Here is a 256,875-nt window from a genome sequence, read left to right on the forward strand (position 1 = left end):
GAGTGGTGAAGACGATAACTGATGAGCTAGGGGCAAGTGACAGTAGGGCCATTCAGATGGCAGGGTTCACTTTAAAGTGCAAGAAGGCACGGGAATGGTTTAAGTGTTATGTGGACCCGAGACTAGACGGTATGACGTGGGAAGAATTTGCGAATGAGTTCGCCGGATGGGCTTTTCCAGACAGTTCTAGAGAACTGAAAATGATTGAGTTTGAGCAACTGAGGCAGTCAGAGCACATGAGTGTAGAGGAGTTCACGGATAAATTCTTGGAGCTATTGCCTTTTTCAGGGCAAGCTCTAGATTCAGATACGAAGAAAGCCAAGAAATATGTTATGAAGCTGCATTCCAGGTACTCCTCGTTGGTTCAGTCAGCCGAGAGAGAAAGTTTCCACACTGTGGTGGATATGGCTCGAAGAATGGAGGCAAGTGCTATAGTTGAGGGGTCAGTGAAGCAGTCAGTGACCCAGTCTTCAGGGGTTAAGACCCCAGGCAGAGGAGGACCAGGGTTCTCTTCTCAGAGTTCAGGCAAGAAGAGGTGGGATAACACCACCAGGAAGTCGAAGAAGAATAAGTTTTGGAACAAGTTGAAATCCGGTTTGGGATTTGGCGGTGGCTCGAGCTCAGGTTCAGATGGTACAGAATGCCAGAGATGTGGAAGACCGCACAGGGGAGTGTGTCGAGCTGGGACTAACACATGTTTCAGATGTGGACAGGAGGGGCATATGGCTCGGGATTGTCCTAGAGCACCTTTTATGGGCCAGCCCCAGCAGACAGCTTCTGGTAGTGTGGCACAGCCAGCAGTTCCAGCCACAACTCAGGGCAGTGGCAGAGGTAGAGGGAGAGGGGCAGCCTCTTCTTCTGGTTCCCGAGGTGAAGGTCCATCAGCTCCAGCCAGGATCTTCACCATGACACAGCAGGAGGCTAACACATCCAACACCGTGGTGTCAGGTAATCTCGTCATTGGGTGTTCTGATGTGTATGCATTAATGGACCCGGGTGCATCTCATTCATTTATTGCTCCGAGAGCCGTTGAGAGGCTAGGTCTGATAGTCTCTGGGTTAGAGTGTCCCCTATGGGTCAGTGGACCCAAGTGTGACCCGTCAGTGGCAGTGTCAGTCTGCCAGTACAGTCCAGTTTTTGTTGAGGGAAGATGCCTCTCCGCCGACCTTGTGGTTCTAGATTTGACAGACTTTGACGTCATTCTAGGGATGGATTGGCTATCTACCCATGGTGCTACCTTGGACTGCAGGGACAAGGTAGTCAAGTTCAGAGATCAGGACGGGTCAGAGGTCGTCTTCAGAGGAGACAAGAGGGGTACACCTAGAGGTCTGATATCAGCTCTTCAGGCTCGTAGGTTGCTTAGGAAGGGATGTCAGGGGTACTTAGCTCATGTGAGAGAGCTAGACAGTCAGGTCAGGGAGCCGGCCTCGGTGCCAGTTGTCAGAGAGTTTCAGGATGTTTTTCAGGATGAGCTTCCAGGTTTACCACCTGCTAGGGAGATAGAGTTCGAGATAGAGTTGGTGCCTGGAACTAGACCGATCTCTATCCCTCCCTACAGGATGGCTCCAGCCGAGTTGAAGGAGTTGAAAGAGCAGTTGCAAGAACTGGTAGAAAAGGGTTTCATCCGACAGAGTACCTCACCTTGGGGTGCTCCGGTCTTGTTTGTAAGGAAGAAGGATGGATCCCTTAGACTTTGTATCGATTACAGGCAGTTGAACAAAGTCACTACCAAGAATAGGTACCCTTTGCCAAAGATCGATGATCTATTCGACCAGCTAGCAGGAGCAGGTTGTTTCTCCAAAATAGATCTAAGATCGGGGTACCATCAGCTAAGGATAAGGGATGAAGACGTGCCGAAGACAGCTTTCAGGACCAGATATGGGCATTTTGAGTTCCTTGTAATGCCGTTCGGGTTAACAAACGCCCCTGCAGCATTCATGGATCTCATGAACAGAGTGTTTAATCAATACCTGGATCACTTTGTTATTGTCTTTATAGATGATATCTTAGTGTATTCCAGGAATGCAGAGGAGCATGCCCATCATCTGCGGTTGGTCTTGCAGACTTTGAGGGAACATGGCTTGTATGCCAAGTTCTCTAAATGTGAGTTCTGGCTGAGGAGCATTTCGTTCTTGGGGCATGTAGTGTCAGAGAATGGTATTGAGGTAGATCCCAAGAAGACAGAAACTGTGGCTAACTGGCCTAGACCCACTTCAGTGACAGAGATTAGAAGTTTCTTGGGTTTGGCAGGTTACTACAGGAGGTTCGTTCAGGACTTCTCAAAGATAGCAGCTCCTCTAACCAGACTAACCAGGAAGAATCAGAAGTTTCTGTGGACCGACCAGTGCGAGGAGAGTTTCGAAGAGCTTAAGAAGAAGTTGACTTCAGCACCAGTGTTAGCTCTGCCATCTAGTGGAGAGGACTTTACAGTCTTTTGTGATGCGTCCCGTGTGGGACTGGGTTGTGTACTGATGCAGAATGAGAAGGTGATTGCTTATGCTTCTAGGCAGCTGAAGAAGCATGAGTTGAATTACCCCACACACGACCTTGAGATGGCAGCAGTAATCTTTGCACTCAAGATGTGGAGGCATTACCTCTATGGAGTGAAATGTGAGATCTTTACAGATCATAAGAGCCTGCAGCACATCTTGAGTCAGAGAGATTTGAACTTGAGGCAGAGGAGATGGGTAGAACTGCTCAGTGACTATGATTGTAAGACACAGTACCATCCGGGTAAGGCTAATGTAGTAGCTGATGCCTTAAGCCGGAAATCACTTGGCAGTCTATCCCACATCACGGCAGAGAGGAGACCGGTGGTGAAGGAATTTTATAAGCTCATTGAGGAGGGTCTACAGATGGAGTTGTCTGGTACAGGTGCTTTGATTGCACAGATGAAAGTAACCCCCGTGTTTCTGGAGCAGGTGGTTCAGAAACAGCACGAGGACCCAGAGTTAGTGAAGATTGCCAGGACTGTTCAGTCAGGCAAAGATAGTGAGTTCAGATTCGATGATAAGGGGATCCTCCGCTATGGGAACAGACTATGTGTACCAGATGACATCGGGCTTAAAGGAGACATTATGAGAGAGGCTCATAATGCAAGATACAGCATTCACCCTGGAGCCACCAAGATGTATCAAGATCTAAAGAAGGTTTATTGGTGGCCAGCTATGAAGAGGGAAGTGGCACAATTCGTGTCAGCCTGCGAAATATGTCAGAGGGTGAAGCTGGAACATCAGAAGCCGGCTGGAATGCTTAACCCGCTACCTATTCCAGAATGGAAATGGGAGAACATAGCTATGGACTTTGTAGTGGGGTTACCGGCAACATCCAACAGACTAGACTCCATATGGGTGATTGTGGACAGACTCACCAAATCTGCTCACTTCATTCCAGTTAGGAGCAACTACTCTGTGGATAAGTTAGCGCAGGTTTATGTGGATGAAGTCGTCAGACTACATGGGGTCCCGGTATCTATAGTGTCAGATAGAGGGCCCCAGTTCACCTCCAGGTTTTGGCAGAGTCTGCAGAGTGCTATGGGTACCAGGTTAGATTTCAGTACTGCCTTCCACCCCCAGACTGATGGACAGTCAGAGAGGACCATCCAGACCATAGAAGATATGCTCAGAATGTGTGTGCTAGATTTTGGCGGTTCTTGGAAGCAACATCTACCTTTGGTGGAGTTTGCCTACAATAACAGCTATCATGCTAGCATAGGGATGGCTCCATATGAAGCTTTATATGGGAGGAAGTGCAGGTCACCCGTTTGTTGGGAAGAGGTAGGAGAGAGGTCCTTAGCAGGGCCTGAGCTTGTAGAGATCACCAGCAGGGTGGTGCCCATGATCAGAGAAAGGATAAAGACTGCCACCAGCAGGCAGAAAAGTTATGCAGACATCCGCAGGAAACAGGTAGAGTTTCAGGAGGGGGATCTAGTATTGCTCAAGGTGTCTCCGATGAAAGGGGTGGTTCGATTTGGTAAGAAGGGTAAGCTAGCTCCGCGGTACATTGGACCCTTTGAAGTCCTGCAAGGGATTGGGAATGTATCGTACAAGCTGGACTTGCCTGCTTCTATGGAGAGAATCCATCCGGTTTTCCATGTTTCCATGTTGAGGAAGTTCGTGTCAGATCCGGGCAAGGTTCTTAGCGAGCCTGATGTGGAGATCCAAGAGGACCTCACTTATGTTGAACAGCCAGTGCGGATTCTTGACACCCAGATCAGAAAGTTGAGGAACAAGGAAATCCCGATGGTGAAAGTCCTTTGGAACCACCACAATTTGGAAGAATGCACTTGGGAGACCCGGGAGTCCATGCTCCAGCAGTACCCCCACCTCTTCTAAGGTTAGTTGAGATGTGTTCCATGTGCTATATGTGTGTATGTTATGTTTGTTTCGCTATGCATGTACTAGTTGAGGAACATTCGGGGACGAATGTTCTTAAGGGGGGGAGAATGTAATACCCGGCTAGACTCCGGTATCGGAATTCCTACCGTCCGGTGGAATTTGGGTGTCGAAAACCTCTAGAAGGGTAAAAGCATGTTTTTATAAAATGTTTTCATGTATTTTAATGTTTTAAGTATGATTTTAAATAAGTTTTTGCATGAAATTTCTTTAAGGAAAAACCCAGGTTCGGCCGCCGAAACTCACTTTCGGCCGCCGAACATGCATGGACTTTGGGAGGCACGTTAGGCCCCCGAAAGTCTAAGTGAGGGAAGTGCAGGTTCGGCCGCCGAACCTTATGTTCGGCCGCCGAACATTGCATGGATGCGGAGGCACATTCGGCCCCCGAACGTGGCCTGGCCAGCCACTATAAAAGGGTCCCCTTGGTCCGCACGGGCGAGCTTTTTCTCTCCCATTGTCGGCCAAGGTGAGTCTCCACCGTTCCTCCCTCGATCTTGAGTGTTTCCTCTAGATCTTTCATGGTTTTAACAAGTTTATAACGTTGTTTTGAAGATTTGTGAGCTTTGAGCAAGTTTTGAGTGCTTGGAGGTTCAAAGAGCTTAATCTCTCCATCTCCAAGCTAGGATCGCTTTCCTCTCGTTTCTTCAAGAGGTAAGGGTCGATCTTGAACCCTTTTTATGTTTTAAACAAGTTTTAAGTAAGATCTATGGGTAGAAATGCATGTTAGGACATATGTTGAGTTTATGGGTTTTGATGATGTTTGAGCAATGTAGCTTGATTGTGTGTGAATGAAGTGTTGTAGATGGGGTATATGCATGTTTGAGACCCCTAGGAACTTGTATGTGTGTTTTGGTTGAGAAATATGCATGATCTATGGTTTTGGGAGGCAGGAGGTTCATTTGAACCAAGTTTCTGCCGTTTGGCAGAAACCAGGTTCGGCAGCCGAAGGGAGTTTCGGCCGCCGAACCCCTCTTGTGAAGGCAGCTTTCGGCTGCCGAAGGTGCCCCCGAAAAGAGACTTTCGTCTCTGTCTGGCACTTTCGGCCGCCGAAGGTGCCGCCGAACCTAGCTGAGTTTCGTCTCTGTCCAGGACTTTCGGCCGCCGAAGTTGCCGCCGAAGGTGCCCTGTTCAGCCATTTCATGCATATTTTCTGTGATGTTTTCATGATGTTTTAGGGGGTTTTTGGGGGATATATTAGAGTTGTGTTTATATATGTTTGGTCCCTCATTGGAGTCCACCTGTGTAGGTTCGGACCCGAGGAACCGAGGACCCCAGCAGTGAGTGAGCTGCTTCAGTGTCTGGTCAGAGCTAGCCAGAGGTGAGTGGAAACAAGTTTAATGTTTTTAAATCAAGCAATTAAATGTTTTGAGCATGTTTCATGCATCATGATGACATGTAATAGGCTGATTGCATTAGTTCACGAATATGTCGCATTGCATTTTATTTTGTGGTTGTGGGTGAATGCTGTATGATCCAATTAGTCCACGAGACTTTATATATGTTATGACAGGAAGACCAGGACCCCATGCTACGGCCTGGCACGAGACTTTATATATGTTATGACAGGAAGACCAGGACCCCATGCTACGGCCTGGCACGAGGCTTTATATATGATATGACAGGAAGACCAGGACCCCATGCTACGGCCTGGCACGAGACTTTATGTATGTTATGACAGGAAGACCAGGACCCCATGCTACGGCCTGGCACGAGACTATGTTGGGACTAATTGGTGACAGGTTCACCCTTGATGTGAATTGTCTGTGATATGATGCATTTCATGAAAGCATGAATTTTAATATAATGTTTTTAGTTTCTGCTCACTGGGCTTTTAGCTCACCCCTCTCCCCTAACCCCAGGTTTGCAGGTACGGGTTTGATAGAGAAGAAAAGAAGAGAAAAGTCATATGTATGTAATAGCTAGAGTATGTGGACATGACAAATGATAAGAATGTAATGTAAAGTTTGAAACAGTTATGTTTATGTAACTATGTTATTGAGGATAGAGTTGTGCTTGACCATAGTATTTGTTAATCCCTTGGTATGTACATGATCTTATTTTATGATGAATATGTGAACCAACTCAACACTGAATGTATATTGCCATAGAGGCTTTGATGAAATCCCACAGAGGGATTAATGTTTATGTATATGATGAATACAGTGCATGCACAGGTTGAGTTTGGTATATGAAGAAAAAGAAAAGTTTTTAATTCTTATGTATGTGTGTTGATCATGTATGGGATTAAACAGGTAAACAGGATGTATGTAGGCTTGCTACGGGTTCCGGCGGCCTTAAGCCGACCTGAATCCTAGCGCCGGTAGCGGTCCGGATTTCCGGGGCGTTACAATAGTTCTGCATGATGGGGTCCCTAGCTTGAGATACTCCCGTAACCTGGTTGATCACCAACTGAGAGTCGCTATTCACCTCGAGGTCGGTTACCCCTACCTCCGAAGCTACCAACATTCCATTTACCATGGCCTCATATTTGGCCATATTGTTAGAAGCTGTAAATTCTAAACGCAAGGTGTAACATATTTTAAAACCTTCTGGCCCTTTAAGCATTATCCCCGCGCCCTCAGCACCTGATGCTCCGTCTACATACAGCTTCCAGCTAAATTCTTGGGGGGGCTCTCTCTCTCCCTCTTTGCTTGATGTTTCCAAGGATGATCCTCCCTTCTCCTCATTGAATGCGCACTCTGCTATGAAGTCAGCCAGAGCTTGAGATTTTATGGCCGTTCGAGGTCGGTACTCTAGACAGTAAGGGCTAATTTCTACGGACCATGCCAACATCCGCCCTGAAGTTTCCGGTCTACGTAGAATCTTTTTTAAGGGTTGGTCTGTCATTACGACTCCTTGGTGGCTTTCTAGGTAAACTCTGAATTTCCGGACTGCCAGCAATAAGGCGTAAGCCAATTTTTCAATGCTCGAATATCTGACCTCAGTGTCTCGGAGTACCTTGCTAACGTAGAAAACATGTTTCTGTTCTCCTTCTTCCACCCTTACTAGCACTGCGCTGACTGCTTGTTCTGAGGCCGCCAGATATATCAGGAGTTCTTCTCCTTTTATGGGACTGCTGAGCACACGGGGCGAGCTAAGATACTTCTTAAGCTCTAGGAAGGCCTTTTGGCAATCTTCTGTCCATTCGAAATTCGGTACTTTTCTCAACTTTTTGAAGAGTGGCAGGCACTTCTCTACCGACCTCGACATGAATCGGTTGAGCGCTACTATTCTCCCGGTTAGTCTCTGAACATCTCTTACACAGGTCGGTTCTGGCATATTCAGTATGGCTTCCACTTTCTCCGGATTAGGCTCAATGCCTTTACCACTCACCATGTACCCCAAGAATTTTCCTCCCCTAATGAAGAAAGCACATTTTGCTGGGTTCAACTTCATTCTGTATTGATCTAACACCCCAAATATTTCTCTCAAATCTGCTATGTGTTGTTGGAAATTTGAACTTTTGACCACCATATCGTCCACATACACTTCCAGATTTTGACCGATCTGGTTTTTGAAGATTTTATTCATCAACCTCTGATAAGTTGCCCCGGCATTTCTCAATCCAAAGGGCATAGCTCTATAACAGTAAGTTCCATCTTCAGTTATAAATGAGGTCTTTTCCTCATCCGACCTTTCCATTGGGATTTGGTGATAACCCGACATAGCATCCAAAGAAGACATATAATCAAAACCGGCCGTTGAGTCGACCATTTTATTAATATCGGGGAGGGGGTAACAATCTTTAGGGCAGGCTTTATTTAGGTCGGTAAAATCTATACACATCCTGTATTTGCCATTGGCTTTTTTGACTAACACCGGATTTGCCAACCATTGTGGGTACATGACTTCCCTAATAAAGCCTGCCTCTTCTAGCTTCTGCACTTCCTCCCGGGTGGCCTGCTGCTTCTCTCTTCCCACTACTCTCTTCTTTTGCTTCACTGGTCTGGCCTCGGGGAGGACATTCAATCGGTGTGTCATTACTTTGGGGTCAATTCCCGGCATGTCTGAGGGCTTCCATGCGAAGGTCGGTGCGTGACTTCGGATCAGGGCTATGACTTCACCTTTTTGTTCTTTGGTGAGGCTGGCATTAAGGCTGAAGACCTTGTTTGCATCTGCTTCTGACAAGGGGAAGGTTTCCAACTCTCCAACTGGCTCCGTCCGGACTTCTTTTGTTTCATCTCTGACCTCCAGAACTTCCGAGTCGAGTGCTGCTCCAGTTGAGCTCGGCTCTGTTACTGTGGCCAAGTATACCGCCCTTGCTTCTTCCTGGCTGCCCCGGACCATTCCCACTCCTTCTTCCGTTGGGAACTTGAGTGCCAAATACCTGATGCTAGTGACAGCTTCAAAGTCGAACAACGCCGGTCTCCCCAAAATCGCATTGTAGCTCAGTGGGAGCTTGACCACCAAAAACACCTCATAATGGGTGCGAGCTCGGGGTGCCTCTCCCAGGGTAAGAGCTAGCTTCACCTTTCCTTCTACAAGTACTGGTGCTCCTCCGATCCCCTTGACTGGCGACTGGTCTCGAACCAGCTGTTCTTCTGGGATTCTCATCTGCTGGAAAACCCGATAGGGCAACAAGTTGACCTTACTCCCGTCATCTACCAGAACCTTCTTTACTCGAAAATTATTAATGACAGCCTCAATGACGAGCGCATCATCATGGGGCATCTGAATGCCTTGTGCATCTTCCGGGGAGAAAGCGATAGTCATGGGAGAGTGTTCAACGATCTGCAGGACTTCACTATTGCTGGTCTCTCCTTCCCGGTTTCTCTTCTTTCCTCGACGGCTCATCCGTCCTCCTGTTCCTCCAACAATCATGTTGATGGTCCCGCTGGACCCATCATTCACTGGTCCAGCTCCTATTCTCCTAGGCGTCTGAGTTTTCGGACCAGGCTGAGGCCTCTGTCCCTCTGGTTTCTTTACAAAATTTTTGAGATGCCCCCTTTTGATCAGCCTCTCAATCTCCGCGATTAACTGAAAACAGTTATTCGTATCGTGCCCATGGCTCCGATGATACTGACAATACTTATCAAGATTTCTTTGATCTGCTTCCGACTTCATGGGTTTGGGCCACTGGAGGAACTCCTTATCCTGGACTGCCATGAGCACTTCGGCTCTGGAAGCGTTGAGGGGGGTTGGTTTCTCGGGAACCCAAGGAGGGAGCACTCTTGGTTCAAGGGCCCGAGGAGGAGGAGGAGGCCTTTGATCCCTTCTCTCCCAGGCTTGCTTGTACGGCTCAGGCCTCTTTCCGTGTTTCTTCTCGTGTCTCTCTGGCCTCCTCTCCTCCGGGACTTTCTCTTTTCCTGCCATTCCTTTAGCAAATCTACTCATCACTAAGGCGTCACCCTGCCTTATATACTTCTCCGCCCTCTTCATCAACTCGGCCAGTGAGGTCGGAGGTTTTCTGCTCAAAGAACCAAAGAACTCGGCAGAGGTTGTCCCCTTTTGCATGGCCTCTATCGCCCTTCCTTCATCCAGCTCGGGAATCTGCAGGGCCTCCGTATTGAAGCGAGCAACATACTCCCTGAGTGATTCACCTTCTTTCTGTTTCACTGTTTCCAGATAGCTCGTCTTCTTATCTGCTGGCACCCCGGCTATGAACCGGCTGATGAAGCAGGTGGCAAGATCTCCAAAACTTTTAATGCTTCCGGCCTCCAGGCTGTTGAACCACGCCCGCGCTGGTCCCGAGAGCGTTGTTGGGAACACCTTACACATTAAGGCATCTGACAGGGTTTGCAATTCCATGAAGGTCTTATAGTTCATGACATGCTCTCTCGGGTTACCAGCTCCATTATAGGCCGCCATCGGCGGCATCATAAACTTCTTGGGAACGGTCTCCTGCTGTACTATCTTCGAGAAAGGGGAAGAGGTGGGCAAAGAGGTTTGGCTCTGGTCTTTCTTACCTAGCTCGGCTAAGAGCTGCTCCTTCAACCTTTTCAACTTTTGGTCCATTTTTTCGTCTGCTGAACCGGATCTTCCCTCCAAGCTGCATTCCTCTTCTTCTGCTGCAGTTCCCGTTGTTTCGGCAGAATAGTTGTCCGCCCCTTCATTTTCTATCATCTCTCTTGCCCTCCTCCCATGGATTCGGGCCTCCGGTTCTTCCTCTTCCCCAGTATCACAGCTGTTAGTTTGGGGGCGGTCAAAGGTAGGTCGGGGTTCATTGGTTCTGGGTTCCTCCACCACTGGGAGTGCATTCACTGGGGTGCTAAGGCCCCTCTGTTGCATTATCTGCCCCAACCAGTGAGCAGTAGTCTGTAGCTGGAGAGCCATGGTTTGAATGTCCTGGTTAGACAGGGTCATGGTGGGAGTATTCCCTGCCAAGCTTGGCGAGGGATTAAGAGGAATAGGCGTTTGGTTATTCAACGTTGTGGGGCTAGAAAAGGAGAACTGCTGCCCATCTTGGGCAGAGCTCAGGTCATTTGGAATGTTAAGGTTACTTTCTTGGTGGTTTGCCATCGTGGATCTCAGTGGGTTTTGAAAGTGAAAACTCCGGTGATGAAAAGATCTCCTTCGTTTCCCACAGACGGCGCCAATTGATGGTCTGAGATCCAATAGAATAGGGCTTTACCAGGGTTTTGGTATTGAAAAGTAAAACTTAAACTTTCTGGGGAGGGGGTTCCCCTTTTATCCATTTCGCTATGCTTGCTGGTGACGTGTAAAGGCCTTTCCATGATTGGGACACGCATCTCTGACATACAGATTCGGGCGTACGAGGGTATCAGCCGCCTGCTCCATGCGTAACAACCTCTGATTCTCCTCGTGCGTACGCTTGAACTGATCTGCTAGGTTGTCTGGATATGGCTCTGGAAACTGGGCTGGGCCGAGAGTCGGGCCGGACGCTGAACCTGAGTAGAGAGGGCCTATTAGTCGCGGACTGGGCTGATCTGAGTGAAGAAGCTGGGTTGAGCCCGGCCTTGAAGGTTGAATGGGCCGGGCTTGTTGTACATATCAGGTGCGTGGGCCTCTACGTTATGGGCCTTTGGTTGTGGTCAAGCCCCTGATCTGGGGTGGAGAAATCCAGCGGTCATCACTTTCTATTTTTATCATTTTTTTTACTTTATATAATCTTAGTGATTCTGTTCGATAATTATAACTAATTGTTGTAAAGATATTTTATAATTGTTGTAAAGATAAAAAATGTTTTGATGTTCGTAACCCTAATTAAACCATTAGTATTTAAAAATTGAGCAATTTTTAATCGATTAACAACAATTCTATTATTATTAAATAGAGTATATAAAGTTACTAGAAAGAGTAAGGCATTTTTATTAAGTAGAACACAATCACAGGATTTCTATCACCTCCTGCTAATATAAATAGATCTTATGCATTTCTTGAGAACAAGCCAAAAGCAGGATTAATGGTGGTAAAGCCTCCATCTAATGCTAAATTATGGCCACTCATGTACTTGGACTCATCACTTGCTAAATAAATGGCAGCTTCTGCTACATCTTCCTCTTTCAGTTTCACCCCTTTAAGATTTGAATATACACCATCTCTCCCTCCATCCTCCTCCATTTTGAAGAACTTCATCGTCAATGGCGTTTCCACGAAGTAACATGACAAGCAATTCACTCTAATTCCAAACTGTCCCAGTTCTGCCGCTGCGTTCTTTGCTAGACCCACAATAGCATGCTTTGTGCTGGTGTATGCGTGTGATGCAACGCCTCCGACACTTGAACAAACACTGCCCAATGTAATTATACTTCCTTGGCGAGCAGGAATCATCACTCGAGCTGAGTGTTTGGTTCCCAAGAAAGGTCCTATCAAATTAACTTTCACCACTCGTTCAAAATCGATAAGTTCATTTTCAACAATGCTGGGTTTGCGCGGATCGGCAACAGCTGCATTATTCACCATTATGTCGAGCTTCCCAAATATGGAGATCGCGGTGTCTACTGCCTTTTCGACGTCGGATTCTATAGTTACATCACAGTGCACAAACACGGCCACATGAGCTCCAAGATCTTCAGCAACTGACTTGCCTAAATCGTCTTGGATGTCCGCGATTACTACTTTAGCTCCATGTTTGCAGAAGCTTCTGGCTATGCACTCGCCGATACTCATAGCCGCTCCGATGATCAACGCGACTTTACCTTCCAATCTGTGACATTTTTTATGTACATTAATATAAATTAATGAATAGAACACTTAATTAATATTCTAACAAAAGAAAAATCTACTAATTAATTAATTTAAAAAATAAAAATTTTTAATAAATTTATATATAATAGTGTTAATAAAATTTTTAAATTTAAAAAATACTTTTTTAATATTTTTTATTAGTGAGCAGGAAAGGATAATAGAGCAGAAACTCTTGTATACACTCTATTTAATCTAAAATTAAAAAAGAAAAGAATCTCATCAACATAAAAGCTCAAACATTTTATTAGTTGTTGGAATCAGTGATAAATCACTTTCTTTCTTTCAAGTGAGATTAAGAATTTAATTTTTATAAATGAAATAAATATTTATTTGAGAGTAATTTAAGGATGTTGAATGAAAAAAATATTGTCATTTTCGAAAATTAAGCAATTTTTAGAAATTACTTATTTATTGTTTGAATTTTTTTTTATTTATGAACTTTGTTTGTAGTGGTTTATTTTAAAATAAAGAAATTTAAATAAATTATTATAAAATTATGTATTATTTTAATTTTTTGTAATATGATATTTTTTAAGGTAAAAGGAATTCAATTCTTTTATTCCTTTTAAAATGAAAATTTTAAGTTAAAAAATTAATTTTTTATTTTTAATAATAGAATTAATAGAAAAAGGTTTTTTTTTTTTTATTTCTTCGAACAGGTATCAGATTTTTTAGGAGCTTTATTTGCAATGATTTTTTTTTTTTAAAAAAATAGTTTTTTAATAAAATTATATAAAATTTTAATTCCATTTAAAATCTTTGGATTAATTGACTTACTATTTCAATTATTAATCTAGTCTAAATACGAGACTAAGTCATGTGATATATGTTAAATCACTATTAATCACATTGTTAATAATAATTAATTATACTTAATTCATTGATCAGGTTGTTAATAAAAATAAGCACATGAAATAAATTATAATAATTTTTTTTTAACTAAAAATGTAATTGCATTCAAATTTGGAAGTCCAACATCAAAGTATGAACAATCAATTGTGGAGGGGTGCTCAACCACTCTATCCTGTCTGAAATAATAGAGACAACTCTAACTATAAGATGTGCCACACTATTGGCAGATCGAGGAACAAAACTCACAGATACTGAATTCATCTCTGCTATTAGAGATTTACAATCATCAACAAGGGACCCAAAACTAGAAAAATCAGAAGTTGAAGAAGAAAGCAAAGCCTTCAGTACCATAAGAGCATCTGATTCCAACACTATCTGATCATAACCCAGCCTCTTAATCCAACTCAGAACTTCTCTAATGGCAATTAGCTCAGCTGTTTTAGGAGAGAAGTAACCAAGGAGTCTATGTTGACAAGCGCCAACAAAAGAGCCATCATATGAGCGAAGCACTCCACCAACCCCAATGAAGCCATCAGGGAAGACTGCTGCATCTACATTAGCTTTCAAGAATCCTTGAAGTGGTGGAACCCAGAAATGTAACGGTGGAGGAGCTGGCACAGCATCAGAAGAACTGTCATCAACGTGTCGCGCATTACACCAATCGTAGAGGATTGTCCTAGCCCGATACACCACAGCAGCAGGGCTCAACCACTTCGAAGACCAGACCACATCATTCCTTGCCTGCCAAAGAGCCCAACAGATCACTACCACCATAGCTTGGTCTTCCTTTCTCACCAGCTGCAAAACTGAGCACAACCATGCCAAAAATGATGCCGACTGAGGAAAAAGCCATCCAATCGAAGACGCAAGCCATACCCTCTTGGCAAAAGGGCATGTAACCAGCACATGGAGCACAGATTCACTAACAGAATTACATAAAGGACATAAATTATGCACAGGAACATGTCGCTGTTGAAGCAGCTGCAAAACTGGTATGGCATTATTGGCTGCCCTCCACACTAAGTCGCGACACTTAGGAGGAGCCCTGACGTTCCATAATTTCCGCCACATCGCACTAATATGACCTCCCACAACTCCATCCCCAATATTAGTTAGGAATTTATAAACTGATTTAACTGAATATTGACCCTTTGGCTCCAACTTCCAGATCAATCTGTCACTAGCAGCAAATCGAGGGAGGGGAATAGACAGTATGGCCTGCTGCTCTTCCATACTAAAAATTGAACGTAACACTGGCAAATTCCAAAAACCATTAATCATCAAATCATGAACAAAGTTTACCTGTGAGTTAACAAGTTGCGATGTTTGCACCCAGGAGGAAGGCAAATTTGGGATCCAAGGATCTTCCCAGACTCGAATTTGCTGTCCATTTCCAACTTTTCAACACATATCGGCCTTAATAACAGATTGTGCTTCCCAAATGTTTCGCCAAAAATAGCTCGGATTGGACCCCAGACGAGCCGTGATAAAATTAGCATCAGGAAAATAACGAGCTTTAATTAACCTTGCCACCAAAGAAGAAGGATTAATCACAATATTCCAAGCTTGCTTTCCAACCATAGCCAAGTTGAACTCCCTTAACTTCTTGAAGCCCAACCCTCCAATAAATTTTGGTTGACTCATCTTATCCCAACTCATCCAATAGATTCCCCTTTCATGGTTAATACCTTTACCCCACCAAAACATATTCATCATCTGTTGGAGGTCGTGACAAAGAGTCTTAGGAATTAGGAACATGCTCATCACATAAAAATAAATTATAATAATTAATTATACTTAATCCATTGATGAGGTTGTTAATAAAAATAAGCACATGAAATAAATTATTAACCCTAATAATTAATAATTTGATTATTAGTCACTTTCATAGAATTAATTATTACTCAAATTGAATTTATTCACATTCGTTTCGTCTGTTGGAGACTATCATGCATTCACATGTGTAGTCCAATAAACAACCTTTTTTGTTTTTTTTAAACTTTGCTAACATGTATGATTTGTGTATTTGAAAAAGCTGAAATCGAATCAAAATATTTATATTTAATTTATATTTTATGCCTTATTTAATTTTCAATTTGTAATTTTTTTTTTGAAACAAACTGATTGAACATCACCGTATTAATATGCAGAGCCTCGTAAAACAATACCCTTATACGGAAGCACCTGTGACGTTACGATTTTTCATTTTATATATAAATCAAAGGGTGTATACGCGACCACTTGCCACGTCATTGGAGTAATATGTAATATAATATTTTTCTAAAGCACCAACTTAATATAATATTTATTTTGTCTTTATGAAAAGAAACAAATTAAAATAAATAGATAGTCTCTAGTTTCTAGAAGCTTGATTGGAATAGTTAATATAGGCGGTGAGTAGTTTATTAATGCATTAATTATACTTAATGGGTTATTAGATTATACTTAATGCATTAATTAAGGCATTTTGTTTTTGCTTATAAATATTTATGCTTAGGAATCCACACCACAGCCTCATCCTACTCCAAACCATTCTTTCCAACACAACTTCTAAACAATGCCTTCCTTCTGCAACTTCAAGACGGAACTTAAGAAGGTACCAGTCATTACTTTCCATTTCTCCTGTTCTTTCAAAATACATTAGTTAGTAACATCCAACGGTCAAGATCATTTCAGTTTAATAGTTAAATTAATTTTAATTAAATTTTTTTATGATAAAATTAGGTATTATTTGAAGGAGACTCCTTTTATAGAGAGGTGATACTGAATAGACCAACCAAGTTAAATAGCCTCGATTATGAAGTGGTATGAATTAACTGCAGTTTCTTTAATTTCTTGCATTATATATTTTAATTTTTTAAAAAATTAATTAATTAATATATAATTTTATTCTAATTTTTGCAGATTTCTCTGATGTTTAAGAATTTCAGAGATTTTGAAACAGATTCTACCGTTAAATTTGTAATTCTGAAGGTAACAAAAATATTAATTTATTAAGCTTGATTGCTTTAGCTTAATTATTAATAAATTTCATTTCAGTGATGTTAAACTTAAACTGTAAATAAAATTAAATGAAAATTTTTGTTTTAAATTCCATTTTAAATAGGCAAATGGGAGAGCGTTTAGTGCAGGTGGAGATGTCGTTTCGATTGTTAGTTCCATGGTAACAGGTTAAATTCTTGCTTTCTAATTTACTTCATTCCAATTGATTTTTAAATATTATACAGAAAAATTAATCCAGCATAGATATTATTTATTTTATATTGTGGCTGGTCCATTCAGGACATTGGAGTTTTGGAGCAAGATTTTATAAGAAACAATTTAACTTGGACTATTTACTGGCTACATATAAAAAACCTTTGGTGAGTCAATTATTATTATTATTTAAATATTTTTTAATTTAATTTAATTAATTAATTTATTAATTTGCATTTTGTTGCTGCATAATTAAATAATCAAGCTTCCACTCATTGATGGTATTGTAATGGGAGGAGGTGCTGGCTTATGTATGAATGGAAGGTTTAGGATTGTCACTGAGAAAGCTGTAAGTTGTCGTTTTAAAATTTTACTATTTAATTTTTATATCTTAGTGTTATTAATTATTTAATTTTTAAAATGTATATTAATTAATTTCTGACTTTTTGAATAATTGCAATGATTTAATAGTTATTATTTTAAAATTATAAAAAATAAATTATTTAATTTTAAAATCATAGATATTTATAATTTTAATTGGCGGAGTCATTAAGGAATTAACCTTTTAAAAAACAAGAAGTGCTTAATGTATTTTTAAAAATAAAGAAGGCTAAATAGTTAATTTAATTAAATTATAAGGATTAAACAATTATTTTTTTATATTATTATTATTATTATTATTATTATTATTATTATTATTATTATTGTGCAGGTATTTGCAATGCCAGAAGCATCAATAGGACTTTTTCCAGACGTAGGGGCTTCACATTTTCTTTCTAGGCTCCCAGGGCATTTTGGTAACTTCCCATCTTTATTTTTTATTTATAAATGTAGAAGTTTTAAGATAAATTTAGAAGCTGATTCAAACATATATGAATTTAAAAATAATTATAAAATTAATAATAATATTCTTAATATAGATATTAGTTTATTTGAAAAATAAAAAAAAGAATTCTACTAATTTAGTTCTAAATTCTGTGCAGGAGAATTTTTAGGACTCACAGGAGGCAGACTAAATGGGGCAGAAATGCTTGCATGTGGCTTGGCAACACATTTTCTTTTCTCTAAAGTAATTAAATAAATAATTAATTAATTCATTATTTCCAAATATATATAATTTTTTTCATATAATTTATTTTATTTATTAGATTTATTATATAATAATAAATAATTTTTAATTTTATCTTAATACAGGATTTACCGTTGCTGGAAAATACTCTCAAAACATCAGATATGGCCACAATTTGTCAAGTTGTTAATAAATTTACTCAAAAACCAAACTTAAAGCAAGACACTATTTATCAAACCCAAAGGTGATTAATTTTACAATTAATCAATAATTATTAAGTAAATTTTATTATTACTCAATAACTTTATCACATAACTTTTCTTATTTAATTTATTATTATATAGATTTTGATTATTTTGTATTTGTCATTAATTAGATTGGAGACTATTAACAAATGTTTCTCAAAAGATACCATTGAGGAAATCTTACTAGCACTTGTAAGTTCATAAATTATTTCTTTTTTTATTATATTGTAAAAATATAAAATTATTCGACATAATTAATTAATTTTTATTAAAATAAAATTAATTTATTTATTGCAAGGAAAATGAGGCGAAAAACAATCCAGAAATTTGGATCACTGAGGCAATAAATTCCATGAAGGCAGCTAGTCATACTAGCCTGAAGATTACATTAAGATCGGTAATTTTTATTTGACAGTTGAAATTCATTTATAATTAAGATAATTTGATGTAATTTTCAATATGGTAATTAATTTTTTAAAATTCTGAAAAATTCAGATTAAAGAAGGACGATTGCAAAATTTGAAACAATGTCTTGTACGTGAATATACAATTTGCTGCAATGTTCTTCGAGCAACAGTGAGCTATGATTTTTACGAGGTAAAATTGGGAAGATAATTATTGTTTAAATCCAATGCATGGTGGATCAATATGTAATATATAAATTATATTTGTGGGTCATTTCATAATTATTGTTTATTGAATTCCATAAATGGAATTTTAAAAAGCATTTACATTATTTTAATTTTTTTTCAGTTTATAGTTATTCTTAATATTAAGGGATTTCATTTCTAACTCTGCAGGGTTCAAGAGCTTTGCTATTTGACAAGGACAAGAAACCAAAGGTATCATATAATTAAGATTTTATTAAATTTTAGAAATTATTTTAAATAATTAAAATTTACGTAAAATATATATAATTTTATTTATTTTAATGCAAACAGTGGGAACCTTCAAAACTGGAGTTGGTAAGTAAAGAGATGGTGAATCGTTGTTTCAATGGCATAGATGATGATGACTGGAAATGTCTGCAAATTCCTGATAGATCTGTATCATCTGGGGACGTCTTGAAGCCTAAACTTTAAATATTTTCTATTATTTATTGTTATTCAACTTCAATTTCCCATTTCGAATAAAAATAAAAAAAAATAATATTTATAGTACTCTCGAGATTCAGTCCTTCGTAAGTGCAAATTAAATATTATTTTTATTAAAAATTTAATCTACTATACTTAATAATTCATTTTTAAAAAAGAATATTTAAATAAAATTTTTTAAAATCATGATAAATTTCAATTTTTTTAAAATAAAATTTTAAATATTTTTTAATAATATACTATGGACTTCTGAGACTATTTATAGGTTGATTTCTTTACTGATTAATGTTAATTAATTAATTAATTAATGTCAAAGTCATCCAATTCATATGATTAAAGTATTTTCTGAATATTGTCCAGAGTCAGAGATCGAGTATCCCAATCTCTTTTTCAGTATTACTTTTTAAAAAATATTATGCGCATCGTCAATAAAAATGTTAGTTAATTAATTTTAGCAAATAATTACATAAACGGTGTAATTAATTAAACTGGGAAACATAATTTATTATTTACTTTCTGATGGTCTGAGATCCAATAGAATAGGGCTTTACCAGGGTTTTGGTATTGAAAAGTAAAACTTAAACTTTCTGGGGAGGGGGTTCCCCTTTTATCCATTTCGCTATACTTGCTGGTGACGTGTAAAGACCTTTCCATAATTGGGACACGCGTCTCTGACGTACAGATTCGGGCGTACGAGGGTATCAGCCGCCTGCTCCATGCGTAACAACCTCTGATTCTCCTCGTGCGTACGCTTGAACTGATCTGCTAGGTTGTCTGGATATGGCTCTGGAAACTGGGCTGGGCCGAGAGTCGGGCCGGACGCTGAACCTGAGTGGAGAGGGCCTATTAGTCGCGGACTGGGCTGATATGAGTGAAGAAGCTGAGTTGAGCCCGGCCTTGAAGGTTGAATGGGCCGGGCTTGTTGTACATATCAGGTGCGTGGGCCTCTACGTTATGGGCCTTTGGTTGTGGTCAAGCCCCTGATCTGGGGTGGAGAAATCCAGCGGTCATCAATTGCCCCTTCACCTTCTCGGTAGTTATTGCTTCCACTGCCGAGGGGGTGAATATCAAGAACCATTATGACCGCGCCTGTTCGTGTTCAGGTGCCTTAATAACATCCTTTCATCTTTCCGTCGTTGTGCAGTTTTCGAATCCTATCTGCTCTTTCCCCTTTCTGGCTTTTCTCCATTCTTCGTGTCCTTTTCTGTCTTTGCTTTCCTGTCATCATTATCTGGGCATGTCCTTTCTTTCCTTTTCCATGACTATCTCTTTAGAATCCTGACACCGTTAGCTTAGAGTCTAGCATAGCTCTGCCCCGTGCTAAGGTCTCGGACTCTGGTATATATCAACGCTAATTTTTCTTCATTCTCAAATCCTCTGTTGGAACAAGAGGTTCTTCCTTTCTGTTCCTTTGTCTGCTTCTTTCCTCTAGCGAGATTGTTCTATTTTATCTGCAAAGGATCCATTTGATGCTTTCTTCAAACGGAATGAGGTGAGCTTGAGTTTGTATTGCTTCGTTGCCCCAGGGGTTTGTTTCAGTCTTGCTTTTATCATCTTGAAGGAGAATTGTTTCTGACTTGTCTTCGTTTTGAAACTTTTTGCAGTACCTGAGATAAGAATGGGTCAGTTCGAAATTCTTGGGAATTTGATGTTACCTCTAAGAAGTCTGGACGGTGCTTTAGAGATCCTTCTGGTAGGGCGGCCGATGGGTGGGACTATTCGGCAAGCTGCTGAGACTGTTTTACCCAGATCATCTGGTCGGCCTCCTCCTCTGTTTGTTGTCCGGGCTCCCAAGAGGTTCTGGGCTGATGAGAGGTCTGCTCCTTCTTCCGAGAAGAGAAAGGAAATTTCCTTAATGCCCCCGTCGTCTTCTTTTGATATAAATGGAAGTGGAGAGAATGATCAACTCATTGTTCCCTTTGATGTGAAGTACCAGTATTATGCAAGACTTTGGTATGAAGTACCAGTATTATGCGAGACTGAGATCTGCTGTACTCAGTCAAGCTTCTGGCGATGCCTTCGAATGTATGCTCTGCGATCTCCTTAGAGCCGTAACTAGAAAGCCCGTATTTTCATGGTACATTCGGACAAGCTCGGATATTATATCCTGTCCGTATGTATCGTGAATCACGTCTGGGCAATCAGGGTGTCGACCTATTATAGGGGAACAGTGAGAAATACTTATGGGAATCAACTTGTTCAGTTCCCCTATAATAGCGAGACAGATCTTGGCCTTTTCTTAAAAACCCGCATTCCGAGCTGCGAGAAGTCCTCCGAACTGAAGACTAGAATAGTAGGGTAGGTGATAATCATAGATGATGAAGTATCCGGATATGTAAATCCTTTAAGGATAGTCTTCCATTCTGTAATGTAGGCCTTTGTAACGTGCTGTAATGTACTTTTCTTTTAATGAAATTCTTGTTTTTTACACATACTTGTTCTTTCTCTGCCATGGATGAAGTACTGATACTGCTCTTCTTCGTAGCTTTAGCCAACTAACTTTTGTTCCGTTTTTTCCGAGCTGAATTGACCGTATTTCGCGAACTTCTTCTTTTAGTTGATGAGCCGAGCCTCAGGCCTACTTAACCAGTTGGACGGGCGGTTTACTCTTCCGAGCTTGACTAACCGACCTGTGAGCTCGGTCTTTACTTGATGGATTGAGCTTTGAGCCTCCTTTAGCCGACCGAACTCTCAAGTTATGTTTTCCGAGCTGGACTAATCCGACCTGTGAGCTCGGCCTTTTAATCCTCGAGTTAATTTCTGAGCTCTCAGCTCTGTATGATCCCGAGGTGCTCTTGTCGCCTCTTTCCGATCTCACAGCCTTTGTTTAATAACGATAAATCAAATCTTATAACTTTTTAAGTGATGAGCAAGTCTAACTTTTATCATGCTCCCATTTGCTTGTACTTTTGAGTCTTTTCATGACTTGCCCCTCTGTTTCCTTGGTATTTGCCATGGAGGTGGTGAAGTGGTGAATTTTGCAGGTTGAGTTGTTCTTGCGGGCTAAGTTGGGCCTGTATTATGTAGGTGACGAATGGGCTTTTGGTTGATGGGCCGTGATCACGGATCTGGCCCTTGACGGATGTGGAGAAGCCCAGCGATCATCTTTTTGCCCACGGATCTGGCCCTTGACGGATGTGGAGAAGCCCAACAATCATCTTTTTGCCCCTTTACCTTCTCACCGGTGATTTATCTAACCGTTGAGAGGGTAAACTTCGAGAGTAATTAATGATCGCGCCGCTTCAAGACAAAACTGTTCAGATCCACTTTCCGTCTCATTATTGTCTTTCATCTTGAATTCTTTCTGTCTTCTGAAGAAACTAGCTCTTTTCTGCTCTCTGTCTTCCTGCAACTCCTTCTGCATTTTTCACCCCCATTGTGTTCTCAGGTACGCTTCCTTGCTCTTCCATGGCCAGTTCAAAGCTTCCTGATATTGTTAACCTTGAGTCGCATATTACACCCTCAAACATAACTAAGTATATTGCCCAGAGACTTTTAGACGCTCCGTTGTATTTCATTCGAGCACCTCTTCCAAATGAAAGGATAGTCCTTCCTTACCCTCCCCCTCCGGGTTTGGTAGATCCCCAAGGGGGTCGTCGCATAGTGTTTTTCTTGAAGCAGAGAGAATTCGGTCTACCGTTTCCTTTTACTCCTTTCTTTATTGAGGTCTTTGAATACTTCGGGGTAACTCCTCGGATGTTATCCCCAAATTCCATTTTGTTCATGTCCTGTTTTGAGTCTATCTGCCTGTGTTGGGGTTTTACACCCACGGCTTGTCTGTTTGTCACTTTTTCCCGTCTGGTTAGGGCGGCCCAAAAGTTCTATTATTTTTCCCCCCGTACTGGGTTATCTCTTTTCACGGGGTACAAGGACTCCATAAAGGGGTGGGTGGAGAACTTTCTTGAGGTGGAGTTAAAATTAGGGTCCGCCCGAACGTGGGAGGTGGATCTAAGTTGGGGGGAGATCTTTCCGGGGTGCAACGATCTGCCCCAATTGAGTCTTATTGAGCAGGTCGGGCTGCTTCGACTGACTTCCGTTGATAGGAAGTATGACGTCGAGAAGTGTATGTTCGCGTCCAATCTTAGGGATATTCGGGACACAGGTATAATGCCTTGTCCGACTATTCTGTTTCTTCTTTGCTCATAATATCGGGAAGTATACTGATTCTTTGTAATTTCGTTTCTTTTGCAGCTTCTGAGGTAAAAATGGATGACATCAAGTTCCCTAAGAACTTTGTCCTGTCTCGGGATAATATGCATGCTATTTTTGACGCCTTTGGGGATGGGCGTTCAGTGACTGAGATTGCCGCGGAGATGGTTCAAGCTGCTTCTTCCAAGAAGGTTAGCCGTCCTCCCGCCAAGGCTTCTTCTAGAGCTTCGAAGCCGGGCTCTCGCAACACCAAGTCATCCCGGCTGCCTAGCCAAGGTGGATCGAGCTCAACTTCGAGGCCTGCTGAAGGGCCTAGATCTGCTCCAGCCTCCTCAGAGGTCATGAGGGAAGCTTCCCTAGCTATTGTGGAGCAGACCCAAAGTTCTGATCAAGTGGAGCAGGGTATTGCCCATTCTCCTGAAGTGGTGCCAGGGGGAAAATCTAAGTCCCCTGCTACTGAAGACAAAGAAGCCTCTGGGACAGGAATGGAGATCATCCTCCTAGATGACCAAGTCTCAGAGGTTTCTGCTCAAGATGCCCCTGCCTCTGTGAGGATTGGATCTGAGGGCGCTCTACCGAAGACCGGGGAGAAACGCCCAGCCCCATCCGAAACATCTGCTCCATCTCCAGCTCGGAAGAAATCCAGGGCTGCCACAGGACCTTCTCCAGCTCTTCCTCCCTTTGGGAAAAAGAAAGGTGTTCCTGCTGTGCCTTCATTGTCTCCTTCCGACAACGTTCTGAATGCGTCGGACATTACCCCCGAGTCTCTGGCCAGTGCTGTCGCCGAACTGCTCAGGGAGCGGATGTTCGACGGAATTACAGAGGCCTCGGATCCTCGTCTTCTTGCCCTGACTGGTCTTTTAGCCAGTTCTACCAAGGAGCAAGTGTCCTTCCGATCTCGCTCTCGTGAGGAGCTTGGATCTTCAATTAGAGAAATGCTTCTAATGGTAAGTTGTTTTTTCACCTCCCTTTAGGTTTTGCTTCTTTTCTTTTTCTGACAGTTGTTCTTCCATTTTAGGCGACGGGCCTCTTTATGGAGGTGGATGCTCGTGATCGCTCCCTCCAGGAGTCTGTAGACCGCCGGATTGAGGAGGCGCGTCTGGAAGAGAACTTATCTGCAACCAGTGACGCAAGGGGTAATCTGGTAGCTGCTCGAGAGCAAATCCAGTCCCTCCAAGTGGAGCTGCATTCGGCGCTAGAGGCCCTTAAAAAGGCTGATGAGAAGGCGGCTGAGACAGCAGGGTATACCAAGTCTTTAGAAGCAGAGCTGTCTCAGACTCGCGAGGTTCTCAGAGTGTCTGATGAGAGGGCAGCTGCTTTGGAGGTTCGCTGCGAAGGGGTTTTAAAGCAGCTGTCTTCTATGACAGAGGCCCTTAGCGAAAGGGATGAGGCCGTGAGGCAAAAAGCTGAGGTCCAGCAACAATATGGGGCCTTAAAGGCTGATTTTGAAGAGCTTCAAGCTCAACTGGAGGAAGCGAAGGCTCAGAAGGAAGCAGCCCTAGCTCGGGTGGAGGTCCTTGAGCAGGAGTTGAGCACGAGCTCTGATCGTATCAGAGACCTGGCTTCATCGGCTGAGGAGTTCAACCTTCGCCACCAGCAACTCAACCATGAAGTCAGGACCTTAGAGCGCAAGTGTTCAGCCCTGCTTGAGGTAGTAAAGCATGTTGAAGGTAAGGCTCAATTAGTGCGCGAGCAATGTATTGCAGAGTATCAGGAGTCTGATGAGCTGAAAAAGAAGATCGAGCAGGCCTGTGAGGCTTATCTTCAGGACTACAAAGACTCTTCTGAGTTTAAGGAATTTGTAGCTGAGGCCTGTGAGGAACATCTCGATGAATATAAGGCTTCTGGTGAAATGAAATCGGCGGTTCTTAAGAAAGCCTTCCGTATGTATGTGATCGGCTACAATCGTGGCTTAAGAGAGGCCAGGCACGCTCCTGATATTCCTTTGGCCAAGCTTCGCAGGTACGAAGTGGACTCAGATGGCGAGCCAGTGCTGTATGGGGAGGATGATTTTCCTATGCCCCGAGGAGATTGCCGGAGGGACATATGCCGGCCTGCGGAGTCTTCTTCGGAAGAGTCCGAGCTGGAGGGGGAGGACGTGGAAGTCCCTGAGTCAGGGAAGGATGACCCTAACTCTGAGAAGGAAGATCTCCATCCTGAGTCAGAGATAGCTCCTGTTGTAAACGTTGAGGGCTCTGATCCAAGGGATTCTGAGCTTCCTGAGCTTCCTGCAGATGCGACTGCGAGTAGAAATAATGTAGGCGAGGATGTTCTTACTGATGTAAGTCCTTTAAGGACTATTTATCCCCCCACCTCGTCAGAAGGATAATTTGTAATAATTATTTGTAATGAAATATCAGTTTTCTTTTTCTTCAAAGTACTCTATCTTTTTTTTTTTCATATTTGTACACTATGTTCTCATTCATAAGCTCTGGATTGCTCTTGAGTTGCAAGCTTAGTTTTTAGCTAATAGTCTGAGAGATCAAATCTCATACCTTTTAATGGTGACTAGCATGGCTGTTTTTTGCTTTTAGCCTTTCCTTCTTGGTTGTGAATTTGGATGTCTGTTTCCGACAAACTGATTTTGGAGTACAGCCTTTTCCTCCTTCATTTTTCCTTTTACAGGTTTCTTCGTTTATGAGCCTTTGGAAAGAGGGAGCCCGGCCTTTTGTCTTGGCCTTCATACCTTGGGCTGGGAGCTCGATCTTGAGCTTAACATAGGTCTATCCGAGCTGGGCGCTCGGCATTTTGCCCGATGGCCCATCTTTTAGCGTTAGTGTCTGTTTCAAGGTCGGCGCTTCTTGGCTATTGTGCCTCTTCAGGAGGTCGGTAACCTGATTTTGCCTTGGTAGCTCTGGGCTCCTTTCTTTTTGTGAGGTCGGAACTGTGTGTTAAGTTGTCCCTGCATATGTTATGGGAATTTTTCCTTTTGGGAGGCTCTTAAGTCCTTCTCCGACCATTTTTGTTTTCAGAGGATCTTTATGAGACCCTGGTTGTTTTTGTTCCGGGGTGACCTCGGGGCCCCGCCAGCAGTTTTTTGTTTTGTTTTCCCGGGAGTTCTAGGGGATCCCGGTCTTCATGCTCCGGGAGGCATCTTTAAGATCCTCTCCGGCCGTTCCGGGGTGACCCCGGGGCCCCGCCGGCAGTTTTTGGTTTGTTTTCCCGGGAGTTCTAGGGGATCCCGGTCTTCATGCTCCGGGAGGCATCTTTTAAGATCCTCGCCGGCCGTTCCGGGGTGACCTCGGGGCCCCGCCGGCAGTTTTTGGTTTGTTTTCCCGGGAGTTCTAGGGGATCCCGGTCTTCATGCTCCGGGAGGCATCTTTTAAGATCCTCGCCGGCCGTTCCGGGGTGACCTCGGGGCCCCGCCGGCAGTTTTTGGTTTATTTTCCCGGGAGTTCTAGGGGATCCCGATCTTCATGCTCCGCGAGGCATCTTTTAAGATCCTCGCCGGCCGTTCCGGGGTGACCTCGGGGCCCCGCCGGCAGTTTTTTGTGCCTTCTTGAGGTTTTTGCACAAGATTCAGGCTCATTGGCCTTACTGTCGCTTCATCATCTCAGCTGGTTTTTGTGCCTAACTGAGGTCTTGTTTCAAGGGATCTTTCTGAGTCCTGTTCTTTCTTTTTCATGGAGGAATATTATGCTTTAAGATAATTTATTTTTGTATAAATAATTTTTATTTACTCATATTCGTCAAAATACAACGTCTTTCTTTACAAATATTTCAAGGGAAATACCTTTTTAGGTGCTGAATGTTCCAAGTGTGGGGCTCGGGGTTTCCTTGCATATCTTCAATTCGGTATACCCCTGGCTTGACCACTTTTGTCACCTTGAAAGGACCTTCCCAGGTTGGTGCTAACTTACCCGCGGCCACTCTTTTTCCTGTAGCCTCCAGGTTTCTTAGGGTCAGGTCTCCCACTTTTAAGCTTCTTTCTCTGACCTTTTGGTTGTAATATCTCGCTGCTCGTTGTTGATAAGCGGCAGTTCGGACTTGGGCTTCTTCCCTGACTTCCTCAAGAGCATCCAGGTTGCTTCTTAACTTATCCTCATTGGTATTTTCACTAACGAATTGAACTCGATGAGTGGGGATCTGCAATTCAACTGGGACTACGGCTTCTGTGCCATAAGCAAGTGCAAACGGTGTTTCTTTAGTGGGCGCTCTGGGAGTGGTTTGAAGTGCCCATAGTATGCTATTGAGTTCTTCTGCCCAATTCCCCTTTGCGCCATCCAGCCGTTTCTTTAATCCTTGAAGGATAGCTCTATTAGTCACTTCTGCTTGGCCATTAGTCTGAGGATGAGACACGGAGGAGAACTTATGCCATATGCCCATGTTCGTCGTGAAGGCTCTGAAAATGCTGCAGTCAAATTGTCTACCGTTGTCTGAGATAAGTACTCTAGGTATGCCAAATCTGCAGATGATATGTCCCCATACGAAATCTATCATCTTACGAGCTGTGATTGTGGCTATTGCTTCTGCCTCTGGCCATTTCGAGAAGTATTCCACAGCCACCACTACAAATTTCCTTTGCCCCGTAGTCTTGGGGAAAGGTCCCAGGATGTCGATTCCCCATTGTGAGAAAGACCATGGACTGGATATGCTCGCTTGAGGAGTGGCGGGGGTTCTGATGGCGTTGGCAAATCTCTGACATACGTCGCACCTTCGGACAAACTCTTCTGCTTCTTTTTTAACAGTGGGCCAGTAGTACCCTTGCCTGAATATTTTGTTGGCTAATGTCCCTGCTCCCTCGTGAGCCCCACATAGGCCTCTATGTATTTCCTCCATTACCTTTGCAGCTTCTTTCGGACTCACACACCGGAGCCATGGGCTGGACTTCCCTTTTCTGTATAAGGTTCCCCTTATTGCTTGGTAGTTGGCAGCGCGAGCTGCTATCTTTCTGGCTTCATCTTTATCTTCGGGGAGCTTGCCCTCCTCCAAGTATCTCAGGTATGGGGTCATCCAAGTTGAGCTCTGTTCTACCTGCAGTACCGTGTTTGTCTTTTTAAAAGCAGGTGTGCGGACATGCTGTATATGTACCTCATCGGGGAGCTGTTCTAACTCTTCTTTAGTCAACCGACTAAGCAGGTCTGCCTCCTCATTTTCTTCCCGAGGTATTCTTTGGAATCTGACGATAACTCCCCGACCCGTGAGCTCGGCTTCTATAGTTTTTACTTTATCAAGATAGTTCTGCATGATGGGGTCCCTAGCTTGATATACTCCCGTAACCTGGTTGATCACCAACTGAGAGTCGTTATTCACCTCGAGGTCGGTTACCCCTACCTCCGAAGCTACCAACATTCCATTTACCATGGCCTCATATTCGGCCATATTGTTAGAAGCTGTAAATTCTAAACGCAAGGTGTAACATATTTTAAAACCTTCTGGCCCTTTAAGCATTATCCCCGCGCCACTACCCTCAGCACCTGATGCTCCGTCTACATACAGCTTCCAGCTAAATTCTTGGGGGGGCTCTCTCTCTCCCTCTTTGCTTGATGTTTCCAAGGATGATCCTCCCTTCTCCTCATTGAATGCGCACTCTGCTATGAAGTCAGCCAGAGCTTGAGATTTTATGGCCGTTCGAGGTCGGTACTCTAGACAGTAAGGGCTAATTTCTATGGACCATGCCAACATCCGCCCTGAAGTTTTCGGTCTACGTAGAATCTTTTTTAAGGGTTGGTCTGTCATTACGACTCCTTGGTGGCTTTCTAGGTAAACTCTGAATTTTCGGACTGCCAGCAATAAGGCGTAAGCCAATTTTTCAATGCTCGAATATCTGACCTCAGTGTCTCGGAGTACCTTGCTAACGTAGAAAACAAGTTTCTGTTCTCCTTCTTCCGCCCTTACTAGCACTGCGCTTACTGCTTGTTCTGAGGCCGCCAGATATATCAGGAGTTCTTCTCCTTTTATGGGACTGCTGAGCACACGGGGCGAGCTAAGATACTTCTTAAGCTCTAGGAAGGCCTTTTGGCAATCTTCTGTCCATTCGAAATTCGGTACTTTTCTCAACTTTTTGAAGAGTGGCAGGCACTTCTCTACCGACCTCGACATGAATCGGTTGAGCGCTACTATTCTCCCGGTTAGTCTCTGAACATCTCTTACACAGGTCGGTTCTGGCATATTCAGTATGGCTTCCACTTTCTCCGGATTAGGCTCAATGCCTTTACCACTCACCATGTACCCCAAGAATTTTCCTCCCCTAATGAAGAAAGCACATTTTGCTGGGTTCAACTTCATTCTGTATTGATCTAACACCCCAAATATTTCTCTCAAATCTGCTATGTGTTGTTGGAAATTTAAACTTTTGACCACCATATCGTCCACATACACTTCCAGATTTCGACCGATCTGGTTTTTGAAGATTTTATTCATCAACCTCTGATAAGTTGTCCCGGCATTTCTCAATCCAAAGGGCATAGCTCTATAACAGTAAGTTCCATCTTCAGTTATAAATGAGGTCTTTTCCTCGTCCGACCTTTCCATTGGAATTTGGTGATAACCCGACATAGCATCCAAAGAAGACATATAATCAAAACCGGCCGTTGAGTCGACCATTTTATTAATATCGGGGAGGGGGTAACAATCTTTAGGGCAGGCTTTATTTAGGTCGGTAAAATCTATACACATCCTGTATTTGCCATTGGCTTTTTTGACTAACACCGGATTTGCTAACCATTGTGGGTACATGACTTCCCTAATAAAGCCTGCCTCTTCTAGCTTCTGCACTTCCTCCCGGGTGGCCTGCTGCTTCTCTCTTCCCACTACTCTCTTCTTTTGCTTCACTGGTCTGGCCTCGGGGAGGACATTCAATCGGTGTGTCATTACTTTGGGGTCAATTCCCGGCATGTCTGAGGGCTTCCATGCGAAGGTCGGTGCGTGACTTCGGATCAGGGCCATGACTTCACCTTTTTGTTCTTTGGTGAGGCTGGCATTAAGGCTGAAGACCTTGTTTGCATCTGCTTCTGACAAGGGGAAGGTTTCCAACTCTCCAACTGGCTCCGTCCGGGCTTCTTTTGTTTCATCTCTGACCTCCAGAACTTCCGAGTCGAGTGCTGCTCCAGTTGAGCTCGGCTCTGTTACTGTGGCCAAGTATACCGCCCTTGCTTCTTCCTGGCTGCCCCGGACCATTCCCACTCCTTCTTCTGTTGGGAACTTGAGTGCCAAATACCTGATGCTAGTGACAGCTTCAAAGTCGAACAACGCCGGTCTCCCCAAAATCGCATTGTAGCTCAGTGGGAGCTTGACCACCAAAAACACCTCATAATGGGTGCGAGCTCGGGGTGCCTCTCCCAGGGTAAGAGCTAGCTTCACCTTTCCTTCTACAAGTACTGGTGCTCCTCCGATCCCCTTGATTGGCGACTGGTCTCGAACCAGCTGTTCTTCTGGGATTCTCATCTGCTGGAAAACCCGATAGGGCAACAAGTTGACCTTACTCCCGTCATCTACCAGAACCTTCTTTACTCGAAAATTATTAATGACAGCCTCAATGACGAGCGCATCATCATAGGGCATCTGAATGCCTTGTGCATCTTCCGGGGAGAAAGCGATAGTCATGGGAGAGTGTTCAACGATCTACAGGACTTCACTATTGCTGGTCTCCCCTTCCCGGTTTCTCTTCTTTCCTCGACGGCTCATCCGTCCTCCTGTTCCTCCAACAATCATGTTGATGGTCCCGCTGGACCCATCATTCACTGGTCCAGCTCCTATTCTTCTAGGCGTCTGAGTTGTCGGACCAGGCTGAGGCCTCTGTCCCTCTGGTTTCTTTACAAAATTTTTGAGATGCCCCCTTTTGATCAGCCTCTCAATCTCCGCGATTAACTGAAAACAGTTATTCGTATCGTGCCCATGGCTCCGGTGATACTGACAATACTTATCAAGATTTCTTTGATCTGCTTCCGACTTCATGGGTTTGGGCCACTGGAGGAACTCCTTATCCTGGACTGCCATGAGCACTTCGGCTCTGGAAGCGTTGAGGGGGGTTGGTTTCTCGGGAACCCAAGGAGGGAGCACTCTTGGTTCAAGGGCCCGAGGAGGAGGAGGAGGCCTTTGATCCCTTCTCTCCCAGGCTTGCTTGTACGGCTCAGGCCTCTTTCCGTGTTTCTTCTCGTGTCTCTCTGGCCTCCTCTCCTCCGGGACTTTCTCTTTTCCTGCCATTCCTTTAGCAAATCTACTCATCACTAAGGCGTCACCCTGCCTTATATACTTCTCCGCCCTCTTCATCAACTCGGCCAGTGAGGTCGGAGGTTTTCTGCTCAAAGAACCAAAGAACTCGGCAGAGGTTGTCCCCTTTTGCATGGCCTCTATCGCCCTTCCTTCATCCAGCTCGGGAATCTGCAGGGCCTCCGTATTGAAGCGAGCAACATACTCCCTGAGTGATTCACCTTCTTTCTGTTTCACTGTTTCCAGATAGCTCGTCTTCTTATCTGCTGGCACCCCGGCTATGAACCGGCTGATGAAGCAGGTGGCAAGATCTCCAAAACTTTTAATGCTTCCGGCCTCCAGGCTGTTGAACCACGCCCGCGCTGGTCCCGAGAGCGTTGTTGGGAACACCTTACACATTAAGGCATCTGACAGGGTTTGCAATTCCATGAAGGTCTTATAGTTCATGACATGCTCTCTTGGGTTACCAGCTCCATTATAGGCCGCCATCGGCGGCATCATAAACTTCTTGGGAACGGTCTCCTGCTGTACTATCTTCGAGAAAGGGGAAGAGGTGGGCAAAGAGGTTTGGCTCTGGTCTTTCTTACCTAGCTCGGCTAAGAGCTGCTCCTTCAACCTTTTCAACTTTTGGTCCATTTTTTCGTCTGCTGAACCGGATCTTCCCTCCAAGCTGCATTCCTCTTCTTCTGCTGCAGTTCCCGTTGTTTCGGCAGAATAGTTGTCCGCCCCTTCATTTTCTATCATCTCTCTTGCCCTCCTCCCATGGATTCGGGCCTCCGGTTCTTCCTCTTCCCCAGTATCACAGCTGTTAGTTTGGGGGCGGTCAAAGGTAGGTCGGGGTTCATTGGTTCTGGGTTCCTCCACCACTGGGAGTGCATTCACTGGGGTGCTAAGGCCCCTCTGTTGCATTATCTGCCCCAACCAGTGAGCAGTAGTCTGTAGCTGGAGAGCCATGGTTTGAATGTCCTGGTTAGACAGGGTCATGGTGGGAGTATTCCCTGCCAAGCTTGGCGAGGGATTAAGAGGAATAGGCGTTTGGTTATTCAACGTTGTGGGGCTAGAAAGGAGAACTGCTGCCCATCTTGGGCAGAGCTCAGGTCATTTGGAATGTCAAGGTTACTTTCTTGGTGGTTTGCCATCGTGGATCTCAGTGGGTTTTGAAAGTGAAAACTCCGGTGATGAAAAGATCTCCTTCGTTTCCCACAGACGGCGCCAATTGATGGTCTGAGATCCAATAGAATAGGGCTTTACCAGGGTTTTGGTATTGAAAAGTAAAACTTAAACTTTCTGGGGAGGGGGTTCCCCTTTTATCCATTTCGCTATGCTTGCTGGTGACGTGTAAAGGCCTTTCCATGATTGGGACACGCATCTCTGACATACAGATTCGGGCGTACGAGGGTATCAGCCGCCTGCTCCATGCGTAACAACCTCTGATTCTCCTCGTGCGTACGCTTGAACTGATCTGCTAGGTTGTCTGGATATGGCTCTGGAAACTGGGCTGGGCCGAGAGTCGGGCCGGACGCTGAACCTGAGTGGAGAGGGCCTATTAGTCGCGGACTGGGCTGATATGAGTGAAGAAGCTGGGTTGAGCCCGGCCTTGAAGGTTGAATGGGCCGGGCTTGTTGTACATATCAGGTGCGTGGGCCTCTACGTTATGGGCCTTTGGTTGTGGTCAAGCCCCTGATCTGGGGTGGAGAAATCCAGCGGTCATCACTTTCTATTTTTATCATTTTTTTTACTTTATATAATCTTAGTGATTCTGTTCGATAATTATAACTAATTGTTGTAAAGATATTTTATAATTGTTGTAAAGATAAAAAATGTTTTGATGTTCGTAACCCTAATTAAACCATTAGTATTTAAAAATTGAGCAATTTTTAATCGATTAACAACAATTCTATTATTATTAAATAGAGTATATAAAGTTACTAGAAAGAGTAAGGCATTTTTATTAAGTAGAACACAATCACAGGATTTCTATCACCTCCTGCTAATATAAATAGATCTTATGCATTTCTTGAGAACAAGCCAAAAGCAGGATTAATGGTGGTAAAGCCTCCATCTAATGCTAAATTATGGCCACTCATGTACTTGGACTCATCACTTGCTAAATAAATGGCAGCTTCTGCTACATCTTCCTCTTTCAGTTTCACCCCTTTAAGATTTGAATATACACCATCTCTCCCTCCATCCTCCTCCATTTTGAAGAACTTCATCGTCAATGGCGTTTCCACGAAGTAACATGACAAGCAATTCACTCTAATTCCAAATTGCCCCAGTTCTGCCGCTGCGTTCTTTGCTAGACCCACAATAGCATGCTTTGTGCTGGTGTATGCGTGTGATGCAACGCCTCCAACACTTGAACAAACGCTGCCCAACGTAATTATACTTCCTTGGCGAGCAGGAATCATCACTCGAGCTGCGTGTTTGGTTCCCAAGAAAGGTCCTATCAAATTAACTTTCACCACTCGCTCAAAATCGATGAGTTCATTTTCGACAATACTGGGTTTGCGCGGATCGGCAACAGCTGCATTATTCACCATTATGTCGAGCTTCCCGAATATGGAGACTGCAGTGTCTACTGCCTTTTCGACGTCAGATTCTATAGTTACATCGCAGTGCACAAACACGGCCACATGAGCTCCAAGATCTTCAGCAACTGACTCGCCTAAATCGTCTTGGATGTCCGCGATTACTACTTTAGCTCCATGTTTGCAGAAGCTTCTGGCTATGCACTCGCCGATACTCATAGCCGCTCCGGTAATCAACGCGACTTTACCTTCCAATCTATGACAAGAATGAATAGAATACTTAATTAATAACTCTAATATTGGTTATTCTGTACAAATTGACAAAATCTTTCTCCTTTCTTTTTTAATTTTTTCTACAGAAAATTAATGCCAAGGAATGTTTTTAACTTTACAAATTTTATTATTATAATATAAACGTTGGTTTAATGTTTTCTTTAGTAAATTTCATTATTTAAATTTTATTATAATTAATTTTTAGAGAAGTAATTAAAGTTAAAACTACAATAAAAAATTAATTTATATAAAAAAATAAATTTATAATAAATCATTTATTGTTCTATAGTACTTAACCTTCGTAATATAAAAAAATTTTCAGATCACTTAGTTTTAAAAATTATATTAAAATATTTTTAATATTTTAAAAATTTTATTAATTAGTTTTTTTTATTAATTTCACTTATTTATTAATTAATTTTTAAAAATTAAACAAAAATGTCAAGTGAATAAGCAGCATAGATTACCTTCTACTTGTAGCAGCAGCTGGAACTGAGAGAAGCGAGTCTCCTGCCATTGCCAATGGTTATTTTTTTCTTTTGAAGATTAAAGATCAGACTTGTTTGGCTGGGATGAGAAGGAGAGATGCAAACTGAACCTTCTTTTATAGAGGCACAGGTGACATCAACAAAAAAATTTTTTTCTTTTTTTATGGGGAAATTACCAAAAAGCTTATACTCACCTGCTCCACTTCATGAGAGTTTCGTCCAAGTCTTCGATTTTTTTTTTATAAAATTAAAAAAAAAAAAGAAATGGTATTTCATTTAAAAAAAAAAAGAATGATATTTCATATAAGTCGTGGTATATAGAATGTCGAATTAATTATAAAATTATTAGCTAATTGTTAATAAAATTTAGTTTTTATCGTTGTATTAATTGACTTACTATTTCAATTATTAATCTATATAAGAACTAGTCTCTTCACATTACAACTTCTCCAAATATGAGATCAGTTCAATTTTCTTTTAATTTATCATATATAAAATATTTTAGCTCTTAATTTTAATATTTATAATAGTTTAGTCAAATAATTATAAAATTATGTATCATTAATTATAAATTTATTTTTAAAAAAATTTATGATACTTAATTTATCGCATAACATCGCATGACACAATTCCTTTTTAAAAATAAAAGAAAAATTACTAACCTTATTTTATATATCACATCATTATTAATCATATTGTTAATAATAATTAATTATACGTAATCAATTAATCAAGTTGTTAATAATAATAATAACCATATGAAATCAATTATTAAATTTAATGATTTTAATTTATTTTAAATACTAAAAATTATTAATTTATACGTAGCATCAATTTAATAATTTTAATTTTTAATTTAATTGAATTAGAAATCAAATATATAAAAATTAAAAAATAAAGTTTATACACGACAACTTGCCACGTCATTGAGTGACATCTAATTATGTAGTAGTTGAAAAGTCAAAAAATGTAGATTATTTATATTCTCTTTGTAGAAATTATAAACAAATTAAAAAAAACCAATAGTCTCTAATTTCTGGAAGCTTGATTGGAAGGAATACTTAATATTAGTAAATATGTATGGTGGGAGTAGTTTATTAATTAATGTATTTATTTATTTATTTAAATATTTAATTATACTTAATGGGTTGTTAGATTGTAGTTTATATATATTTATATATTAAATTAATTATATTGGTCTGTGAGGTTGCATTGTCCTTTCACATGGGAACCAAGACATTTTGTTTTGGCTTATAAATATATGTATAAGAATCGACAGCCTCATCGTACTCCACCATTCTTTCGTAGGTTGTCGCTGAAGGAACACAGCTTTAAACAATGGCTTCCACCTGCAACTTCAAGAGGGAACTTAACAAGGTATCAATTATTACTCATATATTTTCTTTTTTTTATTACTACTTTAAATAGATTAAAATTATAGAATTCAATAATTAATAATAAAATTTATTTATTTATTTTTTAAAATAAAAAAAATTAAATAATTAATTTTATTAAATAATAAGGATTAAATAGTTAATTTCATTGAATTACAATGGTGATAAAATCAGGTATTGTTCGAAGGAGATTCATTTTACAGAGAGGTGATATTGAATAGACCAACCAAGTTAAATAGCCTTGATTATGAAGTGGTATGAATTAACTTTTCCCTTTTTAATTTCTTGTAATATATATTTCAATTTAAAATTAATTAATATATATTTCATTCGAATTTTTGCAGATATCACAGATGCTCAAGAATTTCAGAGATTTTGAAACAGATTCCAAAGTCAAATTTGTAATTTTGAAGGTAATTTCTCATAAATTATATGTTGCTTTGAAAATATTAAAAAAAAAAATTATCCTCACAAATTTAAACCCGATTAAATTTAAAAAATCTCGAATTCTATTTTTAATTTCTCATTCTTCATTTAAAAAAATTATTAATTTTTTTTAATTTTACTTTTATTTTTATTAAATATAATAATTACTTTTTTTATTTTTTTTATTATTCATATTGATTGATTGCTTGAGAAAAATAATTTAACTGCAATTTAAAATTAAAGAAAAAATAATTAAATTTAATTTTTATCAGGCAAATGGGAGAGCATTTAGTGCAGGTGGAGATGTTGTTTCAATTGTTGGTTCCATGATGACAGGTTAAATTCTAACGCGTCTCATAAAAATTATAGAAGGAAAAGAGTAATTTATTTCATTTTATTTAATTTTTTTATATTTTTTATTGTAATTAAAATAAAATAAAAAAAAATTAATAAAATTAAAATATAATCAGAAAATTGATTATAATTTCAACTCTAATTAAAAATTTATTTTATATTGTGGTTGATCCATTCAGGACATTGGTGTTTTGGAGCAAGATTTTACAAGAAACAATTTAACTTAGACTACTTACTTGCAACATATAAAAAACCTTTGGTGAGTGAGTCAATTATTATAATTTAATATAATTTATTTTTGTTTTGTTTCTACGCATTAATTAATTTTTATTTTTTTTTTGCATATTAAATAATTAAGCTTCCACTTATTGATGGTATTGTAATGGGAGGAGGTGCTGGCTTGTGCATGAATGGAAAGTTTAGGATCGTTACTGAGAAAGCAGTAAGTTTTTTTAAAAAAAATTGTTGTTTTTTTTTAAATTACTAGACGCTTCCAACGGTTTACTATTTAATTTTTTAAAATTATAAAAATTAAATAATAATTATTATTATTATTATTGTGCAGGTATTTGCAATGCCAGAAGCATCAATAGGACTTTTTCCAGATGTAGGGGCTTCACATTTTCTTTCTAGGCTCCCAGGGCATTTTGGTAACTTCCCATCTTTATTTTTTATTTATAAATGTAGAAGTTTTAAGATAAATTTAGAAGCTGATTCAAACATATATGAATTTAAAAATAATTATAAAATTAATAATAATATTCTTAATATAGATATTAGTTTATTTGAAAAATAAAAAAAAGAATTCTACTAATTTAGTTCTAAATTCTGTGCAGGAGAATTTTTAGGACTCACAGGAGGCAGACTAAATGGGGCAGAAATGCTTGCATGTGGCTTGGCAACACATTTTCTTTTCTCTAAAGTAATTAAATAAATAATTAATTAATTCATTATTTCCAAATATATATAATTTTTTCATATAATTTATTTTATTTATTAGATTTATTATATAATAATAAATAATTTTTAATTTTATCTTAATACAGGATTTACCGTTGCTGGAAAATACTCTCAAAACATCAGATATGGCCACAATTTGTCAAGTTGTTAATAAATTTACTCAAAAACCAAACTTAAAGCAAGACACTATTTATCAAACCCAAAGGTGATTAATTTTACAATTAATCAATAATTATTAAGTAAATTTTATTATTACTCAATAACTTTATCACATAACTTTTCTTATTTAATTTATTATTATATAGATTTTGATTATTTTGTATTTGTCATTAATTAGATTGGAGACTATTAACAAATGTTTCTCAAAAGATACCATTGAGGAAATCTTACTAGCACTTGTAAGTTCATAAATTATTTCTTTTTTTATTATATTGTAAAAATATAAAATTATTCGACATAATTAATTAATTTTTATTAAAATAAAATTAATTTATTTATTGCAAGGAAAATGAGGCGAAAAACAATCCAGAAATTTGGATCACTGAGGCAATAAATTCCATGAAGGCAGCTAGTCATACTAGCCTGAAGATTACATTAAGATCGGTAATTTTTATTTGACAGTTGAAATTCATTTATAATTAAGATAATTTGATGTAATTTTCAATATGGTAATTAATTTTTTAAAATTCTGAAAAATTCAGATTAAAGAAGGACGATTGCAAAATTTGAAACAATGTCTTGTACGTGAATATACAATTTGCTGCAATGTTCTTCGAGCAACAGTGAGCTATGATTTTTACGAGGTAAAATTGGGAAGATAATTATTGTTTAAATCCAATGCATGGTGGATCAATATGTAATATATAAATTATATTTGTGGGTCATTTCATAATTATTGTTTATTGAATTCCATAAATGGAATTTTAAAAAGCATTTACATTATTTTAATTTTTTTTCAGTTTATAGTTATTCTTAATATTAAGGGATTTCATTTCTAACTCTGCAGGGTTCAAGAGCTTTGCTATTTGACAAGGACAAGAAACCAAAGGTATCATATAATTAAGATTTTATTAAATTTTAGAAATTATTTTAAATAATTAAAATTTACGTAAAATATATATAATTTTATTTATTTTAATGCAAACAGTGGGAACCTTCAAAACTGGAGTTGGTAAGTAAAGAGATGGTGAATCGTTGTTTCAATGGCATAGATGATGATGACTGGAAATGTCTGCAAATTCCTGATAGATCTGTATCATCTGGGGACGTCTTGAAGCCTAAACTTTAAATATTTTCTATTATTTATTGTTATTCAACTTCAATTTCCCATTTCGAATAAAAATAAAAAAAAATAATATTTATAGTACTCTCGAGATTCAGTCCTTCGTAAGTGCAAATTAAATATTATTTTTATTAAAAATTTAATCTACTATACTTAATAATTCATTTTTAAAAAAGAATATTTAAATAAAATTTTTTAAAATCATGATAAATTTCAATTTTTTTAAAATAAAATTTTAAATATTTTTTAATAATATACTATGGACTTCTGAGACTATTTATAGGTTGATTTCTTTACTGATTAATGTTAATTAATTAATTAATTAATGTCAAAGTCATCCAATTCATATGATTAAAGTATTTTCTGAATATTGTCCAGAGTCAGAGATCGAGTATCCCAATCTCTTTTTCAGTATTACTTTTTAAAAAATATTATGCGCATCGTCAATAAAAATGTTAGTTAATTAATTTTAGCAAATAATTACATAAACGGTGTAATTAATTAAACTGGGAAACATAATTTATTATTTACTTTCTGATGGTCTGAGATCCAATAGAATAGGGCTTTACCAGGGTTTTGGTATTGAAAAGTAAAACTTAAACTTTCTGGGGAGGGGTTCCCCTTTTATCCATTTCGCTATACTTGCTGGTGACGTGTAAAGACCTTTCCATAATTGGGACACGCATCTCTGACATACAGATTCGGGCGTACGAGGGTATCAGCCGCCTGCTCCATGCGTAATAACCTCTGATTCTCCTCGTGCGTACGCTTGAACTGATCTGCTAGGTTGTCTGGATATGGCTCTGGAAACTGGGCTGGGCCGAGAGTCGGGCCGGACGCTGAACCTGAATGGAGAGGGCCTATTAGTCGCGGATTGGGCTGATATAAGTGAAGAAGCTGGGTTGAGCCCGGCCTTGAAGGTTGAATGGGCCGGGCTTGTTGTACATATCAGGTGTGTGGGCCTCTACGTTATGGGCCTTTGGTTGTGGTCAAGCCCCTGATCTGGGGTGGAGAAATCCAGCGGTCATCAATTGCCCCTTCACCTTCTCGGTAGTTATTGCTTCCACTGCCGAGGGGGTGAATATCAAGAACCATTATGACCGCGCCTGTTCGTGTTCAGGTGCCTTAATAACATCCTTTCATCTTTCCGTCGTTGTACAGTTTTCGAATCCTATCTGCTCTTTCCCCTTTCTGGCTTTTCTCCATTCTTCGTGTCCTTTTCTGTCTTTGCTTTCCTGTCATCATTATCTGGGCATGTCCTTTCTTTCCTTTTCCATGACTATCTCTTTAGAATCCTGACACCGTTAGCTTAGAGTCTAGCATAGCTCTGCCCCGTGCTAAGGTCTCGGACTCTGGTATATATCAACGCTAATTTTTCTTCATTCTCAAATCCTCTGTTGGAACAAGAGGTTCTTCCTTTCTGTTCCTTTGTCTGCTTCTTTCCTCTAGCGAGATTGTTCTGTTTTATCTGCAAAGGATCCATTTGATGCTTTCTTCAAACGGAATGAGGTGAGCTTGAGTTTGTATTGCTTCGTTGCCCCAGGGGTTTGTTTCAGTCTTGCTTTTATCATCTTGAAGGAGAATTGTTTCTGACTTGTCTTCGTTTTGAAACTTTTTGCAGTACCTGAGATAAGAATGGGTCAGTTCGAAATTCTTGGGAATTTGATGTTACCTCTAAGGAGTCTGGACGGTGCTTTAGAGATCCTTCTGGTAGGGCGGCCGATGGGTGGGACTATTCGGCAAGCTGCTGAGACTGTTTTACCCAGATCATCTGGTCGGCCTCCTCCTCTGTTTGTTGTCCGGGCTCCCAAGAGGTTCTGGGCTGATGAGAGGTCTGCTCCTTCTTCCGAGAAGAGAAAGGAAATTTCCTTAATGCCCCCGTCGTCTTCTTTTGATATAAATGGAAGTGGAGAGAATGATCAACTCATTGTTCCCTTTGATGTGAAGTACCAGTATTATGCAAGACTTTGGTATGAAGTACCAGTATTATGCGAGACTGAGATCTGCTGTACTCAGTCAAGCTTCTGGCGATGCCTTCGAATGTATGCTCTGCGATCTCCTTAGAGCCGTAACTAGAAAGCCCGTATTTTCATGGTACATTCGGACAAGCTCGGATATTATATCCTGTCCGTATGTATCGTGAATCACGTCTGGGCAATCAGGGTGTCGACCTATTATAGGGGAACAGTGAGAAATACTTATGGGAATCAACTTGTTCAGTTCCCCTATAATAGCGAGACAGATCTTGGCCTTTTCTTAAAAACCCGCATTCCGAGCTGCGAGAAGTCCTCCGAACTGAAGACTAGAATAGTAGGGTAGGTGATAATCGTAGATGATGAAGTATCCGGATATGTAAATCCTTTAAGGATAGTCTTCCATTCTGTAATGTAGGCCTTTGTAACGTGCTGTAATGTACTTTTCTTTTAATGAAATTCTTGTTTTTTACACATACTTGTTCTTTCTCTGCCATGGATGAAGTACTGATACTGCTCTTCTTCGTAGCTTTAGCCAACTAACTTTTGTTCCGTTTTTTCCGAGCTGAATTGACCGTATTTCGCGAACTTCTTCTTTTAGTTGATGAGCCGAGCCTCAGGCCTACTTAACCAGTTGGACGGGCGGTTTACTCTTCCGAGCTTGACTAACCGACCTGTGAGCTCGGTCTTTACTTGATGGATTGAGCTTTGAGCCTCCTTTAGCCTACCGAACTCTCAAGTTATGTTTTCCGAGCTGGACTAATCTGACCTGTGAGCTCGGCCTTTTAATCCTCGAGTTAATTTCTGAGCTCTCAGCTCTGTATGATCCCGAGGTGCTCTTGTCGCCTCTTTCCGATCTCACAGCCTTTGTTTAATAACGATAAATCAAATCTTATAACTTTTTAAGTGATGAGCAAGTCTGACTTTTATCATGCTCCCATTTGCTTGTACTTTTGAGTCTTTTCATGACTTGCCCCTCTGTTTCCTTGGTATTTGCCATGGAGGTGGTGAAGTGGTGAATTTTGCAGGTTGAGTTGTTCTTGCGGGCTAAGTTGGGCCTGTATTATGTAGGTGACGAATGGGCTTTTGGTTGATGGGCCGTGATCACGGATCTGGCCCTTGACGGATGGTGCTTTAGTATGAAAGAAATTGAGTTTTGAAAGAAAAGCACCATGGAGGAAAATCCATGTTCGGCCGCCGAACTTGGTGGAGTTTTGGAGTTACCTTTGGCTTCCGAAGGTGGGCTTGCCAGTCACCTATAAAAGGCCCCATGTCCGAAAATGGGTGAGTTTTCTCCTCCATTTTCGAGCAAAGGTGAGTTCATGCCCTTCCATGGTTGGTTTTGAGGTTTTCCTTCAAATCCTACAAGTTTTAACTTGGTTTTGAAGATTTTGAGCTCAAATCGAAGTTGTGAAGCTTGGAGACCTCTGGAACTCATTTTCCCCAAATCTCCAAGTTGGGTCACGTATTCTCTCGATCTTCAAGAGGTAAGGGTCGATCCTCACATCTTTGATGTTTTGAGCATGTTTGAGGGGTTTTAAAGGGGTATTGATGCATGTTTAGACTAGTTGTTAAATGTTAGGGTTATGTGAGTTATTGATGCAATGTATGTTCTTTGTTGGTAAAATGTGATGTTGTTGGGGTATAGGCTAGTTTTAAGCCCCTAAATGCTTAAGGATGTGTTTATGCATGCTTGGGAGTGTTGTGTTTGAGTTTAGAAGGTTTGGAAGACAAAATGTGCATAAGAGGCTGAGTTCTGTCATTCTGGAAGAACTCAGGTTCGATAGCCGAAGCCATGTTCGGCCGCCGAACCTGTCTGTGGAGGCAAGCTTTTGGTTGCCGAACCCTGCCTCCGAAAATTGGACTTTCGGCTCTAGATGAGAGTTTCGGCGGAGATGCTAATTTATAATTATTTTAATGCTAATTTATAATTATTTATAATTATTTTAATGCTAATTTATAAAGTGTAGTCCATTTAGTATGAAAAGAATTAATGCTAATTTATAATTATTTTAAAAAAAAATCTTTTCATCCTTTCATGTTCAAAAATCAGGTGGAGATGCTGCTCGTATATTGAAAATTACTGTATAATTTTTATAATAAGTAGAAACTCATTAATTAACTTTTTTATTTTAAAAAATATATTAAAATAGTTTTAATATTTTAAAAAATTTATTAATTAATCATTTAATTAATATTAACCGTCAAATATTATAAAAAATTTAAAATATTTTTAATAAGAAAAAATTAATTAATAAATTTTTTAAAATTATAAAAATTAAATAGTAAAATATTTAATTAATTAATAAATATTTAATCTAATAATTATTAAATTTATTTTTATATTTGAATATAATTAATTAAGAGCAGGATTGTGTGAATTTGTATATTTTATAAATTTGAATATAATTCAATAATTATTTTATCACATATTATTTTACTATTCAGCCATCACAATTAACGGAAACATTCTTTCACTAAATATATATTTACATTTTCATATTATTTAAAAATATTTAAATTAAAATTATACCTCTTTAAAAATTTAATTTAAATATTTAATTAATTAATTTCAATTAATACATCGCTGTTAGCATATATGTAGCCAACACTCTTTCGTTTCCATGTCTTTGATGTACTATATTAATGAAATTTTTTTAAAACCATTAATGAAATATTTATTTTTAAGTTTATTGAAAAAAATAAAAGTTTGTAATTTTTCACAATTATATTTTAAGTTTAAAACTTTTGACAACAAAATTAATTTTTTTCATATTTGTTAAAATTTTAACTAATAGCCTTAAAACTAAATTTTATAATAAATTTAATTTAAAAATTATAATTTAATAATATAATATGTAATTGGTTTCACAGTAAAAAAGAAGACTATAATACCGTAATGGTTATCACTTCATTAAAATTCGTTTCTTCTTTAACAGATCGAACGTTTTATAATATAATTTAGCAGATTCATATTATACTTATAAATATGTTATTATCTATAAAATATAGAATTTATTAATTATTAATTATAAAATACTGAATTCTTTATTGAGTGAAATTTTTAAGAGATGTAATAATTAATTTTATCTTTTTATAATATAAAAATAAATAAATACAAAATTTAAATTATATATTTTTACACCCTCGTTATAAACTCAAATAAATTATTATATTCTCTTCTTAAATATTGGAGTAGCGTTACGGTTTTCAACCATTTTATTTTTTTTTTTATATAAGTTAATCAATTATAATTAAATTCTTTTTTGAGGTAAAATTATTATAATAAAGTTTATATTATATTTTTTTAATGTACTTTCTATTCATTTTATTATAAAATTATTTTAAATTACTTTATTTTATTTTTCAAAACTTATTAAATAAGACTACATCAAAAAATATCATCTAGAAAATTATAAGAATAATAATTTTTTTAAGAAAAATACACTTATAAAGTTATTGTCTAAAATTACGAGGAAAATAAACTTATAATAAAAATAAGCGTATTTTTAATTTAATTAGACAGAATAATATATTTAAAAGAGCCAAATAATGAATTAATTTTAAAATAGTAAATTATTATTTAATTATATCACAAAATAGTAAAAACATATCTTTAAAAAATAAATTAGAGATATTCGTTTATCAAATTAAGTATGAATGAAGTAAAATGTTTTAAATTGACATAAATTAAATTAAAAATGTATCTCAGTAATTTTATTTTTTAGAATTATTATCATGTTTCTCAATTTTTATGAAATCTATATATTCATCTTTATTTTAAAATTATTTAATTAAAATATTTATTTAATTGATAAATCAAAATGTTTAATTATTTTAAAAAATTATTAATTGATTTATTTTAACATTACTCAAATATATTAAATAATATAAATATTTAAGATCTTATGAACTTTAAAAATTAAATAATTATATTTTTATAAAATTTAAATATTAAAAGGTTAATAACGTCAATTGACTTCTTAGAGAGAGAGAGAGAATAGAAAGTGGATTTTGATTCCAGAGGACAATGATTTGATTCCAGAGGACAATGATTTGATGTCATTTTCTTTCAACCATATTTCGCAAAAAAAAACGTGGATAATTCACATGCGCTTCAAAAACATTGCCGACACTACCTCATTTTCTCAAAATAGACTTAAAATTATTTTTATATTAATTTACTTATTTTATATTTTTCATTATATTTTCTATCATCTACTCCCTCTTTCGATTGTTTAAATTAGGGAGATTTTTTTAATTATTTTTTGAGATGAATTAAATTTGAACTAAATTTAACATGGAATATCAGAGTTTCTTATGAGCATTTACAGTGTGTTGAATTTTATATCGATAGATAATATAATCTTTATAAATATTTTAGACACTCATCTCTCTTAGATTAACTTTTAATCTGGTTTCTTTTATTTTTAATTTTTATTTTGAGTTGATTTTAATTCCCTTTAAGGTTATAAATTTCTTTTTAAATATAAGACAATTTTTTTATGATTGATTTAGAAAATAAAATTTTCATTCTCAATTTTCAGGTAAATAGCTTCTAGGTTTGTTTTAAGTGATGTTGTGGTGTGCTGACTGTTTTATTTTGTAAGTTGTCAATATTCAAGATTAATGGGTATTATTATTTTTATTGAATTTCAAATTAATATATATTTTATTGATTTAAGATTGTATAGAAATGTAAATTATAGTTAAGTTGTACTGAGATATAAATTATAGTTAAGAAAGATTATTTTTTTAGGAATGAGTTAGGAGCTTATTCTGTAATATCCGGCTAGACTCCGGCATCGGAATTCCTACCGTCCGGCGAAATTTCGGATGTCGGAACTTTCTAGAAGGGTAAGAATATGTTTTTCTAAAATGTTTTTACATGTTTTCAAGGTTTTAAGTATGAAAGAAATTGAGTTTTGAAAGAAAAGCACCATGGAGGAAAATCCAGGTTCGGCCGCCGAACTTGGTGGAGTTTTGGAGTCACCTTTGGCTTTCGAAGGTGGTCTGGCCAGCCACCTATAAAAGGCTCCATGTCCGAAAATGGGCAAGTTTTCTCCTCCATTTTCGGGCAAAGGTGAGTTCATGCCCTTTCCATGGTTGGTTTTGAGGTTTTCCTTCTAATCCTACAAGTTTCTAACAAGTTTTAACTTGGTTTTGAAGATTTTGAGCTCAAATCGAAGTTGTGAAGCTTGGAAACCTCGGAACTCATTTTCCCCAAATCTCTAAGTTGGGTCACGCATTCTCTCGATCTTCAAGAGGTAAGCGTCGATCCTCATGTCTTTGATGTTTTGAGCATGTTTGAGGGGTTTTAAAGGGGTATTGATGCATGTTTAGACTAGTTGTTAAATGTTAGGGTTATGTGAGTTATTGATGCAATGTATGTTCTTTGTTGGTAAAATGTGATGTTGTTGGGGTATAGGCTAGTTTTAAGCCCCTAAATGCTTAAGGATGTGTTTATGCATGCTTGGGAGTGTTGTGTTTGAATTTGGAAGGTTTGGAAGGCAAAATGTGCATGAGAGGCTGAGTTCTGCCATTCTGGAAGAACTCAGGTTTGGCAGCCGAAGCTATATTCGGCCGCCGAACCTGCCTGTGGAGGCAAGCTTTTGGCTGCCGAACCCTGCCCCTGAAAGTTGGACTTTCGGCTCTGGAGGGGAGTTTCGGCCGTCGAAGGTGCCGCCGAAAGTGGCTGAGTTTCGGCTCTGGAGGGACTTTCGGCCACCGAACCTGCCGCCGAAAGTGCCCTGTCCAGCCTTCCTTTGCATGATTTCTATGATTGTTTTATGATGTTTTAAGGGGTTTTTGGGGAGTAGTTTAGAGTTATATTAGTGTATGTTTGATCCCTCATTTGAGTCCACCTGTGTAGGTTTGGACCCGAGGAATCGAGGACCCCAGCAGTGAGCTAGCTGCTTCAGAGTCAGCCTGAGGTGAGTAGAATGGATCTTTATGTATCAGATTAAATCAGTTTTGAGCATATTCATGCATCATGAATACCATGTTATTTACTAGGTTGTTTGCATTAGAACTCACGAATATGTTGCATTGCATATTATGATGTTGATGTGGATGGATGTTGGATGACCCATTAGTCCTCGATATGATGTGATATGATATTGTAACGACCCGAAAATCGGACCGCTACCGGCGCTAGGATCCAGATCGGCTTAAAGCCGCCGGGACCCATAGCAAGCCTGACATATGACCTGTAAACCTGCAACATTGGGGTTAGGGGAGAGGGGTGAGCTAAAAAGCCCAGTGAGTAGAAACAAAGAAAACAGTTCATTAATTACATGCTTTCATGAAATGTGTCACAACACAAACAATTCACATAACGGATTGGACATGACCACCAAAACTCCCTTGACCCAAGAACAAAACCGTGAGGGGAAGGCTGGGCCAAGGCCCTCGAACCCAAAGCGCACAATATCTACTGTTGTGGGCCCAGAGGATGTTACAATACATAAAAATTAAAACTTTTCTTTTCACTCATACACCAAACTCAACCTGTGCATGCACTATACATAACATAAACATAACATTGATCCCTCTGTGGGATCTCACCAGGTGATAGGAGGTATGTTTGGCTTGCTACGGGTCCCGGCGGCCTTAAGCCGATCTGGATCCTAGCGCCGGTGGCGGTTCGGGCCGTTACAGAGGGGTATCGGTTTTCGGGTCGTTACAGATATGATATGATATGAAAGTCCAGGTGTGGCCTGCACTATGCCCCTGGCACAATGTAAGAGAAAGTCCGGGTGTGGCCTGCACTACGCCCCCGGCATGATTGAAAATGTTATGATATGTTATGTGTAAGAAAAAGACCAGGTGTGGCCTGCACTACGCCTCTGGCATGATTGGATTATGTAGAGGGCTATTGGTGACAAGTCCATCCTTGATGGGAATTGTTTGTGATGTGATGCATTCCATGAAAGCATATGTTTTAATATACTGTTATTCTATTCTGCTCACTGGGCTCTTGTAGCTCACCCATTTCCCTTAACCCTCAGGCTTGCAGGTTCAGGATAGACCGGAGAGTCTTCAAGGTTGAAGTTAAGTTAAGTGTAATAGTTAGAGTGGACATGTATTGTAAAATGATTTTATGTAATGTAATGTAAAGAATGTTTTATGGTTTAGTATTGTGCTTGGCCCGAATAGTAATGTTAGTTCCCTTGTACATGATCCTTTAATAAAATGTTTTATGATGAGAAATGATAGTCCAAGCTTGATGTATGTTATGATAACCCACTAGAGCATTTGATGAGGGCTTTAGTTTGGGGTTTTATGTTTATGATTTTCAGTGCATGCACAGGTCAGGCTTGGAATATGAAAATTTTTTTACTTTTTATGAAAATGTATGATCATGTATGGGATGTTATCAGGAATATGGCAGGTATAGGAGGCTTGCTAAGGGTCCCGGCGGCCTTAAGCCGATTTGGATCCTAGCTCCAGTAGCGGTCCGATTTCGGATCGTTACAGATTGGTATCAGAGCCCTAGGTTCATATAGTCAGACCTAGAGAGTGTCGGGCTCATAGATGTTCCAGAAGGGCAAGCACAATAGGAAAATCATGTCCACTAGGATAGGATGTAGAGTCCTGTCTTGAATGATGATGTGAAATGCCATGATTTTATGCATGTACATTAATGTTATGCTATGTATGTGATGCGGGTTCATGTGTTTCCATACGAACCATGTGATGTTAATGTTTTAAGTAATGTGTTGTTTTTCAGTAAGCAGAATGAGAGGCACTCGTCGATCTGCACGATTGATTGGAGTCCCACCAGAGAATGAGGGCATGGATGCCCGTCCCCCTGCATTGCCAAGGGCAATGTCTTGCAGATCTAGCAGGGAAAGAGTGTCAAGGGACCTTAGAAGGTCTTTTGATGCTAGTAGAAGGGGAACAGATCTAAGAGGAGGGTCTTCTGATGTGAGGGAAGTGATGGATGAGGATCAGAGAAGGGATGGAAATTTGGATGTGAGCATGTCTGACGAGGGTACAGGGGAGTCTTAAGGAGGCGTTCAGGCCTCGGGGTTTGGTTATCCACCCCGGTATCCACCCTTTCCACAGGGTCTAGGATATCCAATGGAGGGTACATCAGATTACTCCAGCTTTAACCCCTACCCTACCTTCATGCCTTATCCACCTTGCTATCCACCATACCCCCAATACCCAATGTATCCACCCTCACCTTTCTACCCTAATGTGACAAACCCTAATCAAGGGAATGTTGCACCTCCTCCACCACTCCCTGAACCTGTAGCTCCTGAAGTCCGAGTACCCCAGCCTAGCTCATCTAGAGGGAGTAAAGTTAAAATGACTGACTATTTAAAGTTGGATGCTCCCAAGTTCAAGACGGGAGATGACCCTTTTGAGTACCTGAAGACAGTTAAAATGATCACAGATGAGCTAGGGGCAGATGACAGTAGAGCCATTCAGATGGCGGGGTTCACACTCAAATGCAAAAAGGCCCGTGAGTGGTTTAAAAACTATGTGGACCCTAGATTGGACAGTATGACTTGGGAGGAGTTTGGTAATGAATTTGCAAGATGGGCTTTCCCTGATAGTTCAAGGGAGCTGAAGATGATTGAGTTCGAACAGCTAAGGCAGACAGAGGAGATGAGTGTAGATGAATTCACTGATAGATTCCTGGAGCTGTTGCCGTTTGCAGGGCAAGCTTTTGACACAGACTTGAAGAAGGCTAGGAGGTATATCATAAAGCTTCACTCTAGGTATTCCTCATTGATTCAATCAGCAGAAAGGGAGAGTTTTTGTAATACCCGGCTAGACTCCAGCATCAGAATTCTTACTGTCCGGTGGAATCTCGGATGTCGAAAACCTCTAGAAGGGTAAAATAACGTTTTTATAAAATGTTTTCAAGTATTTTAAGGTTTTAAGTAAGAAAGAAATTGAGTTTTGAATGAAAATGACCATTGAGAAAAATCCAGGTGGAGTCACCTTTGGCTTTCGAAGGTGGTCTGGCCAGCCACCTATAAAAGGCCCCATGTCCAAAAATGGGCGAGTTTTCTCCTCCATTTTCGGGCAAAGGTAAGTTCATGCCCTCCCATGGTTGGTTTTGATGATTTTCTTCAAATCTTTCAAGTTTTTAATAAGTTTTAACTTGTTTTTGAAGTTTTTGAGCAAAGATTGAAGTTTGGAAGCTTGGAGACCTCCGTAACCCATTTTCCCCAAATCTCCAAGTTAGGTCACGCCCTCTCTCGATCTTCAAGAGGTAAGCGTCGATCCTCACCTTCTTCAATATTCTAAACAAGTTTTATGAAAGTTAATGGGGTAGAAATGCATGTTTAAGCTAGTTGTTTATTGTTAGGGTTCATGAGAGTTTTGTTGAAAATATGTGTAATGTGTATATGCTTTGTGTTGTTGTTGGGGTTTAGGATAGTGTAAGACCCCTATATGCTTGTTTGCTTGTGTATGCATGTTGTAGAATAGCAAAATGCATGTTTGAAAGTTTTGGGAGGCAAAATGTGCATGTGGAGGCTGAGTTCTGCCACTTTGGAAGAACTCAGGTTCGGCAGCCGAAGGACTTTCGGCCGCCGAACCTGCTTGTGGAGGCAAGCTTTTGGCTGCCGAACCCTGCCCCCGAAAGTTGGACTTTCGGCTCTGAAGGGGAGTTTCGGCCGCCGAAGGTGCCGCCGAACATACATGAGTTTCGTCTCTGGAAGGGACTTTCGGCCGCCGAAGGTGCCGCCGAAAGTGGCTGAGTTTCGGCTTTGGAGGGACTTTCGACCGCCGAACCTGCCGCCGAAAGTGCCCTGTTCAGTCTTCCTTTGCATGATTTTTATGATTGTTTTATGATGTTTTAGGGGGTTTTTGGGGAGTTGTTTAGAGTCATGTTCATGTATGTTTGGTTCCTCATTTGAGTCCACCTGTGTAGGTTCGGACCCGAGGAACCAAGGACCCCAGTAGTGAGATAGCTGCTTCAGGGTCTTTTCAGAGCTAGCCTGAGGTGAGTAGAATGGATCTTTATGTTTTAAAGTAAATAAATAAGATTTGAGCATGTTCATGCATCACGAATGCCATAAGATATATTAGGTTGTTTGCATTAGAATTCACGAATATGTTGCATTGCATTATGTGATGTTGATGTGGGTGGATGTTGGATGATCCCTTAGTCCTCGTATGATATGATATGATGATGTTACGGTATGGAAGACCAGTGAGGTCCATTCTACTCCCCTGGCACGATGTAAGAGAAAGACCAGTGAGGCCCATTCTATGCCCCTGGCATATTGGAATGTTATGTTATGTTATGTTAAGAGAAAGACTAGTGAGGCCCATTCTACGCCCCTGGCACAGTTGGACTATGTAGAGGGCTATTGGTGACAAGTCCATCCTTGATGTGATTTGTTTGTGATGTGATGCATTTCATGAAAGCATGAATTTTAAAATAATGTTTTACTATTCTGCTCACTGGGCTCTTGTAGCTCACCCCATTCCCTTAACCCCCAGGTTTACAGGTACGGGGTAGATCAGGAAGTCAACAAGAGTAAAGAAGTCATGTTTTATGAAATAGTTAAATGTGGACATGTATTATAAAATGTTATAATGTGATGTAATGTAAAGAATTGTATTGAGGATAGAATTGTGTTTGGCCCTAATGTATAGTAAATCCCTTTGCCCATGATCTATGTAATGTTTTTATGATGTTTATGTAAACCAAGCTTAATGTATGTTATTGTAATACCCGGCTAGACCCTGGCATCGGAATTCCTACTTTCCGGCGGAATCTCCGTTGGAATCCGGGATTCATGGATGTCGGAGCCTTCCAGAGGGGTAAAACAGAGGATTTTCAAAATGTTTTCACATGTTTTTATGTTTTTGATTAAGAAAAATGAGTTTTGAAAAGGAAAAGACCAAGGAGGCAATTGTCAGGTTCGGCCGCAGAAAGTGAAGTTCGGCCGCCGAAAGTTGCATGCTTTTGCTGCCCCCGAATCCCCACTTCGGCTACCGAAGGTGGTGGAAGTTTGCATGCAGCTTTGTCCGCAGAAGGGGAGTCGGTTGGCCACCTATAAAAGCCCCTTTGACAGGAAATGGAGTGAGCTTTCACTCTCTTTTCGTGCAAAGGTAGGTTTTTGTCCTCCTTTGGTTATTTTCATCTTGTTCTTCCAAATCATGCAAGCATTAATGAGTTTTTAACTTGGTTTTTGAATTTTTAAGCAAAAGAAGGCAAAGTTGAAAGACTTGGAGATTTTGGATCGTTTTCCTCTACATCTCTGAGTTAGGACCATCAATCCTCTCGATCTTCACGAGGTAAGCATGGATCCTCACCTCCCCTTATGTTTTAAGCATGTTTTAAAGGGTTTAAGAGAGTTTTATGGCATGTTTAGAGTGGATCTAGAAGTTGGAGTATATATTGATCATATGTTATTTGTGATGCTTTGATGTTGTTTGTGGAGTTTGAAGTAGTTTTTTAAGCTCCTATATGCATGGATAAGGGTATATGCATGGTTATGAGAGGTTGGTTGCATGTTGAGAGTGTGAGGTAAGGTTTTGGAGGCTGAATATGCATGTTTGACCCGAGTTTTGCCTTCTTGGAGAACTCAGGTTCGGCCGCCGAACCCTGTATGGATAGGGATGTAAACGGGTAGGGTACCCGCGAAAATTAAACTACCCGAACCCGAACCCGATTTATATTAGTAATATTTGAATCCGTTCCGAACCCGATTAAAAATTAATTTAAACTATCCGAATCCGTCTCAAACCCGATTATTATTATCCGAATAAAACCCGAACCCATTTAATCTTATATATTTTAATTAATAATTTATATAAAAAAAATTTTTCATTAATAATTTTTATTTAAAAAATTTAATATTTCTAAAGAATATTTAAATTTAAATTTTTAAATAAAATTATATAAAAAAAATTTATAAATATTATTATAAAATATATTTTTTATATTAAATTAATTATTTATATAAACGGGTTCGGATAGTGGGTACCCTGTACACAAAATCCGAATCCGATCCGAACCCGCAACGGGTATTATTTTTAAAACCCAAACCCATCCCAAACCCGATTATAACTATCCAAATCCGTTCTGTTAGGGTTCGGTCGGATCGAGTACCCGAAAATACCCTATCCGTTGACATCCCTACTTATGGAGGCTGTTTTGGCCGCCTAACCTTGCCCCTGAAGGTTTGAACTTTCGGCTCTGGAGGGAGGTTCGGCCGCCGAACATGCCGCTGAAGGTAGGTGACTTTCGGCTCTGGAAGGTCTTTCAGCCCCCGAACCCTGCCCCTGAAAGTTTAGACTTTCGAATCTGGAAGGGACTTTCGGCCGCCGAAGGTGCCGCCGAAAGTCTCCTGTCCAGCCTTTCTTTGCCCATTTTTCCATGCATTTTTATGATATTTTAGGGGGTTTTTGGAGAGATGTTCATAGCTATGTTAGAGTATGTTCGGTACCTCATTTGAGTCCACCTTTGTAGGTGGGGACCCGAGGAACCAAGGAGGCCCACAGAGTTAGAGATACAGAGATTGTTCAGCAGTTGCTAGAGGTGAGTGGAACAAAACAATGATTTTAAATAACTGAAGTTTTTAGCATGATTCATGCATCATAAATGCCATGTTATACTAGGGTGTATTGCATTAGTGTTCACTAAGATGACGCATTGCATTATTTGTTATTGATGTGGATGGAAAACAGGACGATCCATTAGCCCTCTGGATATTGTTTCCATGTAACAAAAGTCCTGAGGAGCCCCACCAAGGGCCGGGCACAAAGTCTATTGTATGTAATAGAAGTCCTGAGGAGCTCCTTTGAGGGCCGGACACAGAGCAGAGGGATTTTTGGATCAGTCCATCCTTGCTATGATTTACTTGTGATGTGACGCATTTCATGATAGCATGTTTTATTAAATATTTTTATTGTTCTGCTCACTGGGCTCTAGTAAGCTCACCCCTCTCCCTAACCCCCATGTTTTCAGGGCCATAGAGAAGACAGAGGAACAGCAAGGGTAAAGTCTAAGTGTAATAGAATAGAGTAGTGGACATGTATTGTACAAAGAGATGATGTAAAGTTATGTAATGAATATTGAGATAGTATTGTGCTTGGCCCTAGAGTTTGTTTAATCCCTTTGTATATGATCATTATGTCATGTTTTATGATGTTGTGACGAGAACCAAGCTTGATATATATAATGATGACCCATCTAGAGCATATGATGAGGACTCTAGTATGTGGTTTTATGTTTTCAGAGATAGTGCATGCACAGGTCAAGCTTGGTAAATGAAAAAGTTCAAAATTTTTACAGAAATGTATGATTATGTATGGGGTTTAACAGGTACACAGAGTTCATAGTAGGCTTGCTACGGGTTCCGGCGACCTTAAGTCGACCTGAATCCTAGCGCCGATAGCGGTCCGGTTTCCGGGTCGTTACAGTTATGTTATCCCATTGGAGCATTTGATGAGGGCTCCAATGTGGGGTTTATGTTCATAAGTATGAGTATGCACAGGTTAAGCTTTGTAATACCCGGCTAGACCCCGGCATCGGAATTCCCACTTTCCGGCGGATTCTCTGTTGGAATCCGGGATTCGAGAATGTCGGAGCCTTCCCCAAGGGTAGAACAGAGGTGTTTTTTAGATGTTTTTGCATGTTTTATGATTTTGAGTAAAGGAAATTGAGGTTGAAAAAGGAAAAGTTTAAGGAGGCAAATGCCAGATTCGGCCGCCGAAGGTGAAGTTCGGCCGCTGAACGTTGCATGGTTTTGCATGCAGGTTTGGACGCCGAAGGAGAGGCGGTTGGCCACCTATAAAAGCCCTTTGACCAGAAATGAAGGGTGTTTGAGCTCCCTATTTTTTGTCAAAGGTAGGTTTTTGCTCTCTTTGGTATGTTTTCATGAGATTTGTTCAAATCTTGCATGTTTTGATGGGTTGTGACTTGGTTTTAGAGTTTTTGAGCAAAGAAGGCAAGTTTGAGGAACTTGGAGACTTTGGATCATTTTCCACCACATCTCCACGTTAGGACCATCAATCCTCTCGTTCTTCAAGAGGTAAGCATGGATCCTCACCTCCCCTTATGTTTTCACCATGTTTTAAAGAGTTTAAGAGAGTTTTATGGGAGGGTTGTTAGTAAAGCCATAAGTTGACCATAGGTGTTTTGGTGATGTTTGATGTGGTTTGTGGCGTTTGAGCTAGTTGTGAGGCCCATATATGCTTGGTTTATGGTTTATGCATGTTGTTGAGAGTTGGTATGCATGTTTTGGGTGTTTGTTGGTTTTTGGAGGCTGGAAGCACGAGTTTGGAACAGGTTCTGCCTGTCTAGGAAACTCAGGTTCAGCCGCCGAACCCCTTAAGGAGGCGGGAGTCTATGCTCCAACAGTACCCCTACCTCTTTTGAGGTTAGTTTTGTGTTCCTTTTTGCTTTCTTATGTGTGTTTATGTTATGCATGTGATAGAAGAGGAACATTCGGGGATGAATGTTCTTAAGGGGGGAAAATGTAATACCCGGCTAGACCCCGGCATCAGAATTTCCACTTTCCAGTGGATTCTCCGTTAGAATCCGGGATTCGAGAATGTCGGAGCCTTCCCCAAGGGTAGAACAGAGGTGTTTTTTAGATGTTTTTGCATGTTTTATGATTTTGAGTAAAGGAAATTGAGGTTGGAAAAGGAAAAGTTTAAGGAGGCAAATGCCAGATTCGGCCGCCGAAGGTGAAGTTCGGTCACCGAAGGTTGCATGGTTTTGCATGCAGGTTTGGCCGCTGAAGGAGAGGCGGTTGGCCACCTATAAAAGCCCTTTGACCAGAAGTGAAGGGTGTTTGAGCTCCCTGTTTTTGGTCAAAGGTAGGTTTTTGCTCTCCTTGGCATGTTTTCATGAGATTTGTTCAAATCTTGCATGTTTTGATGGGTTGTGACTTGGTTTTAGAGTTTTTGAGCAAAGAAGGCAAGTTTGAGGAACTTGGAGACTTTGGATCGTTTTCCACCACATCTCCACGTTAGGACCATCAATCCTCTCGTTCTTTAAGAGGTAAGCATAGATCCTCACCTCCCCTTATGTTTTCACCATGTTTTAAAGAGTTTAAGAGAGTTTTATGGGAGGGTTGTTAGTAAAGCCATAAGTTGACCATAGGTGTTTTGGTGATGTTTGATGTGGTTTGTGGCGTTTGAGCTAGTTGTGAGGCCCCTATATGCTTGGTTTATGGTTTATGCATGTTGTTGAGAGTTGGTATGCAGGTTTTGGGTGTTTTTTGGTTTTTGGAGGCTGGAAGCACGAGTTTGGAACAGGTTCTGCCTGTCTAGGAAACTCAGGTTCGGCCGCCGAACCCCTTAAGGAGGCTGTTTTGGCCGCCTAACCTTGCCCCTGAAAGTTGGGACTTTCGTCTCTGGAGGGGAGGTTCGGCCGCCGAAGGTTAGGGACTTTCGGCTTTTGAAGGTCTTTCAGCCCCCGAACCTTGCCCCCGAAAGTTTGGACTTTCGGCTCTGGAAGGGACTTTCGGCCGCCGAAGGTACCGCCAAAAGTACCCGAGTTTCGTCTCTGGAGAGGGTGTTCGGCCGCCGAACCTGCCGCCGAAAGACCCCTGTCCAGCTTTCCTTTGCCCATTTTTTTTAAGGGGGGTTTTTGGGGAGATGTTTATAGCTATGTTAGAGTATGTTTGGTCCTCATTTGAGTTCACCTGTGTAGGTGCAGACCCGAGAAACCAAGGAGGCCCTCAGAGTTAGAGTTACAGAGACTGATCAGCAGTTGATAAGAAGTAGTGGAACAGAATTATGCTTTTAAATTACATGAAAGTTTTAGCATAATCCATGCATCATAAATGCCATGATGATGATATGTTGTTATGCATTGCATTAGTATTCAGGAAGATGTTACATTGCATTATTACGTGAAGATGGGACGGATACAGAGTTGGACCCTTTAGCCCTTTGATGTTTTTGTTTATGTAACAGAAGTCCTGAGGAGCTCCTTGAGGGCCGAGCACATAGTTTATATGTATGTAACAGAAGTCCTGAGGAGCTCCTTTGAGGGCCGGGCACATAGCAGAGGGATTTTTTGGTCAGTCCGTCCGTGATGTGATTTACTTGTGTTGTGATGCATTTCATGATGGCATGGTTTAAATGTTTTATTTCTACTCACTGGGCTCGAGTAGCTCACCCCTTTCCCTAACCCCATGTTTCAGGGCCACAAAGAAGAGAAAGAGAAAGCAAGGGTAAAAGCATATGTAATAGGTAGAGTACTGGACATGATGTACAGTATAGAGTTGATGTAACAATGATGTAATGTAAAAGTGTTATAGGATTGTGCTTGACCCTAATGTATATTTGTCCCTTTGTACATGATCAGTTTTATGTTTAATTTGTTTATGATGCAGAGAAAAACCAAGCTTGATGTATTATGTTTTTAGTTACTGTATGGTACCACAGCAGGTATCACTCTCAGAGTGCATACAGAGCATGTACAGGTCAAGCTTGGAGATGTAACGTTCAAAAGTTTTATGGAAATATATGATCATGAATGGGATTATCAGGTACTCAGAGTTCATAGTAGGCTTGCTACGGGTCCTGGCGGCCTTAAGCCGACCTGGATCCTAGCGCCGGTAGCGGTTCGGTTTACGGGTTGTTACAAGCTTGATGAATGAAATAAAAGGTTTAAAATTTTTATGTATATGTTTGATCATGTATGGGATTTAACAGGTACAGGATGTATGTTAGGGTTGCTACGGGTCCCGGCGGCCTTAAGCCGATTTGGATCCTAGCCCAGTAGCGGTCCGGTTTTCGGGTCGTTATAGATTGGTATCAGAGCCCTAGGTTTCATATGGTCGGACCTAGAGAGTGTCGGGCTCATAGATGTTATAGAAGGGCAAGCACAATAGGAAAATCATGTCCACTAGGATAGGATGTAGAGTCCTGTCTTGAATAATGATATGAAATGCCATGATTTTATGCATGTGCATTGATGATATGCTATGTATGTGATGTATGTGATGCGGGTTCATGTGTTTCCACATGAACCATTTGATGCTAATGTTCTATGCAATGTGTGCTATTTTTCAGTAAGCAAGATGAGAGGAACTCGTCGATCTGCATGATTGACTGGAGTCCCACCGGAGAGTGAGGGCACGGATGCCCGTCCTCCTGCATTGCCTAGGGCAATGTCCTGCAGGTCTAGTAGGGAGAGAGTGTTAAAGGACCCTCGAAGGTCTTTTGATATGAGCAGAAGAGGAACAGTTCAGGGAGGAGTGTCAGAAGATGTGGGCGATGATATGGATGTGGATCAGAGGAGGGATGGCAATCTTGGTGTGAGCATGTCTGAAGAGGGCATGGGAGAGTCTCAGGGAGGCACTCAGGCCTCGGGGTTTGTTCAACCACCCCAATACCCACCCTTTTCACAGAATCCCGGGTATTCGATGGGAGGTACATCGGATTACCCCAGTTTTAACCCTTATCCTTCTTACATGCCATACCCACCTTTCTACCCACCATACCAACAGTACCCTATGTACCCACCCCCATCCTCCTATCTAGGTACAACGAACCCTAATCCAGGGGATGCTGCACCTCCTCCACCACCAGTCGAACCTGTAGCTCCTGAGGTCCAAGCACCTAAACCTAGCTCATCTGGAGGGAGCAAGGTCAAGATGACCGACTACTTGAAGTTGGATGCTCCTAAGTATGAAACAGGTGATGATCCGTTTAAGTACCTCAGGACGGTCAAGATGATAACAGATGAATTAGGGGCAGATGACAGTAGAGCCATTCAGATGGCTGGGTTCACACTGAAGTGTAAGAAAGCCCGAGAGTGGTTTAAGAACTATGTGAACCCAAGGTTGGATAGTCTATCATGGGAAGGGTTTGCTAATGAGTTTGCAGAATGGGCTTTCCCTGATAGCTCGAGAGAGTTGAAGATGATTGAGTTTGAGCAGCTAAGACAGTCGGAGGAGATGAGTGTAGATGAGTACACAAATAAGTTCTTGGAGCTGTTGTCGTTTGCAGGGCAAAATCTTGACACGGACCAGAAGAAGGCTAGGAGGTATATCATGAAGCTTCATTCCAGGTATTCCTCCTTGATCCAATCAGCAGAGAGGGAGAGCTTCCATGCTATAGTGGATATGGCTCAGAAAATGGAGGCTAGTGCAATCATTGAAGGGAAAGTTAAGCAGTCTGTGGCTCAGTCTTTGGGTTCCAAGACCCTAGGTGGGGGAAGGTTAGATCCTTCTTCTTTGAGTGCAGCAGCTTCAGGCAGTAAAAAGTGGACCAGTACCACTAAGAAGTCTAAGAAGAACAAGTTCTGGAACAAGATTAAGTCAGGTCTGGGATTAGGAGGTGGCTTGAGCTCAGGTGCAGATAGTGCAGTATGTATGAAGTGTGGGAAGCCGCACAAGGGAGTATGTCGGTTTGGGACGACAGCCTGTTTCAGATGTGGGCAGGAGGGACACATGGCACGGGAGTGTCCTAGAGCAGCTTTTATGGCACAGTCCCAGCAGACAGCTTCTGGTAGTGTGGCTCAGCCAGTAGCTCCAGCCGCGACTCAGGGTAGTGGCAGAGGCAGAGGGAGAGGGGCCGCCTCTTCTTCAGCGGGTTTCAGGGGTGAAGGTCCATCAGCTCCAGCACGAATCTTCACGATGACACAGTAGGAGGCAAATGCATCAAACACCGTGGTGTCAGGTAATCTCATCATTGGTTTTTCAGATGTGTGTGCCTTAATGGACCCTGGTGCATCTCATTCTTTTATTGCTCCGAGAGCCGTTGAGAGGTTGGGTTTGATGGTCTCTGGGTTAAAGTGTCCCCTATGGGTCAGTGGACCCAAGTGTGACCCATCAGTGGCAGAGTCAGTCTACCGGTTTAGTCTAGTTTTTGTTGAGGGAAGATGCCTTCCAGCCGACTTTGTGGTTCTAGATTTGACGGATTTTGATGTCATTCTAGGGATGGATTTGTAATACCCGGCTAGACTCTGATACCAGAATTCCTACCGTCCGGTGGAATCTCGGATGTCGGAGACCTCCAAAGACTTTCGGCGGCCGAACATGTTTTTATAAAATGTTTTCATGTATTTTAATGTTTTAAGTGTGAAAATTAAATGAGTTTTTGCATGAAAAGTCTTTGGAGGAAAACCCAGGTTCGGCCGCCGAAAGTCAAGTTCGGCCGCCGAACATGCATGCGTTTTGGAGGCACGTTAGGCCCCCGAAAGCATGAGTGAGGGAAGTCCAGGTTCGGCCGCCGAAACCCAAGTTCGGCCGCCGAACATGGCATGCATGCGGAAGCACTTTCGGCCCCCGAATGTGGCCTGGCCAGCCACCTATAAAAGGGACCCTTAGCCGAAATGGACGAGCTTTCTTCCATTTTCGGCCACAGCTAGCTTCCAACCTCCCTCTTCCAAATCTAGTGTTTTTCCTCCAAATCCCCACCATTTTTCTTGAGTTTTAAGCTTGCATTGAAGGTTTTGAACTTTTGAAACAAGTTTTGGAGCCTTGGGAACTCAGGAGCTCATTTTCTTGGATCTCCAAGTTTAGGTCATCTCTCTCTCGATCTTCAAGAGGTAAGAGCTGATCTTAAGCTCCTTATGTGTTTTAAGTAAGTTTTTATGAGTTCTTTGGGTAGAAATGCATGTTAGGTTATATGTTGAGTTTATGGGTTAATATTGATGTTTTGAGCAATGTGTGTTGATTATGTTTATTTGAAGTGTTGTAGTTAGGGTACATGATGGTTTGAGGCCCCTAGGAACTTGTTTGCATGATTTGATGAGTTATATGCATGTTGGATTGGAAGGGAGAAGATTTTGTGCAAAGGGAGCCAAGTTTCTGCCCTTTGGCAGAAACCAGGTTCGGCAGCCGAAGGAACTTTCGGCCGCCGAACATGGCTTGGGAGGCAGGCCTTTCGGCTGCCGAAGTTGCCCCCGAAAAGAGACTTTCGTCTCTATCTGGGACTTTCGGCCACCGAAGGTGCCGCCGAACCTGCCTGGGTTTCGGCTCTGGAGGGACTTTTGGCCGCCGAAGGTGCCGCCGAACCTGCCCTGTTCTGCCTTCGTTTGCATGTTTTTGCATGATTGTTTTGAGGTGTTTTAGGGGGTTTTTTGGGGGATGTTTTTAGAGTTATGTTCTAGTGGTTTGGTCCCTCATTTGAGTCCACCTGTATAGGTTCGGACCCGAGGAACCGAGGACCCCAGCAGTGAGTCAGCTGCTTCAGTCATTGTCAGAGCTAGCCAAGAGGTGAGTAGAATAAACCTTTACGTTTTAAAGCAAATAAATTATAAAGCTTTTAGCATGTTCATGCATCATGAATGCCATGTGATGAATTAGGTTGTTTGCATTAGAATTCACGAATATGTTGCATTGCATTTATGTTGTTGTTGTGGATTGGTTATTGGATGATCCCTTAGTCCTCATATGGTATGATGATGTTACGGCATGATATGGTATGGAAGTCCAGGTTGTACCCATTCTACGTCCCTGGCACTATGTAAGAGAAAGTCCAGGTTGTACCCATTCTACGTCCCTGGCACTATGTAAGAGAAAGTCCAGGTTGTACCCATTCTACGTCCCTGGCACATTGGAATGTTATGATATGTTATGTTAAGAGAAAGACCGGTTGTACCCATTCTACGTCCCGGCACTTTGGAATGTAGAGGACTATTGGTGACAATACCATCCGAGATGTGATTAGTTGTGATGTGTTGCATTACATGATGGCATGAGATTTAAATGTTGTTTTCTTCTATTCTGCTCACTGGGCTCTAGTAGCTCACCCCTTTTTCCCTAATCCCCCAGGATTGCAGGTACGGGCTAGACAGAGAAGTCAAGAAGAGTAAAGTCTTGTAATTGTAATAGTTAGAAAGTGGACATGATAAATTGTATAATGATGTAGAGATAAATGGTTATGTTATGTATGATGATATTGAGGTTTAGAAGTGTGCTTGACCATAGTTTATTGTAATCCCTTGTTGATACATGATCTTAATGTCTATTGATGTTTATGTTTAACCAACTCAACTTATGATGTATATCGCCCTTTTGGGCATTGATGAGATCCCACAGAGGGGTCAAGTTTATGATTATGTTTTAGTGCATGCACAGGTTGAGTTTGGTGTATGAGGAATGAATGGAAGAAAAGTTTTAATTTTTATGTATGATTGTTGATCATGTATGGGATTAAACAGGTTTACAGGTTACATGTCAGGCTTGCTACGGGTCCCGGCGGCCTTAAGCCGATCTGGATTCTAGTGCCGGTAGCGGTCCGATTTTCGGGTCGTTACAGAATGGTATCAGAGCCGTAGGTTCATATGGTCGGACCTGGAGTGTCGGGCTCATAGATGTTATAGAAGGTCAAGCACTATAGGAAGATCATGTCCACTAGGATAGGATGTGGAGTCCTGTCTTGTATGATGATGTGAAATGCCATGATTATATGCATGTGCATTAATGATATGTGATGTATGTGATGAGGGTTCATGTGTGCCCACATGAACCATATGATGCTAATGTTTGCTTGTTATGTGCTGCCTTTCAGAAAACAGGATGAGGGGAACTCGTCGATCAGCAAGATTGACTGGAGTGCCACCTGAGGATGAGGGCATGAGCGCCCGTCCTCCTACATTGCCTAGGGCAATGTCTAGTAGGTCTAACCGAGAAAGAGTAGCAAGAGACCCTAGAAGGTCTTTGGATCTGGGTAGGAGCAGATCAGTCAGAGGAACAGTTCAGGGAGGATTGTCTGAGGACATGGGGGATGATATGGATGTAGAGCAGAGAAGGGATGGCAGTTTGGGAGTCAGTATGTCAGAAGAGGGAATGGGAGAGTCCCAAGGAGGCACTCAGGCCTCGGGATTTGTTCAGCCTTCCCACTACCCACATTTCTCACAACATCCCGGGTATTCGATGGGAGGTACATCGGATTACCCTAGCTTCACCCCTTATCCCACACAAATGCCATACCCACCCTACTACCCACCATACTCACAGTACCCAATGTATCCACCCCCACCTTACTATCCAAACCCTACCTCAGAAAATGTTGCCCCACCTCCACCACCTACAGAACCAGCAGCCCTAGTTACTCAACCTTCCAGACCTAGCTCAGTCAGTGGGAGCAAGGTCAAAATGACCGAGAGGGTGAAAGGAGATGACCCGTTTGTGTACCTTGAGAGGGTGAAAGTGATCACTGATGAGATTGGGGCTGATGATAGTAGAGCCATTCAGATGGCCGGGTTCACACTCAAATGCAAGAAAGCCCGTGAGTGGTTTAAGAATTACGTGAACCCGAGAGTGGACAGCATGACTTGGGAGGAGTTTGCAAACGAGTTTGCGGGATGGGCTTTCCCCGATAGCTCGAGGGAGCTAAAGATGATTGAGTTTGAACAGTTGAGGCAAACCGATGAGATGAGTGTGGAGGAGTTCACAGACAGATTCTTGGAGCTGTTGCCATTTGCAGGGCAAAACCTTGACACGGATCAGAAAAAGTCAAGGAGGTATATCATGAAACTCCACTCTAGATATTCCTCCTTGATCTAGTCAGCAGATAGGGAGAGCTTCCACGCCATAGTGGATATGGCCAGGAAAATGGAGGCCAGTGCCATTGTTCAGGGATCAGTCAAGCAGTCAGTGGCACAGCCTTCTGGTTCTAAGACCCCAGGCTCTTCTTCTTTCAGTGCAGCAGCTTCAGGTAGCAAGAAGTGGAGTAACACCACTAGGAAGCCCAAGAAGAACAAGTTTTGGAACAAGTTCAAGTCTAGTCTGGGACTAGGGAGTGGCTCAAGCTCTGGCGCGGATAATGCAGTTTGTGCAAAGTGTGGTAGGCTACACAGGGGAGTTTGTCGGGCTGGGACAGCAGCCTGCTTCAGATGCGGGCAAGAGGGACACATGGCTCGGGAGTGTCCTAGGGCAGCTTTTGGAGCACAGTCTCAGCAGACAGCTTCTGGTAGTGTGGCTCAGCCAGCAGCTCCAGCCATGACTCAGGCCAGTGGCAGAGGCAGAGGGAGAGGGGCAGCCTCTTCTTCAGCGGGTTTCAGAGGTGAAGGTCCATCAGCTCCAGCACGGATCTTCACAATGACTCAGCAGGAGGCAGATGCATCTAACACCGTGGTGGCAGGTAATTTAGTCATTGGTTGTTTAGATGTGTATGCCTTGATGGACCCTGGTGCATCTCATTCTTTTATCGCTCTGAGAGCCGTTCAGAGGTTGGGGTTGATGATCTCTGAGTTAGAGTGTCCTCTCTGGGTCAGTGGACCCAAGTGTGATCCATCAGTGGCAGAGTCAGTCTGCCAGTGTAGTCCTGTGTTTGTTGAGGGAAGATGCTTGTCCGCCGACCTAGTGGTTCTAGATTTGACAGATTTTGACGTCATTCTAGGGATGGACTGGTTATCTACCCACGGTTCTACCTTGGACTGCAGGGACAAGGTAGTCAGGTTCAGAGGTCAGGATGGATCAGAGGTTGTCTTCAGGGGAGACAGGAGAGGTACACCTAGAGGTCTGATATCAGCTCTTCAGGCTCGTAGGTTGCTTAGGAAGGGATGTCAGGGGTATTTGGCTCATGTGAGAGAGCTTAGCAGTCAGGTTAGAGAGCCCGCCTCGGTGCCAGTGGTTAGAGAGTTTCTAGCCGTCTTCCCAGACGAGCTGCCAGGTTTACCACCTGCTAGGGAGATAGAGTTCGAGATAGAATTGATGCCTGGAACCCGACCGATCTCTATCCCTCCCTACAGGATGGCTCCAGCCGAGTTGAAGGAATTGAAAGAACAGTTGCAAGAGTTGGTAGAAAAGGGCTTCATCCGACCGAGCACTTCACCTTGGGGTGCACCAGTCTTGTTTGTCAGAAAGAAGGATGGATCCCTTAGACTTTGTATCGACTACAGGCAGTTGAACAAAGTCACTACCAAGAATAAGTACCCATTGCCAAGGATCGACGATCTATTCGACCAGCTAGCCGGAGCAGGTTGTTTCTCCAAAATAGATCTGAGATCGGGGTACCATCAGTTGAGGATAAGGGAAGAAGATGTGCCGAAGACAGCTTTCAGGACCAGATATGGGCATTTTGAGTTCCTTGTAATGCCGTTCGGGTTAACCAACGCCCCTGCAGCATTCATGGATCTCATGAACAGAGTGTTTAGCCAGTACCTGGATCACTTTGTTATTGTCTTCATTGATGATATCTTAGTGTATTCCAGGAATGCAGAGGAGCATGCCCATCATCTGCGGTTGGTTCTACAGACCTTGAGGGAACATGGCTTGTATGCCAAGTTCTCTAAATGTGAGTTCTGGCTGAGGAGCATTTCGTTCTTGGGGCATGTAGTGTCAGAGAATGGAATTGAGGTGGACCCCAAGAAGACAGAAACTGTGGCTAACTGGCCTAGACCCACTTTAGTGACGGAGATCAGGAGTTTCTTGGGTTTGGCAGGTTACTACAGGAGGTTCGTTCAGGACTTCTCGAAAATAGCAGCTCCTCTGACCAGGTTGACCAGGAAGAATCAGAAGTTTCTGTGGACCGACCAGTGCGAAGAGAGTTTTGAAGAGCTTAAGAAGAGGTTGACTTCAGCACCAGTTTTAGCTCTGCCATCAAGTGATGAGGACTTTACAGTCTTTTGTGATGCGTCCCGTGTGGGACTGGGTTGTGTACTGATGCAGAATGAGAGGGTGATTGCTTATGCTTCTAGGCAGCTGAAGAAGCATGAGTTGAATTACCCCACACATGACCTTGAGATGGCAGCAGTAATCTTTGCACTCAAGATGTGGAGGCACTACCTCTATGGGGTAAAATGTGAGATCTTTACAGATCATAAGAGCCTACAGTACATCCTGAGTCAAAGAGATTTGAACTTGAGACAGAGGAGATGGGTAGAGCTGCTGAGTGACTATGATTGCAAGATTCAGTATCATCCGGGTAAGGCGAATATCGTGGCAGACGCCCTAAGCCGGAAGTCACTAGGCAGTCTATCCCACATCACGGCAGAGAGGAGACCAGTGGTGAAGGAGTTCTACAAGCTCATTGATGAAGGTCTATAGATGGAGTTGTCTGGTACAGGTGCCTTAGTGGCCCAGATGAGAGTGACACCTGTGTTTCTGGAGCAAGTGGCTCAGAAACAGCATGAGGACCCAGAGCTAGTGAAGATTGCCAGGACTGTTCAGTCAGGCAAGGACAGTGAGTTCAGATTTGACAGTAAGGGGATCCTCCGCTATGGGAGTCGTTTGTGTGTACCAGATGACATAGGGCTAAAAGGAGACATTATGAGAGAGGCTCATAATGCAAGATACAACATTCACCCCGGAGCCACCAAGATGTATCGAGACTTGAAGAAGGTTTATTGGTGGCCAGCAATGAAGAAAGAAGTGGCACAGTTCGTGTCAGCCTGCGAAGTGTGTCAGAGGGTGAAGCTGAAACATCAGAAGCCGGCTGGAATGCTTAACCCGCTACCTATTCCAGAATGGAAATGGGAGAATATAGCTATGGACTGCGTAGTGGGGTTACCGGCGACGTCCAACAGATTGGACTCCATATGGGTGATTGTGGACAGACTCACCAAATCTGCTCACTTCATCCCTGTCAGGAGTGGCTACTTTGTGGACAAGTTGGCGCAGGTATATGTGGACGAGATAGTCAGGCTGCATGGGGTTCCTGTTTCAATAGTGTCAGATAGAGGGCCCCAGTTCACCTCCAGTTTTTGGCGGAGTCTGCAGAATGCCATGGGTACTAGGTTGGATTTCAGTACTGCCTTCCACCCCTAGACTGACGGACAGTCAGAAAGGACCATCCAGACTATCGAGGATATGCTTAGAATGTGTGTGCTGGACTTTGGCGGTTCTTGGAGGCAGCATCTACCTTTGGTGGAGTTTGCCTACAATAACAGCCATCATGCTAGCATCGGGATGGCTCCATATGAAGCTTTGTACGGAAGGAAGTGCAGGTCACCTGTTTGCTGGGAGGAAGTTGGAGAGAAGGCCTTAGCAGGGCCTGAGCTAGTAGAGATCACCAGCAGGGTGGTACCCATAATCAGAGAGAGAATCAAGACTGCTGCAAGCAGACAGAAGAGTTATGCAGACATCCGCAGAAGACAGGTAGAGTTTCAGGAGGGGGATCTGGTATTGCTCAAGGTGTCTCCAATGAAAGGAGTGGTTCGCTTTGGGAAGAAAGGTAAACTAGCCCCACGATACATCGGACCCTTCAAAGTCTTGCAAAAGATTGGGAATGTGTCGTACAAGCTGGATTTACCTGCTTCAATGGCAAGAATCCATCCGGTTTTCCATGTTTCAATGTTGAGGAAGTTTGTGTCAGATCCGAGCAAGGTTCTTAGTGAGCCTGATGTGGAGATCCAAGAGGATCTCACCTATGTTGAGCAGCCAGTACGGATCATAGACACCCAGATCAGAAAGCTAAGAAACAAGGAAATCCCGATGGTGAAAGTCCTGTGGAACCACCACAATATGGAAGAGTACACCTGGGAGACACGGGAGTCCATGCTCCATCAATACCCTTATCTTTTCTAAGGTTAGTTTCTTGTATGTTTTATGTGTATGTTATGTTGTATGCCTTGCATGTACTAGTTGAGGAACATTCGGGGACGAATGTTCTTAAGGGGGGGAGAATGTAATACCCGGCTAGACTCCGGTACCAGAATTCCTACCGTCCGGTGGAATCTCGGATGTCGGAGACCTCTAGAAGGGTAAAAAACATGTTTTTATAAAATGTTTTCATGTATTTTAATGTTTTAAGTGTGAAAATTAAATGAGTTTTTGCATGAAAAGTCTTTGGAGGAAAACCCAGGTTCGGCCGCCGAAAGTCAAGTTCGGCCGCCGAACATGCATGCGTTTTGGAGGCACGTTAGGCCCCCGAAAGCATGAGTGAGGGAAGTCCAGGTTCGGCCGCCGAACATGGCATGCATGCGGAAGCACTTTCGGCCCCCGAACATGGCCTGGCCAGCCACCTATAAAAGGGACCCTTAGCCGAAATGGACGAGCTTTCTTCCATTTTCGGCCACAGCTAGCTTCCAACCTCCCTCTTCCAAATCTAGTGTTTTTCCTCCAAATCCCCACCATTTTTCTTGAGTTTTAAGCTTGCATTGAAGGTTTTGAACTTTTGAAACAAGTTTTGGAGCCTTGGGAACTCAGGAGCTCATTTTCTTGGATCTCCAAGTTTAGGTCATCTCTCTCTCGATCTTCAAGAGGTAAGAGCTGATCTTAAGCTCCTTATGTGTTTTAAGTAAGTTTTTATGAGTTCTTTGGGTAGAAATGCATGTTAGGTTATATGTTGAGTTTATGGGTTAATATTGATGTTTTGAGCAATGTGTGTTGATTATGTTTATTTGAAGTGTTGTAGTTGGGGTATATGATGGTTTGAGGCCCCTAGGAACTTGTTTGCATGATTTGATGAGTTATATGCATGTTGGATTGGAAGGGAGAAGATTTTGTGCAAAGGGAGCCAAGTTTCTGCCCTTTGGCAGAAACCAGGTTCGGCAGCCGAAGGAACTTTCGGCCGCCGAACATGGCTTGGGAGGCAGGCCTTTCGGCTGCCGAAGTTGCCCCCGAAAAGAGACTTTCGTCTCTGTCTGGGACTTTCGGCCGCCGAAGGTGCCGCCGAACCTGCCTGGGTTTCGGCTCTGGAGGGACTTTCGGCCGCCGAAGGTGCCGCCGAACCTGCCCTGTTCTGTCTTCCTTTGCATGTTTTTGCATGATTGTTTTGAGGTGTTTTAGGGGGTTTTTGGGGGATGTTTTTAGAGTTATGTTCTAGTGGTTTGGTCCCTCATTTGAGTCCACCTGTGTAGGTTCGGACCCGAGAAACCGAGGACCCCAGCAGTGAGTCAGCTGCTTCAGTCATTGTCAGAGCTAGCCAAGAGGTGAGTAGAATAAACCTTTACGTTTTAAAGCAAATAAATTATAAAGCTTTTAGCATGTTCATGCATCATGAATGTCATGTGATGAATTAGGTTGTTTGCATTAGAATTCATGAATATGTTGCATTGCATTTATGTTGTTGTTGTGGATTGGTTATTGGATGATCCCTTAGTCCTCATATGGTATGATGATGTTACGGCATGATATGGTATGGAAGTCCAGGTTGTACCCATTCTACGTCCCTAGCACATTGGAATGTTATGATATGTTATGTTAAGAGAAAGACCGGTTGTACCCATTCTACGTCCCGGCACTTTGGAATGTAGAGGACTATTGGTGACAATACCATCCGAGATGTGATTAGTTGTGATGTGTTGCATTACATGATGGCATGAGATTTAAATGTTGTTTTCTTCTATTCTGCTCACTAGGCTCTAGTAGCTCACCCCTTTTTCCCTAATCCCCCAGGATTGCAGGTACGGGCTAGACAGAGAAGTCAAGAAGAGTAAAGTCTTGTAATTGTAATAGTTAGAAAGTGGACATGATAAATTGTATAATGATGTAGAGATAAATGGTTATGTTATGTATGATGATATTGAGGTTTAGAAGTGTGCTTGACCATAGTTTATTGTAATCCCTTGTTGATACATGATCTTAATGTCTATTGATGTTTATGTTTAACCAACTCAACTTATGATGTATATCGCCCTTTTGGGCATTGATGAGATCCCACAGAGGGGTCAAGTTTATGATTATGTTTTAGTGCATGCACAGGTTGAGTTTGGTGTATGAGGAATGAATGGAAGAAAAGTTTTAATTTTTATGTATGATTGTTGATCATGTATGGGATTAAACAGGTTTACAGGTTACATGTCAGGCTTGCTACGGGTCCCGGCGGCCTTAAGCCGATCTGGATTCTAGAGCCGGTAGCGGTCCGATTTTCGAGTCGTTACAGGATTGATTATCTACTCATGGTGCTACCTTGGACTGCAGAGACAAAGTAGTCAGGTTTAGAGGTCAGGATGGGTCAGAGGTTGTCTTCAGAGGAGACAGGAGGGGTACACCTAGAGGTTTGATATCAGCCCTACAGGCTCGTAGGTTGCTCAGGAGGGGTTGTCAGGGTTTTCTAGCTCATGTGAGAGAGCTGGATAGTCATGTTAGAGAGCCTGCCTTAGTGCCTGTGGTCAGGGAGTTTTTAGATGTTTTTCCAGACGAGCTGCCAGGTTTACCACCTGCTAGGGAGATAGAGTTTAAAATAGAGTTGATGCCTGGAACCAGACCGATCTCTATCCCTCCCTACAGGATGGCACCAGCTGAGTTGAAAGAATTGAAAGAGCAGTTGCAAGAGCTGGTAGATAAGGGCTTCATCCGACCGAGTACCTCACCTTGGGGTGCTCCAGTTCTTTTTGTGAGAAAGAAGGTTGGATCCCTTAGACTTTGTATCGACTACAGGCAGTTGAACAAGGTCACTACCAAGAATAAATATCCGTTGCCTAGGATCGACGATCTATTTGACCAGCTAGCAGGAGCGAGTTGTTTCTCCAAAATAGATTTGAGGTCCGGGTACCATCAACTGAGAATAAGAGAAGAAAATGTGCCAAAGACGGCGTTCAGGACCAGATATGGGCAATATGAGGTCCTTGTGATGACGTTCGAGTTAACCAATGCCCCTGCAGCATTCATGGATCTCATGAACAGAGTTTTCAGTCAATATCTGGATCACTTTGTTATTGTCTTCATAGATGATATCTTAGTGTATTCCAGAAATGCAGAGGAGCATGCCCATCTTCTGAGGTTGGTTTTGCAGACCTTGAGAGAACACGGCTTGTATGCCAAGTTCTCCAAGTGTGAGTTCTGGTTGAGAAGCATTTAATTCTTGGGGCATGTTGTGTCAGAACAGGGAATTGAAGTGGACCCTAATAAGGTGGAAGCTGTAGCTAACTGGCCTAGACCCACTACAGTGACAGAGATCAAGAGCTTCTTGGGCTTGGCAGGTTACTACAGGAGGTTAGTTCAGGACTTCTCTAAGATTGTAGCTCCTATGACTAGATTGACCAGAAAGAATCAGAAGTTTATGTGGACTGACCAGTGTGAAGAGAGTTTTGAAGAGCTAAAGAAGAGGTTAACGTCAGTATCGGTATTAGCTCTGCCCAACAGTAATGAGAATTTCACAGTGTATTGTGATGCGTCCCGTGTGGGACTGGGTTGTGTGTTGATGCAGAATGAAAGGGTGATTGCTTATGCTTCTAGGCAGCTGAAGAAGCACGAGTTGAATTACCCTACATATGACCTAGAGATGGCAGCTGTGATCTTTGCACTCAAGATGTGGAGGCATTACCTTTATGGGGTTAAATGTGAGATCTTCACAGATCATAAAAGCCTACAGTACATCCTGAGTCAGAGAGAGTTGAACCTGAGGCAGAGAAGATGGGTGGAACTGCTTAGTGACTATGATTGTAAGATTCAGTACCATCCGGGTAAGATAAATGTTGTGGCAGACGCCTTAAGCCGGAAATCACTTGGCAGTCTATCCCATATCACAGCAGAAAGGAGACCAGTGGTGAAAGAGTTTCATAAGCTCATTAATGAAGGTCTACAGTTAGAGTTGTCTGGTACTGGTGCTTTGGTAGCCTAGATGAGAGTGACACCTGTGTTTCAGGAGCAGGTGGCTCAGAAACAGCATGAGGACCAAGAGTTAGTGAAGATTGCCAGGACTGTTTAGTCAGGCAAGAATGATGAGTTCAGATTTGACAGCAAGGGGATCCTCCGCTATGGAAACAGATTGTGTGTACCAGATGACATGAGTCTGAAGGGAGACATTCTGAGGGAAGCTCATAATGCCAGATACAGTGTTCACCCTGGAGCCACCAAAATGTATCAGGATCTGAAAAGAGTGTATTGGTGGCCAGCTATGAAAAGAGAAGTGGCACAGTTTGTGTCAGCCTGCGAGGTATGTCAGAGGGTGAAGCTGGAACATCAGAAGCCGGCTGGAATGCTTAATCCACTGTCGATTCCAGAGTGGAAGTGGGAGAATATAGCTATGGATTTCGTGGTGGGGTTACCGGCAATGTCCAACAGATTGAACTCTATATGGGTGATTGTGGACAGACTGACCAAATCTGCTCACTTCATCCTTGTCAGGAGTGGCTATTCTGTAGACAAATTGGGGCAGGTGTATGTTGATGAGGTTGTAAGGTTGCATGGGGCTCCTGTCTCAATAGTGTCTGATAGAGGACCCCAGTTCACCTCCAGATTTTGGCGGAGTCTGCAGAGTGCTTTGGGTACCAGGCTAGACTTTAGCACTGCTTTCCATTTGGAGGCAACATCTACTTTTGGTGGAGTTTGCCTACAATAACAGCTATCACGCTAGCATAGGGATGGCTCCATATGAAGCTTTATATGGAAGGAAGTGCAGGTCACCTGTTTGCTGGGAAGAAGTGGGAGAGCGGGCTTTAGCAGGCCCAGAGTTAGTAGCGATTACCAGCAGGGTGGTGAGCCTAATCAGAGAAAGGATCAAGACTACTGTGAGCAGGCAAAAGAGCTATGCAGATGTCCGCAGAAGGCAGGTAGAGTTTCAGGAGGGGTATTTGGTATTGCTCAAGGTGTCTCCTATGAAAGGGGTGATTCAGTTTGGGAAGAAAGGTAAGCTAGCTCCACAACACATCGGACCCTTTGAAATCTTGCAAAAGATCGGGAATGTATCGTATAAGTTGGAGTTACCTGCTTCAATGGAGAGAATCCATCCGGTTTTCCACGTTTCCATGTTACGAAAGTTCGTGTCAGATCCGGGCAAGGTTCTTAGTGAGCCTGTTGTGGAGATCTAAGGAGATCTCACCTATGTTGAGCAGCCAGTACGGATCCTTGACACGCAGATCAGAAAGATGAAAAATAAGGAAATCCCGATGGTGAAAGTCCTTTGGAATCACCACAATATGGAAGAGTGTACTTGGGAGACACGGGAGTCCATGCTCCAGCAATATCCTCATCTCTTCTAAGGTGAGTGTTATGTGTTTTGTATGCATGTTTATGTTTTATGCTTGCATGTGCTAGTTTGAGGAACATTCGGGAATGAATGTTCTTAAGGGGGGAGAATGTAATACCCGGCTAGACTCCGGCATCGGAATTCCTACCGTCCAATGGAATCTCGGATGTCGGAAACCTCTAGAAGGGTAAAATAACGTTTTTATAAAATGTTTTCAAGTATTTTAAGGTTTTAAGTAAGAAAGAAATTGAGTTTTGAATGAAAATGACCATTGAGGAAAATCCAGGTTCGGTCGCCGAACTTGGTGGAGTTTTGGAGTCACCTTTGGCTTCCGAAGGTGGTCTGGCCAGCCACTTATAAAAGGCCCCATGTCCGAAAATGGGCAAGTTTTCTCCTCCATTTTCGGGCAAAGGTGAGTTCATGCCCTCCCATGGTTGGTTTTGATTATTTTCCTCAAATCTTTCAAGTTTTTAACAAGTTTTAACTTGTTTTTGAAGTTTTTGAGCAAAGATCGAAGTTTGGAAGCTTGGAGACCTCCGGAACCCATTTTCCCCAAATCTCCCTCTCTCGATCTTCAAGAGGTAAGCGTCGATCCTCACCTTCTTCGATGTTTTAAACAAGTTTTATGAAAGTTAATGGGGTAGAAATGCATTTTTAAGCTAGTTGTTTATTGTTAGGGTTCATGAGAGTTTTGTTGAAAATATGTGTAATGTGTATATGCTTTGTGTTGTTGTTGGGGTTTAGGATAGTGTAAGACCCCTATATGCTTGTTTGCTTGTGTATGCATGTTGTAGAATAGCAAAATGCATGTTTGAAAGTTTTGGGAGGCAAAATGTGCATGTGGAGGCTGAGTTCTGCCACTTTGAAAGAACTCAGGTTCGGCAGCCGAAGGACTTTCGGCCGCCGAACCTGCCTATGGAGGCAAGCTTTTGGCTGCCGAACCCTACCCCCGAAAGTTGGACTTTCGGCTCTAGAGGGGAGTTTCGGCCGCCGAAGGTGCCGCCGAAAGTGGCTGAGTTTCGGCTCTGGAGGGACTTTCGACCGCCGAACCTGCAGCCGAAAGTGCCCTGTTCAGCCTTCCTTTGCATGATTTTTATGATTGTTTTATGATGTTTTAGGGGATTTTTGGGGAGTTGTTTAGAGTTATGTTCATGTATGTTTGGTCCCTCATTTGAGTCCACCTGTGTAGGTTCGGACCCGAGGAATCAAGGACCCCAGCAGTGAGATAGCTGCCTCAGAGTCTTTTCAGAGCTAGCCTGAGGTGATTAGAATGGACCTTTATGTTTCAAAGTAAATAAATAAGATTTGAGCATGTTCATGCATCACGAATGCCATGAGATATATTAGGTTGTTTGCATTAGAATTCATGAATATGTTGCATTGCATTATGTGATATTGATGTGGGTGGATGTTGGATGATCCCTTAGTCCTCGTATGATATGATATGATATGATGATGTTACGGTATGGAAGACCAGTGAGGCCCATTCTACGCCCCTGGCATATTGGAATGTTATGTTATGTTATGTTAAGAGAAAGACTAGTGAGGTCCATTCTACGCCCCTGGCACAGTTGGACTATGTAGAGGGCTATTGGTGACAAGTCCATCCTTGATGTGATTTGTTTGTGATGTGATGCATTTCATGAAAGCATGAATTCTAAAATAATGTTTTACTATTCTGCTCACTGGGCTCTTGTAGCTCACCCCATTCCCTTAACCTCCAGGTTTACAGGTACGGGGTAGATCAGGAAGTCAGCAAGAGTAAAGAAGTCATGTTTTATGAAATAGTTAAATGTGGACATGTATTATAAAATGTTATAATGTGATGTAATGTAAGGAATTGTATTAAGGATAGAATTGTGTTTGGCCCTAATGTATAGTAAATCCCTTTGCCCATGATCTATGTAATGTTTTTATGATGTTTATGTAAACTAAGCTTAATGTATGTTATTGTAAAACCCGGCTAGACCCTGGCATCGGAATTCCTACTTTCCGGCGGAATCTCCGTTGGAATCCGGGATTCATGGATGTCGGAGCCTTCCAGAGGGGTAAAACAGAGGATTTTCAAAATGTTTTCACATGTTTTTATGTTTTTGATTAAGAAAAATGAGTTTTGAAAAGGAAAAGACCAAGGAGGCAATTGTCAGGTTCGGCCGCAGAAAAGTGAAGTTCAAAGTTGCATGCTTTTGCTGCCCCCGAATCCCCACTTCGGCTGCCGAAGGTGGTGGAAGTTTGCATGCAGCTTTGGCTGCAGAAGGGGAGTCGGTTGGCCACCTATAAAAGCCCCTTTGACAGGAAATGGAGTGAGCTTTCACTCTCTTTTCGTGCAAAGGTAGGTTTTTGTCCTCCTTTGGTTATTTTCATCTTGTTCCTCCAAATCATGCAAGCATTAATGAGTTTTTAACTTGGTTTTTGAAGTTTTAAGCAAAAGAAGGCAAAGTTGAAAGACTTGGAGATTTTGGATCGTTTTCCTCTACATGTCTGAGTTAGGACATCAATCCTCTCGATCTTTAAGAGATAAGCATGGATCCTCACCTCCCCTTATATTTTAAGCATGTTTTAAAGGGTTTAAGAGAGTTTTATGGCATGTTTAGAGTGGATCTAGAAGTTGGAGTATATGTTGATCATATGCTATTTGTGATGCTTTGATGTTGTTTGTAGAGTTTGAACTAGTTTTTTAAGCTCTTATATGCATGGATAAGGGTATATGCATGGTTATGAGAGGTTGGTTGCATGTTGAGAGTGTGAGGTAAGGTTTTGGAGGCTGAATATGCATGTTTGACCCAAGTTCTGCCTTCTTGGAGAACTCAGATTCGGCCGCCGAAGCAAGGTTCGGCCGCCGAACCCCTTATGGATAGGGATGTAAACGGGTAGGGTACCCGCGAAAATTAAACTACTCGAACCCGAACCCGATTTATATTAGTAATATCTGAATCCGTTCCGAACCCGATTAAAAATTAATTTAAACTATCCGAATCCGTCCCAAACCCGATTATTATTATCCGAATAAAACCCGAACCCGTTTAATCTTATATATTTTAATTAATAATTTATATAAAAAATATTTTTCATTAATAATTTTTATTTAAAAAATTTAATATTTCTAAAGAATATTTAAATTTAAATTTTTAAATAAAAATATATAAAAAAATTTATAAATATTATTATAAAATATATTTTTTATATTAAATTAATTATTTATATAAACGGGTTCGGGTAGTGGGTACCCTGTACACAAAATCCGAATCCGATCCGAACCCGCAACGGGTATTATTTTTAAAACCCGAACCCATTCCAAACCCGATTATAACTACCCAAATCCGTTCTATTAGGGTTCGGTCGGATCGGGTACCAGAAAATACCCGATCCGTTGACATCCCTACTTATGGAGGCTGTTTTAGCCGCCTAACCTCGCCCCTGAAGGTTTGAACTTTCGGCTCTGGAGGGAGGTTCGGCCGCCGAACATGCCTTCGAAGGTGGGTGACTTTCGGCTCTGGAAGGTCTTTCAGCCCCCGAATCTTGCCTATGAAAGTTTAGACTTTCAAATCTGGAAGGGACTTTCGGCCGCCGAAGGTGCCGCCGAAAGTCCCCTATCCAGCCTTCCTTTGCCCATTTTTCCATGCATTTTTATGATATTTTAGGGGGGTTTTGGGGAGATGTTCATAGCTATGTTAGAGTATGTTCGATACCTCATTTGAGTCCACCTTTGTAGGTGGGGACCCGAGGAACCAAGGAGGCCCACAGAGTTAGAGATACAGAGACTGTTCAGCAGTTGCTAGAGGTGAGTGGAACAGAACTATGATTTTAAATAACTGAAGTTTTTAGCATGATTCATGCATCATAAATGCCATGTTATACTAGGGTGTATTGCATTAGTGTTCACTGAGATGACGCATTGCATTATTTGTTGTTGATGTGGATGGACAACAGGACGATCCATTAGCCCTCACGATATTGTTTCCATGTAACAGAAGTCCTGAGGAGCCCCACCGAGGGCCGGGCACAAAGTCTATTGTATGTAATAGAAGTCCTGAGGAGCTCCTTTGAGGGCCGGGCACAGAGTAGAGGGATTTTTGGATCAGTCCATCCTTGCTATGATTTACTTGTGATGTGACGCATTTCATGATAGCATGTTTTATTAAATGTTTTTATTGTTCTGCTCACTGGGCTCTAGTAAGCTCACCCCTCTCCCTAACCCCCATGTTTTCAGGGCCATAGAGAAGACAGAGGAACAGCAAGGGTAAAGTCTAAGTGTAATAGTATAGAGTAGTGGACATGTATTGTACAAAGAGATGATGTAAAGTTATATAATGAATATTGAGATAGTATTGTGCTTGGCCCTAGAGTTTGTTTAATCCCTTTGTATATGATCATTATGTCATGTTTTATGATGTTGTGACGAGAACCAAGCTTGATATATGTAATGATGACCCATCTAGAGCATATGATGAGGACTCTAGTATCTGGTTTTATGTTTTCAGATATAGTGCATGCACAGGTCAAGCTTGGTAAATAAAAAAGTTCAAAGTTTTTACAGAAATGTATGATCATGTATGGGGTTTAACAGGTACACAGAGTTCATAGTAGGCTTGCTACGGGTTCCGGCGACCTTAAGTCGACCTGAATCCTAGCGCCGATAGCGGTCCGGTTTTCGGGTCGTTACAGTTATATTATCCCATTGGAGCATTTGATGAGGGCTCCAATGTGGGGTTTATGTTCATAAGTATGAGTATGCACAGGTTAAGCTTTGTAATACCCGGCTAGACCCCGGCATCGGAATTTCCACTTTCCGGCGGATTCTCTGTTGGAATTCGGGATTCGAGAATATCGGAGCCTTCCCCAAGGGTAGAATAGAGGTGTTTTTTAGATGTTTTTGCATGCTTTATGATTTTGAGTAAAGGAAATTGAGGTTGGAAAAGGAAAAGTTTAAAGAGGCAAATGCCAAATTCGGCCGCCGAAGGTGAAGTTCGACCGCCGAACGTTGCATGGTTTTGCATGCAGGTTTGGCCGCCGAAGGAGAGGCGGTTGGCCACCTATAAAAGCCCTTTGACCAGAAATGAAGGGTGTTTGAGCTCCCTATTTTTTGTCAAAGGTAGGTTTTTCCTCTCCTTGGTATGTTTTCATGAGATTTGTTCAAATCTTGCATGTTTTGATGGGTTGTGACTTGGTTTTAGAGTTTTTGAGCAAAGAAGGCAAGTTTGAGGAACTTGGAGACTTTGGATCGTTTTCCACCACATCTCCACGTTAGGACCATCAATCCTCTCGTTCTTCAAGAGGTAAGCATGGATCCTCACCTCCCCTTATGTTTTCACCATGTTTTAAAGAGTTTAAGAGAGTTTTATGGGAGGGTTGTTAGTAAAGCCATAAGTTGACCATAGGTGTTTTGGTGATGTTTGATGTGGTTTGTGGCGTTTGAGCTAGTTGCGAGGCCCATATATGCTTGGTTTATGGTTTATGCATGTTGTTGAGAGTTGGTATGCATGTTTTGTGTGTTTGTTGGTTTTTGGAGGCTGGAAGCACGAGTTTAGAACAGGTTCTGCCTGTCTAGGAAACTCAGGTTCGGCCGCCAAACCCCTTAAGGAGGCGGGAGTCTATGCTCCAACAGTACCCCTACCTCTTTTGAGGTTAGTTTTGTGTTCCTTTTTGCTTTCTTATGTGTGTTTATGTTATGCATGTGATAGAAGAGGAACATTCGGGGACGAATGTTCTTAAGGGGGGAAAATGTAATACCCGGCTAGACCCCAGCATCGGAATTCCCACTTTCCAGCGGATTCTCCGTTAGAATCCGGGATTCGAGAATGTCGGAGCCTTCCCCAAGGGTAGAACAGAGGTGTTTTTTAGATGTTTTTGCATGTTTTATGATTTTGAGTAAAGGAAATTGAGGTTGGAAAAGGAAAAGTTTAAGGAGGCAAATGCCAGATTCGGCCGCCGAAGGTGAAGTTCGACCGCCGAAGGTGAAGTTCGACCGCCGAAGGTTGCATGGTTTTGCATGCAGGTTTGGCCGCCGAAGGAGAGGCGGTTGGCCACCTATAAAAGCCCTTTGACCAGACATGAAGGGTGTTTGAGCTCCTTGTTTTTGGTCAAAGGTAGGTTTTTGCTCTCCTTGGCATGTTTTCATGAGATTTGTTCAAATCTTGCATGTTTTGATGGGTTGAAACTTGGTTTTAGAGTTTTTGAGCAAAGAAGGCAAGTTTAAGGAACTTGGAGACTTTGGATCGTTTTCCACCACATCTCCACGTTAGGACCATCAATCCTCTCGTTCTTCAAAAGGTAAGCATGGATCCTCACCTCTCCTTATGTTTTCACCATGTTTTAAAGAGTTTAAGAGAGTTTTATGGGAAGGTTGTTAGTAAAGCCATAAGTTGACCATAGGTGTTTTGGTGATGTTTGATGTGGTTTGTGGCGTTTGAGCTAGTTGTGAGGCCCCTATATGCTTGGTTTATGGTTTATGCATGTTGTTGAGAGTTGGTATGCAGGTTTTGGGTGTTTGTTGGTTTTTGGAGGCTGGAAGCACGAGTTTGGAATAGGTTCTGCCTGTCTAGGAAACTCAGGTTCGGCCGCCGAACCCCTTAAGGAGGCTGTTTTGGCCGCCTAACCTTGCCCCCGAAAGTTGGGACTTTCGTCTCTGGAGGGAAGGTTCGGCCGCCGAACATGCCGCCGAAGGTTATGACTTTCGGCTTTCGAAGGTCTTTCAGCCCCCGAACCTTGCCCCCGAAAGTTTGGACTTTCGGCTCTGGAAGGGACTTTCGGCTGCAGAAGGTGCCGCCAAAAGTACCCGAATTTCGTCTCTGGAGAGGGTGTTCGGCCGCCGAACCTGCCGCCGAAAGACCCCTGTCCAGTTTTCCTTTGCCCATTTTTTTTATGCATGCTTATGATGTTTAAGGGGGTTTTTGGGGAGATGTTTATAGCTATGTTAGAGTATGTTTGGTCCTCATTTGAGTTCACCTGTGTAGGTGCAGACCCGAGGAACCAAGGAGGCCTTCAGAGTTAGAGTTACAGAGACTGATCAGCAGTTGATCAGAAGTGTAATACCCGACTAGAGTCCGGCATCGGAATTCCTATAGTTCGGCGGAATTTCGGACGTCGGAACCCTCAAGAAGGGTACTACATATGTTTTCTAAGTGTTTTTAAAGTTTTTTTAATGGTTTTAAGTATAAATGAAACAAGTTTTCAAGTGAAAAGCACAAGGGAGAAAAAGGCAAGTTCGGCCGCCGAAAGTGAGGTTCGGCCGCCGAACATTGCATGGTTTCGGATTCACGTTTGGCCGCCGAAGGTGGTCTGGCCAGCCACCTATAAAGGGCCCCAAGTCGGTGGAAGGATGTATTTTGCTTCCACTTTCAGCCAGAGGTGAGTCCAAACCCTTCCCAAGTTGACTTTCATAGTTTTCTTCAAATCTTCCAAGGTTTTAACAAGATTTGTGTTATTTTGGAAGTTTTTGAGTATAAAACCAAGGATTTGAAGTTTGGAGCTTTGGGGAGTGTTTTCTTCATAACTCCACGTTGGGATCCTTCAACCTCTTGTTTTCTAGAGGTAAGTGAAGTTTCTTAACATCTTTTAATGATTTAAGTAAGTTTTATGCAAGTTGTTTGGGTAGATATGCATGTTTAGGTTAAGTAGGTTTTTAGGTAAGTTTTGTGTAAAAGCATGATTATGTGATGTTGTGATGTTGTTGTTTGGGGTTTTAAGGTAGTTTTAGACCCTTTTGTGCATATATGTGAGTATATGCTGGTTATGTTTGTTGAGATGCATGTTTGAGCAAGTTTGGGGGAAGTTGTGCATGGGTTGAGCAAGGTTCTGCCCTGTTGCAGAAACCAGGTTCGGCCGCCGAAGAAGGGTTCGGCCGCCGAACGTGCTCAGGAGGTGGCTTCGGCTGCCTCAGCTCGCTTCCGAAAGTTTGGACTTTCGGCTCTGGAGTGGCGTTTCAGCCGCCGAAGGTGCCGCCGAAGGTTGTGGACTTTCGTCTCTGGAGTGCTTTCGCCCCCGAACCTTGCCCCCGAAAGGACTTTCGGCCGCCGAAATATGGAGTTCGGCCGCCGAAAGTAGGCGAGTTTCGTCTCTGGAGAGGACTTTCGGCTGCTGAACCTGCCGCCAAAAGTGCCCTGTCCAGCTTTCCTTTGCATGCTTTGTGTGATTGTTTTAGGATCTTTTAAGGAGGTTTTGGGGAGTTTATTAGAGATGTTCTTGAGTTTGGTCCCTCATCTGAGTCCACCTGTATAGGTACGGACCAGAGGAACCGCAGAGATCAGCAGTGAGCACTGCACCAGAGTGAGACCAGAGTCTACCAGAGGTGAGTAGAACTAACATTTTATGTTAAAGAAATCAAATGCCTAAAGCATGTGCATGCATCATGATGATTATAGTAGGTTGATTGCACTAGTTTCACGAATATGGCGCATTGCATAATATGATGAATATGATGAGGTGGATGGACCAAGGCGACCCCAATAGCCCTAGAGATGTTGTAAGACCTGGCCGGGCCAGGCATACCGAGGTTATAAGACCTGGCCGGGCCAGGCATACCGATTTTGGGAGTTTTGGTGGTCATGTCTATCTGTGATATGGAATGTTTGTAATGTGATGCATTTCATGAGAGCATATAATTAATGAACTGTTTTCAGTGTTTTTACTCACTGGGCTTTATAGCTCACCCCTCTCCCCTAACATAGTTTTGCAGGTTCAGTGTGCAGGGGAGTTTAGCAAGGTACAGGAAAAGAAAGAGTAAGAGATGTGTAATAGCCTAGTGTGGACATGTAATGATGTAAAGAAAAGTACTAATGTAAAGAGATGTAATGGTTTTATACAGCATTATGCTTGACCCAGATGTTATGTAAATCCCATTTTGTTACATGGTCTGTTATGATTATGTCTAGTTGATGAGTATGTATGACCAGGTTTAACATATACTGTGTGGACTCAGTTAGAGCTTTGATGAGTGCTCTGACAAGGGGAGTCTGTGTACAGAGTTAGTGCATGCACAGGTTGAACCATGGAATGAAATAGTAGAGGGTTACAGGTTATGTCTGATCATGTATGGGATTTTACAAGTACACAGAGAGTATGGTAGGCTTGCTATGGGTCCCGACGACCTTAAGTCAATCTGGATCCTAGCGCCGATAGCGGTCCGATTTTCGGGTAGTTACAAGAAGTGAGTGGAACAGAATTATGCTTTTAAATTACATGAAAGTTTTAGCATAATCCATGCATCATAAATGCCATGATGATGATAGGTTGTTATGCATTGCATTAGTATTCAGGAAGATGTTACATTGCATTATTACGTGAAGATGGGACGGATACAGAGTTGGACCCTTTAGCCCTTTGATGTTTTTGTTTATGTAACAGAAGTCCTGAGGATCCCCTTGAGGGCCGGGCACAGAGTTTATATGTATGTAACAGAAGTCCTGAGGAGCTCCTTTGAGGGCCGGGCACAGAGCAGAGGGATTTTTGGGTCAGTCCGTCCGTGATGTGATTTACTTGTGTTGTGATGCATTTCATGATGGCATGGTTTAAATGTTTTATTTCTACTCACTGGGCTCGAGTAGCTCACCCCTCTCCCTAACCCCATGTTTTAGGGCCACAAAGAAGAGAAAGAGAAAGCAAGGGTAAAAGCATATGTAATAGGTAGAGTAGTGGACATGATGTACAGTATAGAGTTGATGTAACAATGATGTAATGTAAAAGTGTTATAGGATTGTGCTTGACCCTAATGTATGTTTGTCCCTTTGTACATGATCAGTTTTATGTTTAATTTGTTTATGATGCAGAGAAAAACCAAGCTTGATGTATTATGTTTTTAGTTACTGTATGGTACCACAGCAGGTATCACTCTCAGAGTGCATACAGAGCATGTACAGGTCAAGCTTGGAGATGTAAAGTTCAAAAGTTTTATGGAAATATATGATCATGAATGGGATTATCAGGTACTCAGAGTTCATAGTAGGCTTGCTACGGGTCCTGGCGGCCTTAAGCCGACCTGGATCCTAGCGCCGGTAGCGGTTCGGTTTACGGGCTGTTACAAGCTTGATGAATGAAAGAAAAGGTTTAAAATTTTTATGTATATGTTTGATCATGTATGGGATTTAACAGGTACAGGATGTATGTTAGGTTTGCTACGGGTCCCGGCGGCCTTAAGCCGATTTAGATCCTAGCCCAGTAGCGGTCCGGTTTTCGGGTCGTTATAGATTGGTATCAGAGCCCTAGGTTTCATATGGTCGGACCTAGAGAGTGTCGGGCTCATAGATGTTATAGAAGGGCAAGCACAATAGGAAAATCATGTCCACTAGGATAGGATGTAGAGTCCTGTCTTGAATAATGATATGAAATGCCATGATTTTATGCATGTGCATTGATGATATGTTATGTATGTGATGTATGTAGGGCAAAATCTTGACACGGACCAGAAGAAGGCTAGGAGGTATATCATGAAGCTTCATTCCAGGTATTCCTCCTTGATCCAATCAGCAGAGAGGGAGAGCTTCCACGCTATAGTGGATATGCCTCAGAGAATGGAGGCTAGTGCAATCATTGAAGGGAAAGTTAAGCAGTCTGTGGCTCAGTCTTCGGGTTCCAAGACCCTAGGTGGGGGAAGGTTAGATCCTTCTTCTTTGAGTGCAGCAGCTTTAGGCAGTAAAAAGTGGACCAGTACCACTAAGAAGTCTAAGAAGAACAAGTTCTGGAACAAGATTAAGTCAGGTCTAGGATTAGGAGGTGACTTGAGCTCAGGTGCAGATAGTGCAGTATGTATGAAGTGTGGGAAGCCGCACAAGGGAGTATGTCGGTTTGGGATGACAGCCTGCTTCAGATGTGGGCAGGAGGGACACATGGCACGGGAGTGTCCTAGAGCAGCTTTTATGGCACAGTCCCAGCAGACAGCTTCTGTTAGTGTGGCTCAGCCAGTAGCTCCAGCCGCGAATCAGGCCAGTGGCAGAGGCAGAGGGAGAGGGGCAGTGTAATACCCGGCTAGACTCCGGTATCGGAATTCCTACCGTCCGGTGGAATCTCGGATGTCGGAGATCTCTAGAAGGGTAGAATCATGTTTTTATGAAATGTTTTCATGTTTTAATGGTTTTGAGTACGAAATTGAATGAGTTTTGCATGAAAAAGTCTTTGGAGGAAAACCCAGGTTCGACCGCCGAAGGTCAAGTTCGGCCGCCGAACATTTGCATGGATGCGGAGGCACATTCGGCCCCCGAACGTGGTCTGGCCAGCCACTATAAAAGGGTCCCTTAGCCGAAAACGGGCGAGCTTTTTTCCCCATTTTCGGCCAAGGTGAGCTTTCCGCCGTCCCTCACCCATTTTCAATGTTCTTCCTCTAAATCTTTCAATATTTTCACTTGTTTTCACTTGGTTTTGAAGATTTAAGCTTTTGAAACAAGTTTTGGAGCTTTGGGAACTCAGGAGCTCATTTTCGTGGATCTCCAAGTTTAGGTCGTCTCCCTCTCGATCTTCAAGAGGTAAGGGCCGATCTTAAGCTCCTTATGTGTTTTAAGTGAGATTTTATGAGTTCTATGAGTAGAAATGCATGTTAGGGTATATGTTGAGTTTATGGGTATATATTGATGTTTTGAACAATGTGGCTTGCTTGAGTATGTTTGAAGTGTTGTAGTTGGGGTATTTGATGTTTTGAGACCCCTAGGAACTTGTATGCATGCTTTGGTTGAAAAATATGCATGTTGGAAGGTTTGGAGGCGAAATGTGCTAAAGGAGCCAAGTTTCTGCCCTTTTGCAGAAACCAGGTTCGGCAGCCGAAGGTACTTTCGGCCGCCGAACATGGCTGGGGAGGCAGGCCTTTCGGCTGCCGAAGTTGCCCCCGAAAAGAGACTTTCGTCTCTGTCTGGCACTTTCGGCCGCCGAAGGTGCCGCCGAACCTACCTGAGTTTCGTCTCTGTCCAGGACTTTCGGCCGCCGAAGGTGCCGCCAAAAGTGCCCTGTTCAGCCATTTCATGCATATCTCTATGTGATTATTTCATGATGTTTTAGGGGGTTTTTGGGGATTATTTTAGAGTTATGTTCAGGTATGTTTGGTCCCTCATTTGAGTCCACCTGTGTAGGTTCGGACCCGAGGAACCGAGGACCCCAGCAGTGAGTTCAGCTGCTTCGGTGTTGTCAGAGTCAGCCAGAGGTGAGTAGGACTAAACTTAATCTTTTAAAATTAAATGTTTTATCATGTTTCATGCATCATGATTATGCAATAGGATGATTGCATTAGTTTCACGAATATGTCGCATTGCATCTGTTGTTGTTGATGTGGGTGAATGTTGGATGACCCATTTAGTCCAAGACAGGAAGACCAGGACCCCATTCTACGGCCTGGCACAGAGTAAGAAAGACCAGGCCCCAGTCTACAGGCCTGGCACAGAGTAAAGCACGGTTATGGGACTCGAAGACCAGGAGCCCAGAGGAGGCCCTGGAAAAATGGTAAGTAATGTATGTATAACAGGAAGACCAGGACCCCATGCTACGGCCTGGCACAGAGTTTACTTGGACTATTTGGTGACAAGTTCACCCAACCCTTATGTGAATTGTTTGTGTTATGATGCATTTCATAGAGCATAGTGTTAATGTGTTTTTAATAGCTCTACTCACTGGGCTTTTAGCTCACCCCTCTCCCTTTACCCCCAGGCTTGCAGGTACAGTATAGTGCGAGAGTCCGGATAGAGTAAAGAAGCCATGTTTATGTAATAGCTAGCAATGGACATGATCAAATTGTAATGTAAAAGTACAATATAGTTATGTAATGAGTTTTATGGATGCTAGTGTGTGCTTGACCATAGAATGTTGTATCCCTTTTTATACATGATCTTAGAGATTTTGATGATGTTTATGTAAACCAACTCAACAGATGATATGTCACCCATTGAGGGCACAGATGAGATCCCACAGAGGGATCAATGTTATGTTAATGTTTATGCACAGGTTGAGTTTGGTTGATGTTCATGGAAAAAAAAGGGTTTTAATTTTTATGCATGTTGTTGATCATGTATGGGATTACACAGGTTTACAGGTTTTATGTCAGGCTTGCTACGGGTCCCGGCGGCCTTAAGTCGACCCGGATCCTAGCGCCGGTAGCGGTCCGATTTTCGGGTCGTTACAGGCAGCCTCTTCTTCAGCGGGTTTCAGGGGTGAAGGTCCATCAGCTCCAGCACGAATCTTCACGATGACACAGTAGGAGGCAAATGCATCAAACACCGTGGTGTCAGGTAATCTCATCATTGGTTGTTCAGATGTGTGTGCCTTAATGGACCTTGCTGTAATACCCGGCTAGACTCCGGTATCGGAATTCCTACCGTCCGGTGGAATCTCGGATGTCGGAAGCCTCTAGTAGGGTAAAATCATGTTTTTGTAAAATGTTTTCATGCTTTTAATGGTTTTAAGTATGAAATTAAATGAGTTTTGCATGAAAATAGCATTGGAGGAAAACTCAGGTTCGGCCGCCGAATCCCAAGTTCGGCCGCCGAACATGCATGCACTTCGGGAGTGCTTTAGGCCCCCGAAAGCATAAGTGAGGGAAGTCCAGGTTCGGCCGCCGAACCTCATGTTCGGCCGCCGAACATGGCATGCATGCGGAGGCACATTCGGCCCCCGAACGTGGTCTGGCCAGCCACTATAAAAGGGTCCCTTAGCCGAAAACGGGCGAGCTTTTCCCCATTTTCGGCCAAGGTGAGCTCTCCGCCGTCCCTCACCCATTTTTGATGTTCTTCCTCTAAATCTTTCAAGATTTTCACTTGTTTTAACTTGGTTTTGAAGATTTAAGCTTTTGAGCAAAGTTTTGGAGCTTTGGAAACTCAGGAGCTCATTTTCGTGGATCTCCAAGTTTAGGTCGTCTCCCTCTCGATCTTCAAGAGGTAAGAGCCGATCTTAAGCTCCTTATGTGTTTTAAGTAAGATTTTATGAGTTCTTTGGGTAGAAATGCATGTTAGGATATATGTTGAGTTATGGGTTAATATTGATGTTTTGAGCAATGTGTGTTGATTGTGTGTGTTTGAAGTGTTGTAGATGGGGTTTATGATTGTTTGAGACCCCTAGGAACTTGTATGCATGTTTTAGTTGAGCTATATGCATGTTTGATGAGTTTGGAGGCGAAATGTGCATTGGGAGCCAAGTTTCTGCCCTTTGGCAGAAACCAGGTTCGGCAGCCGAAGGACTTTCGGCCGCCGAACATGGCTGGGAAGGCAGCCTTTCGGCTGCCGAAGTTTGCCCCCAAAAGGGAGACTTTCGTCTCTGTCGGGCAGTTTCGGCCGGCGAAAGTGCCGCCGAACATGCATGAGTTTCGTCTCTGTCTGGGAGTTTCGGCCGCCGAAGGTGCCGCCGAACCTGCCTGACTTTCGGCTCTGGAGGGACTTTCGGCCGCCGAACCTGCCGCCGAAAGTGCCCTGTCCAAGCCTTCTTTGCATGTTTCTCCATGGTTGTTTCAAGATGTTTTAGGGGGTTTTTGGGGAGTAGTTTATAGTTATGTTCAGGTATGTTTGGTCCCTCATTTGAGTCCACCTGTGTAGGTTTGGACCCGAGGAACCGAGGACCCCAGCAGTGAGTTCAGCTGCTTCGGTGTTGTCAGAGTCAGCCAGAGGTGAGTGGAACTAAACTTAATCTTTTAAATTAAATGTTTTATCATGTTTCATGCATCATGATTATGCAATAGGATGATTGCATTAGTATTCACGAATATGCCGCATTGCATCGATTGTTGTTGATGTGGGTGAATGTTGGATGACCCAATTAGTCCATGACAGGAAGACCAGGACCCCATTCTACGGCCTGGCACGGAAATGAAAGACCAGGACCCCATTCTACGGCCTGGCACGATTGTGGACTCGAAGACCAGGAGCCCAGAGGAGGCCCTGGGATAATGGTAAGTAATGTATGTATGACAAGAAGACCAGGACCCCATGCTACGGCCTGGCACAATGTTAGCTTGGACTAATTGGTGACAAGTTCACCCAACCCTTATGTGAATTGTCTGTGTTATGATGCATTTCACAGAGCATAGTGTTAATGTGTTTTAATAGCTCTACTCACTGGGCTTTTAGCTCACCCCTCTCCCTTTACCCCCAGGCTTGCAGGTACAGTATAGTGCGGGAGTCCGGATAGAGTAAAGAAGTCATGCTTATGTAATAGCTAGCAATGGACATGATCAAATTGTAATGTGAAAGTACAGTATAGTTATGTAATGAAGTTTATGGATGTTAGTGTGTGCTTGACCATAGAATGTTGTATCCCTTTTTATACATGATCTTGGTTATTTTATGTCACTTATGTAAACCAACTCAGCATATGTTTTGTCACCCATTGGGGACACTGATGAGATCCCACAGAGGGATCAATGTTATGTTAATGTTATGCACAGGTTGAGTTTGGTTGATGTTCATGGAAAGAAAAGTTTTAATTTTTATGTATGTTGTTGATCATGTATGGGATTATACAGGTTTACAGGTTTTATGTTAGGCTTGCTATGGGTCCCGGCGGCCTTAAGTCGACCCGGATCCTAGCGCCGGTAGCGGTCCGATTTTCGGGTCGTTACAGAATGGTATCAGAGCCCTAGGTTCATATGGTCGGACCTAGAGTGTCGGGCTCATAGATGTTATAGAAGGTCAAGCACAATAGGAGAAGATCATGTCCACTAGGATAGGATGTGGAGTCCTGTCTTGCATGATGATGTGAAATGCCATGATAATAAGCATGTGCATTAATGATATGCTATGATATGTGATATGTGATGCGGGTTCATGTGTGCCCACATGAACCATATGATGCTAATGTTTGTGCTATGTGTACTGTTTTTCAGAAAACAGGATGAGAGGAACTCTTCGATCAGCAAGATTGACTGGAGTACCACCCGAGGATGAGGGTATGAGCGCCCGTCCTCCAGCATTGCCTAGGGCAATGTCTAGTAGGTCTAATCGAGAAAGAGCAGCAAGAGACCCTAGAAGGTCGTTGGATCTGAGTAGAAGCAGATCAGTCAGAGGAACAGTTCAGGGAGGAATGTCTGAGGGCATGGGGGATGATATGGATGTAGAGCAGAGAAGGGATGGCAGTTTGGGAGTTAGCATGTCGGAGGAAGGTATGGGAGAGTCCCAAGGAGGCACTCAGGCCTCGGAATTTGTTCAGCCACCTCACTACCCACACTTCTCACAACATCCCGGGTATTCGATGGGAGGTACATCGGATTACCCTAGTTTCACCCCTTATCCCACACAGATGCCATACCCACCATACTACCCACCATACTCACAGTACCCAATGTATCCACCTCCACCCTACTATCCAAATCCAGCAAACCCTACCTCCGAAAATGTTGCACCACCTCCACCACCTGCAGAACCAGCAGCCCCAGTTGTTCAGCCACCTAGACCTATCTCAGCCAGTGGGAGCAAGGTTAAGATGACCGACTACATGAAATTGGGTGCTCCTCAGTATGAAAAAGGGGATGACCCATTTGTATACCTTGAAAGGGTTAAAATAATCACAGATGAGATTGGGGCTGATGACAGTAGAGCCATTCAGATGGCCGGGTTCACGCTTAAGTGCAAGAAGGCACGGGAGTGGTTCAAGAATTATGTGAACCCGAGAGTGGACAGCATGACTTGGGAAGAGTTTGCAAACGAGTTTGCAGGATGGGCTTTTCCCGATAGTTCAAGGGAGCTGAAGATGATAGAGTTTGAACAGTTGAGATAGACGGATGAAATGAGTGTGGAGGAGTACACCGACAGATTTATGGAGCTGTTGCCTTTTTCTGGGCAGAGTCTGGATACAGATTCGAAGAGGTCAAGGAGGTATGTCATGAAACTCCATTCCAGGTATTCCTCCTTGATTCAGTCAGTGGACAGGGAGAGCTTCCATGCCATAGTAGATATGGCCAGGAAAATGGAGGCCAGTGCCATCGTTCAGGGGACAGTTAAGCAGTCAGTGGCACAGTCTTCCGGTTTTAAAACTCCGGGTGGGGGAAGATTAGATCCCTCTACCCTGAGTGCAGCAGCTTCAGGCAGCAAGAGATGGGGTAAGCCCAAGGGTAAGAAGAACAAGTTCTGGAATAAAGTCAAGTCCAGTCTGGGATTTGGGAGTGGCTCAAGCTCTGGTGCGGATAATGCAGTTTGTGCGAGGTGTGGTAAGCCACACAGGGGAGTATGTCGGTTTGGGACGAACGCCTGTTTCAGATGTGGTTAGGAGGGGCATATGGCTCGAGATTGTCCAAGAGCAGTCCCGATGGCTCAGTCCCAGCAGACAGCTTCAGGCAGTGTAGCGCAGCCAGCAGCTCCAGCCATGACTCAGGCCAGTGGCAGAGGGAGAGGAGCAGCCTCTTCTTCAGCGGGTTTCAGAGGTGAAGGTCCATCAGCTCCAGCACGGATCTTCACAATGACACAGCAGGAGGCAGATGCATCTAACACCGTGGTGGCAGGTAACTTAATTATTGGTTGTTCAGATGTGTATGCCTTGATGGACCCTGGTGCATCACATTCTTTTATCGCTCCGAGAGCCGTGGGGAGGTTGGGTCTGATGACTTCTGGGTTAGAGTGTCCTCTCTGGGTCAGTGGACCCAAGTGTGATCCATCTGTGGCAGAGTCAGTCTGCCAGTGTAGTCCTGTGTTTGTTAAGGGAAGATGCTTGTCCGCCGACCTAGTGGTTCTAGATTTGACAGATTTTGATGTCATTCTAGGGATGGACTGGTTATCTACCCATGGTGCTACCTTGGACTGCAGGGACAAGGTAGTCAGGTTCAGAGGTCAGGATGGGTCTGAGGTTGTCTTCAGAGGAGATGGGTAGAACTGCTGAGTGACTATGATTGCAAGATTCAGTATCATCCGGGTAAGGCGAATGTCGTGGCAGACGCCCTAAGCCGGAAGTCACTAGGCAGTCTATCCCACATCACGGCAGATAGGAGACCAGTGGTGAAGGAGTTTCACAAGCTCATTGATGAGGGTCTACAGTTGGAGTTATCTGGTACAGGTGCCTTGGTTGCTCATATGAAAGTAACACCCGTGTTTCTGGAGCAGGTGGCTCAGAAACAGCATGAGGACCCAGAGTTAGTGAAGATTGCCAGGACTGTTCAGTCAGGCAAGGACAGTGAGTTCAGATTTGACAATAAGGGGATCCTCCGCTATGGGAGTCGTTTATGTGTACCAGATGACATAGGGCTAAAAGGAGACATTATGAGAGAGGCTCATAATGCAAGATACAGCATTCACCCCGGGGCCACCAAGATGTATCAAGATCTGAAGAAAGTTTACTGGTGGCCAGCTATGAAGAAAGAAGTGGCACAGTTTTTTGTCAACCTGCGAAGTATGTCAGAGGGTGAAGCTGGAACATCAGAAGCCGGCTGGAATGCTTAACCCGCTACCTATTCCAGAGTGGAAATGGGAGAATATAGCTATGGACTTCGTAGTGGGGTTACCGGCAACGTCCAACAGATTGGACTCCATATGGGTGATTGTGGACAGACTCACCAAATCTGCTCACTTCATCCCTGTCAGGAGTGGCTATTCTGTGGACAAGTTGGCGCAGGTGTACGTTGATGAGATAGTCAGATTGCATGGGGTTCCTATTTCTATTGTGTCAGATAGAGGGCCCCAGTTCACCTCCAGGTTTTGGCGGAGTCTGCAGAATGCTATGGGTACTACGTTGGATTTCAGCACTGCCTTCCATCCACAGACAGACGGACAGTCAGAGAGGACCATCCAAACCATAGAAGATATGCTAAGGATGTGTGTGCTGGACTTTGGCTGTTCTTGGAGGCAACATCTACCTTTGGTGGAGTTTGCTTACAATAACAGCCATCATGCTAGCATCGGGATGGCTCCATATGAAGCTTTATATGGGAGGAAGTGCAGGTCACCTGTTTGCTGGGAGGAAGTTGGAGAAAAGGCCTTGGCAGGGCCTGAGCTAGTAGAGATCACCAGCAGGGTGGTACCCTTAATCAGAGAAAGAATCAAGACTACTGCAAGCAGACAGAAGAGTTATGCAGACATCCGCAGAAGACTAGTAGAGTTCCAGGAGGGGGATCTGGTATTGCTTAAGGTGTCTCCAATGAAAGGAGTGGTTCGGTTCGGGAAGAAAGGTAAGCTGGCTCCGCGGTACATCGGACCCTTTGAAGTCTTGCAAAAGATTGGGAATGTATCGTACAAGCTGGATTTACCTGCTTCAATGGAGAGAATCCATCAGGTTTTCCATGTTTCTATGTTGAGAAAATTCGTGTCAGATCCGGGCAAGGTTCTTAGTGAGCCTGATGTAGAGATCCAAGAGGATCTCACCTATGTTGAGCAGCCAGTACGGATCCTAGACACCCAGATCAGGAAGCTGAGAAACAAGGAAATCCCGATGGTGAAAGTCCTGTGGAACCACCACAATATGGAAGAATGCACCTGGGAGACACGGGAGTCCATGCTCCAGCAGTACCCTTATCTTTTCTAAGGTTAGTTTATTGTGAGTTTATGTGTTTTTGTAAGTATGTTATGTTGTTTGCTATGCATGTGTTAGTTGAGGAACATTCAGGGACGAATGTTCTTAAGGGGGGGAGAATGTAATACCCGGCTAGACTCCGGTATCGGAATTCCTACCGTCCGGTGGAATCTCGGATGTCGGAAGCCTCTAGTAGGGTAAAATCATGTTTTTGTAAAATGTTTTCATGTTTTTAATGGTTTTAAGTATGAAATTAAATGAGTTTTGCATGAAAATAGCATTGGAGGAAAACTCAGGTTCGGCCGCCGAATCCCAAGTTCGGCCGCCGAACATGCATGCACTTCGGGAGTGCTTTAGGCCCCCGAAAGCATAAGTGAGGGAAGTCCAGGTTCGGCCGCCGAACCTCATGTTCGGCAGCCGAACATGGCATGCATGCGGAGGCACATTCGGCCCCCGAACGTGGTCTGGCCAGCCACTATAAAAGGGTCCCTTAGCCGAAAACGGGCGAGCTTTTCCCCATTTTCGGCCAAGGTGAGCTCTCCGCCGTCCCTCACCCATTTTTGATGTTCTTCCTCTAAATCTTTCAAGATTTTCACTTGTTTTAACTTGGTTTTGAAGATTTAAGCTTTTGAGCAAAGTTTTGGAGCTTTGGAAACTCAGGAGCTCATTTTCGTGGATCTCCAAGTTTAGGTCGTCTCCCTCTCGATCTTCAAGAGGTAAGAGCCGATCTTAAGCTCCTTATGTGTTTTAAGTAAGATTTTATGAGTTCTTTGGGTAGAAATGCATGTTAGGATATATGTTGAGTTATGGGTTAATATTGATGTTTTGAGCAATGTGTGTTGATTGTGTGTGTTTGAAGTGTTGTAGATGGGGTTTATGATTGTTTGAGACCCCTAGGAACTTGTATGCATGTTTTAGTTGAGCTATATGCATGTTTGATGAGTTTGGAGGCGAAATGTGCATTGGGAGCCAAGTTTCTGCCCTTTGGCAGAAACCAGGTTCGGCAGCCGAAGGACTTTCGGCCGCCGAACATGGCTGGGAAGGCAGCCTTTCGGCTGCCGAAGTTTGCCCCCAAAAGGGAGACTTTCGTCTCTGTCAGGCAGTTTCGGCCGCCGAAAGTGCCGCCGAACATGCATGAGTTTCGTCTCTGTCTGGGAGTTTCGGCCGCCGAAGGTGCCGCCGAACCTGCCTGACTTTCGGCTCTGGAGGGACTTTCGGCCGCCGAACCTGCCGCCGAAAGTGCCCTGTCCAAGCCTTCTTTGCATGTTTCTCCATGGTTGTTTCAAGATGTTTTAGGGGGTTTTTGGGGAGTAGTTTATAGTTATGTTCAGGTATGTTTGGTCCCTCATTTGAGTCCACCTGTGTAGGTTTGGACCCGAGGAACCGAGGACCCCAGCAGTGAGTTCAGCTGCTTCGGTGTTGTCAGAGTCAGCCAGAGGTGAGTGGAACTAAACTTAATCTTTTAAATTAAATGTTTTATCATGTTTCATGCATCATGATTATGCAATAGGATGATTGCATTAGTATTCACGAATATGCCGCATTGCATCGATTGTTGTTGATGTGGGTGAATGTTGGATGACCCAATTAGTCCATGACAGGAAGACCAGGACCCCATTCTACGGCCTGGCACGATTGTGGACTCGAAGACCAGGAGCCCAGAGGAGGCCCTGGGATAATGGTAAGTAATGTATGTATGACAAGAAGACCAGGACCCCATGCTACGGCCTGGCACAATGTTAGCTTGGACTAATTGGTGACAAGTTCACCCAACCCTTATGTGAATTGTCTGTGTTATGATGCATTTCACAGAGCATAGTGTTAATGTGTTTTAATAGCTCTACTCACTGGGCTTTTAGTTCACCCCTCTCCCTTTACCCCCAGGCTTGCAGGTACAGTATAGTGCGGGAGTCCGGATAGAGTAAAGAAGTCATGCTTATGTAATAGCTAGCAATGGACATGATCAAATTATAATGTGAAAGTACAGTATAGTTATGTAATGAAGTTTATGGATGCTAGTGTGTGCTTGACCATAGAATGTTGTATCCCTTTTTATACATGATCTTGGTTATTTTATGTCACTTATGTAAACCAACTCAGCATATGTTTTGTCACCCATTGGGGACACTGATGAGATCCCACAGAGGGATCAATGTTATGTTAATGTTATGCACAGGTTGAGTTTGGTTGATGTTCATGGAAAGAAAAGTTTTAATTTTTATGTATGTTGTTGATCATGTATGGGATTATACAGGTTTACAGGTTTTATGTTAGGCTTGCTACGGGTCCCGGCGGCCTTAAGTCGACCCGGATCCTAGCGCCGGTAGCGGTCCGATTTTCGGGTCGTTACACTTGGTGCATCTCATTCTTTTATTGCTCCGAGAGCCATTGAGAGGTTGGGTTTGATGGTCTCTGGGTTAGAGTGTCCCCTATGGGTCAGTGGACCCAAGTGTGACCCGTTAGTGGCAGAGTCAGTCTGCCGGTTTAGTCTAGTTTTTGTTGAGGGAAGATGCCTTCCAGCCGACTTTGTGGTTCTAGATTTGACGGATTTTGATGTCATTCTAGGGATGGATTGATTATCTACTCATGGTGCTACCTTGGACTGCAGAGACAAAGTAGTCAGGTTTAGAGGTCAGGATGGGTCAGAGGTTGTCTTCAGAGGAGATAGGAGGGGTACACCTAGAGGTTTGATATTAGCCCTACAGGCTCGTAGGTTGCTCAGGAGGGGTTGTCAGGGTTTTCTAGCTCATGTGAGAGAGCTGGATAGTCATGTTAGAGAGCCTGCCTTAGTGCCCGTGGTCAGGGAGTTTTTAAATGTTTTTCCAGACGAGCTGCCAGGTTTACCACCTGCTAGGGAGATAGAGTTTGAAATAGAGTTGATGCCTGGAACCAGACCGATCTCTATCCCTCCCTACAGGATGGCACCAGCTGAGTTGATAGAATTGAAAGAGCAGTTGCAAGAGCTGGTAGATAAGGGCTTCATCCGACCGAGTACCTCACCTTGGGGTGCTCTAGTGCTTTTTGTGAGAAAGAAGGTTGGATCCCTTAGACTTTGTATCGACTACAGGCAGTTGAACAAGGTCACTACTAAGAATAAATATCTGTTGCCTAGGATCGACGATCTATTTGACCAGCTAGCAGGAGCGGGTTGTTTCTCCAAAATAGATTTGAGGTCCGGGTACCATCAGCTGAGAATAAGAGAAGAAAATGTGCCAAAGACGGCGTTCAGGACCAGATATGGGCAATATGAGGTCCTTGTGATGACGTTCGGGTTAACCAATGCCCATGCAGCATTTATGGATCTCATGAACAGAGTTTTCAGTCAATATCTGGATCACTTTGTTATTGTTGTAATACCCGGCTAGACTCCGGTATCGGGATTCCTACCGTCCGGTGGAATCTCGGGTGTCGGAGGTCTCTAGAAGGGTAAAATAATATTTTTATAAAATGTTTTAATGTATTTTATGTTTTTAATCAAGAAAGAAAATGAGTTTTTGCATGAATATAGTCTCGGAGGAAGACCCAGGTTCGGCCGCCGAACATGCATGCATTTCGGGTGTGCCTTAGGCCCCCGAAGGCATAAGTGAGGGAAGTCCAGGTTCGGCCATCGAACCTCAAGTTCGGCCGCCGAACATGGCATGCATGCGGAGGCACGTTCGGCCCCCGAATGTGGCCTGGCCAACCACCTATAAAGGGGTCCCTTAGCCGAAAATGGGCGAGTTTTTCTCCCCATTGTCGGCCAAGGTGAGCTCTTCGCCATCCCTCGCCGATCTTGAGTTTCGTCCTTCAAATCTTTCACGATTTTCACGAGTTTTCACTTTGTTTTGAAGATTTTCGAGTTTAAAGCAAGTTTTAGAGCTTTGAGGTTCAAGAGACTCAATCTCTCCCATCTCCGAGCTAGGGTCGTGTTCTTCTCGATCTTCAAGAGGTAAGGGCTGATCTTGAGCTCACTATATGTTTTAAACAAGTTTTAAGTTGATTCATGGATTAGAAATGCATGTGTAGGTTATTGTTAGGTTTATGGGTTTATGTATGTTTATGAACAATGTGAGTTGTTTGATGTGTTGTAGTTGGGGTTTTTGATGGTTTGAAGCCCCTAGGAGCTTGTATGCTTGTTTGTGTATGATTGGGAGTGTTGTAGAATAGGTTTTTGCATGTTTGAAAGGTTTGGGAGGCATTTGAGGTTGAGGAGCCGAAGTTTCTGCCCTTTGGCAGAAACCAGGTTCGGCAGCCGAAGGACTTTCGGCCGCCGAACCTGCCTGGGAGGCCAGCCTTTTGGCTGCCGAAGCCTGCCCCCGAAAAGAGACTTTCGTCTCTGGAGGGCACTTTCGGCCGCCGAAAGTGCCGCCGAACATGCATGAGTTTCGTCTCTGTCTGGGAGTTTCGGCCGCCGAAGGTGCCGCCGAACCTACCTGACTTTCGGCTCTGGAGGGACTTTCGGCCGCCGAACCTGCCGCCGAAAGTGCCCTGTTTAGCCTTCCTTTGCATGTTTTCCATGGATGTTTTGAGGTGTTTTAGGGGGTTTTTGGGGAGTATTTTTAGAGTTATGATCTAGTATGTTTGGTCCCTCATTTGAGTCTACCTGTGTAGGTTCGGACCCGAGGAACCGAGGACCCCAGCAGTGAGTCAGCTGCTTCAGTCTTTGTCAGAGCTAACTGAGGTGAGTAGAATAAACTCTTAAGTTTTAAATCAATGAAAAATCTAAATTTTCAGCATGTTCATGCATCATGAATGCCATGTGATATTCTAGGATGTTTGCATTAGAATTCACGAATATGTTGCATTGCATATCTTGATGTTGATGTGGATGGATGTTGGATGACCCATTGGTCCTCAGTATGATGAGACACGACATGATATGATATGGAAGTCCAGGTGTGGCCTGCATTACGCCCCTGGCACTATGTAAGTGAAAGTACGGGTGTGGCCTGCACTACGCCCCCGGCACAGTTGGACATGTATGTTATGATATATGCAAGAGAAAGACCAGGTGTGGCCTGCACTACGCCCCTGGCACAGTTGGACTATGTAGAGGACCCTTGGTGACAAGTCCATCCTTGATGTGATTTGTTTGTGATGTGATGCATTACACGATAGCATGTATTTTTAAAATGATAAATTGTAAAATGATATAAAGTTATGAATAGTTATGTTATGTAAAAATGATATTGAGGATTAGAGGTTGTGCTTGACCCTATGTGTATGGTTATCCCCTTTGATACATGATCTTTAGAATGTTTTTATGATGTTTATGTTCAACCAAGCTTAATGTATGCACTTTGAGTACCCCATTGGAGTATTTGTTGAGAGCTCCAGTGTGTGGGTTATGTTATGTTATGAGAAATTTTCAGGTTGAGCTTGGTTTATGGAAAGAAAAAATTTTACAGGTTTTGAGTATGTATGATCATGTATGGGATTTGACAGGTTCACAGGTTATATGTCAGGCTTGCTACGGGTCCCGGCGGCCTTAAGCCGATCTGGATCCTAGCGCCGGTAGCGATCCGATTTTCGGGTCGTTACAATTGTCTTCATAGATGATATCTTAGTGTATTCCAGAAATGCAGAGGAGCATGCCCATCATCTGAGGTTGGTTTTGCAGACCTTGAGAGAACACGGCTTGTATGCCAAGTTCTCCAAGTGTGAGTTCTGGTTGAGGAGCATTTAATTCTTGGGGCATGTTGTGTCAGAACAGGGAATTGAAGTGGACCCCAAAAAGGTGGAAGCTGTAGCTAACTGGCCTAGACCCACTACAGTGACAGACATCAAGAGCTTCTTGGGCTTCGCAGGTTACTACAGGAGGTTAGTTCAGGACTTCTCTAAGATTGCAGCTCCTATGACCAGATTGACCAGAAAGAATCAGAAGTTTATGTGGACTGACCAGTGTGAAGAGAGTTTTGAAGAGCTAAAGAAGAGGTTAACGTCAGTATCGGTATTAGCTCTGCCCAACAGTAATGAGAATTTCACAGTGTATTGTGATGCATCCCGTGTGGGACTGGGTTGTGTGTTGATGCAGAATGAAAGGGTGATTGCTTATGCTTCTAGGCAGCTGAAGAAGCACGAGTTGAATTACCCTACATATGACCTAGAGATGGCAGCTGTGATCTTTGCACTCAAGATGTGGAGGCATTACCTTTATGGGGTTAAATGTGAGATCTTCACAGATCATAAAAGCCTACAGTACATCCTGAGTCAGAGAGAGTTGAACCTGAGGCAGAGAAGATGGGTGGAACTGCTTAGTGACTATGATTGCAAGATTCAGTACCATCCGAGTAAGACAAATGTTGTGGCAGACGCCTTAAGCCGGAAATCACTTGGCAGTCTATCCCATATCACAGCAGAAAGGAGACCAGTGGTGAAAGAGTTTCATAAGCTCATTAATGAAGGTCTACAGTTAGAGTTGTCTGGTACTGGTGCTTTGATAGCCTAGATGAGAGTGACACCTGTGTTTCTGGAGTAGGTGGCTCAGAAACAGCATGAGGACCCAGAGTTAGTGAAGATTGCCAGGACTGTTCAGTCAGGCAAGAATGATGAGTTCAGATTTGACAGCAAGGGGATCCTCCGCTATGGAAACAGATTGTGTGTACCAGATGACATGAGTCTGAAGGGAGACATTTTGAGGGAAGCTCATAATGCTAGATACAGTGTTCACCCTGGAGCCACCAAAATGTATCAGGATCTGAAAAGAGTGTATTGGTGGCCAGCTATGAAAAGAGAAGTGGCACAGTTTGTGTCAGCCTGCGAGGTATGTCAGAGGGTGAAGCTGGAACATCAGAAGCCGGCTGGAATGCTTAACCCACTGCCGATTCCAGAGTGGAAGTGGGAGAATATAGCTATGGATTTCGTGGTGGGGTTACCGGCAATGTCCAACAGATTGAACTCTATATGGGTGATTGTGGACAGACTAACCAAATCTGCTCACTTCATCCCTGTCAGGAGTGGCTATTCTGTAGACAAATTGGTGCAGGTGTATGTTGATGAGGTTGTAAGGTTGCATGGGGCTCCTGTCTCAATAGTGTCTGATAGAGGACCCCAGTTCACCTTCAGATTTTGGCGGAGTCTGCAGAGTGCTTTGGGTACCAGGCTAGACTTTAGCACTGCTTTCCATTTGGAGGCAACATCTACCTTTGGTGGAGTTTGCCTACAATAACAGCTATCACGCTAGCATAGGGATGGCTCCATATGAAGCTTTATATGGAAGGAAGTGCAGGTCACCTGTTTGCTGGGAAGAAGTGGGAGAGCGGGCTTTAGCAAGCCCATAGTTAGTAGAGATTACCAGCAGGGTGGTGAGCGTAATCAGAGAAAGGATCAAGACTACTATGAGCAGGCAAAAGAGCTATGCAGATGTACGCAGAAGGCAGGTAGAGTTTCAGGAGGGGGATTTGGTATTGCTCAAGGTGTCTCCTATGAAAGGGGTGATTCAGTTTGGGAAGAAAGGTAAGCTAGCTCCACGATACATCGGACCCTTTGAAATCTTGCAAAAGATCGGGAATGTATCGTATAAGTTGGACTTACCTGCTTCAATTGAGAGAATCCATCCGGTTTTCCACATTTCCATATTACGAAAGTTCGTGTCAGATCCGGGCAATGTTCATAGTGAGCCTGTTGTGGAGATCTAAGGAGATCTCACCTATGTTGAGCAGCCAGTACGGATCCTTGACACGCAGATCAGAAAGATGAGAAATAAGGAAATCCTGATGGTGAAAGTCCTTTGGAATCACCACAATATGGAAGAGCGTACTTGGGAGACACGAGAGTCCATGCTCCAGCAATATCCTCATCTCTTCTAAGGTGAGTGTTATGTGTTTTGTATGCATGTTTATGTTTTATGCTTGCATGTGCTAGTTTGAGGAACATTCGGGAATGAATGTTCTTAAGGGGGGAGAATGTAATACCCCGCTAGACTCTGGTATCGGAATTCCTACCATCCGGTGGAATCTCGGATGTCGGAAACCTCTAGAAGGGTAAAATAACATTTTTATAAAATATTTTCAAGTATTTTAAGGTTTTAAGTAAGAAAGAAATTGAGTTTTGAATGAAAATGACCATTGAGGAAAATCCAGGTTCGGCCGCCGAACCTCATGTTCGGTCGCCGAACTTGGTGGAGTTTTGGAGTCACCTTTGGCTTCCACACGTAGTCTGGCCAGCCACCTATAAAAGGCCCCATGTCCGAAAATGGGCGAGTTTTCTCCTCCATTTTCGGGCAAAGGTGAGTTCATGCCCTCCCATGGTTGGTTTTGATGATTTTCCTCAAATCTTTCAAGTTTTTAACAAGTTTTAACTTGTTTTTGAAGTTTTTGAGCAAAGATCGAAGTTTGGAAGCTTGGAGACCTCCGAAACCCATTTTCCCCAAATCTCCCTCTCTCGATCTTCAAGAGGTAAGCGTCGATCCTCACCTTCTTTGATGTTTTAAACAAGTTTTATGAAAGTTAATGGGGTAGAAATGCATTTTTAAGCTAGTTGTTTATTGTTAGGGTTCATGAGAGTTTTGTTGAAAATATGTGTAATGTGTATATGCTTTGTGTTGTTGTTGGGGTTTAGGATAGTGTAAGACCCCTATATGCTTGTTTGCTTGTGTATACATGTTGTAGAATAGCAAAATGCATGTTTGAAAGTTTTGGGAGGCAAAATGTGCATGTGGAGGCTGAGTTCTACCACTTTGGAAGAACTCAGGTTCGGCAGCCGAAGGACTTTCGGCCGCCGAACCTGCCTATGGAGGCAAGCTTTTGGCTGCCGAACCCTGCCCCTAAAAGTTGAACTTTCGGCTCTGGAGGGGACTTTCGGCCGCCGAAGGTGCCGCCGAAAGTGGTTGAGTTTCGGCTCTGGAGGGACTTTCGACCGCCGAACCTGCTGTCGAAAGTGCCCTGTTCAGCCTTCCTTTGCATGATTTCTATGATTGTTTTATGATGTTTTAGGGGATTTTTGGGGAGTTGTTTAGAGTTATGTTCATGTATGTTTGGTCCCTCATTTGAGTCCACCTGTGTAGTTTCGGACCCGAGGAACCAAGGACTCCAGCAGTGAGATAGCTGCTTCAGAGTCTTTTCAAAGCTAGCCTGAGGTGATTAGAATGGACCTTTATGTTTCAAAGTAAATAAATAAGATTTGAGCATGTTCATGCATCACGAATGCCATGAGATATATTAGGTTGTTTGCATTAGAATTCATAAATATGTTGCATTGCATTATGTGATGTTGATGTGGGTGGATGTTGGATGATCCCTTAGTCCTTGTATGATATAATATGATGATGTTACGGTATGGAAGACCAGTGAGGCCCATTCTACGCCCTTAGCATATTGGAATGTTATGTTATGTTATGTTAAGGAAAGACCAGTGAGGCCCATTCTACGCCCCTGGCACAGTTGGACTATGTAGAGGGCTATTGGTGACAAGTCCATCCTTGATGTGATTTGTTTGTGATGTGATGCATTTCATGAAAGCATGAATTTTAAAATAATATTTTACCATTCTGCTCACTGGGCTTTTGTAGCTCACCCCATTCCATTAACCCCCAGGTTTGCAGGTACAGGAGACCAGAAAGTCAGCAAGAGTAAAGAAGTCATGTTTTATGAAATAGTTAGATGTGGACATGTATTATAAAATGTTATAATGTGATGTAATGTAAAGAATTGTATTGAGGATAGAATTGTGTTTGGCCCTAATGTATAGTAAATCCCTTTGCACATGATCTATGTAATGCTTTTATGATGTTTATGTAAACCAAGCTTAATGTATGTTATGTTACCCCATTGGAGCATTTGATGAGGACTCCAATGTGGGGTTTATGTTCATAAATATGAGTATGCACAGGTTAACCTTGGTGAATGAAAGAAAAGGTTTAAAATTTTTATGTATATGTTTGATCATGTATGAGATTTAACAGGTACAGGATGTATGTTAGGCTTACTACGGGTTCCGGCGGCCTTAAGCCGATCTGGATCCTAGCGTCGGTAGGGGTCTGGTTTTCGGGTCATTACAGTTTCCATACGATAGTGGATATGGCCCGGAAGATGGAGGCTAATGCAATAATCGAGGGAAAAGTTAAGCAGACAGTGGCACAGTCTTCGGGTTCCAAGGCCCCCGGCGAAGGAAGGTTAGACTCCTCTTCTCTGGATGCAACAGCTTCAAGTGGAAAGAAAAAATGGGACAGAGGCTCTAGGAAGCCTAAGAAGAATAAGTTCTGGAACAGGTTGAAATCAGGTCTGGGACTCGGTGGTGGCTCGAGTTCGGGTTCAGATGGTACAAAATGTTTGAGGTGTGGCAAGCTACACAAGGGAGTGTGTCGATATGGGACTACAACCTGCTTCAGATGTGGGCAAGAGGGACACATGGCACGGGAGTGTCCTAGGGCACCTTTCATGGCGCAGTCCCAGCAAACAGCTTCTGGCAGTGTGGCGCAGCCAGCAGCTCCAGCCGCAACTCAGGGCAGTGGCAGAGGCCGAGGGAGAGGGGCAGCCTCTTCTTCAGCAGGTTCCTGAGGTGAAGGTCCATCAGCTCCAGCTCGGATCTTCACTATGACACAGCAGGAGGCGAACACATCCAACACCGTGGTGTCAGGTAATCTCATCATTGGTTGTTCATATGTGTATGCTTTAATGGACCCCGGCGCATCTCATTCTTTTATTGCCCCGAGAGCCATTGAGAGGTTGGGTTTGATAATCTCTAGGTTAGAGTGTCCACTCTGGGTCAGTGGACCCAAGTGTGATCCATCAGTGGCAGAGTCAGTCTGCCGGTTTAGTCCAGTGTTTATTGAGAGTAGATGCCTTCCAGCCGACCTTGTGGTTCTAGACTTGACGGATTTTGATGTCATTCTAGGGATGAATTGGCTATCCGCTCATGGTGCTACCTTGGACTGCAGAGATAAGGTATTCAGATTCAGAGATCTGGATGGATCAGAGGTTGTCTTCAGAGGTTGTCTTCAGAGGAGACAGGAGGGGTACGCCTAGAGGTCTGATATCAGCCCTACAAGCTCGTAGGTTGCTCAGAAGAGGTTGTCAGGGGTTTCTAGCTCATGTGAGAGAGCTGGATAGTTAGGTTAGGGAGCCCTTCTCAGTGCCCGTGGTCAGAGAGTTCTTAGACGTCTTCCCAAACGAGCTTCCAGGACTACCACCTGCTAGGGAGATAGAGTTTGAAATAGAACTGATGCCTGGAACCCGACTAGTCTCTATCCCTCCCTACAGGATGGCGCCAGCAGAGTTGAAGGAACTGAAGGAACAATTGCAAGAGTTGGTAGATAAGGGTTTCATCAGACCGAGTACCTCACCTTGGGGTTCTCCAATGCTATTTGTGAAAAAGAAGGATGGATCCCTCAGACTTTGTATCGACTACAGGCAGTTGAACAAAGTCACTACCAAAAATAAATACCCGTTGCCTAGGATCGACGATCTATTTGACCAGCTAGCAGGAGCAGCTGGTTTCTCCAAGATAGATCTGAGATCCGGGTATCATCAGTTGAGAATAAGAGAAGAAGACGTGCCGAAGACGGTGTTCAGGACCAAATATGGGCACTATGAGTTCCTAGTGATGCCGTTCGGGCTAACTAATGCCCCTGCAGCATTCATGGACCTCATGAACAAGGTTTTCAGTCAGTATCTGGATCACTTTATTATTGTCTTCATCGATGATATCTTAGTGTATTCCAGGAATGCAGAGGAGCATGCCCATCATCTGAGGATAGTTCTGCAGACCCTGAGAGAGCATGGCCTGTATGCCAAGTTCTCTAAGTGTGAATTCTGGTTGAGGAGTATCTCATTCTTGGGGCATGTTGTATCAGAAAATGGAATAGAAGTGGACCCCAAGAAGGTAGAAGCTGTAGCTAACTGGCCCAGACCCACTACTGTAACAGAGATCAAGAGCTTCTTGGGTTTGGCAGGTTACTACAGGAGGTTCGTTCAGGACTTCTCTAAAATTGCCGCTCCTATGACCAGATTGACCAAGAAGAATCAGAAGTTTGTGTGGTCTGATCAGTGCGAGGAAAGCTTTGAAGAGCTGAAGCAAAGGTTGACGTCAGCACCGGTGTTAGCTCTGTCTACCAGTAATGAAGACTTCATGGTTTTCTGTGATGCATCCCGTGTGGGACTAGGTTGTGTGCTAATGCAGAATGATAGGGTAATTGCTTATGCTTCTAGGCAGTTGAAGAAGCATGAGTTGAATTATCCTACACACGACCTAGAAATGGCAACAGTAATCTTTGCACTCAAAATGTGGAGGCATTACCTTTATGGGGTTAAATGTGAGATCTTCATAGATCATAAAAGCCTGCAGTACATCTTGAGTCAGAAAGAATTGAACCTGAGGCAGAGGAGATGGTAAAACTGCTTAGTGACTATGATTGCAAAATCCAATACCATCCGGGTAAGGCAAATGTTGTGGCAGATGCCCTAAGCTGGAAATCACTTGGTAGTCTATCCCATATTACAGCAGAGAGGAGACCGGTGGTGAGGGAGTTCTATGAGCTCATCGACGGAGGGCTACAGTTGGAGTTGTCTGGTACAGGAGCTTTGATAGCTCAGATGCGAGTGACACCCGTGTTTTTGGAGCAGGTGGCTCAGAAACAGCATGAGGACCCAGAGTTAGTGAAGATTGCTAGGACTGTGCAGTCAAGCAAGAATGAAGAGTTCCGATTTGACAGCAAGGGGATCCTCCGCTATGGGAACAGGTTATGTTTACCAGATGACGTGAGCCTGAAAGGCGACATTATGAGGGAAGCTCATAATGCTAGATACAGTGTTCACCCTGGAGCCACCAAGATGTATCAAGATCTGAAGAGAGTTTATTGGTGGCCAGCTATGAAGAGAGAAGTGGCACAGTTTGTGTCTGCCTGCGAAGTATGTCAAAAGGTGAAGCTGAAACATCAGAAGCCGGCTGGAATGCTTAACCCACTGCCGATTCCAGAGTGGAAATGGGAGAATATAGCTATGGATTTCGTGGTGGGATTACCAGCAACGTCCAACAGATTTGACTCCATATGGGTGATTGTGGACAGACTGACCAAATCTGCTCAATTCATCCCCGTTAGGAGTGGCTATTCTGTAGACAAATTGGCGCAGGTATTTGTTGATGAAGTGGTCAGGCTGCATGGGGCTCCTGTTTCAATAGTGTCTGATAGAGGACCCCAGTTTACCTCCAGATTTTAGCAGAGTCTGCAGAATGCTATGGGTACCAGGCTGAATTTTAGCACTGCTTTCCATCCATAGACTGATGGACAGTCGGAGAGGACCATCCAGACAATTGAAGATATGCTCAGAATGTGTGTGCTAGATTTTGGCGGTTCTTGGAGGCAGCATCTACCTTTGGTAGAGTTTGCCTACACTGAGCTAGTAGAGATCACCAGCAGAGTAGTACCAATTATCAGAGAAAGGATCAAGACTGCTGTAAGCAGGCAAAAGAGTTATGCAGATGTCCGCAGGAAGCATGTAGAGTTTCAGGAGGGAGATTTGGTGTTGCTCAAAGTGTCTCCTATAAAAGGGGTGGTTCGTTTTGGGAAGAAAGGTAAGCTAGCCCCACGGTACATCGAACCTTTTGAAATCTTGCAAAAGGTTGAAAATGTATCGTACAAGTTGGACTTACCTGCTTCAATGGAAAGAATCCATCCAGTTTTCTATGTTTCCATGTTACGAAAGTTCGTGCCAGATCCGGGCAAGGTTCTTAGTGAGCCTGATGTAGAGTTCCTAGGAGATCTCACCTATGTGGAGCAGCCAGTGCGGATCCTAGACACGCAGATTAGAAAGCTAAGGAACAAGAAAATTCCGATGGTGAAAGTCCTTTAGAACCATCATAACATGGAAGAATGTACCTGGGAGGCACGGGAGTCTATGCTCCAGCAATACCCTCATCTCTTTTAAGGTTAGTATCTATGTGTTTTTACGTGTTTATGTATGCTATGCCATGCTTTGCTTGTTTGGTGAACATTCGGGGACGAATGTTCTTAAGGGAGGAGAATGTAATACCCGGCTAGACTCCGGCATCGGAATTCCTACCGTCCGGCGGAATCTCGGATGTCGGAACTCTCTAGAAGGGTAAGAATATGTTTTTCTAAAATTTTTTTACATGTTTTCAAGGTTTTAAGTATGAAAGAAATTGAGTTTTGAAAGAAAAGCACCATGGAGGAAAATCCATGTTCGGCCGCCGAACTTGGTGGAGTTTTGGAGTTACCTTTGGCTTCCGAAGGTGGGCTTGCCAGTCACCTATAAAAGGCCCCATGTCCGAAAATGGGTGAGTTTTCTCCTCCATTTTCGAGCAAAGGTGAGTTCATGCCCTTCCATGGTTGGTTTTGAGGTTTTCCTTCAAATCCTACAAGTTTTAACTTGGTTTTGAAGATTTTGAGCTCAAATCGAAGTTGTGAAGCTTGGAGACCTCTGGAACTCATTTTCCCCAAATCTCCAAGTTGGGTCACGCATTCTCTCGATCTTCAAGAGGTAAGCGTCGATCCTCACATCTTTGATGTTTTGAGCATGTTTGAGGGGTTTTAAAGGGGTATTGATGCATGTTTAGACTAGTTGTTAAATGTTAGGGTTATGTGAGTTATTGATGCAATGTATGTTCTTTGTTGGTAAAATGTGATGTTGTTGGGGTATAGGCTAGTTTTAAGCCCCTAAATGCTTAAGGATGTGTTTATGCATGCTTGGGAGTGTTGTGTTTGAGTTTAGAAGGTTTGGAAGGCAAAATGTGCATAAGAGGCTGAGTTCTGTCATTCTGGAAGAACTCAGGTTCGATAGCCGAAGCCATGTTCGGCCGCCGAACCTGTCTGTGGAGGCAAGCTTTTGGTTGCCGAACCCTGCCTCCGAAAATTGGACTTTCGGCTCTAGATGAGAGTTTCGGCGGAGATGCTAATTTATAATTATTTTAATGCTAATTTATAATTATTTATAATTATTTTAATGCTAATTTATAAAGTGTAGTCCATTTAGTATGAAAAGAATTAATGCTAATTTATAATTATTTTAAAAAAAAATCTTTTCATCCTTTCATGTTCAAAAATCAGGTGGAGATGCTGCTCATATATTGAAAATTACTGTATAATTTTTATAATAAGTAGAAACTCATTAATTAACTTTTTTATTTTAAAAAATATATTAAAATAGTTTTAATATTTTAAAAAATTTATTAATTAATCATTTAATTAATATTAACCGTCAAATATTATAAAAAATTTAAAATATTTTTAATAAGAAAAAATTAATTAATAAATTTTTTAAAATTATAAAAATTAAATAGTAAAATATTTAATTAATTAATAAATATTTAATCTAATAATTATTAAATTTATTTTTATATTTGAATATAATTAATTAAGAGCAGGATTGTGTGAATTTGTATATTTTATAAATTTGAATATAATTCAATAATTATTTTATCACATATTATTTTACTATTCAGCCATCACAATTAACGGAAACATTCTTTCACTAAATATATATTTACATTTTCATATTATTTAAAAATATTTAAATTAAAATTATACCTCTTTAAAAATTTAATTTAAATATTTAATTAATTAATTTCAATTAATACATCGCTGTTAGCATATATGTAGCCAACACTCTTTCGTTTCCATGTCTTTGATGTACTATATTAATGAAATTTTTTTAAAACCATTAATGAAATATTTATTTTTAAGTTTATTGAAAAAAATAAAAGTTTGTAATTTTTCACAATTATATTTTAAGTTTAAAACTTTTGACAACAAAATTAATTTTTTTCATATTTGTTAAAATTTTAACTAATAGCCTTAAAACTAAATTTTATAATAAATTTAATTTAAAAATTATAATTTAATAATATAATATGTAATTGGTTTCACAGTAAAAAAGAAGACTATAATACCGTAATGGTTATCACTTCATTAAAATTCGTTTCTTCTTTAACAGATCGAACGTTTTATAATATAATTTAGCAGATTCATATTATACTTATAAATATGTTATTATCTATAAAATATAGAATTTATTAATTATTAATTATAAAATACTGAATTCTTTATTGAGTGAAATTTTTAAGAGATGTAATAATTAATTTTATCTTTTTATAATATAAAAATAAATAAATACAAAATTTAAATTATATATTTTTACATCCTCGTTATAAACTCAAATAAATTATTATATTCTCTTCTTAAATATTGGAGTAGCGTTACGGTTTTCAACCATTTTATTTTTTTTATATAAGTTAATCAATTATAATTAAATTCTTTTTTGAGGTAAAATTATTATAATAAAGTTTATATTATATTTTTTTAATGTACTTTCTATTCATTTTATTATAAAATTATTTTAAATTACTTTATTTTATTTTTCAAAACTTATTAAATAAGACTACATCAAAAAATATCATCTAGAAAATTATAAGAATAATAATTTTTTTAAGAAAAATACACTTATAAAGTTATTGTCTAAAATTACGAGGAAAATAAACTTATAATAAAAATAAGCGTATTTTTAATTTAATTAGACAGAATAATATATTTAAAAGAGCCAAATAATGAATTAATTTTAAAATAGTAAATTATTATTTAATTATATCACAAAATAGTAAAAACATATCTTTAAAAAATAAATTAGAGATATTCGTTTATCAAATTAAGTATGAATGAAGTAAAATGTTTTAAATTGACATAAATTAAATTAAAAATGTATCTCAGTAATTTTATTTTTTAGAATTATTATCATGTTTCTCAATTTTTATGAAATCTATATATTCATCTTTATTTTAAAATTATTTAATTAAAATATTTATTTAATTGATAAATCAAAATGTTTAATTATTTTAAAAAATTATTAATTGATTTATTTTAACATTACTCAAATATATTAAATAATATAAATATTTAAGATCTTATGAACTTTAAAAATTAAATAATTATATTTTTATAAAATTTAAATATTAAAAGGTTAATAACGTCAATTGACTTCTTAGAGAGAGAGAGAGAATAGAAAGTGGATTTTGATTCCAGAGGACAATGATTTGATTCCAGAGGACAATGATTTGATGTCATTTTCTTTCAACCATATTTCGCAAAAAAAAACGTGGATAATTCACATGCGCTTCAAAAACATTGCCGACACTACCTCATTTTCTCAAAATAGACTTAAAATTATTTTTATATTAATTTACTTATTTTATATTTTTCATTATATTTTCTATCATCTACTCCCTCTTTCGATTGTTTAAATTAGGGAGATTTTTTTAATTATTTTTTGAGATGAATTAAATTTAAACTAAATTTAACATGGAATATCAGAGTTTCTTATGAGCATTTAGAGTGTGTTGAATTTTATATCGATAGATAATATAATCTTTATAAATATTTTAGACACTCATCTCTCTTAGATTAACTTTTAATCTGGTTTCTTTTATTTTTAATTTTTATTTTGAGTTGATTTTAATTCCCTTTAAGGTTATAAATTTCTTTTTAAATATAAGACAATTTTTATATGATTGATTTAGAAAATAAAATTTTCATTCTCAATTTTCAGGTAAATAGCTTCTAGGTTTGTTTTAAGTGATGTTGTGGTGTGCTGACTGTTTTATTTTGTAAGTTGTCAATATTCAAGATTAATGGGTATTATTATTTTTATTGAATTTCAAATTAATATATATTTTATTGATTTAAGAGTGTATAGAAATGTAAATTATAGTTAAGTTGTACTGAGATATAAATTATAGTTAAGAAAGATTATTTTTTTAGGAATGAGTTAGGAGCTTATTCTGTAATATCCGGCTAGACTCCGGCATCGGAATTCCTACCGTCCGGCGAAATTTCGGATGTCGGAACTTTCTAGAAGGGTAAGAATATGTTTTTCTAAAATGTTTTTACATGTTTTCAAGATTTTAAATATGAAAGAAATTGAGTTTTGAAAGAAAAGCACCATGGAGAAAAATTCTGATATATATATTTTTTTAAATATAAAATAAATATATAAAAAAATCCTGATATATATATTTTTTAAAATAGTCAATAGGAGTAGAAACTTTTAAAATGGCATAGTTTTTGTTTGATTTATTCATATTTAAGGTTTTTTTTTAAAAAATTAATAATCTAAATCATAACCTATTAAACTAATTTTTTTTAGAATTATTTTTTTTAAATCTAAATAGTTTATGAAGCCCATTCAATAATCTAACCCTAACTAAAATTATTTTTTTAAAATTATAAAATTTATTTTTATAAATTCAAATAGTCTAATCAATCACAAACAAGAAATAAATAAAAATAACTATATCACTTTTAATAATAAAAATTAATTATGTAAAAATAAATTAAATAATTAATGAATAATTTATTTTTTTAAATATTAAAAAAAATAAATAGAATATTTAGAATTGAAGTCTCAAAAATTAAAAATATTTTTTTATTGAAAAAAAATAAAGGAGGGTGATTGATGTAAAATATTTTTTGGAATTGCAATTTTATTTAAAAAGAAATTACTATCAAATTTTTAAATTTTTAAAAAATTCTTTAATTTATCTCTATATTAAAATTACTCGTGCATTACATTTTATAAATCAAATTGTTTAGTCTATTTATACAAAAAAAAAACTATCATTCAACTGATTTTAATTTTAATCAGAAAAAATAAATAATATGAATATTTAAATTTATAAATATTAAACAATACATATATTTAAATTATATAAATAAATAATATAAATATTTAAAGTATATTAATAGATTTATAAAAAAAAATTAAAGAGTTTTGATTTTATAAAATATAAGTACATTTTAATTATATAATTTTTAAATAAAAACACAATAATAAATTTTAAAAATATTAGAGGTTTAATAGTAATTCTGCTTTTATTTATTTAAAATTAATAAAAAATGACTTAAATACTCCTGCATCATTCAGAAAATTTCAGGGGGTCATGGCCCCTTTATCTCCCATGTGCATCCGTCCCTGACCATGACTCTGTGGCCATTTTTCTTTAGTGTAATTATCTCAAAAACAAGCCAAGAAAAGCACCAACATAATATAATATTTATTTTGTCTTTATGAAAAGAAACAAATTAAAATAAATTGATAGTCTCTAGTTTCTAGAAGCTTGATTGGAATAGTTAATATAGGCATTAATTATACTTAATGGGTTATTAGATTATATTTCTTTCACATTAAGGCATTTTGTTTTTGCTTATAAATATTTATGCTTAGGAATCCACACCACAGCCTCATCCTACTCCAAACCATTCTTTCCAACACAACTTCTAAACAATGCCTTCCTTCTGCAACTTCAAGACGGAACTTAACAAGGTACCAGTCATTACTTTCCATTTCTCCTATTCTTTCAAAATACATTAGTTAGTAACATCCAACGGTCAACATCATTTCAGTTTAATAGTTTAATTAAATTTTTTTATGATAAAATTAGGTATTATTTGAAGGAGACTCCTTTTATAGAGAGGTGATACTGAATAGACCAACCAAATTAAATAGCCTCGATTATGAAGTGGTATGAATTAACTGCAGTTTCTTTAATTTCTTGCATTATATATTTTAATTTTTTTTAAATTAATTAATTAATATATAATTTTATTCTAATTTTTGCAGATTTCTCTGATGCTTAAGAATTTCAGAGATTTTGAAACAGATTCTACCGTTAAATTTGTAATTCTGAAGGTAACAAAAATATTAATTTATTAAGCATGATTGCTTTAGCTTAATTATTAATAAATTTCATTTCAGTGATGTTAAACTTAAACTGTAAATAAAATTAAATGAAAATTTTTGTTTTAAATTCCATTTTAAATAGGCAAATGGGAGAGCGTTTAGTGCAGGTGGAGATGTCGTTTCGATTGTTAGTTCCATGATAACAGGTTAAATTCTTGCTTTCTAATTTACTTCATTCCAATTGATTTTTAAATATTATACAGAAAAATTAATCCAGCATAGATATTATTTATTTTATATTGTGGCTTGTCCATTCAGGACATTGGTGTTTTGGAGCAAGATTTTACAAGAAACAATTTAACTTAGACTACTTACTTGCAACATATAAAAAACCTTTGGTGAGTAAGTCAATTATTATTATTATTTAAATATTTTTTAATTTAATTAATTAATTAATTAATTAATTTGCATTTTGTTGCTGCATAATTAAATAATCAAGCTTCCACTCATTGATGGTATTGTAATGGGAGGAGGTGCTGGCTTATGTATGAATGGAAGGTTTAGGATTGTCACTGAGAAAGCTGTAAGTTGTCGTTTTAAAATTTTACTATTTAATTTTTATATCTTAGTGTTATTAATTATTTAATTTTTAAAATGTATATTAATTAATTTCTGACTTTTTGAATAATTGCAATGATTTAATAGTTATTATTTTAAAATTATAAAAAATAAATTATTTAATTTTAAAATCACGGATATTTATAATTTTAATTGGCGGAGTCATTAAGGAATTAACCTTTTAAAAAACAAGAAGTGCTTAATGTATTTTTAAAAATAAAGAAGGCTAAATAGTTAATTTAATTAAATTATAAGGATTAAACAATTATTTTTTTATATTATTATTATTATTATTATTATTATTATTGTGCAGGTATTTGCAATGCCAGAAGCATCAATAGGACTTTTTCCAGACGTAGGGGCTTCACATTTTCTTTCTAGGCTCCCAGGGAATTTTGGTAACTTCCCATCTTTATTTTTCATTTATAAATGTATAAGTTTTACAATGCCATGAATTTAGAAGCTGATTCAAACATATATATAATTAATATTCTTAAAAATAATTATAAAATTAATAATAATATTCTTAATATAGATATTAGTTTATTTGAGAAAAAAAAGAAAAGAATTCTACTAATTTAGTTTTAAATTCTATGCAGGAGAATATTTAGGACTCACAGGGGGCAGACTAAATGGGGCAGAAATGCTTGCATGTGGCTTGGCAACACATTTTCTTTTCTCTAAAGTAATTAATTATTTCTAAATATATAATTACTGCTTTTTTTTAAATAATATATTTTATTAATTAAAATTTTCATGTAATAATTCTTATTTTTATGGTAATATAGGATTTATCTTTGCTGGAAACTGCACTCAAAACGCTACCGTCATCAGATATGACCATAATTTATCAAGTCATCAATAAATTTGCTCAAAAACCAAAGCTAAAGCAAGATACTATTTATCAAACCCAAAGGTGAGCAATTTCACAATTAATTAATAATAATTAAGTAATTATTATTATTATTATTCAAATAACTTTTTAATTTATTTATTTATTTACTCTTTTATTAAATTTATTAGTTAATTTATGATATATGGATTTTGAGTGATTTTGTGTTTGTAATTAATTAGGTTGGAGACTATTAATAAATGTTTCTCAAAAGATACCGTTGAGGAAATCTTACTGGCACTTGTAAGTATATAAATTATTATAATTTTTTTATGTGTAATTATTTTGTTTATTGATCGATTCGATTTAAAATTAAATTGAATAATTTAAAAATATAAATTTTAATATTTATAAAACTTAAATTAATTTTAAATAAAAATTGATTAAAATAAAATTCATTTAATTTAGTTCGATTGAATTCAATTTAATTATTTACTTCATTAATTAATTTCTCTTATAATAAAATTTATTTATATATTACAGGAAAATGAGGTGAAAAACAATCCAGAAATTTGGATCAATAAAGCAATAAATTCCATGAAGGCAGCTAGTCCTACTAGTCTCAAGATTACACTTAGATCGGTAATTAATTTTTATTTCAAACTTGAAATTTATTTTTAATTAAGCTAATTTCATGTAATTTTCAATATTTTAATTAACTTTTTAAAATTCTGAAAAATTCAGATCAGAGCAGGACGATTGCAAAATTTAAAACTATGTCTCACACGTGAATACACAATTTGCTGCAATGTTTTGCGAGCAACTGTTAGCAATGATCTGTACGAGGTAAAAAAAAAGGGAGCAATATGCAAAATATAAATTCTTTTATGGGCAATTTCATAATTATTGAATTTTGAGTCCATATAAATTGAATTATAGAAGTATTTTACATTATTCTAATTATTTCCAACTCTGCAGGGTTCAAGAGCTATGCTATTTGACAAGGACAAGAAACCAAAGGTATGATATAATCAAGATTTTGCATTCATCTGCTACGAACCCATTCAATTAATGGTAATTTAGAATTCAAAATTATTTTCTTTTTTCAATTTTCATTAATAATTTTTAAAATATAATTGATCATATAGAACATATATTCTCCTTAAATTTTTAAAAAAAATTAACTATTTAATCCTTATATTATAATAAAATTCACTAACTAATCTTCTTATTTTGAAAATATATCAACAGTGGGAACCTTCAAAACTGGAGTTAGTAAGCAAAGAAATGGTGGATCGCTATTTCAATGGCATAGACGAAGATGACTGGAAATATCTGCAAATTCCAGAAAGATCTGTAACATCAATGGACGTTTTGATGCCTAAACTTTAAATATTTTATATTATAAACAAATAAATGTACCAATTATTATTAATATTTATTTTCTAATATGATAATTAAATAATAAAAAATAAATATTTTTTTTTTCTGAAAAAATCTATAGAAAACATTTATTAGATACGAGTTTTTCGCTTTTTTATTTTCATAAGAGTAGGATATCGGTGTGCTGAAATTGAAATCTTCCCAAAATCTTGCATTCGTCACGGTACTAAGCCATAGAGTTCTCAATTTTTTTACTTAAAAGCTTCAATATTTAACCAAAATTTTTAAAGGTATAAAGTGTAATCCATTTAGTATGAAAAGAATTAATGCTAATTTATAATTATTTTAAAAAAAATCTTTTCATCCTTTCATGTTCAAAAATCAGGTGGAGATGCTGCTCATATATTGAAAATTACTGTATAATTTTTATAATAAGTAGAAACTCATTAATTAACCTTTTTATTTTAAAAAAATATATTAAAATAATTTTAATATTTTAAAAAATTTATTAATTAATCATTTAATTAATATTAACCGTCAAATATTATAAAAAATTTAAAATATTTTTAATAAGAAAAAATTAATTAATAAATTTTTTAAAATTATAAAAATTAAATAGTAAAATATTTAATTATTAAAATATTTTAAAGGATAGACTAATAAATTTTCGTTCACAAGTATTAAGTCTGATTTTCAAGGAAATCTATACAGAACTTGAGCCCATGGGATCATATGTTTAATAATTTTTACATTTAATATTTGCTTTAATTATTAATTTTTATATAAATATTTAATCTAATAATTATTAAATTTATTTGTATATTTGAATATAATTAATTAAGAGCAGGATTGTGTGAATTTGTATATTTTATAAATTTGAATATAATTCAATAATTATTTTATCACATATTATTTTACAATTACCTGACTATTCAGCCATCACAATTAAAGGAAACATTCTTTCACTAAAATTATGAAAATATTTAAATTATGGAAATATTTACATTTTCATATTATTTAAAATTATGAAAATATTTAAATTAAAATTATACCTCTTTAAAAATTTAATTTAAATAATTAATTAATTAATTTCAATTAATACATCGCTGTTAGCATATATGTAGCCAACACTCTTTCGTTTCCATGTCTTTGATGTACTATATTAATGAAATTTTTTTTTAAACTATTAATGAAATATTTATTTTTTAGTTTATTGAAAAAAATAAAAGTTTGTAATTTTTCACAATTATATTTTAAGTTTAAAATTTTTGACAACAAAATTAATTTTTTCATATTTATTAAAATTTTAACTAATAGCCTTAAAACTAAATTTTATAATAAATTTAATTTAAAAATCATAATTTAATAATATAATATGTAATTGGTTTTACAGTAAAAAACGAAGACTATAATACCGTAATGGTTAACACTTCATTAAAACTCGTTTTTTTCTTTAACAGGTCGAACGTTTATAAAAAATTACTGTTAATAATATAATATAGCAAATTCATATTATACTTATAAATATGTTATTATCTATAAAATATAAAATTTATTAATTATTAGTTACAAAATACTGAATTTTTTATCGATATGAGTGAAATTTTTAAGAAATGTAATAATTAATTTTATCTTTTTATAATATAAAAATAAATGAATACAAAATTTAAATTACATATTTTTACACCATGGTTATAAACTCAAATAAATTATTATATTCTCTTCTTAAATATTGGAGTAGCGTTACGGTTTTCAACCATTTTATTTTTTTTTATATAAGTTAATCAATTATAATTAAATTCTTTTTTGAGGCAAAATTATTATAATAAAGTTTATATTATATTTTTTTAATGTACTTTCTATTCATTTTATTATAAAATTATTTTAAATTACTTTATTTTATTTTTCAAAACTTATTAAATAAGACTACATCAAAAAATATCATCTAGAAAATTATAAGAATAATAATTTTTTTAAGAAAAATACACTTATAAAGTTATTGTCTAAAATTACGAGGAAAATAAACTTATAATAAAAATAAGCGTATTTTTAATTTAATTAGACAGGATAATATATTTAAAAGAGCCAAATAATGAATTAATTTTAAAATAGTAAATTATTATTTAATTATATCACAAAATAGTAAAAACATATCTTTAAAAAATAAATTAGAGATATTCGTTTATCAAATTAAGTATGAATGAAGTAAAATGTTTTAAATTGACATAAATTAAATTAAAAATGTATCTCAGTAATTTTATTTTTTAGAATTATTATCATGTTTCTCAATTTTTATGAAATCTATATATTCATCTTTATTTTAAAATTATTTAATTAAAATATTTATTTAATTGATAAATCAAAATGTTTAATTATTTTAAAAAATTATTAATTGATTTATTTTAACATTACTCAAATATATTAAATAATATAAATATTTAAGATCTTATGAACTTTAAAAATTAAATAATTATATTTTTATAAAATTTAAATATTAAAAGGTTAATAACGTCAATTGACTTCTTAGAGAGAGAAAGAGAATAGAAAGCCTATGAATAGGTTGGCCCTATGCTATGCGTGGATTTTGATTCCAGAGAACAATGGTTTGATGTCATTTTCTCAAAATAGACTTAAAATTATTTTTATATTAATTTACTCCTAATTAATACATCATAATAATAAATCTTATTTTATATTCTTCATTATATTTTCTATCATCTACTCCCTCTTTCAATTGTTTCAATTAGAGAGATTTTTTTAATTATTTTTTAAAATGAATTAAATTTGAACTAAATTTAACATGGGATACCAGAGTTTCTTTATGAGCATTTAGGGTGTGTTGAATTTTATATCGATAGATAATGTAATATTTATAAATATTTTAGACACTCATCTCTTTTAGATTAACTTTTAATCTGATTTCTTTTATTTTTAATTTTTATTTTGAGTTGATTTTAATTCCCTTTAAGGTTATAAATTTCTTTTTAAATATAAGATAATTTTTATATGATTGATTTAGAAAATAAAATTTTCATTCTCTATAAGTTTTCAGGTAAATAGCTTCTAGGTTTGTTTTAAGTGTGCTGATCTTTACCGTTTTATTCTGTAAGTTATCAATATTCAAGATTAATGGGTATTATTATTTTTATTAAATTTCAAATTAATATATATTTTATTGATTTAAAATTGTACAGAGATGTAAATTATAGTTAAGTTGTTATGAGATATAAATTATAGCTAAGGAAGATTATATTTTTAGGAATGAGTTAGGAGCTTATTCATGATGTTTTCTCTTATAAAGTAATAAATAACATTTAAATAAAAATAAATTAAAATAAAATAACATTAATTCAATTTAATAATATAATAAAAATTTACATAGGAATAATTTTAAATAGAAATTATAACTACAGAAAACATAAATAAATTATAGAGAATTACCTTTTTCAGATTATAAAATTATTTTTGAATTCTAGATTAATCTAAATTGATGATGAACGTTGAATCTTAATTTTAATATCATGTTTATCTTAAAATAATGGTGATTTATATTAATTGAATCCAATTTGAATTATGATTGATTATTAAAATTTAATTTAAATAGTTTTAAACTAATCAGAGTTTATTTATGATATTACTTCCTAAGTAATAAGATCAGAGTTTATTTATGTTACTACTTCCTAAGTAATAATTAGCATTAATTGAAAATAAAATTAAAATTAAGTTAACTCAATTTAATAATAAAATAAAAATCTAAGTATAGGAATATTTGCAAATAGGAATTATAATTTTATTTAGGATTCAAATTAATTAGTCGATAAAAAAAAATAGAGTTACTATTTTTTAAGTCGTGAATAATGATGTTTAAATCTTAATTTAATGCTATATTTGTATTAAAATAATAGCAAAAGTAATGAAATAGTATTATAGTATAAATTATAAATTCAAATTCTATATAAAATAGAATTTCTTAATTCAACATAGAATAAATTATTTACACTATTTTGGCGTCTTCAATTCAACATTATAAATTTCTATCATTTAAATAGTAATTAAATATAATTATTTATTATTAATTTTGTATTGAAAATTCTTAATATTTAATTAAAATTCATAATATTACATCTATCAAAAATGATATAATATTACATAAATTTTTTATATTGTAAAACATTTTATTAAATATAAAATAAATAAATAAATTATTAAAATATACTATAATATATAATAAAACTGAATTTTATTTTTAATAATTTTAAATTATTATCTTAATAATATTAATACAATTTAATATTACGTATTAGGTTTTTTTTTTTAATTGACCTAATATATATTATAATTGTACAAATACAATCATTCATTTGTACAACATTCCCATGACTAGAAATTGTAGATTCTCAATGGTAACCTAGTCCACATCTCCAAGAGAAGATTGCGCAGGCACTTGCTCACCTCCTTCTGTTTTCTTCTGAACATCGGCAGCCCTACTCTCATTTCCTAATCCAGACTGTGAAGATACTGCACCACCTTCTTCCAATTTCTTCCAGCCATCGCCAGCCCTACGCTCCCCAGCCCCCTTAGCCGTGTCATACGACGCATGCAAGCCAAATAGGAAGTAATACACCAATAAAACACCACTCCAAATACCAAACCTCATAAACGACGCCCCGTCTATCGATCCCAGAAGGAAAATATTGATAAGAATCGAAGCAGATGGTAGCCATGGAACCAATGGAACCCCCCACGTCTTCGGAGCCCTTGCTTGTGGAACAAAGAGATTGAGTCCTAATGTAGCCAAGAACCATATTGGTATTGTAATCACATACCCAATCCACCCATCTCCTCCTGCCCCCCAGATAGAAGCAGTAGCAATTGAGGAACCAAGAATCACCATTATGCAAACGATGAGCTTGGTTCGATTTGCAGATGCTGTAACTTCAGTAACATAGTAGCGACGAACGAGAAGAGCTACCGCCACGAGCATGAAGATGAACAATGTAGAAATAGAAAGAAGATTGGCGAGAATATCCATCTTAGTAAAGAAAGCAACAATAGCTGTAGCAACGATCATAACAATGGTGGCATTTACTGGAGTTCCAGTTTTTCCATTAACATGAGCAAACCATGGAGGCATCATGTGTGTACGAGCAATGTGTGTGAGATATCGAGCTTGGCCTACAGCTCCGACAAGAAGAGCGGTGGTCATACCTTGTAATGCACCTAGAGCTACGATGTATTTAGCCCATTTCAGCCCCACGTACTCAAATGCAACTGAAAATGCAGCGTCAGGATCAAGCTGCTTATATGGAACCATTAGGCACAAGGTTGCAGAAAGCAAGCAGTAGGCTAAAGCGATTATTATCATTGAACCCACAAGCCCAATTGGGATATCTCGGGCAGGGTCTTTAGTTTCTTCAGCCATAGTTGAAACAGCATCAAATCCAACGTATGCAAAGAAAACAACAGCTGAAGATACGAAAATACCACGAGGACCATTAGGAACAAAGGAGCTGTAATTGTTTATGTCTGCTTTGGCGAGGCCGGCGACGATGATGAAGATGATTGTACCGACGTGGATGATGGAGGTGAGGTAATTGAAACGGGAAGAACCCTTGGTGCTCATAACAGCAAGGACGCAAATGACACAGGAAACTACAACGGCGATGGGGTCTAGATGGCTGTAGTCATCTGCGAGGCTATGGACTATAATTCGAAAGTCATCGGGATCATGATTGCAGAGTGTGGCAAAATAAGATGTCCATGATCGGGCCACTGCAGCACCACCAATCACATACTCAAGAAGGATGTTGCCGGCAGCTATGAAGGCTATGAAGTCACCCAACTCGACCCGAAGATAAGCAAATGATCCACCTAAAAGGAGGAAAAAGAAAACTTGTTAAGAAGTTCTAAGTCTGGTTTTCATGGAAAGCTATAGAGAACTTGGGCTCATAGGATCATGTCTTCGTGTGAAAGAAAAATCAATGTTTTTTTTTTTTGAAAGAAAGAAAAAAAGGGTCTACCTTATTAATTAATGAGAAGAAGATACGGATGGAGAACGCAGCAGTCTCCATCTTGTTTATGACAGGATGTTATCCATTGTTTGACTATTGAGTTCATCACAATTAAAGGAAACATCCTTTTGCTAAATATATATATTTATGTTTTTTATTATTTAAAATTAATTTTTTAAATATCTGAATTAAAATTATAATTTATTTTTGATTGAAAATATTATAATTATTTTTTTACAAAACATTATTTCATATACTGTTTTATATTAAGTAATTCATTTTCATATAAATTATTATTTTACAAAACAACTATTAAATTAGCGGAAAATTAAGCGACACCTTTCACGAAAAATAAAATAAAATAAAAATAATATAATACATATTATTTTTAATTAATTATAGTATGTAAAACTATTCATATTTGGCAGCAAAAAAAATTAATAGCAAAATTCATTATTATTAAATTAATATTTATATTTATATTACTTATATAAAAATATCAAATACCTAGATATTTATTTTTTAATAAAATATCATTATTTTTTACTTGAATTTAATATATTTTTATAAACAACTAATTCATAAAAAATCATATTATTTCACCTAAAATTTATGCTGTAAAATATGTAAATTTATTAAGTTTAAACTTTATTTGTGGGGAATTTTATCATGATTAAATTAAAAATTAAAATTTTAACAATTATTTTTGAAAGAATATTTTTTAAATTTATAAGTCAACTTGATTTAATGTAAGATAAATTAAATAGTAAGAATATTTAAAATTTTAAAAATATAATAATACATAAATTAAAGTTACACATGATTAAAGAGTTTAAACATTCAAGATGATTAATAGTTTTTTTTAATAAAATAACCAAAATATTTTATTTAAAAAAAATATAGAAATATTTTAGCCCAACTGATAATTTTTCTTGAAATCCAAGGACCAAGAATTTGACAATAAGTCTCACTTACTTTTTTCCTTTTACTTGGAAGTATAAAGAAATGTTTTTTTTTTCTTTGTCAAAGTATAGATTACGGTTGTTAGTCTTAATAATTATTATACTATATATATAAAATTCTCTGCTCGAATTGTCAAATGAATCAAGCGGATGATTCTTAGATTGCTATTTGCAATTAAAATTTTCATTAGAATTAATTAATTTTTATTTTATTATTTTTTGTTAAAAATAAAATAGAAAATTATTTTAAAAAATTGAAATAATTTATTATATATAATAATTTATTTATTATACATAAAGTATTTAAAGCGGACAATGAAAGGTGGTGATTGATCTCGAAATTTCGAAATCAATATAAATATATCGTACTACAGCATTAATTGAGGCTTGGCTTCTTATAAACGAATACTTACAAAGTGAGATTATAATATCTAAGATAGGCGGTCCCTCAGTGGATTTTTTATCCAGAGAAGAAATGGTAGGCGGATTCATCCAAGAATTTCTCGCAAAAAATTGGGGATGGACGACCATTACACACGCACATCAATCAATTGCCGACCTAAATAATACTCCCACATTTCATAAAATAAAAATTTAAAATTAATTTCATATTAGTTTAAAAAACATAATTAATATAATTAAAATAATGAATTTTATATTATATTTTTTAATCTACTTTCTATTCATTTTATTTTATTTTTAAATTAAAAATTTTATTTGTGAAAACTTTTAAAATAAGATTAAATCAAAAAATAATATATAATATATCATCTAGAAAATTATAAGAAATGATAGACCGCTGGATTTCTTGACTTAGGGCCAGGCCCACGACACTAGTCCATCCTCTAGAGGCCCTCAAGCCTCATCACATGCATCAAGTCCGGTCCACTCAGTCTGGAGATTGGACTCCCATCAATCTCTTCGGGTAGGCCGGTCTAGATTTTTGGGCCCGATGAATAAAATCCTCTCTAGGTTCAACCCATATCTTATCTTCCGGTCCGGCTCGGAATCGGGTAGAAGACCTATCCATTCTTCACTTGGGACCACCCGTACGCACGTCTGGGAGAATCAGGGGCCGTTACGCATGGGACAACGATCTGATTTCCTCGTACGTCCATATCAACGTGATAGGAACAGGTGGCCCAATGACACACATTCTGTTACACGTCATTAGCGGACAAAAGGAAACATATAAAAGGAGAAATGTTCTCCTCTAGGTCTAAACTTTTTCCAATTTTACAAAATCCTTGTAAAACCCTATTTTCTGGATCTCAGATTATCAATTGGCGCCGTCTGTGGGAAACGAAGGAGATCTTTTCATCACCAGAGTTCCACTCTTACAATACCCACTGAAATCCACGATGGCTAACCACAACGAAAACAATCTTGTCAATACCCCTAATGACCTGAGCTCCGCTCAGGAGGGACAACAGTTCTCTTTTTCCAGTCCTACAACAGCAAACAATCAACCACCCATTCCTTTCAACCCTCGCCAAGCTTGGCAGGGAATGCTTCCACCGCTACCTTGTCCAACCAGGACCTCCAAACCATCGCCCTCCAACTACAAAACACCGCCCACTGGCTGGGGCAGATGATGCAGCAACAGGACCTTAGCACCCCAGCAAACGTATTGCCAGTGGTAGAGGAGCCCCAGACCAATGAACCTCAACCTACCCACAATCATCCCCAAACAGTTAGCCGTGAAATTGGAGAAAGGGAGAGAAGAGCTAGGGAAGAGGAAGAACAGGAGGCCAGGGTTCATGGAAGGAGAATGAGAGAGATGATTGAGAACGATGGGGCCGACAGTTATTCTGCCGAAACAACAAAGTGGACGAGAAGCAAAGTGGAAGAGAAGGAATACCGTTTGGAGAAGACGCCCAGGCAGGAAGATAAGAGTGTAGACCAAAAGCTGCAAAAGATGAGAGAGCAGCTCTTGGCCGAGCTGGGAACGAGGGATCAGAACCAGACTCTCCTGCCCACCTCTTCAACCTTCTCGAAGTGGGTGTAGCAGGAGACTGTTCCCAAGAAGTTTATGATGCCGCCTATGGCCGTGTACGACGGAGCTGGGAACCCCCGGGAGCACGTCTTGAACTACAAGACCTTCATGGAGCTACAGACTTTATTAGATGCCTTGATGTGCAAGGTATTCCCTACGACGCTCTCAGGGCCAGCACAGGCGTGGTTCAACAGCCTTGAAGCCGGAAGTATCAGTAGTTTTGGAGATCTGGCCACTCGCTTCATCAGCCGGTTTATCGCCGGGGTGCCCGTAGATAGGAAGACGAGTTATCTAGAGACGATCAGGCAGAGAAGAGACGAATCGCTCAGGGAATACATCGCTCATTTCAATACGGAGGCCCTACAAATTCCCAAGCTCGATGAGGGGAGAGCAGTAGAAGCCATGCAGAAGGGGACAATCTCGGCTGAGTTTTTTGGCTCATTAAGCAGGAAACCCCCGACCTCACTGGCCGAGCTGATGAAGCGGGCTGAAAAATACATAAGGCAGGATGATGCCTTGGTGACGAGCAGGTTTGCCAGGGGAGCGACAGATAAGGAGAAAGCGCCAGAGGAAAGAAGGCCGGAGAGGCACGAGAAAAAGCATGGCAAGAGGTCTGAGCCTTTCAGACAACCATGGGAGCGAAGGGACCAAAGACCTCTCCCTCCTCGGGTCTCAGAACAGAGGCCACTCCCTCCGTGGGTTCCAGAGAAGCTGACCCCACTCAATGCCTCTAGAGCCGAAGTGCTCATGGCCATCCAGGACAAGGAGTTCCTCCAATGGCCCAAGCCTATGAAAACGGACGCAAACCAGCGAGATCCCGATAAGTATTGCCAGTACCATCGCACACACGGCCATGACACCAATAACTGTTTCCAGTTGATCACAGAGATCGAGAGGCTGATAAAAAGAGGATACTTCAAGAACTTCGTGAAGAAACCGGAGGGACAGAGGCCTCAGCCCAATCCGGCAGTCCAACTGCCAAGGAGAGCGGGAGCTGAACCAGTGAATGATGGGTCCAGTGGGACCATCAACATGATTGTTTGGGGAACGGGAGGTCGGATGAGCCGTAGGGGGAAGAAGAGGAATCGAGAGGGGGAAAGCAACAGCGCCGAGGTCATGCAGGTCATCGAGCACTCACCGGTAGCCATCACTTTCTCTCTGGAGGATGCTCAGGGCGTTCAGATGCCCCATGACGATGCCCTTGTTATTGAAGCGGTCATTCACAATTACCGGGTCAAAAAGATCTTAGTAGATGATGGGAGCAAGGTGAACCTGTTGCCATACCCGATTTTCCAGCAGATGGGAATCCCTGAGGAACAGCTAGTCCTAGATCAGACACCGGTCAAGGGGATCGGAGGAGTACCAGTGCCCGTAGAGGGGAAGGTCAAATTGGCTCTCACTTTAGGCGAAGCGCCAAGAATTCGCACCCATTATGTGGTGTTCTTAGTGGTCAAGCTCCCATTGAGTTACAACGCAATCCTGGGGAGACCTGCGCTGTTTGACTTCGAGGCCGTCACCAGTAGTAGATATTTGGCGTTGAAGTTCCCAACAGAGGCAGGAGTGGGAGTAGTCCGGGGATGCCAGGAAGAGGCGAGAGCAGTGTACTTAGTCACAGTGGCAGAGCTGAGCTCGACAGCAGAGAGACTTGACTCAGAAGTGCTAGAGGTCAGGGATGAGGAGAAAGAAACCAGAACAGAGCCGGTGGAAGAACTGGAGACCTTTCCTTTATCAGATGCAGAGACATATAAGATCTTCATTTTCAATGCCGGCCTCACTGAAGAATAAAAAACTGAAGTCATGGCCCTGATCCGAAGTCACGCATCGAGCTTCGCCTGGAAGCCTTCCGACATGCCCAGGATTGACCCTGAAGTAATAACCCATAAGCTAAACGTCCTCCCTGATGCCAGACCGGTGAAGCAGAAGAAGAGGGTGGTAGGAAGGGAGAAGCAACAGGCCACCAGGGAGGAAGTGCGGAAGTTAGAAGAGGCAGGCTTTATTAGGGAAGTCATGTACCCGCAGTGGTTAGCAAATCCTGTATTAGTCAAAAAAGCCAGTGGCAAATATAGGATGTGCATAGATTTTACCGACCTGAATCAGGCCTGTCCTAAAGATTGTTATCCCCTCCCTGATATTAATAAAATGGTCGACTCTATGGCCGGTTTCGATTACATGTCTTCTTTGGATGCTATGTCTGGTTATCACCAAATCCCAATGAATAGGTCGGATGAAGAAAAGACCTCGTTCATAATAGAAGACGAGACCTATTGCTATTAAGCCATGCCCTTTGGACTGAAAAATGCTGGGGCAACATACCAAAGATTGATGAACAAGATTTTCAAAGATCAGATCGACAGAAATGTAGAGGTATATATAGATGATATGGTGGTCAAAAGCCCAACTTTCCAGCAACATCTTGTAGATCTGAAGGAGGTATTTGAGGTGCTAGAACAGTACAGAATGAAGTTAAACCCGGCGAAGTGCGCTTTCTGCATCAGGGGAGGAAAGTTCTTGGGATACATGGTGAGTGGAAAAGGTATCGAGCCTAATCCAGAGAAAGTGGAAGCTATACTGAATATGCTTGAGCCAACCTGCGTGAGAGACGTCCAGAGACTTACTGGGAGAGTAGTGGCACTCAATCGATTCATGTCAAGGTCGGCAGAAAAATGCTTACCGTTCTTTAAGAAATTGAGAAAAGTGCCGAACTTCGAATGGACTGAAGATTGCCGAGAGGCTTTCAAAGAGCTCAAAAGCTATCTCAGCTCGCCCCACGTGCTCAGTAGCCCCTTGGAAGGAGAAGAACTTCTGATATACTTGGCAGCCTCTGAGCAAGCAATCAGCGTAGTATTGGTAAGAGTAGATGAAGGAGAACAAAAGCCAGTGTTTTACGTCAGTAAGGTGCTCAAGGATGCCGAGATCAGATACCTGAACATTGAAAAGATGGCATATGCTTTGTTGCTAGCAGTCCGGAAGTTTAGGATCTATTTGGAAAGCCATCAGGGTGTAGTAATGACAGATCAACCTCTGAAGAAGATTCTGCACAGACCGAAAACCTCAGGTCGGATGCTTGCTTGGTCCGTTGAGATTAGTCCTTACTGCCTGAAGTATCGACCTCGGACCGCTATAAAATCTCAGGCCCTAGCTGATTTCATAACAGAGTGCTCATTCAATGAAGAGCGGGGAGAGCCAGCTTCCGGAGCATCGGGGAATGGGAGAGAAGGAGAGCCTTTCCAAGAATTTAACTGGAAGCTGTATGTAGACGGAGCATCAGGCACTGGGGGCAGTAGCGCCGGAATAATGCTCAAGGGACCTGGAGAATTTAAGGTCTGCTACGCCCTGCGCCTAGAATTCAAGGCCTCCAATAACGTGGCAGAGTATGAAGCCTTAATAAATGGGATGCTGGTGGCAATGGAGGTAGGGGCGACCGACCTCGAAGTAAATAGTGACTTCCAGCTGGTAATCAACCAAGTAACTGGGGCATATAAGGCCAGAGACCCAACCATGCAGAATTACCTAGCAAAGGTAAAAGCCATAGAAGCCGAGCTCAAGGGTCGGGGTGCCATCATCAAATACCAAAGAATACCTCGAGAAGAAAACGAAGAAGCAGATATGCTTAGTCGGTTATCCCAGGAAGAATTGGAGCAGCTCCCTGATGAAGTGTACATACAGCATGTCAGCACTCCTGCTTTTAATAAAACAACCTCCGTATTGCAGGTAGAACAAAGCCAGACCTGGATGACCCCGTACCTGGAATATCTGGAAAAAGAAAAACTCCCCGAAGACAAGGATGAAGCAAAAAAGATAGCAGCCCGCGCGGCTAATTACCAAGCAGTAAGGGGGACCTTGTACAGAAGAGGGAAGTCTAGCCCATGGCTCCGATGTGTGAGCCCGGAGGAGGCAATAAAGGTGATGGAAGAGATACACAGGGGCATGTGCGGAGCTCACGAAGGAGCAGGGACACTGGCCAATAAAATATTCAGGCAAGGGTACTATTGGCCCACCATTAAAAAAGAAGCAGAAGAGTTCGTCCGGAAATGCAATGTATGCCAGAGGTTTGCCAATGCCATCAATATCCCAGCCACTCCTCAATCCAGCATATCCAGCCCGTGGCTGTTCTCACAATGGGGAATAGACATCCTGGGACCCTTTCCCAAAACCACAGGGTAGAAAAAGTTTATAGTAGTGGCTGTGGAATACTTCTCAAAATGGCCAGAGGCGGAGGCAATTCCCACGATCACAGCCCGCCAGATGATAGATTTTGTATGGGGGCACATCATCTGCAGATTTGGCATACCCACGGTGCTCATCTCAGACAACGGCAGGCAATTTGACTGCAGCGCCTTCAGAGCGTTTGCGGCAAACATGGGCATATGGCACAAGTTCTCCTCAGTGGCCCATCCTCAGACCAACGGTCAAACAGAGGTCACCAACAGAGCCATCCTCCAAGGATTGAAGAAACGGCTGGACGGGGCCAAGGCGAACTGGGCGGAAGAGCTCAATAGCATCCTGTGGGCACTCCGAACTACCCCTAGAACGTCCACTAAAGAAACGCCTTTCGCACTTGCTTTTGGCACGGAGGCCGTGGTCCCAGTCGAGCTGCAAATCCCCACTCATCGAGTCCAATTTGCTAATGAGAGCACTAACAATGACAAATTAAGGAGCAACCTGGATGCTCTCGAAGAGGTTAGGGAGGAAGCTCAAGTCCAAACTGCCCCTTATCAACAACGGGCAGCCTGTTACTACAACCAAAGGGTCAGGGAAAGAAGCCTAAAGGTGGGAGACCTGGCCCTAAGGAACCTGGAGGCTACGGGAAAAAGAGCGGCAATAGGCAAGTTGGCACCAACCTGGGAGGGCCCCTTCAGAATAGCAAAAGTGGTCAAGCCAGGAGTATACTGAATTGAAGATATGCAGGGAAATCCTGAGCCCCATGCCTGGAATATCCAGCACTTGAAAAGGTACTTCCCCTGAGGTATCGTCAAATGTAAAAGACCTATTGTATCTTAAAGCATGATAATAAAATAGACGGTGATTATCGTCCTTATTCATTATTTGTCTCTACTCACATTTCTTTCATGAAGGAAACAAAAAAGAAAAATAAAACAGGCATAAATGCCCAAGACCTCAGTTAGGTAGGTGCCTGGGCTTCCAAAAGGCCCCCGGCACCACAAAACTGGCTAAGATGATGAAGCAACAGTAAGGCCAATGAGCCCGAACCTTACGCAAGATCCCAAAGAGGTACAAGGTCAGCGGGATCACCAAGATCTCCCCGGAGCAAAAACGACAGGTGGGATCACCACGATCTCCCCGGAGCAAAAAACGGCCAGAATCCCGTAAGATCTCCTGGAGCAAAAACGGCCGGCGGGATCACCAAGATCTCCCCGGAGCAAAAAACGGCCAGGATCCCGTAAGATCTTCTGGAGCAAAAACGGCCGGCGGGATCACCAAGATCTTCCCGGAGCAAAAAACAGCCAGAATCCCGTAAGATCTCCTGGAGCAAAAATGGCCGGCGGGATCACCAAGATCTCCCCGGAGCAAAAACGGCCAGGATCCCGTAAGATCCTCCCGGAGCAAAAACAGCCGGCGGGACCTCCAAGATCCTCCCGGAGCAAAAACAGCCAGGATTCCTGAAACACAGCCCGTATAAAGCTCGTCAAAGAAAGCAAGAAATTAAGTATTGACTTCACAGTGAGGAAGACGAAATCCCGAACTCCTAAGCTCGCGCACACAGATAGCGCAAAAAGCTTGTGTAAAGAACAAAAATCCGAGCTCCTTAATCCGCTGAATGGACGGACTCACGACAGAAGCAAGAGACCCTGCCCACAGCTCGGATTAACTCACAGTAAACAAACACTTAGCAAAAATGACCCCGGGAGAGAAAAACGACAAAAAGCTAAATTCTCCACTCCAGTGGGGCATACAGCCCAGACCGCACCGACTGACAAAGGGTCACTTCTAGAGGGACCAGATATCCGAGCTCATAACCAGAAAGAAAGGTAAAAGCGTCTAAAATGAAGTCGCGCAGTTACAAATAAAAGTCTAAAGATTTACCCCCTCACCACTTATATAATAAATGCTGAAGAGGTAAAGGGGCAACCCGAGGAGAATCCAATGGTGTGAACAGATGAGACCCCAGCTTCAGTCCAACAAATCAGAACTAAAAGCAAAAAGGCCAACCCTGCTCATCACCTCTAAAGGTACATGATCTAACTTATTGTTATTAAGTAAAGGCTGCATGCCCGAACTCATAGTAACGAAGTAATAAGAGAAAAATAAGGATGTCCTTACAGGAATCATAAAAACTCGTAGGTCGAAAGTTCAGCCTACTGTTAAAAACAGAGCTCACGGGTACGGCTAGTACAGCTCGGAAAGAGCTTACGAATAAGAATGCCTTAGCGACATAGATAAAGTTATAAGCCAAAAGTTCAGTCAATTGATAGAATTTTAGTTCTGATGAGCTTGAAGGCAAAAAGAGAAAAACAAGCAAAATAAATGAAAATGAAATTTCATTCAAAGAAAAAGAAGTTTTACAGTCTAATCACCCACTCTACTGAAGGAAAAACTGTCCTCAAAGGACTTACATGTCTAGGTACATTATCATCTACATTTACATCACTATCACCTACACTATTATCTTAGCTTCCAATTCGGGAAGAATCCTCACAGGTCGGAAGATGAGCTTCACGAGTTTGTCGGATCCCCCCTCTTTTTTTAGCTCGACAGACTCCCTTTACTCCCTTAGACGCTCTTTACATTCCAGCTGAACTCTGTCTCGATATTATAGGAGAACTAAACAAGTTGATACCCATAAGCATTTTCCACTATTCCATCATATGTTGTGTGTATATCACGCATGAAAAACATAAGTCTTCAAGTTAAAGTCCCGGGAAGGACAGCATTGTCACTGAAAAAATTATCTCGACTGGTTACTGAATGAACAAAACATTCCACGGGATTCATGCGGGTTAAAAAAGAACCTTCAACGACAGCAGATGGGATATAACACTTGGCAAGTTCAGTTGCATTGTCCCCCTTTTGCTTATTCAAAGCAGCACAAGAAAATTGGTGAGGCATTCTGAAGGGCAATGGAACAACTAAACTCTGGATATCACGAAACACATGTTTGAAGACATCAACAGAAGCTCGATTGAGTGCAGCAAATCTCTGTTTCTCATAGCACAAGCGCTCTATATCAAAATCCTGACATGAACCCACCATGAGCTGCTTTATGTTACATGTGTAAACTGCATCTTGTATTCCACAACAAATCTCAGAAATCATGTTATTCCATGAGTTTGAGTCCGAAGTAGACATGAGGGACACCATGGAAACCTTCTCCTTCTTCCTGAAAGGAAGAAAGACAGGAACCGATCTTCTAGAAGTCCAAGACTTCTTTGGAATGCGAACCAGGACAGGCACTTCGAGGAGAACAGGACGCTTGTCTCCGACCTTCTCCACTACACCCCCATCATCTACAAAAATGAGTCCCCTCTCCTCGGTAGCTGAGCTGACCTCAGGAAGGGCCCCATGAACATTCCCCGCAAAGGCAAGCTCAGTCCTGCTTGCAAAGACCCTCTTCTCAGCTATGGAGGCCTCAAACCTCTCTCCTGAAGCATCACCAGAAGGCGGGGCAGGCTTCGCCCTCATCAACCGGAGTCCTCGCGCGACCTTGAAGTCTGAGGGGACCCAAGAGCTTGAACAGCTAGAGCGACTGAGACCGACCTGCCGCCGCTTGGCGGCCTTGAAGATTCGGCACCTCGAGAGCTCGGCATCGGAGCTCGGGCAAGAGCAGGAGAAAGAGGTCGGCCGGACGACCTGGACAATATGACTTCGACTACTTGTTGGGTAACCCCCCTCGTCGGTCGCCCTACTAGGAAGGCATCCGAGGCAATATTCAGGCTCCCCCTGAGCAGCGTAAGAATCTTAGGGGGCTTAAGCTGATCCATCTTCATCTCAGAAGCTGTAAAAATCCAAAATCGGGGCAAGTCAGAATGATTCTCAGAAAAATTCACAAAAGTAAGACTAAAACAGACCTCCTTGAGAGACAAAGTGATAAAATGTTCGGCTCGCCTTGACAGGCCTGAAGAAAACATTGAACAAACGCCCTGTGGACGTAAAACCCCCGCTCAGACAGATAGATTCGGAAGAAAACATGAAAAGAATGAAATTAGGGATCAACGTTCGAGAAGCAATCTCGAAATATTAGAAAACCCCGTGAAAGAAAGGAGATAAGGGAAAGGGTATACCCTACTCTTTCTGTTTAGCAGAGAAAACTGAGCGCACGTCTTTCTGAGGATCGATTATACTGGAGGTATGTGGATCGGGAAGGAAGATCCTCTCATTCCGATGAGGGTCCCGAAGGTGAAAAGGGAGATGATATCAAGATACACCCTGAGAATGAGGTTTTTATGTTGAACAGAGTGATGCTAAACTCTAGGATAGCGGTACCAGGATCCTTAAAAGCTATTCATGGAAAAGGAAGAAAAGCGTATCTTGAAGATAAAAGCAGGGAAATGAAGATGGCAGAGTGCAGGAAGATCAGAGGAAAGCCAGAAGTAGAAAAAGACAAAGGGGATTCGAAAGTCAAAACGACAATTAGGTGAAAGGGCGTTATGAGGCAAGCTGTATATCAACAGGCGCGGTCATAATGATTCTCGGTATTTACCCCCTCATCAGTTGGGCAATAACTGACGAGAAGGTAAAGGGGCAATTGATGACCGCTGGATTTCTTCTCCCTGACTTAGGGCCAGGCCCACGACACTAGCCAATCCTCTAGAGGCCCTCAAGTCTCATCACATGCATCAAGTCCGGTCCACTCAGTCTGGAGATCGGACTCCCATTAATCTCCTCGAGTAGGCCGGTCTAGATCTTTGGGCCCGATAAATAAAATCCTCTCTAGGTTCAACCCATATCTTATCTTCCGGTCCGGCCCGGAATCGGGTAGAAGACCTATCCATTCTTCACTTGGGACCACCCGTATGCACGTCTGGGAGAATCAAGGGCCGTTACGCATGGGACAACGATCTGATTTCCTTGTATGTCCATATCAACGTGACAGGAACAGGTGGCCCAATGACACACATTCTGTTACACGTCATTAGCGGACAAAAGGAAACATATAAAAGGAGAAATGTTCTCCTCTAGGTCTAAATTTTTTCCAGTTTTACAAAACTCTTGTAAAACTCTATTTTCTGGATCTCAGATTATCAAGAAAAATAATCTGTATTAAAAAAATACACTTATAAAGTTATTATCTAAAATTACAAGGAACTTAAAATGTTTCAAATTCACATAAATTAAATTTAAAATGTAGCTCTGTAATTTTTTTTCAGAATTATTATCGGATTTCTCAATTTTTATGATAATTATTGCTTCATCTTTATTTTAAAATTATTTAATTAAAATATTTATTTATTTTATAAAATTAAAATGTATAATTTTTTAAAAAAAAATTATTGAAATTAACTTATTTTAACATTAATTAAACAAATTAAATAATATAAATATTTAAAAATTAAATACTAAAATTACAGAAATAAAATATTATAAATATTAAAATCATCTAACAATTTTTTTAATAAATATTTAACCGTTTGATTTTAAAAAATATAATAATATTTTAATTGATTAATTTTAAAATAAGTGAGAAATTAATGAAAAATTTAAAATGATATTTTCACTTTTTCTTTTAATTGAAAGTAGAAAGAAAGATTGCTACTCTTAATAATCATTCAACTTAATTCCTACGAACGCAGGTGAGCATACATATTCTAAATTTTCAAGATGTTAACAGGTTATAGTTTATAAAGTTAAAGGGTTTAATAGTTATTTTTTAAAAAATTTAAAAGTTAAAAACTTATATTTTTAACTCCAAGGCTTAGCCTGGTGGAAAGTGCATCCTGTAGCCTTGAAAGGTCTAAGGTTCGACTCCCCCAACCCCTATTTCAAAAAAAAAAAAAAAACTTATATTTTTATAAAATTTAAGTGTAAAAGTTAATAATGAAAATTTAATATATTAACTGATTTTTTATATAAAAATTATGTGTCAGATTATATATTTAGTCTATATAAAATAAAAAATAAATTTAATTAAATATTGATTCAATTTAATTTTTTTATGAAAAATCATGTATTTTTTATATAATTTAATAATAAAATATTATTTTTTAATAAAAAAAATTTTATTATCTGGATTTTTTCCGTATAAAATTCTCCACTGCAATAGTCAAAAGTCTACGGATAGGTGGGCCCTATGCGTGGACTTTTATTCCAGGGAAGATGGTAAGCATTTTGATGACGTTTTCATCCAATAATATCTCGCAAAAAGACATGGATATTTCACATGCCCATCAAAACAATATCATTTTCTAACAATACTTAAAAAATTATTTTTTTTATTAATTTAATAATAAGTAATACCATTAAAATAATAAATCTAATATTTTATTTTCTATCATCTAACTCTATTATAAAATTATTTCTTAAATTAATAAATTAACAAAAAAATACTAAAATAAAGAAAATAACAACGTGTCTTTAAAAAATAAATTAGAGATATTATTATATTAATTAAGAATGAAACAATTAAAAAAATTTTAAATTGACATTAATTAATTAAATATAAGACCGACGTACCTGCAACGGGAATTTCCACGGCAAACTCAGTGTAGCAAAACACAGAGAGCATAGCCGAAACGCCGGAGACCACATAAGACAACAGAATAGCAGGGCCGGCGTGGTCACGTGCCTCAAGGCCGGTGAGAACAAAGATGCCAGATCCGATGACAACTCCGACGCCAAACCAGATAAGGTCCCACCAAGTGAGGCTCTTCTTCATGTCATGTTCACTGCGAGCTTTCATATCATTGAGCTCCATGGAGTCCATGGATCGGGTCAGCAACCTATCCTTGAACCGCATAGGAGTCTCGCCAAGTGCTCTTGCATAGTTTCCCCAGCTTTGGAAGGACTCCTCTGGAAGAAAGTCGCTCTTCCTGCAAGAAAAGCCTCGCCACCTGATTCTTCCACCTGCTCCGCCAGCATCATCGTTGCCTCCTCCTCCGCCCATTCTGAATTTGAGAAGAAATGAAGATGTGAAGAGAGCAAGAGAGAGTGTTGTGTTTGATTTGTTTATATAATAGGAAAAATGAACAACAGCTTGGAATTGCGGGGTCGATGAGTACAAGAGCTGCGTCACATCAAAGAGAGGGACTGTATAGTAATTAATTGGATGCATGGAATCTACGTTCGGCAATTAATTATATATAATTTTTAAAGAAAGAATAATTTAGCAGCTTGAAGAATCAGACAAATATAGTCTTTTTCTTTGATTTTTTTTTTAGCATTGATTAGCTATATTTTTGGAAATTGGCAATGACTAGCTTATTTTGTTTTAGTTGCTTTTTTCTTTTTGTAATTATCTTGATTGAATAGTAATTGCTATAGAGGTGAGGGCTCCTTAGTGTCGCCATCCGCCAACCATTTTTCATGCAACGAAGAATGTGGATCATGGTGGCGGAGGTACCTAATCTCTAAGTATAAAAAACTTGACGGCAAAAACCAGAACTAGTAGGAGAATCTCAACAAACCCACAAAAACTGTAGTACAAATTCCTTGTTAGAGAGGATTGGAGTATATAGTTAAAAACGACTTCTAAGGCGCCAAAACAATCAAACACAACTAGCAAAAGAAGAAACAATAGATCAACACGAATCGCCTAAAAAAGATGCAAATTAAAAATAGTATTTTTAACTATCCGTTAGTGGAGAGAGCGAATCCAGGAATCAATCATATTTACTCGAAATAGCAATGGTAAGAGAAAGGCCAATGCCCTGGTCGTGATTGATAAGGTTTAGTAGATTTTGAATTTACTGGAATTAATTCGAGTAATGGCTGGAATAGAACCAGATACAATTAAACAATATTTCTCAACTTGTTCAGTTTTTAATTTCATATATTTCTAATCTAATTAAAAAATATGGCATATGCACCATTGCTTATCTTATTTTCTCTCTTGCAATACAACTGGAACATACAATTATCTCATGTGATTCATAAATTTAAGTTTTTCAATTTAGTTGTTAATTTATACTCCATTTTAAGAAAAGAACAAAGCTTAAAAAGATTGAGTACAAGAAAGGTGACATGGAACATTTTATATTGAGAGTATAAGAAACTTATCACATCTGATTCAAAATACCCAACTTTGTCAAATTAAGTTTCTAAATTACAAAAGAAAAAAGGAAAAAGAAAAGAAAAGAAAAACGACGGCAGCAACAGTAATAAAAAGAGAGTTCAAATCTCGCACGATAGCCTCAAAATTGGCCAGAATTTGTGTATAACACAAATGCACATCCCTAAAAGGGCTGTACAAATTAAAAATTTTTCTATTGCAACACTAATTAAGTTGAACAGCAAAACTGCCGCTTTTCCAGGAGTAAAAAAAAAGAAAGAATGAATGTAACATTTAAGCTACAAAAACTGAACAAGTTGAGCCATCCAGAAGAAGCAATATGAATAAGGTTACAACATTTTATCGGTATCCACTACGTGAATAGAGTTACAACATCTCTACGGTATCCTCTTACCATCAACAACCTCGGCACGTTTTCCACTAACAGATCCATGTATTCCATGTAAAAGTAGGCTGGGTGGTTCACTGGAGGCGGCGGTAGACTCACAAGTACAACTGCAGCCATCCTCGAGTATCTCAATATCGTTGAATTCAGCTTCAGTGTTGTGAACAGGAACTTCTCAACCTGTTGCTCATTCACAACCACAGGTTTCCCATCAGCCATCAGCACATTCCCTTCCCCTTCAGCTCCCGACTTCATCTCTGTTAAGTAACTAGCAATTCGACGTTGAGCAGCAGTGAATGCTTCAAGTGATTCGTCTTGTTGAGATCCACCCTCTGCTTGTGCATCCCATGATCTCATTGATACAACTATCACTTCAGCCTGCATCCGAAGATCATATAGAAATTTCTTCACATCAGTTTTCAGTTCTTCAGCATCTGAATCCTCCTCTGCAATACAGAAGACCTGAATTTTACAACTCTCAAAACTCTCCTTGGTAAGAAGGAGCTGGGAAAGGAGAAGCATCAGACCACCATCTCTTACAATCCAATATAAATCAATGGTACCATATTGCCTCTGATACTCATTGGGCCACTCATCAAGACCCTTGACAATAACAACTGCTTTGTTTGCAACAATGCAGTCATTAATTATACCTACAAAGGTGGCTGGGATTTCAGTTAAGTTTTCACGACGCCATATTTCTGGATATCTCATCACCACAATATTGGGCTTGAGGTTGCCAAGACCCATAGTCTGGACAATTCCACGAAACCCCTCAAACATACTAGGGGCTACGACTATCTCTGCTACACCTTCACAATTCTTGTAATCAATATAGGTACCAAGTTGCTTGCATGCTGCCTTGGCATCTTCAGCACGTTCATGGTAATCTCCGTCTAATATTGATACAAAGATAGACATCCCACGGCCCTTTTTTTTCATGCAATTCGCAAAATCAGCAAGTTTGGGATGGCAAGGTACATTTTCTGGCAACTTTCCCCATGGCCGGCAAAATATGAGAGGGATGGGATACCAATTCTTTGGGTGGACTTGGTTAGCTGGAATGCAACAGTATTTCAATCACTAAGAAAAGATGTGCCTATATATGTAGGCACAAAAACACACACAATAGGCAAACAGGGAATAAAATCAAATTGTATGAAAAAGCTTCTTGGTGAATTATGAACCTATTAACCAAGCCAGCTCCTGGACTACAGTTGTCCAATAAAGACTACTACCAAAAAGCTACATGAAAACAGAATGTGCATATCTCAAATAGCAAATGAGTCACAAGCAAACTAAAGTTACCATTTATGATTCCTATGCAATAACATCATTAATGCATAGACTACAAATAAAAATCTACATGGCAACATAATCTATATCTCAAATGACAAATGTCTCAAGTAAGCTGAAGTCGCCATTTCTTATCTCTGCTCTATAACATCATTCATGCACCTTAGTTATTAAAGGCTCAAGGGGCACTAAGATGCAAGGGGTCCTAGGGTCTAGTCGCAAGGCACAAAGCACATGCTGCAGACACATCCTGAATAAAGTGAGGCATAAAAAGTAAAATCTAATAAAAAAAACAATTTTAGGTAATCTTTACCTACTTTAAGATGAGAAAGATAACAGGGGAATATTGAAAACAATATATAAGAAAGAGATTAAAAGTGACTGGTTGTCACTATTCACAAGTGATACTAAGTCCAAGAACTTATTAGTCATCATTATCAGATTCTAGTAGACTGGCAAATTTCAAATTTCAAGTGCAATTTCCTAGAGCCTGGAACAAGGTATACACCTAAGCACTTAATGCGTGCGGGTTGGAACCTAGTGAGCCTTGAGCCTGAGATGTGCCTCAGTGTGCTTTTAATAATCATGTCATCAGTGTCGTTTGAGAACAAGTCTAATAGAACATTTCTAGAACTCTTGAAAGATTGAAGATCTTACACACAAAAGATGGTGCAAAAAGCAATAATGCAGTTTCAACACTGTGTAAGAAGGGAAATGCTTATCTAAGATAGAAATGTAGGGAGTTAGAACTATGTACGATTTTGTTTTTAAATTTCTACGGATTTTCTTAATATAAATTAAAAGTTGGCTTGCAACTAAGTATTGGATTAGAATGATTCCTAGACTAGAATTGATTTTCCTAGGAGAAGAAATATTTACGGAAGCCTCTATAAAACTTCTGTAACTACCTCTTTTCTTAGTATACACTTTTACCCTTGAATTTTGATTTGGATAGAAAGGTCAATGTGCCTAGTTTCTCTTCTTTCCCTCTCCTGCTGGTCATCATCCTTTAGCCTGCGGATAAATTAGCACCTGTACTGTACTACAACTTATAGCCCCCTTTCAGCTCACTATATTGTCCTTCGTAAACCTAAAAATTCAACTCAACCACCAAGGATTGCTGCATGCTTACAAGCCCTAAATTGCTGAAAATAGAGATTTTGAAAAAAAAAAGAGACTTCATAATTAAATAAAAGAAAAATCCCTAAATTCAGTTTTCCTTGTGCTTCATTGCTAGATCAATGTTATATGTTTGAGGCCAACATTACATGTTTCAAACAACAAAAGAACCGCCAACATTATGCCATTACATGCATAGAATGATTAACTAAATGGGTAAAAATAGAAAGAAAGCAAGAAAGAAACAGAGGACAGCACCAGTTTGAAACATTGACATCATATTGATTGTCAAATTATTTTGATCCATTAACTTTGCACGTTGACAGCACCCAGATTACAAGTAAGAAACAACATAATACGAGAGAGAGAGAGAGAGAGAGAGAGAGAGAGAGAGAGCTAGCTTTAACACCTTTAGGACAACATACCTCCTAGTGATCGAAGACTACGAAGAGCTAACTGAAAATATGCACTCTTGAAGCCATCGCCCCAGTCCCCAGCCTTCCCTTTAATGCTCACATAATAGTATATGAGGCTGGCAAGGGCTAGGGATACAACAGTAAATGACCAAGAAATCAAGAACATAATAACTGCACAAAGAAAGTAGAAGAAAGGTTTATTTTCAAAGAAACACATATCCAACTTAAATGCATACAAATCAAGTATAAAAAACTGGCACATGCACACAAGCATGTCCTTAAGCATAAAATTGGGGCATGTTCACATAGCAAAGACCTACTACACCATGAGGTGCTGGCTCCTTAAGTGCTAGTTTAATGATGATTGCAACTTGAGATTATAATTCATTGTTATACACTTCCTCAGGAAGTACTATATGCAGACAAGCAAATGCAAAACTTCACTTATAGTTGCCTGTACCGATGCTTAGCAAGACCTGCAATTGCATATTGAGTTGAAATGAGCAGCAGGAAACAGGCATATGGGCAGGTTGTGATCAGAAATGTTTTAAAAGATTGCTTTGTTTTTTGGGTACAGTAGGATGACCTGTCTAATATAGATCTGAAGCAATGTTAAACAGGTTTTGGGTTGAAAACGGAAACTAGGGACATATACATGCATCATTTGAAGCAATGCATTGGTAGCACCCACAGAAATGAATGATGAAACCTTATATGAGCGGCATTATTTTCCTGATTATGTATTCATTTAATGCACTGAAGTTAATATCTGATGACCAATCCCAAAAGGAAGTAAAAGATGACATATAGAAACCAGGTCTTCAAAAGCCCCTCAGAAATATTTATTGCATGATTTCTCATTTTTCTACTATCCATATAGACATCTGATTCCAAAAGCTTCAAGTACTGATGCTAATCCTGACAGAGAAGACATCCAACTGTCATAGCTGCTAAAAGTCAATTTTGGGCAACAAAATAAAAAAGTACTAGGAGGATTAAAAATCTGCTAAGTATTGATACCAAATTTCTAATGCCTTTATTAGTTCTCCACAATGTTAAAAAAGCATAGTAAAACAAAAAGCTCAAAGTATGCATACCAACACAAAGTGATGCTCCAAGAAGAGAGAGACTCCAGTGGTGAAACTTCCACCGTGGACGCCAACTGGGAGCATCTAGAAGATCCAGAAGGAAGCAAGACAAGTTCACGCCAGAATAACACAGAAGGAAAAACATAGTGACAGTAGGTGTAATAAGATCCAGGTTCCCAATGACGACACAGCAAATACAAATAAATGCTGTAAAGAGGGTAGCAATATGAGGCTCATGCCCATCTGCAGCTCTGAAGTAGTTGAGAACAGGCAGAATATCATCATTTGCTATTGCTGCAAGTAGGCGCGGTGCACCTGTAAGGCTCTGAAGAGCCGCCCCTAAAGTTGAAAGAATGATACCAATATATACAATTGCAGGGAAAGGCCAAGCAATGGTGGCCGTGAGTAGCCTACAACAAAGGTAAAGTTCAGTAACAATAAAAGCAATATGCAAATTATAATTTGAGCTTAGTAAACTCAACCAGCAGACATGGTCTAGAAAATTGTTCCCAAGAGATCAACAATTTCTAGCTTTTAACTTCTATGTCTATAAAACAACATCCAGGAAAACAAATCAGGAGGAAAGATGCAATAGACCAAGGAAATCATGAAAACATCCACAAATATGTAAAAGGAAATGAAGGTCAACAAATTAAGTCATTCTGTATTTGGAAGATGAGCAGATGCACAATTCCAAACTTCATACCAGTGGAAGTAACTAGTCATAACTCATATGTCCCCGCTTATATCCCACCTACTCTTCCACATCCAAAATATTTTCTCCATTGGCATGAGATCTTAGGTTCAAGAATAAGTTCTAAATTGCACATACAGAAGCAATTGCACAATTTACAATGTACATGTAAAAGCCACAGCAAGATGTTGAATGTAAAGATGATCCACAACCAATGGAAAAACTAATTATGCCTATGAAGAACACTACGAGTCATTCTCAATAATAAAGGGAAAAGCTAGGTGAGACAAGGATGTGATGTTTGTCAGTCACATGACAATTAATGCCAGAATACATGCTTCTACAAGTAAATTGTAAAATTAAAAGATTTGATGATAAAAGGCTTTGCAAGGTATATGCCTCATAACTTGTTAAATAACTAGTTACTGAAGAACAATCCATAACTTAACAACATGCAGACATAGGGACACGAACAAAATGGACCTCAAACAAATTGAGAGAGATATTGAATTTCAATGTTTAGAAAAACAAAAGGTGTGTTGCGTTCCCACAATGAAGGTACCAAATTAGAAGAAGAATATAATACCTATCCGTTAAAAGTTTGTCTCTAGTTGCAAGTGCTCCAAAGAATAATACAGAGATCAGGTATAATGCAGTTGTTGTAAGAGTTGCAGCCAATGTACCAACAGGAATTGAACGCTGTGTGTCCTTGAGTGAGGCTGATCTATTAGACCCTGCCATAATTCCAGTTACAGCAGGGAAAAATAAACCAACCAATGCACTGAAGCCAAAAAAAAATAAGTTAGAAAAGGGATGAAAAGGATTCCATTTAAGTCCTGTTTATGCAACGCTTCATTGAGTACCTATTTGACACACTAGAAATTGACGGCCCTAAAATTCAAATATTAACCCATGCAGGAAAATATAAAATGCCTAAAAAATGATGCATGAATTAGACAACCCAATTACAAAATACACAACATAATGGCTGCGCAAATTCCTCTTCCTTCCCCCTACCTCCTTTCTTTTTCTTTTTCTTTTTCTTTTTGTGCACTCACATGCGGGGTGGGGTCAGGGGGATAAACTGTGGAATTGATTAAAAGAATGCATTATTGTCAAGTTGTCAACCTTATTTAAAGAAAATCAATACCAATTACTTAGTGGAACTAAGATAAAACTAAATCAGATAATGAAAGAAAAGGTGCCTAATACAATAATTTCACAACAGTCAAAGATAAAAGCTAACATAAATGGTTCCTGATTGTTTTTTAGCGATAACATGCACTTCCTACTCTGCTACCTAAAAGGAAAAAGCCATGCAATAACATATCATGATTCACACATCAACTCATCAAAGAAACATCTTCCAGTAACTCTATTGACTGTATGCCAATGTGGAAAAACTGCAAGCCCCATGCTGACAGAAATGATCCCATGACAATAGTAACATATTCCATTACAAACAGGCTATATGTAAACACTTACTTGAAATTCCAGTAAGTCTTTCCTTCAGGATCAGGTACCCCAGCATCATTGGTAAATTGATAATCTGAACTCCAGTTATCTTTGAAGCTTTCCAGACTCAATCCCGTGATTCCAGCTGGATTAATCATGCAAGAAGAAAATTTTATTTTATTTCGCAGCTCAAACAATTAAAAAAAAAAAAAAAGAACAAATTTAGGCAAAAAAATAGATATATAAACACATCCGTTTAAAAAAAAAAGGGCAAAGCATATCCATAAAAATTAAAGACTCACTTGTTGGATTATTCTTCCTTGCTGCAAAAACCCCAATAAAAATGCAGAACAGGGAGAATAGAACAGGTATTAGGAAAGCAGGTGCAACCCGATTAATCATTTTCACACCACCAAACACAATGAAGCAGAGGATGACAGTCACAACAATCCCATAAATTTGCAAGTCATGTGAACTTGGACTTTCTATAGGTTCTGATATCATTGTGCCATTAACTTTTGTAACGGTCTCTACATTGAAACACGGGGAAAAGATAAATTAGTATATCATTCAACTCCAGCATCTCAAAATGGCATAGTATAGGTACTGAAACCAATTGCAGCAGAAAATCTTATTCACTACCTCTAAATATCCCAGCAGCAGGCACAGCTTTTAAAAAGGTTTCTACAGCTCCCAGCACATAACTAAAAACACAAACAAAAGCAAATGAAAGCAGAGATGTTAAGACAAGTGCTTAGCAGTTCTTAGATAAAGCTATAAAGATAACAGGCATAGGTAAGCCACAAATCTTTCATCTTTATGGTGGAATTGACCATAGATATAGTTGTAGCATCACCAAAGAGTTCTTTATATTTACTCACAGGGCTCCAGCAACTGCATTCCCAAGGAAGAAACATAGTCCAATACTAACTCCGACCTCTGGGCCAAGAGCACGACCAATGAGATAATATGGTCCGCCACCCTATAATTACACACATTCAACCAAATTGCTTAGAAATAGTTCCCACATTGACCAAGGGGTCCTAATTAATTAAAAAAATGGCTTATAACAAACTGAACACAAGCACAGTCAAATTGCATGCATCTGACTAATAAGCATCCAATGAAAAGTAATATGGAGTAGCATAGTAATGTATACAACAGAAAAAAAATATAGATGTAAATGAACTCCTACGTAGAACAACAAGAAAAAACTTCCATCAAATAGTGATGTAATAATTCAAGAAAACACTAATCAGTAGTAACAACATGACCACTACATCACATTAATCCCACATGGTTGATCATTGTATCTAAGCAAGGCCAAAGACCTGAAAAATATTACCAGTAACAGGAATCCAGTAGTTTTCACATTGAGTTAGTGGATTCTGGCAAAAGATTTTAAATACCGGCGGTTACAGTTGCTATAATGTCACTATGTGACAGTTTCATGGTGTGCATCTAAGTTTTACTGTAGCAACTAACTTGACTACAGCCATATCAGTCATTTTACAGTGGTTATATCTGTGATTACAAAATAATGGCAATAGATCAAGGATATGAAACATTGCCCAGTTTCCACCACATATTGACTGATAGAGCCTGTTTTGATGAGAATAAAAAATAATATCCTATGCATGTTATCCCTTGCAAGATTGTTAAAAGAACAGTTATAACCATTAACTAGCTTTATTTCCATCAAGGTGAGCTCCAGGGTGAAAATTAGAAGCTAGTCCAGGATTTAAAATATCAGCTGGCATGTCCATTAGTGGCAGATAAGTAGCTATTCTTTAGCCTACTAATGCAGGAATCACTGTTTTAGGACAGTGAATCCAGGTTACACTAGATCAATCTGATATACTCTAATATGTAAGGACGAAACAGTGTAGGCAAAGGAAAATTATAAAAGGATGGAGAGGAGAGCTGAACATTTTGCAGGCTTTAACTTTTCAAAGTTTATTTCTTTTAAATTTGCATTTAGGTCATCATGCCTTAATTTTTCATATCAACCTTTTGTGAAGAGGACCATATGTGTACACATCTACATGAATCAAACTTTTTATATCAATCAATGTACTAAATCATTGCATTCATACTTTCTTCTTAAAAATAGTTATTTCAAACATTTAAAGTACTTCTAAAGGACAGAAAATGTTATAAATGGCCCAACTAAATGAATAGAGATGCAGACCCAATAAAAAGTTTCTTGCTTTAAATACAGCAACAAGTTAACTCCACTGAAGAATAATTTGACTTTAAGGAACCAAAAAGCTAGTGTTAGCAAAGGTTGTGAAAGTAGTTATCTTCGCTACCAGGTTCCAAATAGGAACTTCCAGAATATAATTAAGCTTTAAAATTAAAGAATTTAAAATTCAAAACACTATTTTTATTAACTAGCTCCTCCAAAAAATTATGACTAACTAAACTGGAAGAATACCTTCATTGCACCATTAGTTGCAATGGCACTCAATGAAATTGATGTCAGGAAAGTACACAAACCACAGAATGCAACCAACAGTAGAGATTCACCTATGCCAGCCATGCCCACAATCCTGCAAATTCACAAACCAAAAAAGAGCAGAGACTTGAATCTAGAAGGTAGTTACAAAACATCAAGTCAAACATATATCGGTATAGATTTACTTGAAATAATCAAGGAAGTCCTTGCAAATTCTAAAATCAGAATATTACAATGAGTATGATTATGGAGGAGAAGTCAAGAGCGAGAGAACGAGAAAAAATAATTGCAGTTTCCTTAAGTGAAACTACTACTACGTAAAGGCTTTGGTTTACTTTTACAACCAATATGTCGGTCAATTACACTCAGTATATCAAATGCTATCAGCAATGAGCAATCTGTTAAGTGTTAAGTGGTAAGAATCATTCAATATTTTTTACATTCAGCAATCAACCATTTGGTTCATTGGCCAATCAGTTCATCTGGTTTGAGTAGACTAAAAATAGTTTAAAATAAATAAATAAATTTATATACAATAACAATTTCAAAAGTCAAACGCTATTATACTTATCAAGCTCCTTGTAGATTCTACATGATAATCAATCTTATACTCTAAAAATAATACTTTATGAAAGGGGAAAAAACTAATAAAAAGAAAGCCAGTGAAATATTTCAACAGTTTTTCCTAATGACTAAGTAAATTTTTAGAGAGAAAGAGCAGACTAAGAGGTATATAAACTTATCAAAGACAAGAATAAAAAAAATTCCTTATCCTCTCTTCATTTCAATCTTTCTTAATTTCTTCAGTTTTTTTTTTTTCTAAAAGATATTATATTTATAGATTAGGAGGTCAATTTTTACACCCATAAGAGTGGGGGGGACTGCTATTTAGCAAATAAAATTTTTGTTGTTTAATGGTTTATGGTTCAAGCATTATAAAGTATAAATACTTGAGCGAAAGATGTTTTCTGACAAAAATCAGGATTTAATTGAAAAATGCTACAAAGTTTAGAAGTTACAATGCAGTCAACACCAATATGTCTCAACATCAAGGCGCACAGCTAGCCAACACACATAGAAGATGATTAACTCATCCTTCACTTCACTCTCCACCACCAATGCTATAGTCAAAACTCTCCAAGCCCCTTCTCTTCACAACTCTTCAAGATCACACTTGCGGCTTGTTAGCTGACCCAGCCTCAACAAGATACAGCTACAAGTGACGGCTGATGTTGCAACGTGTTGCTGAGATCTCAGTGTTGCTATTTTCAAGAGTTGTTAATTGTTTTCCTATTTTCAAGAGTTATATTCTTAGTGATTAAGCCATGTCCTTAGTAGGTAACCCATGATATAGATAGTGCAAGTTTGTTTTCACTTTTGCTTATTGGCAGGAGGATGATCCTCCATGTTGCTTAATGGTTTTTTTGTTTTTAGGAGATTGTTTAACTTACTAGCTACTTGTTTCATAGCTTTTATTTGAGCTGCGGATCCTACTATGGGAACAGAGGCGCGCTCTACCACTGAGCTAATAGCCCGTCATGCGAGCCTCCCACTGAGGGCCCGCTATGCCAAAAGCGAGAGAAACACCATCCCTCTCTTTCCTTTTTTCTCCCCCCATCGCCACGCAGGAGGGACATGGGGACGTAAAAAAGGGATCCTATCAAACCCTAAATAATGAATTTATAAACAGAGTAGTAAATTAATAAGAAGATTAACACATAAAATAAATAAAATAAGAGACAATTAGATCTCTACTTGTATTTAAGTGGAGCAACCCAATAAAAGAATGATGAGTAAATTTTTCAAAATTGTACTTCAACTCAAGATTTTTCAAGTTCTCTCTAAGGAGCATGTTTTATTGCAGCCATTGGTCGCTAGACCGATAAAAGAAAATTTTGATTCCATAAAATTCCAGCAACATACCCATATCTCAATCCATTTCTATGGACCTTAACCACGATTTTAAATAATGGCCGTTAGTTATGTAACTTCAAGGTTTTCCAAGGAACCATTACCATTATTTCACGACAATAAAAAATTGTGTTGGCAACGGTCGTTACATAACGGTCACGGCTGTTATTGGCCGCGCCATAAAGGCCATTACCTTCATTTAATGGGTAGAAATCTTTAGAAGTGCTGCAAGAGACCACTTGTAATGTAGTGTATGAACTATTGAAGGTAGAAGATACTTTTTTTCTTCACATTTGAAGCCTTCCACTTTCCTCCCAAGTCACAATTTACCTTTTTTTTTATTTCTCTCAAGTTTCTCTAAATTTTTCCTCAACTTTAAGACTCTTCAAGTGCTATTAATCAAATTCTCTAAAAATTCTTGTGTTGAAGAGCTCAAATCATCCAAGTTACTAAGTGGTTTTGAAGTGCTATTGAGCAAGAAGTTAGTTCTTATTATTTCTCAAAAATTTTTTGATATTTTTAATCATTTTTTAGTGAATGCATAAATAAAAATAATTACAAATTAGAATGTTAAATAACTTATATTAGAAATTGAGAACATAAGTTATTATTTTTTCAGTAAGTTTTTAGATATTTTTTAATCATCTTTTGGTGAATGCATAATTAAAAATAATTAGGAGTTAGAATGTTAGATTAAAAATATAGAACTTTAGAAGTTTAGAATTATAACCTAATATCATTAAGTATTAAGTATAAAATATAAAATAGTAAGTATAAAAAAGAACATGATTTTAAATTAAAATGTAGTTTCTTCAAATATTTTAAATTAAAATGTGCATTTATTATAGGAGACTTACCAAGTAAATCGGATATAGTAGATAATTCCCAATATGTTCTGCAAGCATGGGACAAACACACCCATCATTGTACCTAGTTTAACATCATTAACCTGCATGATAAATGCACACAAAATTTGGAAATATTTCAGAAAAGGTACACAGTTTAATACCTGTAAGAATCAGATGTACAAAAGTCAAATGGACAAAAAAATAGTGATGCCCATTTGTTCTGCACAGTTTAATTAATTTTCCAGGCACAATATGACCTTGTTTGACAAACCAAAACTACAGCAACGTAGGGCAAATCCATTCTTTTGAATCATAGTGAGTTTCCAATATATTACAGAGACATGAATGGGCATGTTTATGGGCATGCATATATTATATATTTGAACTAAACTTCTCAGCTTGGCTGTAAATGTAAGTAGCTATTAGAAAACTCAAAATAATTCTTTAAATAAAATTCTGTAATACAAGATAGCTACAAATTCTGATGTTTATCTTTTGGGTTGAAAAATAAACAGCAGCAAACCAATATAAGTCAACGTATCAAATAAAATTATCTAATCTAACCAAAAAGATATATTATTTTTCTTCCCAATTTAAAAATATACATCATATTGACAACAGGTTATTCAGAACTACTCAAATTCCTCTTTTTAGGCTTTCGTTTAGCATGTTTAAACTTTCTGTTAATTTTCAGATTGAAAATCAAGGAAAAGGTGGCAGTTTGGAATAAAATGGTACAGAACTATATGAATACAGATTTTCAAAATAGAAGAAACCTCAAAGCTCACCAAAGACAAGGTGCAGCAATTATTAAAATACCCACCATCTCAGCACTCTTTTAACATTTTAAACACATACTACTATACTAGGCCAACAGATCAGCCTCTATGCACAGTGAGCTTCATATCAAGTTATCAACACTACACATGAGTGACAATATCTCTCGAAGGAACACAGTTTTCCCAGGGCCTTCAGATACCCATTTCATCCTCTAACAGTTAGAAGATGATCTGCAAATTACTAGATGGTTGTTCCCAATTTCAACCAACCTTAATCATATCTTAATGCCATACTGATCTAGCAAAAAATCCACAAAATTTATGCACAATCAACTGAACAAATTTGCAAACTAAGGCAACATGAAAATTCTCTGGCGCATGGTAATGGTGGACCACATCACCAAAAAGGAAATATAACACTGACCACATCAGGTTTGGAAAATTCAACAAGGGTTACAAATAAACTCCAAAAGGTTAGTTGCTAATTATTATACTATAATTACAAAACATGCATACATAATCAGCACATGCCTTCATAGACATCAAATTGCTAGTTATGTGCTTCGGAAACAATATTCTTGTTTCGATTTGCAACCTAACAACTGATTCTAGGAAAACAGTGGTGGCAGAATGAAAGGAATGGAAGCTACAAAAGTTGTATATTCAAGACATTAGCATACCCTTGCCCGCTCATAAGCAATTGAACCATCTTCCCCATCCCTTGGACTAGATGGCGCTGCCACTTGCTCTGCTGTCATACTGTACATCAAGTTAAAAGGAATTACCAATCACCTACGTTATGAACTGGTGTACAGAACACCATATGCCAAACCAGCACATTCCGTGAAATGAAACATGCAATGCACAAGGAACAGAGGAATACAAAGTTCTAAATCCTAAGAAATGCCCATATTAAATAGCAATTAGAATTCGACCATGATAACCTCAAGGCAATGCTTCTTCATACATTAAAGCCTTTATTAGTTGCCTATCTCCCTTCCCAAAAGTGGGATGAGTAAATATTATATTTTACATATACCATCAGATGACACACTTCGTAATAGTGTTTCACAACAGAACAATCTCCATCAACATTCAAGTCTATTGTTCACATATGGAGAAATATAAAATGCCAAATAAGTTTTAGCGTATTAGCCATCAGGTGCAAATTTCTTGCTACTTAACACTGTCCTGGCAAACTAATGCAGATACACTTCATAATGATGTTCCACAGTAAAAAAACTCTGCCAACGTTCCAGTTTATTGTTCATGAAAGGAGTGTTAAATATGCCAAATAGGTGTCAATGTGTATCAGGTGCAAATTTCTTGCTACATAACCCTGTTCTAACAGACCAAAGGAGAAATTTAAAGAGAGTAAGCCTTGGTGCAACAATAAGGTTGCTACGTCGTAACCTGGAGGACACGCTTTCAAACCACAGAACCTCCAATGCCCTGGCGGTGTCACACCAAACTGACAATGAGGATTACTTGTGCACTAGGAATTTCAATTTTACAAAAGTGTTTTACCAGGTCAACAGCATATTAGGAAAAAAATGCATGCTATTAAGAAAGGGAAGAAAAAAGATATCAATAAGAATGAAGCACGTACCTCTTAAGACCAAGAATATTGACAAGAGAATCAAAACCAAATAATTCCAATTTGTGTTCCCTTTCTGAGCCATTGACTCCTCCATTAGCAGGAATACCCCCTTCACTTGCATTAGAATGCATATTTTCTGGGGCAACTACTTTTACCTTCCTGATACAGTGATTAGTCAATACTAGCAGTCATTATCTTTATAAACAATGTAGATGACAAAACAAGTATCAGTGATCATTCTTAAAGATCCTTTTTGTGCAGGTTGGATTACCACTTGTAGCACTCAAATCCATACTAAATTCAGCCTAACTGAAAAAAAAAAGTTCAAAGAATAAAGAATGAAACAGTTCCAAATATTTCTCATGTCATGGGCATGGCCGCATCAGATGATACAAGAAATTTAAATGAATCTTTACACTGAAAACATCCAATTAATGGCACATTACATGTAGAGAAAGCAAGTGAGCTAGGATAAAGCTTTTACTGAAGCTTTAGCAGAATACTCCACTGAAAAAAAAGGCCTAATTCAACTAATCGACCTGCTTGAATTATCTCTAAGAAAACAAAAAAGAAAAAAAAACACCAAGTGAGATGCAGATTTCTCCATCCAAAAACTACATCCAGTACTTTGGAAACATACAGATAACCAGATGCATAAATATGCATATACACTCAAAAAGAGAGAGTGAGAGTTACTTTGAAGTTTAATCACTAGAAACAAAAACAGACTAAAAGAAAAACCCCACAGAAAGAGAAATGGTTACTTGGGGTTAGATTGATAAGCAGCGGGGTCGGAGGAAGATCCAGGATCGATGGAAGACATCTCTAGCACAGCACGATCGTGAGCAACGACTGGACGGTACTTCCGGCCACCATGTTGAGTTTGGAAGTCGTCTTCCACACCGCTTTCTACATCTTCACTGTCCATTGTTAAAGATCTATATTTCCTTCCTCAGCAAAGAAAATACAGATCCAATTCAAAACGAAAACGAATTCTTTAGAGAGAAGAAATGAAATGCCCAAACAGAGAGATCTCAGGAACTCGGATTGAAAATGAATGTTGAATTGTATTGAGAGAGAGAAGAAGACGTGACTTTGAAAAAGAGAGGAAAAATAAAAACTTGTTTCCTCGTTGGTTCCAGCTTTATATACAATACAAAAGAGGGAAGATGAGATGGGATGGTGATAGATTTGGGAGCGAAAACGCACCGTTTTAAACCTCCTGCTGTTTCGTTACAAAGCGTGCTCTCTATAGTCTACATTTGATGACGGCGGGATAGAATGGTCATCTTTGGAGGATTTTATTGAAAGGAATTTTATTATTTAGTGCTTAGAAAAACACTTTAATTTTAAAAATTATATTAAAATATCATTAAAATTTTTAAAAATCCACTAGTAACTCCTTTCATAAGTTTTATTCATTAACTATTTTACTCTTTAATTTTTATTATTTAAAAAAATGTATTACATGTTTATTAAATTTTTTATAATATTTAATAATTAAATTAATTATTAAATTTTTAAATGTCATAAATATTTTAATATTTTTTTTTAAATTAAAATGCTAACTAATAAGTTTCTGAATAAAATAAATATTAAAATAGTAGACTTGTGGTTGGTGATGGCTTAGGTTGGGTTCCAACGGTTTTTGAGTAGGCTTGAGTTGGAATGAGTGATTTGTTGGTTTGAGCTTCTATGTGATGGGCTTAGATTTTTAGGTCTTGTGGTACTGTGTCTGGTTGCTTTACGAGCTTTTCATGCAATTCCATTGCATGTCTCAAAATAATTAGCTAAAGTTTAATTAAATTAATTTGGAATTTTTATATTAGTTAATTTTATATTTATTTACTTTTAAATTATTACTTCCAATAAACTAAAGTATTATATTTTGAATATATAATAAGATATATTTATTAAATTTAACTTATTCTTAAAAATAATCAAACAAAAAACTCATAAATATACGATAATACTTTCAAACTACTAACTGAATATCGAGATAATAATAATTTTTTATATCAATAAATTATTTAAAATTACAATACACAATACATAAATTAAAAATAATATAAATAATAATTAAACTAATTATAATATTTATTATTATATGATAAAAATTATGTGTATAAAAATAATTATATTTTTAATTATTATATATATTTATAATAAATTAATGTATACATTTATATATCTTATCTTTTTCACTAAATAAGCATTGGAGGTTTTGAAAATATATAATAAATATATATTTTTTATTATCTATCAAAATTTCATTTGATATTATGCTTCGAAAATTATATATAAAAATTTCAAGGGGTAAAAAAAAGTTTTAGAAACAGTTAAAAAGATAATTTTAAAATATTATTTTACTATGTTAATTTAAAAATTATTTACTTATCAAAAAGATTGAATAATATTATTAACAAAAATGAAATAATTGAATTTAATAATAACAAATAAGAATATTATTAAATAAAATATTTATTTTATTAATCAAATAAAACTAATTATTTTATTAGTTGAATTGGATGGGATCCATTATCATCCCTAACCGGGTATGGCCCTTGAACTTCGAGAAGATGAGCATCTAGAGTTTTAAAAACAGTCGAGACAGAACCTCTGCTTTTATATTATATTTAATTTTTTATAAACTCATATAATTATTTGTACGAATTTTTTATTTTTAAATATTTATTTTCATTATAATCATTAAAAACTTTTTTTTTTCTAAGAAGAAGAAGAAGGAGGCTGAAATTTTCAAACATAAAAAAGTTGACTTTTCTTTTTGCCGAATGAAAAAGTTGAATTGAATATAATTCAATTGGCTAGTTTGACAGCCTGACATATGGTGGAATAAGATATCTTGATAACAGTAGAAAGTCCGATTTGATTTGTTCTTTTTCTAGGTTAAATTATCAAATAGTTGTTATAATCTCCATGCGATTTATTATTTAATTATTAGATATTATTATTATTATTATTAGATTAATTTTTATATTTTTAAAAATTTATTAAAACATTTTATTATTTATAACACTTTCGTCCTTTCAATTCGAATTGGATGCTAAAATTCACAAAATTTAAACCCTAAATCAAAACCAAATATATATATATTAAAAAAAAAAAGAAATATCTTTAGTGGACAGTCAATTACTAATGCTACAACTAAAAATTACAGCTTTCTTTGCTTCCATCTGGATTACAAGGTCAGAAACTACATAAACTACACACTACAGATGAACAAATTAGACAGCAAAGTGACAAACAAGAAGATGAAACTTAAGTTTGTGTCTCTGAACTGACAATTTCAGAAGTACAGCAACTAGTAAAATTACAATTTTAAATGGAAAAACAAACAAATTTGAAGAGAATAAATAAATAAATAAAATAAAATGGGGACCTTACCCATCAGAAGACAAGTTTTTCTTGTGTTTTCCCTGCCTGTCTTTTGCCTTCTCAGACTTGGCACTGCCATTATTCTGGTTGCTAACAGAGCCCTCTTCAGCACTGCACATCTGAGATTTTAGCTTAAAACCAAATTTTTTTGATACATTTCCCCAAGCACTAGAACCTTTCGTTCGACCCAGCTTTTCAATCTCCTGCCTCATGTCTGAACACTCCTTCTCAAGCTCGGAAACCCTCATCCTCATATTATCCATTCCGACCTTTAAAACCTGATTCTCTCGAACAGCAGTTGCCCAGCCTCCCTCGGTAGACCCAGCAAAACCGCTTCTCAGTTGTCTTGACCCCTCTAGATTGTCGGAAACCAGAAAGCAGCCAGCAATGGACGTCCGAAGCTGAAGCTGCTCAAAGAAGAGAACTTGGACTATAATTCTTAGTGGTAGTCTCTCGTTCTGTGCAGCATGGGTGCAAGCTTCCAAGGAGAGCTTCTGACAGTCCATCAGCCTACAGAGCTGTTCTCTGTCGGACTCCGCCAACCACGGGTGTGACTGCAAGTTTGACAGTTGTAGTGAAAGTTAATGTGCATGAAATCTAACATAATTTTTTTAAATGCATAATGGAAACAACGCAGTAGCAACCGACGTGATAAGCTACCATTATCAGGTTAAACATATGATAATGAGGTGATAAGTACCTTCAGGTAAATATCGATTGCACGATAAAGGCCATCATCGAGAGGCCTGGCATAATCAGGAACAGCAGCAGCAAGAGCTTGAAACTTGGGAAGCTTCAAGTTTACGTCCGGTGCAACCTCTGCCAGGTAACCATCAATCAGTTTGGCCACCATTGTGATTGGTGTTAATGATGGTGATCCAATCAACTGACCATCGTCCACTGAACATGGAGAGGCTCCACCTGCAATTTGATCCATGGAAAGGAAGTGTCCGAGAATCCGCTGCACACAGTCCACATTGTAAAGTGTCTCCATAGAATAAGAGAAATTGGGCATCAAAAGATCTTCTAGTGTTGCTTGATCAAGCTGCATCCCAATCCTCTTCTCTAATTTCGATAAACAAGAGGGGCTTGCTTTAAGAATCAAGGCAGTCCGAAGGAGACCAAATAGGAACTTGGTTGGGACTAGACCTTTCTGCATCGGAAGCAACCTATCAATTTCTTCAAGCAAAGTCTTCTGCTCTTCTTCTGATGGTGGAGCCAAAGCTGCAGGAACTACACGGGAGCTAGACTCACTGGCACCTTGGCGCCTATTCAGCCCAGGAAGGTACTTTTTTGCATAGAAAGCAAGGGATCCAGCAATTATCTCTTCTCTGATACCACGAGATTCCATAATGGAAATTAACCTCTTGTAGAGAGGTAAACTTAAAGTTGACACATCCTCGTACCACCAATCTGAACTTGAATTCTTCGGTCTAGCCCCTGTGCTTATCCCATTCCACAAGACACTGCCCCCAGGGCTCTGCATGGGCCCACGCTCCATTATAGGCCATCCAAAAAGATTAGGGTCAGTACATGCTTTTGTGGCTAGTGACTCGATACACCTCTTTGTAATATTAAGTTCTTCAGCATAGGGAAGAATATCATCACATGTTTGAAGTGCTTTTAAAGAGTCTTTCCAATTACGAAGGACTACTTGGTTAAAGAAGGTCTCAGTCTGCATGATTAGATTGCCCTCGCCATAATCCTCGGTCATCTCAAGATGCTCAGCAGCACAACGGAGGTACACAACGTTTGAGGAGGTAAGTTCAAGTTTGACACCGTAACAGAACTTGGCCACAAGTTCAAATGTTTTGGCCCCACCAGGAATGTCAGGGAGATTTATCACACATTTTTCATCCCCTTCTTCCAGTGCTTCTGCAATCAACCTTTCCATAACCCCACTTCTAGATAGCAAAGGGAACTGCAATGGATTATAATATGGATATGTAAGAAACATAAAAGATACAGAGTTCTTCACAACCAAAACCACTTTCCTCTTTCACCATTACCCAGAAAAAAAAAAGAAAGGAAAAAGGGGGAAAAAAACTCGATATATCTCATAGAAGCACAGTAGAGGTATATAAAATTATTGTTTTGCATCTTAGTGCAAAAGGTAAACAACAAGAAGAAACATGGAAAAGAAAATGCAGAGAGAATCAGATCCAGTGGCAATGCCAGAATGCTAACTTTTAGCCAGCATGAAGAGAGTTTCAATGAGGCATCGCTACCTCACATGAAGCAATTAGGCCTGGCCCTAATTAAGACTGAAGTAAACTGCTTTGAATTAACTCATGGCATTCATCTTACACATTTAAAACTGTACCTACATGTTAGATAAACAATACGAGTACATTTAAAGAGTGATAATTATCAATATAAGGGTAGAATGAACAAATGCCTTATCTTGTTCACGGTAAACATATCCTGAACAATTAATTAGTCTACAGTCATGTGTTAGGTGCATGATGCAGGTTCCCAAGTTTAATCCAATGGCTTCCGGATATTGAGCTCTCAACTTCACTTTCTCCATATTTTCATTATGCTGATTAAATTTGACTTCTTTACAGCAAGCTAACTATACATATTTGTAAAAGTATACTAAAACCACAGATATCAACCAACTAGATGAAAGCTACAAGGATATTACACTTAATCTGACTCACCTATGCATAGCACAGGACTATAGCTCTCTATTAGTAAATGAACACAACTATATGTGCTCTTATCTTCACTTGTAAGCTATTGAGAGCATGCAAAAAGAAAGAGAGATATAAAAAGATCAAAGAAAGGCACATGCAAGGTACCCTTTTTCACATTAGATAGTGCAATGGAAAGTTAACAGGTAATTTTCCCTCCAACCCAAATTTTCGGAAATCCCAAATATGTTTGCCTATTGCCACTTTTGAAGATAAAAGATAATTAAGCTTCTTTAAGGAAGTTGTATACTTTTGCACACTTAACAAGCGAAAAACACCATCTAATGCCTCTTCAAATAGCTGTAATACCAGTGAGGAAGCAACAATTTGAGAGAGAAAGAGAAGTTTGATTTCAATTGACATGGTAGCAAGCAGAATGTAGGCTTATGAGCAATAGGACATCAAAGCAACTCATTTTAGATTTATGTAAGATAAAAAAAAAAAGAAAAAATCAAGAGAATATTTAAACAGTGAAGAATTTAGTATAACGAAGGTAAAGAGAAAGGTTACCTTGTGAAGATGGAAGGACATCTCCCCCACTTCCACAACAATATCACTAGGAAGGCCAGTTGTGCAGAACCTACAACCATTGTATGTGAATGAAAGATCAAAAAGATGCTTGAATAAGAGATATTTAACACATCAAGCGGAGTGGTTCAGTCAAAGGAACCTGTCCATAACCCTATTTTTAAAGAATATTTGAGCAAGAGAAACCACTATCATTGACCAATTATGCAATTATATCAAAGGCAGTATTCTGCTCTCATTTGGCCCTGTAGCAAAATTGTCCATAAGAAAGAACGTATATCTGTGGACATCCCAATTTACTGCCTTGTAAGGTCAAATTTAAACACAAGGAATCCTTGCTAATACAACTGAGATGAATATCCAAACTAAATGCTGATGGTCAGTAGGGCCATAACAGCATACATTTTGATCTGTTAGCCGTTGTGTTGTAACATGCATTTTTTTAAAGTGAACAGAAGAAACTTTAATGCATTCTTCATTCTTTCAAATATCACACATTCTTAAGGCACAAGCATTTATAAGATGCATAATGCCCATTCAGCATCAAGGAAGGACTTTTTAAAAGCACCGTTAAGAATGTTTTCTTCAGATATTAATTAGTCTGATGCTAGTAGCAAGCATAGTTCATGTTAAAAGATAACCACAAGGATAATCCATAAACAGCACAAAGATGTCCCATGTAACACAGTGGAGCCAACCATTAATATGTCATGCCTAAGAGTTATGCTTGCTAGGTCCTTCACCCAATAATAGAATACTTGATCACTTAGCAAGTGCAACCTTTGGTTTAGTAAAGAAAGAAATTAATGCTCCACAAAAGAAAATTGAAAATTAGTATTGAAGTTACACCTCAAAAAAATTTCTCTCCCTAAGAATGCTGTACATATGATCAAAGTATGTTTAGATCACAAAGTTCAGCCCTCATATCCATCCACTGAAGTATTTACAGGATTAGGAGATTTTTACAATGAGTCAATGTATGTAATTACATATGCACTGATATGTCACAATATACATTCATGTACATGCATATAGAAAACCCATCATCCTGGAAGCAAGACATTCCAAGTTCCAACCACAAGTAATATAATGGCCAAACTGTAGATTAATAAATCACAGCAAGCATAAATAAACTATATGTGTTCAAAAGATAAACTTAAAGTCCAAGTAGGGTTGTTGACACTGAGCATGCTGCCATGAAGCAACAAGAATTGACAACCAACAATTTAGAGAGGGAGAAGAGGAGTCCAAGAGCTTAGCATTCCAGTATGTACATTAATTTCAATCCAAATGACGCATTCCTTAATTTTGCTTCAACAAACAAGTGGCCAAGTTCAATGACCATTCATCTTACACTCAACAAGTCCAATGGAATGATTTTCAACAAAGTTCCTTTTAACAATTGGATTCTCTAAGCAACTTAACGAACTAAACCTCAACTAGAAATCCAACGACCAAACCACTATATGTAACGATTTTCAACAGCACAGAGATTGACTAGATGAATCTCTAAGGAACTTAACAAAACTAAATCTCCACTCAATATCTGAACAAAAGTTCCCTTTACTAACACACATATTATTTAAGGGGAAAAGAAAAGACTTAGCATAGATGAACATTCGTTGTGAAGTGAAAGTTATACATGAAACAACTTCAATGGATAAAGTACACGAATTTATACACTAGATTAATGTCCAACAACTTCAACTAAAAGTTAAAAGTGAAACTAATCAGCAGCAACAAATAGGAGGTGTATAGAGGAAGACCCAATTCCAAAGAGAGAGAAAGAGAGAGAGAGAGATAGAAAGAACAAAAAATGCAAACAATTCACAGAATGGAGACTGTTGAAAATACCAAGTAAAAAAGAGAGGAGGGTTGCATACCAGGCCTGCCCTTGCTTTTGGAATGCATCACTTTTAGATCCCAGTTTCATGCAAGCCATTTTCTCAGAAAACAAGCACTGAGATTTTACAGAACGAAGCTCCCTGCCAATGTAATCTAATACAGATCTCAAAGTAAACCTCCTTTAACCCAATAATCACAAGAAAAGCAAGCAATTCCAAACCAATATACTCCTTATTAAGAGCAATACACCAGTACCAACTCCAGACAAGCCAAAAAAGAAAATTACAGAAAGGTGATTGTTGTCCTCAATTAATCACCACATTCAAATCAAAGAAGCCACCCTTAAATTTCTCAAAAAACACTCTTGAATTCTTGGAGCAAGCCTCCCAAGACCTTGAAGTAGCAACAAAATGCAGCTCCCTGCCAAATAGTCCTCCCAAAACAGCCCAGAGTCTACACAAAGACTCAGCAAATCACAGAAACTCCTCTACCTACTTCAAAAAACCACTCCAATAAGCCATACCCACTTCAGAAAACGACTCAAGTCCCTGGCCAGAACCACGAAAATCACATAATCAGATACTAACTAGATGTCTGTCAAAAGGAAAAGAGATGAGCAAAAAAAAAAAGAGGAGAAAAATTTAGGTCAACCCCTTGAAATTTGTCCTGAGAGAAAACAAAATGTTACTATTTTGGCTTGGCCAAAAGACCTACCAACGAGATTCCAAAAAAGAACCTAAAAAGAGACGCATGAGAAGGGACGAAACCCGCTCAACCCCATTAAAGAAAGAGAACCCCGCTCTACTCCTTTAATAATTTATACCCACAAAAGCAATAATGTCTCCAGAGCCATGATACACAATGCCAAAAGAAAAAGACTTGAAATTCTCAACATGGTGGAGCGAGGAGGGTGGGGTTATTAATGATAGTCCAAAAAGCAGCTCTCTTGCACACTGTCTCTTGTGGGTCCAAATGGCTTGAAACACACTCGTTGCAGCTCTGGAACTCTTGGGTTTAGAGAATCTTTAAAATCTTTAAACAGTAGTTAATGGGATTTTTGACCAAAGAAGGCTTGGATTCTTGGATTTATTAAGGAATTTTTCCTTAATAGTGATCTTTGAGCTGTTACATACAGCGAAGCCATGTGCTTGAAGCGTTACTTTGTGGTTTCATGGAGGTCAGATTAAGCAAAATGTTTATTAAGATTAAATTAAAATGATTTTGGAATTTAATTTCGTGTTTCATGCACGATTGGGACCAAAGCCTACGTTGTCGGGAGTTATGTATCGATTTAAATGCCATTGAAGAGTCAGTTAATGGTCTTTTTACTATCTTGCCTTTTTCTTTCGTCCCAAGTTTTTTTTCCCTTTTTTTCAAATCCTTTTCCTTCTTTTCATAGTGTGTTAATTTGATTTAGATGATACAATTAATCTCTTTTCTAATATAATTCGATTTAATTTTTAATTAAAATTGATTCGATTTAATTTTTATAAATAATAAAATTATAATTTTTAATTTATTCAATTTAATTTTAAATTCAATTTCTAATTTAATTTTTTTCATTAATATTTTATATATAAAAAAATATTATGAGACGGATAAAATATATTATGAATAAATTATTTATATTAGTTATAAAATTTAAATATTATATTATAATAATTTAATTATTTGAAAATTTTCAAAGCATTAGTGATTTTTTTATTAATTTCTAGACTTATAATCACCAATTTTGTTCTTAGAAAATATACGATAAATAATTTTAAATAAAATAATTTATTGAAAATAAGAAATAAAATTTAATAAACGAAGTATAATTAGAATAATAAATCTTGTTTAGTTTTTTTTTTCTAATATATTATTTATTTATATTGATCCATTAATAATTAAATAACCCAAAGTTATTAAATTATTCTTATATTTACCTTTTATTACCTATTAAATACACAAATAATATGTAATCATCAAATTATTATTTTAAAAAATAAAAATAACTTATAAAGTAAAATTAAAAAGAAAATAAATATATTTTTTTATAACTAATAAATTAAAAGTAAATTTTATTCACTCGAATGGAGCCATTAAAAATAAAATATTTCTAATCGTAATTATTTTATTTATAAATATTAAATTTTCAAAATAGTATTTGAACTATTTATTATAAATATTTAATAAAAGTGAATGAACTTTGTCAAAATCTCATTAAGGAAAAAATTAAAAAGCATTGAAAAACCAGAATCTTAATGAAGACGAAATAATGTGGATCTCTCATCATAGACAGGATTGAAATCAAATAATGAGATGATTACGTTCTTGTTAGACAGAACGTTTGTATGATATTGTCTGAAGAATGAAGCCTTGAGGGACATTCTCAACCACTGCAAAGGTGATCTCTTCTGTACGTTAAGGATGGGAGGCTTTTTTTTTTTTTTTTTTTCCCGACGAGATAATAAAATAATTTGTATTTGAATAATACTTTCTATAAACAAATATTGTCTTCGAAAAATATTTTTTTAAATAATTTATTTTTTATTATTTAATTTTAATTTTAAAAATTAAATTTATTAATGAACTTATATAAAAAAAATAACTTTTTTTCTTTTAAAATAATTTATTTTTTCTTTTAACTAATAAAATAATTTTTATTAATTAAAATTTCTAAATATTCAAAACAACAAAAAAATTTTCGTGAATCAAATGGGCCTAAATATTTCGTTGTTTTATCCGAAAGAAGTCACCCCTGCACAGGTATATTTCATTTTTCTTTGATAGCATATTCAACTAAATAGCCATTAATTATATATAAAATTATCTATATATATAAAAAATATCATTTAATTCTTATAATTTAGAAAATTTAATGATTAATTTTAAAAAATATATTTAGTTTATTATCACATAATTTTTATTTATTTTGCTTTTAAATTTTTTTATTAATTTTATAATTATATTAATTCAAAAATTTATTATTTAATCTCTAAATATTATCATTATTAACAATTCAGTTTTCATATTTTTAAAAATCTATTAAAATATTTTTTTCATAAATAAAATATTTTTTTTATTTTTTTTTAATAATAAAAAATAAAAAAATGAACTATTTTATTGATAAAGAAAAATAATAAAAATATTTTAATAGATTTAAAAAATAAAAATATTTTAATAAATTTAAAAAAAATAAGGTGATTTTAATAGATTTTTAAAAATATAAAAATTAATTTATTAATAATGATAATATTTAAGAATTAAATAAATAATTTTATTTAAAAATTAAATTAAATTTTATAAAAGAAATTTTATTTATTTTAATAAAAAGTATAATAAAATAATTATTTCATTGTGGAAAATAAAATATAAATACATTTTAATAGATTTATAAAACTATAGAAATTAACTTGATAATAATAATAATATTTAATAAATGATAGTAAATTTTTTATTAATTTTAATAATATTAAATTTTATTAAATATTAAAAAATATTTTTAAAATTAAAATAAAATTAAATAGAGTTATAATTAATTTATATATTATTATAATATAAAAAAGTGAATAATAATTTTAAAATAAAAAATAAATGAAAGATAAAAATAGTGAATGGAGGGAGTATTAATCCGTCAAAATCGTCAGATTTTTTAAATTAACGCCATGACACTAAAAGGGACGAAGAATTTCTCTCCTAAAATTACTATTTCTTTATTAAGTGAATAATTAAAATAACTAAAGATTTTTAATGGTTAAAATTAATAAAAATTAATTATTAAATTTTTTAATATATATTTAAAAAAAATTAAATTATTAATTATTAAATTTTTATATTATAAATTAAATAATAATTTTTTTTCATAAATTTATCACCAGTAAGACTCGGTTGTAAAAAAAAGAAAAATGTGAATCAATTTACTTATATAAAAAAATTACTTTTTAATTTATAAGATATATTATGTTTAATGGGTATATTAAATTAATTTATCAGTTATATTTTATTTGACTTTATTTTTTGTTTAACTATATTATCTTTTAAGATTTAAGTAAACTTTTTCTATTTTTAAATAGAATTTAAAAGGATTTTTTTAAAAAAAAAAAAAAATTGAACAACAACTACTAACTAACCACATTATGCTGATGGCATGTGCTGGTTGCGGTTGGTTTTTTTGGACTATATATTTGATTTTTCGTTTATTCCGAATTTGGTAACCTAACATTTTCATGAAATACTGTAGATTTATATTAATTAATTAAATTGATTTTTTAATTAATTGATAATTAAAGAAAAAATCAAATAAAATGGAGACATAAGCGTCTGGCAGTGTTTGGCTCCCTTTGTCTTTGAGGAAACGGATTTCGAGTCTCATAGCGTGTCTTGGAATTAGCGGCGGCACCTTTCGCGCTGCTTCCCATTCTGCTTTCTAATTCTATTCATTTATTTTGGAAAAAAAAAAAAATGCCAACGCGCCAATATCTTTCTCCGGTGGCATTTTTTTTACATGCAAAAGAGGATTTAACCTTTATTGAACTTTCTAGGGCAACATGCTCCAGCACAATCAGCTTCCAACAATAATTTCACCGTAGCACTAGGCTCCTCTATTAAACTCAACCCTAAAGACTCAAGCACCGCTTCATTAGCTAGCCTGTCTGCAACATTATTCTCCTCTCTATAAATATTCTTGAAAACCACCTTCCATTGCCTTGTAAGCAAATCAACACATCTTGCTATAAAATTTATGATGCGAAAAGACCCTATTGCCCCCTTTGAATGGAAGCAACTGGCACCTTAGAATTAGTTTGAACTTCAATTTTCCTCCACCCTCCCAACCAACAAAAATATGCCTTTTATACCTCACTGTTGTGTTCCTCAGTCTAACACAATTAGCCCAAGCCACCTGAATTTCTCTAGCCTTGGCCAAAATTCTTTCACAAGTTAATGAAGGATGTTGATCTATGGTATTAAAGACAACAAAATTCCGATATTTCCATAGCCGCCAAACAGTACAAGCAAATAAAGGACCTCAATCAAGCCCCTCAACCTGTTGACCACAACAATTAAGATTCTTAAAAACCCAATCCTTCACATTATTTACATAAAAAAAACTTTGCTTTGCTGCCCCACCTCCAATGCTTCTCCAAGTTGGGGTCACGTGAGCATAATCTCTAGCTAAATGAAGCAACGATTCTGGAGCAGACTTGCACAAATGACAAACATCAATGTCGGTGAATCCCCTCCTTTTCCGATTCACATTGCACATTATCTTGCTATGCGCAAACTTCCATAAGAATACCTGAATCCTCTCAACCGATTTCAATCTCCAAAATTTCTTCCACCCATTATCAGGAATATTATGCTGTCCAGGAAAAGCTTCATAGCCAGACTTCACCGAATACTTCCCTGAAGCATCATACTTCCATCCCCACTTATCCATTTGACCACCATCCGTAAGACACAATGGAGCAATCAACACTAAAATTTCTGGCGGCAACACTACTTCCAATGCTGGCCACCTCCAACCCGAGCCATTACACCAAAAATTCCTTACCGGAGCATTAATGTAGGCACCAAAGAAAATTGGATTAAGGGACCCACCGATAGCCAAGAATCCTTCTAGAAAAAAGTACAACTACCATCTCTAACATTCTTGACTAGCCCTCCTACAACCACCTCCAAATTCGCACTAAAAACTTTCCACACAGGAGAAGATTTGGCTCTTTTTGTACTTTTTCAAGAAAAAACTCCCACCTGTTATTTCTTAATAATGCACCTCACCCACAATTGAGAAGGATCATAAAATGCATGCCAACACATCTTCTCCACTAAAGCCTTAATCATCATGACCAGATTCCTTACCCCAGGCCCCTTCTCTTTGCGTTGTTTAATGGTATCCCAATTCACCAAGTGCAGCTTCACACCCATGCCAAATAAAATCTCTGCAAACTTTTTCCATTTCCGTGCAAATTGCCTTAGGAATAATAGCACATTGTATGGGATAAATGGGAATGGAGTTCAAAACAACATTAACCATCATTATCCTTCCTGTCAAAGCAAGATGTTTTCATATCATCAAGAATATATCTATAGGTGTCATTGGAAACTATGCCATGCAAAGAAAGCACTCTCAAGTAAAGCCCCAAGTCCGTAGTTCCCTTAATATTCGCCAAATTCTTTATTTGCCGCATACATTCAGCCTTCACATTATCAGAAAAGAATATATTGGATTTAGCCAAGTTTATTTTCTGACCTGAAACCTTGCTAAAGACATCCAAAATGGCCAAAATAATATGCAATTACTCTACAGAAACTTCAGTTAAAAGAATCATATCATAGGCAAATATCAAATGAGAAATAGAAGGCTCCCATCTAGAGAGTTGAATCGGCTTCCATAACCCCTTGAACTGATTCTCTGGCCAAAATAATTAGTGAAATTATTAATTATAATTTTAATATTACAAGGATTGAGATTTTACATGGTTCAAATGATTTATTTACTCAATATTGAAATTATTACCTAACAAAGTTAATAAAGGAATCATAGGTTTTGTTAAGAAAATTTATCAATAAGTAAAAAAATTTAATTTTAACATTTCATGAAAAATTTAATGTTTATAAGTTAGTTACCTCCAAACAAACAATGTCTAAATAATTGTATTTTTAAGAATTGAATAGTTAAATATTGAAATTGCAGAAATTAATGTGTTATTGAAAATATAAAAATCAATTAATTAGTTTTATTATTTTATAATGGTTAAATAATGCTTATTATTTATTTTATTTTTTATTTAAAAATTTCGCCTTTTAGTTTGAATAGAATAAAGTTTAAACGATGAAAATTTTAAAAAAATGGTTTGATAAATATTTCAAAATAATTTGTTTTGAAAAAACTAATAAATAAATGAATAATACTATTTTTTAAATCAATAATAGTGAAATTGTTTCCCTATTTATATACGCAAACTGATTAATTTTATATAAATACTTTTTCCTTTTGGTATTCTAAATTTTTTTTATTTAATATAGATTTAATAAATTAAAGGATAATTAATGAATTATAAAATGAAAGATAATCTCATTTTCTTACCATAAAAAACAAATAAAAAATAAATAATACACAAAATAAATGAGTAATTATTAGAATCCATTGAAAGAATGATGACAACTGAAATTAGAGGTGAGTAATATTTGGTTTAAATTAAAAAAATTGATTGAATTAAATTAATTTAAAATTTTTGTTCGATTTTTTATTTTTTTTTAATTTTAAAAATTTTGATTATTTCAGTTCGATTTAGTTTTAATCAGAAAAAATTCAAAAAATTAAACTTAACTAATTAGTAATAATAATATATTATTTTCGATACTATAGAGAGATTAAATTATATTAAAGTTAAAATATTCTAATTAAATTTTAAAATTTTAAAAATAAAGTATAAAAAAATAAAAAATTTATTAAAATTCTAAATTGATCAAATTAAATCGAATCAAACTGAATTAGATCGATTTGATTTTTTATCAAAATCGATTTAATTTGATTTTTATAAATATTAAAATTTCAAATTTTAATTTATTTGATCTGATTTAATTTTAAACTGAATAAACTGTTTGAGTTAATGCATGCGGTCGTAGTAACTCTACGAGTTTTGCTTCATCCGCTCTTCGAAAATAAAAGGTATGGTAATAAAATTATTTTATTTTATTTATTATTACTTTAATTTTGCGAGAAAAATAAAAAAAGAAATAATTGCATAATGTGTGAAATTGCATGTATATATTAATTTTAATTTTATATGTGTCTTTATTACGTAAAAGGGTAAATATAGTTTATGAAGTTAGAAAACAACAAAAAACTTTTAACTGTTTTTTTTTTTTCTTTTTCATTCAATGTTTTTCCAATAAGGAAAAAAAGTTTTGCATTTATTTTTTATTTTTATTATATATTTATCCAAATACGAGTGAAAAATATAATATAGAAAATTACAAACTATAAATCATAAATTGTCCCAACAATGAATAGACAATTGGAATGGAAACTATGCACATGGTTCTAGATCATTCTAAAATACACACTTTGGGTACAGCACCAATAAAAAGATAAGTGAGGATGCATTAGGATTAATTCAAACAAGTAATGGGATAATTATTATTTAGTTTGAGAATATTTTTAATTAATTAATTTTAAAAAATATATTAAAATATTTTTAATAATTTAAAAAATTTATTAGTTAATTTTTTTATTAATTTTAGTGGTTAAATATTATAAAAAAATTTAAAATATTGCTGAAGAGAATAATTAATAAAATTTTTAAAAATTTAAAAATTAATTAATTTTTTAAAAATTATAAAAATTAAATAATAAAATATTTAACTGCTAAAATTAATAAAAATATTAATTAATAAATTTTTTAAAATATTAAAAATATTATAATACATTTTTTAAAATTAAAAAATTGATCAATAAGTTTTTTCATATCATAAAATTTAAGTAACAATTTTTTATAATTAATTTAAATTAATTAAATTTTAGCAAAAAAATAGGCCCACATGAGAAAAAATAGTGGGCCATACAAGAATCAAATCCAATGGGCTCATATAGACTCGAACAAAACCCAAATGAAAAATGAACTTATGTACCAGAATTTCAAAGTTCCAAAGTTCTGTCTCTCCACAAATTCTTTTTATTGGAAAATTAGTATTTAGTATGAGATTTTTAAAATTTTTAAAATTTATATTTATATCAATTTTAATGGTTAAGTATCGCATAAAAATATAAAATATTTTTAATATAAAAAATTAATTATTATATATTTATAAAATTAATAAGTTAATTAATAAAATTTTATATTATAAAAATTAAATAATAAAAATTTAATTATTAAAATTAATAGATAAATTAATTATTAAAATTTTTAATATCTCAAAGAAATTTTAGACTCTATTTATTTTTAAAAAATATTTTATATTTAAAAAATATTTTATAATGAAATCATTTAGTTTTTATTATTTAATTTTAATTAAAAAAATTAAATATATTAATAAATTGTCTAAAGGTCTCTATACTTTCCCAAATTTCAATTTCCATTTTAAAAAATAAATCTATATAATTATTAATTTATAAAATTATAATTTTGTAGAAAATATATTTTTATATTTTTCATCATTTAAAAAATATTAAATAAAAAATATTTTTTTCATTAAAATAAAATTCAAAATAAAAGTAATGTTTTACCTTTTAAAAATTTTATCAAATAATACAACATAAATTATTTTATTAAAAAATATTTTTCATAAATAATATTTTTAAATATAAGTTTTCTTTTGTAAATATTGTTTGTAAAAAATAATTTACATTTGAAAAATATTTTTTATAAAAAATATTTCTCTAAATAGTAAATATTTTCAATAAAATAATTTATTTTTCATTATTTAATTTTAATTTTAAAAATAAAATATTTAATAAATTTATTTATACATTTGTTAATAAAATTATCATACTGCAAAAAAATGAGTTTTTATTTCTCTTTTTATTATAAAAGTATATTTTAATTTTGAGTATCTTAAATATTATAAAATATAAAAAATATTGTCCTAAAAAATATTTTTTGCAAAAGAAATAAAGTTTAGATCTTAGTTTGTTTGCCAAAAATAATTTATATTTAAAAAATATTTTTCATAAAAAATATTTTTTAATAAAATAATTTATTTTTAATATTTACTTTTATTAAATAAATAAAATATATCGATAAATTTTTATATATAAATCTTAATAAAATTTTTAAAATGTAGAAAATAACCTTTTTTTTTTTAAATAGAAGTCATTTTTTTAAATGATTTAATTTTAAGTTATAAATATTTTTTATTGATTAAATTTTTTTTAATACTTCAAAGTATGAAAAAATATAAAAAAATATTTTTTCTAAAATAAATAAAATATAAATTTGAAAATTTTTATTTAATTTGAGCAAGAGAAAAAAGAAATGAAAAAAAAAAGGAAAGCAGTTACATTAACCAAAAGAAAAGAAGAATGGATTTAAACTGTTGAGACAAAATCATTAGATGGAAAATAGCTTTTTACAAAAATGCTTTTAGAAAGTTAAAAAAGTAAAAAAGAGAGACAGCAAGCAATCAGATTTTTAGAAAATTGATTGGGCTTTTTACCAGTAGGGTTTTGTTTTTCTTTTTGCTATAATTGCTGCTGCCACTCTTTCATCAACTCTGACTTCAACCACTTAGGGCTTCTTAATAAGTAATTTATTTTTTTAAGTTCAAAATATTTACCCATGCACATGAAATTATGAATTAGTGAGATATGCCTTGGTTGTAGTAATTCAATAGAAAAACTTTAAATTTTAAAAAAATATTAAAATTGTGTCTATTTAATTAATATTTTTATTTAATTTTTTTGTATTTATTTTTTTGGTGAGAGAAATCTAGTTAAGTTACTTATTAAAAAGTTTATTTTCTAAAAAATAATCAATTAAATTGAACAGATCTTCATCACTATTTTTTTCTATTTAATATAAATGCTTTGTATTCATCTATTCTTTTGAATATCAAATTCATCATGAAAATTACCTTTTATTATTGTTGGATTATATCAAATTTAATATACATGTGCATATCTTTTTATTAAATTTAATAAGTTATAATCAATTCTATTTGTTAATGGAAAATAATTTATATTTAAAAATATTTATTTTAGATTTTTTAACAATATAATTTAGTTTTTACTATTTAATTTTAATTTAAAAATAAATACATTAATAAATTTATATATAACATATTAATAAAATTTCAAAGTATGAAAAATAAATTTTCTTTTAAAAAAAAGAAACTTATTCTCCATAAAATAACTTAATTTTTATTTAATAAAAAAGAGTTAAAATAATATGCAAAATATTTATATTTTTTATTTTTATAAAATTAAAATTAGTCACATGTTTAAAAAATTTAAAATAATATGTAAAAAATTATTTTTATTTTTTAATTTTTAAAAAATTAAATTAAAGTTAGAATTTTATTTTAAAGTTAACTTTTTTTTAGTTTACAAATTTTAAAAATCTATAATTTATAAAATTAATTAGATATATTTTTCTTTATTATTTAAAATGTAATATTTAAATTTAATTATTTATTTTTTAATTTATATTTTTCAATTATGCTTACAGTTGAAATTTAAATAATTTTTAATTGTATTTTATAATTAATATAATTTATTTAATAGTTGATGGATATTAGACTATTTAATAGTTAACTGTTAAATTTGAATAGTCAATTATGGATAGAAAATGTACAAAATTTTCTTTTAGTATATTGTCCCACAATATTTATCATTTAAAATGTATATGCTCAAATTAATTAGATTAATTAATAGCTTTAATTTTAAAAAAATATAATAATTTGTATAAAATATTTAAATTATTTCAATGGTCATGATTTTTTTATATATTAATATGAAATAATTTAAAAATTAATTAGTATATATATGAAAAATAAATTATTTTGAAAATTATAAAATGACAAATAATTTTTAAAAAAAATCTAAATGACAGTTATTGGGGAATGGAAGTATTATTTTATAAAAATTATTAAATTAATAAAATAATGATATTTTTAGAAATATAATACTTTAAAATATTTAAGATATAATTTATTTTTTAAATAATAACATAAAATTTACTAATTCTTATTATTATAATTAAATAATTGAATGAGTTTTCTTGCTCATTCAATATAAATTTACTATATTAATTTGTATATATTTTTACACTAATTAGTGTTTTTATTAATTTTGTTCGTTAAGTATTTTATTACTTCATCTGTTTTATGATTTTTATTTATATTTTATATTTTGTTATCTTAAAATTATTATTTATTTTTTTATACTATATTAATAGACTATTATAAATTTATTTCATTTTATTTTATTTTCAAAATAAAATAAAATAAAATTTTATAATTTTTTAAATGAGTATTTAAAATATTTTTTAATATTTAATAAAATTTAATACTTTTAAAATAAATATAATTAAAAAATTAATAAAATTAATTATTTTTTAATATTTATAGATAAAAATTATGAAATAAAAAATTTAATTTTTATAATATCATAAAAATAATTAATTGATCTTTTAATTTTATAAAAAAATTAATAATTATTTATTGAGATTATTTGAAATTCTTGTATAATTTTTAATAGTTAAGATTAACGGATATATATTTAATATATGTTTTAAAATTAAAAGATTCAGTAATGAATTTTAATATTCTACAGGATTAAATAGGGATTTTTTTTATATACGATGTTGCTGATTTCGGATCAATGCTAAGATAATCACCCATGTCTTTTTTTGCAATGACAACTCGTGTAAAAACATCCATGGCTTGTCCCACTCTGCCCTGCTGTGACAGTGTGGTCTCTGAATGAATCTTGATTATACTCCAAGATAAGAGCTTTATTTTTTATTTTCTTTTAAGCAAGAAAAACTTCGGTGGGTAACAGTATAATAATAATAATGGGAGATTGCTAAAATGCACCCATTTCTGCTTTGGATGCTTCTCTTGCTCTTGGGTTTCGTGCTTGACCCCTCCATCATCTCTCTTTAATGCCCTATCCATCTTTCTCTCTTTAATGCCTTTGTAAAAGCATAGATTTACTGGAAGCATACACTTGGAAAAGAGTGAAGAGATTTTGGTTGTTTTTGTTGTTTTCTCTCTTGAATCCTTATGGGTTTTTATTCGTAGATGATAATCAGTCCTGTGTTGATGTTTCCAAACCGAATGTGGAGTAATGGGTAGTCGTTCCTTTTCCCAGTAAGAAAAGAAAAGAAAAGAAAAGAAAAGAAAAGGAGGTACTGGTTCAATAGTTGTTGTTGTTGTTTTCATTTATTTATTTTATTTTTATTTTTTTATAATATTTGCAGCAGTAAGAAAAATAAAAATAAAAAAAATAAAAAAAGGAAGAACATTGGTCTCCTCTCTGTCTGTCTCCCTGTCTCTGCCAGTCTCCATGTCACTGCCATTCTCTTTATTGTCTTGTTATTTTTTTAAAAATAATCCTTTATATCGTTTTTCTTTCTTAGAACTCAAAACATCTTGTTGAGCTTCATCTGCTGAGACTCATTTGGGTTTTCTTTTTATTTTTAATTTTTTGGGTTGAAGCTTTGTTCGTTTCTGAGCTATGGAGAGTTTGAAGGTGGGTGGTCTTTTAACATGCTTTTCCTTTTCAGATGAGGCGTCAAAATCAGGAAGAATAGCAGAATCATGATTTGGAGTTGAATGCCTTCTTCTATCGGTTAATCAGAGAAGGCAATCACACAAACTTGGAGACATCTACTAGCAGCTTTTTGCGTATGTATGTATTGGCATTATCTGAAATTGCCTATTGTTATGTAATGCTAATCTCTCATTTCTTAAGCTTTTGAAGAAATCGCTAGATGTGTAGAGGGTGGGCTGAGGACTGTGGATACCATTTTTGACAGGACTAACTTGAATAATTTATTGTGACATGAACTTGAATAATTTATTGAAAAAACTTTCTTTTTTACATGTATATTGTTGCAGTCTTAGTAGCTTCCTAGTTGTGAGACTCTTAAATCCAGTGCTCTTGCTTGATATGGTTTTATCTCGACTTCAAAAGTCTTTGAAGTCCAGAAAAGGATGCATCATCTATGAAAACTGCAAGTTGTAGGGTTGTCCTCTTCTGGATTTATATGATTACTTGAGCTTAAGCATAATTATGCATCAGGAAGGAATTTGGATGCATGCATTCTTTTTAATATTATGCTAATCTGTATTGTATTGCAGTACGAGGAATCGAGGGCTGTATCTGAGTTTTGCTCACTCTATCATGCCTTCAAGTTAAACTTGTAGTTTAACTTTCTGAGTGTTGAAGAAATGGGTTGTGTAGCATCAAAGATTCAAAAGGAAGAGAGAGTGCAAATTTGCAAGGAGAGAAAGAGGCTAATGAAACAATTGGTAATACTTCGAGGAGAATTTGCAGATGCCCAATTGACTTATTTGAGAGCACTGAAGAATACTGGTGTGACCCTTAGACAATTCACTGAATCAGAGTCATTAGAGCTTGAAAATCCCTCTTATAGCCAGGCATTGCCTCCTTCCCCTCCTCTCCCTCTACCTCCTTCCCCTCCACCACCTCCTCCTTTTAGCCCTGATTTAAGGGGGTCCATTGATAATCAGAGAGAAGAAATAGATCAAGAAGAAAGCATAATACTTGATGAGGATGATTGTTGTACACCACCACCTCCAATTTATAGTTCCTCATGGAATTGGGAATCAGAATCCCTTGAGCAACCTTTTCCACTAAATCGAGGGAAGAACAAAATGGTGGAAACAGCAATAGATGAGGAAAACTGGGCAGAGGCTAAGGCAGACTTTGAGGAAGAAGATCGGGAAGAAGAGTATGTTGGTAAAGTTCTTTCTGTTTCACTTCTCCAGAAGCAGCAGAAACAGCAGCCTGCAAAATTGCTTGATGATGACTCATCAGTGGTGAGCTGTTGTACTAAAGATACTGCAGACATGGCTATGGTGCATTGGAGGAGTAAGAAGACCTTGGAAGGTATTGTTAAGGAGTTAGATGATTATTTCCTTAAAGCATCAGCTGGTGGAAAGGAATTAGCTGTCCTTATGGATGTTTCCAAAGGGGATACTTCTCTGCATCAGAATTCCAAAGAAAACAAAAGTAAATGCTGGCTCCTTTTAATAATTTAGCATTCATTTGATAGTATTTCTATATATCTACAGGTATGTGCATGTAATGTTTCTGAAATGTCCCTGGTTACTCAAGCTATTGATGGGAAATTGAGTATTTCTTAGTCCTAAAAGTTTCTTATCTCTAAACATGATAAGTTTATTTTATACTTTATAGCTATATCAGTGTTTTTATAGTTATATGTCCTCAGAAAATTTGCGGTTCTTTTTGCATCTCTTCCATTGAAATTCTGCTTGATGCTGTCACTTCAAATAGCAGTAATACTTAGATTTTGGTGTGGGATTTCTTCAGTCCATGTTCTAGTTAGATTAGTATGGAGCTTTTGTGAGATTTTAAATTATTTAACGAATCATATATCAAGTGCCAAGTGATCCTTGATGTTTTCATGTTTTGGTCATTGCATAAATTGAGTAATTTATGGCGTTTGAATGAACTTTGGATTTGTGGTTATCATTGTAAATCATTGTGCTTTTTATAAAATTATGAGTCTGAATATTGTTGTTTTGTTGGGACAGTTTGTGTTTTTGTAATTAGGAGGAATAGCTGTTGATAGGTGAAAGATTTTGGAGTTATATCCCTTATCCATAGGGCCACTGAAATCTAATCCTCCACGGTAGAGGAGGGTTTCTATTTAGACCAATTGTTGATCCTGGTTTTCAATTTAACATTACAAAAATTCTTCCTACACCATTTGTTGTGTGTCTATTTTGTGTCCTACTTTGTTTTTCCTGAATGTTGAACTTAACATTGCTTTAGTCTCTCTTTCTATCTTATGTACATATATTTCAACCAATGTGAACATAAAAGCTTCATGGTAGCCGAGAAGTCCATGAAATTCTAGTTCCTTGTATTTGTATTTGCTTTGGTTTTGATCACTTTTCTCCCAAGTGTTTGGTCTCAAAATATTAGCGATAAATTAATTGGAAAGCTAGTTGTCAAGCCTAACTTCCATAAATATATTGACATAGAGGATGTACATTTTTGTGAGCAACTAAACTTAAAGTAACATGCATGTCAACAAGATGGTTTCATATTATAAGATTCAAGGAGGTAGAGAGTAATTGAAGCATTCTGTTATAGGGGTTGGTATAACTAGTTGGCAGTTGGCACTCTGGTCTTAATTGCTCATTTCATGTGCAAAGTGGCATTGAAGTAACAATAAACAGATCTGTTCCTCTCCGTATGTGTGTGGTGTTGTATGCTTGGCTTGCATTTCTGACCGAGAATGTGTAATTGATAGGCCCACAGTGATCATTGTATTTTATTGTTCCTTTTTATGTGATCTAGGAATTTTGTTTTCCTTATCATTTGGGCGTTTGATACTGAAGTGATTCCTTTCAGATATTATGCATGTGTATGTGCATTGTTGTATGATCAATAACAATTTATTGATATTTTTATCTTCAGTGAGATGGCAACTAAAATCACTTCTTTAAGTTTATTATCAGTGTCTACTTTAAGTTCCTCGTCGAAGTTGTTAATTGTAACTTTTGTTTTCAGGGAAAAGGAGTAATTCAGCCAAGGTCTTCAGTGCACTGTCATGGAGTTGGTCTTCTAAGTCGCTTCAGTTTGCAAAATATGCTACTGAGGTGTATAATCCCAGTGAATCATGCAAACCTGGGGCTCATTGCGTCACACTTGACAAACTATATGCTGCAGAGCAGACACTTTACACGGAAGTGAAAGTAAGAATGACTTTTCACTTATAGATGTAATGTGTGCATCGTTATTTGTATGATAGTATTGTTGGACAATTTTGCTCTCTCTCTCTCTCTCTCTCTCACACACACACACACACACACACACACACAGCTACACGATATTCATTGTGGCCCTGGCAGAATGCTCTTGTCCAAGAGATATTGTAAGAAAACTGATTATTTCATTTTCTTTTGTTTATCTAATTAACTAGAAGAACTACTTCATCCTTTTGGTGAATAATTGGATTAAGAAATTGCAATATTGAAACTCTAATAGCTTTTATCTTGGCCTTTTATTTCATAAACTCATATTTGCCAGTTACAGCAGATATTTGATGTCTTAGACTGACTGACACATTTCAGACTTTAAATTTTACTGGGATATTTATGTCGGAACTAACATAATGCGAATGACTCTGACTGAACTCATGGTTGGACTTAGAACTGAAATATCTTTCCATTGTAATGCATTCTGAGGGTATAATATTTCAAATACATATACAATCTGTTTTCAAATTACCTGCTAAACTTTGTTTTAGGTTAAAAATATTGCAGGTTCATGAATGAACTATTTTTATGTTGAAATTGAAAAAAGTATCTCGTCGTAGTCGCAATGTTTGCACATTTTCTTAATCCTCAGTGATTTGTGTGCTAGGACTTATCATGCAATTGTGCTTCTTTTAATTTGGTTGCATTTGTATTTCCACCCACACATGAAAATATTTTTGTTGTTTAATTTTTTTAATCATCTATTATTATGTAGGAAGAAGAAATGACCAAAATAGAGCTTGAGAAAAAATCCATGTTACTCCTAAAACAAGAAGAAGAAAATCATGACTGGACCAAGACTGAAAAAACTCGACTGAGTGTTGAGGGTTTGGAAACTGATTTGAGACGTCTGCAGCACTCAATAAGTAATACTTGTTCTTTGATATTGGAAATCATTGATGCGGAGCTGTACCCTCAACTTGTTACATTAACATCTGGGTAAAATTTCTAGACACCTATAATATGCTATTGTTTATTGTTGCCATGTCAATAGCGTAGGGCAGGCAAGATGATATTTCAGTTATCCAAGAAAATATATTTAAGTTCTTCACAAAACTGTTTATCAACCTTTTCAAGTCATTTTGAAATCAATTGCTATGATAAGCTCTTATTATATGGTAACATTACCAGTATAGATGGTTTATATATAACACTTTAGAAGACTGCTTTTCCCATTTTGTGTGTGAATGGGGTTTGAGACTTTGTACTCAGGTCTTTAGAGACACTATCTAATGATCTTTACAGTTAAAAACCTAGTACCAACTTTAAACTAGTAACCTTCCCCATTTCTTCACGCCTTCTGAACATCTTATAACTGCATATGATTATTTCATATTGAAGAAGAGTAATTTCCCATTAATTTCTTATAAATCACGAAACTATGCATAATCCCTATATATCTGGCCCATGGATTACAATTTTTTCTGTCCAAATTTCTTTTGGATTTATTAGAGTGAAAAGTTTATGATCTCATGATGCAACTTGTGGAAAAAGGAAATTAAGGATTGCTCAAGTTCCATGCTCCCCTCAATGGATATGTTTTTGCTTCTTTCTTCTCTACTATTAAATTCCTGCTCTAGATTGATTTCTATTAGACCCAACCAGGGGCCGGTTTGAAATTGAAACTGGTCAAACCTGCATTTGACTTGAATCATGACTAAATCAGATGACCGGCTGGTTTAAAACTGTGCCAAAATGAGATTTATTTCATTTAAAAATAAAAAATGGAAAAAAAAAAAATTCTTGAGAGCTGGAGTTGATAAAAATCAGAATGAACCGGGACTGTGGGAGAACTTTAGGGGCTGGTATTGGTTCCTGGGTTCAGTGTCTAGTCCTAATTTCTAGTCAGGCTATAGGTTTCTTTTAGTATCTTCCATATTTGTAAACGTCTCAATTTGTTCTGAAATTCAGTCCATTGCTTTGATTGATTGCTTTTGTAGGCTGAAAAATACGTGGAGAACTATGTACGAGTGCCACCAAGTTCAGAATCATATCTCTTTGCAATTGAATCATCTTACTGATAGTGAAGGTTTAGACTTGACTACGGACTATCATCGCCAGGCAACAACTCAGCTTGAAACTGAAGTCACCTCCTGGTACCTCAGCTTCTGCAAACTCATAAAATCTCAACAAGAGTATGTAAGCACTCTCTGTAAGTGGATCAAGCTCACTGACTGCCTTGTAGATGACAATCAACATAGTAGTTGCTCTTCTGCAGTTCGTAGTCTGTGTGAAGAGTGGCAGCTTGTCTTTGATAGATTACCTGATAAGGTATTGCCATAATCCTCCTTCGAATATTGTAGTTGATCCATGGCCTTTTGTTTTCATGCATCATGTACTGAAATTCATATTTTTTACTCGTACTTCTTTTGTGTCGAAGTGGATATTCTGTGTCAACTTGGGTGTTAAGTAAGGTTGTGAAAATATATGTTCTGCAAATAAGTAGTCTTCAATCCTCGTTGATATTTCCATGGAATTGAAAAAAGGAGTTTATTGAGCCTGTTTCCTTTTCTAAAAAACTTATAGATAATTATTGTGTCCACATGAGCTTAGGGGTGAGCATTCGGTTGGTTCGGTTTAAAACCGAACCGAATAAATTGAAAACCGAAATTTTGGTATTTATGAAAATCGAACAGAATCGATTTTAATAAGAAATCGAATCGAACCGATTTGATTCGATTTGATTCGTTTCAATTTGATCGATTTGAATTTTTAATAAATTTTTATTTTTTTACACTTTATTTTTTAATATTTTAAAATTTAATTGGAATGTTTTAATCTTAACATGATCTCTCTATATTATTGAAAATAATATATTATTATCACTCATCGGTTTTTTTTAAATTGTTTCTGATAAAAATCGAACCGAAATGAATAAAAAATCAAACTAAAATTTCAAATTAATTCGGTTCGATCAGTTTTTTCGGTTTGAACTGAATACTCCTCACCATACATGAGCTGGTTACAATTTCTCGAGTCAGATAATTAAGAGTTGATATATTATGTATAATTTTCAAAATCAGACTGAATGGGCTAGTCCTTGTTTAAAATGGCTTTCTCCTTCTCCTTCATTTGAAGGGAAAAAAGAACAACTCTCTTGTTTTCAGTGGTGTTGAATCCATGATCTCATATGAACAAAGGTAAGTGCTTTTCCACTTAACCAACTTATGCATTCACTATTAAAATTCTGAATATTTTATTATATAATTATTAACTTGAATTACTTAATTATTTTTCTATTTATTGTCTTTTATATCATAAAAGGCATTTTTTTTTATCTATTTGTTGTACTATAAAATTTTAATCTATCAATTTTTTTAAAATATAAAATTTAATATTAAGAAATTCTGTTTCAATTTTTTTCTTTTATTATGAATTATTATTTAAAATTAAAATTCTAATTTTAAATTTTAAGTTATGCATTATTTTTTAATAAAAGAGTTTACATATTATAATTTCATTAGCTATATTTTAAAAATAATTTATAAAATATATCAAACTACTAATTATATTATTTATTATTTTGTAAGATATTGTTAATTTTATAATATAGTTTTATTTATTTAACATACATTGGCTAATCCTGGTTTAATATTAAATTCTCAATTTTTCGTTTTTACTGGTTCAATGAGTGTGTGCGGAGTTTGAAAACTCTGGTAAATTTCGTTTTCACCTAGTTTATTATTGAAAAATTTATTATGTAGTTCTTGAATTCTATTACTAATAATAATTTGGTCCCTGTATTTTGAAAAATTAAAGTATTTATCCCTTGATTTTACTTCCATAACACATCTTAGGTCATTGCATCCATCTTTCCGTTAATTTTAAAATTAAATTACTATTAAATCCTTAAATATTGTAATTATTTACAATTATGTCCCTTAATTTTGAAATTAGTTACAATTTCATTCCTTATATTCCGTTAATTTTGAAAATTAGTTACGATTTTCATTGATGAACTGTAACATGGGAATGATTTCAGTAATGTGTTCTTTATAACTGACCTGTTTGTTCTAATGTTTCAATGTGGGGAACTTAATACTATTATTTCTTTCGTTTTGATAATGTGAATTCTTTGTTCAGATAGCGTCAGAGGCCATTAAAAGCCTTTTGGATGCGATCCAAACGATAATGCTGCAGCAGACAGAGGAAGACAACTTGCACAAAAAATCTGACAAACTGGAGAAAAGATTTCAGAAGGAATTATTCTCCCTTGCTGAAATGGAGAAAAAGGTCAGTTGGAGTTCTAGTGATGGAGATGTGCAATCTGATTTGAGCCCTAAAAATCCCTTGTCACTTAAGCGTGCCAAAACTGAAGCCTTAAAGAACCGGCTAGACTCCGAGAAGACTAAATATTTGAATTCAGTTCAGGTTACCAGATGCATGACTCTAAACAAACTGCAAACAGGCCTCCCCAGTTTATTCCAGGCATTAATGGGATTTTCAAGTGCTTCTGCTCAGGCCTTTGAGGCTGTCCACAGCCATGGAAGACCAGCAGTTGATTGTGATGCATCAGAAAGCTCAATGAGCTAAATTTGTTAGAAAGGGGAGATGAAGTGGGCACTGGCTGCACACTTAGTCCTAGGTGTAAGAACTTTGTGACATTCAAGGATTCAGATCAAACTTACGATCAAATTTAAATTTTGTTTACAGTGGCAGAGGTTACTGTTTTAATCAATTGTCCTACACCTGAGAAGCTCTGCACCTGCAAACTGCATTCAAATGTATTTTTCTCTGCATTATTATGATTGAGGAAATTGATATTTGGCATATAATATACTGATTCTCTGTCCCTATATATATTTTTTCCAATACAGTTTATGTTTTTGTTACTTTTTTCTCCACAAATCACAGGACATTAACATTGTACTAGGAACCAGTATCATTCTCTCTGACAGGGGAGTTTGAACTCAAAATTTCTTAACCTTGAAGAAGATTAGTCTCAAAAAACTATCTCTTGAGGCTTCGTTTGCTTATACTGAAAATTATCAAGGGCATATTACATATGAAAGGTCATTTTTATACCGAAGTGATGGTCCATTGGTCCATCAAAATAGATACAAACTCTTGCATATTCTGGTTGAGTTGTTGAACCGACTGATGCATTGCAAACAGTTGGAAATCATCACACAAATCTGAAATGCGTTATGTTACATTGGTTAAAAATCCGTTAATATTTACCAACAGATATATTTCGGGGATCTTCTTCGTTGATAATCCAGTCGAACCTAGTGTTGTAACATGAAAAAAAAGCTATTATTTATCAACTCTAATTGATTATATTGGATGATCAGAATGATTCTTCATCATATTATTCCCTCTGCAAATAACATAATTGAAGCTACATTCCTAAACTGTCTCCTAACTATAAAAATCAGATTACTACATGCAAATGAGTATACCTGCAAACTAAATTCCAAGATCTATTCTCTACTTTCAATTGTTTCATCTTATCTACACTTCCAACTTTTCACCTTATCCAGCATTTGCTTGATGTTTTCCATTGTTCCCTAACTTCCAATATTGTCCCAATCAAGGGATTCATTTTCATGGTCAAATTCTAACTCCTGCAGCCTGTTGTAGGCCAACCGGCTCATAATACTGAGACCTGAAATAGGAAATAAGATTTGGATCAGAAAGAGCAGGCAAAATTTTTCACGAAATGTGCCTTTCCATGGTGCTGTGATGAAGCAAATAACAAAAGTAACTTCCAGGAGACATGACACAGTCGAAAAGGAAAAGAATGTAACGAATATGCACATGTTTGTTTACATGTATTTGCATGCTATGTTTACCTTCAATTATTCTGTGCAAGGACAACCACCATCTTTCTCTGGGTACTTGGTATTGTTGTAGCGTATCATCTATTTCTTCATTGTGCTTTCCCTCCAGGACTTGCTGCAATGTTATCACTGCATCTTTTGTTTTATTGAGTATATTGTTCTCTTCTGCACTAACTAAACTTTGAAGATCATTCTGCGATAGGCTGACTGCAAGGGCAAACTGGGCAGCAGCAGCCCATCTTGACGAGGCTACCCATCTTCTCTGGTGGTTCAGTCTGTTGATTACTTCTCCATTTAACTTTTCTTTCGCCTCAAATACTAAGCTACGTAAATACTGAGCATTTGCAGGTCCTGTACTTTGAACCATCCTAGAGAATGCACTTCCTTCATTTTGTAGCAGCTCCTCTGGAGTAGCATGTTCCAAAACCTGAAAGCAAAAGTTGAAAATTATTAACATATACGCTAAGTAAATGCTTCTGTAAGTAATCTAGGAAATCCAAAAGTATTAAGAACAAAGATAAAATGCACACGAAAAAAAATCGATTCTAAAGATTCTATTTTAAATAAACTTGGTCAAGGCAAGTAGGAAACAGGAACATTTTCAAGACGAACAATCTATTTGAGGCATACCTGACCAGCATCAAGCACTAGAATTCTGTCACAATCAATTATGGTGTTTAGTCTATGTGCGATAACAAGCATTGTGCAGGATTTAAATTCTTCTCTTATGGTTTTCTGTATAAGAGCATCAGTTCTGACATCAACAGCAGCAGTTGCTTCATCAAGAACAAGAATCTTTGACCTACGTAGCAATGCTCGTGCAAGACTTAATAGTTGCCTCTGTCCGACGCTGAAATTCTCCCCTCCCTCAGCAACCTTGGTACAAGAATCGACTATTTAAGCATAATGGTTTTTATACAAAACTGTCCAAATTCAAACAGAAGACTTTGCAGTGTGCACATATTGATTCCTTTTTGTTTTTTCCTCTATGACATTAGTCTTTGGCATGCAATTGTATAATTGTTTTCATGTATGAATTGCTTAAGCCATATATGTTGATTGAATTTCCACTTGAACAAGGTAACCACCAAGGTTTTCAAACCCCGTAGGGGGTGAGCATTCGGTGGGTTTGGTTTTGAACCGAACTGAACTGAATAAATTGAAAACCAAAATTTTGGTATTTATAAAAATCAAATCGAATTGATTTTGGTCAAAAATTGAATCGAATCGAACCAGTCTGATTCGATTTAGTTTGAATTTTTAATAAATTTTTTATTTTTTATATTTTATTTTTAAAATTTAATTGAAATATTTTAATTTTAACATGATTTAATTTCTCAATATTATTGAAAATAATATACTATTATCACTAATCGGTTCGATTTGATTTTTTAATTTTTTTCTGATCAAAATCGAACCGAACCAAAATAATCAAAATTTTTGAAATTAAAAACTGAACCAAAATGAATAAAAAATCAAATCGAATTTTTAAATTAATTGAGTTCGATCGATTTTTTGGGTTTGAACTGAATACTGATCGCCCCTAATCCGCTTAGTCACTGAAATGGTAAAAAGCCGAAAGTTAAAGTTTAAGGTTGAACTGAAGTAGAACTAGGATTTAAAATTATATAACATACGAAAAAGTGAAAAATTTTATGAAGTTTTTATTGTATAAAAGATAAAATATAAAATAATTTAATAATTCAACATAGCATATTGAAAAAATAAATTATTAACATTATTAATTATTTAAATTGTAAGTGAGTGAAATTAAAGTTTTTATTTTTTTTTTCATTTTTCTTTAACAAAAAGTAATAGTTTTTGGTTAGTGGTTATTAATTATTTTTTATTGATATAATATAATTTAATAAACGAAATAGTGCCGGTTCACTGAAATTGAGTATTTATAAGTTAAACCGGACTGGAATAGATTCTGGTTAAACCGGACTGGACCACATTCCAGTTCTGGATTAAATCAGTCCATCTTGCTGGTCCAGTTCAGGTTTAACAACCATGCTAGCTATATTAATATAGTTGAGGTTCGTACCTCAGCATCTAGACCAAAAGGATTCTTCCTGATGACTTCCTTTAGATGTGCCCTCTCTAAAGCCTCCCACAAGTCCGCATCATTGTGTTCGCTAAATGGATCAAGATTAAACCTCACAGTTCCTAGAAAAAATAAAAATAATTAGAAGTTGCCTGCATCTTTATAGTTAATCCAAAACAAGAAGCATGGTAAATTTCACTCATAATGACTAGCTGAAAGTGGATTAAGAACCTATGCTTACAAATTATTTGTTTGTTATAAGCGAGTTTTCAGGTGGAAGACAATAGTGGATTAAAATCAGGATTAATCTGTGAGGCAATGTATCAGTAAACTTTACTGCAAATTGATATTATTGAAAGATTTGCTAAATCAAATAATTCAAATTTAAATTATTGTTTTGATTTGTTATGATTTTAAGTTAAGATTAAGATTGTTTATGATCTTTTAGATTTTTCAGTTATATTTTGCTATATAAAATTATAAGACAGTTCAGTCTCAATCATAATTTTTGTTTTCCTATCCTCCCCAAAACCAACAGACTGCAAAAAGTGCTAGTGGAAGCTAAAACAAGAAAATCTAGTTATGAATTTGTCAAAGTACCTGAAAAAAGAACTGGAGATTGTGGTATGATACTAAGGGCTTTCCTCAAATCTGTCAGTCCAAACTTAGAAACATCACATCCATCAATGATGATTTCTCCTCTTTCCAGTTCGACAATCCGGAACAATGCATTGAACATGCTAGATTTCCCTGCTCCAGTTCTTCCCACTATTCCTAGCTTCTCACTTGGTGAAACTGCGAAGGACAATCCATGCAAGACTGGAGGAAGTTCAGGTCTATAACGCAAAACAATATCCCTAAACTTAATTGATCCTGAAGCAGGCCATGCTGATGGAGGACGATTACTCTCAATTATAGTTGGTGCTTCAGAAGGCAAGTCTATATAAGTCCCAACACGCTCAACGGAATTGAAACTATTTTCTGCGCGACTTGCTTGTCTAAGAACACCACTCAATAGATTGGTAATATTCAGGGTGTAACTGAGAAGTAGACCCATAGTAGATGCAAAGGCCACCTGGTTATCTGTTCTGCTATTCTGCAATACTGCAAATGTTGCAGTCAACCAAATCATTATCCCTCCTAATGATTCCAATCTTATGGTGAGCCAACGATTTGAACTGATATTCACAAGTGTGAATCTGATGTTATTGTCCATAGACTTCCCACTGATGTTGGCCATTCGATCATATGCTTTGTATGCACGGATACTCGATAAGCCATTTAATGCTTCTCCAAATTGTGCATAAACCGGAGATCTAGTGATGGAATCCAAACGTTTCACTTCACGAGACGTAGTCTGTACAACATACATGATCATAACTAATGCTTGTACTTGAGCAAAGACTTAGTGTCAATATATTAAAAACATTAGATTATTCCATGTCATGGAAATAGATGCTTATAGAAACTGATTGCAGGGAAGTAAAATTTAATAAGATTAAGAAAGCAGACAAACTATTTTCTCTCTCTGTCTTCCTCCCTCCTCAATAACTGCTCTCAGTTGAGTCTATATCAATTATGTTGAACATAAATTCAATCCTTTTGTGATTCTTTAACATAAACTAAAAAGAGAAAGTTAAAGTGTATTATAAATAGAACAATCTGCATGATTGTGTCTATGTTGTCAGGATATGGTGTTCAATCAACACCGTTCAACATTGAGTTTCAGAAGGACATCCTACGTCCACTGCAGTGGTCTATCATCCATTTAATTGCCAATATAAGTACGGTAATCCATACGGAAAGTTATAATCTATACGAGTGTGTATGATTGTGTCTTTTCTTAAGTGAAATCCTAGGAATTGACAGCTTCAAATTTCTTAAGAGCCAAGTCAGCTTATTTATAATTTCTGCAGAGAGAAACTAGAAACACAAAAGGCTGAATTAGGTGAGATGACTTGTGACATGTTAACGAGCAAAAGAACAGAAACCAAATAAATGAACGCTGCAAAGTGAATATCAATCTGATGTACACATTATGTTTGTATTACTTGGTATACCTGGTAGTATAGATAGGCTGCATAAAATAAGATGAGAAGTGGCATTATCGCCCACAGGGATATTGTGCTCACGATGCCAATCAGCACGAATGTGGAAAGCAGCTGCCAGACTTGGTTCAGAAACATATTTGCAAAACCGGCAACATTGCGATCTATTTCACCTAGATCTTTGGCAAACCTATTGATTATCCTTCCTGTTGGGTTAGTGTGGAAGAATAGCATAGGAGCTCGTAGGATTGAATCTAGCATGGAATCATGCAGTCTTTTGGCTGCACGAAGACTTGAACTGATCAACCAAAAAGAGTTTAGCAGTGTCACTGTTACCTGAAACAGAAATATAGAGCAAACCTTTAAAATCTGAAGAAAATGCTCATTCTTACTTTATTCCCTTGTTTTTGTTTTTCCTTGATTCTACATTTATTCTATGACTATTGTAAGGGTAAAAACAAAATAATGAATTTAGCTTCTTTTTTCTGTAGAAACCTAAAAAAATGACACCCCATTCCAAACAAAGATGGCAAGACAATTGTCACCGTGTCAAGGCATTTTTCATGTAACTCATTCTTTTGGTATAACATAATCATATAGATTAAATTATTCTTCTAAATCATAGGAAAAAAGACCTCAAGTTCTTTGAATGACTATGCATAAGGTTGAAAACTTGGCATAGGAGCAAATGAAGATCATAATATAAACCAACAGTAGACATACCTGACCAAGTGATAGAAGTGCATAAACGAAAATGTAGAATCCTGGCCTGTAACCTTCTGTAGTGCTTTGATCTGTCCAAAAGCTTAGCCATGAACTACTTGAAACTCGAAGAACTTCAGTTGATAAATAGAATACAAATAATATCATAACCACCCACGTTCCTCCTAATGAATTATTATACCTGAAAATGTACAAATAAATGCATAAATATGCATAGAATCTGACAAATTAATGCATTCTGAATCTAGGATAAGAGATTAATGCAGCATCTTATTAGCTCCATAAATGAAAAGGTGATATTTATCCACAGAAGAAGGCAAGGATAAGGCTCTTCTAGAAAGTGCAAATTGTGGGGAAGTGAAAGACAAGAAAACAGGAATATGGAAAAGAAGTTCCAGATTTCTATTTAAGGAAGGCGGGGTTTTTACCAAACTTCATTTAATCAACCGCAATTAAGGGGCGAGGTATTGTAAAGTAGTCACTACTTGAGGCACAGAAGACACCTCATACGGCTCCTTGAAGGCCATAAATAAATTTAAGGATCAGGTCAAATTATTTATTTTATGTCTTCTGACCAACAGCTGATCCACAGAAAGACATTGAAGTGTTGATGTCAGCCAGTTCATAATAAAAAAACCTTCATTAATTACATTTGTATCGCAAAAGAAAAATGAAACTAGATTAACAATATCTTGACATTGGTAATTTGGTTCCAAACAAAATGAAGAAAGCAAAGCAACAGAGATAACTTACCCCGTTTCCAAAAAAAAAAGCCACCAAAATATTCATGCACACTAAAAAAAATGAAGGGATCTTGCATGATGGAATTCTCCAAGACAAAACATTTAAAAACACATGTTACTTGTATGTGCACATGAAATGCATATATTTAACATTTGGGTAGCTCTTGTAGAGTTTCATGTTTGTGACTAATGAGTGTAAAAACAAGTAATGGTCATTGCTAATAACCATGCTATTAAATTAGTTTCATCTCGAGTTCCACTTGAACAGTTACACCGACATTGTCCACTAAATTTCCTGACCATGTTACTGGAGCAACAAAGACACTAAGTCTGATAAATAAATATGCATATGAAAAAACCCATTCTTTTGACCAAATGGAGACAGTTTTGGCAATAAGCTAAAAATGGCGATGTCAGAGCACATATAAACATTTGTAAGATAAGTTACACAGAGGGTCTTTATTCTATGGTGTCACGAGGAAACATTTGTGGCCCTAGGCACCTAGAGGTACTTTTGGAAGAGGTCACATGTTCAATAGTTAAGCCCTTCCTCTAAAACTCCGCCTTCTCCCTCACCAAGACAACCACAGAAAGGAATAGTAAAAAGTGTAGAATTATTTTATAAAGCATGAGCCTGAAAATAATGTCCTAGATTACCTCATCAAAACCTTCCAACTTACAACACCTGTTTCTCTTTCTTCTTGCTTGACAAGCACAGACTTCCTTCCTTTCCCTTTTTTTGTGTATCCTCCATTTTGTGAAAATTCATTCAGCTCATCAGTTGCTGGTTGTGAATTTTTCAGGTCAAGACGTGTGCTGTCTTCTTTTCCTTCTGCTGCTTGTTCCATTTCTTCCATTTTCCCAGCATTTTCCATCAACTTTTGGAACAACTTGCCACTCTTAGAGAGTTCCTCAAAGGTTCCTTCCTCTTTAATTGTACCCTCACTGACCAGAATAATCCTATCCACCTGTGGAAGAAAATGTAGCTGGTTCGTAACAAGGACTCTAGTTTTTCCTCGCAATGCTTCCTTGATACAGCTGTTAAAAACCTGGAAATAAATTGAGGTTAGACCGGTCCTAAGCTTTCAAAAGATTTTACTTCGAAAGCCAAGATGGTGAACCAGTTTTGAGTCTGTTGACTTGAAAAAATTATTAAACAAAAGAAATCTCTTTCAGATCAACAGTCATCATATTGAATCATTATGCTCATAATCCTGAATAATGTAAAGGCCACCACAGAATGTAGCAAAAACAACATTGCTCATCAAGATAAACCTGAGATGAGCTTACAAATTTTAGGATGATCTAATACCTTCCGACCAACATGAGCATCTAGAGCACTTAAAGGGTCATCAAATATGTATACATCTGAATTTGAGTAGACAGCCCTAGCCATGGAAACTCTTTGCTTTTGCCCACCACTAATGTTGACACCTCTTTCACCTATCTCTGTGAGGTCACGGCCCTACAAAGCAATTATGAGGTGATAGTCAAGGAGATAACCCAAATTGAATAAAAACTATGACGGTAACACAAATACACGAATCCACTTAACTGGAAGTAAGTCAAGATCATGATGTAATGCTGTTACATCAATAGCTTGCCAATATCTTGTGGGTTGAAACTCAGATCCAAATAGTATGTTGTCACGCACCTGTGAGAATGAATTTCTAGATCAGAAATAGACACAATTGTAATTGAGAATCATTAGAATAACAATAAAGTTGCAGAGCAACACTGGTAGAAAAGAGATCAAAATTGAAACATAGAAGTGGACTCAACTCACAGTTGCATTGAAGATCCATGAAACTTGAGGAACATAGGCTACAGTTCCTCTAACAATGACACTGGTGTTTGCCAAAGAAGGCAGCTCCCCAAGCATTGCTGATATGAGTGATGTCTTTCCTTCTCCGGTCCCACCAACAATTGCAACTAAGCTCCCAACTGGTATATCCAAATTGATATTTGACAATGTAGGCTTCTCAGCCTGGAAAAGGCAGAGTTTTGAGATATATATATCCCATACGGAAAAAAACACATTTTTGACATCATAAAGTACATTGAACCTAATCAAATTTCTATAAAAATGTTTATGCATAGCACCTTAAATATCAATTTGTTAATTAGTATTATAGTCCATTTACCCAAAGCATGAACCATTGCATACCTAGGATTTTGAAAGTTTTTAATGCTTTTGCTATCTCCAAGGAAATAGTTTGCTAGCCAAATTTCTTATCAAATGAGAAAAATTAGGGGTGCATTCAAATTCCCTGAGGCTGAAGCCACTTAACTTTCAAACATCTTGAGCACATGGCAACTAGTGTCGTGTTTCACTTTCTCCTTGGATGAATGATGTACATTGTATCTTTAAATGGTAGTCAACATTTGCATTAATCCGATATGTAATAAAAATTAGAAGTGCAAATTAATAACAAAGCCTATTCCTCAAGAGAAGAAATAAACTTAATAACAGAACTATGCCTACGTAATTCATCAGAAAAAACAAATGCAAAAAGAGAAGCTTTAGAAGTTAACCTTTGAATCCCATGAAAAGCATCCATCCTTTATTGAGATGGCTGGAAGTCCTGGCTCAAGAGGTGGATTTGGTACTAGAATTCTCTCCTCAGCTAAAAATAGTTCCTCTAGGCGTTGCAAAGAAATATTTGCATTTACAACCTATCAATATTTTATTAATAGATGATTATGGACTGACAAACTATTTGAGTAACCTTGTGTTACAAGGAAAGCCCAAGACCACAAGGAACACAAATATTGTTTTAAGTACATGACAAGGCAAAAGATTCCTGTAAAAATATGTGTTCATGTATTGATTAGAATACAAGTATACAATAAAATTATGCATGCACTCTTATACAAAAAAATAATTGTTTGCCTCTTGCCATCTTCGGTATAAAATAAAGGATATAGAAAACTTTTAGAAAGTGAAAGAGTGTGTTGCTGTGAATCATAAAAACTTCTACTTATGATGTTTCTCAAAATATCTCAGATAGCTTGAGTTTTAATTTCTTTTAGTTTTGCATCTAGATACAATGCTCCAACAGAAGACAACTTGGTTTTTCTGTTTTGTTTAACAGCCAGTATGCTCATGTGAAGTTTTATTCTTAGTCCAAACACTTCAAGGAATTGATAATTTGATATAGGGTGCACTGTGTAAACAACGCATAAATAGTGAATCGGAGAAAATTGACAAACCTGACTTAGCAAGTTGGGAAGCATGTTAAGTGGAAATCGTAACACTTGAAATAAAGAAAGTGATGTGAATGCCCTTGCAGGTGTCAAATCTCCACCAAGCAAAGTGAATGTCCCAAATGAAACCAATGTCACAACAACTGGGATACTGTTCAGTATGAAACTGTTGAACTGCAACCAAAAGCAGCTAGTTAGTCAGTTGCTGTATGACAATTTGACATACATCAGTTAGCAGTATATACAACACATATGCAGGACACTTTAATCAATAATGCAAACAGATCCTTTAATTGATATACGATTCTGATAGATATTGTAAATTTGGTGAGCATCATTTTAATTTTGTACACCTAAATTTACTTATAAATATAAGAAACATGAGAGGAACTGGAAAATGATAGCCTAAATGTCATTCTTTTCTTTTCTTTTCTTTTCTTTTTTTTTATTGAGAAGGAGCAGTGTTTCATGATAGCTTTTAACTGTCTATGCAACTACTTATTTATTGTTAAGTTATGCAGCTGTCTATGCAATCAGCAAGTTAGCATTCTCTACAAAACATTTGAGTTAACAATATTAGGCATACATGCCTCCATAGCTAATCGTCTACTTCCATCCATCCTTCAGTTGCGATTTGGAAACAGACTTCACTTAATCACAGTAGCATTTTTTGACAACTGACTATAATTTTAACTAGCTAATGATAAAATCATACTGCTCTTGGCATCCTTCAAATGGATAACAGAAAGCAAATTCAGAGATTATGTTTTCCACCATACAGCAGATAGTAATTGCGCATTGCGGAACCATGACAGCTCATCATTGCGTATACTTTGAACTTTGGACTGGAAACTCTTCTCCCATGCATAACATCTGAAACAAATTTTAAGTAGTGTCAGAAAAATCATTGTTAATGTGTGAGTATGTAAAATTATGAGGAATTTAAGGGTGACACTATTCAAACTCATACATACTTCACAGTGTCCATGGCAGCCAAGATTTCATTCATGAGGCTGACTCTCTTGTCAGTTCTCTGCAGTCCTTCTTTAGTTAGTTTTCTCATTTTGCTTATCACGAATGTCTGTTATCACAAAATTTTAAGAAGAAATAAGAGAATTCATATAAGAAATACTTAAGGAAAGGTCAATTAAGAAAGAGATAATATGATCAAGTAGTTTGAGGCATCTCAAACTAGGCAGTTAACTAAAAAGCACTATTGAGGCATAATTGCTTTTCCAAGCATGCAACCAGGCAATTACTAGGTCAAAGAGGATCCATTTACAAAAGTATACATGTAAGCTACAGATTAGAAGTACCCTAAAAAATAAACTACTGTTTGTTGATTCATCAGTAAATTGTAATTATCTGATAGACTATTATTTATTTCTTTTCACCATGAAGACAATTTTTCCCATTTTCTATATGTAAATGGATGGATTCAAAAGCTACCGTCCTCATTGCGTAATAAGTGGCAAAGTAAAACATTTAATGTTGAGGCCAAAGTACCAAAATATAATTATAATAATGAACTCTTTTTCTCCAAACTGACTCGTCGAAATCAACAGAGAAACTTGAATATTGAATGTGTATGTGTATAAATAAACAGAAGAATATTGAATAATTAACAAAAATATTACACAATAAGAAATTGAGACACTATAAATTTATAGTAACAGAGAGCAGAACGCTTCTAACCTGTACGGGGACCATGAGAACAAGGATTAGTGATCCAAGAAGTGAAGCAACACCTAGTTGCTGGTAGAGGAGAACCATAGACAAGGTGATGCGAAATGGGGCCGACCATAAACCATGTAGTTGTTGGCATATTTGCTGAATGATGCAAAAGGAAAAAAATTATGATAGCCTCAGAAAACAAAATAAAAATGGACAAACAAATGCAAAATTTTGTTTACTGGTTCATGACTTCTAGATGAGGATAAAATGACAAGTGAAGGAGTTGCACCTGATTCTTTTAAAAATTTACTAACGGAGACAACACTACTCTCCTCTAATATCCAACCACCAGTTATATATTATATATAGCGTGTGTGTATGTTTCCCTTAATTTTGATTAATTTTATATGTCACATTTATAAGTGATGTTGGAATAGTGATATGATTAATTTTAGCTCAGTTGCTTTTTATATTTCACATTTACAAGTGATGTTAGAATATTGTCTGGCTGTCATGTCTCCTTTTGCTTATTTTGAATGCAATTTATTCTATTTGTTGCAGAATTTATGCAATTTCAGTGGCCGTTGAGAAAGCATACTTGAAGTGCATTGGCATCTGTAGTGATCATATTTGTTATTTTTCCAGATGGAAAGTTCTTGCGGCTTTCATGAGTTAGTCTCAAGGATTTACGAAATATGGCAGCCACCTGCAATTAAAAAGCAATCTGCTATGAAGAAGGCATCTCACACAAAAAACCTCATTCATTTATTACCCAAAACTAGAATCGAAATCAGACATCTGTCCAATTTCAGAAGTCAAATGACGCTGAATGAGATAGATCAAAAGCAGCTCCATATATGTCCAAAATTGCTAATGCAGAACAATGATCTTACCAAAGTTGATCTCAGCCGAAAACCAACACGCATAACATTCTGAAAGTATTGAGATTCACAGAGCACACCTATTGACTGGGCCAAGGAAAATTAACTAGTCAATTAAAATATTTCACAAGCCATCCATACCAAGGGCAAAGAAAATATAAGTGAATGCAGGCATTTGAGGACCAAAACAGAAAAAATATACCATAGCATGATAAAATTTACTAAGCAAAAAGAAATGTATGAGAATAAGAGGAGGAGGGTCACCATATAAAAGAACAGTATAAAACAAGATTTGGCTCAGGAACTTAGAGAATTGCTTAATATTACTTTTACAAACTAAATCCATGCCGTCGTCCTTTTACCATTTAAATCTTCACATGTGCATATTTCTTCATGTCCCTAGAAGAATTTTTTGAAGAACCTTGAATTTAAAACTAAGTTTGTTTCAAATCATATACTCTTTTCAGGTGAAAATAACCAAATTTGCTATTGCAAATATTATTATACCTCTTGTGAGTACCAAAAGTCTATCATATACCCTTTCTAGTGAGATTAATCAAAATAGAAACCTCTATTTGTGCCTAATAGATACAGTCCAAAAGAACATATAACCAAATATATGCAATATTTTGAAGATTGAAAGAAGAAAAGAACCGTGTGTTTGAATCCTTGTTTATTATCAAAGCAAGACACATTCAGTATGCTAGGGGAAAGGAAAAAAAAACAATATGAAATCTGAAATTCCAGATAAGAAAACATGAAATATGATCCTTACCACTCCAAGTAAAATTGAGAAAGCATAAACATAGCCAATCCAGGCTGGATCACCTCTTTGCATTGACTGCAATATGTAACAAAAGAATTATGTCTTTCAGTGAGTACATGGAATAAAATCTGAGTGGTGTTTCATATCAAATCAAACTTGGAAAAAAGGAAATGCAATAAAAATGAGGCACATCATTCAATTAGTGAGGCTTTGCCGAGAGGAACAAACCTTTAAGAGATGGTTCAGCAAAACAGGTCCCACAAACTGAGAAAGATCATTTCCAATCTACAAGAAGTTCAAAAGTAGAACTTAAACTCTGTGAATAATACCATTGGCACAAAGCTTACTCAACTAGTTACAATGACCAGTTAATGGAACTTGTGGGGGCAGAAAAAAGAGATGCATCTAAGACCATCCTGCTTCTAAATCGCGCCCTTAAACAAGTTAAACAAAACCAACGTCTATGGACAAATTAAGCAGGATCAGACTATTACCTTAAAAACCCCTCCCAACCAAAACCTGCAGAAAACATATGCATGAAAACAAAGAAAAAGACATCAGTACAGGCCATATCTCTAGCCATTCTTTTGTATTACTTGACATTTTACTAGAATTAGAAAAGAAATGAAACAACATGAGAGAACAATTACCTTTTTCCAAGACTATTGTTCAATGCTCTTAAAAGCCTTGGCTTTGGCTTTTGAGATTCTTCAACCCAACATTTTTGGAAACTGTGAAAGTTAAAATAGTTAGAGAACTCCCACAACAGTGACACAGGTTTGACCAGAAGGATACTCAAGAGAAGAAATATGGGGCAAACTTTTTAATCAATGTCTCAGTCTGATCCCATGTGTCCAACTTCCAAACATCATTTTCAGTGATAGGTTTTCTGTAGCCTTGCTGCATGAGTGGAGTCATCCATCCAAAATATATTCCTACCAAAGGGTGATAAACCAATATAATCAGTAAGCAGTTTAGAAATTTGCAACTTATTTACTTAGTTATCCTTAGTACCATGAGTTAGATCTCTAGCTGGTGCACAGCTTTTCTATTGTCTAAAACAATAAATTGAGAAGTCAAGAACTCTTGTCATTGGGCACGTTGAACTTAATATCTACTTACTGGAAAGTAAGTTGACATGCCTCTCAGGACATGTTTGCTCTGCTCCAGGAAGCACTTCATATTCACCATTTTCAGGACAGTCAGGTTGCAGAATGGTGTAGCCCGGATAAGGATCCAAATTGGGAATGTAAACAAGAAGAAGAAGACCGAACAAAACCTACACCACAAAAATGGTGATGAACCCTAATATAATTGACATGGCTGAAAATGGTTTTGAAAAAATTAATAAAAAAGAAAAGAAAAACAAAGCAAAACCTAAGGTTAAACTTTCAGATCATTCTATGCACAACTTGGCATTCTAAGATCAGCAACGATTTGTTATAGACAAAATTCCACATTGTCCCATGTTACTATTATTTTCCTATGAGGTGTTGCTATCATATTCATATGGAGGACTCTAAAAGGACAGGGAAGAAAAATAAAAGGAGACAAACCTGGCAGAAAACAGCACTGATGTGCGTATACAATACAAATCTGCATAGTAGACATAGAATTATTAGTATTTCCACCCAGTGCGGATTAAAAGATTTTGAACTCCCGCAATATAATTCTACAAATGCAAAAACGCAAACATTTCTAGAATAACCATAAAATATCTAATTGAACTAATCCAACTTCATCTTGAAGTTCATACATACACTGTATATAAATGTTTTTGAGGTTTATATATCAAGAACTAGAATCTTCCTCATAATGTTTAAAGTTAGTTGCACAGATGTAATATAACTTATCCATAAAACAAGTCATTTCTAGAAATTCCTGATCTTTAATTCTAAAAGCCACTTTAACATATTATGCAAATGTTTATTTAATAAGTTCACATCACTTTAATTCTATTTATTATCTTTTACAAAAAGAAAAAGAAAAGAATGATCTTCATTCTAGAAACCTGATATGCATTAAAAAAGAAACATTAAAAGAGTTATTAAGCATGCTGTTACATAATTGAACAAAAGTTCAAAAAGAGGTTCATGCAAAGTACATAAGAGAAGCCACTACCCTGCATCAGAATATTTCCTTATTTAAGGGACAAGTTTTTGAGTTCTGATAAAATATTCTCTTTAGATATTCTCACAAGTTTATCACATTTACTCCATCCAAAAATCACTTTATAAATTTACATTTGCTAACTCCCAATTGGTAAGTTCGGCAGAATTCCAATTTTCCTTATGGTCAAGCATAAATTCACGACACATATTTAGCACTAATGCTGCACATTTTCAACTAATTTAATAACAATAACATAAGCTAAAGAAATATCCTCCATTATAAAGTACAATAATGTTCTAAAAATAAAGTTATGGTCACATTAACAATATTTATGTCCAGAAGCCAAAAATGAAAACAAGAAGATAGTAGAGGTATCAAGAGTCAGTTACTGCCCATATAACTTTCAAGGTTTCACTGTTACTTGGGAAAAAAATAAAGAGAAATATAACTAGGATTATTAGCTGGAGAGTGAAAGAATAAGTAACCTGCTATAGTAATCACTCATAGAAAAGATTATATTAAGCATTGCAGCTTCCCCCACCAACAAATAAATAACTCCAAATCGCACATACCACCGAAACTGCCGGATATAAATTTTAGTTTCCAAACCAACCATAAGAAGCATGGAAAACCAGGCAAAGGCCTCAATGAACAGGGATACAATCTGCAAGAGAACCGGGAAAAAATTTACTTGGCTCATTTCAAAAGGTAATCAATCACCTTGCTTTAGCAAGCAGTTTTCCTGTATTCTGATAAGAAATAATTAATAAAAAGTATACTGGGAGATCAAATCATGAGCTCATAAGTAAAAGGGCAAAAAACAGATTAAATGGTTAATGGATTAGAATTTTGAGACAACAATGCGCAAACTCTGGTACATTTGTAAACAAACGTTATTCCATTGGGACATAAGAAGCATAATTTCAGTTTATTGAAAAAAAAAAAAAAAAAAAGAAAGGAAGAAGTATAATTTCTCTCTCTCTCTCTCATGGTGGACAGATACTAAAATTTACTGAGCAAAGGCAAAAGACCTATTTCTGCTTTTAAAGTATAGATCAATAATCATATAAACCCTGAAACTTTTTTGGATCCAGGTATATCCTTTAAGTATTAAATAAATCAATAAAGAAGATTATTCTCAATAGAACAATATCAAGTTTTACAATCAAAATGAAGTTGGTGATGGTGATTGAATTTGGATTAGAAGCATAGTCCAGTGTACTTTGATCTATTGCTAAAAGTTGAAGGACTTATTTTTCTTATTTTAAAAATGTCAAGGACCTAAAGATATATTTGAATTATTTTAAAGGCTTAAAGGAGTTATTTGATTTATTTCAATAGTTAAAGAGCTTGTTTGAGCACAAAAAAGAGTTCAAACAAAGTTTAAATGTCTATACGACTATTGACCTATATTTTTTCAAAATTGTCCTTTTGCTTTCAACAAAGAATAGGATATAACCATCTTCCAGATTTGACAACTTAACATGATCCAAGTTTTGCTAAAAAAGAGGAAGTCAACATTTCTTAAGAACAGTTGACAGAAGCACTATTAACAAATGAGGAAACTTACCTCAAAAGGAGCAAGACTAATCTGGCCATCCAGGTTAAAAATGGAGATACCCATCACCAACCTGAATAGAGGTTCAGCTGTGCAAAGGCCAGCCAACAACGCCAACATGTAATTGTAGTAATTTGTCCTTAGGCAATACTTTTCAGCTTTTGAATTCTTCTTAATCAGCCATATCCGATAAAAGCACAAGCCCAAAAGAACTAAATGAGAAATGCAGATCACTAGAGAATCAATGGCGCAGGGGGTGTAAGCACCAAATGCACTATCCGCTTCTTTTGCCCAAACCCCATTTCTGGCTGGTCTACAATACCAGGCCAATGGCTCCAGTGCCATCCTTCACCACCTACAAAGGATAGAAAATGAAGACACATTATATGCAGACACAGTTTCCTAGCAGAAAGTTCGCCCCTATGCCTGAAACAACAGAAATTAATCTCAATTCTAATATTTGCTAAGTCAACCTAGTTTAACCGTACATTGAAAGATAAACTGAAGGAAAATCTGACCACCCTCCATTTGGTTCAGATAAAAGATGAGAAATTTAAGCTTCACAAGCTGGCAACTGTTTAATTTGAATATCAAACTAAACCCATTTCAATTTCTCTCAAGATGTTGCTGTTTAACAAGTTTCAGCAATCAAAGAAGACCACTAACAACAGAAAAACAAATGATACCCAGTCGTACAAGAAACAGAAGCAATGTGAGATTACAAATTCAGAACTCGCCTACTCACAAATACAAAGAAAATTACTTAAGCTTACTCTCTCAAAGCTGCACCTATGGGTAGCCGGCAGGCTCTAGTTTAATCATTACGAATTCAAACTCACAATTGAAAGGAAATGGGAAAAATCAGTCCCCCTCGCTTTGATTAAAGATTGAAAATTGAGAACCAAGGAAGAGAAAGGAGACCAAGAAAAGGAAACCCAAGTCCATTAAGTGAGCTAGTCTGAGTTAGCTTCAATGGATATCAACAAGCAAGCCCATTAGCTGAGCTTTTCAGCCATTGATTACATGTGAAATGGGTACAGTCATGCATATAATGAACACGTGAAGATGGGTTTATTCATGCATAGCCTCATCGATAACAGGAATTTGAAGAGAGAAATAGGTACCTTCAAAAATAAAGATTGAGTGTTCACAATCTTACGAGCTAGTTTAGCAAGTGTATGAAGGTGGAGTGTGGCCTGGAGTTGCATGGTCAATCACATATATAAATTTTCGAGGAATCAATAAATTATGTTATTACTACAAAACAAGAATGAAGAAAGGACCAACGAGAAAGAGACAAAATAAGTGTAGGTTTGCAAACGTCACGGCTTACGTGAGACATGAAAAAGAAGAAAAGAAAACAAATGACTCTACGTGGGTTTTAATCCAATTCCAATAATTGCATTTTTCAATTTGGAAAGAAGACCGAGCAAGGAACGTTGATATCTAAAATTAAATAATGTATTGGTCAGTATTTAAATTTTAATATAATTTTGATGTAAATACTCACATGATATAAAATCATTGGGGAGTTAGTGACACAAGACGTGACTTGTGCATTTTTGGAATTAGCTTACACAGATTGTGCAGCGACGGACGCAATATTCACCCTCAAATAGAGATAGAACGCAATATATATATATAATTTAAAATAAATTAGAGATTGATAAGTCACATCATTAAATTTATATAGTTAAGTGATATTTATATTGGGTGTGGCACACTAAACATATATATTTTTTTAAAATTATATTTTTATATTTAATAATTTTATTAATTATTATGTCTGTAATAAATATAATTTATTATTATTATTATTCTTACATAGTTTTTTAAATTTTATTTTATTATTAGTATGTGAGTTTTTAATTTTTTATAAATTTTAATATAATATATTAATTTATAATTAAAAAAATCTAAAATTTAAAATTAATTATATTTTTAAATAATAAAAAATTAATATATATCTATTTTTTAATTATAAAATGTGATAAATGATATATTTAAATTCATAATACATTTTTTAATTATATTTCTATTATTAAATAAAAAATTTATATATATATATATAATTAAATTTTAAAATAAATTGATGAGAAATTGATAAATAATATAATTAATACTATATATTTATGATTCGTAATGTAAATATATTTATAATTTTATTTTTATATAAAATAATAATTAATATATATGTAATAAATAAAATTTATTATTTTTTAAATTACTAATATAATAAATATAATTTTTATATTATATTTATTATAATAAATACAATTTATTTTTTTTAATTACATGACTTTTAAATTTCTTACCACTTTCTAATATAATAAATATAATTTTTATTTTTTTAGTCATTATTAGCTTGTGACTTTTTATTTTCTACTATTTTTTAATATAATAAGAATAACGGACCCAGACATCCTGGATACATGGATAGACCTAATATGAGGACCATTTTGAGTTTATCCATATTTTTTTAATCTATAATTTTCATAATTCTTTTTCATTTTAAAAAACTTTTAAAAAATAAAAATGATTAAAGTTTTATTTTACCAATAAAAATTATTAAAGTTTGGTAAACTACTAGAATTTTGATAATTAAGTTCTCAACTCTTTTTCATGTCATTATTATGTTTCTATTTTTTTTTATTATTATATTTCTGTCTTTTTTTTTATTTGCATATCATAGAGGTTTTTTTTATTATTATTAAACTTCTTTTTTAATTTGCATATCTTAAACATCTTACAATTTCTTTTTATTTTGCAATGATTTTTTTTAATTACATTTTGCCTAACTTGAGAGCAGATAGCTAAAATTTATATGGCGGATCTACAATCTCTAGATGTTAAAGGCATCCTTAGAGTGATCTTATAGAATCTATGAGGTGGAAATAACGAAATTAATTCTTTCTTTGTGTGTATTTTACTAAAAGATTGAAGGGAAATAGGCATTAAGCTAAGAGGGAAGAGGCATAACGAGTGTTGCTATTCTAAGGAAGATTAAAAGATTGAAAACTCGTTATTTAGTTCTTATAATATTAAAAAACTAATCGTTTGTCTACATTGTGTAAATATTAAAATTTTTTATATTATTATTATATGATATTATTTTATAAAATAATTTTTTTTCGTATGAATTCACTCCGTCTAATAAGAGAAATAAATGATATTATGAACAATATTTGATTCTTCTCCATTATTTAGTAACTTATCAAAATTTAATTTTATGGCGTTCTAATATAAATCTCCTCTATACTTAATTAATTTATCAAGAATTTATTGTGGTGTTCTCGAAACTGAAATCGTTTGATTATCTATATTTTTAATTATACTGGTTAGTTAGGAGTGTGGTAGAGCAATTTTAGCTCCATTATCTATATTTTTAATTATATTCGTTGGTTCGAAGTGTAATAGAGTAATCTTTTAGAAGATATCTTTATTTTATTCTTTGTTAATTTGTGTGACGGAACTTTAATCACATGGTCCTGAATTTCACATTAGTTTGTATCAAAGTATAAATTCATACACTATCAAATCCAATTACAACAAAAAAAAATATTTTAGCACTTATTATCATAATATATAATAATAAATTTTATTCGATAAACTATATTCTTAAAAAAATAAATTTTATTAAATTTCAAATAGTGGTGGATGACATGGCAATGGCGATAGCAGAGGAGGAGAATCATATGTGTTATCATAATATCAATTAAGTATATCAATTATATTAGGCCAACACTCAACACTCATTTATAATAATACGGATGATTTCACAATAACTATGGTATAAATATATTTCACAATTAAAAAAATATATATGTAGTTATTCGCATTATATAAAATATTTGTAATTAAATTATATTAGTTATGATTCAATAAAATTATCAAATAAATAAATAATACTATGAGATAGTGCAAATTTTTTATATAATTTTTTATTATAAAATTATTAGTATATGGTAAAAGTGAACTCAATTTTTATAAATATTTAATATTTTATTTATTATTAAAATAAAAATATAATAAATTTTTTAATAATAAAAAATAATAAAATTTATATTATAATATTAAAATATAATATATTAAAAAATAGTAGAAAATCAAAAAATTAATAAATATAATAAAAACTGTATTTATTATTGTAGAAAGCAGTAGGAAATCAAAACGTCTTAAAACTAAAAAATAATAAATTATATTAATAAATATAATAAAAATTGTATTTATCATATTAGAAAATAGTAAAAAATTAAAACGTATTGATTTAAAAATAATAAATTATATTTATTATTTATATATATATATATATATATATATTAATTATTATTTTATATAAAAATAAAATTTAAAATATATAAAAATTTATAAATATATTTACAGTACAATTAATTGTGTCATCTCTCATCAATTTATTTTAGAGTATAATTATATATATATAAATTTATTATTTACTAATAATTAAAAATATTTTAATATATTTTTAAAATTAAAAGACCAATTAATTAAAATTTTCACATGAAAAAAAAGGGTCTTTGACCCGAAGCACCCATTAGTCAAGATCTTTTGACTCCTTCCTATTGCATCCACAGCTCATTTTTTTATTTATTTATTTTATAATTGATTCTAATCAAAATTCGTTTAAAACCTCTCAATTTTGGAAGCGATTTCAATAATAATGATGCAATTGTGATGGATCGAAACGGCCACAGAGAGATCAAAAAGAATCATGCCATATTTCAATCATCTTTTTTTTTTTTTTTTTTTTGTTCTTTCAATCTCATGACATGTTGCATTTATAATACATTGAAGCAAGGTGGAGGAACATGACACAACCAAATGAAAGCCTCTATTTAAAATCACTGGCACGTAACTGCTGAAAGAATTATTTAATTACTTTCAATTATACATCTAATTCTAGTAGAAGAGACTTAAAAGGCAAAATGCTTGAGGTCTATCTTCAACCAATCTGAAAAAACATCATCATGACCAATTGCCATAGCATACATTTTGAGACAAAACAGATGAGAAAAAGTTTTTGAGAACTCATTATAAAGGCATTCTGAAAGTCTTAGTTCTTTACATATTCTTGAAGGACCCACTTAAGAGTTCGAAACCGACCGGTCTCTGAGTCGAGCCATACAGAAATGATTGTCCTAAAATAACAGAATCCGAAACATAGGGCCAAAATTCCAGAGGCTACAAACTAAAGTATGAGATGATTGGTGAATTACTTCCCCAAGTGTGAACTCTGCTTTTGAAATCCAAATAAGTGCTGCTTCCTACATTTCAACATGGTCCCAGTCAATTGATCTATCTTCAAAGCTCTCCGATTGGTGAAGTCTGTTTCGACCCAATCTGCTCATCATGGCGAGTCCTGCAGAGGATGAAAACACAAATGAATGAAAAAAGATGATGCATAATTGAAGGAAGAGCTAATATAAATGGAGTGCAATTTGCTGCTGCTACAAAGATGCTCTGTTATATGGGGCTCATGTGTTGCAACAAGAGGGAATCAAATTTGTACCTTCAACCATCTTGTAAAGAGCTGACCACCAACCATCTCTAGAGATTTGGTATTTATTTAGTGATTCATCAATTACTTTGTCATGCTTCCCTTCCAACACTCCCTGCAAAGTTACAACTGCGTCCTTCGTTTTCTTCAGGATACTGTCTTCATCCTCGATTTCCAATCGCTGAAGGTCATTATGCGACGAAGTCAGGCTAACAGCAAGAGCAAACTGTGCAGCAGCTGCCCAACGGGAAGATGCTAGCCATTTCTTCTGCCCAGATAACTGCTCTTTCTCTTGTGTTCTAAACCGATTCTCTCCTTCCTCACCTAGTACTAAACTGCGCAAGTACTGAGCATTTGCAGCCCCTGTACTTTGAACCATCTTAGAGAAAGCACTAGCTTCATTTGATAACAGTTCCTCTGGCGTGTCATATTCCAGAACCTGAAGAAGATAATTATGACACATGAATGATGCATAAATATTTGAGATAAAAATGAAATTCCATTGGGTGAGAAATCTGTTGGTGCATGCCAGCGCCGTCCTACTGATATTCACGCACACCTAGCCAAAATAAATGTTCAAATTAGAGGCAGACCTGGCCAGAATCAAGTAGAAGGATCCGGTCACAATCAATGATCGTGTTAAGTCGATGAGCAATGATTAGCATTGTACATGATTTGAATTCTTCTCGAATGGTTTTCTGAATAAGCGCATCAGTTCTCACATCAACAGCAGCAGTAGCTTCATCAAGAACAAGTATCTTTGATCTCCTCAACAATGCTCGAGCAAGACTTAACAGTTGTCTCTGTCCAACACTGAAATTCTCCCCAGATTCCGAAACCTTGAGAAAATGAGAGCCCGATTACAGTTAAATTAGCAGCACTAGTAGTGGTGGGGTGGTGGGAGTAACAATTCAAAACATAAGAGTTACCAAATATCAGTTGACTGCTCACACACCAAGAATACATCACACTCAGCAAGACACTAAATTATTGCTCACCAAGATAAAATATACGCTATTTTAAACTTTTATAGGTTATGCAGGGGCATATCCTTAAAAAATAAAAAATAAAATAAAACAAAAACTATGTCATTGTTTTCATGAAAACAGAATCAGGTGAAAACCAACCAGAAAATTGAAACTAAGTGCAGTGTGGGACTAAGTGAAACAACATGGGAAGTTGGTGGGAGGAAGCACCTCTAGAACCTCTGTGGACTCCTTAAAGTTAATGATAGCATAGACAAGAAAGTGGATGTCGCTCCTCGTAAATCTATCCCGAATCAAGACCATACGGCTCATCCTAGTTTTGCCGAGTTCCAATGCACATGCCCATGCAAATCCTCTCCCCATCACCCCCCAACCAAAAAAAAAAAAAACATAAAATGTTTTTTTTTTAAATAAAAGAAAAGGTTCTCAATTGTCCACGTCAAACAAAAAAGCTGTGATGACAACAGCAAACTATTTAAGAGCAACTATTCTCCATCCAGAATATTTTGTACTAATGTGGTTCAGGAGGTGTTTATAACACGCTTTATCAGATGGATCCCCTCCTACGTTGGATAAACTTGAAGATGATTAAAAAACCCCTTGCATGGTGATTTAGTAAAGCGGAATTGTTTTCCCACTTACTGGAAATAGTAGATCTGCGAAAAGAAAATTAGAGCACGTACCTGAGCATCCAAACCTAAAGAATTCCTTCGAATTACATCCTTCAAGTGTGCTCTCTCCAAAGCCTCCCAAAGATCAGCATCATTGTGTTCATCAAAAGGATCAAGATTGAACCTCACAGTTCCTGGACAAAAAAAAATGCAACTAACCAGTCACATTATTACCATTTAAACCAGGACTGTACTGCATAGATAGCGCGTACCTGAAAAAAGAACTGGTGATTGTGGTATAATTCCAAGTACTTTACGAAGATCCATCAATCCAAACTTTGCAATATCACAACCATCAATTAAGATTCTTCCTCTTTCTAGTTCCACAATTCGAAATAAAGCATTAAGCATGCTAGACTTTCCTGCTCCAGTCCTTCCAACTATCCCAACCTTGTCACTTGGAGAAACTACAAAGGACAGTCCATGTAGGACTGGCGGAAGTTCAGGCCTATAACGCAGGACAACATCCTCAAACTTGATTGATCCTGATGAAGGCCAACCTGGAGGGGGGCGATTGCCCTCAACAATTGAAGGGGCCTCCGATGGCAAATCTATGTATGTGCCAACCCGCTCTACAGCATTTAAACTATTCTCAGCCAAACTTGCAAGTCTGAGTACCGCGGTCAGTAAACCTGTAATATTCAAAGCATAACTGAGAAGCAGACCCATAGTCGAAGCAAATGCCTGCTGGTTCTCTGCCCTTCCATTCTGCATTACTGCAAAGGTTGCTGTAAGCCAAATCATTACTCCTCCTAATGTTTCCAGACGGATTGCAAGCCAGCGATTTGCACTCATATTGACAAGGGTGAATCTGATATTATTGTCCATAGATCTACCATTAATGTCAGCCATCCGATCATAAGCTTTGTACGCGCGAATAGTTGACAAACCATTCAGGGCTTCTCCAAATTGTGCATAAACAGGTGATCTACTTATAGAATCCATGCGCTTTACTTCACGTGCTGTGCTCTATAAAACAAAGTGGTACTAAAATGAAACTAAAATCTCAAAAATAAGCAAGTGCTTACAAATAGAAAGTGTTCATTTGCTAAAATGTCTCTACAACCCAATTGCAGCATGAAGAATGCTACTATAACAAGCTATTTTAGAGTACAACATCAAAGTTCTAATAGAATAGTTTATTGGTAAATCTAGAAAGTTATTCTGTTATGTGTACGATCTTAAGCAAAATGCTATACATCTAGGGACAAAATCAAAAGAAATACCAATTATGAGCGCTCAGGTCAATTAATGACCAAGGATGATGAAGGAATTCAGGCCAAGATGCACAAGAAGTGGTTTGATTCACATTGAAGCCTTAAAAGGGAGCATAGAACCAGAACGGAGGAAAGAACACAAGCCATAAGCACAATGGCCTTTGAAAACAACCAAAACAAATATTGTTGGAGTAGGGCTTGAGATACTGAACATACAATATTATGTTAGGTATGACATTGTGCACCTAAAATTCCATCCAACAATAATTTACCTAGAGGCGAGCAAGATATTTGCATTTACTAAAGATCAATACATTTTATTGCACAATTGCATTAAATGGCTGAAGAAACTAGTCAATTAGAATGTGTTAACGTCTTGAAGACTAAAATAATCTCAATAATTTAAATGCTTAGCAATGATAAAACCCACAACGTTCAATTTTCCAATCTACCATGAGTAGCCGCTTATCATGTCAAGAGGGAATTGGGAGATACTGAAAAAAATAACAACAGAATGTTTATATGTTGGATGAAAACATTTAGGAAAAATTACTGCTTAGTCCTTATAGTATGGAGAAACTCACTAGTTGGTCCCTCGCTTTTGAAAAATATATTAAAACGTCCTTGACTTTTAAAAAAGTTTACAGTTAATCTTTCTGTTAGTTTTAGACATTAAGTATTGCAAAAAAGTCTAAAATACCCTTGACATAGAGGGACTAACCGATAAACTTTTTAAAAATCAAAGAGACTAACTAATAAGTTTTTTAAAATTATAGGGACTAAATAGTAAAATATTTAATGGCAAAAATAATGAAGGGGCTACCTAATAGACATTTTAAAATGTCGTGGATATTTTAATGCATTTGTTAAAACTGAGAGACTAACTAATGAATTTTCCCATATCATAGGACTAAGTAGTAATTCTTCCAAACATTTATAACAAAGGAGAAGAAGTTTCATGTACCTGATAATATAGATAGGCTCCATAAAATAGAACCAATAGTGGCATTATGGCCCACAAAGACATAGTGCTCACAATTCCAATGAGGACAAATGTAGAAAGGAGCTGTGAAACTTGACCCAGAAACATATTCACAAATACGGCAACATTCCGATCAATGTCACCGAGATCCTTTGCAAACCTATTGATAATGCGTCCAAGTGGATTGGTGTGAAAGAAGACCATTGGAGCTCTCAATATGGAATTAAGCATAGCATCATGCAACCTTCTGGCAGCATAAAGACTTGATATGATCAACCAATATGAATTTAATAATGTCACCAAAACCTGCAAATTAAAAAAGGCAGGAGGAACTGGAAATTAAAACAAAATTTATTTATGTGAGACGGTAAAGCTGCTTCAATCCTTGTAAGCAATGAAGGAAAAAAAAAATTATACTAGAAAGAAGGATGGACAAATAATGACTAAACATATGTTTGTAGAACTTGCACTCAACATCCAGTTGACTCATACCTGACCAATTGATAGAAGAGAGTAAATGAGATTGTAGTAAATAGGACCATGGATCTTTGTAGTGCCCTGATCTGTCCAATTACTTAACCAAGTACTACTTGAAACTCGCAAAACTTCTGTCATGACGTAGCACATAAAGAGTATCATTACGACCCATGCACCTCCCAACGCATTCTTGTACCTTGAAAGAGATTATTATCATACTGTTTAGAATTTAAGAAAAAACAAAGATTAAAGCTGTATAAACTGAAATTAACAAGAAAGTACATATAAGGAATATTGTTCTCAAAATATAAACTCGGGGCAAGCAACCTCTCCTCTCGCCCTTGGCCTATGCCCCCTCCCCCCCCTCATATTTTCCCTATCTGAGATGCAGAAATTAATGCATTACTTATTTAGTTGTTGATTTCTTTACGCAATTTCTCCTCTTTTCCTTTCACAGTTTGAAAATTTTGAGTTCTCTGAGGCTGCTAAGACGGTCTTTCATGCATTCTTTTCTGCATTTGGTTTTGGATCTATGTACTTCTCAACAAATTCCATTAGTAATCATTAAAATATTATAAATACTGTACCGAAATCCACCAAAGAGTATTCATTATCAACAGGTAATTGAATCATTCCCCTCTAACACATGAATAATACCTCTCAAATGCCTTGCCATTGCATATTTTGGCTCATAATGTTGAACCTTAATCAATGATTGAACATGTAAACCATATTGAGTGTATAAATATACCATTATTTCTTGGCAACCTAGATAATTAAATAGAAATAAACAATAATAGTAACAACTACTAAGCCTTAATCTCAAACTAGCTGCGGTCGGCTATCAGGAGCATTTTTCACCATTCAACTATGTTCTATTAAAGGAAGGATAAAAATGTATGGCTGATTAAAGGAAGAGTCGGAGCAGCTAAGAAGATCATATCATCCAGTATTCATTTGGCAAAGACAGAACATAGCAAGGACCATCCTCAATTCAATCTCAATGCCAATATACCATCACATTCTAGTTTCTTGTTATAGGTTATAGGAAGTAAATATTGATAGATGTATTAGTTGCTTAATCTAAGGGATTGCATGATCATAGTCTTGATTTCCTTTCCTTTTTAGATACAGCCTCTCATGTATAAATATGTTGTAATCTCTATTGTAATAAATATCAAATATTACCTTTTTACATGGTATCAGAGCCTCTCCCATAGAAATTTTAACTTTTTTTTTTGAGACTTAGGGCTCTGTTCATTTTTTTTAGATTTAAGGCTCTGTTCATTTGAGTTACCCATATAGGGTAACATTTGGATCTCACTGCCCACCTAGGAAGAACGCCGGAGCACCGACGGGCGTTCAGCTGGCGAGTGAGCCTCACGTGCTGCGACATAGTTCTGCCGCCATCCCACTCGCCGGCTTTGGAGGCACGTTGCCTGTCCGTTGCTGCTTCAGTCACCATCGTCAGAGTCGCCTCACAGCCCCCTCGTAAGATATGTAGTTCATTTGCTGTTTGGGTGTTGGGTGGAGGTATTTTTTGGTACTGTTCACATCCGGGTACTGATCACATCCGATTTTCTGATTCTGTGTTTCTTTTGTTGCTATTGCTTTGGGTTGGTTGTTCTCATGGCTGAAATTAAAACCACCGTAGCTGATGTGATTCCTATGATGACTAAAATCACGGAACACAAATTAAATGGATCTAATTTTTTGGATTGGAGTAAGACTATCCACATTTATTTACGAAATATCAGAATGGATGATCATCTTACCAAGGATCCTCCAATTGATGAAACTAGGAGAGATTGGATAAGAGATGATGCTCGATTATTTTTGCAGATCCGAAATTCTATTCATAGTGAGGTAGTTAGCCTTATTAATTACTGTGAATTTGTTAAAGAATTAATGGAGTATTTGGAATTTTTATATTCTGGCAAAGGGGATATTTCTCGTATTTATGATGTGTGTAAGGCATTTCCTCGATTTAAGAAAAATGATAGAACTTTGACCTCCTATTTTATGGATTTTAAAAGAGTGTACGAGGGACTTAATGTCTTGATACCTTTTAGTGCAGATGTGAAAACTCAACAAGGTCAATAAGAGCAAATGGATGTTATGAACTTTCTTGCAGGTCTCTCTATAGAGATTGAGACAGCTAAATCTCATATTTTTTCTGATTCTGAAATCTCATCGTTACACGATGTGTTCACTAGGGTGTTGCATACGGAGTCTCCAAGTCCTTCACACACCCCTAGTGCTCTTGTTAGTCGCAATAACAGTGACAGACAAAATAACAGAGGTGGGGACAAAGGAGGTTTTAATGGTGGTAAAGGATCTCAGCGTTCTGGGGAAGCAGATGCTACTTCTGACTCCGGTGGAATCATTTGTTATTACTGCCGTGAACCTGGACATACTAAGAAGACATGCCAGAAACTTCAAAATAAGAATCAACGCTAACAAATGGCGCATATAGCAGTCGAGGCCTCTTCTGATCAGGGAATTTTGATATCTGCAGATGAGTATGCACAATTCACCCAATACAAAACATCTATGAAATTCTCTAACTCCTATCTACTGCATATCTTGTGTCTTCATCCTCCAAATGAGTTATTGATTCTGGTGCTACCGATCATATGTCAAGTAATTCTACCCTTTTGTCTAATCTTAAGTCTCATGCATCGTCTTCTTATGTTATTTTTGTTCTAGACGTTTAAAGGACTCTGACTCCGCTCTGCTACCCGCTTTTCGTCGACAAATCCTGCTCCCACTGATCCCTTCACTATCTGATTTGGATTTGCCCATTGCTGTTCGCAAAGGTAAACGTACTTGCACTCATCCTATTTCGTCTTTTGTCTCTTATAGTCAATTATCCTCTTCTTCTCATTGTTTTGCCACTGCTTTAGATTTTATTTCAGTTCCCAAAATTGTTATTTAGACTTTATCCCATTCTGGTTGGCGCGCTGCAATGGAAAAGAAAATGATAGCCTTAGACGCTAATGGTACTTGGGAGTTGATGTCCTTACACTCAGGAAAGTGGGTTATTAGGTGTACATGGGTGTTTGCAGTGAAAGTAAACCCTAATGGATCTGTTGGTCGCCTTAAGGCCCGTTTAGTGACTAAAAGTTATACTCAAACTTATGGAGTTGACTATGCTGATACATTCTCTCCAGTTGCCAAGCTCGCATCTGTTCTACTATATTTCCTTGGCAGCTACACATGATTGGCCTTTGCATCAACTGGATATTAAAAATGTTTTTCTCCATAATGATCTTCAGGAGGAGGTTTATATTGAGCAACCACCTGGTTTTGTTGCTCAGGTGGAGTTAGACAAGGTTTGTAAACTTCAAAAATCCCTTTATGGCTTGAAACAGAGTCCTCGAGCATGGTTTGGTAGGTTTAGTGAGGTGGTCCAATAGTTTGAAATGAAGATGAGTAAGTGTGATCACCAAGTGTTCTATAGAAATTCTGATAATGGAGTAATTATGCTTGTAGTATATGTGGATGATATCGTTATCACAAGAAGTGACGTTGTTGGCATCACATCCCTAAAAGAATTTCTTAAAACACAGTTTTATACAAAGGATTTGGGCTCCTTGAAATATTTTTTGGACATCGACGTTATGCAGTGTAAGAAAGGCATCTTCTTATCTCAAAGAAAATATGTTCTTGATTTGTTGGCAGAAACAGGAAAATTAGGTGCTAAGCCTTATAATGCTCCAATGACCCCTAATCTTCAACTTACCACAGAAGACAGTGAGCCATTTGCAGATCCTAAAATGTATAGAAGATTAGTTGACAAGCTGAATTATTTGACAGTGACTCGTCCTGATATTGCATATTCAATGAGTGTGGTAAGTCAGTTTATATCCTCTCCTATTGTTGCTCAGTAGGATGCTCTAGAACAGATTCTTTGCTACTTGAAAGGGCCCTAGGACGATGCTTGTTCTATGGTAACTGTTAAATTTAGGTCAGGCCTAACTCATCCCAAAAACTAGCTCAAGGGGGAGGAGTGCCTATGACTTATATAAGGGGCATATTACCCCTGTACACAACCGATGTGGGATTCAACACACCCCCTTACGCCTAGAATTATATTGGTGCGTGACATATTTATGGGAGACCCAATATCGGATGGGGAGGCTCTGATACCATGTTAAATTTGGGCCAGGCCTAACTCACCCCAAAAGGTAGCTCAAGGGGGAAGAGTGTCTATGGCTCATATAAGGGGCACATTACCCCTTTCCACAACCAATTTGGGATTCAAAAGTAACCATGGACACTCAATTATTGAATGTTTTTCTGATGTTGATTGGGCAGGCTCGAAGGTTGATAGGAGGTCAACTACTGGATATTGTGTCTTTGTAGGAGGTAACCTGGTCTCGTGGAAAAATAAAAAGTAAAATGTGGTCTCTCATTCTAGTGCCGAATCTAAATATCGAGCCATGCCACAAGCTATATGTGAAGTCTTGTGGGTGCATCAACTGTTGGAAGAGGTCGGGTTCACAAATTTGGTACCTGCTAAGTTGTGTGATAATCAAGCAGCTATTCACATTGCCTCCAATCCAGTATTCTAGGAGAGGACTAAACACATCCAGATTGACTGTCATCTTGTTCTTGAGAAGGTCCAACAAAAGATAATCTCAACAGGACACATCCGAACTGGAGAACAACTAAGAGATATCTTCACTAAAGCTCTAAATGGGACTCAAGTTGACTATATATGTAATAAATTGGACATGATTAACATCTATGCTCCAACTCGAGGGGAGTGTTATAGGTTATAGGAAGTAAATATGTTAATATAGGAAGTAAAATATTGATAGATGTATTAGTTGTTTAATCTTAGGGATTGTATGATCATAGTCTTGATTTCCTTTCCTTTCTAAATAGTCTCTTATGTATAAATATGTTGTAATCTCTATTGTAATAGATATCAAATATTACCCTTCTAAATTCTGAATATAATATTAGCACAATAACTTTTTGTTTGCTAACACTCAAAGATAGTGCAACTCTTACATCAAATATAAGACATGAGGATTTTATAGTGAATTATGTTATAAACCATCTTCAGTAGTTGAAACAATGAAACTCATAATACAAATTGAGATACTCAAAAGCTTAATATCGGCAAGAGAGTCCGATTTGAAATTAGCATGAAGGTTTCATTCTATTTATTGCTTTAGGGGGAAGTTGGGTCTGTTTCCTGAAACCATATTAAACATAAAAAGAGAGACACTGCATTCTATTGATAGACAATTGAAGCACTGCAATCAATATTTTATTACCTCATCAAAACTTTCCAACTGACAACACCTGTTTCTCGTTCTTCCTGCTTGATAAGAATAGACTTGCCTTCCTTCCGTTTTTTGGTCTCAGTTGCATTCTTAGGCAAGTCATTCATTTCCCCATTAGCAACAGGCTTTGATGAGGGTTTAAGATCAACAGTTTCACCATTTTCCTTATCTTCCACATATTCTTCCATTTTCCCTGCATTTTCCATCAGCTTTTGGAATAGCACGCCATTGTTGGAGAGCTCCTCAAAGGTTCCCTCCTCTTTCACCATACCCTCATGGACCAGGATAATTCTATCAACTTGTGAAAGAAAATGGAGTTGGTTTGTGACAAGAACTCTTGTTTTCCTACTCAATTCTCCCTTGATACATTTATCAAAAACCTGAAGATAATAGAGAATATTAGTCCAGAAAATAAAAATTAATTATAATGGCTCCATCACGAACACATAGACAATCATAGCTATACAGGTAGGACAAACAAAAGGGTGTAAGGAAAATGAACATTGCTTTTTAATTTATGAAAGGTCAACATTTTTCTTTCCCTGGATTCAAGTGTGGAGACCTTGGCAGCAAAATTAAGGTCTTCACTAACAGTGATTGTCAAGGTTTGTGTCTCAGTATTAAACTTATTAACCCATGCTGCTGTGGTTTTTTTTAATATGCTAAAAAAATTACCCAAATTCACAGTTTAGCATATATTTAATCAAGTATGCACATATCGATACACTTTAACATCTAAAATAAATTATGATTAATAGATGATTAATAATGATAACATTTTTCCAATGGGAATAACAATGTTTAAAATTAAATATTAGGTCCACAAAAGAGAAAGAAGAATTCTAAAACAAATCTGTGAAACACATTTCCTGTTTATGTACCTGGGTTTGGAGCTGTTTTTACTTTAAAATATAAAATATCAAATATCAAACTGCTTTAAAAGGACTTGTGTGGTTTTCCAAAGGCCTAAGTAAGAGTTGGGATGTTTAGAGATAGAGTCCAAAAAAATAAAAAGAAGACATAAAGAAAAGACAATCTTTCCCTCTTCTTTTCTCATTCTTTTTTCTATATCTGATATGATTATTGTCTCTTACGAAGTGGTGGGTGTCAAGAGTTATAGGCAATCTACTCTTTTACAGGCAAAACTCCCATAATTCCCAAAATACCCACCCAATAATACCCAATCCCAAATGTGCCGGCCATTTTTCCAGTGATCTGGCTGTTACAGGACCATACAGCCATTTTATCAAAACCCCAAGCAATGGATGAAAAAGGAACAAATATGAAAGTATACAGCATTCGGTTTAGATGAAGTTTCAAAAGAATTCATTTGAAAAAATGAAAAAGACAATACCATGAGGCGCTAGCAAAGAAAAATAATACTCATTGTATGCTAGCTCTTCAAGTACATGGAAGTTCCAAATTAAACATACACAACATTAAAAAAGAAATAAATTTCTAGCCCAACAGCTATAAAAAAGAAAAAATAAAAAAATAAAACCATAGCACAGGCGTAAGAATCTTGGGCCACAAGCAAAGAGGAGGCTGTAAGCATCCAATCTTGCTAAAATTTTGAAAGAGTGAAATCTCCAATAGCCACCATTCTTTGGCAGGAGATGGCAGGGAATTAACCTTTTCCCTTAATAAGTTTGCAAAGAACCATGCAATATGAGGCCTTTTATTTCATATCAAGCAGCACTGCAGCAGTTAAGTGTGTCCAATTATTAGATCCTATCAATGATCTTAAGGACCCGGGCTAGAAGCTTCATTCTCACGAGCACAAACAAAAACTTTCATCATGACATATGTGAAACACCACAAGTTCAAAACACAAACATATTTGGCTAGAGCTAGTCTATAGGAACAACCATGATAACAAAACCACAATTGCATGAGAAATAATGCACGACTATCTTACCTGCTGACCTACGTGAGCATCAAGAGCACTTAAGGGATCATCAAATATGTATACATCAGAATTGGAATACACAGCCCTAGCCATGGAAACTCTTTGTTTCTGCCCACCACTAATATTTACCCCTCTTTCACCAATCTCCGTGAGATCACCACCCTAGCAGACAACAAATTCAGGAAGCAAAATTGTTAAAAGATTTGATATTTGCACATTCACGAGGACTAGCTACATAAAATATAACTTCCTCTTACAGGCAGTAAGTCAAGGTCATGCTGCAATGAAGTTACATCTATTGCCCTCTCATATCTTGCATGATCAAAGGGAGATCCAAAAAGTATGTTGTCACGTACCTGCAATAATAGACTCTGGAATCACTAATTTGGGCTGTAACAATCAATTTAATCACAAGTCATACAAATAATTGCAATTAGGTGCCTATTTAAATCCAATACAGAGTACCTTAACCACATCAATGCAAACAGCAATATGAAATTTACAATTATCCTTAAAAGTCACTAAAATTAACATAGGAGTGACTTGAACCTGCACACAAACATACATGCACCCATTCTTTCCCCTTTTTTGGGATAAATTGCTCATACACAAAATAATTTGTATATCACATATCATAAGCATGCCATAACTTACAGTTGCATTAAAAATCCATGAAACTTGTGGAACATAAGCAACTGATCCCCTAATAACAGCACTTGTATCTGATATTGCAGGAAGCTCCCCAAGCATTGCTGAAATAAGGGAGGTCTTTCCTTCTCCAGTACTGCCAACAATTGCCACTAGGCTACCAATAGGTATGTCCACATTGATATTTGATAATGTAGGCCTCTCTGCCTGGATTAAAAAATTAAATATTAAAAGAGAGAAGTATTATTGCCAGCTTGTGCACATTGTATAAGAGCCACAGTTACCCGTCCTGAAATTAAATCAGCATTGCTAAAGTAGTAAGGACTACAAAGTACAAACTAATTATTCAATATAACTATTATTCAATTGCTTCGACAACTCAAATCGATTGTGCAATGTGACATTTAGTTATGTTGAATTTCCCATTGATGTGGCCGAAATGGATTGTTGTGTTACATCACCCATGCTACTCAAAAGATTGCATGTCACATGTTTGTGGATGTGTGTATTTTTTTATGTATGAATTATGTGTATTACATACTACTGAAAGGAATATTTGTTTCCTACCTATTAAAGACTACACACAATAGCGTGCAACTAAAAATCTTTCTAGTGCTATTGTGGTTGCTTCAGTTCAGTGATCTTGAAGCATTCTGGTAATAAAGATTCAACAATCATTGTTGCAAAAAGCGCAAAAGATACAACTTAAAAAGTTGAATAGCTATTTAAATAAATAATCACTTATATTCAGTACCACGTTAACCTCAGATATAGAGAACTTGATGAATTAAAAATACGTTGCACAAATGCCCGCAAATATGCAGAACACTCACGTATATGTGACCTAAAGCAATAAAGTTGATAAATGAACCTTTGAATCCCAAGAAAAGTATCCATTTTTTATTGAGATGGCTGGTTGTCCTGGCTCAAGAGGAGGGTTTGGTAGAAGAATTCTCTCTTCAGCTAGAAGTAGCTCCTCTAAACGCTTTAAGGATACATTTGCATTGACCACCTGTTGGATTACAACATCATCAGAACCAAACTACACAAGCAACTAGGGTAAATGCTGCAGATAACATATATCATTCAGGCAAAGAAATGAAAATTTATTACAGAAAGAAAAATAACAAATCCTCCTGAAAGATAGAGAACAATAGAAGAGGATCACAATATCACATACTATGAAAAAAGGCATTGTTTTTAATTCATGGCATTGAGAAAATTAAAAACTATTCACTAAATAATTGATTGAAATATTAAAAAGCGGTGAATTTAATTTGTACTCAAAATATTTCTGAAATATTTGTTTTATTTCAAGTTCATTTTCAAATATAACAGCCTCTGGTTAGATTAGTATTTAGTATTCAATCACCCTTTGGTTAAATTGTTTTTAAATAATCAAGTCACTTTGGCTGATCCATCATCTATTTCAAAATAAAAATTGATTGTGATTGATAAAAAAAAAATCTAGACTAAATAATGTACTAATATTAGAGAAAAAGTGGCAGCAGGTAGATCAATTAGAACAGGAAAATAATCCCATTGTTATTGTTTTCTTTCCACAATAATATTATAAGCAATATCTAGGCTGTAAGCAAAATGAAAGATATAGAATAAAGAGGCAAATAAATAACCTGTGTAATTATATTAGGAAGCATAAAGAGGGGAAAGCGAAGCACAGCAAACAGGGAAAGTGATGTAAATGCCCTTGCAGGTGTCAGATCTCCCCCAAGCAAAGTGAACATACCAAATGAAATCACAGTTACCACCACAGGGATGCTGTTCAGAATAAAACCATTGCACTGCAAAACGAGCAACAGGAAAAGCATATGCATCATCTCCCAGCAACAGAAACCATAAACATCCATGTCACACATCAATCAGCCAACATTCAGATTCAAGCAATGTAAATGACTATGATCAATAAGAAACATATAAAACATTTAATTATAAGTCAAGAATGTAGAACAAATAGAAATATTTTTGTTCAGGTATAAACAAGTTATCCTAAATATAATAATTAATAAATAAAGTTGTTCTAAGCATGGGCCTTCAGTTTCTACACATTGGAGTTGCAGCATCTTGAACACAAGTAGAGCTATAAATGAGTCAAGTTACTCGAGAACTACATGGACTTGACTTGCAAAACATTTGAATTCAAATTGGTTTTAGTTGACTTGAAACTTGGGTAGCAAGACAAGCAAATTTCAACACTAAACTTAAGTAGCAAGACCCTCGGAACCTATTTGACTATTTATGTCGTAAATAGTTTTAAATATATTTTATATCTTATGTAATAATTTTATGAATTCAAGAAGAACTCAAGCTCACTTGAGTTTCTTTGAGATTTAATTCAAGATACAAAACAAATCTACCTGCTTTTTTAATGGTATTCAAGACAAGTCCAGCTAAGCTCAAGTATTTCAAGCTTTTTTTTGAGTTAAGCACTACCACAGAGTGAAACTCAATAAAGATCAAGTCAAGTTTCAAGTCTCAAATTTTCTGATATATTACAGTTTACTATATTGATTTGAACTGGATTGATTACGCCCCTAAATACAAGGGCACCTAATAAGATGTCGTCAACTAACCTGCTTGACCTTATATTCTTATTTCTCTGGTTTCACCTTCCTTTTTTTCTTTGTTTGGAAAACTATAAGAGTATCACTTTCCATGTCATAAAACGGTCATTAATGTCCAATAAGACACTATAAGTTATGCTATTCAAGCCGCCTTTTTAAGAAATCAACTGATGCTATGCTATTCAAGCCGCCTTTTTAAGAAATCAACTGATGCTCCTGATCTTGTTTTGGCCATTGTTAAATTCCTATACCAATTTGGGATAGAGGCAATATGTCCCTCTTATAAAGCCTTGAGCACTCCTCTCCCTCCTCCCTTGAGCTAGCTTTTGGACGGTGAGTTAGGCCCAACCTATTTTTTTAAGATGGTATTAGAGCTACGAACCTAACAAGTGTTAGGGAGGGGATTGTTGGCCAAATGACCAGCATCATGCTCAAATCCCTTTGACTTGTGGCACTTGGGCTGCTACACTATAAAGAATTGGAGTTGCCTTTGTGAACAGTTTAGGTTTTTAGCATGGTGGTAAGCGTTTGATCCTACAATTGATATTACAGTCTCCCATCCAACATTGGACCTCCCATAAGTGTTTTACAGCTTCACGTATTTGATTCTGGGCGTGAAGGGGGCATCTCAAATTCCCACATTAGGTTGAGATAGGTAATGTGCCTCTTATAAAACCTTGAGAACTCCTTCTCCATTGAACTAGCTTTTGAGGGTGAGTTAAGTATGGCCTATTTTCATAAGAGGCATAAAGGTATGCGGAAATAAATCCACAAACATGTATGCACCATTTTCTTTTAAAGCCACAAAAGCAGGCAGTAAGACAAACACAATCAAGATCCAGCAAACAAGATCACCAAAATAACAGCTATAACACAATAAATTGAAAGATAGCATCAAAATGTTAGTCTTTCCAAACTACATAGTCAAAAAGTTGATAAAAAAGAAAATGGAATCCATCAAATATGTTCCAGGCCATACCGCTCCCAGTAGTGATGCTTTTCGAAACCAGGATAATTCATCATCACGAACTGTTTGGACTTTAGCCTGGAAACTGTTCTCCCATGCATAACATCTAAGCAATTTTAACATAATAAGAAAAGGTTAGCAGATACCAATTGAAAAAAAAAAGGAAATAACTTTACAAAATGTGTCATACTTCACAGTGTCCATTGCAGCCAAGATTTCATTCATAAGGCCAATCCTCTTGTCAGTACGCTGCAAGCCCTCCTTAGACAATTTTTGCATTCTGCTTATAACAAATGTCTGCTCCAGCATGCACGAGAAAAAGAGAGGCAGAATTAGGGACAGTCTAATCAAAGGAATAAACAAAATACATGTGCATCAACAATTACTAGTGTTTCAAATCATATCTCACAAGTTACTTCTTGGGCTTTTTGCCCAACAAGGGTAAAAAAATAAAAAAATTCTTAAACTTAGAAGTTTACCACACTTTTAAAGTACGGTAGAGTTTGAAAACAAAAATAAAAAAGTCGAGTATCGCACTTATAAAGTGCCATACTTGATAAACCAAAAAAAGTTGAAAAAAAAAAAAAAACCTTACTGCACATTATATGTGCAGTAAGGTGTTCTTGATTTATATATATATATATATATATATATATTAAAAGTTGATTTCCACTATGATCCTTAAAAGTTTAATAAAATTTATAACTTAATCCATACGTTTTAAATAATAAATAATTCAATTCTTAAAATTTTATTTTATTAATAAAATATACATTTTCTGAAATTTACTATTAGTCATAAACAAGTAAATTTTGAACCCGTAACCTCGGATTTTTTTTAATTTTTAATATATATTAATATATTTTATAGTTGTTTTATATTAAATATTTTTTCACTATATAAACCCACACCCTTAATCTTTAAATTTTCTAATCTCTGATTTATATCAAGATATTTTATTATAGTCTTGTATTAAATAATTTTTTAGCTCTATTAAGGTAAGTAAATTTGATACAACTCAACAAATTATTTTTTGTAAAATTTATATAATTTTTTAAAATATATTGCAATAAATAGATGTATGAAATAAAAATAAAATACAAACACTTAAATTAAATTATTTATATCAACATGATAAAAAAAATATTTAATACAAACATTTAAATTAAATTGTTTATATTAACATGATAAAAAAAATATTTAATGAAATATTGTTATAATATGTGAAAGAATTTTATTTTGTTGACAGAATAGTTATTTCATTAAAATTTATTGTTGGACTATAATAATTTAGTCGTTTGAATTTCATTTTCTATAACAATTTAGCTCTTATATTTAAAAAAATTAAATAAATTTTATAAAAACAATTGTTACCTTAATAGTGTTGGAAAATTTATTAATATAAGCCTACAATAAAATATCTTGATATAAATTAAACATTGCTTAGGTTTACTTAGTGAAAAAAATATTTAATATAAGGCTGCTATAAATATCTTGATATAAATCACAAATGAAAAAATTTAGGGTTTAAAGGTTTTGGGGTTTATATAGCAGAGAATATATTTAATATAAGATTATTATAAAATATTTAATATATATTGAAAATTGAGAAAATTGGAGTTTGTGGCATGACTAATAGTAAATTTTAGAAAATGTATATTTTATTAATAAAAATAAAAATTTAAGAATTGAATTATTTATTATTTAAAAAGTATAGATTAAGTTGTAAATTTTATTAAACTTTCAGGAATCATAGTGTAAACCAACTTATATATATATATATATATATATATACCTTACTATGTGCGGTAAGGTATATTTTTTTTTTGTTTCTTTTTTAGTTTATCAAGTACTGTACTTGACTTTTTAAAAAAAAAACTCTACCGTACTATTAAAGTGCAGTAAACTTCGATCTGGTGACCAGGGTTTAAGATTTTTTTTTTTATTTTTTTACCCTTATTGGGCAAAAAGCCCTTATTTCTTAGACACCAAGTTCTTAATAATCTTTTCTTTCTCAAAAACAATTATAACAAAATAGTTCAATCAGGCGCAGGCATACATAAGTTTGAACTTAGAAAATACACGTACATGTCTGTAGACGTATATATATGTCATAAGAAAAAAAAAAGCAGATCATAATAAACCCCAGTAGATTCTATCACTCAGTGCCTTATAAGCAAAATATTTCTGGAAGGAGATGGAAGAAAGAGTTCTCAAGAAACTGAAATCAGTGAAATCTGAAAGGAAGAACACTCCTTTTAAAGTTCCACAATCTTAAAGACAGCAAAATATAGACTTAAAAGAACAGTAGAGTCTGGGGAAAAAATCACATGTTCTGAATGACAAAAAAAGTTGACCAAATAAAAAGATAAGTAAACATCCAGCACGAATATACTATAGATCAGAAACAAATGCGTGAAAACTGAAAATAGAACTTTCATGTACCTGTATGGGAAACAAAAGCACTAGCAGTAGTGCACCAAGAAGTGATGCAACGCCCAACTGCTGAAAAAGCAAAACCATTGCAATGATGATACGGAATGGAGCTGACCACAGAGTGTGAAGCGATTGGCATATTTGCTGTTGATGGGAATCAGCTCAGTAATACTAACCAAAGCATGTTATTAAACACTAACAGAAGATAAAACATTAGTGAAAAGAAAACATCATCTGTTCAGAATCAGCACTTCAAGTGATAAGTGGCATAAATGACCGAGTTACATAAATATATAAGGCTCAGTCCCATTATATTTGTAAAAGCAAACCACACAAAGGAATACCTGCATTTTTCCTCATTAAAGCAGCATCGCAATAGTTTTCAGAATACTTTTAGCAGGAAAGGCAATTATATTTGTGTCTCCATTCATTTCCACAATCTAGTAAACAAAAAACGACGACAGGTGCAATCCAAACCTACTGTTTATATCACCTGCTGGCTCAGATAGTAGGAATAATTATTATATGGTTACAATACCAAAATGGTATAGGAAATGCATTATGCTTGCATGCTTGAGTGCATTTAAGCTCCATATCAATCATTCAAAATTCTGAAAGAAAGGACATCGCAGAGTTATAATTGGTGATGGCATTTCCCTTCTTGGATACATAAGCCAACTGAGTGTTTTCACACGTGCCCATAACAGACAAATGGCATATTGCACATTAGTTTGAGATACTTTTTTGCACCATCGTCATATAAATCTAGCCTTTTTAACAGCAAGTTGAAAGCACATCCAGTGACATCAGCAATCAAGTAAATCATGATTCACATAAAAGATTGTCATGAAAGAACATGCCTGAAGTGCTTCAGCATCAGTTGTCATCAAATTGGTTATTTTTCCTGATGCAAACTTTTGCCGACTCTCATGGGTTAGCCTTAGAGATTTTCGAAATACAGCAGCAATCTGAAAAGCAAAAGAAATAGAACATATCTAACTATCCAAATTCAGAATTTTCAAGACAAGCAAGAACCTGCATATTAATCTAAGTTCATTAACAAAACCATTCAAATAAATTTCCATTCCTCATTTCCTCTGCCTACCCAACCACAAAAACATCGCGGTTGCCTCTTTCTCCCAACAAAACTATAATGCATAAACAGGCATCTTGCTGAAGCAGTTAGACTGAGAGTTGATCATTATAGAAACAATTTTTAAAAATATGCTAATTCCAGTTCCAATTAGAATAAGAATGATTATTTAGGCCACATATTTTTCTCTCCCCTGATTTCTTGTTTTACGTCTGCATATTGCTTTTGTATTGCTGATTCAGAAAAAGTAATTCACTTTCTAGCAGGTAATCCTTCAATAGCAGGTTCATTTTAGTAAACCTGATTCTCATAATCAAATTACAAACTGCATATGGAAAAGTCAACAAGCTGATATTACCAAAGTTGACCTCAGCCGGTAACCAACACGCATGACATTCTGAAAATACTGAGCTTCAAATAACACACCAAATACCTGAAAAAGGTTGCAGCAAGTAAGGAATTCCAGGTACTTATTTATTACTCGGTTACTAAATATAAGTTGACAATGCACTTGAATGAGGACATGCAAGGAGAAGTAAGAGCCCAAATTAACAAAGCTATTTTTAAAAAAATAAGAACAAAACAATGAACAATGGCCATAAGATAACGTAACGCATTAAGGCACTTATTACACTATTTCATCATTTTGCTTCTAAAAGAAAAAAAATAATAGTTACATGTTCACTCCTTTAAAAATTCTCCTCAGGAAGGCATGAAGCTTAAATAATCAGTACACAAAGGCACAGCCAAAACACAGGAATTCATGTTGTTGAAATGTGAAGCTAAACCAGAAAGTAAACACTTGGAGAATAGAAGATATATATCATACCACCCCAGCAAAAATTGAGAAAGCATAGATGTACCCAATCCAAGCCGGATCACCTTCTTGCATAGACTGCATGTAGTCCACAAAATAAAATTAACTGAAATACTCAATGAAAACATTCATTCACAAAAACACACATTGCATAGCCAAACACAAAAAGCAAACCCATGTCACTTCCCCTCACCCTGAAAAAACATCTTCACAATTTACAAACATTTCAGGACAACTTCAGACCTCCATGTTAATATATCCAATCCTTTAACGTCCAAGGAGAAGAAAAGTTGTACTAGAAATATCATAAATTTCTTACCAAGTTAGATGAACTGATCAAACATGATGTGATAAAGAAATTATTAATTATCAAACAATTATGGAGACAAATATAAAAGATTAGAACAACAGAGTTGCATTTACTATTATTTGTTATTCGCAACAAAAGAACATCAAAGGATCTAAGCATTATTAATAAATCATTTTTAACCAATATCATATGCCATAATAAGTGGTAATTGCATACCACTCTAAACCAATATAATCCATCATCAAATAATAATTAAAAATAAAATTATTAAGTTCAAAACCAGAACAAAGGAATTCTAAATTTCAACCTCATAGAGAAAACAAAAAGGAAGGTTATCATTTATCCAGGCAAAACACGGAAAAGAGGAGCTAACCTGTAGGAGTTGGTTCAATAGGAGTGGCCCCACAAATTGGGAAACATCATTGCCAATCTATGAGTTACAATAAATAGCAACAGATATATCAGATATGTAAAGCATATTGATGGAAATATTACAGCAATACATATTCTCAAGTGGCAGCACAATTCACATAAGTTCACTAAAAGACAAAAAAAAAATCATTTTAGTAAATTAACATACCAAATATCATGATATATTGCTTCCCAAAAGTCATGATAGATTGAATTGTAAAAAACCGTGAGCTAAAATTCAGACACTTGGTGTGAAGCCTTGTAGCTTATGTTAGAAGAACAAAAGGCCCATTTTAGGGTGAGCTGAGGGGGGGAAAGCATAACTGAGCAAAATGTTTTTTCTTATTATTTTATATGGAAAAGTATCATATAAATTGAACATCAGTTTGTACACAAGACAAGAAGAATAATATGATATACAATTTAGTGATTCCATAATTATTTAATGGGAATCACCTTTCACAAAAGATACAGACGAACACTAGTTTTAACATTGGACATATTAGAATCATTCTAATGAAAAGTAGGCCCAAACCGCTGCCCATAACATCATGTGTATATTGATAATCTGCTTTGAATTCAATAATCAAAATAAAATCAAAATTTTGATTTTGGAAATATAAGCACATTTACCTTCCAAAAGCCTCCCCACCAAAACCTACAAACAGCAAAAAGGAACATCAATTAGATACCTGCACCTGTAATTACAAAGATGCGCACTGTAGACAAATGGGAGAATTGAAAAACATTTATCAAATATTTTAATATAAAGATAGAAGTATTGCATTCCAGCAGGCATGCATATGATATTCCTTCAGTTTTAGCATCTATTAAATCTCAATTAGTTCAGTAAAATCATGTCATTGTAAAAATAAATTCCAGAACTGACATCAACACATCAAATCAGGCAGAACCCAGAGATGATGGTCATTCTTTCCTTATCCCCTTCTTTTGGCATGCTGGAATTGATTAAGATTCCAAGCTCCAACTTGAGGGGAGTATTATGGAAGTCAATATATATTTTTGCATATTCATATTTAGTTGTAGAATTCCTTAATTTATGGTATCATACCATATATATCTTGGGTTTTCCATGATAAAAACAGAAACTTATATATTATGACTATGAGGAACACAGTACACTTGAATAAAGATGTAGCTGTTCGAGATTTCGTGTCTGTGGATGTAGGCTCTCATAGCAGTCACATAAATCTTCTCTTCTTATTTTCCCTTTTCTCTTCTATGGTCTAACCTTAACATGGCATGAGACAGACTCAACAAATTTTGACTAGTCAACTGCAGCACAAGGCAGTTCCTTACTACTGAATTAGGAGGTAAAGTTGACGTTTCACAAAATTGCTCATTACTACTCGGAAACATGAGCATTCACAACAGAAAAGTTAATTCTTTAAGGCACATGCTTACTCATTAAACAACTCCTATTACTACTCGTGAGAGAGCCACAGAATAAGTGAAAACAACAACAAAATCACAGAAGAACCAATTGGTGCTTGTTGAATCTAAATGTATAGCCAGATAGGACTGAGTTTGAGTTCCAAGTGGAAGTCCTGCACACTATCCATTTCTATTGCATTAATTAAAAAAAAAAAAAGCAGCTGATGAACACAGAAACATCATAATACTTCAAATTCTTCAATAGTAATCGAGATTGTCAACAAGTTTTATGTTCACCCTATCACGTTATTGCCTAAATGATGTTCTCCAAGTACTATCTCAAAATAGTACTTTATGAATTTTGAATATTATATATATACACTTTGGTTATTTGTCTCCAACTCACCCCCTTTCTTTCACAACCATAAATAAAATCTAAACCATGACAACAACAGACATGTACTAGATTTTCTCATATAACTGAAATATAGGGGTATAAGAAAGAAAGAGAACATAATTTACTTTAAAAGATTATGACAATTTGTACCTTCCTCCGAGACTACTATTCAATGCTCTTAAAAGCCATGGTTTAGGCCTTTGTGATTCCTCAGCCCAACATTTCTGGAACCTACAGAGTCAGCAAAACATATCACACAAACTTTGGCAAGCACAAAGCATATTAGAAACAAATGTAATGTAAAACAAGCACACACCTGTTGTTCAGTGTTTCAGTCCTATCCCATGTGTCTAATTTCCAAATATCCTTCTCAGTGAGAGGTCTTTTGTAGCCTAGCTTCATTATGGGATTCATCCATGCGAAAATAGTTTCTAGCAAAAGAAAAATGAAACACAAAAAAAACAATTAGGAAGCTGAACAATCACATAAAATTATAAATGCACTGCAATCTAAAGAAGAAATTGAATGTGCTCCACACCATTCCATTATGAATGTAAGGCAATTGAAATTGCAAAAAAAAAAATCACTGAAAATATCTTAGTTAACTCCAATCATATCTATTTCCAAAAAATTTAAGCAAATTATAACAGTTACCTTGATACACCTAATTTAAGTGTGTTAAATACGGCTACTACCATAGAGGCAAACCATTTCAATGGACTATGTAAATTAAACCAAGAGAAATAACTTGAATAAGCAAGGTATACAACAATACATTGAATGTTCCATAAAAACTTATTTTTCATTGGTCTCATTCATAACAGAGTTGACATAATTTACTGTTGCCTTATCTAATAAATAATGATTCATCAGTCAGCATGCAAGCAAATCGAAAGCTTCTAGCTACCAGATATTTAGGACATACATATTAGAGTATACATACTGGAAAATATGTTGACATGCTGCTCAGGACATATATATTCTCCTCCAGGAAGTTCTTCATATTCAGCATCCTCAACGGACTCAGCCCGTATGGGAGTGTAACCAGGGTAAGGATCCAAGTCAGGAACGTACACAAGCAAAAGTATTCCAAATAAAACCTAAATCAAGATAACAATTAGATCAGGACTAAATTCCATGATTATAGTAAATAGATCCCATTCAACAATAAACAATCTTCTATCTCACTACCTGTTTAGAGGCAATATCTAGTCATCTTTGTCCACCAGAATTAAATAAATTGCAGAATGCCCTTGGCAACACTAATCATGTTATGCCATTAATTAAGTAGCATCAATCTGCCATAGATCATCATAATAATAATAGCCCAATTTTATTGGAGGAATAGAAATGTCAGCTTTAGAGGCTCAACACGTTTCACAGTTAGCATTCAACATGATCCTACTTTCTAGCAGAACTGCGCTATAACCGTTTAACCGGAAAACAACCAACAATCGCTATTTCTTAAGAGGATTAATTTTTTTGAAATATTAAAACCCACACTGATAGGCATGGCATACCATATAGCATGCTTTGATAATGGAGCTTAAGTCATGCATCAGGCCTAATCTGTGGCTAATATATGAAACAAAACACACACACACACCTCACAAACTACACTGGTTCAACTGAAGGGAGCTAATTAACAGCCTAAATCCCAGGATTAACCAACTGTAACAATTGCAAGCATGTAAAAATAAAATAAAAATCAACCTTAAGGAAGAAAAGGAACAAAGGGGCAACAAACCTGGACAAAGACCTCACTGATGTATAAATACAGCACAGAACTGCACAAACAATGTACAAACATGAGTTGGCCTTAACCCAATCATATTTTTTATTTTTATATTTTACAAGAATTTCATTCAGAACATGACGCAAAGAAATCATTGATCATGCTTTAAAGTGGAAAGATAGGTCATGGAAGCCCAAAATAATGCAAGGTAGAGTAACTAAAGAAATGCAAACCTATTATAGAACTCCTTCACTGTAAGAATAAGATTGAGGATCACTGCATCTCCCACCAAAGTGTAAAGGACCCCAAATCTAACAAACCATCGAAAGTCACGAATATAGACTTTGGTTTCCACACCAATCATGACAAACACAGAGCACCAAGCAAGAGCCTCAATAGTCAAGGAAACAATCTGCCAAGAAAACGTCATTAGGTTCATAGTGCATGTAAAACCTAGACCGCAAGGGTAAATACCATGATTATTGAGTTTGAATGAGAAGGACAAAAAGGGATAGCAAATTAGCCTGCTCAAAAGAAAAATATGAACTGATATACCCGTAACTAATCCAAAAAAACATGCATAATTTATCCAACCGTAAATTTAAACAATCTGGGATTTCCTATGTAAGAGAATGCATACTGAAGAGTTGTAGCACATGCATCTAATCATCTAATTCTCTTTCAGGCATAAACTAAGGCATTGAAATGGCACACAAGAAGTCAGAATTAAACATTAATGTCTGACAAATAGGAGAGAAATTTAGAATGTCATTAATTCTGTTAATAAAGAAACGCAAAGCAGAAGGAAAACAGAAGGTACCAAATAGTGAACTAAAAAACAAACAAACAAACACGCACCTCATAAGGAGCAAGACCCGTCTGTCCATTTATATTCAGAACTGAAATGCCCATGATCAATCTGAATAAAGGTTCCGCAGTAGAATAACCAGAAAGTAGCCCCAAGAAATAGTTATACCATTTCGACCTCAAGCGGAATCGCTGGACCTTGAAATCTTTCTTAATAAGCCATATTCGATACAAGCAGAGAGCCAGGAGAGCCAAATGAGAAATAACCACCACCAGAGTATCCGTGGCACAAGGTGTATAAGCTCCAAAAGCATTTTCCACCGCCCTTGTCCACAGCCCATTTGCCACTGGCCGGCAATACCAAACCAACGGTCCAAAGGCCATTTTTTATCACTCGTTGGTCACTATTCTTCACTCAGTAAATGCATAATCCATATCAAACTGCAACAACATAAAGCGACAACAAATCAGAAAAGAAACAATAACTTTTCCCCTTTATCTACTTGCATAATAAGCTAGTTTACAAATGGTAGCACTAATTCCAATCAATTTCTTCTGTTTGGTCAAGCAGAAATCACTTTCTGGGTAAGTTTTAGTAGGGAAAATGAAGGAGCTTCCAAGTTCCAACAACCATGATCAAACACACAAACAGAAATACATTCTTTGCGATTAGAAAGATTTTTTTTTCTCAGAAACCAAAAAGAAAACAAATTTCTTTTCGTCTCACCTCCATTACATAAGGCTAAAATTCAATAACGATATCATTGAATATAACCCATAAATTAAAAAAGAGAAAAAGAAATAGAAATCACGTATGACCCTCGTGATTATAAACAAGAAAAAGGCGAAGAGAAAAACAAGAGAAAAAGGCAAAAGCGAAAGAGAAAAAAGAGAAACAAATGTCCGGAGCTGAGCAAGGCAAAATTGTTAACTGAAAGTGGTCAGAGAATCTCCTTTCCTTTACCTGCTTATTGGGTGTGGAGGTGTGAATTAAAAAGAAAAGGCCTTGTGGAGAAATCAGAGAAAAGCTCTGGTCTTTTGCTATTAGCTTAGATGTAGAGAGAGAGGGAACAAACAAAAACGATAGATTTGTCACCGATGACGCTACCGTTTGATAAGTCGGACAGTGAACAGAGCAGTGAAAGCTATTGGCATTAATAATAATCATACTAATATTATTAATATTAATTCGTTCTGTTTTATGTTTCATATGAAGTAAAATATGATCAATAATTAAAATAATAAATTTCATTTAATATTTTATTATGAAAATTAAATAATTTATATTATTAAAATTATTAATTAATATTTCCAGAAAAAATCTTAAAATATTCTAATAAAAAGGAATTAATTAGTATATTTATTTTAAAAAAATTACAGACACTTTATTTTTAATTAAAAAATAATTACTAATAATTTTCTTTTATATTATAGATTAAATGGTAAACAGTTAATTATTTTTTTAAAAAAATTTAGAGATATTTTAATATATTTTTTAAATTAATAATTTAATTAATAAATTTATTATATTTTAAAAATTATATAATAATTTACTTTTAAATAAATGTATATAAAATTAATAATTTAAACATAAAATTATTTAAAATTCGATAATGAGAAAAGAGAAAAAAAAAAGGGGGGGGGAGGTTAAAAATTTTATTTATAAAAATAAATAAATTTAATTTTACGGGATGGTGTATTATTATTTAAATAGTAATTAAGCATGTAAAAAAAATTGAATTTTCAATGGAGCAACGACTTGGTCATGTGGCATGGCGGGCGTCTTAGGTATGCGGGACTTTGGTGGGTCATAAGGGTATTATTGTCTTTTTTTATTTTCCTGTGGGGTTGGCGAGAAAAGGAGATTCTTCATTATATTGTATTTTTGGTTGGAAAGTTGTAGCCTCAAGTAATCATTTGTTTAATCATTATTTTTTTAACCAAAGCAAAGGAAATCATATTTCTCATCGCTCGAACACTAATTTACACTGTAGTCTAACAGTATATGAAAATTTTCTAATTTAAAATATCAGAATCAAACTAATTAAAATTTAAAAATTACTTTAAATTTCAAAAAATTAAACACTTATAATTTTGGAATCTGGATATCACTATACTACCGATTATAATTTTATATTAAAAGATCAAAACTAAAAATTTTAAATATTTTTATTGAAGGAGACAAATCAAAAATTCAAGTAAAAACTAAAAATCTTCGTATATATAATCAATCTCGTCTCATATGAAAAAAAAGATTAACGATGACCATATCAATTTCTAATAATTTAAAAGCAGCTAAATCACCTAAAAAGTATAGTGTTATATTTTTAAAGTGAAGCTCTACCAAATGATAATAAGATCTTTATTAATAATTATTTTTGCTAGAATCATACAAAAAATAGATTTATGATGTTCTTTACATATGTAACTTTCAATCCGTAAAAAAAAATAAAGTAAAAGCAAACAAAATAAAAGATAAAACCAACGAGGGTGAAGGAGTCAATTCTGGAAAATTATTAAAAAAAACAATAAAATCAGAGCAAATCTCTTCCCTGTCCAAAGGGAAAAAAAGAAATAAAAAAACGACCGCCAAAAACAACCGATTGATCCCAACACTAAATTTTGAAAGCTCTCGACGGCCCCACTCGCCGTAAAATTGACAAAATATGTATTCATATAAATTTTTTTACACATAAATACATAATTTTTTTACTTTCATACAATTTTTTTATATTATTCTATTTATTAGCTTGATTATTTGAATGAAAATTTTTTTATTATTATACAAATATAATATTTTATTATATTTTTATAATAAAGATTATAACATATTTATACATGAGAGACGGTATTTAAACAGGAAGAAAAATTAAATCTATAATTATACAATCCCTGAAATTAAGTAATTAACACATTTATCAATATTTATTTTCTATATTAACATATTTACTTCTCATATAACCTGTAACACTCCCCTCAAGTTGGATCATAAATATTTATCATGTCCAACTTATTAAAAAAATATTTTATTCGATGCACATTTAAAGTTTTGGTGAATAGATCACCCAATTGCTCTCATGTTTTCACATAACTGGTGGGGATTACATTTTCTTGAATTTTCTCACGGATGAAATGACAGTCAACTTCAATATGCTTAGTCCGTTCATGGTATACTGGATTAGAAGTAATGTGAAAAGCAGCCTAATTATCACACTAAAGTTTCGCGGATGATGTAACATCCATACCAATTTCTTTCAGTAGATGATTTATCCACAAAATCTCACAAGTCGATTGAGCCATAGCCTTATATTTTGACTCGGCACTGGATCTAGATACCACATTTTGCTTCTTACTTTTTCAAGACACTAAGTTTCCTCCAACAAATACACAGTAGCATGTAGTCAACCATTTATCACTTTTGGATCCCGCCCAGTCAGTATCAGAAAAACACTCAAGTGAAGTATGCCCATGATCTCTATAGAGTATACTGAGTCCAGGAGTCCCTTTTAGATAATATAGAATTTGTTCTAGAGCGGCCCAATGTTTCACCGTAGGTGCAGACATGAACTGGCTTACAACACTTACTGCAAAAGGGATATCTGGCTGAGTCATCACCATAAGGTAGTTCAGATTTCCAAGCAACCTTTTGTACCTCTCTAGATCATCATAAGGGTCTTCGTCATCTTTTATAAGACATATATTAAGAATCATTGGTGTGCTACATGATTTAGCTTCCATCTTTCCAGTTTCTGCAAGTAAGTCAATGACATACTTCCTTTGAGACAGGAAAATTCCTTTTTTACTCTTCAAGACTTCGACTCCTAAGAAATATTTAAGCTGATCCAAGTTTTTGGTATGAAAACTCGCATGCAAGTAGTTTTTGAGAGAAGAGATCCTTGCACTATCATTCCCTGTAATGACAATATAATTAACATATACAACAAGGAGAATAACACCAGTATCTGAATTTCTATAGAAGACTGAATGGTCACATTTGCTTTTTTTCAACCCAAATTTTTGAACAATTTCACTGAACTTTTCAAACCATGCACGGGGACTCTGCTTCAAACCATACAAAAATTTCTTCAAATGGCAGACATTTCCATACTCCCCCTGAGCAATAAACAATGGTGGTTGCTCCATATACACCTCCTTTTGGAGGTCACCATGTAAAAATACATTCTTGATATCTAATTGGTGTAAAGGCCAATGCTGAGAAGCAACTAGGGAGATGAACAAGCGGACTGGGGTCATTTTTGCCACAGGAGAAAAAGTGTCAGAATAGTCAACACCATAGGTTTGGGTATAACCTTTAGCGACAAGACGGGACTTAAGCCTCACTATGAAGCCATCTGGATTGACTTTGACGGTAAAAACTCATTTACAGCCCACAACCTTCTTGCTAGAGAGTAAATCAACTAGTTCCCAAGTATGATTTTCATCTAGAGCCTTAATCTCTTCAAACATTGCATCACGCCATCCAGAATGAGCCAGAGCCTCTTTAACTGTCTTAGGCAAAGAAATGAAATCTAGAGAGACAATTAAGGAGGTAGAAGGAGATAAGTGATCATAAGACAGAAAATTAGCAACAGAATAGATAGATTTACACTGTCATTTACCTTTACAAAGACTAATGGGGAGGTCAAGGTCAGTCAGTGGTGGGTCTGATGGCGAAGAAGATTCTGGTGCAGGACATGTATCATCAGCTACTGGTCTCTGAGAGTAAACTTGAACAACTGACGGGTTAACAATAGGTTGAGTATTAGGAGTAATGTTACCATCAGATTGTTATAGCAGAATGCATACTCGAAGAGGTCCCACCATCAGATATGATTCTATAGATGAGTCATTCATCATCATCCTCTTGATCAGGAGAGATTTGTGCAACAGGATAAAAAGGAACTTTCTTGGAAAAGATTACATCTGTTGAGACCAGATACTTGTTAAGGTCTGGAGAGTAACACCGATACCCCTTCTGAAGGCAAGAATATCCCAAGAAAACACACTTCAAAGCTTTAGAATCAAGTATAGTCACATGAGGTCTGACATCCCAAACATAGCAAGTACTGTCAAACAGTCGTGGATCGAGAGAAAATAATAGTTTCTTAGGAAAGAGGACATATAAGGAGTATTACCGTTTAGTACTGCGGAGGGCATGCAATTAATGAGAAAGCATGCAGTAGAGACAGCATCGGCCCAAAATTCTTTAGGAACTTGCATTTGAAACAATAGAGCTCTAACAGTCTCAAGAAGATGTTGATTCTTCCTTTCAGCTACCCCATTTTGAGCGGATGTATCAACACATGACGATTGATGAAGAATACAATATTGAGTCATATAAGCCTGAAATGATTCTGACATATATTTTTTAGCATTGTCACTCCGCAAAATTTTCAGAGAAACATTAAATTGAGTCTTGATTTTAGCACAAAAGGTAGAAAAGTGAGAAAACACTTCTGAACGATGCTTCATAAAATAAATCCAAGTCATTCTAGAGTAATCATCCACAAAAGTGATAAAATATCTGAATTCAGTCTTAGATCCAACCCGATATGGGTCCCAAACATCTGAATGAACTAATTCAAAAGCAGACTCAGCTCGTTTATTGACTCTAGGACTTAAAGAGATTCGATGATGTTTTGCAAAATGACATGACTCACATTCCAGTAAAGATACCTTATGAAATTGAAGGCATAACTTCTTCAAAACCAGTAAAGAAGGGTATACCAACCGATAATGTGCTTCAAATGGAGACACGACACTAGAACAGGCAACAGGCTGAGGCATCCATGCATCCAAAATATAGAGACCCTCAGATACATGTCCTTTACCAATAATCTGCTTCGTCATAAGATCCTAAATGAGACAATGATCAGGAAAAAAGGAAACACACAATTTAGGTCTTTGGTAAGTTTACTCACAGAGATTAAATTAAAGGCAAGATTAGGTAAACTTAGCACAGATGATAGGGTAATAAAAAGAGTAGTTTAACAGTCCTAGAACCCTCAACATTATAGGTTGACCTATCAGCTATAATAACAAGAGAAGGTGTTTTATGAGATCGAAAGCTGGTAAAAATATGATGATTACCTGTCATGTGATCTGTGGCACCAGAATCAATGACCCATTTATATGAAGAGGAAATAAGATATGTTTTACCTATCTCAGTCGCTACTGAAGACGTGGGGATAATTTTAATAATATGGGTCTTATTGTCAAAAACCATTTCAACCAAAACTCTATACTCCTTTACCTTCAAACGAATTAAAGGAAGATAACCCAACACCCAAACGGCAAACGAACCACAGATCTGACAAGCGGGTTGCAAGACAACTAAACGCCTCCATCCAACACTCAAACGGCAAACGAATCACAGATCTGATAAGCGAGTTGCAAGGCAAATTTGGCGTCCTCTCTAAGTGGACGATGAGAGACAAATATTACCCTATATGGGTAACACAAAAGAATATGTGCCCTAAGTCTCCAAAAATTTTAAAACTTGACGAGAGAGAAAAAAAAATATCTACAAGAATAACTTTAATACCATGTAGAAATATAATATTTTGTTATATTTCACAATAGAGATTACAACTTATTTATATATGAAAGACGTTATCTACACAATGAGGAAAATCAAGTTCATGATTATACAATCCCTGAGATTAAATAACTAACTCATCTATCTATATTTATTTTTTATATTAACATATTTACTTCCAATATAACCTGTAATAATTATTTAATATTTAAAACATTAAAAAGTTTTAAAAATTAGTAGTTAAAATTTAAAATTTTTAAAATAATAACTTTTTCTTTTAAAAAGTTAAATTATTTTCTTAAATACCAATATTGTAATTTTGTTTTCTTGATTTCTTGAAATTTGCGCATATTTTTAGAGTTTCATATATCTTTCAATATCCATAATATAAATATTTCGATCAAAAGATTCCACGTATTGATATTTGTTTTTTTTTAATGTTAGGATACTCTCGTGCAGAGCAACTTAACATAGCCAAAATTAAATAATTTTAAAATCCACTTTCTTAAATTTAAATTCCATTAAATAAATTACACAACAATCATTTAAAGTAGGCACCATAAAATAGGCTCACGTGATAAAAAATTGATAAATTAATATGTAGTTTCACCCATAGAAATGAAGGTTCGGATGACCATAGTGTGCAAAACCAAAAGAAAAGGAGGCTTGGGTGCTTCAAGTCGGTGTCGAGTCCGATCGGCCTCAGGTCATTTCAGTTCATCAAAACTCGCCCTTTGAACTACAGAGCGAGACTCCATAAGAAAGTTAATGTTAACAATTATAATCCAGCAGGTCTTATGTTTGTGGTTTGATGCATGCACAGGTTAGGTTCTAGTTCTTTGGATGTGACTCCGGCTTGATGTATATTATGTTGACCCAGCTAGAGTTTTGATGAGAGCTCTAGTAGGGGGTTTCTTTATGTTTTCAGTTATGTCGCATACGGGTCAGGCTCGGGATATACATCATATGTTTAAGTTTTTATGTTAAAGTTTTGATCATGTATGGGATTTGACCAGGTGATAGGATGTATGTTAGGCTTGCTAGGGTCCCGGCGGCCTTAAGCCGATCTGGATCCTAGCACCGGTGGTGGTTCGGGCCGTTACAGAGGGGTATCGGTTTCCGGATCGTTACACTGGGGGTTAAGAAAAAGGGGGTGAGCTAAAAAGCCCAGTGAGCATAACAAAAGAACATATAAATAAATCATGCTTTCATGGAATGCATCACAACACATACAATTCACATCACGGATGGACTTGTCACCAATAACCCTCTACATATCCAATGTGCCCGACCCTCGACGGAGCTCCGCAGGACTTCCTCTTAAACATCACACAATGCCAAGACGCGTGGACATGGGCAACCCTGGACTTCATTAATCATCGTATCATACATAAAAATGCCAGAACGCGTGGACATGGGCAGCTTTGGACTTTCATTAATCATCATATCGTATTGAGGGCTAATGGATCATCCAACATCCATCCACATCAACAACATAGAATGCAATGCAGCATATTCGTGAGATTCTAATGCAACAACTTGAAATATATCATGGCATTCATGATGCATGAACATGTTCAAAACTTTATTATTTTAAACCATAGTTTAGTTCTACTCACCTCTGGCTGACTCTGAACAGACTCTGAAGCAGCTATCTCACTGCTGGGGTCCTCGGTTCCTCGGGTCCGAACCTACACAGGTGGACTCAAATGAGGGACCAAACATATACTAATATGACTCTAAACAACTCCCCAAAACCCCCCTAAAACATCATAAAATAATCATAGAAAACATGCAAACGAAGGCTGAATAGGGCACTTTCGGCGGCAGGTTCGGCGGCCGAAAGTCCCTCCAGAGCCGAAACTCAGCCACTTTCGGCGGCACCTTCGGCAGCCGAAAGTTCCTTCCAGAGACGAAACTCATGCACCTTCGGCCGCCGAAACTCCCCTCCAGAGCCGAAATTCCAACTTTCGAGGGCAAGGTTCGGCAGCCAAAAGCTTGCCTCCACAGGCAGGTTCGGCTGCCGAACCTGAGTTCTTCCAGAAGTGGCAGAACTCAGCCCTTATGCACATTTTTGCCTCCCAACCTTCCAAACTCAAACACAACACTCCTAAACATGCATAAATGCATTCATAAGCATATAGGGGTCTCAAACTATCCTATACCCCAACAAACATCAACATGGCAACTCATTAATCATGCATTTCATACTTGACTCACAAAAACCCTAACATTTAACAACTAACCTAAACATGCATTTCTACCCCATAAACCTTCATAAAACTTACTTAAAACATCGAAGGAGGTGAGGATCGACGTTTACCTCTTGAAGATCGAGAGAAAACGTGACCCAACTTGGAGATTTGGGGAAAATGGGTTCCGGAGGTCTCCAAGCTTCCAAACTTCGATCTTTGCTTAAAAACTTCAAAACCAAGCTAAAACTTGTAGGATTTGAAGGAAAATCTCAAAACCAACCATGGAAGGGCATGAACTCACCTTTGCTCGAAAATGGAGGAGAAAACTCGCCCATTTTCGGACATGGGGCCTTTTATAGATGGCTGGCCAGACCACCTTTGGAAGCCAAAGGTGACTCCAAAACTCCACCAAGTTCGGCGGCCGAACCTGGATTTTCCTCCATGGTGTTTTTCTTTCAAAACTCAATTTCTTTCATACTTAAAACCCTGAAAACATGTAAAAACATTTTGGAAAAACATATTCTTACCCTTCTAGAGAGTTCCGACATCCGAGATTCTAACGGACGGTAGAAATTCCGATGCCGGAGTCTAGCCGGGTATTACATAACTAGTCAGTAGGGCAAGTAAGAAGAAAGTAAGGACATCGTACGCTCAGCCCGGATAGAGGCTAACTAGGTTCGACAAACTAAACTAAGGTTGCGCTGTAATGACCCGGAAACCGATACCCCTCTGTAACGGCCCGAACCGCCGCCGGCGCTAGGATCCAGATCGGCTTAAGGCCGCCGGGACCCGTAGCAAGCCAAACATACCTCCTATCACTGGTCAAAACCCATACATGATTAAAACTTTAACATAAAAACTGAAACATATGATGAAAATACCGAGCTTGACCTGTATGCAATATAACTGGAAACATAAAGAACCCCCTACTAGAGCCCTCAATAAAACTCTAGCTGGGTTAACATAGCATACATCAAGCCGGAGTCACATCCAAAGAACTAGAACCTAACCTGTGCATGCATCAAACCACAACACAAGACCTCCACTAGGGTCCTCATCAAACACTAGCGTGGTAAACAACACATGCCACCAGTTTAGTTCAAACCCAACTCAACATCTAAAATATTACACACATCATGTATTAAACAGGGACTAACCAAGTCTTAGGGCCAAGCACAACACTATTCCAATAAACATAACTTTACATTACAATCTCTTACAAAACATTATATCAATTTACAATACATGTCCACACTAAAACACTAATCTAATACTATTACATGAGCAAGACCTTTACCCTTGACGTCTTCCTGGCCTACCACTGACATGCAAAACTGGGGTTAGGGGAGAGGGGTGAGCTAAAAAGCCCAGTGAGTAGAAACAAGGAAAACAGTTCATTAATTACATGCTTTCATGAAATGCGTCACAGCACAAACAAATCATATCACGGATTGGACCTAACCCCAAAACATCCCTTCCAGTCTCAGTATGCCCGGCCCGGTCGGGTCTCACAACCTTCGTATGCCTGGCCCGGCCAGGTCTTACAACAACTGTATATGTATGCCTGGCCCGGCTAGGTCTCACAACATCTCTAGGGCTAGTGGGGTCGTCCTTGGTCCAATCTCCATCAACAGTAAATAATGCAATGCTTCATATTCGTGTAACTAGTGCAATCAACCTATTACATATAAACATGATGCATGAGCATGCTTTAGGCATTTGATTTCATAAAATAAAAGATTAAGTTTAGTTCTACTCACCTCTAGCAGGCGCTAGACTGACTCTGCAACTGCTAACACTGCTGGCCTCCTTGGTCCCTCGGGTCCAATCCTACACAGGTGGACTCGAATGAGGTGCCAAACACACTCTAAACAACTCATAAACAACTCCCCAAAAACCACCTAAAACATCACCAAAACATGCATAGAAAACAACCATGAAAAGGCTGGACAGAGCACTTTCGGCGGCACCTTCGGCGGCCGAACCCTCTTTCCAGAGACCAAACTCGGGCATCTTCGGCGGCACCTTCGGCGGCCGAAAGTCCTTCTCCAGAGACGAAAGTCAGGCACTTTCGGCGGCCGAACCTTCCTTCGGCGGCCGAAAGTCTGCTTTCAAGCCAAAACTCAGCTTTCGGGGGCAAGGTTAGGCGGCCAATCCATGCATCCAAAGGCAGGTTCGGCGGCCGAAACCACCTTCGGCGGCCGAACCTGAGTTCTTCCCAGAAGGGCAGAACTCAGCTTCTCATGCATTGAAGCCTCCCAAACCTTCCAACACCCCAAATCAAGCACCCAGCTTAACCAAAACATGCATAAACCTATAACCATGCACAAAGGAGGTTAAACAACTAGATTAAACTCCAAAAACAACAACAAAAACATACATAGATAGCTTATAACTCACATAAGCCAAAACCATCAAAACAACCAAATCCTCACATACTCTCTCCCCATCATGCATACTCACTCCCACATGCATAGACTAGCTTAAACCTCCTACATATCATCACATACACAAATATAAACATACATTTGCATAAAAACCCACATAAACCTAAACATGCATATCTACCCATACTCAACTATCGAAACCTCTTAAAACTTACTTAAAACTTCATGAAATGTAAAAGAAAGCATAGATCCACACTTACCTCTTGAAGATCGAGGGTTTGTGCGAGCTCTAACTTGGAGATGGGAGAAACCAACTCCTTGGGTCTCCAAGCTCCCAAAACTTGATCTAAGCTTGAAAACTCTTCAAAACAGCCATAAAACTCATGAAAACATGAAGGAGATGAAGAAAAACATGAAAACGGCCAAGGGAGGACAAAAACTCACCTGAGCTCGAGAATGGAGAGAAAACTCGCCCATTTCCGATCTAAGGGCCCTTTATAGGTGGCCTGGTCAAGGACCTTCGGCAGCCTAACGTGCCCCCTAAACTCATGCATGTTCGGCGGCCGAACCTTGGCTTGTTCAAACAAGACTTTCGGAGGCCAAAAGTGCTCCCGAAAGCTTCACATGTTCGGCGGCCGAACTTCACTTTCGGCGGCCGAACCTGGCAAATGCCTCCTTGGTCTTTTCTTTTCAAAACTCAATTCTTTTTCATTTAAAACCATGAAATCAGTAAAAACCCTTTTAGAAAACACATTTTACCCCTCTAGAAACCTCTGGCATCTTCAGAAATTCCAGATCCCAATGGAGATTCCGCCGGAAGGTAGGGATTCCGATGCCGGAATCTAGCCGGGTATTACACGCGCGGTCAGTATATTTTACACTTTAGGACCGTGACACATTTTGCAACCAGGCTACTAGGGAAGGCAAAGCGATGCGAGTATGAAAGGCCAACCTAAATAAGCCACATGCCCCAAATTATGAAGACAATTGTCACTTTTGAATCTAAAGAATTAAAGACTGGTGTAGGAATTTCTGATATTACACAACAATCACTAAAAGTAGGCAGTGAGCTGTCATTATAAGACAGGCCCACGTGGCAAGAATCTATTAAACTAATACGCAGTTGCACCCATAGAAAGGAAAGCGTGAACGACCATGGTGACTGGAACCGGGAGAAAAAAAGATCTGAGCGCTTCAGGTCGGCATCGAGTCATGTCGGTTCAGTTTATCAGGACTCGCCCTCTCAGCTACAGAGCGAGACTCCATAAGGAAGTTATCGTTAATAGTTACAATCCAGCAGATCCTCTTTATGCCTGCAATCAAGAGATTTTCGACCAATTAGGTGGCGATATCTCTTACCAACGAGTCGGGCATATCATTATCGAATTTTCAGGAAATATTATATTTATCTCCATCTTTTTACAGTATAAAAGGAGAACGATTACAGTATAAAAGGAGAACGATTTCAGGAAGTTATTGACTTGAGCGTCGGAGTGGTTACTGTGTGCACCCATCACCACACGTTCTATTTCTTATAAATTTAGTCAATCACAATTTAGCTCTATTTTATTGTCGCATAATTACCCATCAATATTATCAAATAAAAATTATTTTTTTTCTCAATCAATCAATAATATTTTTTCTTTATTGATTTCGAATGTGTATTAATTGTTAGTTGCTTTTACGAATTAAACGAATTATATAGTTAACAAATCACAGCATATTAGCTGCCTATTTACTTTTAGAAATTTAAGATAAATTTTTGGATAAAGTTTCTAATATAGTTAGAAATAAAGTTTGGTATTCGGTAGAATTTTCATTATCTCTAAGCCATCTCTCAATTTACGTGAGACATGGTGCAGAGGTAAAGAAAATGACATAATTGTACAAAAGCGGCGAGGCAAAGAAGAAAAAATTAAAAAAAAATTAGACTTTTCTTTAAAAAAAAAAAAACTTGTCACTTTAGCAGACAAACCGATACTTAAATAATAATTTATTATTTTATAATAATAATTATTATAATATAAATAGCTAGATTTTATTATTATACAAATTAATATGATTAAATTGCTCAAAAGTCAAAATTTGAAGGAAAACAAAAATTTATGAGAGATGGTGTGTGCGCTTACATCACTAAAAGAAGTTAAAAAATAATAATAAATTTATTAATTTAAATTAATAAATAAGTTAAATAATAAAATAAGTTATTAAACCATTTGTAATATCAATAAAATAATTACTGAGTTTTATTGACCATCTAAAATATTAACAATTAAATTATTTAACATCTATTAATAAAATTTTATAACTCTTTTATTTTTCTTATAATATATTACGTCATATTTAATTTTATTTATCCTTTCAAAATAATTTTTCAGTGAAAGGCTTTTTTTCAAAAAATTAATTAAAACTTTCATATTAATTTATATTTATATTTAAAATTTTAATTTTAATAAATTTTAATTTTTTAATTTATGATAATTATATTTAAAACATCTAAAATAAATATAGAAAAAGTCAATGATAAATTATAATATAATTTATAAAATTTTACATTGATAAAATATATACATAATCTCTTATTTAATTTGATCAAAATATAATAAAAAGGTTTTAGATGGTGTATAATTGAATTTCAGAAATTTTACATTCCATTATCAAATATGTTTTATAAATAAAATAATTATTTTCATACATATTTTATAATATTTATTATTTAAAAAAAGTCTATAATTCAATCGTTTAAAATATATTTTATATAAATTATAAAATTAAATAAATTTATATATTTTTGAGATATTAATAATTGAGTTTAAAAGGAAATTAAATAATTTAAAATAATGTTTAATTAAATTTAAAACAGATTTGACTATTGAACTTGAATGCACTAGCTGCCATCGTTTGAGCTGACGAAAGCCAAAGAAAGCGCAGGGAGTGCATGAACTTGAATGCGTACCTGCTGACGTCAAAGAGCAACAAAATGTACTGCTTTCATGTGATTTCTCTTTTCTACCCCTAAACGCCTTTTTTATTTTTTATTTATTTTTATTTTTCGAACAGTATTATAAATAAATCTTTACCATTTAAAAAAAAAAATCTTCACTATAAGTCTATTGTAAAAAAAAAATTCAAAATTTTATAAGTTTTTTTATTTGTAATTAAAATTTATTATAATTATAATAACTTTTTAAATTAATTATGATGAAATTTAAAAATTAACTATTATTCCTCAATTTAATTTTATTTTGTTTTCGATACAATCTCATTAGTTATTTATTTTTTTAAATAAAAATTTAAATTATTTTTTAATGTTTAATTTAAATTATATATTATTATTAATAACTTTATTGTTTAATAAAAATTAATATTTTCATTTTATATTAAAAAAGGTTATAATGGAAATTAATAAAAAAATTTAACATTAACTAAAATAATTATTATTTTTAAAATTTTATAAAAAAATAAAATGAACAAAAATTAATTTATAGGGAATGAAATTAAAGATTTTTTTTTTATCATTAACCCCTAAATGACATAGTGAAATAATGTAAAAATAAAATTAGTAAAATTAGCAATAACAATGAATAGGGGTTTAAATGAACCGAGCTGAGCCGATCCGAGTTTTGAAGAGCTCAAGCTTGGTTTGTTAAAATTTTTTCGAGCTCGAGCCGAATTCGAGCTTTATTCATATCGAACTCGAGCCGAGTATTAAGAAGTTCAAGCTTGGCTCGTTTAGCAAACGAGTTTTGACGAGTCGAGCTTTTATCGAGTTGAGTAATTTAATTTATTTACATGTATAATGAGTTTTAGTTTAAAACTAATAAGTTTAAAATTAAAATAATTTTAGTTAAATTAGTATATCTACAAATTAGCATGTAAACTTATAAAGATGAGTTTTTAAATCTTAATGATCCAAATATATGCAAGTTTAAGAGTGTAACTAAACTATATAGAGCTGAATTTTAAAAAATTTAGATTTGGCTCATTAAAGTATATGCAGGGTTTGAGTTTATTTCTCTTATGATAGTAATTTCAGTTTGCTTAACGAGACCGTTCACGAGCCTATTCGCGAGCCTGCTCATTAATTCAGAAACGAGCCGAGTTCACAAACCTTAACGAGCCGAATACTATAGAGCTCAAGTTTGGCTTGTTTACCAAACGAGTTTAAAAATTAAGCTCGAACTTGACTCGTTTAGAAATCGAATCGAGCTCGGTCGAGTTTTTATCGAATCGAATCTCGAATAGCTCACGAACAGTTTAATTCATTCACACCCCTAACATGGTGGCTTGGCCAGGAAGTCACCAAAATGCTGAGATTAATGAGAGGGAAAGTTTGAATGTGAGGTTAAGACTTGTAGGAACGATGATGACCGGTTGGAATCCGTCGCTTTTACACAATTTTTTGCTTCTTAAATTAAACAAACTTTTTTCATTAAATCTCAATCTGGAAGTTTCACCATCATAATTTATCACAAAGCTGTCTGCATGCATATTATACGTATACGTGCAATTTCATTCATTATTTTGATTTTTCATTATTTAATATTATATTCGTCTTATAATATTTATTATTTAAAATTTCAACACCAAAATCAATAAAACAAATTTAATAGTTTTAATTAAAAATAATAATTTATGTAAAATATCCTTTAAATAATATTTTTTTCACACATTAATATTAAATTACTTACAAATTAATAAAAGTATATATACATAATAATAATTAATAATATTTTGAAATTCTTGAAGTGATATAATTTAAAATTTAAAAAAAAACACTCTCTATATATAATTATTATTATTGGACGGGAGTAGTACTGATGAGAATTTAAATTTGGTATCCATATTGTATCATCATTAAGTTAAAATGATAATGAAATATTAAACCTGTTAAATTATTAAAAAATATAAATTTAATTGCAATAAAATTAAAAATATAAAATTTTTACTATTAACTTTTAAAAAATATTTTTTATTAAATATCTTTTCTACCTATTAAATAATTATCTTTTTTAACATATCAATATGAAAGGAGCTTTTCTTCAAATATTGCATAAAAGAAAAAGAAATTAAAAATCATGTTTACTATCGAGGGTGTTTTGAATTTTTATACGAGATTCGACAATTACTGTTGAAGTTATCGAGGGTATTTTGAATTTTTGTACGAGATTCGACAGTAATTTACCGTTGAAGTTATCGAGGGTATTTTGAATTTTTATACGAGATTCAACAGTAATTTACTGTTGAAGTTGACATGTTTAAATTCAAATATGTAAATTTTATAAAAAAAAAAAAAAATTAACAAATTATGGGCGCCACTTGTATGCAGGCAACGTATTATAAAAAAATTTTAAATTTTTTTTAAAAGTATATAACAAAATTAATAATTAACATTATTATTAAAAATAGATAAATGTATTGTTTTAAAATTACTTTTATTTTTAAATGGATATAAATATGAAAAAATATTTAAATAAATAATTATTTAGGAAAAATTATAAAAAATTATTATAATGGAATTATATATTTTTAAATTTTTTATTAATTACGTTATTAAATTGTGAGTTAAAAAAAATTAGAATTTTAATGATAGTAAAAACATGTTAAAATTTTAAAACATTATATTGTGAGAATTTTAAAAAATAGATTTGTTTAAGGATGTAAAAAAATTATATAAAAATTATATATTTTAAACTCGGTTTGTTTTATAAAAAATATATTTAGTTAAATATTTTTCATATTTTTTTAATATTTAGAGCATCTAAAAAAATTAATCAATAAATATTTTAAATATTTTATTTTTTAAAAAATATCTATTCTTTTCATATTATATATATTTAATTTTAAAAAAATAACTTTAATTATTAATTATTTAAAAGAAAAAAGTTTAGCTGACGTTTTATATAAATCTTTTAAAATTAATAATAATTTTAATTATTTTTTACTTTTTATATATTTTTAAAAAATATTTTTAATTTTTTATAATAAATAATACTTTAGAAGCAAATCATGTGCAACCCTTTAAATATCGAACATGGCTCATAATTTATTTTATTATTTTCGATAAAGTTGACATGTTCAATATAAACGTGTCAACTTCAATAATTTTATTATTAAATTTTGCAGTTTGACAGTATAATTCTCGAATAAAAATTTAAAATATTATGAATTTCAAAAATTTTTTGGAGTAAACATTTTTTTAATTTTTTATTATTTTATACCTAATTTAAAAAAAAACACATATTAAAATATCTCCATAATAAAAATTTCAATCCATTAGATTAAGACTAAATCATATTCATGGATTCGTCTATTAAAAATAAAATACTCAAAGTAAATATTTGCTGTTAAATCATCAACCCCACTTAAAAAGAAGAGTATCAAATCATTTATTCTAACGGTGGTTAATATATTTTTTTTATTATTTCACAAAAATTTATTTTACTATTAGATTTTGACCATGTTTGTAAATACTAATTGTTGTTGTAATTATTAGTTATTTGAATAGTAAATAATTAAACATTATAATAAATTATTTTTTATAATTTATTCTTTCAATTATTAAATATTAAGATTTGAACTCATTCAAACTAAAACTATATTCGGCAATCATTTTTAAAATAATATTTAAAATACTATTTTTTCATGATTGATAAAATGATCTATAAAAAAACATTTGATCAATTATTACTTAAATAATTATTTATTACTGCAATAGTTAACAGGCAGGGGCGGAGGGACGGTACGGCAAGAGGTACATGCCGTACCAGCAACCGAAAAATGCTTTAAAGGGGATGAAGGTGCCGCAGCAATACCCTACCAAAAGGAAGCTCCTAATTCTGCCACTGCTAACGGGTAATATTATCGAACAGAAATTAAGTAATTGCACATTATATTTATTTTGATAGACTTGTAAATTTTGAAATAATTTAGCTCCTACAAATTAAAACTCAAAAAGCATCATATGCATGCATTACATAAGTTAATTTTTTCAGTTGTGTTTTAACTAAGATTTAAATCTTTAGGAGAGACCTAATGGAAGAAAATAGATAATTTAAGTAATCTTTATTGCTGCATTTATTTTTTCAAGTCAACGTGTTTAATAAACTCCCACCTACCAAAGCCTTGAGCCACGTGCATACCTAATTTAGGTTTTAGAGGTAAAAGCGTTATGAAGTTAAAAAGAGTAAAATAAATTTTATTTTAAAGAAAAGACAAATGTCAAGAAATATATATGGAAAAATTAATATTTAATTTTTATAATATTAAATAAATTCATTAATTATTTTTTTAATTTTATAAAATATATTAAAATGTATGTAATGTTTTAAAAAGTTTATTAATTGATTATTTTATTAATTTTACTGTTAAATATTTTATTATTTAATTTTTATAACTTTTAAAAAATTAATTTTTAAAATTTTTGATTTATTTTTTTGATTTCCTGTCATCAAGAAATACAAAATATTTTTTATAATATGAAAAAGTACTTAATAATGCCTAATGACTCAAAATACTAAATAATTAATATTAAAAATATAACTTTTTTGGTATAATTTATACTTCAAAAATAAGAATATTTAATTGATATTGAAATAAAGGTTTTTATTTAATTGCACAACTAAATAATAGCTTCCAAAGATTATAATTATATTCAGAAAATACAACTATATATTAGCTTTGGTTATATTTATTTTTTATTAAATATTTAATTATTTATTTTTAAAATAAACTAATTTTCATATTTATATTTTATAGTATTAAAAATAATTTTATTATTGTCATCATCTTTCATATAACAATGATTTCGTTTTAAAAAATTTTAATAAGGAAGTTAATAATAGATCCCGATCAAAATTATAAAAATTTTATTTGGACTAATATTTTATTTTAAGAGAATAACCATAATTTCATTTAAAAATAAATTTATCGTGAAGTCTATTAGTAAAAATTTAAATAGAACTGAAAATAAATATTTGGTTCTATTTTTTATCCATAAATTTAAAAAAATAGAAATCATGACTCTTAAAATAAAATAAAAATAGACTTAACAAAATAATAAATTAAAAAAAATATTTTCTTAAACTTTGGCGCTACAACCCATGTTCCCATGCACTCCATAGTCCATGTCCAATATCACCACCATCATTTGTCGATAACCCATTTTCCACATTGCATACCTTAGCACATGCTTTCTCTCTTCTAGCTTCGGTCCATATGTTGTGGGTTTCTTTTGGAAACAAGTTGAGACTTCCTTGATTTATCATTTCCTATCCGTAGAACTGTAACGATCCGGAAATTGGACCGCTACTGGCGCTAGAATCCAGATCGACTTAAGGTTGTCGGAACCCGTAGCAAGCCTAACATACATACTGTACATCTGATAAATCTCATCCATGATCATACATTTACATAAAAATTTTAAACTTTTACATATATCAAACTTGACCTGTGCATGCACTAAACTGTAAACATAAAACCCCTTACTGGAGCCCTCATCAAATACTCCAGTCGGGTCAATATCTCGTATGTTAAGTCTGGTTCAACATATAGCATCATTAAAACATTTTCATAAGGATCATGTACAACAGGGATTTACAATAAACACTAGGGTCAAGCACAATACTAATCCTCATTACATTACTTTACATTTCATCCTATTACATTTCATTTCATCCTATTAGATTTCATCCTATTACATTTCATTACATTATATATCCACTGAAACTCTATTACATGACATAACTATTACCCTTGCTGACTTCCTGCTGACTCTCCTGAACCTGCAACCCTGGGGTTAGGGGAAGGGGGTGAGCTACTAAAGTCCAGTGAGCAGAACAATAAAACAGTTTATAAAGATATGCCATCATGAAATGCATCACATCACAAACAATTTACATCACGGATGGATTTGTCACCAATAGCCCTCACATAGTCCAATTGTGCTAGGGGCGTAGAATGGGCCTCACTGGTCTTTCTCTTAACATCACACACATAACATATCCAATGTGCCAGGGGCGTAGAGTGGGCCTCACTGGTCTTTCTCTCACATCGTGCCAGGGGCATAGAATGGGCCTCACTGGACTTCCATACCGTATCATAATATATCATATCGAGGACTAGTGGGTCATCCAATATCCATCCACATCAACATCATATTATACAATGCGTCACATTCGTGAATTCTAATGCAAAACAACCTAATACATATCATGGTATTCGTGATGCATGGATCATACTAAAATGATTTCATTTCTTTGAAAAATTAAAGGAGTTATGTTCTACTCACCTCTGGCTGACGCTTTACTGACTCTATAGCAGCTAGCTCACTGCTGACCTCTTCGGTCTCTCAGGTCCGATCCTACACAGGTGGACTCAAATGAGGGACCAAACATATTCTAACATAACTCTAAACATCTTCCCAAAAATTCCCTAAAACATCACAAAACATTCATAGAAAACATGCAAAGGAAGGCTGGACAGGGCACTTTCGGCGGCAGGTTCGGCGGCCGAAAGTCCCTCCAGAGCCGAAAGTCAGGCACTTTTGGGGGCATGGTTCAGCGGCCGAAAGTCCTTCCAGAGCCGAAAGTCACCCACTTTCGGGGGCAGGTTCGGCGGCCGAAACTCCCCTCCAGAGCCGAAAGTCCAAACTTTTGGGGCGAGTTTAGGCAGCCTAAACTGCCTTCCCTAGCAGGTTCGGCGGCCGAACCTGGATTCTTCCAAAGGGCAGAACCCAAGCCTCACATGCACATCCAGCCACCCCAAAGCCTCTCAACTCATACCAACTCACACAAAAGCATGCATAAACATATATTCAAGCATTTAGGGGCTTAAAACTAGCCTATACCCCAACAAACATCATATTAAGCATGCATTTATCATAAAGGGTACATAAACTCTAACATTTTAGATCTATTCTAAACATCCATTAAAACCCTTAACCCCTTCTTAAAACTTACTTAAAACATTAAAGAAGGCGATGATCTACGCTTACCTCTTGAAGATCGAGAGGAGAGGTGATCCAAACTCCGAGATTGGGAGAAATCGAGCTCCGGGGTCTCCAAGTTTCAAAAACTTAATCTTAGCTTTAAAACCTTCAAAACAAAGGTAAAAACTCATAAAAATTATGAGAGACTTGAAGGAAAACATAAAATCAACCATGAAGGGTCAAGAACTCACCTTTGCCCGACAATGGAGAGAGAAAACTCGCCCATTTTTGGACATGGGGCCATTTATATGTGGCTGACCAGATCACCTTCGGGGGCCAAAGGTGCTTCCATAACTCCACCATGTTCGGCGGCTGAACTTGAGATTCGGTGGCTGTAATACCCGGCTCGAGTCCGGCATCGGAATTCCTGTAGTCCGGTGGAATCTCGGGTGTCGGAACCCTCGAGAAGGGTAATACATATGTTTTCCAAGGTAGTTTCACTTATTTTCATGTTTTGACGTGTTAAAAGCATTGAGTTTTGAAAGAAAAGCAACAAGGGAGAAATGCAAAGGTTCGGCTGCCGAAGGTCACTTTCGGCCGCCGAACATTGCATGGTTGCGGCTTCACGTTCGACTGCCGAAGGTGGTCTGGCCAGCCACCTATAAAAGGGCCAAGGGTCGGTGGAAGGAGGTTATTTCTCCTCCACTTGCAGCCAGAGGTGAGTTTCAGCCTCTCCCACGTTGACTTTCATGTTTTCCATGATTTTCATCAAATCTTTCAAGAGTTTTAAGAGTTTTGGTGACTTATGAAGGTTTTGAGCAAAAGAACCAAGTTTTGAAGCTTGGAGCTTTGGAAGAGCTTTTCTTCATATCTCCACGTTAGGATCCTTCATCCTCAAGTGGTGTAAGAGGTAAGTGAAGTTCCTGAGCTTCTTTGATGATTTTGAAAGGTTTTATGAAGTTTGTATGGGTAGTATGCATGTTTAGGTTTAGGTGAGGGTCTTGATGATTTGTGGTGTTCCAACATGTTATGTGCTATGTTTGTTTGGAGTTTTAGGGTAGGTTTAGACCCCTTTGTGCATATATATGTGTCTATGCTAGTTGGGAATAGTTGATATGCATGTTTGTAGGTTTTTGGGCAAAGTTTGCATGAAACAGAGCAGGGTTCTGTCCTTCGGGCAAAACCAGGTTCGACCGCCGAAGGAAGGTTCGGCCGCCGAACCCCTTGTGGAGGCAGTTTCGGCTGCCAAAGGTTGCCCCCGAAAGCTAGGCTTTCGGTTTAGAAAGGGACTTTCGGCCGCCGAAAGTGTGTGAGTTTCGTCCCCCTTCGGCCGCCGAAGGTGCCGCCGAACATGCATGAGTTTCGTCTCTGGAGTGGGGTTTCGGCCGCCGAACCTGCCGCCGAAAGTGCCCTGTCCAGCCTTCTTTTGCATGTTTTATGTGATGGTTGTAGGATTGTTTAGAGGGGTTTTGGGGAGTTTCTTAGAGATGTTCTTGAGTGAGTTTGGTCCCTCATTTGAGTCCACCTATGTAGGTACGGACCAGAGGAATCAGGGAAGTCAGCAGTGAGTCCAGTGTCAGAACCTGCAGAGTCAGTGCAGCGATAACTAAAGGTGAGTGGAACTTCTACTTTGAAACTGTTTTAGCATATTTCATGCATCATAATGATTATAGTAGGTTGCCTGCACTAGTTTCACGACGATGGTGCATTGCATTGCATAATACGATGTATATGATGATGTGGACGGACCAAGGCGACCCCAATAGCCCTACCTCTGTCATGTAAGACCTGGCCGGGCCAGGTAGGCAGAGAGACTCTGTTATAAGACCTAGCCGGGCTAGGCAGCCATCTGTAGGTAAGACCTGACTAGGTCAGGCAGCAGAGATAGTAAGACCTGGCCGGGCCAGGCGGGCAGAGTGAATAAGACCTGGCCGGGCCAGGCAATTTGAGGTTGTAAGACCTGGCTAGGCCAGGCATCCTCCCAGGATAGGGATTTTTGGTGGTCATGTCTATCCGCGACTCAGATTGGACTAGTTGTGTTATTCTGCATTTCATGAGAGCATCTTGTATAGTTCTACTCATTGGGCTTGTATAGCTCATCCCTCTCCCTCCACCCCAGTCGTGCAGGTACAGAGGTCCAGAGAGAACTCAGCAGGGTACAGGAAGAGTACAGAGTATGGTAATAGCTCGTGTGGACATGTAAATGTAACTGTATAGAGATAGTGTATATGTACAGTGTATAGAATAGTGCTTGACTTATAAGAGTTGTAATCCCTTTGTGGAGTCACATGATCAGTTTATGTATGTTTCTTTATTGTTGTATGTTTATGAGCAAAACCAGGCTTAACATTATGAGTTTGATCCGCCTAGAGCCATGAGGAGCTCTAGTAGGGATTATTAGAGAACAAAGAGAGTGCATGCACAGGTTAAGCCTTGGAATGAAGAAAAGTTTGATGTTTTTACAGAAAATGTATGATCATGTATGGGATTTCACAGGTACACAGAGGTCAGAGCAGGCTTACTACGGGTTCCGGCGACCTTAAGTCGATCTGGATCCTAGTGCCGGTAGCAGTTCGGTTTCCGGGCTGTTACAGTGGCAGCAAAAAGGGAGCCCCCTTTGGCGGCCGAACATAACCTGACATTTCCCCTCAAAACTTCCTTTTCTCTTTTCTTTCAAAACTCAATTTTCTTTCTTAATCAAACCATAAAAAAATTTTAGAAAACCTTTATTTTACCCTTCTAGAAGATTCTGACATCCGAGAAACTCCGGATTCCAATGGAGATTCCACTGGAAGGTAGGAATTCCGGTGCCAGGGTCTAGCCGGGTATTACAAGAACTATGACTTTGTCCTCAAGGTCACTGTTAATGAATTTGGATGGGATATTATCTGTATCTTCTTAGGAGGCATCTTTAACCGGTAGCTGTTTTCATTTAACCAAATATTGCTTGATAAACTTAGCTCCTCTTTTTAACCAACGCGTGTTGAGTAGTTGCTCCGGCTCAGCAACTACTTCGCCATCATCTGGTGGTAAGGTGGTGGTAGGCATGATTGTATCACCCATTTTTTCCTTCAAGAGCGAGACATGAAAAATCGAGTGGACTCGTGCTTCTATTCGTAACTAAAGACGATAGGTGACTGGCTCAGTTTGTTCCATAATTTGGTAGGGACCATAGAACTTGCTTGCTAATTTATGACAAGCTCATTTAAACAGAGAATGTTGCTTATATGGGTGCAACTTGAGAAAAACCCAGTCACCTACTTGATATTCAATGTCTCGGTGTCTAAAATGGGTGATTTGTTTTATCCAATTGCTAGTCGCATGCAAATCAGTCTTGAGCTGATGAAGCAGGTCATTGCTTTAACTGGTAGCTGTTTCCATTTAACCAAATGTTACTTGATAAATTTAGCTCCTCTTTTTAACCAACGCGTGTTGAGGAGTTGCTCCGGCTCAACAACTACTTCACCATCATCTGTCAATGGTGGTAAGGTAGTGGTAGGCATGATTGTGTCACCCATTTTTTTCTTCAAGAGCGAGACATGAAAAATCGAGTGGACTCGTGCTTCTGTTGGTAACTGAAGATGATAGGTGACTGGCCCAATTTGTTCCGTAATTTGGTAGGGACTATAGAACTTGCTTGCTAATTTATGACAAGCTCATTTAAACATAGAATATTGCTTATATGGGTGCAACTCGAGAAAAACCCAGTCACCTACTTGATTTTCAATGTCTCGGTGTCTAAAATGGGTGATTTGTTTTATCCGATTGCTAGTCACATGCAAATTAGTCTTGAGCTGATGAAGTAGGTCATTGCAGTGAAGGAGTTGTTGGTCCACTTCATGTACTGGACTGGTCCCAACATCATACTTGGGAATGGTGGGAGGTGGACGACCATAAAGAGCATCGAAAGGGGTCATGCCGGTTGAAATGCGGTGCGCAGTATTGTACCAATACTCAGCCCATGGCAAGAAAAAGTACCATTTGTAGGGATGCTATGAGGAGAAACAATGAAGATATTGTTCAATACACCAGTTCACTACTTCTGTTTGTCCATCGGTCTGAGGATGGTAGGCGAAGCTCATTTTGAGTTGGGTCCCAGACATGTGAAAGAACTCTTGCTAAAAGCCACACATAAAAATTCAGTCATGATCACTGATAATTGATTGTGGCACGCCATGCAACTTCATGGTGCCGTCGATAAATTTTTCGACGACTATTTTTGCAGTGTAGGGGTGTGATGATAAAGCCATGAAATGGGCTAATTGACTTAATTGATCAACAACCACCATTATGGAATTTTTTTTTCATTTGAATTGGGCATACTATCGAGGGCTTTTTACTGTTTTAAATTAAAAAAAAAAATTCTCAAACCTTGGTTTGAAAATTTTTTTTTCCGAAACCAGGTTGAAAATTGACTCTACTGCGCTTTAAGAGCGCGGTAGAGCCTACCGCACTCTTAGAGTTGATAGAAAAAAATAAATTAAAAAAATTATATTAATGCACTGTAAAAGTGTGGTAATGTATTAATGCATATTTGAGCTGCGGTATTCCATAATTTTAAATTTTAATTTTAATTTAATTAATATTATATTATATTTTATTAATTTAATTTATTTAATTTATATTAAATTTATATAAATATAATTATAAAAATTATATTAATATTAATTATTTATAATATAATATTATATTTATTATATTTATTTTTTTAATTATATAATTTAATTAATTTTATATTAAATTTATATAAATATAATTATAAAAATTATATTAATATTATTATAAATGTTAATTATTTTAATTTATTTATAATATAACATTATATTTTTTATATTTTTTATTTTATTTTATTTTATTATTTTATTATTATAAAAAATCTAAAAAATTATACAGTTAATGACACCTAGAAAGAAATTTCAGACTTTTTATTATTTCAAAGTTAAAAAAAAATTCTAAAACCTATTAGTGTTTCAAGAATTAAATATTTATAAATTAATTATAATAAAAATAATAAAATAGAATAATAAATATGAAAGATATAATATTTTATTATAAATAAATTAAAAGAATTAATATTTATAATAATATTAATATAATTTTTATAATTATATTTATATAAATTTAATATATAATTAATTAAATTATATAATTAATAAATAAATTGATAAATATAATATTACATTACTAATAATTTAAAATAAATTATATTAATATTAATATAATTTTTATAATTATATTTATATAAATTTAATAAATAATTAAATAAATTAAATTAATAAAATATAATAAATAAATTGATAAATATAATATTACATTACTAATAATTTAAAATAAATTATATTAATATTAATATAAATTTTATAATTATATTTATATAAATTTAATAAATAATTAAATTAATAAAATATAATATAATATTAATTATATTAAAATTAAAATTTAAAATGCGGAACACTTCAAATGTGCAGTAACACATCACCGCACTTTTGAAGTGCGTAATGTATTTTTTTTAATTTACTCTTTCCTATGAGTGCGGTAGACTCTACCACGCTTTTGAAGCGCGATAGAGTCAATTTTCACCTTGATTTTAGAAAAAAAAATTTCCGAATCAAGATTTAAAAAATTTTTTTTTTCAACTTGAAACGGTAAAATGTCTTACTATCGATGAAGTCCATAGTGATAGCCTTCTAGACTCGGCAAGGAATTGGCAAAGGTTAAAGGAGCCTTGCTAGAGACAGTGTGTTGGCCTTAGTGCGCTGGCATATGTCACAGACTCCAATATGGTGCTGCACTGTATGGTACATGGACAACCAGTAAAACTGTTGTGCGAGTGGCTTGTATGTCCTTAATACCCTGGAATGTCCTCCAAGTAGGAAATCATGAAATTTCTGTAACAGTTGTGAAATGACATTGGAGTGAGGTGGCACCATCACTCGGTTGTGGTAGTAGATTGACCCATTGCATTGGCTATAAGGTTGTCCTGGCTTTGCATTTGCTCGCTGTAAAATCCTCTACATTTATGAGCCTACAGCTACATCTGCTTTGATAGTATCCCACAAATTAGTTTCTGATGCAAAAAGAGCATTAAGGATAGGTTGTTGTCTATCCGAGATAAGGCATCTTCTATATTGTTTTCTTTGTCATGCTTGTATTTGATTTCGTAGTCATATCCTAGCATTTGGATACCCATTTTTGCTAATAAAGGGTTATGACGCATTGCTCCAATAGATGTTTAAGGCTTTTTTGTCTGTATAGATGTAGAATTTGCGGCCAAGTAAGTATGGTCGCCAAGTCTATATAGCATGAATGACGACAAGCATTTCCTTTGCTTAGATAGACCAATTCTACTTAGCAATCCCGAAAGCTCGCCTAATGAATGCAATGAGTTTCCCATTTTGAGTTAACACTGCACCGATCCCTTCACCCGAGGCATATGTTTTGATGATGAACAACTCACGAAATTTAGGCATGGCAAGAGTTGGTATGGAGGGCATGGCACCTTTTAATTGTTGGAATGTAGTCTGCTTTAGAAGTCTATTGAAACTATCCTTTTCTCAAGAGATTGGTTAGAGGACGGGCGAGCAAGCCATAATTTCGAACAAATTTCCTGTAATATCCTATGAGTGCTAAAAAACTACACAATTCTACTTTGTTAGTAGGTCGAGGCCAATTAAGCATTACATCAATCTTTTTCTTGTCCACTTTGACTCCTTAGGGTGTGATAATGTGCCTCATATACTCCAGTTCTTACATTCTAAATGCACATTTTGACAGAGAATTGGTTATGCTTTAAAATTTCAAAAGCCTTTCGTACATGTTCAATGCACATGATCCAATAGGGGCTATAAATTAATAATTCATCAAAGAAAATAAGTATGAACTTGCAAAAGAAAGGTCTAAATATAGAGTTTATAATAGCCTGAAATATGGATGGGGCATTACATAATCCAAATGGCATGACTAAGTATTCATAATGGCCATTACGGGTATGAAAAGCAGTCTTATATATATCAAAGGGATGAACTCGTACCTAATGATAACCAAATTGCAAGTCAAGTTTTGTGAAGTATTTAGCCCCATGAAGTTCATCAAGTATGTCATCAATAGTAAGAATGGAAAATCGGTCTTTAATGTTTATTGCGTTAAGTTCTCTATAGTCGGTATAGAATTGCCAAGACCCATCTTTCTTTTTTACCAGTAAGACAGGAGATGAAAAAGGACTAATAGTAGGTCTAATTAACCCCAATTGCAATAAGTCATGAACTTGCTTTTCAATTTCAGCTTTTTGAAAGTAGGTATACTTGTAAGGTTAATCATTGACGTTCAGTACTTTCCTTGAGGTTGATATGGTGATCTATTGCTTGTTGAGGTAGTAACTGTGCTGGTACCTTAAAAAGTTCTCCATATGATTGACCCATATCCGAATGCAACTCCTCGGTGGAATCTTGTGAAATGGCCCGAAGGCATATTGTAAAGATTGAGTACCCTTGGTTCTCTTCTTTTGACAGAGCTCATACCATGGCTGGCTGGATTGCTCGGGCATTAGTGCCTTGTATTCGGTGGTGTCGGTCATCCCATTGGAAGTCCATGGTCATTTTTTTCCAGCTAGAGAACACATTCCCCAGCTGCTCCAACTACTGTACTCGTAAAACCACATCCAACTCAGTTAAAGGAAGAGCATATAAAGTGATGACAAATGGTATACCTTGGAGAAGTAGGGATGCGTTGTCAAATCTCCCTTGACATCGTAAGGCTTTCTCGTTGGCCACTTTTACTTCAAATGGAGATGTAGGTGTCTCTGGTAGCGATAATATGGTGGCTATCTTCTCGTTTATGAAATTGTGGGTTGACCCACTATCAATAAGTACTGCAACTTCATGAGAATCTATCTTAGCTAGTACTCTCATCGTTTTATGAGCAGACCAACTAGACAGTGCATATAAGGAGACTTCAGGTGATCCTTCTAAGGCACTGTCATCAGTTCCTTCATCATCTTATTCAAAATGACTCTCTAATACCAATAATTGTGGAGTTTTACAATTGTGGCCGGGAGTGAATCATTCATCACAATTAAAGCATAGCTCCATGGACCTTCTCTTCTGCATTTCATCCTATGAAAGTCATTTTATTGGAGTTGCCCGTATTTTCATTGGAATGGCCTTGTCGGATGCCAATCGATTCGGTGTTCAGAGTGCCTTTCTTTGTCATTGTAATTGGTCATCTTTCATTTGGGCCAAGTTGATGGCCTCATTTAAAGTTTTGGGTTTGAACATGCGAATCCCCTCTGCTATATCTGATTTCAGGCCTCCCACAAATGTCCCTACCAGTGCATTTTCCATCCAACTATGGACTCTATTGCCAAGACTTTCAAATTCCTACTGGTAGTCCCAAAGTGAGCCTACCTGGTGAATCTTGGAGAGAGCTTCATCAAAATCATTACAATCGGTTAGTCCAAAGCGTGCCCAAAGTTTCTCCTGAAATGTCGTCCGTAGCATGGCGCATTCCACTGCCACCATTGATTAGCCTCACCCATTAGGTGAAAAATACGAGAGATACTTTTTGTGGATCCATCGTTTTTTGGTACTCTGTGGGATCATCCTAGAGAATTTTAAAAACTCCAATTTAGCCAGTTTAGAGGTGAATAATTGTCCGCCTCCTTCAGTGAAGTTTTGATTTTTTTCTTTGATGAGGTTCAGGTGAGGGATGATGGAACTAGCAGAGGGTTCATTTGGGTTGCTTGGGGATTAGTTTCGGGTTGAGATAAGTAACTCAAAGATTTTGTTGAGAGCAGTCTCTAGTTAGAGCAATTTCTTGTTCATGCCTTCCTCCATCTAGTTAACGCTGGTTTGTAACCTATCAAAGCTAGCTTCCAGGTTCTCAATTCGTTCAGATTGGTGGCCATAACTCTGATACCAATAATAGGTCTAGTCAAAACTATAAAAATTCTATTTGGAC

The 256,875-nt window shown here is 36.7% G+C and overlaps 10 protein-coding genes across 22 annotated transcripts; 4 read left to right on the plus strand and 6 right to left on the minus strand.

The window, feature by feature from the left end:
* The first annotated feature begins 15,908 nt into the window (after window positions 1-15,908).
* Window positions 15,909-19,104, plus strand: LOC110608264 (3-hydroxyisobutyryl-CoA hydrolase 1-like). The gene is made up of 14 exons (XM_043957908.1): window positions 15,909-15,990; window positions 16,119-16,199; window positions 16,299-16,367; window positions 16,501-16,564; window positions 16,677-16,756; window positions 16,855-16,938; window positions 17,302-17,386; window positions 17,573-17,658; window positions 17,784-17,902; window positions 18,035-18,095; window positions 18,202-18,300; window positions 18,399-18,500; window positions 18,704-18,745; window positions 18,845-19,104. The coding sequence occupies exons 1-14, from the start codon at window positions 15,952-15,954 to the stop codon at window positions 18,983-18,985; spliced, it is 1,152 nt and encodes a 383-aa protein (XP_043813843.1). The 5' UTR covers window positions 15,909-15,951; the 3' UTR covers window positions 18,986-19,104.
* Window positions 19,105-33,222: 14,118 nt separating this feature from the next.
* On the minus strand, window positions 33,223-34,678 carry LOC110608358 (secoisolariciresinol dehydrogenase). Its single transcript, XM_021747580.2, has 2 exons — window positions 34,569-34,678; window positions 33,223-34,084 (listed from the first exon to the last, which is right to left on the minus strand). Exons 1-2 carry the CDS (start codon window positions 34,616-34,618, stop codon window positions 33,304-33,306), a joined length of 831 nt encoding a protein of 276 aa, XP_021603272.1. The 5' UTR covers window positions 34,619-34,678; the 3' UTR covers window positions 33,223-33,303.
* A 1,249-nt stretch (window positions 34,679-35,927) lies between these two features.
* LOC110617014 (3-hydroxyisobutyryl-CoA hydrolase 1-like) lies at window positions 35,928-39,130 on the plus strand. Its single transcript, XM_043957770.1, has 14 exons — window positions 35,928-35,966; window positions 36,158-36,238; window positions 36,328-36,396; window positions 36,682-36,745; window positions 36,943-37,022; window positions 37,122-37,205; window positions 37,329-37,413; window positions 37,600-37,685; window positions 37,810-37,928; window positions 38,061-38,121; window positions 38,228-38,326; window positions 38,425-38,526; window positions 38,730-38,771; window positions 38,871-39,130. The coding sequence occupies exons 1-14, from the start codon at window positions 35,928-35,930 to the stop codon at window positions 39,009-39,011; spliced, it is 1,152 nt and encodes a 383-aa protein (XP_043813705.1). The 3' UTR covers window positions 39,012-39,130.
* A 72,140-nt stretch (window positions 39,131-111,270) lies between these two features.
* LOC110617885 (probable 3-hydroxyisobutyryl-CoA hydrolase 3) lies at window positions 111,271-114,582 on the plus strand. Its single transcript, XM_043957856.1, has 14 exons — window positions 111,271-111,357; window positions 111,476-111,556; window positions 111,655-111,723; window positions 111,857-111,920; window positions 112,033-112,112; window positions 112,214-112,297; window positions 112,646-112,730; window positions 112,932-113,017; window positions 113,121-113,248; window positions 113,407-113,467; window positions 113,708-113,806; window positions 113,909-114,010; window positions 114,143-114,184; window positions 114,416-114,582. The coding sequence occupies exons 1-14, from the start codon at window positions 111,319-111,321 to the stop codon at window positions 114,554-114,556; spliced, it is 1,161 nt and encodes a 386-aa protein (XP_043813791.1). The 5' UTR covers window positions 111,271-111,318; the 3' UTR covers window positions 114,557-114,582.
* A 4,267-nt stretch (window positions 114,583-118,849) lies between these two features.
* On the minus strand, window positions 118,850-134,692 carry LOC110618029 (cationic amino acid transporter 1). The gene is made up of 2 exons (XM_021761037.2): window positions 134,146-134,692; window positions 118,850-120,418 (listed from the first exon to the last, which is right to left on the minus strand). The coding sequence occupies exons 1-2, from the start codon at window positions 134,573-134,575 to the stop codon at window positions 118,956-118,958; spliced, it is 1,893 nt and encodes a 630-aa protein (XP_021616729.1). The 5' UTR covers window positions 134,576-134,692; the 3' UTR covers window positions 118,850-118,955.
* Window positions 134,693-135,845: 1,153 nt separating this feature from the next.
* LOC110616749 (cation-chloride cotransporter 1) lies at window positions 135,846-150,876 on the minus strand. 2 transcript variants are annotated; one of them, XM_021759230.2, is made up of 13 exons: window positions 150,514-150,876; window positions 149,759-149,908; window positions 148,830-148,908; window positions 147,380-147,471; window positions 144,591-144,705; window positions 143,035-143,135; window positions 142,796-142,857; window positions 142,456-142,683; window positions 142,184-142,298; window positions 141,285-141,479; window positions 140,014-140,414; window positions 138,926-139,087; window positions 135,846-137,143 (listed from the first exon to the last, which is right to left on the minus strand). In XM_021759230.2, the coding sequence occupies exons 1-13, from the start codon at window positions 150,675-150,677 to the stop codon at window positions 136,053-136,055; spliced, it is 2,955 nt and encodes a 984-aa protein (XP_021614922.1). In that variant the 5' UTR covers window positions 150,678-150,876; the 3' UTR covers window positions 135,846-136,052. The 2 variants fall into 2 exon arrangements, with proteins under 2 accessions (XP_021614922.1, XP_021614923.1); XM_021759231.2 differs by having other exon boundaries at window positions 149,759-149,904; window positions 150,514-150,649.
* Window positions 150,877-152,909: 2,033 nt separating this feature from the next.
* On the minus strand, window positions 152,910-159,097 carry LOC110617450 (BTB/POZ domain-containing protein At1g30440). 3 transcript variants are annotated; one of them, XM_021760217.2, is made up of 5 exons: window positions 158,866-159,096; window positions 158,253-158,762; window positions 156,352-156,421; window positions 153,846-155,066; window positions 152,910-153,699 (listed from the first exon to the last, which is right to left on the minus strand). In XM_021760217.2, exons 2-5 carry the CDS (start codon window positions 158,309-158,311, stop codon window positions 153,151-153,153), a joined length of 1,899 nt encoding a protein of 632 aa, XP_021615909.1. In that variant the 5' UTR covers window positions 158,312-158,762; window positions 158,866-159,096; the 3' UTR covers window positions 152,910-153,150. The 3 variants fall into 3 exon arrangements, with proteins under 3 accessions (XP_021615909.1, XP_021615908.1, XP_043813472.1); XM_021760216.2 differs by having other exon boundaries at window positions 158,929-159,095; XM_043957537.1 differs by lacking the exon at window positions 156,352-156,421 and having other exon boundaries at window positions 158,253-159,097.
* An 11,536-nt stretch (window positions 159,098-170,633) lies between these two features.
* On the plus strand, window positions 170,634-179,471 carry LOC110617665 (protein ALTERED PHOSPHATE STARVATION RESPONSE 1). Of its 6 annotated transcripts, none has more exons than XM_021760610.2 (7): window positions 170,634-171,047; window positions 171,426-171,550; window positions 172,003-172,897; window positions 174,428-174,612; window positions 175,391-175,614; window positions 176,616-176,946; window positions 178,759-179,471. In XM_021760610.2, exons 3-7 carry the CDS (start codon window positions 172,093-172,095, stop codon window positions 179,206-179,208), a joined length of 1,995 nt encoding a protein of 664 aa, XP_021616302.1. In that variant the 5' UTR covers window positions 170,634-171,047; window positions 171,426-171,550; window positions 172,003-172,092; the 3' UTR covers window positions 179,209-179,471. The 6 variants fall into 6 exon arrangements, with proteins under 6 accessions (XP_021616302.1, XP_021616304.1, XP_043813780.1 ...); XM_021760612.2 differs by having other exon boundaries at window positions 171,426-171,546; XM_043957845.1 differs by having other exon boundaries at window positions 170,634-171,029; window positions 171,423-171,550.
* A 436-nt stretch (window positions 179,472-179,907) lies between these two features.
* On the minus strand, window positions 179,908-197,466 carry LOC110617307 (ABC transporter C family member 12). 2 transcript variants are annotated; one of them, XM_021760024.2, is made up of 28 exons: window positions 197,342-197,466; window positions 196,230-196,572; window positions 195,145-195,323; window positions 194,104-194,143; window positions 193,670-193,826; window positions 193,368-193,482; window positions 193,198-193,278; window positions 193,042-193,066; window positions 192,776-192,832; window positions 192,557-192,622; window positions 191,794-191,868; window positions 191,499-191,606; window positions 190,922-191,056; window positions 190,201-190,307; window positions 190,006-190,099; window positions 189,233-189,400; window positions 188,555-188,695; window positions 187,806-188,006; window positions 187,575-187,673; window positions 187,332-187,484; window positions 186,677-187,068; window positions 185,277-185,457; window positions 184,566-184,889; window positions 183,106-183,862; window positions 182,506-182,627; window positions 181,089-181,334; window positions 180,471-180,885; window positions 179,908-180,283 (listed from the first exon to the last, which is right to left on the minus strand). In XM_021760024.2, exons 2-28 carry the CDS (start codon window positions 196,560-196,562, stop codon window positions 180,186-180,188), a joined length of 4,869 nt encoding a protein of 1,622 aa, XP_021615716.1. In that variant the 5' UTR covers window positions 196,563-196,572; window positions 197,342-197,466; the 3' UTR covers window positions 179,908-180,185. The 2 variants fall into 2 exon arrangements, with proteins under 2 accessions (XP_021615716.1, XP_021615717.1); XM_021760025.2 differs by lacking the exon at window positions 197,342-197,466 and adding an exon at window positions 196,991-197,331.
* Window positions 197,467-201,242: 3,776 nt separating this feature from the next.
* Window positions 201,243-227,994, minus strand: LOC110617612 (ABC transporter C family member 2). 4 transcript variants are annotated; one of them, XM_021760523.2, is made up of 28 exons: window positions 227,837-227,994; window positions 226,924-227,313; window positions 226,299-226,477; window positions 226,078-226,117; window positions 225,274-225,430; window positions 224,647-224,761; window positions 224,481-224,561; window positions 223,172-223,196; window positions 222,501-222,557; window positions 221,830-221,895; window positions 221,359-221,433; window positions 220,768-220,875; window positions 219,917-220,051; window positions 217,662-217,768; window positions 217,484-217,577; window positions 215,557-215,724; window positions 214,794-214,934; window positions 213,929-214,129; window positions 213,532-213,630; window positions 213,284-213,436; window positions 211,357-211,745; window positions 206,081-206,261; window positions 205,571-205,894; window positions 203,602-204,358; window positions 203,402-203,523; window positions 202,326-202,571; window positions 201,745-202,171; window positions 201,243-201,594 (listed from the first exon to the last, which is right to left on the minus strand). In XM_021760523.2, the coding sequence occupies exons 2-28, from the start codon at window positions 227,254-227,256 to the stop codon at window positions 201,500-201,502; spliced, it is 4,875 nt and encodes a 1,624-aa protein (XP_021616215.1). In that variant the 5' UTR covers window positions 227,257-227,313; window positions 227,837-227,994; the 3' UTR covers window positions 201,243-201,499. The 4 variants fall into 4 exon arrangements, with proteins under 4 accessions (XP_021616215.1, XP_043813606.1, XP_021616216.1 ...); XM_043957671.1 differs by lacking the exon at window positions 227,837-227,994 and adding an exon at window positions 227,805-227,829; XM_021760524.2 differs by lacking the exon at window positions 227,837-227,994 and adding an exon at window positions 227,600-227,798.
* Window positions 227,995-256,875: the final 28,881 nt, after the last annotated feature.

This window comes from Manihot esculenta, chromosome 6 (genome assembly GCF_001659605.2).
Source record: "Manihot esculenta cultivar AM560-2 chromosome 6, M.esculenta_v8, whole genome shotgun sequence".
Lineage (NCBI taxonomy): Eukaryota > Viridiplantae > Streptophyta > Magnoliopsida > Malpighiales > Euphorbiaceae > Manihot > Manihot esculenta.

What these genes read in the sequence shown, in the direction of transcription:
- LOC110608264 (XM_043957908.1), top strand. Translation starts at nt 15,952, where the DNA reads ATGCCTTCCTTCTGCAACTTCAAGACGGAACTTAAGAAG. An exon ending in GGATTGTCACTGAGAAAGCT is followed by an intron (nt 16,939 to 17,301) that starts GTAAGTTGTCGT and finishes ATTATTGTGCAG; the next exon opens with GTATTTGCAATGCCAGAAGC. An exon ending in AGGAAATCTTACTAGCACTT is followed by an intron (nt 18,096 to 18,201) that starts GTAAGTTCATAA and finishes ATTTATTGCAAG; the next exon opens with GAAAATGAGGCGAAAAACAA.
- LOC110608358 (XM_021747580.2), bottom strand. Translation starts at nt 34,618, where the DNA reads ATGGCAGGAGACTCGCTTCTCTCAGTTCCAGCTGCTGCTACAAGTAGA. An exon ending in GCTGCTGCTACAAGTAGAAG is followed by an intron (nt 34,085 to 34,568) that starts GTAATCTATGCT and finishes TTCTTGTCATAG; the next exon opens with ATTGGAAGGTAAAGTCGCGT.
- LOC110617014 (XM_043957770.1), top strand. Translation starts at nt 35,928, where the DNA reads ATGGCTTCCACCTGCAACTTCAAGAGGGAACTTAACAAG. An exon ending in GGATCGTTACTGAGAAAGCA is followed by an intron (nt 37,206 to 37,328) that starts GTAAGTTTTTTT and finishes ATTATTGTGCAG; the next exon opens with GTATTTGCAATGCCAGAAGC. An exon ending in CACATTTTCTTTTCTCTAAA is followed by an intron (nt 37,686 to 37,809) that starts GTAATTAAATAA and finishes ATCTTAATACAG; the next exon opens with GATTTACCGTTGCTGGAAAA.
- LOC110617885 (XM_043957856.1), top strand. Translation starts at nt 111,319, where the DNA reads ATGCCTTCCTTCTGCAACTTCAAGACGGAACTTAACAAG. An exon ending in TAGGCTCCCAGGGAATTTTG is followed by an intron (nt 112,731 to 112,931) that starts GTAACTTCCCAT and finishes AATTCTATGCAG; the next exon opens with GAGAATATTTAGGACTCACA. An exon ending in AGGAAATCTTACTGGCACTT is followed by an intron (nt 113,468 to 113,707) that starts GTAAGTATATAA and finishes TATATATTACAG; the next exon opens with GAAAATGAGGTGAAAAACAA.
- LOC110618029 (XM_021761037.2), bottom strand. Translation starts at nt 134,575, where the DNA reads ATGGGCGGAGGAGGAGGCAACGATGATGCTGGCGGAGCAGGTGGAAGA. An exon ending in CGTGGAAATTCCCGTTGCAG is followed by an intron (nt 120,419 to 134,145) that starts GTACGTCGGTCT and finishes TCCTCCTTTTAG; the next exon opens with GTGGATCATTTGCTTATCTT.
- LOC110616749 (XM_021759230.2), bottom strand. Translation starts at nt 150,677, where the DNA reads ATGGACAGTGAAGATGTAGAAAGCGGTGTGGAAGACGACTTCCAAACT. An exon ending in AATGCAGTTGCTGGAGCCCT is followed by an intron (nt 142,858 to 143,034) that starts GTGAGTAAATAT and finishes TTGTGTTTTTAG; the next exon opens with TTATGTGCTGGGAGCTGTAG. An exon ending in GACAAACTTTTAACGGATAG is followed by an intron (nt 140,415 to 141,284) that starts GTATTATATTCT and finishes CCTTTGTTGTAG; the next exon opens with GCTACTCACGGCCACCATTG.
- LOC110617450 (XM_021760217.2), bottom strand. Translation starts at nt 158,311, where the DNA reads ATGGCTTGCATGAAACTGGGATCTAAAAGTGATGCATTCCAAAAGCAA. An exon ending in CAAAAGCAAGGGCAGGCCTG is followed by an intron (nt 156,422 to 158,252) that starts GTATGCAACCCT and finishes CAATGGTTGTAG; the next exon opens with GTTCTGCACAACTGGCCTTC. An exon ending in CAATCGATATTTACCTGAAG is followed by an intron (nt 153,700 to 153,845) that starts GTACTTATCACC and finishes TCAAACTTGCAG; the next exon opens with TCACACCCGTGGTTGGCGGA.
- LOC110617665 (XM_021760610.2), top strand. Translation starts at nt 172,093, where the DNA reads ATGGGTTGTGTAGCATCAAAGATTCAAAAGGAAGAGAGAGTGCAAATT. An exon ending in CACTTTACACGGAAGTGAAA is followed by an intron (nt 174,613 to 175,390) that starts GTAAGAATGACT and finishes ATTATTATGTAG; the next exon opens with GAAGAAGAAATGACCAAAAT. An exon ending in CTTGTTACATTAACATCTGG is followed by an intron (nt 175,615 to 176,615) that starts GTAAAATTTCTA and finishes TTGCTTTTGTAG; the next exon opens with GCTGAAAAATACGTGGAGAA.
- LOC110617307 (XM_021760024.2), bottom strand. Translation starts at nt 196,562, where the DNA reads ATGGCACTGGAGCCATTGGCCTGGTATTGTAGACCAGCCAGAAATGGG. An exon ending in TCAGTGCTGTTTTCTGCCAG is followed by an intron (nt 193,827 to 194,103) that starts GTTTGTCTCCTT and finishes TTTGTGGTGTAG; the next exon opens with GTTTTGTTCGGTCTTCTTCT. An exon ending in AACAATAGTCTTGGAAAAAG is followed by an intron (nt 193,067 to 193,197) that starts GTAATTGTTCTC and finishes TGTTTTCTGCAG; the next exon opens with GTTTTGGTTGGGAGGGGTTT.
- LOC110617612 (XM_021760523.2), bottom strand. Translation starts at nt 227,256, where the DNA reads ATGGCCTTTGGACCGTTGGTTTGGTATTGCCGGCCAGTGGCAAATGGG. An exon ending in TTCCTAATATAATTACACAG is followed by an intron (nt 214,935 to 215,556) that starts GTTATTTATTTG and finishes GTAATCCAACAG; the next exon opens with GTGGTCAATGCAAATGTATC. An exon ending in AGTTGGAAAGTTTTGATGAG is followed by an intron (nt 206,262 to 211,356) that starts GTAATAAAATAT and finishes ATCTCTTTCAAG; the next exon opens with GTACAAGAATGCGTTGGGAG.